At 34.8% G+C, this 220928-nt stretch overlaps 25 protein-coding genes and 2 pseudogenes across 47 annotated transcripts; 17 read left to right on the forward strand and 10 right to left on the reverse strand.

The window, feature by feature from the left end:
- The first annotated feature begins 8293 nt into the window (after positions 1–8293).
- Positions 8294–11541, forward strand: LOC105178040 (Photosystem II reaction center PsbP family protein). The gene is made up of 4 exons (XM_011101380.3): positions 8294–8841; positions 9073–9228; positions 9806–10133; positions 11030–11541. The coding sequence occupies exons 1-3, from the start codon at positions 8449–8451 to the stop codon at positions 10064–10066; spliced, it is 810 nt and encodes a 269-aa protein (XP_011099682.1). The 5' UTR covers positions 8294–8448; the 3' UTR covers positions 10067–10133; positions 11030–11541.
- Positions 11542–12793: 1252 nt separating this feature from the next.
- LOC105178039 (amino-acid permease BAT1 homolog) lies at positions 12794–15545 on the forward strand. Of its 2 annotated transcripts, XM_011101379.3 has the most exons (6): positions 12799–13240; positions 13320–13502; positions 13759–13878; positions 13970–14467; positions 14621–14803; positions 14894–15545. In XM_011101379.3, exons 1-6 carry the CDS (start codon positions 13178–13180, stop codon positions 15383–15385), a joined length of 1539 nt encoding a protein of 512 aa, XP_011099681.1. In that variant the 5' UTR covers positions 12799–13177; the 3' UTR covers positions 15386–15545. The 2 variants fall into 2 exon arrangements, with proteins under 2 accessions (XP_020554813.1, XP_011099681.1); XM_020699154.2 differs by lacking the exon at positions 13320–13502 and having other exon boundaries at positions 12794–13240.
- On the reverse strand, positions 15501–21866 carry LOC105178038 (lipase-like PAD4). Its single transcript, XM_011101378.3, has 4 exons — positions 21709–21866; positions 21238–21577; positions 16697–17419; positions 15501–16622 (listed from the first exon to the last, which is right to left on the reverse strand). Exons 1-4 carry the CDS (start codon positions 21726–21728, stop codon positions 15759–15761), a joined length of 1947 nt encoding a protein of 648 aa, XP_011099680.2. The 5' UTR covers positions 21729–21866; the 3' UTR covers positions 15501–15758.
- A 6110-nt stretch (positions 21867–27976) lies between these two features.
- LOC105178037 (small ribosomal subunit protein eS21) lies at positions 27977–29998 on the forward strand. Its single transcript, XM_011101377.3, has 4 exons — positions 27977–28131; positions 28551–28642; positions 28900–29032; positions 29781–29998. The coding sequence occupies exons 2-4, from the start codon at positions 28593–28595 to the stop codon at positions 29844–29846; spliced, it is 249 nt and encodes an 82-aa protein (XP_011099679.1). The 5' UTR covers positions 27977–28131; positions 28551–28592; the 3' UTR covers positions 29847–29998.
- Positions 29999–30589: 591 nt separating this feature from the next.
- Positions 30590–38456, reverse strand: UVR8 (Regulator of chromosome condensation (RCC1) family protein). Of its 2 annotated transcripts, none has more exons than XM_011101376.3 (12): positions 38119–38456; positions 36504–36690; positions 36029–36175; positions 34527–34608; positions 33321–33476; positions 32879–33052; positions 32541–32612; positions 32201–32272; positions 31904–32022; positions 31160–31245; positions 31027–31079; positions 30590–30937 (listed from the first exon to the last, which is right to left on the reverse strand). In XM_011101376.3, exons 1-12 carry the CDS (start codon positions 38234–38236, stop codon positions 30863–30865), a joined length of 1341 nt encoding a protein of 446 aa, XP_011099678.1. In that variant the 5' UTR covers positions 38237–38456; the 3' UTR covers positions 30590–30862. The 2 variants fall into 2 exon arrangements, with proteins under 2 accessions (XP_011099678.1, XP_011099677.1); XM_011101375.3 differs by having other exon boundaries at positions 31027–31082.
- Positions 38457–50521: 12065 nt separating this feature from the next.
- On the reverse strand, positions 50522–57303 carry LOC105178370 (cysteine protease ATG4). 3 transcript variants are annotated; one of them, XM_088884661.1, is made up of 9 exons: positions 57164–57303; positions 56384–56981; positions 56209–56294; positions 56056–56106; positions 55571–55950; positions 52759–52897; positions 51230–51285; positions 51050–51120; positions 50522–50959 (listed from the first exon to the last, which is right to left on the reverse strand). In XM_088884661.1, exons 2-9 carry the CDS (start codon positions 56904–56906, stop codon positions 50736–50738), a joined length of 1530 nt encoding a protein of 509 aa, XP_088740787.1. In that variant the 5' UTR covers positions 56907–56981; positions 57164–57303; the 3' UTR covers positions 50522–50735. The 3 variants fall into 3 exon arrangements, with proteins under 3 accessions (XP_088740787.1, XP_088740788.1, XP_088740789.1); XM_088884662.1 differs by having other exon boundaries at positions 57135–57284; XM_088884663.1 differs by lacking the exons at positions 50522–50959; positions 51050–51120 and having other exon boundaries at positions 51226–51285.
- Positions 57304–58466: 1163 nt separating this feature from the next.
- LOC105178035 (amino acid permease 2) lies at positions 58467–61328 on the reverse strand. Of its 4 annotated transcripts, none has more exons than XM_020699326.2 (7): positions 61170–61328; positions 60611–60747; positions 60194–60427; positions 59992–60085; positions 59675–59889; positions 59425–59564; positions 58467–59336 (listed from the first exon to the last, which is right to left on the reverse strand). In XM_020699326.2, the coding sequence occupies exons 2-7, from the start codon at positions 60744–60746 to the stop codon at positions 58680–58682; spliced, it is 1476 nt and encodes a 491-aa protein (XP_020554985.1). In that variant the 5' UTR covers position 60747; positions 61170–61328; the 3' UTR covers positions 58467–58679. The 4 variants fall into 4 exon arrangements, with proteins under 4 accessions (XP_020554985.1, XP_011099676.1, XP_011099674.1 ...); XM_011101374.3 differs by having other exon boundaries at positions 60611–60752; positions 61170–61325; XM_011101372.3 differs by having other exon boundaries at positions 60611–60773; positions 61170–61325.
- Positions 61329–63284: 1956 nt separating this feature from the next.
- Positions 63285–71802, reverse strand: RSW3 (Glycosyl hydrolases family 31 protein). The gene is made up of 6 exons (XM_011101371.3): positions 70065–71802; positions 66931–67204; positions 66718–66853; positions 64270–64480; positions 63948–64154; positions 63285–63816 (listed from the first exon to the last, which is right to left on the reverse strand). The coding sequence occupies exons 1-6, from the start codon at positions 71652–71654 to the stop codon at positions 63448–63450; spliced, it is 2787 nt and encodes a 928-aa protein (XP_011099673.1). The 5' UTR covers positions 71655–71802; the 3' UTR covers positions 63285–63447.
- A 2534-nt stretch (positions 71803–74336) lies between these two features.
- Positions 74337–79394, forward strand: LOC105178033 (BTB/POZ domain protein TNFAIP protein). Of its 2 annotated transcripts, XM_088885074.1 has the most exons (11): positions 74337–74859; positions 76250–76347; positions 76426–76471; positions 77188–77270; positions 77403–77467; positions 77921–77982; positions 78344–78403; positions 78561–78593; positions 78835–78900; positions 78981–79038; positions 79125–79394. In XM_088885074.1, exons 1-10 carry the CDS (start codon positions 74416–74418, stop codon positions 79023–79025), a joined length of 1002 nt encoding a protein of 333 aa, XP_088741200.1. In that variant the 5' UTR covers positions 74337–74415; the 3' UTR covers positions 79026–79038; positions 79125–79394. The 2 variants fall into 2 exon arrangements, with proteins under 2 accessions (XP_088741200.1, XP_088741199.1); XM_088885073.1 differs by having other exon boundaries at positions 74338–74859; positions 78981–79394.
- A 326-nt stretch (positions 79395–79720) lies between these two features.
- LOC105178032 (G-type lectin S-receptor-like serine/threonine-protein kinase At5g35370 pseudogene) lies at positions 79721–82855 on the reverse strand (annotated as a pseudogene).
- Positions 82856–92093: 9238 nt separating this feature from the next.
- Positions 92094–93193, forward strand: LOC105178031 (ribulose bisphosphate carboxylase small subunit, chloroplastic-like). The gene is made up of 3 exons (XM_011101368.3): positions 92094–92334; positions 92605–92739; positions 92829–93193. Exons 1-3 carry the CDS (start codon positions 92158–92160, stop codon positions 93057–93059), a joined length of 543 nt encoding a protein of 180 aa, XP_011099670.1. The 5' UTR covers positions 92094–92157; the 3' UTR covers positions 93060–93193.
- A 2643-nt stretch (positions 93194–95836) lies between these two features.
- LOC105178030 (ribulose bisphosphate carboxylase small subunit, chloroplastic-like) lies at positions 95837–96989 on the forward strand. The gene is made up of 3 exons (XM_011101367.3): positions 95837–96098; positions 96385–96519; positions 96609–96989. The coding sequence occupies exons 1-3, from the start codon at positions 95922–95924 to the stop codon at positions 96837–96839; spliced, it is 543 nt and encodes a 180-aa protein (XP_011099669.1). The 5' UTR covers positions 95837–95921; the 3' UTR covers positions 96840–96989.
- Positions 96990–99750: 2761 nt separating this feature from the next.
- Positions 99751–102857, forward strand: LOC105178029 (E3 ubiquitin-protein ligase BIG BROTHER). Its single transcript, XM_011101366.3, has 7 exons — positions 99751–99856; positions 100839–100965; positions 101049–101095; positions 101211–101255; positions 101534–101652; positions 102201–102309; positions 102617–102857. The coding sequence occupies exons 1-7, from the start codon at positions 99794–99796 to the stop codon at positions 102662–102664; spliced, it is 558 nt and encodes a 185-aa protein (XP_011099668.2). The 5' UTR covers positions 99751–99793; the 3' UTR covers positions 102665–102857.
- Positions 102858–103750: 893 nt separating this feature from the next.
- Positions 103751–108634, reverse strand: LOC105178028 (uncharacterized). 2 transcript variants are annotated; one of them, XM_011101364.3, is made up of 8 exons: positions 108209–108634; positions 107985–108076; positions 106749–106893; positions 106418–106549; positions 106156–106305; positions 104650–106026; positions 104387–104553; positions 103751–104298 (listed from the first exon to the last, which is right to left on the reverse strand). In XM_011101364.3, the coding sequence occupies exons 1-8, from the start codon at positions 108272–108274 to the stop codon at positions 104154–104156; spliced, it is 2274 nt and encodes a 757-aa protein (XP_011099666.1). In that variant the 5' UTR covers positions 108275–108634; the 3' UTR covers positions 103751–104153. The 2 variants fall into 2 exon arrangements, with proteins under 2 accessions (XP_011099666.1, XP_020554960.1); XM_020699301.2 differs by having other exon boundaries at positions 103751–104295; positions 108209–108633.
- A 5999-nt stretch (positions 108635–114633) lies between these two features.
- Positions 114634–122289, forward strand: LOC105178027 (MACPF domain-containing protein At4g24290). The gene is made up of 7 exons (XM_011101363.3): positions 114634–115425; positions 115776–116014; positions 116811–117012; positions 118150–118218; positions 118454–118640; positions 118877–119043; positions 121383–122289. Exons 1-7 carry the CDS (start codon positions 115126–115128, stop codon positions 122064–122066), a joined length of 1848 nt encoding a protein of 615 aa, XP_011099665.1. The 5' UTR covers positions 114634–115125; the 3' UTR covers positions 122067–122289.
- Positions 122290–122593: 304 nt separating this feature from the next.
- TOP3A (topoisomerase 3alpha) lies at positions 122594–139666 on the reverse strand. Of its 4 annotated transcripts, none has more exons than XM_088885412.1 (25): positions 139231–139665; positions 138409–138587; positions 138240–138312; positions 137668–137790; positions 137385–137506; positions 137232–137304; positions 137029–137145; positions 136081–136164; positions 135429–135608; positions 135181–135309; positions 133984–134058; positions 133407–133496; positions 133171–133275; positions 132117–132151; positions 131473–131602; positions 130869–130921; positions 130695–130794; positions 130394–130432; positions 127545–127623; positions 127315–127386; positions 126829–126912; positions 124905–125057; positions 124159–124279; positions 123343–123564; positions 122594–122768 (listed from the first exon to the last, which is right to left on the reverse strand). In XM_088885412.1, the coding sequence occupies exons 1-25, from the start codon at positions 139537–139539 to the stop codon at positions 122681–122683; spliced, it is 2835 nt and encodes a 944-aa protein (XP_088741538.1). In that variant the 5' UTR covers positions 139540–139665; the 3' UTR covers positions 122594–122680. The 4 variants fall into 4 exon arrangements, with proteins under 4 accessions (XP_088741538.1, XP_088741537.1, XP_088741539.1 ...); XM_088885411.1 differs by having other exon boundaries at positions 122594–122786; XM_088885413.1 differs by lacking the exon at positions 122594–122768 and having other exon boundaries at positions 123177–123564.
- A 1106-nt stretch (positions 139667–140772) lies between these two features.
- Positions 140773–141402, forward strand: LOC105178366 (uncharacterized). The gene has a single exon (XM_011101830.3). It carries the CDS (start codon positions 140773–140775, stop codon positions 141400–141402), a length of 630 nt encoding a protein of 209 aa, XP_011100132.2.
- A 1390-nt stretch (positions 141403–142792) lies between these two features.
- On the reverse strand, positions 142793–150356 carry LOC105178025 (TATA box-binding protein associated factor RNA polymerase I subunit C). Of its 9 annotated transcripts, none has more exons than XM_088885068.1 (9): positions 147166–150356; positions 146960–147065; positions 146403–146542; positions 144599–144691; positions 144319–144471; positions 143787–143881; positions 143521–143597; positions 143395–143439; positions 142793–143215 (listed from the first exon to the last, which is right to left on the reverse strand). In XM_088885068.1, the coding sequence occupies exon 1, from the start codon at positions 150034–150036 to the stop codon at positions 147184–147186; it is 2853 nt and encodes a 950-aa protein (XP_088741194.1). In that variant the 5' UTR covers positions 150037–150356; the 3' UTR covers positions 142793–143215; positions 143395–143439; positions 143521–143597; positions 143787–143881; positions 144319–144471; positions 144599–144691; positions 146403–146542; positions 146960–147065; positions 147166–147183. The 9 variants fall into 9 exon arrangements, with proteins under 9 accessions (XP_088741194.1, XP_088741192.1, XP_088741189.1 ...); XM_088885066.1 differs by having other exon boundaries at positions 144305–144471; XM_088885063.1 differs by adding an exon at positions 145119–145165 and having other exon boundaries at positions 143787–144471.
- Positions 150357–151630: 1274 nt separating this feature from the next.
- On the forward strand, positions 151631–156761 carry FCLY (farnesylcysteine lyase). The gene is made up of 5 exons (XM_011101361.3): positions 151631–152277; positions 152703–152876; positions 155257–155616; positions 155711–155883; positions 156207–156761. Exons 1-5 carry the CDS (start codon positions 151765–151767, stop codon positions 156472–156474), a joined length of 1488 nt encoding a protein of 495 aa, XP_011099663.1. The 5' UTR covers positions 151631–151764; the 3' UTR covers positions 156475–156761.
- Positions 156762–157851: 1090 nt separating this feature from the next.
- On the forward strand, positions 157852–167729 carry LOC105178023 (protein PSK SIMULATOR 1). Of its 2 annotated transcripts, XM_088885349.1 has the most exons (13): positions 157863–158252; positions 158347–158676; positions 161100–161410; positions 161529–161621; positions 161715–161805; positions 162985–163078; positions 164136–164242; positions 165611–165680; positions 166016–166122; positions 166440–166556; positions 166758–166834; positions 166919–166963; positions 167084–167729. In XM_088885349.1, the coding sequence occupies exons 2-13, from the start codon at positions 158356–158358 to the stop codon at positions 167535–167537; spliced, it is 1887 nt and encodes a 628-aa protein (XP_088741475.1). In that variant the 5' UTR covers positions 157863–158252; positions 158347–158355; the 3' UTR covers positions 167538–167729. The 2 variants fall into 2 exon arrangements, with proteins under 2 accessions (XP_088741476.1, XP_088741475.1); XM_088885350.1 differs by lacking the exon at positions 167084–167729 and having other exon boundaries at positions 157852–158252; positions 166919–166967.
- A 3897-nt stretch (positions 167730–171626) lies between these two features.
- LOC105178022 (DDT domain-containing protein) lies at positions 171627–178178 on the forward strand. Its single transcript, XM_088885348.1, has 11 exons — positions 171627–171839; positions 172375–172530; positions 172621–172793; positions 174418–174854; positions 174942–175029; positions 175434–175780; positions 175923–176350; positions 176480–176645; positions 176815–176976; positions 177067–177155; positions 177723–178178. Exons 2-11 carry the CDS (start codon positions 172418–172420, stop codon positions 177871–177873), a joined length of 2154 nt encoding a protein of 717 aa, XP_088741474.1. The 5' UTR covers positions 171627–171839; positions 172375–172417; the 3' UTR covers positions 177874–178178.
- A 361-nt stretch (positions 178179–178539) lies between these two features.
- On the reverse strand, positions 178540–184882 carry LOC105178021 (GroES-like zinc-binding alcohol dehydrogenase family protein). The gene is made up of 8 exons (XM_011101358.3): positions 184411–184882; positions 183859–183994; positions 183711–183780; positions 183502–183595; positions 182687–182900; positions 181206–181347; positions 179461–179631; positions 178540–178895 (listed from the first exon to the last, which is right to left on the reverse strand). The coding sequence occupies exons 1-8, from the start codon at positions 184712–184714 to the stop codon at positions 178704–178706; spliced, it is 1323 nt and encodes a 440-aa protein (XP_011099660.1). The 5' UTR covers positions 184715–184882; the 3' UTR covers positions 178540–178703.
- A 4913-nt stretch (positions 184883–189795) lies between these two features.
- On the forward strand, positions 189796–195222 carry LOC105178365 (ENTH/VHS/GAT family protein). Its single transcript, XM_011101829.3, has 10 exons — positions 189796–190038; positions 191211–191325; positions 191721–191799; positions 191929–192027; positions 192101–192214; positions 192707–192864; positions 192995–193070; positions 193590–193675; positions 193924–194082; positions 194331–195222. The coding sequence occupies exons 2-10, from the start codon at positions 191225–191227 to the stop codon at positions 194728–194730; spliced, it is 1272 nt and encodes a 423-aa protein (XP_011100131.2). The 5' UTR covers positions 189796–190038; positions 191211–191224; the 3' UTR covers positions 194731–195222.
- A 579-nt stretch (positions 195223–195801) lies between these two features.
- On the forward strand, positions 195802–201836 carry LOC105178020 (ferrochelatase 2). The gene is made up of 10 exons (XM_011101357.3): positions 195802–195975; positions 196593–196917; positions 197035–197178; positions 197629–197730; positions 198418–198521; positions 198610–198736; positions 198918–199070; positions 199687–199787; positions 200014–200215; positions 200830–201836. Exons 1-10 carry the CDS (start codon positions 195929–195931, stop codon positions 201052–201054), a joined length of 1530 nt encoding a protein of 509 aa, XP_011099659.1. The 5' UTR covers positions 195802–195928; the 3' UTR covers positions 201055–201836.
- Positions 201837–203477: 1641 nt separating this feature from the next.
- On the forward strand, positions 203478–206261 carry LOC105178364 (Intron maturase, type II family protein). Its single transcript, XM_020699290.2, has 2 exons — positions 203478–203653; positions 203795–206261. Exon 2 carries the CDS (start codon positions 203799–203801, stop codon positions 206016–206018), a length of 2220 nt encoding a protein of 739 aa, XP_020554949.2. The 5' UTR covers positions 203478–203653; positions 203795–203798; the 3' UTR covers positions 206019–206261.
- A 141-nt stretch (positions 206262–206402) lies between these two features.
- LOC105178363 (patellin-3-like) lies at positions 206403–210680 on the forward strand (annotated as a pseudogene). Its single transcript, XR_016067280.1, has 5 exons — positions 206403–208496; positions 208637–209683; positions 209755–209879; positions 210039–210174; positions 210362–210680. The product of XR_016067280.1 is annotated as a patellin-3-like (transcript).
- A 568-nt stretch (positions 210681–211248) lies between these two features.
- LOC105178019 (patellin-3) lies at positions 211249–213767 on the forward strand. Its single transcript, XM_011101356.3, has 4 exons — positions 211249–212617; positions 212700–212824; positions 212903–213038; positions 213308–213767. The coding sequence occupies exons 1-4, from the start codon at positions 211523–211525 to the stop codon at positions 213560–213562; spliced, it is 1611 nt and encodes a 536-aa protein (XP_011099658.2). The 5' UTR covers positions 211249–211522; the 3' UTR covers positions 213563–213767.
- The last annotated feature ends 7161 nt before the right edge of the window (positions 213768–220928 follow it).

Genomic DNA, 220928 nt, shown 5'->3' on the forward strand with positions numbered 1-220928 from the left:
AGGATGGCAGCTGGGTAATGGGTATGGATCCTTCGAATTCATTTTCTTTTTCAAATTTTCATGTATTTTTTATTTTTTTATCATGACAGTATATTATTTTTGTGTGTATATAATAAATAATATTTTATATTTTATAATATATTATAAATATATATATATCAGTATATTATTTTATTCAAAAAAATAAAAAAAAATAAAGCAGAAAACAAATTTAGGAATATTATCGATATATCAATAAATTAGTATTGAGATGTTATTATCACCATTTGTAAGAGAACATAACCTTCTTTTATATATTAGTATAGATATATAGTACAGGTATTTATTTTGATTAATCAAATCGAATCGAATCGAAAATTAGGTTAATTGAAATTTTAGTAACTTCAAAATAGTGTATCGAATATCGAATTGAAATAGTCGATTCGATTTGATAAAATCAAATTTATTTTGATTCAGTTTAGTGTTGCACTAAACCAATCGAATATAAAAACAAAAAATAAATAAAATTAGTATTTGATTTAAAAAAATATAGTTTAAATTACATTTAAAAGTAAATTTATTATATTTATAAAATTACAATGTAATTTTTTTTTTCAAAAGTTCAATATTCAGTCGGCTTTAGTTTTTTGGAACAAAAAACTAAACTGACCGAATTACCAAATTTTTGAAAAGAAAAAAGACCTAATTCTGAATCAAATTTTTGGCTTTGTTGATTCCCGATTGGTAAACCAAATTGTGCACACCCCTAATACACACCTCATGTGTATAAAAACAATATCATGTATCTGATTTAGGAAAAAAAAAATTATACACGGATATGTATATGATAAATGGAGTAGAATATGCAACAGAACTTGCAACAAAAATCCAATCGAAAGTATCGGGATATAGTTCTCAGGGTGTGATTGCTTATTTTACTGTTTTCAAGAAAAGATGTATCACGTTAACTGAAATTATTATATTTTCTTCTTTTAAGACATTGTACACTTTTATATTAACAATTATTGTTATATTTGTATCTCACATCTAATCACGTGCTGAAAGAAGAAGTCAGTTTTAATCAAACTCATATTTCCTCATTAGAACGAGACGAGATGAGAAAATTTTACAAGCGTTGTAGCCGAATCAATTATTTATTTTTTTCATTTATTGAGAAAATAAATAATTGCAAATATATTAGAATATTAATAAAGAAAATAGTAATAACTAAAAATAGCATTGTTGGTGCACTCGATCTATATGTTTAAAATTTTAAAATATACAATTAAAAATATTTATTGAATTTTTTAAATAAAATGAAGTCCTACGAACAAAAATTGAAGTCATGGGTTCTAATTCTCTTACACGTGTAAGTATTTGTTTCACTTTATATGAGTTATTGTTATTTATTTACAGATATATTGATGTATTAACTGAGACAAAAGATATTTTATCATAAAAAAAAAAATAATAATAATTACATCAAGAATTTAATCCATTTTTTCTATGCAATAATTAAAGTTTCTTAATCCATGAAAGTATTTGACGCGGGCCCCGCATGTCTTTTTTTAAATAATATAATTATAAAATTAATTAATTTTTATTTTTCATTTTTTATAAAATTGAGGTAGTTTTATGGTACACATGTTTGAAACTTTTCGTATTAATAAAAATAATAAATTTATGTTGTTTTAAATAAATTTATTTTCCAGCTTTTATTTTTAAAAAAAGAAAAAATATTTATTTAGAGCGTTGCAACTTGTGTAGGCGTTTGCTTGGGGGAAAAGGAGGCGTTGGGTGGGCTGACCGCCGCCAAAGAAGAGAGGAAGTGACGGTCTAATCATGGGGCGCCACGTCCCATGACAGTGCCCCACGTGTGGGTGTTACGTCACTGCTTGCGTCACCACGTCGGCTGTGATCTAATCGAGTCAAATACTGACTTATCTAATTTTCTAGGAATGGTAATAATAGTCTACTACCACCCTTCAAAAGCCAACCACAAATCAAGCGCGCTCGTGCGTTCAGATATATACACACTTTGATAAATCGATTAAATTATATATTAAAAAATTAAATTTAACTTTTTTTAAAAAAATATTAATATTTGATTATATTTTAACTTTAACATCCGTTTATTGGGTATCAAAATGTTTTTTTATTTATTTATTTTTATAATTAATTCTTATATATATAAATATATTTTTATTATTTTACTTATTAAAAATAGTTATCGATTTTCATATCCAATATATAACTATTTTTATATTTTTAATAAAAAGTTCGATTTACTGAATAAGGAATCAAAACACTGAAACAAAATTCAAACGGTATATTATAATTTTTTAATTAAAATTGATGAATGACATCATTATTAAATTTTTTATATCACTGTATAAAATATAAAGAAAATGATTAAATAAACATAAGACTTCAAAAAGAAATAAAATATTTATATCGTTCTTTAATTAAACCAAATTGCTCTACAACATTTATATTCGAATAATTATGGTGAAATTGCGTCGACAGAAGTCCTTTGCATAATAAATTAAATTAATTTTAATTACTAATATGAGGACTGTATTAATGAGTAATTTACAAATATTTTGGTACATTGACAAATGAAACTAGAAATAAATTTCGAATAATGGTGGAAAGTTGAAAATTACTGGAATTTTGTATTTAAAAGAAAAGGAAAAGGGGACTAGGTATAGTGTTGAATAAACCTACCTATTTCTTGACAAGTCAACATGTGTTGTGACGTGTCTTGCTGATGTCATCTCCCATCTCATCCCAATCACACTCTCTTCTCACATAATTCTTTTCTTAATTTTGTCATCCTCATTAATGCTTGAATTTTCAAGACTTCAAATATTAAAACTGTTTGACAGTTTTTTTTTTTTAATTTTTGGCTAAATTCATATAATTATATAATTCGTGTATTATATATATATATATAATTTGAGATTAATTTATATATTATCTACACCATTACTATTATAAAAAAAAAAAAAAAAGCTTTGTTGTTGTGCCGACTTTGAAACGTTCGAATTTACTCTTTAATCTATTTATTCCCTCCAATAAAATTTGGTTATAATAGTAATTTTAATATTTTTTTAATGAATTTATTAAGATACGTCTCAAACTTCCTCAAGCCACTATTCCATGACTGGTAACCAACTTATCAATAATAAAAATTGACGCTTATTTTGTTTTGGATCGATATATATTATTTCGCCATCTTTGAAGCATAACAAAAAAAAAAGATAGATGGCGTGGTTAAGGGTACAATTGACATTTTACATGGAATACTATATAGCAAGAGAGATCTCAGTGGGAGGAGATTTTAATTCAGATTGGATTCGATTAGACTTGAATTAATTATGTGGCAAGTACAATAAAATTATCGTATAATTAATTTACAATTCAAGAAAAGTGATCAAAATGTATTACACGTATTGTGTGTTGATTTGAGTAAAACAAAAATTGTGTATGTGGGCCCTCAGCATCAGAACAAGACACTAAAAATGAACAATTCATTTACCAATCCACAAATTTCAACATGATTAGAACCATTTGGAAAAACACACAGATGAAACCTACCCAAGAAACCTCAAAATTACAATTTATTCAAAACCACACTGAAAATAAATCCAAACGGACATTCAAAACCACCACATTGACCATTCAAGATGCAGATGATTCCATTCAACTCTATCCCCAGAAAGACAAAAAGACCAAAAAGGGCCCGGGTTGTCTCCAAACGAAGTGGAGATTTCCAAAACACGACAATTAAAACCCACAATAATAATAATAAACAAAAATCGTGTGGTCTGATACATAGATGACGTGTTCCATGACCTTAACCTAGATAAGGATGTTGGGTGCTTCAAACCCTGGAAGCTGCTACGCCATTTCATCTCCAACTCCCACTACTCTCTCTCTCTCTCTTAATTTCCACACACATAACATATATAAAAAAAAAGATACAAGCAAACTCATAAGATAGTGCAAATATACAAATTACTCCCTATGAAAATAAAAATAATAATTTATCTTCTTATATTTTTTAAAATATAATAATTTATTTTTTTATATTTTTCAAAATAAAGCAATTTACCAACTAAACAGGGGTAAATTATTTCATTTTAAAAAATATAAAAAAATAAATTACTATTTTTTTTATATAAAAATAATTCACTCATTATTTACGATATCATAAAAAATTATATATATATATATATATATATATATATATAGAGAGAGAGAGAGAGAGAGAGAGAGAGTGGTAATTGAGTGGTGTCTGGATCACAGCCTTTTTCTATGCGTTTATTTTTCTACAGAGTAATAATTAATTAATGTGCGCAAGAATGCATGCATGTCTAGATTGAACTAATCGACCATCTACACATGTGGATCCCATTATATCAGATTCTTGTACCTATATATGTGTCTTTAATTCTTCTTTGTTTTTCCTAATAAATGTCAAATGGGGTCATCATATATTCCTTAATTTGTCATTATATGTAATTTTTAATTATTCTTTAATCAAACTAATTAATGGGTTTCTAAAAGGTTCTACATGACATTAATTTATATACATATAATTTGCACCTAACCATTTCCTGTTCAGGTTTGTGACTTGCGTGGTCAGCAAGTGTTGCTATTTCTTTCCATTTTTTTATAGATAAATTAGTTCTTAAATTGAAGAATTTATTTGTGAAATATATATGTGTCCCTACAAGAAATATAATATTTAATTATGGTTAACTATCATAATTAATTATAAATAATCATAATAAATAGTTATTAAGCACGATCATGCAACTGTTGTTGGTCGTGATTTTTGTAAGGGTGGCTAAAATATTTGTCATGATTAAAAGTCATGACAAATATTTTTACCATTCTTTTTAGATGTGGCAAATAACTTTTTCATTGTGAAAAAAATAATATTTTTGCATTGATTTCATTTAACTGTAGTTTATTATAATTATTTACTATAATTTTTAGTTATAGACATTAATATTATAGCCAATAATATAATCTTTTTCTATGGTGTATTAATATTTGAATTAAATATTATATTGGTTTTCAGTGCATTGTGGATATTCCCTGAGGTGCAGCGGCAGCGTCGCCGCTGTACCCAGCCACTGACGCCCCAACTGAGGGAGCAGTGCAACCAGCAACCGAGGATGCTGCAGACAACGAGCTACTGCCGGGGCTTTAGTTTATGATTTGTTCTAATTTTCAATTTATGCACTTTATAAAATGATATTATTTATTTATTTTTTTATTAATTATAATTTTTTATTTGTATCAAAATTCAATTGCACTACAAGGATCGAAAGAATTGAGTTAAAATTCTAAGAATTTAGCACTCTAATGTTTAAGTCAGTAACGTATTGACTGAATAAATGAAAGAAAAACTTGAATCAAAATGCGAATAATGGTTGAAAATGATGTTTAAGTATGAAAATCATGTTAAGTGTAAAAAGTATGCTAAGAATAGTCTAAAAATCAAGTGAGAATGAGAGTAAGAGCATAATAGCTCGTGTTGTCAAAGTGATTGCGCAATCTTCAATTTATAAGCATCCCTATACCCGAAAGGTAGTTGGGTTGAATCCAATATCAATGGATAGCTGCACGTGTTAGCTACATAATAGGAAAAAAGTATCAGAATTTTTTACTTATCTAAACAAAAATATGGCCATTTGCCCAAGTATCCAGGAATGCAGCTACTTACTGACTAAAAAGTCAATTTCAGTCAGGTCTCTCGGAGTTAACTCGAAATTTTTTACTATGATGTGTCTTGAAGTATCAACCACTTGTATGACGTGGCCTCCGTGCTGTATGATAACTCAGCTTGCTGGACTGGACGTATTCTTTGAACATATCAGGTTAGAAAAAGTATATGCACATGTCGACTACTAAATTATATATATATAAAAGAAAAGAGAATTGGAGCAAAGGATTAGGAAAGTGAAGAAGAAGTAATGAACCTGGATGAGAAACGTTGTTATCAGTTTTGAGAGTAGAAGAAAAGGTGGTCCAAATCGCCAGAATAATCAATCAATCAAACCCTTTTCCTCACATTCCTCGAACCTTCTTTCTCTTCCCCCCCCCCCGCCCAACTTTTTAATTAATCATTATTATTACTCCTAATTATCTATTAATTAATTGGTCTAATATATTTTCAATGTTTTGTCGACGGGTCAATTCATTGCTATCATATGATTATGTTCTCACACTTTAATTAATAAATAATTCTCACCCTATTTAATTATTTTTATATCATACGTAGTCGACTATTTTCTGGTCTTATGGAATATAACGCACACATTATTATTATTATTATTATTATTATTAATTAAGAAAAAGTTGGATTATTCTTTGTATTGTAAATGATTACGATTTAAAAATCATAAGAAATTAATTTTTTTTATTAAAAAATTGCAATTTTGTTGCTATGAGGTGGCAATTTAGATCCGATTTTAAATTTGTAACTGAGGATTATAATTAAAAAAAATATTTAATCCAGATGCCATTAGGAAATGCTTGTAGGATTAGTACATTACTGCACGCATGACTCTTGTTTTGTCGATGTGACATTTTTGCTCTAGTTATATTTGGTTTAAATATGTCGTCCCTTTAGTTATAAGATTAAAATTATATCTTTTTCCCCCTTGCGTTCCTCATTCCAAAAATAGTCGGAAATTTAAAAAATAAGAAAAACTAAATTAATTAAGTCACGTGTAAAACGTGTGATAATTTATAATTGCATCAACATTTTCCAGCTAGATTTGGACTAAATGTTGCCAATTATTTATTTAAATTGCAGTCCTCAATTGCAATTCTCAAATCCTACATAAGTGATCTATAGTTATGAGGGCCAATGCAAAAACTTAAAAGCTTTTTTATGAGCATCTGTCGTTATTTTAGCTATGATCAGAATATTTGTCATGATTTTTTAGCTACAACTAATATTTTGATTTCACATGCAAAAAAAAAAAAAAAAAAAAATTGTTGAGAGAATTGATTTTGAAATATTTAATTTTAAAAAAAGTGACTATGGTGCCGAGACATATAATTTTCATAATTGATAATGCAGATGTAGATTGTAGTAAAATTTCAAAACTGACGTTATTCTTAAAATTAGTGATAAAATTAAAAAAAAAATCCAACGGGCAAAATGAGTAATTAGATGAAAAATAATTACGATGGGATTGATAACTGTGAATTATAACTTTTATCATAATCTGATTTTAATGAAACTTAATTTTCAAAAATGATTATTGAAAAAGGGACTAAATAATTCAAAAAACTTACATTCGCACTGAAAACATAGGTTTGACATGCTCACTCGTAGAGCCAAACGGACCCTTCCCTTAATGGGTTTCAATGATATACTTAATTATTAAAATGTGTTTGATAAATTTCATGATAAGTTTGAACCGATCAATTTGATTTGGATAAGAATTTTTTCTTCGATTGATTCATTTAAAATCAAATTTATGCAATTTATGTGAACAATAATTAACTAATATAAGTGAGGCCCATTGACAATATAACACTGGACCAGCCCAAAATGAGAGTTGGCTTGGGAAAGCCCACTAACATAGCAACCCTTATATGAAAAACCTCTCTAATTACACTTTGCACCCTTTGTATCTTTCTATTACCACTTTGGGTCCTCCAATTTCTCAAAATTGGCTACGTATAATTAAGGGACAATTACACCACCCTTCTATTAGAGGTTTGAAAAAATTATATATAAATTTTATATAATTTGAAAAAATTATATATAATACCCCTAACAAATAGATCTATTTGTTAATTAAAATTTACATAATTTGTTGATATTAAAAAAAAATGAATAAAATTTCATATATATTTCTAATTAATTTATTGCAGGTCAAAAAAGTATATTATAGTCAAATTAACCTCACACATCTTCACATACTAATATATATGAGAATATATTTTCACACACTAATTCATGTATGAGATATATATTCACATTTGTAAGGTTAGTTTGGTTAGAAAATAATTATTTGACATGTAATAAATTAAAAACAAGTCAATTATGAATAAATATGAATTTACATTCTATTATTTTTTTTCTAATATTTACAAATTTGATAAATTTTAACTAAAAAAATATATTTATTAGATATGAACAAATATCAAAATACAAAATATAATTTTATAAATTATATAAAATTTACGTATAATTACACCAATTTGAGAGGAGGCAGATATTCCCAATAATGAATTATTTCTCTACATCAAAATGAACATAAGACGGTATATCTAAGGGCAATTAATTGAGAGTATATGAACACCCCCGCCCCAAAAAAAGAAAAAAAAAAAGAAAAAGAAAAAGACAAGTGAATTTTGGACCATTTATATACCGGCGGCCGTTGGCGGTGGCGCTCAGCCTGCAAGTACTGGCCATTCAGTCTCCAGCAGGCAATGGCTTTCTGCGGAATATCTCTTCCTTCTTCAAACCAACATCACCCCCATTTCCTCATTGTTCAAAATCTCAGCTCAGCTCCTTCATCTCTACCATCAAAAACACAACGACCACCGCTTTCTTCCTCCCCGTTGAACGCCACCACCATCACCACCTCGTCGTCTTCTCTATCTTCTTTTTATTCTAATGGGAAGTGTAGTGGAAGATTGCCAGATGGTGTGGATAGAAGAATTTTCAACCTCTCAGTTGTTGGGTTTCTGTTATCAATTGATGAACCCTTAACAAGATTCTTGTTTTTCTCGAAGGCGCTGGCCTCCCAAGTGTTGGAGCTCGACAGATACACCGATTCCAAAGAAGGGTTTACTTTCCTCGTACCATCTTCCTGGATTAAGGTTCTTTTTCCGCTTTCTAAGTGAAATTTTTCACTCTCACTCTCACGCGTACACACACACACACACTCTCCCATGTTACATTCTCTGCAAGATCCTATCTAAAGAGACGTGATAGAAGTAAACAGCAATTGCATTATCCTTAAAACCAGGCAGAATGATGTCTCATTACAACTAGTTGTGTGTTATTTGATGGTTTTGGGAACTAATGTGGATGGAATCCATTTTAATCAGGTGGATAAAGCGGGGGCAACTGTTCTGTTCGAGGATTCAAACAAGAAAGCAAATAATGTAGGTGTAGTTGTGATTCCAACTCGGATTTCTAGTCTTGGTGAATTTGGGACTCCTCAGTTTGTGGCGGATAAGCTTATCCAGGCTGAAAGACGTAAGGTCTGTAAATTTGGTTCCTATGCTAAGTGTGATTGCTGTGCTGTTTGTGTTAGTCTTTCGATGTGGGGTTTACATTGTGGTGAAACCAAAGTTCGGTGGTAATTCTGCTGAGTCTCATGGAATGATGAAAGGAAAACATAGAATGCGTTACCCGTACAGTTCGTGTTATAAGGAAATAAAGAAACCAAGTTACATGGTATAATCCGCTTCGGAAAGGCGAGCGGGGAAGTGAATTGCATTTGCATTCAGAATATAGGTTGTTATGTATTACCTAGTGTTGCCATGTTATATATTCAAGTTTCAGTATGTAGCGGTGTATGTGTTGATTCGATTCTCTTATTCTAGGGAACATGCATAGTGCGGATTGATGTCTGATCTTTTTTTAAGAAGGAGAAGAGCTTCTTAATGCCGTCTTTTGCTCTTTGATTCCCTGGTTACAAGTGAAGCAGTTTTGTAGTGAAAGAATTAGGCTACTTCCTTTTCTCCCAGGCCTTTTTTATCCTTGTTTGTTAAGCTCTGCAATTTGTGATTCTTCGTTGTTACAGACCTTATTGATATGAAATTTCAAAATGTTCAGGAAAGTACAAAGGAAGCTGAGGTAATTTCTGTGTCGGAGAGATCCGGTCATGCAGGGCTTCAAGTGTATGAGTTTGAATACAAGGTAGATAGCACCAGGGGAGGGCTGAAAAGGGTCTTTTCTGCTGCATTTGTGACATCTAAGAAGCTCTACCTTTTGAATATCACTCACTCTGATGGGTTAGATAACCTTCTCGACATGGAGAGGAGAATGATACTGGAACAAGTTTTGCATTCGTTTGATGCCGTTCCTTCAACCTAAATGTGGATCATATGTTCTTTCTTGGTGTCCTCCATCTTGTACCACCAGCTTGAGCACAGAAACTCAGGTAAGCTGTTTCCGTGTTTAGGTTGTTGATAATCTTGTTGGTGCTTGTTTGCAATGGATTTTATTTATGTAGCTATTTATCGCTCCCGTCGTTGAGGCTATGAATAGGATCCTGGAAAACAATTTTTGAGGCTCCAGATAAAAGGTTCCTCATCTGATAGCTAGAAACTAGAAACAAGCCGAACATATGCATTGGCATCTAACATGAGACTAGGAAATAGACTGATCAAAATGTTTCAAGTGCAGTAGAGAACTCAGTCCTAGACTTTTACATCACATTTTTTTGCACAGTGGATTGCTCTGCTTCATTTTTGCATAATTGTCTTAAGAATTTGTAAGGATTGAAAAAGGCACAAGTTCCAGTTCAAGTGGTGAGAAAGAGGGCCAGTTCTTTTAGTGCTACAAAGATAGAAGCCCACTGCCAGACGAGAGACTACCGTACTCAAAACTGGTGAAATACCACCAAATGATATCCCATTTGATTTCGTGAACATGCCATTTCTGTGGTTCTTTTTCTTGAATAACAGAATCTCATGCATTTGATTTTGAAATGCGTATGGATACATAGGCATGCAATCCTTTGGGATCACCATAAGTACAGTCAGAAGCTGTTCAAAGATAGAGCAGCAAGGATGCATCTGAGTTTGCTTTTATTTTGATGAAACATCTAGACACAGGAAGACACGGCTACGAGACATCAAGGGAAAAATATCTCTAGTGATCTCTTGAATTTCTTGCAAAACTGACACAGAAGCCGGCTTTTATCTCGACGTCTCGTAACAGTGTCTTCCCATGTCAGCGTGGTTCTCAAAACATAAACAAAAATTACTTCAGTGTCCCGGGCAGAGCCCTATACCGAGTCTCGACTCTCCACTTACAAAATCATCTTTTTTTCAGGCAGTGCAAGATAGTTGCTCTCGACAAATGGAATCCCCGACACAGACAGCTACCTGTAAACACTCTCGTTTAACACCAGGGCCATAGTACATTCTTCCGAGTTTATTTTCAAGTGAGTTCATTCTTTCATTTGGTACTGATATCAGCATTGCACATCAACAGATGAAGTTTCATGCATATGAATATGTGTATTGATTCAAGAAAACAAACACTTGCCAAATTCTAATATCTGAAAGCACCTGGAGATTCAGCTTATGCTTCTCAGCAATGAAATATTCAAGATTGTATTACAATTTTCTTCTCAACTGTGCTTGCTTGTCCAAGACATCCCATCTCATTTTATCTCATTAAAACCAAGTGAGATAAAATTACAAGCGATGTAAATATTTGACAGAACATTGAGATTGAGTTGAAACTAAGTGTGAAGGTGGGAACGCTAATTATTGCGGCTGCAACTTGCAGCTTCCGTTATCAATATAAATGCAACAAGCCGGAAACTGTTATTTGTTGACATCTCAGTTTTATTACCGCCTTTTCATATAAATTATTTTTATTTTTTAAAAATTTACACGTAAATTCATTTACACAAACTACTTTTACTGTTTGAAAAATTAAGTATACATTCATAAAAAATGTTAACAATTATTATATAAAAGATAGGGATGGTTTTTGTATGTACACAAAAGACAGTAATAATTTAGGTAAATAGACTATAAATCAAATATTATAAATGAAATTATCCCTGTTTTCTAACATAAAGTTACAAGTTAGAGAAATCGAGACGGTACTTTGTGCTACACATATCAAATGACCGGTTGATTTATTATTTACTATTACTTGGTCGAAATTAAGATGAAGATGACATAGACAGTGATCATCATGATGACATCAAGTCTGAGAATAAAACTAATTCCGAGGACTATGAGGTGTCGTAAATGCCTTAAAACAAAACAAGAAAAGTCAAAATTCTGAGATCCACTCTGACCCGGAAACAGTCTTGCTTACCAGTTTCTTGTATTCAACTGCTCACCACCTTTTTAATTTTTTTCAGACATTTTCAAAAAAATTGGAGCCATTTTCAGTTCTGATCATTACCATGGATCAGGACAGTTTTCTTGGTACGATAAATTCTTTGTCGAAATACATATAAATTACACATTTGAGCTAATATACTTAAAACGTGAGTTTTTCAAAGTCTACAGAGATTCACGGAGCTAAGTGTTTCCCTATTCCAATAATAAGAAGTAGAAGGGGACCTCTACAGATATTAAAGTGTTTTCAATATTTTAAACTTGATATTTTTTACATGCAAACGCAAAAGAACGGCGCTGGTTGCTTCTTGTCAACACATAGCCCACTTGCACGAAAAATATTATTTTGTTCCGCTCACACAATGATGGTGGTAGTTTCAATTCAAATTCTTTCGAGATTTATAATAAAAGATTATAGTTTATGAAGAATGATAATTTAGGTTCAAAATAATTTTAATTTGACCTAAAAGTTTATTTTAGGTATTACGGATAGGTCATATGATAAATTTTAGCCAAATTAAGTTTTTTTTTTTTTATTGAAATCATCATTTTTTTCATAAATTACTGTCATCTTTTGAAAATTTTGAATTTTCCCGATATGAAACTATCACCACCTCGTGCAAAATTGCATTTTTTCCTACTCATTTGAAAAATTCTTATATAAACTACCTATCTAATCACATAAAACATATCATGTAATGATCTATTGTTTTCAAATTGTAATCAATCGCACCATAATAAATTGCATTTATCATATCAGAGGTCGGCATTAGAGTTTCCCGCGGCCCTCAGTCTTGGGATGATGAATGAATTCAAATCTGCCCAGTAGAGAAAACCATGCACTCCCACCTCCTGCTTTTCTACAGTTTTGACTAAACCGCCGTTTATGAACGAGTCAACCCCCACCTCCCTAAATACCCCAGAACACCGAATTGTTTTTCCTTCTGGTAGGCATGTATGAGAATCGACAGGCTTCTTGAGTTTTATGTCCCTGGATTCTTGATTTTTGCCCTCTGGTCTTCATGTTTTGAGCAGCGAGAGGTTTCTTGCTTTGTTGAGTTTTACGTTTGACAGAATCTTGGAATTTCTCAAGTTCAAGAAGCAGTAGGTGGAGGAGATGGATTCGGCGGAGAAACGGCTCAACGAGCTTGGGTACAAGCAAGAACTGAGAAGAGAAATGGTATAACCATAATTCCAACTCAAATTTCTTGTTCTTGTTTACGACTGTATGTTAATTTGGAAACTTGTCCTGTTTGCAGACCTTATTCAAAACACTAGCCATATCCTTCTCAACAATGACACTCTTCACTGGGATCACCCCTCTCTATGGTTCCAGTTTACTGTATGCAGGGCCTGCCCCTCTTGTTTGGGGCTGGATTGTCGTCTCGTTCTTCACCTGGTTCGTCGGCCTCGCCATGGCCGAGATTTGCTCCTCCTTCCCCGTATGTCTCGTTTCCCCCGAGGAACATTGGAATTGACTTGAAACTACTACTATTGTTTAATTGTTGTTTGTGTCATGTGAATTGTGATCATAGTACAGACATTCCTTGTTTACGTGCCTTAACGAATTATAGGAAATCAAGAAACTAGAAACATGTTTGAGAAGAGTAATTCTATGATCAGAAGCTCATGTTGCTACCGTAATGTTTGTATTGCTTGAATCTGAACTAGTGTATGATCACTTTTCTGAATTGCCAGACTACCGGCTCACTGTATTTCTGGGCTGCACATTTAGCCGGCCCGAAATGGGGCCCTTTTGCTTCTTGGTGCTGTGCTTGGCTCGAGACAATAGGGCTGATTGCAGGCATAGGGACACAGGTGAACATACAAATCATTGATGTAATTTGTATATTTCCTGCAGCAAAATGTTCTAACGAATTCCTTCCCGTTCATCTGTTTGTTGTTTTAGGCCTATGCAGGATCTCAGACGCTGCAGAGCATCATTCTGCTATGTACTGGTACAAATAAAGATGGGGGATACTTTGCTCCTCGATGGCTGTTCTTGTGCATGTATATGGGGCTCACCGTTATATGGGCAGTGCTGAACACATTTGCGCTGGAAGTCATTGCATTCATCGATATCATCTCAATATGGTGGCAGGTGATTGGTGGATTAGTAATAGTCATTATGCTTCCTCTTGTGGCCCTGACTAGGCAGCCGGCTTCATATGTTTTCTCCTCATTTGAAATGGCGCCCGACTCGACAGGGATATCTAGCAAACCGTATGCAGCCATTCTTGCTCTTCTTGTCAGTCAGTATTCTCTTTATGGATACGACGCCGCAGCCCATCTGACTGAAGAAACAAAGGGTGCTGACAAGAATGGTCCTATAGCAATTCTCTCAAGCATAGGGATCATTTCAGTATTCGGATGGGCATATATATTGGCTCTTACCTTCAGCATTCAGGTATGTATTTCCTTGTGCGCCTCTAAAATATTCTAAAATTACAAAAAGAACCTCAAGCAGTGACATGTATTAATGTTGAACATGTAACGAAGGATCAAACTCCATGTTCTGACAATTTTAAAACATAACTGATGATTGCGACTCTTCTTTCAGGATCCTTCTTACCTGTATGACAAATCTAATGAGACTGCGGGCGTATTTGTTCCAGCTCAAATACTCTATGACGCGTTTCATGGCCGATATCACAGTGCTACTGGAGCAATAATTTTGCTCTTTATCATTTGGGGTTCGTTCTTCTTCGGGGGGCTGTCGATAACCACCAGTGCAGCCAGAGTTGTAAGCCTCACATACTTATTTGAATGCTTTGCGAATTAACTTCTTTTTAGTTTAAGGTAGGTCTTACTGTGTATGAAAACAATGATCCAGGTTTACGCTCTGTCAAGAGATAAAGGAGTTCCATTCTCATCAGTATGGAGAAGAATCCACCCAAAGCACAAAGTACCTTCAAATGCAGTATGGCTTTGTGCTGCTATCTGCATTCTTCTGGGGCTACCAATCCTGAAGGTTAACGTAGTCTTCACTGCCATAACGTCCATATGCACGATCGGATGGGTTGGTGGCTATGCTGTGCCCATCTTTGCCAGACTGGTGATGGCAGAGGAGAACTTCAATGCCGGACCATTCTACTTGGGCAGGGCAAGAAGGCCAGTTTGCTTAGTAGCCTTTCTCTGGATTTGTTACACCTGCTCGGTCTTCCTTCTGCCGACGTACTACCCCATCACTTGGGATACTTTCAACTATGCACCAGTTGCTTTGGGTGTTGGTCTGGGCTTGATTATGCTTTGGTGGATGGTGGATGCAAGAAAATGGTTCAAGGGCCCTGTTAGGAATATCGACACGCCCAATGGAAAGGTTTGATACCAAATTGTCGGGCTGGCGAAGGTAAGGGATAATTACACTGCCACTGTCTTGATGTTTAAGCATATTTCATTACATATTCTTTGTAATGCATAAAATTTCGAGAGCATCGATGTAATTATCACCACACATAATGCAGAGTCCTCTGATTAAATAGAAATATAGTTCCCACTGTCTCCAGTACTATATACACAAACATGTTGCATTTGGTATTATTCCCCATTTAGGTACTTGTCACTCAAAGACAATGTCAATTTGCTCAAGTGTACAGTTCATAAATCTTACATCTGTAGCCTGGTGTACTAACTTTAGAAGGGGAACTCTTGCATTAGCACTAGATAGTCCTGAAGGAGAATGTTTCAGGTTGACATGTTCATGAAACCAGTTTACCATCATGAAAACCCGACAAGAAGGTATTCTCCGCTTCCATGACAATATCTTGCTTCCTTCCTTCTTGAGAAACTAGAAAATGAGGCGGCAATAGCTGCAGCTTGGATTTCAGCTCTTTCCATTCTTCCTTAAACAAATTGTAGCTTGAATTTTTGGCCAGTACATCTACTGACACCTCCTTCCTTTCGATCATCTCACGTGCATATCGATCAAACTTTTCAATCTTGTCCAGCAAAAACGAACGCCTGCCTGAATCCATTTCACCGGTGATGTGGTATATATTATCTCTGGCTTCCTCTACTCTAGCCCAGAAACAAGAATCTTGCGTCAAACTTGCAAACCTGCTTCTTGGGTTGCTTTCTTCATTCCCTACTTTTCTGTCCCTCCACCACTTGTCAAAAATCTTGAACCGTTTTTCCCTGCCGTGCTCAATGTAGTGGCCTTTCTGCTTATGCATGCCTGTTCTGTAGTATTCAGCAATTTCCAGAGGCTCAACGAGGAGCTTGTAGAAGTTGGAAGCATTAACGTACTTTGGCTGCTTGTGGAAATCATGAGTCAGTTGATTCGTTTCCAGCATGTTGATCAACTCATCCCAGAACTGTCCGAGCCTGATCCGGTTCATGTTCACTTTCGAGCCTCTCTTTGAAGCAGTTCTTCGCTTGAACCAGTCGTAGTACCCCAACTGATCATCAGAACTATCGCAGAACGCCTTATACCACTCTATCTGAGCCCTTAAAGGAGATATCTTAGCTAAGGAAACAGCCATCTTAGCATTGTTGAGGTTGCGCTTACATCCTAACTTTCTTGCCATTGCAAGGCAGTTTCTTGCAGTCCCATAGGCTGGTTCCTGTCCAAAACAAGCATCAGCTGTAATAAACTTCACAAAGTCCTTGAATCTTTCAGTTGTAAACTTATAGTTACCTGAGAAGCTATCCCTGATGACTGCAAAGCCAACGCAATCCCAACCTCGTTGCTCGACTCAGGAAAGTAGGGTAACTCTGCCGAGCTTTTCCTCCGCAAGAACTGCCAACACACTTTCCCCACATAATCTTCATACTTGAGATGATCGTATACACACGACTCAACGGAGCCCTTTGCCAGCATCAAGTAAAGTAACTTGACAATAGCCATTATGTTATCCAAGCAAATGGCGCCGTTTTCTGTGCAAAACATGTAACTCCCAAACGGCCAAAACGAACGTACTCCTCCACCGTCACATCCTGATCTTGACCTCTCTTCAAGACAAGCCAACACTTTGTCCAACACTTGAGCATTGTTCTCATAGGACAACTGTGAAGCAAGTTGCTCGAAAACTGGGGACGACATGGATAACTGCCAGAACGCGAAGAGGGCACGAAGATGTGCTACAAACGGAGATGCCGGCGCAAACAGCAGCCTCGGCACTATGTCGTGCTGAGCCACAACGTGACAGAAGTTGCCGCCCCATCGTTCTTGGAGGATTGCTTGGGAGAAGGATTCATTGCCAAGCATCGGCGAACCATACGTGATGCATAAAACGTCGATGGAAGGTGAAATGTTCTGAGTAATGGAGAGGAGCCAAAGGGCTGAGAGGGAAGCAAGAGCGCCGCCTAGAGAGTGGCCGGTGAAAACTACTGATTTGCTTGAGTTCAGTACTTCAAGAATCTGCATCAATGATCGCAAGGACACCGTTATAATCCACATTCGTAATACTTTCAAGAGCATAGCATTTCAACCGCAGCTTCTCTTGAACTAGCTTATAAGTTGTAAAATAGATTATTAGAGAGTGAAGAGACATGCATGCATGCATACACTTGTATATTTGTAAGGTAATTGGTCATTTTTCTTGAACCATACATCAATCACACCATAAGTGTATCGTATAACTAGTTCAAATCCGATTTGAATTAGATTTTTCCCACAAGAAATATCAAAATCAATGAGTTGATAAGTCTTTAAAACAAGAATGGGGCAACAATCTCTTTTTTTTTCGACGTAACGTATGCTCATTTTTCAAAGTTTTATTTGTTTATTTATTTTTTTCAAAAAGAGTTCTCAATTTTTGCACCCTAAACAGATGGATTGGGTTTTCAATTACAAATCATGTTACGTTTTCTACATTTCATATATACACATCACGTCATAGTGTACAAAGATTATGTCATTTATTTTATTTCATAACAGATTTTATACCCATAACATGTATATATTAAACAAAATCGAAAATTCAATCTATTATACGGATGTTCTGAATCATATTCCAATAGCAGAACTCAACTCCATGATCTAAAACGAAAGTCCCATGACTTCTTTAATAACATATTATTTTATGCTCGAAATACAAAATTACACAAAATAAATAAAAAAAATATTCGAAATCTTTCACAAATATATTCTTCTTTTTGTTTTTTTTTTTATTATTTGTGTGAACTGAAAATTGGTAGATATTAGTGGGTGAACAGCAATTGTTGTCCACTAAAGCAGTAATCTTCCTCAAGTCACTCACTCTGTGTGTGAAAATGACACTCGGAACTGTTTTGCTTAGCAGACTTCAATAATTGACGTACAATACAAGGATGTCTTCTTTGACCACCCACCCCTACCTCTACCCCACATCCATCCCATCCCACCCTTTAAGGATGAAAAATTCTAATTCAGGCCTAATTCGGTCAAAGTCAAATTAATTATATGAAATATTTAATATATTTTTATGTAATTGATATATAATTAAAAAAAAAGTGATTAATCACATTACAAATATAATATATTATTTTGTGATTGGTTTGATTCTATTAAATTTGATTCAGATAAAAATTTTCTTCATTATATATATAGGTATGTATTTTGTGTTAGAATTCAACAAAATATAAATTTAGGTAGCCGTCTGCTTCGGGAATGCACCAAACCGGACAAAAAATCATGTCAGCGCAGCCCAATTGCAATCAACTACTCTTAAAAGGTAAAGTTGCAAAATTAGCCCCATATTTTAGAGTTATTTCATACTTATCCCACATCTTATGAAATATTAAAATTAACATCATATTTTGTTAAAAGATGCAAAAAGAGTCCAAAAATGTTTCCAAAAAAACCCCCCCTTTTTTACGTGGGGGTCTTTTTCTAATGTTTTTGGACTTCTTTGCAGTTTTAAACAGGATACGAGGTTAATTTTAAAATTCTGTAAAGTATGGAGTCCAGTATTGTGTGCTTGCAATAGCCTCCGTTTTTGTGGTGGGATAAGTTGTAAAGAAAATTCTAAGTTAAGCAGTAATAAAAATTGAGAATTTTTTTTAAAAAAAATAAAAATTAAAAGTGAAAAAAAAATTGAGGCTCGAGTGTTTGAAAAAACAACTAAATTGCAATTTTACAAATGAACTATAAAAATTGCAATTCTGTAAAGCTGCTTATAACTTTAGACTTAAATCCACTTATTAAACAATTCAGAAAGTAATATAAAAACACTATTTTTCATCTTATTTTCACTATTTACAGACAGCCTATTAGCGACAAAAAAATTAGGCAAAAACTGTCACTAATTGTCCGTATCAATAATTTTATACACAATTTTTTATTACTAATAATTAAATAGCGACAGATGGAAATGATGAAATACACAGAAACACATGCAAAGGACAATGGCATTGCAAGCAGTCCCTTTCACTTCGTTTACAAATTCATTGAATTAGTGTGAAAAGTTTTACTTTCTTCTCATTGTCCCCACAAATATTACTATGCTTTTCTTGTCATTTTCAAAACGCATCTTTTTTACTTTATACTATTTCAGATATTCTCAAATATATTCAATTCTCAAACTTAAATTTTGAATATTTTATTACAATATATATATATATATATATATATAATATATTTTTTAAAATATGATGTGGGAATAATATTCTGAAAGTCGTATACAAATCAACACTTTCAGCTCAAGCGATTTTATTCGGGTCGTTTCGATCTAAAGTACAAAAACCAATTAAAATTTGTAGTTCATGTAATATCGTACAACTTTTATTACTCTAATATGTCATAATACCTTAAGCATTTCTCTTTTACGATCTATCTAATTTGACATTGGAAGGTCTTAATTAAAGTTTTTCGAGTGTGGTTTTTATAATTTTCTGTCTTATAAATCTTACCAAAAGGAATCTGAGCATACACGTACGACTGACACTATTTAAAATTAAATTACACAAACCAAAATATATAATGATATGAATTTTAATATACGCGGTATACATAAAATAATGGATTGGATCTTCTATTCTAAGTCCTCCTATGACATATTTTATCCCAATATATATATACATATATATTATTTATTTTATTTAAAAATATATATACATAATGTTTATATATTAAATAAAATAAAAAATATAATAAAATTTAAATAAAAAATCTAATCCATACCGACGAAAAAATGAAGTCTAAATAAAGATTTGGCAGATTATAAAGTTGAACGGACAAACATTAAATAGAACTTTGGCTTTTTTCGGAAATTGCACCTTCTTGATAACGACCCTCCAAACTATAATCGTTTTTATACGACAATTTGATCAAACCATATACAAGTTTAAAATTGCCACGGCTTTATATTTAGGAGTAAATTATGCCGACACTTTTAAAATAATTCTTTATTTTTTTGAAATATTCCTTCATACAATATTAGTGTAATATACCTCAAAAGGTGTTTATATAAAATTTCATTATCAAATAAAATTTGCACTTGTAATTGCAAATATAACTTCAAAGGAATATACTTATATTTTTTTTACGAAAATCGGGTGTTTGTATAATTAGACCTAACATCAATGAGTAGTTTACCTATTTATCTATTTATTCAATAATTAAATACTCTAATTATTTTAAAAACATATAGTAGTAGTAGTAGTAATAATAATAATAATAATAATAATAATAATAATAATAATAATAATAATAATAATAATAATAGAAAAGGAATCTTGATTGAAGGCAAGTTGCGCCAATTTTCAATCATGATTATCACAGGGAATTTGTGACGACCCCACCATTCTATTTAACTATTTTCATTTATTCCTAACTATTCATTTATTTAATTTTAAAGAAAAAAACTCGACTTGATCTTTCCCAAAAAATCGTATATTTTTCTTTTTCTTTTTTATTTTATGGTATCCCAAAAATAAAATTTGTAAGATTAAAAGGGCCAAAAAAAAAAAAAAAAGGAAAAGGGTAGTGATGATCATGGTTTCCAATTTTAAATACAAAAATATATTATTAAATTTAACTAAAAATAATTGCTCGAAAGTCGGAACGAACTAATTACACTATTAAGTACTCATTACATTAATAATTTAAATATAATTAAATTTGATTCGAGCTAGAATTTAAATACAATGTAAAATATGATCGACAAGAAATTCTAGGGCTGGAAATTAATTGAAAATTGAATCAAACGGTAATGATAATTGAATTTGAAGCAGGCAAAAAAAGAAACAAGAAATTACCTTGTTTTGGAAATTCTGGGAATGATAGAAAAAGAGAAAGAGTTGGAGCAGGCCACCGTGGACCATGACGGGTTCTTGTTCTTGATCCCCGCCACCACAAAACGTACCGGCGAAAACGCCCTTGCCGCCCCCACTCTCCAGCTCCACCAAACTCCGGCAGCTCTCCTCCGAGCAATCCACCACTTGCACGCCGGAGAACGCCACGTACGCCACCTCCGCCGCCCGATGGACCGCGAAGCTCTGGTGGGCTTCGGCGTTGGCACGGCTGCACAGCCGCCATGACTCCTCCAGGAGGGGCGTGGAAGCAAGATACGTTGCCAGCATCTCACTGGACTCAAACCTGCAGCAAGAAGTCATGTGATATTTGAGAGAGAAAAATGATTATTTGGTTTAGACAATTCTAAGTCAAATTCAGGACTGGAAAATCTTTAATTAAAATTTTATCAAAAAAGAAACAAGTTTCCAACTTACTCAGAAGTTTCGGGCTCCATTGAAGCTTCCTTTCCTCTCTTAGTTCCCTTTGAGGTGGTATATATGTGGAAAGCCTTTTCAAGACTCTTGCCGAGTCGAGTCCAACGTATTATTACTTAAATTTAATTATTTGAATTCTCATTTGATTATAGGTTTTTATTATTGATTGAATTATAAATTAAGTTCAAATAATTTGATATTTTTAAATATATTTCATTAGATTTATATTAAAAGAGTCGAATTCGAATTAAATTTGAAAATTTAGCGGGTACCATTTTTTTGATTGAAGATTTAATTATTAAATTTAATAAATCGAATTGAAACAAACTTTTATATGATGAGTTTCAATGGATGTGGTACAAATTGGGAGAGGGTCTTCAAGACTTGTTTCTAATTGAAGTGATTGCCCCCACTTCTTGAGTGGGATGGGTTGCCTTGTAATTATGGCTCCACTAGTTTCAATAAATTGGATTGAGTCAGACAGATTGTTATTTATATTTATTTGTATTATTATTAAATTTAAAATTTTAACTTCAATTAAGTTTTGATTATAAAAGGTATTGAGTTTAAATAAATTTTTACTAATTAATAACATGAATTGAACTCGTGTAATTTGATATTTTTAAGTGTATATCACTAATTTTACACTAAATGAATCGAGTTCAAATTAAAATTGAAAGTTTGTTGAGCAAAAATGTTCGAACGTGATTCGTTAATTTCAAAAAATTGAGTTGTAGTCGAGTTTGATTTATTTTTCAGTCCTGATTTTCACTAATTTTTTTCTTGTTTTTCTTGGGAGTGGGTGTAATTATGAAGATATCTTACATTACATGATCATCATTGCATGTGATTGTTTTGGTACTATTAAAAATGTACAGTGAGTAATTGAGTATCAACAATTGCTTCACCACATTACATTGGTATAATACAATTCAAAGATAACTGCACGATACTCACATAAAATAAATAAATAAAATAAAATAAAATAAAAAATTATTGTTGCTTTGATGATTTTTATAGTTTTAATTAGAACAATTATGGCATAATAATTATCACTAGCAATAATTAATCAATGGCAAAACTTTAGTGTAAAAAATTATTATTATAAACAATTAATAACACATATATAATGATAAAGTAGATTGCAGTTTGCATCAACAAAAATAATTATGACCATATTTTTGTTTCCACCGTCGATTTATAACGACAATTTGGTGCACTATTCTTGTCACTAAAAATTATATTGTGTATTTTTACTTAATGTATATCTTTAGGAATAAATCTAAAATTAATTACTACTTAATATTCCGTCATTAGTATTATCTTTCTTCCTAGTGATAAAATTAAAATTAAAAAAAAATTATCGTTAAATGGCTCTAGAAAATCAACATACGTCAACTAAGAATGAAATAACGCGTAATTTTTAATTTATTGATGTGGATGCATGTATTAAAAACAAATGATCTATCCTAATTCAAACAAATCTACATGGGTTGATTCTTGAAAATGCAATCTTATCACAAAAGTATATATCAATATATCTTGAACAATTGGAGATCAAATCTTTTATTAATGATAGGGCAATTTGTTGGGGATGAATGAATGGACAACACAATACGTAAAAGGTGGTCCTAATTCCTAAACCCCAACCCAACCCCACCCTTATGAAAAAGAAGTAGGAATGAACAACGCCGTGAGTGACTTTGTGCTTGACTCTATGCACATCACAAGCCCCACACCCCATTAATTTCTTCAATTTCACTCATTTCTAGTTTTGCTTCAACCACTTGCCTATATTTTTATTCACACATATAAAAAGGATGGGTCATGTTACATGTGGTTGAAATACAACATGAGTATATTAATATTGTTAGGCCATGTTTATCAGCCTACATTAGGTTAGATATCTGGCATAATTTGGGCTGATCACTCTTTTATAAATTTTTAGGTTATCGTGCAGTTGAATGGAATGACTCGGTATAAAGGGTGGTTTTTTGTTGGCTGTAATCTACTCAAATCGGATGTGATTATGTGTTGAGCTCAATTTTGTTAGTGTAGGTGATCGGAAAGCCAATTAGTTAGTTGTTTTGTAATATACTGTTAATAATCTCATGAATATACATTTATTCTTTGGCTATCTTTGTCTTGTTATATTATATGTTAGTACTGTATTTTACGAACAAAGCCAATAGATCAGTTAAACTAATGAAGTTAGGTTGTCCATTTGATGACAACTATGAAACCAACTTTCGAAAATTGGATTTAAACATTTTAAAATCGAGAACCTTCAAGAATGGGCGTTGAGGAGTTCTTTGAGACTTGAGCTAAGTGATTCATTCATATTATGAGTGTCATATTTCATTGATGATGTACGTGTGACGTCTATGCACTTTAGTGGGTGCTTTACAAGTGAGTTGTCAAGTTCACTGAATTGACTAGCAAAAATGTAGCACCCCCTACTCGCTACATCTAATTATCACTATTTCACCCTTACTTTTAAATTAAAACTCACTTTATAAGTAATTCTCTTTCAACCCATAAAATAAATTCTAAATTATCAGCATAATATATATATCACAAAAGGTACTAGATATCACCAAAAGTTTATATTTACCCCCACTAGATGTCCTCATGTACATAACTTCAAGGAAAATCATACCACAACTTAAAACACAAATCCCGATAAAAGACCAAAATATTTAACAACCCAACAATAAAAAACTCTGGCTTAAGATGTCACGGCTGACCCACCTAATAAAGACGACGGCACCGCTCAAAGTCCAAGGTGGCTAATCAGTGTGACCTATCTCCTGAAAAGTACGTGGCAAGCGCCATTGTGTGATATCCCCACACTCTTTTACTCCAGCTGTGTAGCAATATAGCACAGGACATCACAACAAACATGATACCCCCACACCACCCCAGTGTGTAGCTAACAACACAGGATATTCCCTGCTACCTCGGAATACCCCTGTACCCTACGCGCCATGGTACCTAGCTTAAATCATATATTTTTCATATCTCATTGTCAACACATTTTCATAAACCATTGACTGTGCTTCCACTAGATAAACATCATCTTTTATTTCAATTCACAATCATCATTCTATTCTTTACAACAATTACTTCCTCAATAATAACTTCCAATTTGATTTCATACAACAATCAATTACACGATCACGTAATCATACCACTCTCACGTCCAACCATTACAAACACATATGACACATAATAACAATTCCACCAATATTAGGGTAATCTAAAAAATAAACCACAACTAATCAATATACGGAAGCCACGTTTAATATTATAAAGTCACGTTCACGATCGCATCCAAGAAACCAATATGTATAACATATACAATACTACATATATATATATATATATATATATATAACCAATTAGCTATACTTACCTTAAATCCCAAAATGTTTCGATTGCACGAGGGACTGCTTAACCCTCTACTTTGTCGTCACGTCCTATAATAAAATATTATACGTATAATCAATATATTTAGAATATTATAACTCTAAATAAAATATTATATAATGTTCGTACATTTCATACCAATCTTTTAGTATTCCACTTATATTAAAGTCCAAACCCCTGTTTCATTTTATTTTAGATAACTATACTTTCTAAACTTCTCAATCATATAATTGATTTATCAACTAAATCATAAGAATTCATTTAATCAAACCCCATAGATATTTATAACTGTCGTTTTTAATAACATTCGTAAATGAGATTATCATTAAAACCTCATCTTTCCTTCTTAATAACATAATATTCTTTAAATATAAATTTTTGAGACATTTCTATGAATTTTCTACCAATTTATCGTTGCTATACAATTTAATTAAATAATAGTACATAGAATTACCTATGTGGTTAATCATTCCGATGGAATTGTGTAAATTAGCTATAGTAATAATTAAATCTAACAAATCTAATATTTTAATTATCCAATTATATCATTTTTATAGCAAAATGTGATATTTAATTCAACATTAATTTAAATAGCCAAAAATATAAAATACTCCGATTAAATAGTACATCGCTCAATATAATCAATATTTAATAAATAAACTAATTAAACAATATAATTATATAAATTAATATAAATTAAAATCAAAATTTCATACCTCAGATATCGCCGGAATTGTGCGTGTACATGTATATTGTAATGTGTGTGTGAATGTGATTGTGCATGTGTGTGCATTATAATTGAGAAAGAGAGGAGAGAGAAGTGGGTGGGCGGTGGCCGCCCCTCTCATCCACTCTCTCCTTTCTCATCATTTTACATATATATATATATATATATATTATATAATATTATTATTATTATTTTATTATTTAATTAAACTTTTCTCATAATACCCATTACGTTCTTTCTAATTTTTTTAATTAATATAATTTGCTTTAAAATATTATAACGAACTCCAATTTAATCCGTTCAAGTTTTATCATCCCAAATTTAATCTATAATTTATTTACTAATTAAATTTAAATTTCTAATAATTACTAATTAGTCTCCCAATTACATGAAAAATTCTACGGACGTTACAAAAATTGTCATATGAAAGCCCACGTGATATGATTGGTATAACTAGAATTCTTTAGGTGAGATAGTATGGGAATTAATCCTCTGATATGAGGAGCCACAATAGCTTTGTGTATGGTACGGTTGTATCTTGGTCCTAACTGATGTGACTGTGGTATTGCATGATTGCCAAAAACCTGCACCTGTGCATTCAAAATATACATAGAGGTGGTGTGTTCAAGAAGGAATCTGCCGTCCATAATGAGATGATGGCAATCTCTCATATCTTCTAGACTATGTTAATCTCTAAAAGTCTGTGGTCACAACCATTGATCAAATAGAAAATAGTTTTTCATATTGATTAATGAAACGCATTGTCAATAGTGGGTACATAATTATCAAAGTGAAGTATGAAAACCAATTTAAAATTTACGTCCCAGACTTTGATCAGGAAATAACTTAATGGAAGGATTGTGGCCACCCATGATAGGGGTACTATTCGATTAATGAGTTGATCAAAAGTGATTAATTGAGTATAATTCAATTAGTCTACAATAAGTTAGTTGCCAGATTAAATTTCATATGTGATACAAATTCAAGTATAGTTGAAGAGAAACCTATAAAGATCACGTACAAAACACTAACAATATTGTGCGAAATTAATTGGAGAAATAATTTTGGATGTAAATCAATCATTGAATTAATTCTTGAATATATAGATGATTAATTTAAAGGACTTTAAATTAATTATTTAACTAATTGAATTATTCAATTGAGGTCCTATGTGATATGAAAGCCAAAGTATTAATTAATTGAATTAATTAAATATTTGAATTTTGGGATTAGTTGATTTTAAGTTCAAGAATTAAATAAAGATTCGATATGTTCTTGAAATTAATTTGATCAATTAATTACGAATCCAGACTCAAAATGTGTTTAATTCAAATTATGGTCAAGACTTAAGAGACCACAAAGATCTACCATGCACTAAATGCCATTGCTTAAGGGCTTGCATCCTCATGAGTGGAGCTCACGTACTCTTGACTTGAAGCAAGTTATAGAGGGAGCGCTCGGTCGTTTGAGCATATTTGCAAGGTGTGTGCACCTGTTTCCTCTCCCTCACTCTCTTGTATCTCATTCATCTTTTTCTTATGAGTTTCAAACTGATTCAAGACTTTCGTAATAAACCTAGATCACTTACTTCGTAGAAGCGTTGTTCTAGTACCACTCTTTTGAGTTTCTAGCAAGGCTTAAAGAGATACAAAATGGTGTTTTATGTGAACTTGCTATAGAGAGCTTTGTTATTTTTATAACACAATTCAATAATAAAAAAAAATAGAATAAATTGACGTCTTTTGAAATTAGTCCAATTACACAAATACTCCATGCCTCCCTTTGTAAAAGTGCACATTCATTGAGGTTGTAATTGTAATTATAATTATAATTATAAGTACACATCCTATTCAATGACGAAACTTTACCAAACATCCCTAAGTACATTGCACTAACACCCTTTCCAAGAGTCACCTGTAATTCTATAAAAGATGAGGGTGGTTTATGTAATTAGGTCTAATTTTAGGGAATATCGTCCAATAAAATATGATAAAAGAAAAGAAGTTAATATTAGTTTCTATAATGGGCTGGACCGAACATATAGAGCCCAATTAGTGCTGACTGGTTTTGGGCCCCTATGCAATATGGGCCCGTAGCAACTTGATGTCCTTATAAATTTGAGGGAGCAGGATTTAGGGTTTTTTGGTTGCTCTCTTTCAGTTTGTGTTTAACGTACTTATAAATAAGAGGGCGCGCCAATTAGGGTTTCCTACTCTTCTTTTAGTGTCTGGTGGCTGTCCATCTTTGCCAGCTGAAATTGTAATCCGGTAATTGAATTCTACCTGTTTTACCTTTTTTCTTTTTTTTTTAAATTTTCTTGTTAGTTTAGTGTTGATTTTGCTAGTTCTGTGAAAATGTGATTGTTCAAGGTTATTTTGAAGATTTTATCTTTCTTGAAGTATTTTGACTGTTGCGATAATGTTCGAGAAGGCGAAGATCTGGAGAAGTGGAGAAACGCATCGGTTTTTTAGGTTTGATTAGGTGATAAAATAGCAATAGAACAAATGAATAGTAAAGCGTTTAGGACTCTCGACCTTGAATCTATTGTTTATGTTAACTTGGCTTTACATTAAATTCACCTTATTAGCAGAATTTGTTGTACGTCGGAAGCTCAGTTTTTATTTGTATTTGTTTCTTTAGCTCCTTTGCTTTCTTGCCACTAATGAGTATTTTTGCTGAAATTTAGGTGTTTCTGTTATTCACTTAGTTGTTGAATACACCTGCCAAGATGCAGAACGAAGAGGGACAAAACATGGATCTGTACATTCCCCGAAAGTGGTAAATACCCATTATACATGTCTTTAAGTAGTATATTTGTTGAGATCTGGTTTCTTCTGGCAATTATAGATGTTGTACTATGTATGAGGGCCGTGTTAAATTGTGTTGTGGAGATAAATTGCAATTCCAAACCTGCTGCAGGCACTGCAATACCTATGACTTCCAGGCTCTTATTTTGGATGTCCTGAAGCAATCTTTGAGTGTGAAGCATCGGTGTTGTTTGATACTTGACTAATATTTGGAAATTGTAAATGCAGCTCTGCTACTAATAGATTGATTACTTCCAAGGACCATGCATCGGTGCAGATCAATATCGGCCATGTGGATGAGAGGGGCATTTACACTGGTGCATTCTCTACTTTTGCTCTTTGTGGCTTCATTCGTGCTCAGGTACTTTATTATTTATTGGCAGTTGTGGATGGTTTTGTTCGTATGTTGTGTAAAATGTCAGTTTTTAGCATTTTCAGTTTGTTTATGCTTGATCCTTGATTGATAATTATTTGAATAGAATGAGACTTTTAATGGCTTATGAAAAGTATAAAACCTCGATATATATATATATGCTGTTCATTCTTCTTGTTTTGATCTTGTGAAGGAGAATTGTGTTTTTCATTGAAAATTGTAATTCCTCTTCTATCCTTATTAGCTTGGTGGGGTGAAATAATTAGATATCCAATAAAAGCAGAGGTTAGGAGGTTTTTATGGTTATATGATTAGTGTAAAAAAATCATGGAAGCTGGGAGGAGTAGTAAGTCTCAGTAGTGCTCCTTAATATATATTTGCAGCTGATAGAACTGGCTGTCCAAGGCCTCTGAGGTTTCCAGGCTGAAGCATAGTCTTTGCTGTTGATCTGGGGCTGATCTGCCTTTTCTAAATGGTTTCCATGTACATATTGGGTTACTAGCTCTTATTACCGAGAGATTACACAAACGTACACCTTAATTTTTCCTTTTTCAACAATTTGAGTGATAAAGTTATTTTTATGTTTAAAATGAATCTAGATAATCTGGACCACTCCCTGTGCTTCTTTACTGTTGCCGTATCTTAGCAATGGTGATATTTGTCCTTTTTGCATCATTATTTCTATGTGAAGTAATAGGTTCTTTTTTGAAATCAACTTCTCTTTCTATCTATCCAGGGTGATGCTGATAGTGCCTTGGATCGCCTCTGGCAGAAGAAGAAAGTGGAAGTCCGGCAACAGTAGGATGTTTTGTTGTCTTTGTTTGGAATTTTGATCTGTTCCAGAGTTCAAAATACTAATTCCTGGATTAATCATGTTTAGAAATTTTGTTTATTGAAAGCATCGATGTGGAGACAATCTACTGTCATTTATAATCTTTTTGAAGCTTCCTGAAACTCTTGGATCATTCTTGGCACAATTGATTACCCTTTTTGAAGTATGTTCTCATGTTATCAGAATGCACATACATAAGCTCACACATTCAAACACACAAACACAAGTGTAACTGGACGTGCTAGAAATTTACTATTTTCTATTGTTATGGTGTTAGGGCTTAAGCATGAGCATGGCCATTAACATGTACACAGTATACTTGTTAGAGATCCATGGGGCTTAAGTTTCCTGAAGGCCGACCTTCCTCATCCCTACTATTTCTACTGTTCAAGACTACAAATCGAACCACATTATCTGTTATGATGTGTGTAACAAATTGAAATTGAACCAAGTTGCATTGCACTTAATGGTATGTTAGCAGTTTAGAATTAAAAATATTGTTACAAAATCGGACCACCAAATATATATAAATTATTAAAAAAATACAAATTCAATATGTAAAATAACTTGGAAAAGAGCCACATGTCGAAGTAAAATGGAAGTTGTAAGGGTTTTTCGTGTTAAATTGATAGAAATTAGACAAATTTCTTTTTGTATTTTTATGATTGAAAAAGGTACTGCTCAAAAAGTTCTTATAAAATTTGGGAAGAATCTGCGCAGCATGAGCAAGATAGAATCTGACATTAAACAGGATGAATACATAGAACTGTTCATAACATGATGTTTGTTTCCCCTCCAGCGCCTAGAAAGATCTCACTCCAACTTGACAAGTTCTTTACCTCAACTAATCGGTACACGTTCAGGATAGAATCTACCTCCAGACAGTTCAACTTATGTACGACTGATGATCAGCATGAACACATTGTATCCTTCAACCGCGCCAGGATGCACAATCAGTGATAGTTTTCTTCAAGAGACATTGTACCTTATATCTTTATTCTCTTTACATCGGTCTCAGGGACGTTAACGTCATTCCCATTGTGGCCAAACGGCTCGGCCGACTGCCCATGGATATAGATACTATTAGCTTTAATGAAGCACGAATTTTCATGTTGATCGACTTTAATGAAAATATAAAAAGGTAACTCACATTCTCATTCGGGACAACTGCATATCTCTCAGTGGGGGAAACCCAAGCTTTTTCTGCTGGTAAAAAACGTCAGTTATTGCTGGAACATGTTACAATGATAAACTGAAACAATTTTGACCGTGATAACAGAAACCTGATGATACGTCGACTTTGGATGCCTCTATGTGCTGCCCGCTTGATCCATCCATACTTAATGCCTCTATAATCTTCGGAATGTTTCTATGACAAGATAAGTAAAAATCGATCATATAACAGAGAAAGCATGTTGTTTATCAGTAGAGTTCACAGAAAAGTTCTGAACAGCTTAGATGTGATTTCTGACAGGAAGCCAATGAAGTTCACAGTATGAGAAATAGCAGAAAAAATGTAAGAGCTTTTGCATATATATTGTCCCACTACCACAACTTTAAGATTACTGATACATCTTTTACATGTATTACATTCTGGTGGCAAGATACATATACTTGATAGAAAGCCTGTTGCATTATTTGTTCATGGAATGCTAAAATTGCGGTGAATAGGTTTAATGATTCCTTTTCACGGTGCCTAACAGCAAGAAGTGGATGAAAGCAACTTCTGCCATTTATCATCTTAATTCAAGAAATTTTGAGTAGTATTTCCAGATATTTAGAATTCCTTCATGTCTTTATTCGTCATCTAGTTCACGCTCAGAGGAAGTGAGGTCTTAAATTCTTCACTTAGAACATAATTTTCAAATCACTAGATAATGGAATCTGATTTTAACTGCACTAATTATCACAGATGAGGCAAGTTTTTGCTAGTGGAATAAATGTCCAAAGCATGAAACCTAGGACACTTTGCATCATCTGTAATATGTTGAGTACGAGAAAGGAGTGGTCAGCCAGCGAATTCTTACCGGTCAACAGAGTCACCATGGCCGAGTTGACCATTTGTACCTCTTCCCCATGAAAAGACATTTTGCCTTTCGGTGACAGCAAGCGTATGCCTCCAACCACACGATATATTCACTACTTTCTGCAACAGACAAACCCAAGTAGAATACGGAATTAAAAGAGAATAAATTAAGAATTGAACGGCTGAACCATTTATTCCCGAACAATTTTCAAAAAGGGTGCAAAAGAACTACAGAAATGATAGTGTTGCCAATGAAAATGAGTCTACCAGTATGAAGTAATTGAGAACAAGAACATACCTGGTCAAGTGGAAATTTGACTTGCACAGGTGAGCAATGATCAACATTGTTGCCAACACCAACTTGTCCGAACTTCACGTAGAGAAAGTTGATGTTTAAATCAGTTCTGTTGACCAAGGCATATCTAAAACTATGTACACACACACATATATATTTCAGTTAAGAGACTTTTCATATAAATAATCTATACCCAGAGAATGGTGATGCCACATTAAGCATACATGAAAATTAAAAAGATAAGAGAATATAAGCAAAATGTCATTGCACAATATAAAAAACTCTCCGAGAATCATGATATGATTGTATTTTGGCTACATCAGAAAGCAACTATATTTTAGACCTTATTCCAGCCCCAGCCATAAAGTTTTCCATCAGCTGTCACTGCCATTGTATGTCTCCAACCACCAGAAATCTGGCAAGAGAAGGAGCATTAAAAGAACTCCATAAACAAGAATTATACAAAACCAGTATATCCTGTTGTATTCACATATTCAGAAGATCTAGAGTTTCATAGAATATAAGGTAACAGGATAATTCAGTTTGAAGAGACCTACAAAAAAGGTTTTTTCAATTATTGCCATGAAATGAAAGGATTCTAGGTGGATGAGTTTTTTGCTTCTCTTCCTTTCTGTCGCAAAAAAACTACACCTTAAGTTGGTGTGAAGAAAGGATATTTACTTGAGATATACGATGTTCACGCAAAGCTTCAAGCTTCTGAGGAATTAGGTGGTCCTCAAAATCCCCATGTCCAAGTTGGCCATATTTGCTCCACCCATAAGTATAAATACTACCAGAAGAGGAGACGGATATTGTATGTCGCCATCCACATGCAACCAGGACCATCTTTTCTCCCTGCAAGAGCGATAATCATGAGTTTATGGGCGAAACAGAAAAAGAAGGTTCAAAATTATGCACCTATTAGACTGCGAGATATTATGAACTCCAGCTTAGAGTTCACACTTTACATTCTTTAGATATAAGCTCAAGTTATGGAATTTTATTACTATGAGTAGTGCATGGAGAGTAACGTATTGCATCTGGATAACCTCTTTCAGCCAGCCAGTATTACCTAGGTAGCATGTTAAAAGATCGAAAATATTGGAATATGATGCTTACATACCTGAATGGTTGAAACTTTCCCTGGGACTAAGCGGTCATCTCTGTCGCCTAAACCCAAATTACCGTATCTACCCCAGCCCCAACCATAAAGCTCACCATCTTCTGTTACAGCTGCCGTATGCTCAGCACCAGCAGCAACCATTTTCACTGATATTCCCTACAAAAAGTACACAAGATTATTTGCCTCTAAATAAGTCTACCAAAACGCTTGCAACTCTAAGTTCATCACCTTTGAGTTAATCTGCAAATATTTCTATCAAATTTAAGAGGTAAATTATCGATGAGCTGTCTTATAAGCTAAACATGACTGTTGTGGGCTTACAGAAGGAAAAACTGGAATAGTAAATAATCAAATGGTTGATTGCCAGTGTACAAAATTACCACAAACAGTATTGCTCAAAACTCTGGAACATATTCTCCTCTGTCAATAGTTTTTGCTAATTTTCTTTTTCTTCAAAGAAAAATGGAGTCTTTGGTGGGGGAAAGTGTTGCTAATAGTGACACAAATATTGACCAAGGCAAAAGGTCTCTTAATTCTCAATGCTCTTGCAAGTTCGAACTCAGACTAATTATAAGCTGCCAAAAGAAATGGGTACATACATTTGTAACATCATTCATCAACCAAAATCACATGTTATACTTTTGTAAACTTTTTGTGTTTCGAATTTCTCATGATGATTCCTCTTCCAACTTTGTGTCAATAACATTTGCTCATGAGAGATGGAGCTTATGATATTCATCAGTAGCATGGTTGACTCAGTTCTTGTTAGAAACATGAGAGTAAATTATAAATGACCAGAGAATTATATACTCTCATCAACATGAACCTTTTTCACTACCTGGAAACGAAGAGGAAACAAACTTATAAAGGTTGCCAAAGATGAATTTCCATAATAAATGTTCCTTATTCCAGAGTTCGAACGATTGCATAGCGCAATCCGTTTGCCATCATGAAATGATTATTAACATTATTGTTGTCATCATTGTTTTGGGAGGGAAGAAAGCTATCCTTGTTATGCTTACACAATCTTGCACAGAACGGAAATTTGTCTTTCAATAATGCCAACAATGACGAAAATTGCAAAGTGAACAGGGGGAAAATGTACGTGAATGGCAATATAGCATCTTCATGTGCTAATTGGAGAAAAAAAAGAAAGAAAGAAAAGAGTGACGTGAAATTCTCGAGAACCAAATTAACAGTCAATACCTGGAAAGCTTCAATCTTCCGGGGTACAAGAGAATCCTCTGTGTTCCCAAGTCCTAGTTGACCATTTTGATTCCTTCCCCAACTTCAGTTAAATAGAAGTAAAATCAGATAAAAGATACCATAAAAGGTCTTCCAGGACGTGGAACTTAGAGTACACAACCAAAAGAATTGTGAAAGTACGATCATAATCCATAATTGAACAAAATTATTCTGGATAGAGACCATCCAAGTATTTCTTGCTTGGAATAATATTACCTAGGAATAAGCATGCATGTCAAAAGCTAGAAGTAAACAGATGATGCAGCTGAGAATAAAGTTATCTCGTGGTTGCTTTGTGTTATTGGCGAACTTCAAGAAATGATCGACTTCCACACCATGAATGAATTGCTTTAAAAACCAGTCAGTATTAGTAAACTGGTCGTGAAAAAAGTTGGGACAAGTGCATATTATTGTGAGTAAAAGAGTTTAGGAGAAATGTACTATTGTAAGTAGCAAATAGCTTCTTGTCAAACATTTGGACGTTTTAACTTCAACCAACAATTTAACTGTGTGTTCGTCTGGAGGAATAACACAGCTTTAGCAAAGGACCTCAAGCTTTTGTTTTCAGGGATGACTAGAAGCAACCCATCTAAATTCCAATTTTGGAATACGTTGGCTATTCCAAACTCATAATGTGCAGACACAATATAAGTTGAACCACCGACTCAAGTTAGTTTAGAAATTGGATTGCCTTGATTATTACACATTCACTGTGCAATGTTCCAATAAAAATTACAAAGAAATAACTTAGAGATGTAGGAGAGAAGATTTAACAGTGGACTTGCTAATGTCAAAGTTGAACTGAGAGAGCAGTTTCAAGCTCGCCAATCATGTGGAGAAGCTTAATTTCTGGTGGGAGGTCTTGAGCAAACAAGGTTCTTTCTTCTGCATCATCCACCAAATTTTTTGGGCACTGTTTCCTAGGCAGAAATTTAGCACAAACAAATTTGTCTACATACATAAATGTGCAATGCATGCAAATATATATCTGTGATGTAGACATTAGGGCTCAAAGAATGTCTTCCCTTAAAAACTTTCCTGCCCCTAGAGCTGCATTTAGTGTGAGATAGAGTACACAACTTCAGAAACTCCTGTAAAACTGGCTGGATGAAGCTTGTTAGTTCAGTTCTTATTGGGAGGAAATCTACTTCCTTTCCTTCCATTACATGAATTTAGTCCCAGCAATTTTAGCCTAAATATTCAATCTCTAAAAAAAAACCTTTGTCAGATTCTTCATTAAAGTGTAGATCACCGAATCACAACATTTTGTCTTCCTACACTTCATTATTTTAAGTTTTGGCCACTAACTTTTTGAGGTTTGACTACTCATCATAGAGAAATATCTTAAAGCATGCATCTTGATTAGTTCAAAGAAACTAAAAGACCACAGGATTAAAAATGTTCTCTGAGACAATGAAGCATATCATTTGATAAGAAAACAGTCAAGGGCTCAGGCAACCAACCTTTGAACCTCGCCTTCCATAGTCACTGCTAAACAATGGCTGTCCCCACAAGCAATTTGCTTAATGCGCAGGCCTTGTAAGGCTTTTATTGGTTGCGGAGTAAACAAGTCACTAGAGTTTCCATGACCTAACCTCCCAAAATCACCCCTGGAAAATGTTTGTTTAATGAACAAATAGTAAGATAATCTGAATATGAGTCCATCAGAAAGAAAAGGATAGTAGAAAACCAGACCGTGAAAGAAGATAGCAGGTCAACAATAAACGGATTCCAGAAGCAACACTAGATGCGGTAAATTTTTGAGGTTACGAGAATAAAATGGCTAGTAATGAATGGAGAAGCCACCAAGAAAACAAAATAATGCTTCAAGAGACAATTAACAACGTAAAAGACATTTCTTGCCAAGGGATGTCGACTGATAAAGTTCTAGTATCTCGGCATCAATAGTATAACAGAGCTCTGCCAAACGAAACGTACCATCCCCAGCTGTATACTTGCAATTGCGATTCGGAATATGCAGTTGTATGGTCAGCCCCACTAGTAACAGATACTATTTCGTGACCATCCAGTGCACTCAACTGAGTAGGAGAAAATCGATCTTCGGCATCTCCATGGCCCAACTGTCCATCTTCTCCCCTTCCCCAAGAGCAAACAACACTACCAGCTGCATTACATGATCCACATATAACGTCATCCTCATTGTGTGCAAATATTTTGCAAGTGAAAATAACCCTCTCAAGGAGTTATATGAACAATGTATGAAATCCATGCACTCTTCCTTTCAAACCCCACCTGTTAATTCTATTCTCTGAAGCATAAAAAGCTCATAAAGTGGCAAAAGCTCAATATTAGCTATAGGAAAAACCGGGTTCCGAACTCTCAACCTACAACATACTTTTGACATTTAGACTTTAAGGGTGTTTGGCTGAGTTTATTCTGGGCATCTTAATAGGTCATATATGGAAGAGGACATAATTGTTCTGAAATTTAGATTTATTTTAGAAATAAACTCTTAATTGTGGAAACATTCGACAATATGAGCTCAGGAAGCTTATTAACGATAATGATGCAACTTATTGTCCTACTAGGGAATTGTTAACTTCCTATAAGTAACTTACGATTTCCCATATTATCTTAAAGGTGATTAATTCCCAGTTCAAAAAATTTGTATCAAATACTATACCATGTCTTGTGAACTCTGGAACATGTCTTATAGTTAAGGATCTTTTATCACAATTTGGTAACACCAGTTGGACAAGATTTTTATTTTAAATTTTATTGCATTTTCTGTTCCATTAACTGCAACAAACTTTTTCCTTAAAGATGACGTGATGTTTCTGTAAATGCGTATATACATTAAATGGAATAGAAATGCAACAAAATTTGGAACATCAAATCCAATCCACCAAAGAATATGCAATTTTTGGGTGTCCATTTCAAAAATTAGAACATATAATAACATAAATTATAATTTAAAAGTGGGATGCATATTTATCACATGTTAGACATCACCAAAATGCAATAGAAAATCTTTCCCTCTTTTACGGAAAGCTCATCTACTATAAAAATGCTCCGAGTCGAGGTATTAATGATTTGCGAAGAACATCAAGTTCAAATAGCAGGTAAATCCACTCTCTTACAATAAAAAAATTCAGAATTTATTATAATGTTTTAAAACTTGAATTATCTCAATTAAAAAACGACTTTACAGGCAAGCAACACGCCGCATTGACTTATCTGCATGTCTATTAGAAAAATTGTCAAAACACCAATAGGGTGCAAAAATATCGATGGGAAATCGCATCATTGCCCCTTATTAAATTCAAAAGTACCGAAAGAGTAACGTGGAGCATCCCAGTCCATGCAAACAAACCACATCTCCCAACTAACTTCACCCCCCCACCCCAACTGTTACTACAGCAAAAACACCACTGTAAAATCCGATTCAACTGTCTACAGTTAACATCAAATGAATCAAAGTTAAAGAAGAAGAAAACTAATCAAAAAATTCAAAGGCATTAGAGAATCATGCGCGCATATTCAACATGCTCTATAGAAACATTCACGCGCGTAGGGAATTGAGAGTACTTACAGAGGAGAGCGACGGAGTGACTAGCGCCGGCGGATATGAGGAGGACTCTGCGAATCGGTCCAGAAACGGCGTCGCTGCCACTACTACTGCCACTGTGCATTTGCACTTCCTCCGCCATCTTCTCTCTCAAATATTTGGGTTGAAAAAACGAGAGAGAGAGAGAGAGAGAGAGAAGAGATTAAATTAGGCAGTAAATGAAAGAGAAAAGATATTTAGAAGAATCGAGGTAGTTGTTTGTGTGCGCTGAAATGGAAGAGATAACAGGGGGTAGAGTGCGTGTATTTATAATGATAGGGATGGATGGGGGGGTGGAGGGGCATCAGGCATGTGCCTTTGCTGCCTACCTACTGCCTCAGAGATGGGGGAATGGTCTCTCCATCAATGTTCACTGTAATAAGTGGTGGACTATATGTTTCTGTTACCCTGCACTATGTTTCTTCTACTCTTCTTGTATCATTATTTTATACCATTCGTGTCAGGTCGGAGATCCAGTTCGTTCCAAACTTAGTCCAATCAACTGTTTAGAAGATGACGGTCGTATGCTCTCTAATAATAATTTTTCAATACTTAAATTAATTTGATGTTGGAAAAAAATACTAAATACTGGTGTGAAAGTAATAAATGCCGTACTAACAAATAAAAAAAGTTGAATTTATATATAGAGCCAAATGTACTCATTTGGGCCACGTGATATGCTCGTGATATATTGTTGACAGCGAATCCAACAGCTCAGAAGTTGGGTCGAGTCAAGTATGATCCGATATACGAGCAAGAAAGACGACGATCCTTATCCTAAGTTGATATTTTGCCTTTAAAGGAGGGTAGTTTGGTCCTTTCACCAATATATATACTCAAGATTTTACTTTTGGGAAAAAAAAAAGTCCAACTTTGAGTTTTAAGGTTTTCAAGATTTTTTTTTAGTTTAATTTCAAAATTAGGATTAAAGGTATTTTTGGTATTCTAATTATAGTTTATTTTCATTTTAGTCCTTTATCTTTTTAGAATTTGAAAAATATCTTGTCATATTTTAATTTGCTTGATTTTAATACACCAGTTGTCGGATTTTGTCTTGCTAGAAAATGCCACATAAATCTGACATGGCATTTTAATTTGGGAGAAGTGATTTTACTGGCTAATTATGCATGATAGGGCAATTACAGGGCTTTAATTCTTTTAGAAAATGTGACGTGGCATTATTAGCCACATGGCATTAAGTTATATTATTTACTAAAATCACTATTGTTTGTATTTAAAATAAAATTTTAATATTTTTTATATCTTTTAAAATTTATTTTTACTTCATTTTTTAAAAATTTAAAATATTTTTTTCTCTATCAATTATGTAGTATTAAATAATTTAAAATATTATTTAATGTAAATATTTTTTGCAAAATTATATTTATTATAAAGTATATTAATTCAATATCAAATACAAAAAAGTATATCAAGTTCTTAAAATTATTATTTGATACAAATAATATTTATCATTACATTACATGTACTTGAAATAAAAAAAATATTTTTTATTATTTTAGATTTGTTAAAAAATAAAAAATAATATATATTTTTTCCTCCCCTTATCGTTTTGTATATATATACTTAAATATGTATATATATGGCAACGACGGCCAAAAACCGTCGCTTCAACCATCGCGCCAACATCTGTGCGACGATGATTGCCCAAATTTAGGGTTAGCTGTCATCGCCTGATTGGGCAACAGCTGACCATGGTTGTAAATCTAGGGCGAGTTGTCGTTCCCCCCATCTTATAGGCGATCTGTCGCCCAAACTATTATAAGAAACATTGTCGTCATCTCCATATATATGAGAATATTAAATGACGAATAAAAATTAAAAATTCCTGTAATTTGTTTTGTTAACGTTAATATTGTTCGTCCAAACTCTAACTGAAAACGGTCAGGTGTTAATGGGAATTTTTGGAGAGAAAGTACGTGTAATTTTAAAACTATTTTGAAAAAAAGTATAATTTAAAATTTTAAGAGTTAAAATAATAAGAATTAAGATAACTTTGCATTATTATAAGAGAAATAGCCATTTTTTTCTATATAAGTTAGGCTTTGTATACTTTAATGAGATTATAAAAAATAGTCCCATAATTTTAAAAAATTCTCACTTTCAAAATAAATTAGTAAATTATAGTTTTTATTTTGCTAAATTAGGATAAGTTTTTTAAGAGAGAGAGAGAGAGTGAAGTTTAAGTAGAGAAAAAGCGTACCAAATAAATTTAATAATTTCCTTATGATTATTCTCATTGGCACTGTTGAATTTTATTATTTGTTATTTGGGATTAAGGTAAAATTGATTAGTTATTTTGTTAGGGAGCTATTCATTTCATAAAAATATTTATAATTTTTTAAATAATGAAAGTGTATTTGTAATGATGATAAATTTCAAGGGTGATCGTTGTAATTTACTCTTATATTTTTATAAAAATATACCATATCAAGAAATTACTAATAAATGCATATAAAAATTATTTTTTCACTTCACATATTTTTGAATAGAAATAAATAAAATAAGTGCGATAAAAAAAATAGTACTTATATATCCCTTTTTCCCCCCCTCTAGTTTTCCTCCCCAGAGGTGCTTTCAAGACCACTAGACTCTAAATATATCCCTTGCTTGAGGTCCATAGTTGTCGCTGGTCTGAGAAAATTTTAGCACGATAAAATTTAAATATGAAAGTTTTACTAGATAAATTGACATTATACACATGTGAATGCAACGAAACCTTACACCAATGGACCAATCCTTCCTGTTGATTACAACACAATTACGATGTGTAGTGTGTGTTCAAGGGTGATGAAATTGTTGCTGACTATGAGTGGCAAATGGGCAGGTTGGGTTCAATATGGGTTGGTTTTAAAATGAGTTTGAATCAACGGATTAAAAATAAAAAACACATTTTAGGATCCATTAGAACCCATAATTTATTTAAATGAAACTATATTGAACCCATATTTAAAAATTTAAAATTTAATTGGGTTGGGTTGGGTTGGAACCATGAGTTTTCATTCGTATTGCCACACCTGATGCTGATACTTGGCCTAACACTAAAATCTCGTCGACCATTCTAATTATATTTTTTTTAACAAAAAGAGAACTATATTATTTTATTGAAGTAATTTTATATACCCTTATAATTATATTTTTTTAATGAAATGACCAACTACGTCAAAATACTGAGGAGCCTGCTAAATGTCAATATTTTCATAATAATTAAATTACAAAAAGAAAAATAACTACATAATACTATGTAAGTGAACACACACGTATGTATGGAATTCAAATTCAGGTCTTCTATTAAATGGGGAAAAAAAGTTATTCGGAAATCAACTTACTTTTTCGATAAGAAAATATGAATGGCTTCGACTTCAATTATTGTCACGTGTCAAAGCATACTATAGAACCATAGTCGGCAAAATAAATCAAATCCACAAAAATCAAACTGAAAGTGATTCGTTCTTATCAACTAAATTAGTTAATGTCGAAATTCTGCTAAAAATAACAGTGTTAAGAGGTACACAATTTATTTCTATGTACTAAATTTTGACTTTTCTTAGAGAAGGAAAGAGAACAAAAAGTCTTATCAGGTTGAATTTTTTTAAAAGTGTAAACATAGACCTGAATAATTTAGATAGTAAAATAATTTTAAAATATGGAAAACTATCTAGACATGAATAGTTTAGCAAAAAAAAAAAAAAATATCATAGAAAAAATAATAAAAAAATTATTTTCAGAATATACAAACATTGAAATTCGAAATCAAAAATTTCAAAATAAAAGAAAAACCCTTGGGCCCACATTGAGAATATTCGAAAAATTGCACCAAAGTCTAAATTTAAGCATCCAACAATTAAATGGAACATTAAAATTCTATCATCTTAATTTCCCTTGACATGGTCCACACCAATTCTTTCTTCTTCTTGTGGCTGTTCTTTTTTACAATAGAGAAGATTGGATTTTTTTAGTCCAAATTCTATTTTTATCTATTAATTCATTTAATATATATATATATATATACACACACATTACATATATAAAATTGGCATGGTCTTTATAAACATGGCATGTATAAATTGGAGTTTTTATTGTATCTCATATTCTCATTAATATATATGTATAAGACGTATATAAAATATTTCTTTAAATAAAATGAATGACGTTTATTTTGATAAACGTTGATGGGGTCGAAAGTTCGTGAGGAATCCTCTCGAGATCCGTAGAAAATAATCCCAAAATTAACAATAAGTTAGAGGTACTAAAATTGTCCCCAGCTCAACCAAGTTAGTAAGATGGTCTACTAATCTTAAGGTCGGAGCTAACAACTGAAAGAACAATAAAATACTTGAATATTCAGTTAGAGGATTATTTATCGATTTCTACCATCGTATGAACGACAATAGGGTTTCTTTTGATAATACCACGTGTCCAATCATTTAAGGTCTAGATTCAAGTCTTCGAGACAGATCAAGGCGATCGATTCGACCCGACACAAATCCTCCTTGGTTTAAGTCATTTTGGCCCTTTCTTGGGTGGTAAAAGAGGGAATATATGATTTATTTATACAGATATTTCTATTTCTTGAAAAATTCTACATATTCTTTTTAAAAACATCAACATCATTATATAAACTATGTCTTTTCTAACTATGAGAAATGATTTCTACGTAATGGGTATAAATTTGGAGCCAAAAAATCCCATCCGAGAAGGTTTGGGGCACAAAGAGACAAACATGAAAGATGGGGGGTGGGGGGGTGGGGAGGGGGGGGGGGCACGTTCTTCACGGAACAAAACTCCAATTTTGCTGTCATCTGTATTTAATGCCACCACATTTAAACTTCCAACCACCACCTAAAAATCAAATCAAAATAAACTTTTCCTCACCTTCATAAATTTCAAAAACAAATTATTGTACCTCAATTTATATTTTAAATCAGTGTTATTGACTTATTGTTCATGCCATGTGATCGAATTGACCCTTCAAGAACTCATAAAGATATTAGTATAATGATAATTACATTATTCTTTTTTAAATTTTGTATAATTACACGTATATTTTTTATAATTCGAAAAATTATATTTAATACTCTTAAAATTTATTTTCAACTAATAAATAAACCTACCCATTAGTTAAAATTTATGAAATTTGCTGATATTAACAAAAATAAATTGTATAAAAATTCATATATACCTTCGATTGATTTGTTACATGTTAAATAAATATTTCTGACCAACCTACCTTTATAAGAGTGAAGATTTATCTCCTCACATACATTAGCAAATGAATATGTATAAAGGTAATTTGGTGCTAAAAATTCCAAAATACGACTGTTTCATCAATACTATATAGTTGGAAGTTGTTTAGGTCTTGAGTTTATATGTGATGGTGAGTCTAAATAAAAATTAATGTATGTATATACATATATTCAAATATTAAAAATATTTTATAAAATTTTAAATATTTTAAAGAATTTATAAATTCAGTGCACGGTATGAATGAGGTTGGAGGATGGAGACTTTTGACGTACGTCAAGTGCATGATTACCTTTTTGGTGCACTGATACAAACAAACTGAATCGAGTCGAATATGTTATTTTTTAAAATTATTTAATTTTTTTTAATCATGATATAAAATTCGTATATGGACTTAATTTGATATTAGAATCGACTTCAATATGATAGAGGGTTTTATTTTTTTTTATTTTTTATTTTGGGAAAAAGTAGATATGATTGAGAGAGTGTTTGGATAGTTTATAGGTTCTTTAAAAATATCTGATAAGATGTTAAAAAGTATTCGTCAAAATTTCTGAAGAATGAATTTATAAAATTCAAAAAAAAGATGTTACGAGTTTATGATTAAGAGGGTGTTTGGCTGAACTTGTTTAAAAGATCTTACAAATTCATGCATCTTATAAGATGTTTTTAAAGCGTATAATTAAAATGTTAGATCTTACTTTATAAATAAATTTCATGAAGTGTTCGATCAATTAATAGGACTATTGAACCTATACGATGTCAGTAATAATAAATTTATAATTAATTTAAAAGAATTTGTTAAGATTTTAGAAATAAATTAGCAACTCATTACGTTTTTTATAATCGTCTTATTTTTCGAGTTTATAAGCTTTTTTTCTCAAAAAATTACCAATCACTTTGTAATATTTTATAAGCTTCTAAACATCTAATAAGATGTTTTATAAAGCTTATAAGCTCAAAAAAAAAAAAAAAAACTTATAAGCTCTCTAAATTCCTTTAAAAAAGTAATGACTTTTGAACTTATTTTTAAAATTTTAACAAATTTCTTTAATTTTGATTATATTAGTTACAAAATTATTATTATTAACATTTTATAAGCTTTTTTATCTTATTTTTAAGATTAATTTCGCCTTCTAGTAACTTTTTCAATAAAAAAAATTACTTATTCATATTTTATTGAATATGTAGAATTCAATTATTTAACAGTGGTATTTTAAAAAAAAAATTTAGAAGGTTATAAGCAACTTATTAAACATGATCTCATATGTGAAAATTAATCAATTTATTTAAAAATTAATTTATTGATTCAATAAACACAAGAAGTTATATTGATTCGAACAACCAAATGAATTAATCTATTTAATCATAATGCATAGATCATTATCTTATGTATTGACATTAACAAAAACGATAATTTTGTCAAGATAAAAAAAATTGATCCATGCACTCCCGACATGCACTACAAGATATATAACTTTTAATCATAACTAACTGTCACGGTTAATGATAAATACAGATAGTAAATAATTATTGACGGCAGCCACGCAACGGTTGTTGGCTGTGGTTTTAAGAGTACCCATGGCTCTTAGCTGGAGCAAATACTTCTTTCATAGTGAAAAAACTAGTTTTTTGCATCAGTTTTATTACATCGTGTATACAACGATTTTTAGGCGTAGCCATTGATATTGTAGTCAATATACAGTATTTCTTTTTTCTAGTGATATTAGGAATGACTAATACTAAGTTTGGGGGAGGAAATAATTACTCACATACGTAAAAGAAAATAAGAATTATTTGGGAATGTCCATTTCATTTCCAATGTGTTATTCCTACATACCAATCACTTTGTAAGAATGGCAAAAGGTCAAATGTAAAAATCTTAGCATCTAAATAGAACACGAGTTTCATCATCAATCTCAAATGGTCAAAGATTTCTGCCTCAAAACTTCAAAAGAAAACAAGAAGAAATGAGGTGCAGATGATGAAAGAGATGAAAGGGGAAAGAGCAGACAAAGGCATGAGCACATGGGCGTGGGGGGCTGCTCGATCGGTGCGCAATCCCCGGTTTTGCTGCCGTTGCGTCTTTGTCGTCTGGCTTATCAGCACACCGTCGTAGTTTGATATTTGTCTCACCTAATGGTTGACATTGAGATCACATCATTCTATAAATATGACTGACTATGCGAGTTGTGTGTATTTAATTCACTTCATATGTGATTTCACATTTCTTTGTTATTTGTAGGGAGAGTGAGAGTGACATTCAAGTGTAACTTTAAGTATGAAATTAAAATATTTCTTTCAATTAAATTTGTAGTATGAAGGTAAAATGTGTCGTATCTCACTAAGGGGCTCTTGATTTATAGGCAATTGTTAGCTGGTTGTATAGAATCGAATCCTTGATGGATATTGTGGATGATCTCCATAGATATGACGGAGCATTATCTTCAAAGTGGTGGAGGATCATCTTCTCCTGAAGATTGGAGATATGTGATTCTCGAAGGCGGTTGAAATCTGCTATGATTGAGGGCGTCTTCTGGGGATAAGAATGTATTCCCAGATTTTCGTCAATGTGGTTGAGGAAATGCCTTCCTCCAACTGGAGTCCAAGCTTTTAGGATTTAGGGGTTACTTTAAATTGTAGGTGCCACGTGTCCCCACAGAAGCTGGTGATCATTATTTGATTCTACGGGTGTGCTCTCAGAGGTCCTACATGAATGTCACTTAGACCACCTGTAGATGCCACGTGATATAGGTTTTTACTTTGGTTGGGGGATTCTAAGTCCCTAAACTCCTTGTGGATTTATAAGGCCTTCTTGGATCTGGGTCCTCTATAAATTTAGATCAGTTGGGTTTCTTTTGGCCAAGTTATTTTCTTGGGGCACATCCTGTTGGACTCCCTTAGGGCTCTATCCGGACTGGGTTTTTTGGGGACACCTTGGATCCTTATCCAAGTTGGGCCTCTTGGTAAGGCATCTTGGGCCTTGTTTTCATTTGGGCTCTTGTGATATTTTTCTTCCTTTTGCACTGTTTAGGCCAACTCATTTTTATAGATATCATTCAACTCATTTTTATAGTACCCATCTTGCAATCCCTACAAAAAAAAAAAAAAAAAACACATATTAACACATCAAAGGTAGCAAAGTGGATCTCCAAGGTTACCAGGTTAAACTACTAAGAATACTCCCTAAGAGATGCTTGTATGTTAGGATGTTTTTGCTAAAGGTTGTGCCCTCCTGCTCCTCTAGGGGACCCCTAAGACACGTCTTTACCTATTTAAGAGTCCCATTTGAAGCATATCAAGCCATGTCCTTTGGTCGTTGGGGGCACTGTCCTGCTGAGGGGGTGCTCCATCTTCCCCTAGGGAACGGCCCATTGCAAGGTTCCCTACACATTAAAAGTTGGGTTAATAAGGATATTAAGATTAGTTAATGATAACGGTGTACCTGTTGAAGTCGGGTCCTAAACAAAGATAGTAATCATCCGAGGTTCTCTAGTGGGTAGAGAGACCATCCTCCTAGAGGAGGTATCCAATGAGGTGTTAGTTTTGATGTTGATAGCTTCCATCGTTCCTACATCTTATTTTTGTATTCCCACAAAGGGGCTAAATAATGCAAGCAAAGATGGTGCTCAGATCTAGTTGGAAAAGTAATGAAATAAAATGCTAGAGTATGAATGAGTAAAATTGAGAGTATTATTCCTCATTTTTTGTATATAAGGGAGATATTGACATCGAAGTTCAACGTGTAAAACTCCAAGTACGAAATTAAAGTGTTCCATTCAGCTAAGTTGTAGTATAAAAGTAAACTTGTAATATCAAGGTAAAATGTGTCTTCACCTGCTAGGGCGTCTCTCAATTTATTGGCAACCTTCAATCGGTTGGATAAAATCGAATTCTCAAACGATTTAGTGGATATTATGCAAAATGGTTAGATAAAGCTGAAACCCCCACAGATTTGGTGGAGGGTCACCTCCCATGGTCGGAGGATCCCTTGGATTCAATAGAGGTCAATCTCCTAGCGATTGGGAACTTGTGATTCTTGGGGGCGATTGGAGTCATTGATGTTGAGAAGATGCTTTCTCGAATTTACAGCGAAGTGGTTAAGGAGACAGTTTCCCTCTATCGGAATCCTAGCTTTTAGGATTCAGGGTTACTTCAAACTGAAAGCGTCATGTGTCCTTATGAAAGTGATAAGTCCTTATCTAATTTTATATGGTGTGCCCTTAGAGTTCCTACGTGGGTCCACCTAGACCACATGTTAACACCACGTGACATGGACTTTAACTTTGGTTGGGGGATCCAAGTCCATAAGTTTTCTTGTGGGTCAATGAGGTCTTCTTTAATCTTGACCTTCTTGGATTTAGGCTAATTGAGTTTTTTTTTTTGACAAAATGCATAAAACCCCCTTGTGTTTTAAAAAGTCTGCAAAAACAACCCTCTTGTTATGAGAATAGGCTAAAAACCCCCTCATGTTTTGTTTTAGTCAGCAAAACACCCCCATTCTGTTAGAAACTAATGGGAGGTGAAGAAGACGCGCATCTGCTGCGTTTGGTAGTGTTTTTCTGCGATTTAAGTTGATATTTAATGACTTTTTGGACCAAAATACCCTTTTATGAGTCTACATAATATGCAAAGGGATTTTTTGCTTGTTTTGTGTCTTCTTTTGCCATTTCTCACCCTAAAAAAAAAAAGTGTTAAATTTTGCCATATTAAATTTAAGTTTAAATTCAAAGAATTTTATATTTGTTATTTGTTAAATCCAAAATTATTTTAATTAATTAAAATATATGTTCAATTACAGTAATTATCGTTGTAATGTATTCTTAATTAGTTAAAATAATTAATTATTGTAATTATTTAAAATATTCTTAATTAACTAAAATATATTTTAATTAATATAATTAAAATTAATTAAAAAAAAAAAAGAAGAAGAAGTCAGACGGCGAAGCATTCCCGGTGCTAGATCGAAAAACTGAAATGCATATATAGAGTTGACGAAAATCAGTGGGAGGGGGCTCATTCGATTCGCAAGAAGGAGACGAAGCGATTGGTGGTGGTCCACGACCGTGGGTCGTCCGGTGACGGCGAGTCGACGGCGAAAAGCTTCGGTGGTCGTGGTGGTAGCCCATCGTCTATGATTGATGAAATCCCAAATTGTTTGAGGGAAAATGTTCGCCTCATCAAGAGGATTCGAATGATATGTGTGGCGCCCGGTGACTCGCCATGAAGACGCTGGAATTTTAGAGAGAAGATGGCGGTGAAATATTGGGCGTACCTATGGATTTCAAGGGTGTCGTGGTGACGCGTCTGGAGGAATTTCATGACACGAACACTATGGCTGGACCGGTCGTACGACGGCGAGTCGAACGGTGGTAGTCGTGTCGGCAGCCGCGCCGGCGTTCGGCCGGCCGGTGGCAGCGGCGAAGGGGTGGGGGTGGGGTTGTTAGTTTATAATAATAATAATAATAATAATAATAATAATAATAATAATAATAATAATAATAATAATGATAATATATTTTTTTTAATTTTAAATTAATTTTTTTAAAATTTAACGGTTGAGATATTAATTGATTAGATCTAACGATCAGTATTTGATCAAAGAAGATCCAACGGTCATTAAAATAAGAAATAATATATATTAAGTAAGGGTATAACGGTCATTTTCTAAAAAATTAACGCCGTTTGTTAGATTTAACGGAGAGGGGGCGATTGAGCTGAATTTTACAAAATACAGGTGGGCTTTTAGCTTATTCTCATAACAAGAGGGTTGTTTTTGCAGACTTTTTAAAACACAGGGGGGTTTTATGCATTTTGTCCTTTTTTTTTTGGCCATTTTATTTCATGGGGATATCTCCTATCGGATTCCCTAAGGTCTCTACTCGGCCTGGACTTCATGTGGGCACTCTGGCCCTTACCTGAGTTGGGTTTCCTAGGAGGACACCTTGGGTCTTGCTATTATTTGAGCTCTTTTGATCTCTTTCTTTCTTTTAGACTACTTGGCATCTTTGGCCATCCCATTTTTATGTGTATCAATAGAATAATAATGAGCTCTCTTGAGGTTTAACATAGTTAAAAAATATTTTCTCATTGTTTGAAAAATTACTAATACCATTTTATCTCGTTTAACAACTTGTCCATTCAATTAGTCTCGTAGGGTTTTCATCTATTTTTTTGTGGTGACCGACCAAATGCCTTTTTAGACCATGAAATAACAATTACTTACTTTTTGAAGTTAATTTCTAAAGGAATTTTTTGAACTAGAAGGTCAAGAAGAAAATTTCACCTCATCAACTTTTTTATTTTTTTTTATAAATTTTAAACAATTTTATTTTTTATTAAAAAAACAACAAAAACAAAGTGGACATTTTAAGGCAAGGATGTGGTATTTTTAATTATGTCGAATTTCAAATTGTAATTTACACTTATTTATAATTTGCTGGTGGTGAAAGGATATATCAATATTGTCAATATCTTGATCTAATCATATAACTATTATACCACTTAGAGAAAAAAAAAATTAACTATTTTCAAAATTAAAAAATAGAGAAAGATAGGAGGGCTGTTTCAGAAAAAAAGAGGACGGCAATAGGGTAGGTTTGGTCAAACTTGAGACCAAGAATCACCCCATAGCAGAACTAGAAACCCTACACCAGCGTATCTCTAACCCCAACCCACCTTGACCCGCTTTTTACTAGGGTATTTTAAAAAAAAAAAATAGAACATTAGACCTATTAATATATATACCCAACAAGTTATTATGTTAAACATAATTTATTTTGCAATACATGTATTGAATAAAAAACTCAAAATTCTAATAAATTATATTGTATTTTACATATATATATATATATATATGTGTGTGTGTGTGTGTGTATTATTCAGGACAAATTGATGGAGGTTCGAGCCAAAACCCAAGACCTACACTGAACTTGCCCCAATTCAAAAATTAAATCTCAAACCCAACCCTAAATCCTTTTTTATTGAAGTAGATAGCAGGAAGCAGAGTTCAAAATCATTTTCTCAAAAACTTAATAAAGCCACTGATGTTCTAAAAACTACTGGATTTATAATGTTAGAATAGTGCTTTTCTCATACCTAATTATCCACACCTCCACAGTCATCATTGTTTCAAATGAAGATTTATTCACAAATATGAAATCGAGATGGAAAAGGGATCCAACCTAAAAATAATGTTATCTATCCAGGTTCAATCAACAGAGAATGGAGAAAAAGCACACCAATTACTGGTTTCAAATAGATACTATGGTTGGATGCACAATACAAATTACAGCCTAGAAGGTTATACTTATATGAGTTTCGAAATTCACATTTCAGGGTCAAAGAAGTTGCCACTCGTCGTCCTGTGTGAAATTCTCTGATCCACTGGTGGGCAGCTTGTCTACGGGTTCAAAATCTTGGGTGCAGATGGCATCATCTTTTGCTGTGCTGCGGTAACTGGCAGGGTTTGGGTTACTACGGGACTCAGCGATTGTAAATAGTGGAGCACCATTTGATTGGTCGATCAACTCTGATGCACGTGAACAAAAATCATCGAAATCACCTGACACAAAATTGATGAATGAGATTCCAAGGTTGAAAATATTGATGAGGAGAAATAAAATGAAAAGAATGAAATAGAAAGTAAGCATACTCTTGTTCCTGCAATAAAATCCGATCGCCAAGGATGAATCAATCGATTCCAGAGGCATATGTCTCACAACACTGCAGGTCAAGTCCCAAGATGTTGTATTATGTAAGTGTTTTAGTACTAGAGAATTAACATCAACCAGAATTTTAGGAAGGAAAAATTTAGTTTATGGGATTAACTTACTTGCAGTGGTAGGACGATGTATCGGCATCTAAATCATCCATTTTAACTTGAGCTACCTGCAGTTGAACAAACAATGAGGGTGCATACTGCAGGAGGAATCATCACGAGATCTTCAACAAGCACAAAAAGAAAATAACAAGTGGACAGACGAGCAATAACTAACTAAAGCTCATGACTGTGAATGCGACGAAAAGATAAAAACACAACTAGAAGTTCCGGTACAATATGAAAACAAAAGGCTATGACTTATGAGCATGACAAAATATTGTGAGAGATCATTGAGATCATGCTCAAAGCATAGCAATGTTTAATTGTGACTTTACAGGGCAAGAGTTACCATATCTAGTCAGACTTCATAAGTACAATAGGATATGGGCATAGCTTGATAAACAACCTGACTTCGGATGTATTGACTAAAATCAATTAGGTATTTTTGGGAACAAAAAGTTTCTAGTATCTTGGTCATCTAATTTTGTCTAACCCGTAGCATGGCATCACTCCATAAGATTGTCATCCAAGGTAATTGGTATCAAGAAAAAGCACAATAATAGTGCTAAACACAGGGTTGTCAACATTGTCCAATCTTCTTGTAATAGGTCTCCTCCCTTCTCTAAATTCAGTCTACAAGATACTTCAGTCTTAGTCAAACCGAATTAGGTCCATCATTCACAGCCTTTTAGAACCCACCAATCAATTCCTTGATCCACATGCTCCCATAAAGCTACAAAGTTCAATTGTCTCATCACGTTATCAGGTAGGGGAACATACTTTAAATAGCCATCATACTAAGAATGGCTTATCTAATCAAACTCCAAGAAATAATGAAGATATGGTGACCAAGAAGGCAATGACGAAATAAATTCCGTAGACAATCACTCAACAAACTCGTGAAGATTCAATAATATAATGAGTCTAAAGCATCAAGCCAAAGACATGTACTTGAAACTTTAGACCACTCAAAAATAATCAAATGTGGGATATACCAAATATGTGGTGATGAAATCAAACATGAGATACACCAGATATGTGGTGTTTTCAGTGACTATTAAAGGAAGCATGGCAATAATGTAAATAATCTGCACTACTGCACTGTTAATATTATCCTTCGTGTACCTAATCAGTTTATCAGGAAAATATGATCCTAACACCAACCAATAGGGAGAAAAACCAGCAAATAACTGAAAGCTCGGGCATAGCACCTGACACTTCACAACCAAGGAATAAACAGAAATAGAAGCTATGGTCACATTCCCAGTCCCCTAAAGTTATTGAGCCAACACTATTTGAACAGTCATGATCTCCACAGCATCTTATATTTACAGAAACATGTTGCAGACTTGGGATCAGTGTGATAAAGGTAACATAATGTACAACGATTATATGCTAGTGAATTCTTAGAAAACAGCAAAAGTGAGTGCTTCCAGAATAATTTGGAATCGGCCATGATGTACTTGATCAAACGAGCAACGGAAAAGTTGGACCCTTTGATCTTAAGAAATATGACATTGAGAGACTCTAATTATATGAACCTGCTGAACATCATGTGGATCCAGATAGAAGGCCTTTTCATCTTGCACTCCAACTATGTATGTTGAAGCACCTGGTTTTCCACCCAAAAGACCTAGGCTTTGTGGAAATGTGAATGTAGCACTAAGAAGTGGAAGATACCTGTTGCAAACATCAGACGAGCATACACATTAAGGACAACTGTGATCATTTTTGTGTCTGTACTTTGGGAATTAAAGTGCATGTGGAAATAAATATTCCGGAATCCAGGGAATCTAATATAATAAATATGATAAACATCAGTGATTGGTACAACTCCTTTGCTAGGAACTATGATGCAGTTGCAGGAAATTCAAGAAACCTTGAGAACATCTCTCTCCATATCTTAAATTACAAGTAGTGAATCACTATTCATTCATGTATTTATTTTTTAGTGAGTTTCCTGAATTAGAGCCATAGGGCGCATTGCTTCTGGAATTTTTTTATCCAGAATTCCAACTCAGCAAATGTTTTTTCCTTGAAGTGTTTGTTTGTAAGTTTATGGAAAAAATCTCCCAATTTATAGAAAAACTCCCTCCAAAAGTCTTTTGCATTTTCTCCTATCCCATAAACTGACGGCACATCAAATCAAACTGTAATCATTACATTTTTATCTCTCATCCTACACATTTTTACACATCACATTAACTATAATCATTATACCTTTACCTTACATCCAAAAACATTTCCAAAACAATTCTCATTTCTCCGAAGTATTTTTATCTCACCTTTATCTTAGAGATAGACTATCTCAGAAATGAGATGCAAACAATTACTACCATAGGCATGCTAGTCTTACTTCAGTTCTTCATCAATTAACTAACAATACTTGCTGCGGAAATTTACTACCTGCATGTCAAGCTAAGATTCATCCCAACAAGTATTTGTTTAACATCTATACAACATGGGCAAACAATTAATCATATCTTTCCTATGCCCCCTACACACTCACACACCGTCACACCCTCCCCCCAACCATAGCACTCCAGGAGATAAGTTAAAGAACAAATAGGAATGTGGAACAGTATTGCTACCACATTATTCTTAGCAACTTGCTGAAGCAGCCACGCAGTTATCATTAATATATGTACTTTATAACCATTTTTCATGCAACTATTTTTTTTTGTGTCATTCAAAGTATCTTTCAGATGAACAAATAGGTTTAATCCAGTAGTTAGTTATATGCCCAACCATTCTTCCTAATTTGAGGTTTTATTACTAGTGGCCAATTAGTATAAAGCAATACAAGATGCATTCACCAGAATGAATGTCTTGGCTGGATTTTTGTTTGTATGTGAAAATTTTAATGTTAAGAATAATGCAACAGCACACTTATTGGGGGGTTGGGGGGGGGGGGGGGAGTAAAAGATTGCGGCAACAAACTGATAAAGGATTCAAAGCGACATCAATAAGTGTCAACCTCATGAAACCTACTTCCTTCTTTTTTTAAATAATTCAATTAATGCATCAAATACTATAGGAAAGGATTACAAGGGTCAGCCTAACAAGTTTGGTCGGAAGTTAGACAAAATAGCATTAGCATGATGTTCATGCAACCTATGTCTGCTTTGGCACATGTTCAGTTAATATGTTCTTTGTTAGCGTTGGATGGACATAGTAATAGTGATCTTTGATACTAGACCTGGTTAGATTAGATGGCAGTTATTTTAGAACTGTGGATTAGTTTGTTTGCTATTAGTTTACTGCATCTGCATGAAGTATTGAAATCCTAATTCCAATCAGCTATACTATTTCTGGATATCTATTATCTATTGGGTGTAGATGCTACGAGATGACCCAATTTTGACAAATGCCGTTTTTTCTGAGTGCAATGGAGTAGAGGCTGTTGTATAGGCCCATCACATATACATACACATATATATGGCAGGGATTCGTGAGTAGCTGTTTGAGGAGGGGCCAAAATTTTGGTGGGCAGGGGTTTGTTTGTGGGTGTTTGGCAGATTGGATTTTCTATACGAAATCCCTATTTATCTTTTATATTGTTTAACATACACACCATGTGTAACATAGAATATTGCCCTAGTGGTCACTGCATGAAAAATCAGTCTTATTGTCTACATATTTTTCCATCTTTCATAACAAGATGTGAAAGTGCTGAATGGAATAATTTGGCTGGCTTATTAAATAGAATACAATATGAATTTCCTACTTTCACTCTAGGACGGTTAATTTTCTATGGATCACCTATATTTCATCTTAGCTAGGACTTGTACTTGTGCTGAGCAATTACAAGGTTGATACAGCGGAAAAGCTTAATATCGCACTCATCACATTATGGAGCCTCCATCTAAGTAGATCAAATGCCCTATATATACACAACTACCACCAGTTGGCATATAAAGATTTAACAGGCTGCAGCAAATAAACTGCAATAAGAAGTCATCTACTAGCATCTTCAAAAATGATCTTGCAAACGACACAACGATAGCACACATCTACTTGTCGGATAAGTCTAATCTCAAGTTTGAGACTGGAAAAAAGAAAGTACTTAGACCAAATTATTTTTACCTATTCCATGATGGATGATCATTCTATCTCCCATATATGTAGAATATACTCCTTTAATAAGAAAACATAATCCATTAAGTTTCAGTAGTCTCAATTTTTCCTTATATAGCTCCAAAACAACTCAAATATCCACATATCAAGCAGGCAACATGTAGCAGCTCATCCCTTAACCACAAAGAAGACGCATGATGATTGGCAACTTGGCTGATTCCAACAAAAAAAGAGGAAGTTTGACTTTGATGAATAAGTTCTGCAATAACACCGTACCTTGGGTTGATTTTCTCCAGTCCTAGAACCAAAGGAACCATCAATAAAATAGGAGCCCAGTCACATTGGCCTCCACTGCACTTAGAACAGAGTCTGGCTATATCCTCAATACAAAGAACAGGAGCTCCACCTCTTTCCCCATCGTCATCACCAGAAACCACATATACAGCTATCATTGAGGACAAGATTCCATTACCAATCTCCTCCCTTTTATTACGCACCAAACTTTCCCAGGTGCGGCACATGGCATATGGACCTACCCATGAACCTGGAGCAAGGCCATAAGTGCCTCCAGCTTGGAGAAGATTGTGTATAGAGCAGGGTGAGTCTTCGTCATCCCCAAAAAGATGCAAGATCTCTAAGTAACTTGGGTCTAGTTGCTGCATAATTAGAAAAAAAAACAATATGAACATAGTAGATACTGCCAAAATAAGTATTCAAAATCACAATGCATGACGATCAAGTTCTGCATTAATTTTCTATACCTTGTCAGGAGATTTCCTCCAAGATCTTCCCAATTTATGAAACAGAAATGCCTGTTGCATAGAGGAAAGAAATCAGTACATCTCATTGAATGGCATCTGTCCAAAAGCCAAGATATATATAAAATTAAAAAAAAAAAGGAGCATGTGTTTTGCCTGAGCAACAAGCATCTGGCTGCTGCGTAGCATGCAACCCCAATAAACATCACTGGTGTACTTTGTATCTCCAATAGGCGAAAACCCTGTGAAAGCGACAAAGCATCATAATCTAGATTACCCTCATCCTCATTCCCGAGGGACATTTGTCACCACACATATGTAAATGGAATACCTTTTCGGTATGTGAACAAAAGCCGTGATGAGAAATCCTCAACGAATGCGGCAAAACCCTCACTTTGCATGGGATCTAAGGAATTTGCATCATCGCCTTCCTGAGCAACCCGATAGCAAATACCCAAAAGCCAAATATCGCTCTTCGAAACAGAAACTCCAGTTCTATTAAACCCTAATATTCTCCTCATTGTTCCACCGTTCATCATCACTCTCCTCACTGCTGCTCTCCACCCCTCATAATAGTTTTTCCCACTTGCCAACTTTTTCTTAGCACTTCTATTATTGCTGCAATTCCTGGTATCACTTTTTTCACAATTCTTATTCAAGTTCTCAAATATTGATAAACCCGGTGACCTGATTCCCCACCAAATTACAGACTTTTGATTCTTGCTACTGCTAACACTTGGTCCTGCCTCAGATGAGACAGAACCCAGACACTTTTCCTGGTTATAACTACAAGTTGAATCTTTCTTGCAGGAACTATAAATGGGATCACTGCTCCTCCCCAGAAAACCCTTCATCCACTAATCATAAAAGCCTGTGACTGAATAAGCGGTGCCCCCACATGAAAAACAGCCTCAAAAACATTAACTTCCCTGGGGCAAACAAAAACGAAAACTTTAACTAAAAACAGAAGAAAATTGCCGACATTATTAAGAATCAAAAGCAATTCAATCACTAGGCTTTGTTTATCGTCCGATTGCACGAAAATCGATACTGATATTCGCAGAATTACAGATGGAACGAACATAAATCCAGAGAGGGTGAATTAGCTCACAAGAGATGCTGACGCCGTCGAAAATGCAGAGTGAACCAGAGAGTCCGGTGGATTGGGGGAATGTAGCTAGATGGAGGAATTCTGTTGTGCAATAATAGCTGGGGGTTGCGTATAATTGGCACGTTTTACACTTCATTTGTCTCAACTTTGGGGACTATTTAGGGATTTGACTTTTTTTATCAACCCTCTAATTTACTTACTTATTTTTTCTATTTATTTTTTTCAAAAAATACATTTTAATAATTTTGGACAATTTGTTTAAAATGGTAAATTTGAATGTATGTTTGCAATTAAGCACTTTTTTTAATTAAACTTATTAATTTATTTATTCAATATTTAATATATAAAATAATTTATCGAATCATATCCATCAAATAATAATAAAAATCATAAAAAAACAATAACAATTATCGACAGCTTAATATTCTATATATAAAAAAGAATATATAAATAAGTAGGATGCTGCCACATTTGCTGCAAAACCCTGATTGTAAGTCTAATTAAAGCGATGGTCGATGCGAATCTTAATAGTCGTAGCAAATTTTCAGCATTGAAGAGGAAAAACATTCTATATGAATAACACTCGAGGTGCGCAGTAGATTAGATCGGACGAAAATTGAATTGTTATCAAATAGTGGCAGGTTGATTCAACCCAAACTTGATTGGGATGGGGCAAATCTTGAGTAATGATAACAACGATCGACTCGACCCAAGACCAAGCTTGGTCCAACTATCGACCAACCCATCAGTTGGAAAGACCTAACATGGGCCCATTTCAACCTTCAAGGCCCCGACTACCAAGAATAATACTAGGTAGGTCTTCAGACGGCCCGGTCCACTGCATGCTTTCGAGTAACCTTTTTTATGATTAGTTAATCTTAATATTGGTTAAAACTCGACACACAGTGTATTTAACGCGTGCTTTGCGGAAGTGTATAAACTAAAAGTCTAAGAAAAAATTTATTCCCAAATATTCTAAGGCAAACACAAATGTAGTGTAATTCAAAATGAAAAATAATTGCTTACAATTTATGCTATTTGAAGAAATGATTGAAAAACATATGTAGAATTTAAACATTAGAACAACAAGAGTCCTTGAAGGTTCAAACATAATAATGTTCTATTTTGGGACATAACATAGAGTTATATTATGTGGGCTTATGACTTCATTTTTAATATTGTGGGTTCACTGATTTCAAGTTAAGAATTTTAAATTTTTAATATATTTGATAAATTTTAAATATTTAAAATTATTTTTCAAAATTTCTCTATCAAATCCAAGCCGTTCATCCAACATAGCTCCTTTCAAGAACAATTTTTGCTATAGCAACCCATAAAAATTAACATACACATTTAGCCTTCCTTGCAAAGCCAAAAAGAACAAGAACAAGAAAAAGTCGTGCCTTCTTTACATTAACAAGGCTACTAAACATTGCACAGAAACAACAAACAGTTAACAAACACAAACATTACTCATCAACACCAACCACCAATCTCATGTACAACTTATAGTCGCTCAGTAGCTAGTCTTGAATGGCCTGTAAACCTTGAGATCGAGCACCACGCCCGCAACAGAGCCAGCAGCTGCAGCAATCGAAATCGCCAAACATGCAAAGCTCAGCATCTGCAGGCAAATCCATCTTGTGCTCCACCTAGCTATCCTCTTCTGTGCAATGTACATCTCTACAGGGAAGTACACCGTCAAAGGCCAGAACCCGAATGCTCCAAGAATTCCCACAATGTCGTTGAAGAACGGTAGCAGCATCGATATGACGGTCGTCAGCACCACAAACACACTCCTCCACACTAGACGGAACATGTTGAGGTTATACGGCTGCTGCAGGCAGGGAATGCGGATGCTGATCTCTTTGGTGATGAATCCACTGTCTGGCCACCTTGCAGCTGCGTGTTTCTCAACGAATGCGAAGAGTGGCTGGCAGTAGACTTGGTATGCCCCGACTAAATGGATAACGATGGCTGCGTTAGCAATGTCAAGAAGCCAGAACGGGTTGTAGAAGCCGAATCCGGTTAGGAGGTTGCCCGGTGCAAGATCCCCGAATGCTGCATACCCCATACAGCCACAGAGCATGTAGAAAGCGGTAGTCACTATTGTGCTTATCATGGTGGCTTTCTTCATTGTTTTCGCCTCTGACGGTGGGGATTTGATGGTGTCCTGTTTGTAGACACAATGTAAGTGTTGTCCTAAAGTTTTTTGTACGATCCTCAAGAACATTTGAGGGAATATACACGTGTTCATGTACCTGAATCTCGATAAGGATGATGGAGAACGAGTACGCAAAAGCTATGTCCCCAAGAGCTTGGAAACTCCTCCATATTTTTTGAGTTTCAGTCACTGTTCCAATGCTGATTCCTGTGAGACTGCCCTTGAAGGTCCCAGTAGCTGGTGATCATAACATAGTAAAAGCATGTTAATTCAGTGGCTTTTATTCATGAAACTGCAAGAATCATTACATTTCAATGTGAAAGAATTTGAAGTATACTATGTCAGACCTGCTACTTTAGCGATGCCAAGGCCTAAGCCGATAGACGAGTAAGTGAAGGACATGACAGCAGCAACAATAGACAGCCACCATATCTGATCAAAGTCAGGAATCTGAGAAAACAGGATCTGTGTAATTCCAAAGGCTATCATGTATGGATTGCTCGACATATGACACGGATCTTTCTCTCCACTCGCGTGGAAACAGTTCGATCTTTTGATAGCCCTGTTCAATTTTTTCGCCACAATCATCATCCGCGCAAAGATCTCCGATCAAAAACATTGAAAACATGAAGTTTTATAGAAGTGAAAAAACACACACACTTACATCATGCTTATAGATGCTGCAATGGTGTAACCGATGGCCACTCCGAAAAGATTCAGATATTGAATTATCCCACAAATTTTTACTTTAGATCCACCTGTTGTGAATCAGAGTGCACTACATTAGGAAAAGGAAAACTACTTGTTCTCAATCTCCCAAGTGGTTTTGATTATGTTTTGTCTAAATTTAAGTGAAAATACTGTACCAAGATTGGACCGGACGGCATCCATGTACGTATAGTTTCTTTTGCCAAACAACGAATCACCGGAGCGGTAACAGTCAGCTAAGAGGGTTGAGGTATAATAAATCACAAAGGAGAACATGAACATGACAGTAGGGCCAGCAATCCATCCCAGCTGAGCTATAGCCCAAGCCAAGGAGAGAACTCCTGAGCCAATCACCGCCGTTATTATGTGCGCACTGGCAGTCCAAACAGTCCCTAGACAAGCACCAATTACAAGAGTCAACCAACATTGATCATGAGAGAATTCTATGCAACACCAGCTCTAATGTACATCTTTCACGCGCACATGCCACAAACATGTCCGGGCTAACTATGTTAGAAAGACAGACAGTTCGGACAATCTGTAAACTTGTTCTTACAGCTTGTGAATATACGTACCGGTTCTCTGGGGGCGGCCATCATCATCGACAACTTTGGAGCAAAAATGGGGTGGCACATTGACTGAAACATCAAACACTTGGCTGCCGTGGTGGTGGTGGTGGTGGTGGTTGGTGGTGGCAGTGCTCTCACCCATCCTGAACTTCAACCAAAGTACAGCACACTTGTGGATATCAAATATTTCACACTGATCAGTGTAATTGTCTCAATGTAAGTCAAAATCAAATGACAAATATTGGACAATACAACGAAGAACAGAAACAACTACGAGTACATGTATGTATGGTGGCAAAGTAAGGAAGATATGAAGTGAATTTATAACCAACTCCTAAGAGCTATAATAGGAAAGCCATGTGAACTAAGGCCCCAATGGTAAAATGAAGGGACAATTCCAATTTCAAGAATCCAATCAAGAAAGTCAAGACCATTTCCCTATCACTAACATGCACGTCGACAAAGACCGACACATACCGTTGCTCTAATATGTCAAAATCGCACGTTCAAATTCTTGAAAAATACATAAATATTACTTAGAATGTAATAAATTTAAAATCTGTACCTTGATACTTATTACTTGGAAGCCTCTTACAATCTACCTCCCTCAACAAACACTATATACAAAGAGGGACTTTTATTTGACACAATGGGGATGAGAAAGCAACTGCTGCACACTCTTTCAGCCGTGGGTTCTGATGCTTATATAGAGAAAGAAATGAAGGGTAGACAAGTTGATTAAGGTAGCAGCCACTAAGTATAAGTTGTTGTAATATGATTAGTATATATGTATCTTAATAATATATCTTGTGAAAAGGTTGCCTTTGTACAGCATTGTATAACGTGTAAGCTTGGTTTCCATTGATGTAGAGACAGCATAGATGCTTCATGTTCCACAGCTTTGGATTTGTTAATGATTAATAATGTAATGTTTTGGACATTTTCATTAAGGTCAAGAATCAGGTTGCAAAGGCAATTGACTGGTGATTATTGGTTGGGAATTAGGAGTATGGGGACAAAGATCACTTTTAAGCACTATGTATGGCACAGAAAATTCAGAAAATCATAACATAATTTATATATATTATGATTCAATTGTATACATGTTATTTTTTTTTATTTTTATTTATGTATTGATCAGTGGACTTGACTTTTTATCAATAGATAATTAATAAGGAATTATTTTTATTTAATTCATTAGTAACATAAATACTGACTTATTAGTGATCAATAAAATAAACAACAAAATGTTTGATTGGAGCATCTATTATCATTCATTAATCATAATTTTTTATTAAATATTGTTGTAAATATGCATTTATATATCAAATTAGGAGCAAATATTGTTGTAAATATAAGTTTGATTCTGATGGGACATAGGGTTGTATCTTGCATGATTTGACCAAGTGCTGATCAGTTGAAATATTGGAGGTTCACATGCATTCTATTTTTTTTCTCCTTAAAATAAATAATTTAGGTGGAAAAAGTGGTGAACAACTATCAGACGTAACATCAATAATATAATTTAGTGATTATGGCTGAAATCTCATCAATAAATTTGATTTAATGAATTTGAGTCTCATCAGTCGTATAAATATTTTACTTTATTTGATGTGAGTTTATTATAACGAATATTTTTCACTTAATACGAATTTATTAATAGAATTGATGTAATGATGAATTATAAGGAGTATGTGTCCCAAAAACAAAAGGAAACTATTAGGTGTAAGGAGATTTTTAGGCAAAGTATGAAAGAGGGATGATGAGGTAGATATTCCCAAGAGCACTAGTGAGTTAGGAATATAGTCAAAACCATGAAAGAAAGAGAGCTCCCACTTTCAATGGTGTTGGCTCTCTAAACTTCCCTCATGTCCCCATACCCTACTCCCAGCTCCAGTTTTAATCATACCCTACCCCTACCCCTACCCCTACCCCTACCCAACAAATTTAATTTTCTGCATCATATTAATTAAATAATTAAGTTAATGATTTAGAAAGTTGAATAAGTTAATTTATTTTATTAATTAAAGGAAATTTTAGGAATTATAAAAAATTGGTGCAGCAATGTTAAAGTAATTTTTTTTTTATAATAGTATAAATATTTAGGATATAAATATAGACCAAAGTATAGAGGAGCAGCAATGACCATCCAATTTGGGAAACACTGCACCAGAAAGAATGTGTTATTTTTTAATATAATAATAATGATGATAAGAGCCATTGATAGTTGCATCATAACCTATCATTCTCCCCAGAACCAGATTCTCTCTTCTAATCATTATTAAATTTCTTCACTGCATGCCCCTATTTAAATGATTGTTTTTATATTTTATTTTTTTGAAAATTAATATATCTCCTTCTTCACTGAAAAATAAAATTGAAGCAGATTTGGAGATGTTTCTGCAGAAATCTATGCCATTTCTTGAAAAGTCGTTTCAGATACGTATTTGGATGGATAAATTTGAACGTAAAGATTTGGAATCGAAGAAGTTAATAATTCTATTTAGATGATCTCATGTTATGTTGAAATTATAATCATCAAACTCTCATTTTGAAATGTTGAAGTCACGGTGGTGAATTCCAAAATCGTTCAGTGTAAGTCATTCGAATTCTTTCTGCAGATCCTTCCATCCAAATGCAGTCCTGAGAAAATGACGATCCAGGAAAGAAACAAACACAATTATCGAACGCGGAATAATCCTGGCCGATCAATATTCCCATATTGGATTCTGTAAAAGAACAGTTACACAGCTAGATTATTCTAGTGTCTAATCAAATCGGACACGTTCCTCATTGACAAGATCCTATGATCCAAGGCGAGTGCCACTCTCTCTAAGCAGTTCTCACAAAACTTTGATTGTCCAATCATCTGAAATTCGCACATTAGGCTTGCGGATCGTCAGAACAGATTGGCCCTTCCCTTCTCGAAGCACAAGTGGCCCCAACTCAATATCTACCTTCTCGTTACCTGGTTCGACAGAGGCAGTCTTTGGTTCAGGAGACAGACCTAAGAGTATGATTCTCTCAACAGTGCAGTCTGAGGTAAATTTGCTGAGGGCAGCTGTTGCAGGGGCCAAGTTCGAAGACGTAAGCTTCCCGTTTGAAAATGTGAAACGTCGGTGTATATATGCGCCTTTCTGGAATTGAAAGCTCTTCCCATCATCAACATAGAGCTCGCCTTCAGCAGCTTTGGAACTATTGAGAGCTATTACCTACCAGGCACGGGAAACGGAAATGAATAAAACGCGATCAATGTTAACCTAGAATTTTAAGAGAGAGAGATTGTATCCTGCATTTCCAAACAACTTAAGAAGAGGGGTCGACTAGAATGTTTAAGGCATACCAGAGTGTAAGGATCGTTTTCCATTTGTGTGGAGCTTCGTCGAAATCTGTCTTTTCTTGGTATGATGGTACCAGCCCGTTGGAAAGCAGGTATGCTATCGTCCGAAACTTCCAACTTATGAGTTGCTCCTCCCTTGTAAGCAGTTCCAGTTTTCATGTCATACCAAGATTGATCTCCAGGAAGATACACAGACACGTGTTTGGCTCGCTGTTGAAATTTTCAGGTCCATTTAGTGGAGATAGAAAATTAGCAGAGATGACTCAAGAAAGAGAAACAGCAATACAAGGGTTAAGAAGTAGCAAGAGTCGTCTTAGAATGGGACCTGAGTGTATATTCCTTGTACCAAAAGACTGTTTCCAACCATAAATGCCTCATCGTTGTTGAATGTTTTCTCATCAGCAGGAAATTCCATCCAAAGAGGACGAGCGACGGGAACACCACTGGCATTCGCCTCTCTGAATAATGTGTAAAAGTAAGGAAGCAACATATAGCGTACATGTATGGCTTCCTTAATAACTTCTGTATTGCGTTCCCTGTAAGAAAAGGAAAAAATTTGTTGACAGGTTGCAGATTCAATTGAAAATGAATGTCAGTTAGAACTACAGTTCTAGTTGTTGAAGTGCCTTTCAGGAAATAGGAAATCCTAAATGATTCACTCGAAAAAACTAAAGAGAAAAATGACGAACACAAAATGCAAAACGATAACAAGACAACAGTTGACATATACGGCAACACAAAAGTAAAGAACGAAAAAGAAAGAACACAAAATTAACTGCGTGCATGTAAATTGACCTACTTCCTTCTCTATAAGCTGTCTACCCACGAGTTCTCTTTCCTTTCCAAAGAATTATTCAAATTTTGGATTCAATGGCCCTTGTAAAGGTAAGGCTTTAACAAGCTGACAAACACCAATTTAGTTATCAGAAGATTTGGTCCCTTGACAATTGAGTCATGTGCAGTGTTGGCACATCAACAGTACACATACTCTCTTCCTACACTTCCATATATTTGCAATCGGCTCATGTTTAGCTTTTGGCCGGCCACATCTCATGCTGAATTCTTCGATGTGAATTTGGGCCAAGAGTGAGTAAACTTTTTGAAACATCATCTTTCTCACTCCTTATTTCTTTCATGGCTTTTCTTTCCTCTTTTGGATATCACATATTTACTCACACAGGAGTCAGATGAGGATTCCTTGTCCTTCATCTTGCAATTCTTTCCTAAACCAGTGTTTGGTTGCCAGAAGGAGAGATAGAAAGCTTAGGAAAGCCTCTTTCTTGCATTTTGGTTCATTTAGATTGCAGGATAATTGGATACACCCTTTTTCCTAAACAATTTTCCTTCAAACCATTGAGTAAAGGTGGTGTATAATGTATACGATAAGGTACAGTAGACAAGTAACCCTTCACTGCATTTATATTCCATTTTATTTTGGGTTTTACTCTGACCCAAAAACAAAACCAAGCATATCCCACTTGTTCAAAACCCTTTTTCCAGAAATATTATTAAGAAATCTTAAACATTAAGTTTTAATCTATATGTTTACGCACATTTAATTGATTACGTGAACTAAAAATAAATTTATATATTAAGAAACTGGATGCAACACCACTAATTTAAAAGATACTCCCTGAGATTACCTAAAAACATTCATCACATTCCTAGTGCATTTCTCAGAAACTCCCATCTTCAAACCCACTTTCTCAGGCCATCTCTCCAGTACAGCCAATCTTTCCCCACTCCCCCATTCATCATTGCAAACAGTATATGCAACAAAATCTATACTTTCCTGGCAACCATATTTACACTTTGACCAATATGAGAGAGACTTGCACAAAGAAAATCTAGTGAGTGGAGGCTATACCAAGTGGGGCCATGACTGAAAGAACCATATTCAGTAAATTTAAAGTCAACCAAACCCAGGAGTTTGAGACTCTGAAACCTGTCCTTACTGATTTCCCAACAGGAAAAGTGATAACAGATTTTACAAAATGTTCATTTACAAAGAAAATGGTCAAATTATTTATAGGGCCTACTCATGTCTTTATGAGAAACTCAATAAAAGTTTATTATAGTTGAAGCCTTAGGAAATAGTAATCTTACATGAAATGTTACAAGTTCGAGGCCACCAATAACAAAGGGCAGAAAAATATTCCACAGAATATGCAATTATGTGTCCAAAATATATAAATGATAATAATTCCCTCAAACTCCCTGTAAATGACCGAAGAGCCTTACACCCCGAAAAGATTGAAACTCAGTAAGATATTTGCTGAGTAATAATTGTCAGAAAATTAAGAATTACAAAATATAGAATGAGCATATATATTGCTCTAAAACAAATGGATAGAAAATTAATTTTGGTACATATAAGCAACACCAAGTATTATTTGGCTAACATCATGACAAAAACGACTAGAAATGAGAACCAATAGAATCAGCAATGCTAGGATTCGGCCATTTTGACTAACTATATAAGACAAATACTAGGTATGAGATAGAAAAATATGCAGTTGTAGGTTATCTTCTCTTAATACATAAACCAAGCCAAAATACAAGGTGAGCATTTTTAGCTGAGTCGTGTAAACTAACCGTACTAGACATGCATTTAATCCTGGTGACTAGTATTTCTTTGTAAATCAATCAATAGTATCAAACATTACTGGAAACAGTATACACACGCACACAGCAGCACACACAAACACAGTCCATCACATTTTCCCCTCAAGCAGCATCAAGTCTTATAGTTAAAATAAAGAGAATATCATACCCAAACAACCAAGGTTCACGTCGTTTGGTGTCATGATGAGCATGTGCTCTAAAGAAGGGATAATAGGCACCCAGCTGATACCAGCGAACCAACAACTCAGTATCAGGATTACCAAAAAATCCACCAACATCCGCACCTGTGAAGTAAATGCCAGATTATTGGAATTGTAGCCATTCATACCCATTAAGATACTAACAGGGCAATTTTACTAACCAGAGAATGAGATCCCTGTTAAACCGAGTGTCAGGATCATGGGAACTGAAACCCTTAAGTGGTCCCATTCAGCTGAGTTGTCTCCTGTCCAAACTGCTCCATATCTTTGACTCCCAGGGAAAAAGGCTCTTGACAAAACAAAAGGTCTGTCTTTTCCGTCACCTCGCTTAACAAGCCCATCAGCTGTAGCCATGTGGAAGTAGTAGCCATAGGCATTATGAAGCTCCCTATGCTCAACATTTCCATAGTGTAAAGCATCTCTAGGCATTGAGACCTGATGAAGAAAAAAGAGCGAGTGTTTCATCCAAGAAGTACGATTCCCTTTAGGAGACAATAAATTATTCACGTGATTTTTCAGAAATAAACTCATTTCTTTAAAGCTTTGATTGAAATTTCAATTGTTACAGTTGAAAAGTATCAAAATCTATAGAAAGTTGGAAAGCCAGCAGCCTTGTCCTAAGCTACTCATACCAAATGCAATATCTTGTGATATCACCATGGATACTTGAGATGTAGTTCAGTTACCACGTTCATCATCTATAAGATATAATCATCAAAATGAATTACTTATGTTGGAACTAGTTTACCATTGATTCTAAAACCAATTCCAGTTTATATGATGGTGAACCACAAGAAATCCAGTGTTGGTACAAGTTACCCTATACAATGCAACTTTTGTGCTGGCTGAAATGGACTTGAAGAAAACAAGGATACTTCCAAATCTTATGGTGTTTCATGACCAAAAAAGATGTATAGATCAAACATTCTTAGCGAAAAAGAATGATGCATGCATTACGGCCAAGAACAGGCTCAGAATCCGTCAAAAGGAAATATATAACGAACTTGACAGTGCAAAACCAGCTTAACCTGGTAACGAAATTAGTACACTATTAGCTGCCCTTGAATTTTCTACAATTTTAAAGAGACATTTTGGTGCACCACCAAATTATATTGCCTTACCCTTTTTTACAGTCTCATCAATTAAACAAGTTTCATGCAGACAATCATCAACCACTGGATGATAATTTATAAAACCCAGAATTTCTGAATAAAGAAAACAATAACAAAGTTATGATCCCTCATTTTCTTCTGTTCCATTTTGTTGTAGAGTGAATCCCAAAGTTCTACTTACATAGAGATTTCAAATTATCACAGAAATCAACAGCCAAAGATTTGGTTTATAAGTTCTTAAAATGTCCATATCTCACTGTTCCAAAGCTCCCTTCCATCATTTCTCTTTATTATTATATTTCTCCTTGTGGGGAGTCTGGGGTGGCAGAAGTAGATTGGCACATCCTAGGTTATAGAGGACTATCATCTAAAGCTGAAACTGCAACATGGTCTGTTTCACAAGTAGTTGCCAAATAGTTGCATAACAAACTGTAGTTCAACTCCGTTTTCTTCACTAATATCTCAAATTGTTAACATTAGATACCGCAATAAATTAAAAAAATTCATTCAAGGAGGAGGAATTGCCACTCTCCCAATTGAACAGAGAAATAGATGTTAAATTTGTATTACATGTTATATGTAGCTCATGTCAAATCTGTATGTCAGTATGAAACAACTTCATTAAGAACTTTTTACAACCCATAACATGTGCAAAGCCCAGACTTCACAAGTGAATGATAATAAATATCCAAACCTGCAAGCTTCTTAGAGCTTGTTTGGTTGGATTGAAATATGTTATATGTATGGTGTTTGATTGGAGAGAACACACACTGGGGAAATAGAACTGGAAGTATATGTTACCTCTCCAGATTCCAATTTTGTTTCCGTCCAAAATAGGCATAAAAGTGAGAGTACAAGGCCGAAAAGACCAAAAAATACATACTTTATATTTATTTACTCTATTACCTTTACATATAATTTCCCTCAATTTCTCCCGCTAATAACGCCTGTATATAATCTTTATAATCTAGTTCTTTGATGAATATTTTTATTAATAAGTTTTTAAACTTTTAGTAACTTAAAATTATTTAGTATAATATTAAATTGTTTATTTTCTAGAAAAAAGGAAGAGAAATGGCTAATCATTACTTTCCTTATAACAAACAAGGGAAGCATTTGAGATTTACCCCCTCCAATCATTTCAACCAACTCAAAGGAACACTATTATTCTTTCCCCTCCCCCTCGCCTTTTCATTTCCCCTCCCCCTTTCACTTACCCTTTCCTCTCATTGATGATTGAACAAAACGAACACTTAGTGCAAACTTGATATCCCTGGCTACTTTCTGAATAAAATTGTAACACAATTTACTTAGGTATCTCAAACTCGTTCCAGCTACATGTAACTTCCTTTCTGCTGTTGGAAAACAACAAAAACATCCTGAGAGTGTTTTTTCTTGTGTACATTTCAAAGTTATTAGTGTCCGCCTAATAGTAAGCACGAATGTACACATAAATGTATGATAGGTGAAGCAACCATAATTGAATCATAAGATCATGCAAAAGTTAGCTATTGTTTTCAACACCATAAAAGAGAAAAATATGTCACCTCCCGTCGAACTCCAGGATGAAACTCCTTATTCAACTTTAAAACACTATTTCACAAGTTATACACAAACAGATTCTGGACAACAGAGAAAGCTCTAGCACCAATGAGGATTATTTTCAGTAGTTCAAATAGTAGCAGGTCACTTGACCGCCTAAAGAAATTACTCTACCTATTTGGCACCAGAAGCATTTGAAAATTCCCAGCTTCAAGCAGCTCTTTAATGTGTGCATGTCTTACTAAAATGCATCCATACTTCTACTTCCTAGACCAGTTATATTACGACTAAGTTTGTTTCCTTCCTTGAAGGTAAAATGCAATACAGACTTCTGACAGTCTGTTCAGGCTTCCTATATAAGAAAATCGAAGCATGTGTGTGGAAGACCAGCACTTAAGATTCACAACCAAATAGGATCTCATAGAGTAGCATACGAGTGATGTTAAGAGGAAATTTGATTTATCAAAACATGAAGGCCTAAGCTATTGTGGATAACTCTGAATGAACACTAATTGCACTAACTAATAAACCAAGCACACGGAAGTAATTTTGTTACAGATAGATTCCATCATAGACTAATTATAGCAAAAACTGTGAGGAAAATAACCTGAAAAACCATAGAACCCAAATCAAGAGTTTACCTCTGGGCCATTGAAGACAGAAGGTTCATTCATGTCATTCCAGATGTACAAAGATGGAGTCGAACCAACATAATTATCGTATGAGAACTTATCAGCCCACCAGGATCTAATCTCTGGATTCACCATATCCAGGTATGATGAAGAGCCAGGCCAGCACCATCCATCAAAATCCTTTCCAGTTGCATCCTTCACATAGTATCCTTTTTGGGAAGCCTCCTTATGAATGAAATATGAGTCATCCCGCTTGATGTGAGGGTCAACTATAGTCACCATATGCCTACCTTTTGCAGCTAATTTCATCTGCATCTCTTGTGGGTTGGGAAATAGCATTTTGTCCCATGTAAAATACCTCTTCCCATCAGTATGCTCAATATCAAGCCACAAAACATCATAGGGAATGTCATGCTCATCAAATTTCGCATCAACGCTGAAAACATCCTCCTCATCTCTATAATTCCACCTACACTGATGGTAGGCAATAGCAAACAGCTGAGGCAAGGCTGGTGCTCCTGTTACACTAGTGTACTGCTTAACTACATCTTTTGGCCCCGGACCAACAAAAAAGAATGCATCCACCACACCAGCCTCACTCATCCACAAGGTATCAACCCTCTTCTGGTCAGAAGGTAACATTAAAACCGAAGAGAACTCATCATTCCAGCCAGGCCCCAAAACATCAATCTGCATTTCAGCAGCATTCAGCCAGAAAAACCCAGAACTCCCTCGTGACTTACCATGTGATATCATGAATGGAACAGTCCCATAGAGCCCAAAAGGAGAATCATGGATATACTCAAAAACATCAAGATTAAAAAGCCTATAGGGCTCAGAATCCTCAACTCCAGGCCCTTTAGTTGGCTTTAAGGCTAAACTAGTGGCGTGTTCTGGAATGCCATAAACAAAATCAGCATCATAAAACGACACATCAAAGCTAATACTCTGTGGTCCGTAGGGCCTTGTATCAGTGTGGCTCCTAAACCTCTCCTCCCAATCCTCATTTTCCTCTTTTTTATCCCTCAGCTGTTCAAAATCAAACAAGCCATTTGAGTTCAAAGACAACACCTTTTTACCCTTTTTACCACTCTCCCTCACAAATACCTCAAAAGGGTCATGCCTAATCACTCCTTCAAACCCGTCAGAAAGATAAACGAAAGACAAGATACCCGAACCATCCTCATTTTTCTCCTCTTTCAGCCTCTGCAGCCACAGCTTCTTTTCCAAAAACTCAGGTACAATCACATCCGGCACCTCAAATCTCTTCTTTCGTGGACCTAAACTTTGGTCCTCGTCAATCTTCACCCTCATCACTCCATCCTGATATGCCGATATTCTGATAACCAAGGGCTTTATGGGCTTCCCTTGATTTTCAGAATTTTCTTGATTATTCTCCTTAGAAATGAGTTTTGCCACAAGATCACCGTCAGAGACGGAGACATCCGTGGCGATCAAGGAGCAGGCGCCCGGCTTCCGTGAACGGGCGCGTTTGCAGAATGGGGTCTGATTGCAGTTTCTGAACTCATCTTTTTTCCAAGAAAAACAACAATTTACGAATAGAAGGAGAAACAAAACAGTGCACAGAGGTTTCCCCATTGCTTCTTGTTTCAATTTCTTGTGAAGAACAGATCACTGCTCACAGTGTAGACAAATCATGTGATCGGGAAGAAATGGTTAACAGACCAAGAATTTCAAAGAGTGTTTGGAAGTACGGCGTGTGAGAAATGAGACTGGTAACTGAGAACAGGGATGGGATGTGTAGTGTATTTGCAATTTTCACTTTAAACCCCTAAATCTTGCTCAAATCTCACGTGAACCACTAAAGTTATCAGAAATTCCCTAATTAATCACCATCCATTTAGTTAAATCACTTTATATCGGACAAATTCGAGATGATGGATTTAAGTTTTATCGAATGTATATATTTATCTCAATTTATGTGAGTTATTTTTAATTTTAATTTTTTTATAATTATATTGATATATTAATTGAATGAAAAATTATTATAATTTATTGTTGACTCTGTTTAGTATATTGTTTAAATCGATGTAATGCTTAAAAAAAAAAACTCATCATACATAAATTCAAAAAAGACAGCTTACGTACAACAAAAAACTAGCAATTGAAACATACTCGATACATGTGCATAATTTAAATTTTTATTGTATATATTAACAAATAAAAAAGAAGAATGATGAAAGTAATAACTGGTTAAAAATAATCGAATAAAATAATTATTGATTAAATTAATTAATTAAAAAATATGATTATTTGTAGGGATAGAAAAAATAATTTAGTGTATTTTAAGCAATTCATATTTTGTCAATAGATCGATGGTTATTAGAGGAGTCTCTCCTTAATTAATAGTATAGATATTCAAAATATTTATAATAATAATGGGCAAATTTGTTATTTTGTTCGGCCTATAGAATTTTAATTATAATTAATAATAAAAAATTTAGAAATAACTTAAAATGACGATTTTAAATATGAAACTTGACGTATTTATTTTATATTTTTCACCTATCTTTTATTATGTTTATTTATTCTTGTATACATTTAAAATGGGAAATATATAGCTCTTGTATACAAAATATTTGGCAATAAATATAAGGTGCTTGAGAGGGAGAGATGAGATTAGTGGACAATAAATATTATTGAATTGAATTTTCTATTCTTATTTACACTTAAATAAATATTTTTTATGTTAAGCATTTATATTTTAAAAAAATGAATCGATTTTTAATCTCTAAAAGAATACGTATTGGTGTTATAAACCAACTAAATAAAACACTACGAACGTCATTTGAAGTATTAGATCTCGATCTTTACTTCTTATATTCTCTTTTTTTTTTTGCAAAAATCCCCCCGTCTAATTGTAAATAAAAGAATATTTCCTCCTTCAAAATCCCAAAAGCAACTTTATTTATCGATTGGTGATTTAAAAATAATCCCAAAAGCCTACTTTATTTCTCCACCCTACTGCTTATGCTTATCACAGGAGATTGAGTCACATGAACATTTATTTTCTAATTGCAACTTTTCTGCTCAGTGCAAATAAAAAATACAATGGGATGTGAGACTTAAGTAATCATCTTTTATCTTGTCCTAGAGAAGTTCTTTGGGCAGCACGGAGATATAGAGCAAGTAAAACTTACATAATATGGCTTATAGGACACTCCTTGCATCCCTAGTTTATCATATATGGCAGGAACGCGATTTCAGACGATTTTAAGGCATCCATTGTGAACCAAATGTGCTAGCTTCTCTTATTTTGGAGGGAATTAGGCAAAGAATAGTTACGAGAGGACTTCCTTATTCCTTATAAACTCTCATGATGCATATATTGTAAAATACTGCTTGATTGTAAGTATTTGTTAGATCCTATAGTTTTGTTGTACAATTATTTTAAATTAATGCAGCACCTTCAACTAAAAAACAACAAATGAATACATCGTTGCATTCTTTATAAAAAATATAGTTGTTATGTTTATCTATATTCCTTAGTTTTAAATTATTCTTGTCCACGTATTCCTGTACACTCACGGCACGTCTACTAACAGTGTTGTGATTATGACACGATAGATTAACGAATGATACTATTCAGGATAAGTTGTGTTACGCTAATGTAATATTTTGCATACTTGTTTTTGACTAAATGAAGGGTTATTTTATATTTTTGTTTACTAGAAACGTGTTAATTTGTGATGTTAGTAGGATACAATTGTCATAGATAAAGACAATACTGAAAGCTGCTTTTAACCAGCAGATTCACATTCCTTCTCTCATTTTTCTTTTTATTTTCGATTCCACATCAATTTACATCTCTTAGGCCGACAAAATGTTGTTAGGGGTGATTAGGTCGAGAGTCATGCATAATTACTGCTAGTAAACACACCCTTAGTTGATTTGAAATGAAAATTTTTATGATTAATTTTACCATTATCTGGATAATTGATACCCTATTTTAATTTCGCATCATATATATATAATAAAAATAAACATGTAGTTGCGATGGCATAAAATGATAAGTAATCACTTATTAGGATATCGTTTGATGGATAGGGCGCACAAACAATATATTTACAAAATTATGGGTTACTTTCGTTATTTTAATATCTTAATGGACTACGTTGACATTTATACCATAATTGGGGTACTAAAATGAAAGTGAAAAAAGAAGGGTTTCATTGGTTGGGTTTCCGTTGGGGCCAAAATATTATTTTCGAACTATCAAAGGACTTGAATAGAAACGTGCAGAAAAACGTGCGAGGGAGGAAACAAAATCTGAAAATCATCGATAAGAATATCTCTCAGTGTCCACAACCCAGATACCGTACCTCTTAGAACACTGCAAATGGCGTTATCTACACCGAGATTTTCCATTTCTGCAACTATTTTTCCAAGTATTTCGAAAAATACGTCCAATATTCTGCAGCCCTTCATTAATTTTTCGCAATTCAGTAGAAGAAACGCTAGCTTTGGTTGTAGATATGGTTTATTATGTTGCTATGCGGCGGCGAAGCAGCAGAAGAGCGGCGGGGCGCCTGCTACGAAGAGGAAAAAGAAGCCCAGTAGTAAGAATAATAGTAAGACTTTGACTGGAGATGATTTTGTGATTGAAAAGAGTGGAACTGGTGGTGGTGGTGGTGGTGGTCGTGGGGTGGAGGTGTTGGAGTCGCCGTCGCAGTCGGACCAGTCACCCTACACGGCGCTGCCACTGCCGAAGCCGCCGGCGGGTTTTGTTTTGGATGAGCAAGGGAGAGTTCTTATGGCTTCTAACAAACGTATTGCTACTATAGTGAGTTTTTACTGCTACTTATTTGTTTTATGTATTGTAATTCTATTTGGGCTTGAAATTGCGTGGAATGTGCATTTATTTGGTTCTTTGTTGGATGATTATGGTTATGAATAGTAAGTTTTGGTACATGGTAAAAGTGAATATATGTGGACTCTGTGGGATTTAGCTGTGGCAGGCATGAAATGATGATGTGATTTGTTGCCTATTGGATTTTTTGAAGTGAAATTTGGAGATTTTTCGTTGCATGAGAATTTTCTGAACCCAAAAGAGCCAAAAAATTTCCAATGACGTAGTCACGAACTGAATCAACTTTTGATGGCCGAAATGTGCTTGCAGACATCTTGTTTCACTAGTAGGATTCTTGAGGAAAGCTTTTGAAATCTTGTCCTTACTGAAAGAACTAGTTCTTAGCTAGCATGATCCATTTTGATGGTGCACAAGGATTGATATGTTGCCTTAATCCTTATGGTGGTGGGTTATTGTTGCTCAGTTTTGAAAGTTTCAAACTTTTCTAGGGTATAAATTTGATCAAAGATGGATTGAACGTAGACGGTTACATTGTTGCGTGCATTTGAGTGTATGAACAGGTAGCATATTGGCTTTCTGTTGTTTTTTTTGGGGATTTATTAGAACTCTTGACTTAATCAAGATGTATTATCTATCAAGTAGTTTGGCCTTCTTAAAGTCATGAGGTCTGATGCATCTAAATTCGAGGATAGCCATGCTAACAGTGACCAAAGGGCTGGGCAGCTAATTCTCCTCAAGATACTCTATGAAAATGATTAAAACACAGCATACTTGTAGACACAAACAATTTATTCATCTTGGGCTTCCTTTCCAGGAAATCAATTGAATTTAGATAACAAACTCTATGGAAGTTAAACATGATTGCCAGCGCGCTGATTGCTGCTGAGCCAGGAATGAGATGTTTCTTATTAAAGTGAAAAATTGAAAATTCTACCCCTGTTCAGAATTCATGGTGCTATTGACCATTCAATCAAACCTTTTTTCTTTTTCTGTACTAGTGTATTTTGACAATAACAAATAACATAAATAATACTAAGATTTGAAAGTCTTTTTATTGCAAGATTGTTAAAGAATCATTACAATGCATTGATCAAAGATAAGACGGGTTGGCTTTGTATTGAGCAAGCTGCTGAAATGTGGATGTAGGAAGCAGGACAAAACTGGCATATGTCATTTTGGATGCAGTAATTTGACTTGTCCTTGTTGCTAATTACCTTAGGCAGCTCATTTTCAACTTTTGGGAACTTGTCTCCTTGTCAATTATATTCCTCCTTTTCCTTTTTGCTCATGTTGATTCTTGGGTCACTTTATGGCTGGCAATGTCTTTTTCTATGGTGTGTAATATCTAAGACTTCACTGACAGGTTGATTCTGCGAATAACTTACCCCTGGAGTGTGTTATAAGAAGGGTATTTAGCAATTCACGGGGAGATGAATGCATGCTACTGTGCCCAGTTGATACGTAAGTTATATTTCATTGTTGTTGTCAGATATGTTTTTCTCCTGCAAAATGAAAAGTTAATTATACAATTGTTTACAGGCCTGTTCAGATTTTGAAGAGCGTCAATGTTGAAGGATGGTCTGCTGTAAGTCTTTACAATCACTGTCTAGCTCACAGAGATTCGATGTAGGCCCTAATTGTAATTTTCATTTTTGTCCTATGATTGTATGTGCGAGTGGTGCAATTTCCTCTGTGAGTCATTTGTTCTAAAACTTATGCATGAGGTGTTTGTAGTGACATGCGTCAGTCGCTACATATTTTATTTCCTGAAAATATGCACGTGATAAAAAAATTTCCACTTGTGAACTTATGGCATAAGATTGCGAGCTCATTGCCAAGTACTTTAAAAACAAACAACTATGATAGTTTTAGGCTCACTAGTACAGACAAGTTTGTTAAGAGCGATCTCTGCCTTTAGGATACTTCTTGGTCTTTCTTTACTTATCACTTCAACTGGGAACTAGGGTTGGTGATTTTTATTATTTGGAGGAAGTAAGAATGGCACTACACAGGATGTTAGATAAGTAGTTCGGCAAAGTATTAGTTAGAATTTCATTAACGGCCTTTTCCGCTGGGCTGCTAGGTATCTTGGAAATGGAGAAAGGAGCAAGGCAGACACATGCAAAGTCATCCTTTTGCTTTCTTGTTCATGAATATCTTAAAACTGCTCTCATTTGTGGTTTCAATTGAAGATTAAGTTGTGCTGATTAGCAAATAAAATTCTCCCCTACCTGTTCTTCCTGTTGCTACTTGTTTTCAATTTTTCATGGATTAAAATCTCCATCCATATCTGCTTTATAGGTTAGTGATGAAGAAGTTGATGCTATCCTTCCCACTGCAGCATATGCTCTCGCGAAAATACATATGCATCTTGTACACAGTGGGTATGACCTAACATATGTTAATTTTCAGGTTCAGTTACTGTTGATCTCTTCACTTCTCTGTATCACAGACACATGACATACTGTTTTTCATTGTTTTCTGCGTTGTGGTATTTGTTCCTATGCTACCATCAGATTTTGTTATACAGCACGAGGAGGTTTTTGCTACACGGAGGAGGACATATTTGAATTTCACATAGGTAAAACTGTCTTGAACTCTTTAAAGTTGATCCTTGCCCAGCTCTAGCAATTTATCCATCTCATTTGCGCCGCAAAAGTTCACTTCTCCTTGCATTGCTCTTCAGCATACTGAATCTTAAGGTTTGACACAATAGCACCACTGATCTGTACGCAATATTGCAATATAATGAGCTTTTCACGCAAACATGATGCCATTACTTAGCGCACGTCACTGCAGGGCCACTTTAACACACTATCTGAATGGGCTTATTATCTTTTCGGGTATACAAATGAAGCTTTTGGCTGGCTCCTCTCATCATATAGATTCCATAAAAAATAGTCTTGCCATGGCACCATTTGGCTAGAATGAGTGTCTATTATGCAGTATACAGTTAGAAAGCTGTTTTGGTGAAATCCCAGTTGTTAATTACAGAATCTTTAACGTGTTTCTAAATTTTTTTCTGTTTATGCAGATAATGGTGAGGATGTAGAAGGTTTGCCGACTGAAGGCATTGAAATTGCATGCTTCCATTTGGTACGGCATTAGTTCTATTGTATGTGACCAGATATAACATAACCTTGTCTGATTTGTGGTAAATACCTTTATGGATGAGCCAATCTGTTGAACTCCGACATCTGGAGCCAACAGAACGCCTGTAGTGTATGTCTATATCTCAACATTGTTGTGCATGAAATCTAGTAGTTTCAACATATGGGAGAACAAATATCATTTCTTCCTTCAGTTAATTTTTCAAGTAGGTGGAAATAATGAAAGGTCAAGAGATAAAATGAAAAAGATTGCAGTGGGATATCAATAGAAGGGTCACTCTAGGCGACTTCTGCTTTCCTAAACTATGCAGATTTTTCTTCTGTTCTTATATATCTTCTTCTTGCAGGATGGTTCCCACTATATGATTTATACACCTTCTGACCCTCTTCTTTTTGTTGTGGTGAAGGTAAAGTATACTCATTTGTTTGAGGAAATATGTTGTTGCTAGTAGTCTAGTGTTCTTCCGGCTTATGTTTTCACAGCCCAAATCTTTCTTACAATAAGTTCAGTTCAGAAGTTTGATGCCTTCTACTAAAAGTAATTTACTTTTTCTCCTGTTGCAGGATAAAAATGGTGTATTACAAATAGCTGATGATGTAAGTAGTCTGAAACTGTATAATTGTATCTTTCATCAATTACTATCTGTTTACCATTGTGCTTTTAAAATTTAGATCATGACAGAAGCACTTACTATGTGCTGAACCACAATTTTTCTTGGATTATTTGACACAAAAACTTATAACAATGCTCTCTCTCTTTCTCTCTCTGTTTTCCGATCTTTGCATTCTCGACTGTTATAATTGTTCAGTTAAAATGACCTTTACTATGTTTTACCAGGAACTCTTGGACGATCCTGCTATAATTAGCGCCATAGATGAAGAGACTGAATTCAATGCCTTGGTGGTATGTATGACAACCTCACCGTCTGAATCAAACTTAGTAGCTCTTACTGATTCCTCTCACGTCCATTTTCGCTCTTGCAGGAAGAAGAGGCTGCTCTTCTTGATTCACTACTCGGAAAAAGGTGATTCAGTTGTTACGGTATGGACTGTAGGAAGCAGATTACATACGTTTGTTCATTGTATTCATCATTGTAGCTAGCTTATAAATCTATACATTGTATATAGTTGTAAAATTTTCTGAAGGAAGTGCCAGCCTCTGTTGACCACACGGACAACTCCAAGCAGCGGTGCCCATTTTCTAAATTTTATTGCATACAAATCAATTGTATGAGCTATTAATAGAGCCCACTTCTTGCCTGTGCAAAACGAGTATTCTGCTTAGAAAATTTTTAATCGGACTATACCTGTTCGAATAGAACCAATCACACTGCAAGTTCAATATATTTGTAATGTGATTTATCACTTTCTATGAATTGTACAACACTTGTACTGTAATTGGTTTCAGTGTAATCAAATTTGGTTGGGGCTAGAATTTTTTCATGTGTCTAAGCTAATTTCTTAAGTAAAAAGGAACCAAAAAAATTAACAGGATTTACATTCTCTACCTATTTGCAGAATATTATTTTAGAATTTAACATCTTCATGCCACAGCCTCAAATAACACCACTAAAATATACTTAATTCACCGGGAAAACAAGAGAAATTTTACTTGCTGAGCCAATACACTGTAGCAACCAGCAAAACTGAAATTGCATTGATTTGATCAACGAATAAGAATAACTTTAAACCAAAGATCAACTGAGAATTCCAACTCAGAAGCGAATCCATACAGCTGTGGAATATATAAACCAGTCCCTTTTACTGCAACATCTGAAAAACATTACTATTTCTACTGTCCTAAACTATACTACCCAACTGCCTTTGATCTTTGGATCAAAAACATCAACAGAGCTATAGACAGATGAACTTGTGGATATGAATGTTATCTAGGACCTGAGACTTGCTGTGAGGACATGTAGGAGAAAGAATTGTATGAGCTATTACTGTTGGTCGTTGGTTGCCGGTACAGCATCAGCTGATTCTGCTCACTGTTCATGTTTTCTTTCAATGTTGATGCTTCCGTGAACCTCCGACCATAAAACCTTAAGAAATTCAACGACTCCATCCTCGGCTCGCCTAAAGGCACCCCACCCTCCAACATGCCGACCACATTAGACATGGAGGGCCGTAAGTTTGGCTCTTCGTGCACACAGCATAGAGCCACCCGCACGAGTTTCTCCACATCCTCACTTCTCACCTGCCCCATTAGCCTTGGATCCGCCAGCTCCATATACCTCCTCTCCTCGTGCATTTCCAATGCAAAAAGGGGGAAGTAAACAAGCCGGTTTCCTGATTCTCCTGATGAAGATGAAGACGGGGCAACGTTCTCCCTGTTGCTATCCGTTCCTGAGCTGTTATTGCTATGTGTTTGAGGGGAAGAGTTCTTCTTGCCCCTTATTAGTTCTAGCAGGACCATCCCATAACTGTACACATCAGTCTTGTCTGAAATAGCAGAGCTCGTGAGCCACTCTGGTGCTAGGTATCCCCGTGTTCCTCTCATAGTTGTGAACAGGCCTGATTGCTCCGGACTGAGCAGCTTTGAGAGCCCGAAATCCGAGATTTTAACCTGTGATTTGTCGTGGAGGAGGATGTTTTCAGGTTTGACGTCACAGTGGATGATCTTGTGCTCACATCCCGAATGCAAGTACGCTAGCCCTCTTGCCGTCCCTAGTGCAATCTCATATCTCTCATTCCATTGCAAAACAGGCTCACCGTGGAAAAGAGTTCGATCAAGGGATCCTCGACTCATGTACTCATAGACTAAAAACCTTTGCCCCCGGTAAGCACAGAATCCTTTCAGCTTAACCAAATTGACGTGATGAATCTTCCCAATAACAGCAATCTCAGTCAGGAATTCTCTCTTCCCTTGGGATCCCAGGCAAGTGATCTTCTTCACTGCTACATCGGTTCCATCGCGAAGAGTCCCTTTATACACCGTTCCAAATCCGCCAGATCCAATCTGAGTCTTGAAACCTCCAGTTGCCACAGCAAGTACCTTAAAATCAAACCTGATAGGCAGCCCCGGAATTGAAACAAACTCCATCTCTCCTTCTGCTGATGATGAAGAATAATCACGGCCTAGCTTTGAGTCAGCGAATTTTTCCCACCTCCTCCTTCTCCTTCTCAACCAAATCAGAATTGCAACCAGGGCAATCACTATAACCCCTGATGATGGCAACAAAATCACTGCTACTACCGGGAAATCTGATTTCGTTTTCTGCGAATAGCCATTTGGAACTCCGAGAGCTATAGTCTTAATATACCCCAAACGATCCGTTGAGCTCGACTTGATCATGATGGAACCTATGTAGTTCATGACCATGTAACATGATCCAGAAACCTGGCTGTAGAAAACACCCAAACACGAGCAATTTATCGAACACAGATTCTGGCAGGCCGAGAGGCTGACATCATGCACCACAGGATCTGCAAAATCATTGGAGAAATAATCCAAATCGTTCCTCAAGGTCAAATACTTGACAGCAGTACTGTTTGACGATGAACCATTACAGGAACCTGGCAAAGCTAATGAACCATCTGTCGGCACACAATCACCACTGTTCATATTGGGATCATAGTGAAACGCCGGAGCACACTGGCAAGAACCGCCGTTAGTGCAAACACCAAGCCTCCGGCATATAAACGGAATTTGGCAGCTATCAGTTGGGCCTCTGAATTCTTGCTCGCTTGATCTACCCATTACATTGATCTTTACTACACTGAACATCCCATTCTGATCTAGTTTCACTATTCGAAAATACGGAGAATTGGCTGAAACGTCACTAGAATCATCCAAGATAACTTTGATCACAATCTGTAAGCCGTTCCCTCCAATCAAATACAGCCCAGTAAAGTTCAAAACCATGTACTCAACTGGAAAATTGGTATCCCTGAAAGCCCGTTTATCCATGGACAACTTCCAGTAATTCATCCCATTCCACTGAAGCATCGCGTCGTTGTACCCAATCACGAATCTGTAGCTGCCTTCTGATAAATCCCCATCACTCAAAGAGGACACTAACGATTTTCCGACGCGTAATTTCTGTCCCACGACAAGAACATCTGTCGGAAAATCAAAACTTTCCCACAAGGTATTGTTCCTGCCATCGAGCAAGACTAAGTTTCCAGATTCCAGGAGATGCATAGAAGAAACCGAAGGAAGATTCCGCGGAGTTGACCAAATGGGATGGCCTGTATCGTTGTAAAGAGTGAGGCCATTGGCGGTCAACCGGAGTTCAGATGATTTTGCGATGGGCTGGTTGCGGTTGGCTGACCAAACAATAGTGTTGGAATCAACGTGAATTATGACGAAGTAAAAGGACGTCGATTCGGGCTTTGCGTTGGTTATTCGGGCCTGGAAAGAACTGTTCTGAGACGCCAAGAACGCGCCTGAGTTGTCTATGAATTGGAGATAAGAAGCTGTGAAGTTGGCTGAGATGGAAGGAACTGAAACAGGGCCGGCACCGGTGGGAGATGGGAAGAGTACTACAGCCCAGATCAAGAACAACAAGGGGAAAAGCAGTGGATGACAAGAAGAGGGGGCGGCGGAGGAGCCCATGCAGGCGCTGCGGAGGTGGTGGCGGTGGAGGGAGGATCTTGGTGGTTCTCTGGGGAATGGGTCTTTCTTATTAGTTGGATGTAAGGTGGTTTGATGTTGAGCATCATTATTACAACTGGATTGGTTGATTTGGTGGTGTGTAGTTACTTTTCCTGTTAAAGGAGGAGTGATGGGGACATGCGCGTTGACCCACCCCCAGTGTGTATGTATATAGATATATATATGGTTTGCAAGAGTTTGCGGCGGCGCTGTGGCTGCGACACGGCGGTTGAGATGAAGGGCCACCCGCCATTTGTCCTCATTCGGAACTGGGAAAGTTTACTACGTTCTATTACTAAATTTGTTGAAGTGTTCAAATTTGGCAAGTGAGAGAGAGATGTCTTGTGGACTAATTTAACCTTAATGAAGTGATGAAAGTAACATGTTGTCTTGTGAAGAATTCCATGGACAAATATTCCTCTAAACTAAAAAAGAAAAAGCAAGCAACTTGTATTTTTTTTTGAAGTGATAATTACATAATGATTAAATCAAAATATAAAGTGAGTAATACGTCAATTCAATCAATATATTAATATGCCTAATAACAAAAAATGAGTTATAATAATTCATATAAAATGAAATAAAATACTCAAACTTTCTATGGAACTCGAACTCATAACATCAAACTTGTTCATAGGACCTCAACTTTGACTATTAAACTAAGACATCATTCATAAAAGACAATTCATCTTACTCGTGCCGAAAATCGACAATTAATTTTTAACTTATGTAATACTTATTATGCTTTCACTTATTACTATAAAAGCACAACTATTAAATTTGCAAGTCGAGTTTAATGCAGTCAAACAGTTACACAAGAATAATAAAAAATTATGACGAATTCATGTTGAGGAGGGAGACAATGCGTATCTTTTTTAAATATTCTGAAACTGAGTTGTATTTTTTTTTTTATTTATGGGCACTTTTTACTATTAAGATTTTTATAGGGGTAAAATGTCATTAACAGTACATTTTTTTTGATCCCACATAAACAATTATTGCACTTGTTGCTAGTAAAGTACCAATTATTTGCTTAATTATGCCCTATGTATCTTCTTTATTTTTAACCATTCCATATAACACAGCCCCCTAATTTGACTCAAAAGATACACCAATTAACATGTGATTCCACATAATTGACCATTGTGCCCAACAAAATAAGAAACTAAAAATTTAATTTTCTTTTAACACAAAATCATTGCTCACATGATTGCACCAAAATATTATTTAATAACCATCAAAATATAAATAACAATAAAACAATTAAATAGTCCAGAACACAGATACATCTACTAAAATTTTAATTTTTTCAATTACAATTATATTATTAATTTTAATCATTAATAATTATAATAATCAGCATCAAGAAACCAATAATAATTATTAAAACAAGCAATACGTATATCTTGATGGTTTTTATAATTACAATATCTCAATTTCACTAATTAAATTAGGCCTTCGTCGTAATTTCAATCATAATCTTATGTTCATAAAATTATACAAATCTTGATTTTAATTATATTAGATGAAGACAAGTTGGATAGAAATAAATAAATAAATATAGATTAATTGTGGGTAGTGGAATTTAAGATGTGGGTGCACATTGAGGGGGTCCGGCGGTGGAAGTTGTGGCCACGTTACCATTTTCAAAGTGGGAATTTAATTTAAAATTGCAATTAGTCAATGGAGAAAGAAAATAAATAAATAAACAAATAATATATACATTATATGATAATGATGATGGGATATGTGTAGGGGGTAATGAAATCACACAGTCAAGGGATCAAGCACTCAATCTTGTCGCCCTTGTCCACCTATAACACCATATGAATCCGTGAGGGATGTTTGACCTTTCTTTTGTTGGATAATAATTCCACATTCTCTATATTTAGATTATTACTATAATATGTTATCTACTTGATGTAATGGCCCGACATTTGGATTTGGACAGCTTTCATAGCCCAAGGGTATTAATGTCATTTTATGGGATTCATGAAACTCGACATAAGTATAAATATTTTAGTTGTTATTTATTTAAAACTTATACAATTTTAAAAAATGTTGACCTCTTATTATCTTGTTCGACCCTTTTACTAAGCTCATCTATTGACTTAGGTGTAGCAGCGTTACAATCCAGACAACCTCGGATTTTCTGACATCATGTTTTTAGATTATTCTCGAATTTCGAAATACAGAGGAATGTCAGATTTATAATCTCACTGTTTATTGATTTATTTTTTGATATTTTAATTGCTATTTTGTTGAAAATAGTACAGATATCAATTAACTAGAAATCTCCATTATTAATTACTCTTATTGAAAAATTTACAAAAACTTTAAATTTTCATATACAATGCATGTAGATTGTTTATTCAAAGCAAACACATACAACTCCTTCATTAATATTAATAGGGATGATAAATGAGACAGGTAGGGTAGGGCCTCACTTTGGATCCGACCCGGGTGAGACTGGTTCAAATAATCTAAATTATTGAGTTTCGGCTCGGGGATGGATTTTTGTTTTGTACAATTGTTAGGTTCAGGTCGTGTCTCGAATATTGTCCAAGGTCCACCCTAGACCTGTCCCAAATAGTATTTGTAAATATATTAAATTTGTTTAAGATTTTTATCTTTTATTTAATTTATTTTACTACGAGCAAAAAATAGTGCTCGGGTGTAGTTGGAGTAAAAATAACTAAATATAACGATAAGAATTAAGAGATGATAGATGGGTAAAATTTAAAGTAAACTTACTCGCTTTCTGTGTACAAGTGAGAGAATGAAATTGAAGTTTAAAGTGTAAAATTCAAGTGAGAAAAGTTGTAATTTTAGCTAAAGTTGATTTTTCACGTTAGGGGGAGCTTCCAATTTATAAGCAGGCCTTAGCTGGTTGGATAATCGAATGCCCACGAATTTGGAGGAGGATCGCATGGATTCAGTGGATAGTTATCTCAAGATGGCTAGATAAGACTCAATCTTCAATGAATTTTGTGGAGGGTAATCTCTCAATGGTTGGGGACTCGCAGTCATCGGAGGGTAGTCGGAGACGCTGCGGATGAGTGTACCTTTTAGAAATGGACGTCTACCCTAATTTTCGGCAAAATAGTAGTGGAGATGCCTTCCCTCAATCAGAATACCAAGATTTTAGTGTTTGGAAGTTACTTTCGGCTGAAACCGTCGCGTGTTCTCATTGAGGTGGCCGGTCCTTATCTAATTCTGTGGGCATAGTCTCAGAAGTCCTACATGAATGCTCCTTAAGCCACTCGTAGACTTTCTGCGATAGCTGCTTCTGTTTTAGCTGGGGTGCACCAAGCCCCTAAGTTTCCCCATAGGCCTGTAGGCCTTCTTGGATTTAGGCCTCCTCAAGTCTTGACCGTTTAGGCTTTTTTTGATCAATTTATTTTTTGGAGGCAATTTCTATCTGATTCCTTGAGCTCTACTCGGATTGGGTTTTCTAAACAAATTCTAATTAATTATGTAAAAGTCAAATAAAAAAATAATTTTAGATTGATATTAGGAATAAATTTTGTTCTTGTCAAACTACATCGTATTAATATCAACATAGTTCAAAAATTCATAATAATCACAATATATTTATACAAAGAGATATGTCAACCCATTTTCGTTATTAAGTACTGCTTTTATAAACTAAAGACAACCCATTTTCGTTATTCGAACAAAGTTATTAAGAATAAATTGAAGTATGATGAGTTTAATAATATATTAATATACTGTTCATGTTAACAAAAATACCCTCCATAAAAAAATAAAAAAAAAAATTGAAAACTATGCGAATGAATTAGTACCTAATATAAAATAAATATTACAAATCAAAAAACGAATATAGACCCAAAAAAAAAGAAGAAGTCTCCTTTTTTTTTTCTGACTAAATTTAAGGCAATTGAATATCAGAGATAATACTTTTAGGTCTGAATTTTAATTTTTCATAGCCCGGTTATATACATATATAAAAATTTAGCCCGGTTATATACATATATAAAAATTAAATCAAAAAATTGACCAATGAAATTATTTTCTTTAGTCAAAATAAATCTATTAAATTATGGTCAAACAATGTTTTACTAGTATATATATGATAGTGTAAATATACTAGGATACCCATAATCTAAAATTCCTATAAAATTTACTAATAAAAGTAAAAATAAATCATAAAATTTTCAAATAAAACAAACCAAAACTAACCCTATTCAAATCTATCCTATTTCTTTCTTTCTTTTTTGTTGGACGTAAATAAATATAAAAAAATCCTAGCTATAATAATTATTAAATATAAAGTAAAGAATTGTCAACTTATTTCCTCCTCCGAAACGTAATCTTCTTCTGCATTATCCTCCTATGATAGTTGGAATGCTTCATCCTATCAAAAGTGGGGCTGGCGGCCGGCCGATACTCCGGCACCAGCCTCCCCGACTTGTATCTTACGCCACAGGCATTGCACAACGTTTTCGGACCCTCCGGTCCCATTCTCCATTGCGGGGTATTTTCCGCTTCGCAATGGCTGCACCTCCTTCTCTTTGTAAAATTATTTCGACTTTTAGTCTGCAAGGAATCCAACCGGTTTGGCCTCTTGCTCCTCGGCTTCTTACTTAAATTGGCGCGCAAAGCGTTCCTGTCGTCATTTATTTTGTGTTGGGTGCTGTATTCGTCGGGAGGAGAAAAAGAGACTTCTCCGACATCATCATCAGACGATGACGAATCTTTTGCAAAAAAGGGTTTCATCTCCGTGTCGCGGAAATCCTTTTTAGGGTTTTTCTCCAACTCAATCTCGCCGAAATTATAATCTTGTTCTGAAAACCTGAACAGAATCAAATCGTCGGCGAAGTCGGGGAAAAGGTCTAAGTCCTCCAGCCTGTCTTGCGGCACGCACAACTGGCTAATTTCATCGGAATCGTTGGAGCAAAAGTCGTGGTGTTCGAACATTAACCCGTCCGACGTTGTCGTCACGCCGGAAAGATCCCCGTAATCAGGGCTGCTATCGACCACCGTCTGGAAAGAAAGAAGTAGCAAACATATGCAAGAAAGACAGATGTATGAATACATGGGTGCGTAATTTTCAGAGTGGTGGAGGCTGATCGAGAGAGAGACAGAAGGTTGCACGGGAACCAAATCCAAATCGAATCTATGGTTCTTGACGTGTTCGAATGTGTGAGTGAGTGTTTATATATAGGGGGAGTGGAAGGAAAATTCCAAGGAGAATAATTGAATTTCCTTGGAGAAGACGACTCCTCTTCTCTTAGACTCTGCAGACACCAATCTATTGATTTGATAGGTACGAGGAAAAAAAGTGATTGATTTTCGTAGGTTGTCATTTCGCTAACTAATTATTAATTACAATCCTATATAAGCAAATAATGTGGAAATCTTTTTTCTTTTTTCTTTTTTTATTAATAGGGTTATGTGGAAAATTCATTGGAGGAGGAGACGTTGGGTGATTAATTAATGCATCACGAATTCAAGATTAATTGGCACAAAATATACAGGGTAAATTACAATTCTCTATTATAAAATTTAATATAATTATGAAAATTTTTTGTTGTTTTAAAAATTATCAATATCTTCGGATTTTAACGGCTATCTAATAATTAGCTCAATCCATTATGTTTTTATCCATTTTTTATGTTTGAACTTACCAAAATGCCACTGTGAATTAAAAATTATAATTTTTAAAATTTTTTCATCCACCAGTTTGATTTTTTTATTTTAATTTAAAAAATAATACAATAAGGGTAAAATTAACAATTTCATACCTCCATCCAATTGCATGATTTCATCAAAAATGGGGGGGGGGGGGGGGGAGGTATGTAATTTTTTAAATAAAAATAAGATATTCATAATTATGATAAATTTTAGGGGAGATCGTTGTAACTTATCCAAATATATATATATATATATATATATATGGGATTAAGGGAAAAATGCAAGCAATCCCCTTGTAATATCGCAAATGAGCAAATTACTTTCTTATAAAAAAATAAATAGTGATTTACCTCCATATATTTTTTAAAATATAACAATTTACCCTCTATGATTTTTAAAATGAAACAATTTACCTCCCTATATAAGGAGGTAAATTGCTTCATTTTAAAAAGTACAGGAGGGTAAATTGCTATAATTTTTTCATAGGGGCTAATGTGCTCATTTTCAATATTGTAGGGCAATAAATTGCTAATCACCATGGGATTAAGGGATGGAGAAACATTAAAAGCTTAGGACTAATACGAACTTGCAAAAATTACGATGTTTGAGGATTCCATCAAATTTAGTTCTTACCCTTAAAAATTCGTTAAAACTAACGCACTTGCAAAAAAATAAATAAATAAATAAAGAATCATGTACGCCTCGACAGAAGTATGAACCTCGACATTTCTATTGAAAAGGTATAGGACCTCACCGTTCAATCAAACATAATTCTTGGTTCTTTCACTCAATTGGAAGCTTACTTAACAACGCAGTTGAATAAAAACTTGCTTAAGTGAATCATTCACTAGACAGATAAATTTTCAATCCCAATCGGGCACCCCCAAAACCCCTTTCATGAACCCTAATCTGAACACACATAGAGAGACGGCGACTAGGCGTGTAGGACTGAACGCCAAGTGGAAGTAAAATTAAGTAGAAGAAAAAAGACAAGAAGCAATAAATCATCTTGTTGTGATGGAATCTTCAAATGTGAGGAACTAAGTTTGATACGGGAGAAATATGAGGGACCAAATTTGAATCATTAGTATAATTGAGATATCAAAAGTGATATTTATCCTAAAAAATACCCACTAAAGTTCAAAACATACAAAAGGATATCAACCTTACTTAATAATATTGATTATACCGTCTGGGGCTAATGTGATTTTTTATGATAATTTAAGTCCCCGTCGGAATTTTATGGATATTTTTGTACCTCTAAGCTCTTAGATATATTATGCATACTAAAAGTCCAACAACATCACAAGTATCAAAAAAAAATTATGAAAATTCTGAGATTATTGCAGGATTAACCCGTGGTTAGCACTGTAATGCTTAGATCAGTAAATGACTCTAATATTTAACACTACAAAAGAAATTCCGGATTTGGCATGGTACGAGAAATCGTTCCAAAACCCGTTTCATCTTAGAACGGTCTTTGGAACATATTAGGAACGAATATTGAAGCATGACATAAGGTGGGATATTTTTTTTGGGTTATCAATTTGGAAATAGGTCCAACCTTTTCAAGTTGAGTTCCAACGTAATTGTTATTAAACCCGTTCCATATTCCGTGCCAAAATAGTAATAAAAGTTATTGGAACTCAATTTTGAACACTATATCAGATTTAGAAACGTTCACAACCAAACTGTTCCTATATCTGATGCAATATATATCCCAAAAGTGACAGTTTGAAAATATATTCTAAAATGAGATACAATTTAGAATGGTGCTTGTACAATCTTATAAAATATGCCAAAAATCATTCCAAAATATGAGTTTTGTTTAAGAAACAACGTGTTTCTAAAAACATTCCAAACACTAGTACAAATTAGAACGATTCTTTTAAATTATTTCCTAAGTGTTACTGAGTTCGTTCCAACTGATCATCAACGTCTATATTTCAACGGTCATACTGACCGTTCTATAAATCGTCTTAATTACCGTCGCAAAAATATGAACTAACGACTACTTTTTAACGGCTAGATACACATTGAGGGTGGTAAGTGTAATTAATCCGGAGGAGAATAAGAAGAGAAATGTATGTTTGTGTGACGATTAAGGGTTCGTTTGGTTCAAATGTGAGGAAAAAGAAAAGTGAAAGGGGATGGGTTGTTGGTACTATTAGAAGATGGGTACATCTCAAATGCTTCGACTTGTTTGGTATGAGGAAAACGAATTGAAAAAAAAAAAAACTATTTTTTATAATTTTAATAAATAACCATTTTCTTCATTTTGCATTGAAAACAAACAAATTAATATTATACTAATACAATTTAAGTACATCAAAAATTTAAAAATCTTAATAATAAAAATATTTATCAAACAAGAACAAGAATATTTTTTATTAATAAAAATATTCATCGGTGACTTCGATACAACAGTTTTTCAGCGATTATTTTATCATTCTTTTAATGATTATATACGGTATTATCAGCAAAAAAGAGAAAAAATAAAAAAAAATTAAATACATATGGACAATGCATAGATACATTTCGTATAGAATCAACAATAGTAGATATATCTAAAAACATGTAAGCAAGTGAGAAAACAACTAAAAACGACACATTCGTAAATACTCGATCGTGGCATGCATGCATCATTTTTGAAAGGAAACCCCTATTTGTAGTCGTTTATGTAATTTAATGCTTTCTCAATCAAATCAAATAATTGGAGAAATACGTACGAGGATCTATTCAGAAACTGATGTCTATGAATAGCCATAAAATTCTGATGACACCCAATATTTTGGAGTATTCTATCTCAATACGTTTTCTGGGAACAAAAATTTCATTTAAAAAATAATCTACTTTTCAGTAACTACTTTTAAATAAATATTCATTTTTTAAAGCCTTTGAAATGAATAAAAACCGTACTTAATTTAATTACGAAAAATATTTGAGACGATTTAATTACTCAAAATATAGTCATATATATGTTCGAGACGAATCTAACCTCTTGTAATACGATTGTGTTCATCATGAAATTCCATCATTTTGTCCATTGTATGTGTATTGTTCTTGATTTTTTCATTTTTAGTGATTTTTTGTTTAATTTTACTATTTTTTGTATTTTGGGTCTCGTATTTTAAAACATCATTATGACGGGGTTAGATTAATCCTATGTTTTGATTCTACTATTGAACTCCATTATTTTCATTTTTAGTTTAAAAAATAAGATTATTTTGCATTAGTTTTTAGTCTCCAAATGTTAAAAACCGACTTATTTAAAAAATTCTATCCCTTTTGCTACATCAATTTTAATTTTTGAAATCGTGGCATAAAATTTACCCAAAAGTTATATAATTAATATCCCATTATAACTTATTCTAGATAATATATTGATGTGGTTTGCGACTCAATCGGTGACTCATTGCGTAAAGTATTGCCAATTCTGACTTCAATAATAATCTCTTGATTTTGTCCTATAAAAGCGTCTCGCTAAAAAGATTATTGTTATTAATTTAAATTGAATCTGCCCTGATTCGGACCAAAATTTTCATACATGAAAAGTTCCACACTGCAAAAGTCAGAAAAATTGTTGCAGAATTGAGACCAGAGATATGTAATCCCATACCTGATCACAAACATGAGGTTACGATTTACACCCAAACAAAATTCACAAAGACGTTTCTGTCCTTCCATTTTTTACTTCTTGATGATGAGGATGATCAGATAAGAAAGATAATCTGCCGCCACGTGGCACTCTCTTACGTGTTGCCTGATCTCCAACAGGGATCATCAGGAACCACACAGCTCGATTGAGTGTGTTTTCCAAGGCTCTATAAATGGGCAGTGGGGGCTGTTTGGATAGTCCTCAAGGGCAGTGAAGAGAGTTAGAGTGAAACAAATCTATAGCAAATGGCATCCTCTGTGATTTCCTCAACCGCCGCGGTCGCCGCCCGTGCCAGCCCTGCCCAGGCTAGCATGGTCGCACCGTTCACTGGTCTCAAGTCGACTTCTGGCCTTCCCGTCGCTAGGAAGTCCAACGACATTACTTCTGTTGCTAGCAACGGGGGAAGAGTGCAGTGCATACAGGTGAACATTTATATTTGAATCTATGATAAATTTTAATTTAAAATCAGGTTTAGTCGAACTTATCAACCAATCTGCCAGTTAGTGTGATACACTCATGGATTCTTTCATTAAATCGTATACCAATTGCAAGATAAATGTACTATACGGTTCAAATTTGGCTAAATCGAATCTCGGCTAGAATTTTTTCCTGAATTCATTCGTGTGTGTGCGCGCGCGCGTGCACTAGCACTTAATAAAATGATTGGAACTTAAAGATTTGGAAAAATGCAGGTGTGGCCCACACAAGGGAAGAAGAAGTTTGAGACTCTTTCCTACCTTCCTGACCTAACCAGAGAGCAGTTGGCTTCGGAAATTGACTACCTTATCCGCTCCAAATGGATTCCTTGCGTCGAGTTCGAGCTCGAGGTTCTCTTAACATTAGTCACATTATACATACATATATGTGCACAATTTTAAAGATTTATTTACAATTTATTATGTTTATATATATGCAGCACGGATTTGTGTACCGTGAAAACCACAGGTCACCAGGGTACTACGACGGACGTTACTGGACAATGTGGAAGTTGCCCATGTACGGGTGCACTGACTCCGCCCAAGTGTTGCTGGAGGTTGACGAGGCTGTAAGGGCACACCCTGACGCCTTCGTTAGAATCATTGGATTCGACAACGTGCGCCAAGTTCAGTGCATCAGTTTCATTGCCTACAAGCCACCAGGCTACTAAATTATCCCACATATAAGAGAGTCACGTTGTATCTTTCTCTTTTGATTGGTTTTTTCCCTCCATTTTTTATGGATTTGGTATTTGTTGTCGAGAACAATTGTACCCTAATAAAATTTGTTTTTCCTTCCTAGAAATTACTTGCTGTTGTTACTTGATTATTAATTTTTCACTATTATTATTTATTTTTTATTCGCAAACTACAGATTAATTAGCAAATTATAATATTGACTGGGCTTGTCAATGAGTAGGGTATTATCTTATCCATACTAAAAAAATAACTTTCATACTCGTACCCATACCCATATCCAACCCAACGGGTAGAAGACCCTACCCTACTCTAGCCTAAATCTATAAAAATGAGTGGGTATGGATATGGTCTGATACCCTAAAATATCTATAAGTATGGGTAATGGCTAATGTCCTAAAATACCAAGGATAATGATATAATCTATTGTCCAAGGATGTTCATTTATCCATCAATTGACTAAATTGTTTTGATCTTAACTTAAATAGTATATATCATTTCATTACATATTAAAATTTTGACCAAACATGTTAGAGTTTTCATATTGATTCCGTAATTACTAAAAATTAATTTTATGGTCAAATTAAGTAAAACTTAACTTGATAGTTTAGAAAATAAAAAAATATGGACGAAAATTAATTTAGTTAAGTTTGAGTAATATATGGAATAATAAAAATTTATTTGAACTCAACTTATTAAAAATTCATCAAATCGAAGTTGAATGCAAATGCAAATTCATACGACACTTAATTAAGAGATTTAAATAAAAGTTAGATACATTATACTTAATTTTATTTATTTTTACAAACTATTACGTCTTCATTCTTTGTTTGAACTTGTCTCGATTTCATAATAAATTAATATTATCGATCCATCATTTTGATAAGTTTAAGATTCTTATTTTAAATTTTAATAAAATAATATTCAAGAAATAAATATATAATTACTCATTTTTATAAAAAAATAATAATTAATATCTTAATTTTATTAGTGAATTAATAAAATCTTTTACATGATTTTTTATGTATTTATTGTACTCATTCATTACTTAACTTTGAGTCTATAAAATATAATAAAATTTGAAGTATTTAACTTACTAATTATATTTTAAGTTATTATAATTAAAAGAATATATCTTTTTCATTAATTGAGAAAAACTTAATTGAACTTAAAATGCAAAATTGTTAAAAATATCATTTGAACTAAATATATATATATAATAGAATTACAACCACCTCTCCTAAGGTTTGGCATAATTATAAATACCTTCTCGTTGTTTGAAAAATTACAAATACTCCCTTAATTTTAATGTTCGTCTAACAACGAGCCCATTCCTTTAGGTTTTCATTCAGTTTTCATGATGAACAAACCAAAATGCCCTTTTAAATTATAAATTATAATTTTATATATATTGTATAATTTTCTAAAACTATTTTTATGAACTAATATTCCCTCTAGATTATTTATTTTACTTACCCTCAATTTTTTTTTTCAAATACTTTTTTTTATTTTTAAAAAATTCAACAAGGGTAAAATAGTAATACCCACTTCATATTTTATGGGCTACATAATTATTTTTCATTTGAGTGGGGTATTTATAATTTTCAAACAATGAGAGGGTATTTGTACCGATATCAAACTTCATGGGAGGCAACTGTAATTTACCCTATACAATATAACGGCAATATCTAGTTGTAGGGGGTAACTGTTACGTTTTTTAGTTCAGGTGGATGAATATTACATTAAGAATAGTAGTTTAAGGAGACAAAGTATATTAAATCTTTATTATTATTATTACTCTAAAAATAAGGGTGCTTCATAAATCTAAATTTTAGTGATTTAGGGCAAAATTTCAATCCAGTTTTGTTTGTCCTGTTTCACCTAAATTCTAACTCCATAATTTGAGCATCAGTTGAGCTCAACCATTATCATTATTAGTTTAAAAAAAAAATAACTTTACATTATTTTTCGAATTCTCCAAGAATTGAAAATTAAATTGTTTTATTTATTTTCAAGATTTCAGAATTGTTGCACAAAATTACACAAAAGAAACTGCATTAATCTTGGCCACAAAATATGCTGCACCATACACACCTTATCCTTTCATTTCCCATTCATCAATTATCAAGCCAGTTCAAGCAATATGGCACAAGAACCATAGGAGTCTGTCTGTGTCAGTTTGAGAGATGAAATATTTAAGGGAAAAAATACAAGCATTTTTTTGTGATATTTCTTATAAAAAAAAAATATGCCATTTTATCTCTCCGTGTTTTTGAAAATGCAACAATTTATCTTTATGTATTTTTGAAATGAAGCAGTTTACCTCCTTGCTATTATTTTTTTTATAGGATTAATTTGCTCATTTACAATATCACAGGGAGGTAAATCTTATTAAGCCCAATATTTAAGGCTAAGTTGCATTGATACCCCTCGAATTTATGTCCAAATATACAAAACTTGCTTAGTTTTTGTAAAATTATAGGTACGCCTCCTGAGGGGATGTTAGTGTAAACTTTTGTAATTACAACTATATCCTCAACGGGTATATTCGTAATTTTTTAAAGGACGTGATACGTTTGTGCATTTTAACCTAATATATACAATTTACCCAAAATTTAATAATAAAATACACAAGTCCTCATGCAAGAGTCACAGAATTTTGGATGCCTGATCTCCAATAGGGTTGTATGGGTTCATCAGGAGCCACATACCCCAGTTCAGTTTTGGTTGCAAGGCTCTATAAATGGGCAAAGGGGGCTGTTTCAATAGTCCTCAAGGCCAGTGAAGAGTGCTGAGCAGTATCAAAGTTCAAAAAGAGCGAAAGATATTTATAGCAAATGGCATCCTCTGTGATTTCCTCGACCGCTGCGGTCGCCGTCCGTGCCAGCCCTGCCCAGGCTAGCATGGTCGCACCGTTCACTGGCCTCAAGTCAACTTCTGGCCTTCCCGTCGCTAGGAAGTCCAACGACATTACTTCTCTCACTAGCAATGGGGGAAGAGTGCAGTGCATTCAGGTGAACGTTCACAATAAAATTTATGGTAGATTTTAATTTAAATTAGATTTAGTCGAATTCATCAGACAGCTATTTTGATATACTTGCAGTTACTCCCATTAAATTGTATGCTAATTGCAGGATAAATGTACTACTCTTATCGTGTAATTGGTTCAAATTGACTAAATCGGATTTCGGCTAGAATTTTTCCTGGATTTATCCATGTGTGTATGTATGTGTACTAGAAATTAATAAAATCATTGGAACTTAATATGGGCATAGTAAATAAAGATTTGGAAAAATGCAGGTGTGGCCCACACAAGGAAAGAAGAAGTTTGAGACTCTTTCCTACCTTCCTGACCTGACCAGAGAGCAGTTGGCTTCAGAAATTGACTACCTTATCCGCTCCAAATGGATTCCTTGCGTCGAGTTCGAGCTCGAGGTTCTCTTAACATTAATCACATTATACATACATATATGTGCACAATTTTAAAGATTTATTTACAATTTATTATGTCTATATATATGCAGCACGGATTTGTGTACCGTGAAAACCACAGGTCACCAGGGTACTACGACGGACGTTACTGGACAATGTGGAAGTTGCCCATGTACGGGTGCACTGACTCCGCCCAAGTGTTGCTGGAGGTTGACGAGGCTGTAAGGGCACACCCTGACGCCTTCGTTAGAATCATTGGATTCGACAACGTGCGCCAAGTCCAGTGCATCAGTTTCATTGCCTACAAGCCACCGGGCTACTAAAATTCATAAGAGACTCATCTTGTACCTTTGTTTTTCTGTGTCGTTTTTTCTCTCCATTTTTTATGGATTTGGTGTTTGTTGTTGAGAACAAGTGTACCCAATTCGAACTTGTTTTATCTTCCTAAAAGTCAATTGATTGCTGTTGCTTAACTATTAATTTTTTAGTATTAATATTTTAATTTGCCAGCTGAATCTAAAGGTGAATAGCAATTTACCTCCATGTGATATTGAAAATGAGCACCTTACCCCCTCATGAAAAAAAATATAGCAATTTATCCCCTATACTTTTTAAAATGAAGCAATTTACCTCCTTATACAGGGAGGTAAATTCCTTCATTTTAAAAATCATAGGGGGTACTTTGTTGTATTTTAAAAAATAAAAGGAGGTAAATTGCGATATTACAAAGAGGTTGCTTGCAATTTCCCACTGAATCTGATGAAGTTGCCAACTGAGTTAGCTTAATTCCCCCATTGCTATCATCAGCCAATTGATGGCGTTTAATGTTGAGATCTTATGAATATTTAGGAGGAGGTTATGAGTTTAAATTTTATTAAATGTTGGTGTTTTATTTCATTTTAATTAAAGTTTGTTAATTTATTTTACTTTGTGTATTTTTGTGAAATAACTAAAAATTTCATTTGTATTTTAAAAATAAGTTAAAAATTTTAACGTGAAATTCCACTTTGTTGGAAACTAAAGGAAGGTGGGATGCACACACAAGTGGTGCGATTAAGCTTGGATTTTGCTCGTTGACTAATGTTTTGCTCTTAATTAACAAAGATGTCCGTATATTGTACTTAAAATTACCATGATGAAATTTACTTATTTTAATATTGTTTTTAGTTTTTTTCTTTTTTTGGCATTTTCATCCATCCTAAGATAATAAAAAAATCTTAAATATATTTATTTTAAATATCAAAATTCCTAAAAAGTATATAAAAGTTTTTTTAAAATTTTATAATTTAAACTGAAAAAGTAAATTAAAATATCAACACAAAGACACTGACTTCATTTTCCAAATTTACATATCTATATGACTGCAAATATTAATTAATTATAAAAATATATTTTATTAATAAATTTGGGTTATTGTTTAATTTGAATATATTTCAATAAATTATGTAAATAATATTAAATACTTTTTATATTATTATTTAATTTTAAAAAAAAATAAATCAATTTTTTCAGCTATGAAAATATTTTAACTTTCATTTAAAAGCACAACTTTTTCTTACTCTTTTTTTTAAAAAAAAATAGTGGGGACGGTGATGTTGTCGCCCCTGCAGACAACGGTGGCACAACGCCACTGCCCTCTTCAACTCTGCGTTGCCCAAATTTATTTTTGATCCGGTGTCACCAAGACTGAACTTTTGACCTATTTTTAAAAATAGTACAATTTTTAACTGAACTTTCAAAATAAATAATTTTTTTTTTATGTTATTAGCCCATAAACAAGTAGGATTCCGGCATGTATGATTCCACCAAGAATACATTTATCACCAACCACCGTTTTATATAAGCTCTAAAAATATTTTATAAACGAATATTTTTAATTTATTGTCAAATTTTTCATCACTTCCACTGCATCCATCACTCTAATGTTTCAGAATTATTGTACAAAAACTGCATTCATCTTTGCCATAACATATGCTACACCATACACACCTTATCCTCTCATTTCCATTTCATTTCAAGCCACTTAAAGCAATGCAACAAGAACCATAGGAGCCTGTGTCTCTGTCTGTGTGAGTGATGAAATATTTAAAGTTAAATTACATTGACACCCCTGAATTTATGTCTAAATACATAAATATCTCATTTTTTTTAATAAATTACAAATACACTCCTTGATGGGGTGTTAGTGCAATGTACTTTGGAGATGTTCGTCTAAATTTTTGCCTCTCAATCAAAGACAACCTCAGCAAATATATTTGTAATTTTGTAAAGAATAAGGGTATTTGTGTATTTTAATCTAAGTCAGGGGTGTAAATGATAAAATACATATAACTCCTCATGCAAGAGTCACACAATTGTTTGAGAATTCAGACCAGAGATATTTTATCCCATAAAGAAAGGTCTGCACAACTCAGGGAGATGAGGTTACAACCAAACAAAGTTCACAAGAATACTTGCAGATTTTTCTTGTAACATCCACAAACTTTCAGTATATAATTATAAAATTAATTGATAAATATTTAAAAAAATTAGTTAATTAATTAATTAATTATAGATGCAAATTCTGATGGGTTAATTATATTTTTTCATCCAGACTATAATTGTTTTACACTTTGGCATTTAATTTTTTTTGTGTCAATTTACCATCTCAACTTTACAAAATTTTGCACTTTGTCATTTATAATTATTTTTCATCTAAGTTGTTTGTAAAAAAAAAGAAAAAAGAACATCACATGCAGTGCACATGTGAGATTTTAGGGTTATGTGATGTGATAAATTTTACATATTAAGAGCATGTGATATATGGCAAAGTACAAATTTTGTAAAATTCAGATGATAAGTTGTCAAAAAAAAAAAATTTTTGATCGCAAAGTATAAAATAGATACAGTTCGGATGACAAAAATATAATTTATCGTAAAAAATTAGGAGGAATGCAGTAGCTATTTTAATTAATTATTAATCACATCAAATTCAAATTCAAACTCAATTTTTCAAGCTCGTTTCAAATAAATTTAAATAATAATAATAATACGTTGGACTCGATTCGATTTTTTGAAGTGATCTGAAGAAGGCAACAATAGTGGGTAAGGAACCAAAAAGGGGAAAGAGGGCTGGAAATAAACATATTAATGAGAATCTGGAGAACCAAGAATGAGAAGAAATGATTAAGGATTGCTTTTCTTGGTGAGAAAGTTAGCGTGTCTTCTCTCTCACACGCTTTATATATTCATAGTATATAAACACGATTATGCTTGCAACGAATTCTCGTGGAATTGAATGACAATGGAGGAGGAACGAAGGAAACGTACAAGACGAACAACCTTAGACCAACTTCATGAGGTTTTTTTTTTTTTTTATTAATTTATATCTTTAATTTAATTAAATATCGTTTTTCGTTTACAATATTTTTTATTATTTTTATTAATCTTTGAGTAATTTTTTTATTTTTTTAGAAGTGGTATATATGCATTAGTTTGATCAATATATTAATATAATATAAAACAAAGAAATATAAATTGTATCAAATTCACATAGTATAAATATTCACGCGTTTGGTGGAACTTGAATTCATGAAGTCGTATTTGTTAATAAGAGAAATCATATTTTTAGTCCCATAACATAGAAAGTGCAATACTTTTAGTCATCTACTTTACGAATTTTTTAAAATTATCAGAAAAATAAAAAAATACAGCACATCTAGTCTCGTGTCTAAGTTTTCGTCAAAAAATAGACGACAAGAACACATGCAATGTGTGTGTTCGTTAGCTTAGTTTGTCATATAAGTGATGGACACGTTCATTGCTGTCCTCGCCGTCTATTTTTACTGAAATTTGAACATGTGACTACACGTGTCGAGTTTTCTTAATTTTAAAACTGTTTTTTGAAAATTCTGTAAAGTATAAGATTAAATGTGTCGAGTTTTGCTAATTTTGAGATCATTTTAAAATTTTCATAAAGTATAAAATTAAACGTGTCGTGTTTTCTTAATTTCGGGACCATTTTGAACATCCGTCAAGCATAAACTCAAATGTGTCGAGTTTTCTTAATTTTGGGATAATTTTGAAAATTCTGTAAACCATAAGATTCAACATGTTGATTTTTTCTAATTTTGAGACTATTATGAAAATCTCATAAAGTAGGAGAACTAAGAGTGTTGAATTCCAATCATACGGACCAAAAAACATAATTTCACTCTATTAGTGAAACATCAACTTTAACTATTAAATTAAGACATCATCTATATTTTTAACTGTATTTCATATCGATTAAAGTTAGGCGTCGAACTAATTAACTCTAATTATTTGAACTAATTAATAATTAGGAGAGAAATTCGGTGCTAGAAAGGATTGAAAGTGAAAGCGAGGGCCAAACCAGCGGTTCTGATCACTCCGATGATGATTTTGAGTACAGTGACGATGAATATTTTTCCTACGCTGGCATTCAAAGTTGTACGTATAAATTCGACTTATAATTTAATTAATTGTATTAATTATGGTTTAATTGTCCTTAATTATTATTTATTTATTTGCAGCTGGACTAGATTTCTCTGATGATGAGTATGATTATGAATGTTATCAGGTGGTTTTTTTTTTTCATTTTTTTACTACAGTAATTTAAATTACTAAAAAATTATTAATATTCTTTTTTCTCGCAATTCAATTTTTTTTTCCTGAATAATCTATGTATCTACTAGGAAATAGAAGAAGATGATGTCGACCCAGACGAATTATCATACGAGGTAACTATAAAAAAATATTAATTTAGCGATATGTATATTTTATTTTTTGTGTAGACACGTGTTCCATATTGGATGTAAATAAGAAATCTGAGTGATTTATAAGCCCCAATGACTTCTCTCCTAATCGAGACGTCTTATCATAAAAAAATCGTGAGACTCATATGAAATTAAAGCAGACAATACCTCATATAATAGGGGACATTAATAACGGCACATGTCACGTCAATTTTATTCAAGAATCAAAGATATACATATATATATAATATGGTAATTAACAGGAGTTGATTGCTCTTGGGGAGATGGTGGGAGTGGAGAACATTGGATTGCCAGAAGCTGAAATCAACAAACATTTGCAGCCATTTACATGTCATTCTACCACCAATTTGATTATCGATAGGTATGTGCATTATATTACCTTAAATTATGATTTAATTACCACATTATTATGTATAGTGATAGATCTGAATTTTTTCGGACGTGTAAATACGTGTCTCTCTTTACGTGAATTTGTTTATAATACGTTATTTCATTATTATTTTAAGTTTATAATTATTTCGGAATGTACAGAATATTTATTGATATTATGATAGGGATAATTATATTTATATCCTCTAATTTATGGTCTGTTTCGTCAAATTATATATGCACTAGAAACATAATCATAATTTACACAAATTATCCTTATTTTTTGAAAAATTACACAGACACCTCCCAGAAATGGCACCACCATTTCACAAACTACCCCTTATTTTTTGACTGTCAGAGATGATTTTGAGAATTATATAAAAGACATGAGTGATTTGTATAAGCAGACCATAGATCAAGGGATCAATGTAATTATTTTTATTATGATATAACGATATGATTATTACGTTTATTAAACAAAAAAAAAAGTATTTCAATTTTCTTTTTTTTAATAATTTACACACATTTGGCACAAAATAGGTGTGTAATATGTCAAGTGGAGTATGAAGAAGGGGAAGAGGTAGTTTCAATACAATGTGAACATCTATACCACAGGGATTGCATAACCAAATGGCTTCAAATTAAGAAGGTAATATTCATACTATTCTTTCTTTTTTTTTTTTTTTAAGTGAATCGGATACAATTACATCACGAATTTTAATTATCAATAATTAATATTGAATTTATCAGTCTAAAAAATTTATAACCAATCAATACTATTATTATAATAGACCCAAAACTCAAATATCAGTTCGCATTTATAATTTTACTTCGTCAAGTAAACTATGCCTCATGAAAACAAAATTTGCAGTCGTTGTTTAAATTTCTTATATTTTAGAATTATTTTCTTAGTCCCATTTTGATTTTTTTTTTTTTCTGTTTTCCTAATTTTGCAGATTTGCCCAATATGCAACAACGAGGTCTCATCTACAGAAACATCCTAACATTGGATAGCAGACATAAAATGAATGTAAAATATTCGTACGTTGTACAATGTTTAGTTAAATTTATAATAGGATTATTTTTTTAATTTCTTTTTTTTTTTTTTTTGTTCTTGTGTATTCACAATTGTACATTCTTCATTTAAAGGGTGTTCGGATGAATTTATAAGTTTTTCTTGAAGTATTTATTAAGATATTTGACCGTTCGTAAAATAATATAAATTGTACTGTGTAATTAGTTTGACAGAAACTTAACTGGCGGAGCACTTTTGATACATGCGCATAATTTAAAATTTTGAACTATATTTTTAATTATATGAAAGAGAACAAAAATGAATAAAGGAAACTATCATCAACACTTGATGAAGGACTCCATCGTGTCGTCTTATACGGATAGACCGTTTTGCGAAAACAAAATTTGTGCATAGGCCGAGCATTACATGGTCTGACTATGTAAAGCAACACAGTCGTATCCGTCAGTTTTAACACCTAATTTGATGGTCGGACCAAATCCACAAAAAAATTGTAAATAGTAAGGATCAAATCGTTGCAAATGAACATTAAGGACCAAAAGCAAATAAATCTACACAATTAAAAATCCACTAAATTTTATGTTTACTCTTGTTGTTTATTTATCAAAAGTTTTTCTACTTTTTGGCCTAATTACAAAAACTACCCTTAATAGTCAAAAAGTAGGGGTAATTTGTGTAATGATGTTGATGTTTTTTAAGGATGTATGTGTAATTTTTTTAAAAATAGAGGTAGTTTGTGTAAATAATGATGACGTTTTTGTAGGCATATATGTAATTTTTTTAAAAAATAAATGATTTGTATAAATAGACCATAGATTATAGAGTGTAAATATAATTATTCCAATTATATGATTATATCAACATGAAAATAACCCATACATCCGACTATTTAGAAACTCGCATCTATGTTACATAATTGAGAACTAAAAAATTTCATGTATTCGGCCAAACCTGATTTGAATAGTTTAACATTGCGCTCGATTCATAAATTTGATGGTAAAATTTCAAGTCCTTGGCAACAACTCGTGTAAATTGTTTAAATAGTTTCAAATCCAACTTTCATTTTGAATTATATATTATTGATGGATTTCAAAATCTTTTGATACTGAATCATCTAAAATATACCTCCCTCGGATACAAATCTTTCCGTCCAAATGCAACCTAAATGCCATCAAACATATTCGGCTGAAGGCAATGAAAGAGGAAACGGATAGATAAGTATTAACCATGACTATATGAAGGAAGAAGAGATGTATAACTTAGAGCTGTTTAATCCATGTCAAAATCTTACAATGGCAGAAGCCATCCAACAGGGTCATATTCCATTGTTCTGGGGAGCAGAATCTCCAACTCACAGCCGACCGGTCTCTAGTTTAGCAACAGGATGAATAGTCGCACGACCATATGGTATAGGCGGCTTCTTTGGTATACGTCTGACGACATGTCTCCTAGCTTTGACTTCACAACTTGATCTTTTCTGTTGGATATATCCCTTTCCTCACACTTCCTGTTCGTTGCTTCGTGGATGATGTCTTTGATCCGCTGTACCTGGAACCCTGAGCATACTGCTTGGTTTCTTCTGCATTGTTCCCTTTGCTTTTTCTGCTGTCATTTGAATTGTGCATCAGCAAAATCAGCATTAATGGATAAGCAAAGAAAAGCTGGAAAACAGAGAGGAAAAAGGGGTTCGCACCCGATGTGCAGCAGTAAAAATAAGACGCCTGCAATGGCTGTGCCTTTGACAACCGTTTTCAGCAGTGGCTTTCGACCAGGCTTCGGAGGAGACAATTGAGAATTTGTGTCTTTCCTTCCATCTGGAATACTTTCTGGCAGAATATTCAGACTGATTTCTCTTTTATCCTGCGTAGGAAGAGAGCAAAATAATCATATATTTACGAGATGAAATAGACCACTTCAGATGCAAAATTTTTGCATGACAATTTAATAGGAAATCACCTGACTATGATTTTCAGCAGCGGAAGTAATATTATCTTGAATGCTGTTGACTACATGAGCTCCATTCATGTTCTTAACGGGCAAGCAAGGATCGTTGTCTGAAACAGATTTACATACATCTGAAACAACCAGAGTTGTATTTTGAGTAGTAAAAACTTGAGGATTGATGTTTTCAAGCTGTTTGCTGGATCTTTCACTCTCCTCAACTGATTCATTGTTGCATGAAAATTTTAAGTGGTCCGATTTCACAACTGAAGTATGATTTTCCCCAAACTGCAAGATATCTGAGTCTGGACCGAGCACGGTTGTCCTGAAAGCCTCACTCTCCTTTTCCAGGCTTAAGTCATTTCCAAGATTGTTGATTTGAATGTCACGTGATTCACCTTGTAGAGACTCTATACCAGATAATTCACATTTGCTCTGAGATGTAGGATCACACTTAGTAGAAGCACTTGGTTCCATTTCAGGTTGCGCTGCCGATGAATCAAATGGCATAGTGTCTGATTGAGTTTCAAACATCTCCATTTTTGGGGGTTCAGATAGTGCAAATGAATCTTTGTAGTGCTTTTCTGCCTCATGTTCCTTTGACTCAAAGGAGTAAACATTTGTGCTCAAAGAATCATCCTCATCAAACTGGTCGTCAAACTCCAAGTTGAGCAGCCGGCCTAAAATGGAGCTCATGCTAGTGGTGGAAGATACCTCCATTTCCTCGTCCTCGGAAAATTTCCTCCGGGATCCATTGTGGAAACTCCTTTTTTCCGAAGTAAGTCCTTGAGAATCGACATTCAAAAAGAAATCAAATAGATTGTTTTCTCCATCAAGAGTATCAGTATTGCTGCCATCAGTTGCATGCACCATTAAATCCGAAAATGCCAAGTAATCTGAAATGTAATTGCTTTCTCCTACATCGACGCATGAAGAGTCTCCGACGACAGAATCATCATTCTCAAGGGTAAAGTTGATATTGGAAATGTCTGCAGTACCATTTCTGCCGTTACATCTCTCTTCATTATTTACATGTGAAACACAGTGGTTTAACTTTTTCTTCGAAATGATGCCACAAGAAGACATTTGATCGAGCTCATGATCATTCATAAGATCTTGTGGAGAAGCTGATTGCACTGTCTTAGATAAAGAAGCTGATTGCACTGTCTTAGATAAAGAAGCTGATTTCCTCTGTCCGTGTTTAAACTCATCTGTACATTGGCATTTAACATCTGATTCAGGTGAATTTTCTAGGTCGGAGGTTACTCCATCGGCATAATTAATCTTGCCTGCCGATGAAAAGGAAATTTCACCCATATATCTGCTTTCTGCCTCATCCGAATCTTCAGAGCTACTATCATCATCTCTATTAGATGGTGCACACAGATTTTTCTATATCACAGCAGAGTCAACATAGATTAATCAGTGACTTGATACTGGCATTTAACTTGGCAAAAAAACATCGATTTTCACTACTCACAAATAAAACGACATCATGCGATAAATAAACTAATCAATTACCTGTTTCAACTTCATTTGTGAACCCTTGCGTGAACTGTAACTGGATGAACTTGAAAGGGTGCATTGTGATGATTCCAAGCTCCTTCTAATTACCCCGACCATATCTGTTGGCATGGCTACTGAGTTTATAACCATATCAAAGTCGGGAACCTAGTCGAAAAGAAATACAAAAATGTTAGTGCCTGACTCGAAACAATTTGGAATAAATGCTGCAGAAGAAGATAGAAATCTATGCAAACAATCTGATTAAGAAATATCTTACACTTAGTTGCTTCGACCTGGCTTTCTTTGAGAGTGCTCGTATGCAAATGCAAACTTTTCGAACATTCTTTTTCTCAACAACATCTGATGGTGAAAAGAGGTCAATGCCGCTCAATCCCAGAATTTTGCATATCTACCAAAACACAATGAATTAGATTAGTAAACTCTAATAAAGCACTCTAGCAAGTAAAATCCAATTGTACCACCAAACTTATATTTATTCATACTAGACAATATTTTTTACATGGATGCAATAGGAATATGAATTACTTCTGTGAAAGAACTAACATGTACAACATCTTTGTAGGATGGACATGAAAAAGATGCATTACCTTCAGAAAGGAATCGACGTTGGAGTAAGGCCTGTACCTCCCACTGCTCTTCTTAGAACCAAATGGCCCATATTTATGTCTCAAATGTCTAAGCTCCATGCATTTTGTCAACAACAAATTCCACACAACCTTAGAAACTTCAAACCTGAAAGGCCACAGATGTCAGTTGATAATTTAATGAATGCAATGGAAATGCTTGTGAAGGTTACGAGCCCACATTATGTCTTGCTCTATTCTGCAGTATAACGTATGAAACTCAGTGCTTCCAGTCATGAACACATCAAGTCTGTTTGTATTTTAATCTCAATTGTCGAAAAGGAAACAATTAATTCTTCTCACTTGCAGGTATGAGCACATTCCTAAGAAATAGTGCATATATAAGAATCAAGATGATGAAAATGTCATATTATGTTGTTTCGTTACTCAGTAAAATAAACCATTCTTATTTTTCAGCTGCACACAAATTATATCCTCCTTTAAGGAAGTATTTTCCAGCCTAATTTGTTCACAATGTAGTCAAAAAGTAAAACTCTACCAAATCATTGAATTTCAGTACTTTGGTCACTTGACCTACAAGATCCATGTACTTCTATGATGCATCAATTCAATATATTCAACAGTTTCTGTCATGAAACTACTCAAACTATCTGTCATGAAACTACTCAAACTATCTGTCATGAAACTACTCAAACTATTAAATTTACTGGTCATATCCACAATAAGTCGATGAAAGCTTTACTCTAGGGCTGCCCATGATCACGTTTGTAGTTCCCATTCCACCAAATTTCTGCTTCATTGCCATTAACTTAAATACATAACAAAGGAGTGGAGAGAACAAGTTATTGAAACTTCTACACCAATCTTAGACATTCTAGCAAAACTGAAAGCACAATGCAAATTTTACACAAACCAACTCGAGACGAACGCGATAGTCAGATGGTAAAAGCCATAGGTGTCTTCCCATTTTCTCTACAATTAAATCTTCTTTTAGTACCTAAAAATAGGAAGATCGATTGAACAAGGTACACACTCACTTCAGAACATCATCAAACCAAACCAAACAAAACAAAGAAACATTACAATCCCAGAACATCAAGAAACATGCCAAACCAACACTCAAGATCCCTTCGCACAACCCAACTAATACAAAGAAATGAATGTATAAATTAAGCACTAGTCAAGAATCCGACCCATGTAAAAAAATTAAATGATAAATACCAAAATTCAAGAACTCACAATATCTCCCCATCTTGAAGCAAATCAGAGATATACAACTCCTCATCAAATCTTGCGTTGAGAACTTCCCCAAGCCATATTCTTGTCTGGGTCTGAACCCAAGAGACCAAATGTCAAACACAATCCAATAACTCATCATCCACATTAGCAACCGCCGAAAAGTAAATAACAAAAAAAGAAAGGGCACCACTGTGAGTTGTGCGTGCAAAAAGGGGGACCTGCACCTGCAAGAAAACTTCATCCAGCTCCCGGAAGCTGGATTCCGCCGACGACGGAGATGAATCGATCATCCTCAGATTTCCCGCCTAAAATCTCTCATCAAACCACCAAATTCAGTACAGAAAGTGAAGTGGTGCTTGCAGAAGAGAGAAAGTGGGAGAAGAATCTTGGGAAATATTTGAAATCTGTTTTCAAGTTTACGAGGCAAGTGAAGCGGCCGCGTGGGTAGTTGGATATCTTTTTCTTGTTTAAATTAATTTTTGGTGCATGAAAATGAGAATTCAGACAGCAATAATTCTTCGTGTGGACAATGTTTTTTTTCAAGAAATCTACTTGTGGGCTTTGTTTGGGATTGGGATTTATGGGACAGGCGAGCAACGTAGCGCAGGCTGGTCCTGAGAAAGACAACCTGCGGATTATGGGCGTCTACTTTTTGTATTTTCTCACTTTTTTTTAGCCCTTTTTACAATCAGCTGCCTTTTCCCAGGCTTCTTTTCTTCCCTTTTTTTTATTTGCTTGTTATGTTTTCTCTGCTTGACTGTTGACTTAAAGACGTGTTTACACTATACCATGAAAATTTTTAAGTCATATTTAATTTGGCAAATTCTGAATTACTTGCATGTCAAGTGTAATATATTTATCGTTTGAAAATTATACAATTTAAAATGAGTGACCAATCATATAACAAGTGTATTGCATTTATGTATGATTTGTTTGGTTTGATCAAACCTTATTAGAATAAGAATTTTCCTCGAATGATTGGTCTGCAGTGAACTAATAATATAAGCTAGTCCAATGTTTACTTCATTAGATCGAAGCACATACTTTATCGTCTGGCCTGCTCATGATTATTCGTTCATCCCACAACTATTCCCACTATTTTTATGATTACGAAACTCCCGTCTTCGCCAATCACCATCTTGGATTTTTTTAAAATACTGAAATTAATAATAAAATAAAAGGGGTAATTCTTTCGATCATAATTTCAATTCATTAAATTAAACAAAAAAATATAATTATTAAATAATCATATCATATATATAATTTCACTTTAACTATATACTTGAAGTAAACATGACCTCAAAAGACTCTTTTTTTTTGTTTACTTTTGTCTTTTTCGCTGCTCGTAAGAAAGACAATAAAAAATACTCCAAAGATTTATTTATATCGTGATATATAAAACACACAGTTCAATTTATTTTAAAATTAGATACACTTTATCTAGCTCGACTATTTTAAAGTAGCATTTATCCTCTTTAAACTAACAAATATAAATTTACCACCTATAATTAGATACTTGGACAAGATTGGCCTTATATATACTATATATATGTAGTAAAAAATGTTTTTTTTTATTAAACATTTTGCAATTTAAATTCAATTTAATTTGTCTTAATGGAAAAATACATTTTAATTAGAATAAAGTAAAATGTGACTAGTAAGTTAAGTAGTTCAAAGTTTATACATTAAAAGTTAAGTAACGAATGAGTACATTAAATATACGAAAAAATTTCATGAAAAAGTTAATATTAATTTTTCATTTTTCAAATATATTTTCTTTGGGAATGTAACAAAAATATACTTATTTATTTTTTAAAACTGTTCAACTTTTGGTTAAGTATACTGTCAAATTTTTTTTAAAAGAAAAATATATATGAGTTGTTGGAATATATTATATTTGTTGGTGTATCTATTATATGAACTTATTATATTTACTTTTAATCTAAATTCTTCATTTATTAGATACTTTTATTTATCTTGATTAAAAATATTTACTTTAACGAGAAAATAATTTAGTGATGATATAATTGAAAATGGCTTATTTCGATTTGATTTTTTATTTTTGAGGTTGAAGTCTCATGAACAAATTTGAGGTCAAAACTTCGATTGTCATCAAATGTGTGGAATATTTATCCCATTTATTTAACGGGTCATTGTTATATTGATGTATTGTTTAACTCATTGAAATATTAATATAATTATATAATTATTTTTTTTTTAAATATATATGTATATGCATGTAGAATTTGTTGTGAGTTGTCTAAAAATTCAATTTTATGTATGGACATATTATTGAGGGATAATTATATTTACACACAATGACATATGGTGTGTTCACGCGTAAATCGTCTATATCTTTTAGATAATTACACATACACCCAGTAGAAAGTAGAAACGTTAACATCATTTACACAAAAACTACAATGCTTGCTTTTCTAAAAAAATACATATTAACCCCCCCCCCCCCCCCACAAAAAAAAAATCAATATCATTACACAAACTACCCCTACTTTTTGGTTATTAAGGTAGTTTCTATAATTATGCAAAAGACAAACGATTTGTGTAAATAAATCATAACACTAGAAAAAATATTACTATTAGCTACAATATTAGTAGCTACGGTAAAAATCATAGTCAATGACTACTATTAACTATAGTTAAATAAAATCGATATAAAAACTAGTTTTTCTACTTTGAAAAGATTATTTGTCATGGCTAAGAGCCACGGCAAATGTTTTAACCACCATCGCAAAAAAAACAACGGCCAGGAATCGTTGCATTGTGTGGTTGTGGTTAATAACTATTTGTTATTAATCATTGCTATTCATCGTAATTAAATATTATAATTCTTTTAGTATAAGTCAAGGGTATGTAAATATAGTTACCCCTGTTATTAATGTTGCACTTCACATATAATTTCTACATATATAAGGTATTGTTTTTTAAAAAATATATACACATGATAAAAATTTCTACACATAATATATATATGAAGTATAATACGAGATAAAAAAAAAGATTAATTTATAATAATAATAAAAAAAAACTGGCAAAGAATATATTAAAAGCGTGTTAGAAACAAAAGCTTTTTTGGGGAAAGAAAATTGAAGAGGATTTTCCTTAGGAAGCACTCTTGAAAACACAAGTGTAGAAAATTAGAAAGTGTTTGTTGTGAAAACGCGAGGCCAGATCCTTCATTTTCGAGTAATCATCTTTATTTATTGGAATAATTACACCATCTTCTTTTAAGATGTGATGTAATTATATATAAATTTTTTGTTATTTGAAAATTTTTATTTTTAATATTCATGACGCGTGTTTTTATCTAACAAATAAATCTTACCATTAGTTAAAATTCACTGAACTTGTCGGTATTGACAAAAATATTGAATGAAAATCCTTGTTCACCAAACTACCCTCATATATCTTCACACGTTAATGCATAAAGGGAGGTATATCCTTACCTCTTATAAGGGTAGTTTGACTGAAAAAAAGAACTGTTTTACATGCAATAAGTTAGTATTAAGTCAATCGGGTGTAAATATGAATTTTCGTTCAATTCTTTTTGCTAATATCAATAAATTCAATGAATAATGGAATGATCTATTTGTTAGACAAAAACAAATGCCCTTACATGCTAGATGTAACTTTCAAAACCATAAGGGGTCTATGTATAATTATATCAAAACTTAGCGGAAAATGGTATAATTATCCCTTATTTTATTTATGGCATGTAATCCCTGCAATCACAATAAATAATATTTTACATTTTAAAATATATTATGAATAAGAACGAAATATGCAAACCAAATAACCAACACATAACATTGCATAAAAAAAATAACTTAGAAGTATTGAGTATTGTCGACACAATTAAAAAAAAAAAAAAGCTTCACTGCATCACAAATCGTCATTTATAATTGGAAAGAAGCCTTTCTTTCATACTTTAAAAAATATTATAAATAAAATAAAATATATAAACTAACTCATTACATTTCATTAAAAAAAAATTAATTTAATTAGGGTAATTATCGATATAGTAAAAAAAGTAATACCGTTCTTGTAAACCCATCACAAGAAAATTGCGCATACACCATATGCGTTGATTAGAGTATATTATAACTGATCTATTAATACCAAAAAAACCAAATCGCAACCACATTAAAAAAAAAAAAAAAAAGACACAAATTGGAAGTACGTTTCATTGTATCAGACGTCTTACCAATGATTGGAACCTTCATAGCAGGTAACATAACTTTGCTATTAAATTACAATAACATGTGACCAATTATTGAGGATTGTAGATGCAACAATTAAATGTTTTCCCCATTCCAATATGAATTTGAAATCATAAACTTTTAAAGTATTAAATGACAGTGGATCTCTTATTTAATGCAAAACTGTATAAATAATAAATTATTGATCTCCTCTCTTAACAATATAAGTATTTTTCCCCATGCTTCTGGACCCACTCAAGCCCTTCTGTCTAATTTAATTATTTTCAAATCTTGAGTGGCCCAAAATATTTAATTTCTTTTGAATTTCGAATTCAAATATTTGAAATTCAAACTTGAATTTCAGCATTGAAATTTTAGAGATCCGGATCTAAGTAAGAAAATTGGAAATTTTCGTAGGATTTTATTTATAACAATATTTTTACAACTGCTAGAAAATAATATAATTCAAGATGCACAATAGTCGAGCTGTCCCGAAACTGGATTGGCCCATTAAAAAAATTGAGTTGGTAAGGCCCTGATTCGAGGATTGGGTTGGTTCGGGACCACGACCAATCTCAAGTATCAATATTTGTTATCAGTCTTGTCTGGTGGCTCAAAATCGTTTGGTCTTGGATCAGGTGGGTTAACTCTACTAGCCTTCTTTTCTTAAATATCACGTAATTTTTATTTTATTATTTTAAGTTGATTATATTAGTAGGTTTTTAAAATTTTTAAAATTCTAAATTTCTTTGTTTTTATTGTTTTATGTCTAAATTTTTAGTATATTGATTTATTAATACTTATTGTTTATTTTCATTCAAATTATTGTTTAAGTTTATTTTATTAATTACTCTTCTTCTTAATTATAAATTTTTATTTGATTTAATTTATTAGAGATACCTCAATTTCATAAAAATATAAAAATAAGACAGGCCCAATTGGGCTTATACTGACCTCAACTGGTCCATCGCCAGGGTCAGGCCTGGGTTTAACATGGATCCAACTCAATAACCCAATTAAAGACTTAGAAACACCTTAGAATCGACCATAATCAGCGCTGCGCCAGACTTTTTTGGGGTTGGGTTGTTATAGAAAGCCCAAGGCCCCAGTGAGAAGCCCAAAGATCGAGGCCCATGTCTGAAATTATCATTCTTCCCCTCCTTGTTGATTAAAATTGCATCCTTTTTTATCAGATGCAGACACAATTTTTAATGAGTGCAACAAGCTTCCTCAGAGTCACTGTAGGCTTCTCTATCTTGCTTGGAGAGGTTTGTCATAATTATAATTTTTTATTATTATTTAAAAAATTATAAATACTTAATTAAAATTAATAATTGTATGATAAATATCCTCTCGTGATAGTCTATTATAGGGTGGTATTTGTTAGATGTTCATTGATTTAAGAAGGGTATTTGTAACTTTGCAAACAACGAGAGTATTTTATAATTTTTTAAATAACGAGGAAGTACTTATAATCACGATAAATTTTTAAAAAGATTATTGTAATATACCTTTTATTTAATTAAAAATACTTCAAGAGCTTATTCTTAAAGTAAAATTTACAATCTACAAGCTCCAAAAATATTTAATAAAATATATGGAAACTGAAAATTAGATTAATGCTATACCACCAATCCTAACAAGTCTTTGCATTGACCATGTTGTGATTTTGAAAGAGACAACTAAAATTGTTAACATTTTTTTCTTTTTTTTTTTAAAAAAAATACAAGATTGTTGACATTGACTATGTAGTGTTTACACTTCAACTTTGTTCTATTTAATTAAATAAATATAATAAATATAACAAGAATTTACATCATACATACGCATCGAGTATAGTATGAATACTAGTTATATTATTACTTTAGAGATACTCTTCGATGCTTTTTGTTTTTTAAAATATTTATTTATTTATTTACTAGAAGTTGTTTTTTTTGCTCAATTTATTTATTTTATAAAAGAAAAATGCCGGTAAATAATTAAGAAGTTGCGAGTTCGAATGTCATGAATATAAATTGATAATTTATTTTTAATAGTAGTGTTTTATTTATTGTGAAATACATTGATTGATTTAGAAATATTTATATATTAAATTAATATTTTAGTTGAACGTACTAATATACCAATTAACAATGTTTGTATTAATATAAAAAAAAATTCTCCACACTCATAAACGGCAATTAATAACATTCTTGCATTAATTTTTTTTGTCTAGTAGAATGAAAAAAATTATTTATTATATATATATATATGTAAGAATGATTTAATATATAAAATAAAATAAAATGTAGGTGGTAATTTATGCACTAAATGCCAAAAAGAATAGACGAAATTAATTTCAAGAAATGATTTTTTGTTTTTTGGTTTTCATTTTCTCCTCCCCCTTATTAATAATTTAGTTGGGTGATGATGGGTGGGTAGCGGGGTCTACTCAGGTCAGTTTCCTCCTTCCAGGAAGCAGACGGCGGCGGCGGCAGCTCTTTGACTTCCCGCCATTCATACTCCTTACCTTTCTGCCAGTCTTCCCCCACTTAATTATTGCTTCAAGAATTAATCCAAAAATGAGAAACAAAAGGAAAAAATTACTGCTTGAAAATAATCACGATTCCAAAATATCCCACCACCTAACACACATAGAAAATTCCAAAAATCTCAAATACAGTGAATTTGCCAGCAAATAAACAATCAGTGAAAATCCGATTCTTGACTAGTCTACCTTCTTCAACTTCAAAACCCAATTCGTCTTCACTTTCCTTCCAAGCCCACCATGAATATCTGGTGAAAAGGGATCGCTGACCTGATTGAATTTTCTTGCTGGTTTGCCATGGTTTTGCTTCCTTTTGAGCGGTTTCAAGAATTATTTTGAGTGTGATCGGTTCATTCAAGAAAAACGCCTTGTTTTTTCGGCTTTTGTGGAGTTTGTTATGGCGAATAATGGTGGTGGTAGTAGTAAGAAAGAGATAGCACTGAGGCTGAGGGCGGCGGCGGAGGAGGCGGTGCAGTGCATTGGGTTGGGCTACGATTTGACGCTTGACTTGCGCTTGAAGTACTGCAAAAAGCAGCAAGGTTCGAAAGATGGGTCCAGGTTGATCTCCATGGACGTTGATCAGGTCCGGGATATCGCCGTCCCTGGAGGAATTTTGGTCCAGAATGTGCCCAAGTCTATTAATTGTGATAAGGGGGAGCGCATGCGCTTTAGCTCTGACATTCTATCGTTCCAGCAGGTACTCTTTGATTGTAATTAAGTCAAATGCTAAGAAAATATTGGATAATTTTTTGTGAACTTTTTGGGATGTTTGATTTATAAGCTTATGTTGTTCTTGTAGGAATGAAAAGTTGATGCTTTGTCTGATTTACTGGTGAAATTTTCATTTTCAGTGGTGGGATTATGAAAATTTGGTTTATGTTTAGACTGGGATATGCAGTGATACCAGTTTAGGTTGTTTGAGTGGATATTGAAATGTGTCCGTGGTGGGGTTATGAATTGGAAGATTACTTTTGAGAAATTGCTGGATTCTTAAACTTTTTAGGCTGCTTCAGAGTCAAATGGTGATAATTCTTTTTCACTTTCTAGATGTCGGAACAGTTCAACCAGGAATTATCACTTTCAGGTAAAATTCCCACAGGCCACTTCAATGCAGCATTTGAATTTACGGGTTGTTGGCAGAAAGATGCTGCCTTCACAAAGTCCCTCGCCTTTGATGGGGTCTTCATCAGCCTGTACAGCATTGCATTAGAAAAATCCCAAGTAATGCTACGAGATCATATCAAACAAGCAGTGCCATCTTCATGGGATCCGGCTGCATTAGCAAGGTGAGCAGAAAACATTATTTCCTTCTCCTTGCACGTGCATACTTTCAGCCTAGATGTGGAATCACTTTGTTTTCTCTTCCTTGCCTGAGACTCGCCTACCTAATTGCTCTCAGTTTGTAATCCCTTAGTTGTTTCTGTGTTGGAGTTTTAAATGCTAACTTGGGATACTTCATCTGTGTCCTATACCCAATGACCTTCTACACAGGGGAATCTGAGGACCTTCGTAACCAACAAACTAAAAGTTTACACTTTTCTTTAATGAATATTTGGTTACTCCAACAGACAGTGTGATCCTAGCTTCAGGCTTTAAGCTATAAGCGTTTCAAAGAATATCTGCAATCGTTATTGCCGCAGGATATAACTTACATTTCATCTTCTTTGAGCTGCTTGCAAGTGTAACTTCCAAACAAAGGGGACTGATGTAAGGAGCTAATTTAGTGTGAGACAACCATTTGGCACCCTTGGTTGTGTATTAACTGTAAATGCAATAGGGGGTTGTGATGCCATTTGAATAGAGGATAGTGTTCATTTTGGTCACAATGTGAATTTTCTCACTGCCTTGGCCAATTTAGGAGATCCTTACTGATTATCATATGTCTGATCATTCATGTTTATTGTCTGTTGCCCTATTAAGGCTGTATTACTTATTGCTGGGAAAATAACTGTTTGCTAATCTGAAATGTAGGAAACTAACTAATCATAAAGGGATTGGATGAATGATGTAAACTTACGATTCTGCTTGATATTTCTGTTGGAGAATTTAATTGCTTAATTCCTTTTAAAATTTCATTTGCAGGTTCATTGAGAAATATGGTACCCATGTCATTGTTGGTGTGAAGATGGGAGGAAAGGACGTTATATATGTAAAGCAGCAGTATTCATCGCCTCTCCAGTCCATTGAGGTGCAGAAAAGATTGAAGGATGTGGCAGACAAGAGGTTTAGTGATGCCAGTGGACAATCTAGCATGCTTCCTGAGAAAGCTTATGGCAGCGAAATGGTTTGTTTCCTTGGATTCACATTTCTTCATCATGTGTTTACCAGTGTTTGTTTTATTTGGTTGTTGAATCTACTCCATAGACCATACTTTCTTTTCTCTTTGCACGATGCCTTTACTATTTACATTAAAGGCTTATGCATTGGGATGAATAATTGTCAAATGGTGAAAAAGTATTTATCTGGCTGTGTGTTTATGTAAACGTAAGCATACTATTTAGGCAGAGTTCAAGTGCTTCACTGGAAAAAGCAATTCAAGGTTTTTAACTTGCTCCTGCATATTAAGACCAACCATAGTTTGCCAAGCTGTGACGGAGAGACTACGAGCTCATGATGTGCCATCTTGTAAGAACGGTAGTACGAGCATCCTGGAAGCTCTCAGAAGTAGTGTAAAATATGCAATGACCAAAAGAATATGAGAATAATCAAAGCACCATCTACAATATGGACACTCCATGGTTTTTCAGTATCTATTTGAATCCTGTCAGAATAGGAATTCAACTGTAATCTACCTTATAGATATGTGTCTACAAAATGTGGTGCAAGTTAAGCTAGATATAGTGTTTGCCAAAGGAAGAGTGAGACATAAGTAGGACTATGGGAATAACTTTTGCCTTGAAGCCGAAGGAAAGCTAGTCAAAAGCCTACAAATTGTATAGTGTTTAAGATGAATGTTACCTGAACTGAGCCAAAGATAATCCAGTCAACTGCCTTAGTGAATGTTTGCTTAATAACACTCTCAGTTTGCTTTTGAAATAACTTGTTTAGTTGATTGACCTTATTTCTCATGTGAGCTAGTCTCACTTGCTTAACAACCCTTCAGCTGTTTTCTTCAAAAAAATATATTGTGAAATTATATTTTGGAATGAGATTGGATATTTTTTCTGCAATGGAATTTCACCTCAATTGTAATATGTGACCAGTAAAATGGTTTTTGTTCGGCTGTACCATTCTGATTAAATCAGATTATGGGAAATTGTTGTTTGATTGAAATCTCATTGTGCTCTCAGTTACTATATCAACAATACAGATGATCCAAGTTATTTTGGCACTTCTATTCCCTATATTTCATTTGATCTTAGAAATTCTGAAACATGACAGAATTTCCATACTCTAATACCTTTGCTCTATTCATTTCCAGTATGAGAGTAATGAAAGAAGATCTGCATTCTTGGATCCCAGTACACCAAGTTTTCACTCTAACCAAGAGGTAATAATTTTGCAAAATAAGTTGTCTCATAGGCAAATGATAAACTAGCATCCACCAATTTTGGTTTTGACAAAGCAGTCCTGAATTGGGGCATACACATATAAGCTTTATAATGCATTTGATACTGTAACATTATCAACTACTGTCTTTCTATGTTTTCTTAGTTACCTATTATTGGTTTTCTGGACTCACATTAACTTGGAAGCTTTATGCATATTGATAATGGAAATTCCAGGAAGTTACTTTCTTCTGGAGGAGGATAGGTGGAAGCAGCAGTAGAAATATGACTCATACTAACTGGTGTCAGACTGTGCAGCTTGAGCCTGAAGTGATCTCAATGTCTTTTATTCCGATTTCGTCACTCTTGAATGGAGTTGATGGGAGCGGATTCTTGGGTCACGCCATTAATCTATATTTGCGTTGTAAGCATTAAGTATCATTGCAGTTGATTAAAATCTATGTTCTTCGCTTCAAGTTAGTGAGCTTCGTCTATTTCAAACTCCTGACTTTTGAGTCCTAAGCATTGGAGCGGTAACATTAACAGATTTTAGCAATCTTACTTTCATCACTGAGATGTTAGCATAATTATCACTGTAGTATTCTTATGAATGCACAATGTTATTCTCTTTAGTGTTAAACCTTTACTTGCTGCTTGCAGATAAGCCACCTATAGAAGAACTTCATCAATTTTTGGAGTTCCAACTTCCAAGGCAATGGGCACCTGTATTTGGTGATGTTCCCCTGGGTCCCGAAAGAAAGCAGCAAGGAGTTGCATCTTTGCAGTTCAGTTTGATGGGTCCCAAGCTGTACGTTAATACTAACGAGGTAAACTGTGCCAATTTCAATTTTTGTGTTTAAGTTCAATCTTCTGATTTTGCCTGCCATTATGTATGAAAATAATTCCACTTCTCTTCTAACAAGTGAATCCATCAGTGAATAAGATGCTATTCAAATAGGGTCAACATGACGAGCTTATAATTTAACTTTCCTAAGTTTTGGGGCCATGTTCTGCATATAAACTGGATGTTGTTTCTTGTGCAAAGTTGCACAGGGAAAGGGCCAAAATCCTGAGCCCATAGCAGGAAGAGTATGAATTTAAGCTAAAGTAATAATCCGAAAGTGTGGAAAGCCATATCGAATATTTCAATAATATAATTATTGAACCACTAATAAAAAAAAAGGAAAGATACCTGTTTCATTTCATTATAAGAAAACAAATTATGAACAAGAAAAGAGAGAAATCTTTTAGCACGATCATACCTTAACCACTCAGAATTGCTAGTGGTGCTAGAAATTTGAATTGCTATTGATTTCTGTCTGGGTACTAGACATTTTTTATGTTTGAGCCACAATGTAACTGATCTATTTTTTTTAATGTGTGCTCAGAATATAGCATTCTTTAAAAGAAAGAGGGGTAAATACACTTTGCTCTCCTATAGGGGTAAATTGATTTTTATCACTATAAGGATACTTCAAAACTGATAAAGTTATTACACTTTATGAAGGGAAATTTAATTTAGAGGTGCCATCACAGAAAACAAAGATGGAGAATCTTGCAAATCTTGTCAAAGAATTATTATTTTATACAGAAAGACATAAAAGAAACATTTACTGATAGGATTATATAAAATTTAAGAACAGAGATGAGCTAGTTGTGTAAAGGCGATGCATCTGGCCATTCTTTTCTGGAATTGACCCAATAAATAGATATTCCTCAAATTTAGAATGAAATCATTGAAGTTTATTACAATAAGTAATGAATTTTTTTGTCAGATCATGTGGAGGAGAGAAGAAAAAGAGATACTTTGTTTTTTTTTATTATTCATTTATTTATTTTCTTTTGTTTCTTGGGGGGCTGGGAGGGAAGAGGTTAAGGTATTAGGCAATTTAGTGTATTCATTTGCGAGAAGTTTAACAAATTCAATGATATTAAATCAAGTTGATGAGTATTTCAGGATATTAGACCCCATGTATCTAGATTCATTTAATTTTGTTGAGTTCCGAATAAGATATTGCCTTCTGTCCATTAGGTAGTGTTTGGGCCAAGGTACGAATGAGTTTATTTGGGTTTGTATAGGGTAAATTCATATTTACAGGCCGATATGACAACATTCATTTACCCCTCTGCTATTAGGGAGCTGTTTCCTGCTCCGTTTGCTACATCGTGGAGGACTGGCAGAGGCAGCTGTTTGTCACTAAACTTGCCAATTATAATCAATTTACCATTCTTTTCTCTTATTTATGCTTCCAGAGTAGCAGGGAGCCTTTTTGTCAAACACTTCCACCAATCTTGTGCTTAGCTCAATTTTATATACAAAGTTCTTATTGATATTTACTATTTTAATTTAAACTATTAAAAGAAAAATGTCAAAGGCTCCAGATTCACCCTGCTTATGTCCTTCATGTTGTCGTTTAAGTTATCACCTGGTAAATTTTCTTGTATAAGTTGCAGATGTTGGAAACCTGCTCTAATGGAACCTCATGGACTCCAACAACTCAGACTGGATGCTTAGATTGGAGTGTATTATCTTCATTCTTATTGTCATATGCTCTGATTCTTCAGTAAACAAATCGGTTTAGGTGATGTTAGGAGATGAAATGTCAATGAAAGAAAAAAAGATCAAAAAAGGATGGGGAATTTGAGAGAGAAGAAGGGTAAAGTGATGGGAGTAATAGATTGGGATTATGTGACTTAGGGTTTATTCTTCGCGCTATTCAGTCGAGGGCAGCTTTTATCATAATAGGATCAAGTTGTGAAGCGTGCTAAAGGAATTGGTCAGCATTAATTAGGGATATTCCATATCCAAGCTGACACTAATGTTTCCAGATTGACTGTTAAGCCCAGAGGAGTAATGAGACTCTTGATATGTTACAAGGGCCATCGTTGGAACTTCTGGGGGTCAAAGTGTATATGTTACCCCAGAAAAGTTACTGACTGTAAATTGAAACATGGTCATGATTTTACCTCATCTTTGAATTTGATGCAGATTTAATCCTCCATATTCTACAGTCGGATTCATCTAAATTGCTCATTCCTCATTCTTTACCATCATTTTTTTCTTCTGTTTGTTTCTTCTTTTATTTTGTTTTTTGGTAACTGTTAACCGGCAAGAAGCTAATTATGAATAGTTAATGAATAATGTGGCTGAAACTAAATTGAACAGGTTGATGCGGGAAATAAACCAGTAACTGGCATGCGGCTGTATTTGGAAGGAAAGAGAAGTAACTGCTTAGCAATCCATTTGCAGCACCTGTCCTCATTGCCGAAAAGCTTTCAACTTCATAGTGAGTTGGCTGGAAACAATAATAACTCTTATGACCGTAGGTATTATGAGAAGGTCCAATGGAAGGGTTTCTCACACGTATGCACTGCCCCCGTCGAGTCTGATGATGATCTCTCCATAGTCAGTGGAGCACAATTTGAAGTTAAGGAATCTGGTATGAGAAACGTCCTATTTCTACGCCTACAGTTTTCCAAAGTTACTGGTGCAACAGTAGTGAAGAGACCGGAGTGGGATGGTTCTCCTGCCCTTGCTCAAAAGTCAGGAATTATATCAACTATAATCAGCAGTCATTTCAGCACTGGACAGAAACCTCCTCCTAAGCCATCTGATATTAACATCAACTCCGCGTTATATCCTGATGGCCCTCCAATGCCTGCACCAACCCTTAAACTTCTGAGGTTCGTCGACACAACAGAAATGACAAGAGGGCCACAGGACCCACCCGGGTACTGGGTTGTCTCGGGTGCCAGGCTTGTAGTTGACAAGGGTAAAATATCGCTTCGTGTGAAGTACTCACTCCTAGCAGTGATTTTGCAAGATGAAGAGGTACTTTTTCAGGGCTGATTGTTTTCGTAAAAAGTGAGAAAGTGCACTCAGTGGGAAAAATGAGATGGTTACTGGTATTTCTTTGTGTGGGTTCTGGTACTGCCCAAGCGTAATGCCTGATCTGAACCCAGAATGTAGAATACCTTGTTTTGATAACTGAGACTCTCTGTTGGCTTCTATCTGTACTAAATTCTTGTATATTTTACAATTAGGAGAAGTAAAAGAAGTGTTTGGATGTTGATGTCTCCTGCTATTTTCATGCTGTCAACTTATTTTCGTTGGTGTCTTTTCTGGGAAATAATGTTATTCTGGCTGAAAAAGATTAGCAGTGTTTTCGACTATATAACTAGTTTCAGGCTTTCAGAGGGACTAGCATTTAGCAACAAGGGTTTTGCACAAGCAGTATATTCCACAGCAGGGGCAATTATACATCAACTCTTTGTGTAATTTCAAGGGCAAATTTTTGGAATCCTGCTCTCATTGTCTTAGTAATTAGGAGGGTGCGCCTTGAAAAAAAAGGATATATTCCCTATTATAAAAGAAAATTAAAATAAAACATATTAACTTTGATTGGTTCAAAATTTCAAGTAAAGTTGATATAGTAAATACATCAAATTGATAAGAAACACAATTCAGTAGCTTTCAGAAGACAACGAAAATAGTAAACAATGAATTGTAAACTCAAACAGCAAGCAATAGAGCCAAACAAGAGGCTTTCTCCTGCCAATAAAATTGAACCTGTAAATGAATGACGGAAGCATGTGTTTACATAACAACTTATTTAGTTATATTTTATTTAACTTTTGAATTTTCATTTAATGTAAAATTTTTACAATAATCTTTAAAAGTAAATTCATTAAACTTAATGCATAAGATCTTTTAATTAATTTATAAAGTACATATTAAATTTCAAATAATGTTATTAATTTATGAAAAATATTTTATATCTTTGCTTAATTTAACTTCTAAATAATGTAAATATTGTTTCAAAGTAATAAATACTAGTACTTATTAAAAGTCTACCTATAGTTAAGTCTCTGGATCTGAACAGAAATTGAAATTGATGGATCGGCCAACATCACAAAAACTAAAACATTAAGAACATCCATTTAAGCAGCACCAATGATCTTAAGATGTTTAAAAAATGATTGATTGGCACTTCACATAATATAGAATTCACCAGCAAATGGTTCAAGTTGATAAACATAAGATATGGTAAATTTAGTATGACCAAATGCGCATTAATTTCAAGTTATGGGTTATACCGGCCCCAATCCGGAATTTGAAGCATTACCTCCCCCGATTAGGACAAGCGTTTGCAAAGTGTGATGGATCGCCACAAACAAAGCACCTCCCGGATATGGGCTCACCAGTAGCAGAAACGAATGCTACATCATTTGCCCGTCCTCGACTTTGGTTACTCCTGCCACGACCACCTCTCCTGCTGGAAGTAGATGCTGATCTGCTGGTACTTCCTCGTGGGACTGTTCCTCCGCTGTTGGCATTATCTTCCCAACTGCATCCAGATAAATGTTAAATATTTCCAAGGAGCTCTGAAATTCAATTAATTTGTCCCGCAAACAAAAGTATTTATTCTGTTAGGACCGCGGGTTCATTTCGAAATATTTTCTTTTTGATTTGGTTGTTTCAGCTTCTTAATCAAATTTTGCTCACTAAAACTGAGCTAAATTCAAAGTTTACATACTGGAAGATACCAATTTGATCTCTCTTGATGTGCCTCTACCGGCAAATGTAGGATTCTACAGATGGTCGCAATTTGGTAGAAGTGGAGTACTTAAAGGCACAAAACCACACATCAATCCATCACTTTCTCATAAAAATTTGATTGAGCTTCAGAATCAATTGTGAGGGATCAGTTGATACAAATATTAACATATGAGACAGAATTTTCAGTTGCTATGAAGTATGTGATAAATCACAATAAGAGAATGCATCATAAAACATTTGGATACCATCATGAGGTTAGGAACCAGTATATATAGTATAAGTGCGGTCACTGCAGGTCCTGCTGGACCAAAATGTTTGAGAGGGAACAGTTTTCATGAAAGAAGAATGACAATATAAAATGGTAAACTGATATTTGACATACATAAAGAAGTTGCAGCCTTGAGCTTGACATGAATAGAACTTTCTTCCTCTATTGGCTGGAGTATTAGCTGTGCGCAAATTGCATGGTGCCCCACAGGATGCACATGGAATTGAGGATTCTCCTGTGTCATGATATGAGAAATAAAAAAGACAAAGAAAGCTTAGATGTCGTACTGGCTCTATCTGAGAGTTCATATAATCCCACCCCTGTTCTGAAAACTCAAATGTTGGACAGAGTCCCACAGAGGTCAATCAATACTGGGTCTTATGCAATCATAATATTTTATATTGTGAAGTTTTGCTCTCTACTTGCAGCCCCTATCCTGAATTAGAGGAGTGTGATTTCAGCTCTTGTTAAAGCCATGTGCAGACATAGCACAACTCAGTCCCAATCTCACATAAAGAATGTGAAAGCTGAATACTGAACTGGCAAATATACATTAGCTCAAGCAATTTCTGCCACTTTACTTTTATTTGCATAAGAAAATAGCTCCCAACATATAGCCAGTGTCTCCTTTAAGAGTCCCTTCATTTTCTAACAATTAAGCCTATATAGGATATAAATGCTCATCTTCATCAGACCGGAACATTGAGTTTTGCCGGTAATTGTGAGAAACACGTATGGAATGAAGAGCAAGAGGAGAAAGGACATACACGCTAAAACATGAAGTTGTGTAGACAAATCTAACACCGAGTACCAAAAACAAAACCTAATGTTAAATGGAAAAAGGATAAGAGTCATCATACCATCTTCTCCAGCAGCATCCTGAGTCTGTGCACTACGACCTCGTGAACTCTGAGAAGTATATGAGCTAGAAGAATGCGCTGTATGCCAAGCACCCTGACTTCTGGAATTACTTTGGGCACTGCTTGATGATTGTGTATGCCCTTGCCCTCTTCCTGCAAAAAGAAGTCAACAAATAATGTGACGAAGAAAAATATGGTAGAAAAATTGTAAGCTGAGAGAGGAACTCTCATCCTCACATTTAATTGATTTTCAATAATTTGGATATGACAACAAATTACAGTTCAAAAGCATTTCAACGTGGATACTCGTCTAGTCACCAGAATGGCAACATTAACATTATCTGTCGCATCTAGGTAATGCACCAAAATATTGAGGTATCCTCATGTATCTCAACAAAGGTCTGTCTGTGTTGGCGTGTGTGCTTGAACCTGACCTGGTGCCAGACCATATATTGTTCTCCAATTTAAACCCTTAAAAACATACAACACTGTGTTTCAGACAATATTTATCCTTTAGAAGGAAGGAGAAAAGAAAAAAGAGTTAAAGATATACTAATGCCACTTTTATATTAAAAGCCACATTTGGTCACATGAAAATTTGAATGAAAAACTTCCACTCTACTTTGAATATATAAAACTGTTCAATTTCAAGTCCATTAGCCTAGCAAAACCTTACCTATTATTTGAAAAATAACAAGCATATCATTCAGTATGTAACATCTTTATAAAAAGTTCTCTTTCTGAAAGTACACTGCCTGAACTATAAAATAGAATGAGGATTTAACACCGACTTTGAGGGGTAAAAGGAAAAAAATTATGAATTTCTCACCCAAGCATCTTTGACAAACTTCAGAAAAGTACTCTGTCTGTAAATGGAAGATTTTAATATCATAATAGCAAACGGTGGTATGCTTTCATCAATGAGAATGTATTGTACTTGTTGATCGCTCCACATGCACTACCGCATAATTTGGATATTGCATATTCTGAATTTGAGAGGGAGTGTGGACAAATTCGGTCAACTGAATGGTTAAATGGTTAGAAAATTGCAAATATGAGGAGACATCCCACATAACCATGATTCCTCCCAAAATAGGATTTGTTTGGGAAGTCACTCCAACTCTGTGCATGGGTATAAATTCTGTATACAGGGTCTGGTTCTCTATGCATTAGAATAATAAGTTTCTCAGCAGAAATCTGCCTCAACAGCATTTGGTTTGAGCAAATGATATCCTCCCAATTGACGGTTATTACCGTCTTTACTTACGTTATAACTTTACATGTTTGCCATTTTGATTATAGACGGAAACTCATCTGGAAAGCTCTCCATTCAACACTAGTTACATGGAGTCACAGAGGGCCTGCAATGTGTGTCAGCATGTCACAACATATTGTTTCCAATCCTAGTTTCGTAAGAACATGATTTTTGTTCACTAAGGAACTTTGTACTTGTCTAAACCTCTTACACCTTAAAATCAACTATCTATTTTGATTGAAAACCTTTTTACAGGTATGGTAACTTAGTGAAGTGCTGACACATGGGGACGTTGACGTATTAAATGTTATTCTGCGCTCTCAAACTCAATACTTTTGGAACATTAAATTTTCACATTCAACGTAATGCATGGTTTGGTTACCCAGTTCCCACCCCTAGTGGAATTATCTTATCAGTTGATGGTGCATAAACCATGAGAAGATTATGCTTATCCAACTGTGTCAAGCGCTTTGATTATGAATTTAGTATTTTTTTTAGCCTAAAACAGTGAAAAAACTTGCTTACATGAATTTTCTTTTATTTTGCATCTATAAACAACTTTTTCTATTGTTTTTGACACTTTATAACAGATGAATACGATGGGAAATTATACATGACTCATTGCCTCATCATACTTAGTATTGAACATTACTCTTATACGTTACATACCAGGCATGTTGGAGTTGTTGCGGGAACCAGTTCCACAGATTTCCACTAGCTGCCTTAGAGTATTATCACACCCACCAATGCAACCTGAGAAGATATATGGACTCAGTCAGCTTGCTTTATTTTAAATATGTACAATTCAAAATATAATTTTATTAGACATCAGTACCTTATGTATAAATGCTCTCATTTTTGTGCAAATACAAGATGGAGATGGAAGCACAACATTTTGCTTGGACCAAACATGCATCGCTCATATCTCCTATTTGATTAACACAACCTTATAGATCTAACTACGCAAACTCCTATTTGACTAGTAAACCTTGACATTCCCAACATTACTTGCTGATTCAGGATTTAATCTATTCAATGTATGCATGGGAAGATACGGCATATATCTTGAATATGGCAAAGTGTAGAATTATCTTCCTCTTTCTGCTTATAAGTGAAACCAATAAATGCACAAAATTTTCAGAAGGCCCATCTTACCCAAATGATCAACATTGTAGTTTGGCGGTATTTCCAGCCGACGAAATTTAAATTGAATCATGTAAACAGGGCCTGTATATAATGTTTGCATATCAGAGATAAGAAGCTCATAGATAAGAATTCACCCAAAAATTGAAGCAATCACGAAGATTTATTGCATATGGAACATAATAAAGTACATAGATATCAAAAGAACACCCCCCAAAAGAAGTATCAGATATCAGCGAAACCTGGGGAGCAAGTACTGCAGATATTTGAGGTAACTGCTGCTTCGGATACAGACCCAGGAAGCCACACGACATTCCTACACTGGAAGGAAGTGGAGAGATTAGAGTATTTTTCAAGTCAAGTTTATAAGCCACCACCTGTAGGTGCATGTTCCTTACAAGTCAACAATCACTCTGGCAAAAGCCATCTGCAGTTACACAGTTGTTTAAAAAAGAAGATAGCTAGGCCATAAAGTCAGCTAATTTATGCAAGTCCAAGGCCCAACCCGCATTGTAATGCGGTAACAATTCCTAAACCTCCTTTACATAGTGGAACTGAATCTCATTTGGACAATAATGATCAAAATCTTCCCATTGCTATTAGAAAAGGGACTAGCAACGGTCACTATACCCTCTTGCTCATTTCCTTTCTTTAAGAAAATTTTCGCCATCCCATAAAGCCTTCCTTGTTACCTAAACAACATTTCTATCCCTGAAACCTTATCTCAGGCTTTAACCAATGAGAAATGAAGACAAGCTATGAATGTGGAAATGGAAGAAGTATGTGGGCTGTAACTGGGTTTACTCTTGAAGTATAGGGTAGAAGGATCACCTGAAAGGTATAATGCAAGATTGGTGGCCAAAGTCTATACCCAAACTTATGGAATTCAATACCTAGATATTTTTGCTCCAGGGGGAAAGATGAACACAGTAAGAGTTCTACCTTTGCCTGCTACCTAAGGTTGGGAATGGCAGCAATTTGATGTTAATAATGCACTTTTGCATGGATAACTAGATGAAGAAATTGTGCCACCAGGTTATAAAAATGATTTAGCTCCTCAATTTGTTCGCAAGTTAAAGAAGGCCTTGTATGAAGTGAAACAATCATCATAGGCATGGTTTGGGAGATTTGCAAGAGTAATGATGGCCATTCTATATAACAAAGCGAAGGGATCATACGTTGTTCATCACACTCACCTTGAGGGGAGATACACTACTTCTAGAATATGTTGATGCATAATAGTGACAGGGGATGATAAAAAGAAAGAAGACAAGTTTTAAGTCAATGTTTGGCTAAGTAGTTTGAGATCAAGGAGCTAAACGTTGAAGTATTTTCTTGGGCTCAGTCAAAGCAAGGTTTTTTTTATCTCCCAACCAAAATATGTTCATCTTCTCAAATAAACAGGCAAGACAACTTGCAAGTACTCCAATTGACCAAAACATTAAACTTGGGAAGACGGAGGAGGATGTTGCAATGCCTTGTAGAGAGGCTCATTATCTGTCTCACACACAATCAGATACAGCATATGCAGTGAGTGTAATAAGTCAATTCATGCATAGTCCAAAAGAAATTCATTTGCAGACAGCTCATTGAGTAGTGCGCTATCTCAAAGGAACACCGGGAAAATTTATTCCTTTTAAGAGAAATGGAGGTCTAAACACTTGAAGCATATACTGATGTTTATTATGCGGGACCAATTGTTGATAGGAGATCAATATCAGGATATTGTACCTTTCTTGGTGGGAGCCTTGTGACATGGAGAAGTAAGAAGCAAAATGTGGTAGCACAATCTAGTGCAAAGGCAGAATTTTGAGCAATAGCTCAAGGAGTGTATGAACTACTTCGGTTGAAGATTATTCCAGAAGATATTGAAGATTAAGTGGGATGTCCAGATTAGGCTCTATTACGATAGTAAATCTGTGATTATTATAGCTCATAACCCAATACAACATGATCGAACAAAGGACTCCGAAGTTGACAGGCTCTATATAAAAACTGAAGAGTGGTTTAATTTGCAAAACCTATATGGTTACAAAGAACCAACTTGTTGATGTACTTACCAAGGGGTTAAGTAGTTCAACTTTTGAGAATATTGTATCCAAGCTGGGAATGGAGAATGTGAATGTCTATTCACCAGCTTGAGGGGGAGTGTGGGAAAACATGAGTGTGTTGTTAAGTTAGCTATTTTAGGATGTTTGTATTCTAGGTTGGTTATATTCTTAAGATATTTTGTATCGTCGTAATTAGGCTGGTAGTTAGGATATTCCAGAATCATGGGAGTTGATTTTTGTTTCCTTCTTATTGTGAAGATAACTTGTATCTAGTTGATTCTCCTGGACATTTGAAAATTCAATTCAATACAGAAAATATTCTTTCAATTTCTGACATAAACCACTGAAGCAGGGAGAGTCATCGAAGGAGGGTGCAATGACGCATCTAAAGTTGTCTGGCTGACATACTAATTGAAACCGAATTGCAGACTTATCGCAGTCCCAGATCAAGTATTAAATGCAGTCTTATGGACTATAATGCTGCTATAACTTGTAACAATCCTCAAGTATGATATGCAGTATAAGGGCCCTAATTCTGCTAAACTTTTTTTTAAATCTCTTCATCCCAACTAGCAAAAGACAGAAGTGGTGGAGCAAATGGATGTATTGCATCACATCCAAACTAATCCACTTCCTTGAGTGAAAAAGCACTATGTCGCATAAATCTAGACCTTTGAAAATGCCAAATACAAACTTCTGTGAGCATATTGTTGTTGATCTATGTGTTTTTATGTACATCAATATTTTACTTCAACCTAGTACACTAATACATGTTAGTATAATCCATAGAGGTTCTCCTATAGATCCACATGGTTTGGTTTTATGTAAACTACTCTGTGTTAAAAGTTGATCAAACCCTTAAACTCTACTCCTAAATGGATAGCACCATGGATAGAAAACCATATCCACATCTGTCTGCATAAGTTAGTTAAGTGATGTTGACATCCTATTCAAGTCATCAAAATATTTGTTAATATAGAGCTGGTTTGAGAAGTCAAGAGAAGTATATAATATTCTCAAAATTGGGAAGAGACACCTACTTGCGGATAGCCCAAGCACCCAACCATGAAATTTCCATCCTGCAAAGAAAAAGAAAGCCTACTTTAAAAAAAAAAAAATGCAAGAAATGCCTTCAGAGGAAAAATACTAGATTTCTTAAAAACATGTATAAGATGGACTTCTTGTGAGAACACTAGTCTGGGCAACATCTAAAATGCTGCGCACAACTATTTAAGTCTATTCTAGTAACTACGTACTAGGAGATCTATCCACATAACTTCCAACCCCCCCCCCCCCTCTGTTATAACAGCAATCATCTAGGCAAGGTCATCATGCAAATACCGGCTTTCTTCTGAGCACCATATCTGATTCCTGGCAAAGACCACATCTTCGGAGAACATCCCCAATTGCATAAGGCTCATTGCCATTAGATCTGTTCGATCTGCCATAGACAGCATATACTCGTCAATGGAGGTACAGCGTTCTGAAATTTTGAAAGGTAGTTATCCGGTTTACCTCTCAAAGAAAACAGCCATGGCTTCAAAAAGCTTTCCTTTATTTAATCTAGCCTGTAAAGAAAGTTTATAACCAAAAGCAACACAAGGAAAGGATGAAGAAATAAGAGACTTCACATGTAAAGAGGACATACATGCATCCAGTAGAAGAAAGTTTATGGTTGATACCATGTGGTAAACATTCATTCTCAGAAAATTATTTGATAGATATGATCAACTCTCTTGATTGACCTTCAATCAAGGATTGGCCTTTCTCATGCCTATCAGGATATATCTAAGATTGCTGATTCATGTATGTATTTCTTGCATCAGCAGGTAGAATATACAAATAAGAGTTTCATGGATCAGCAGTCTAACTGCATTCCCCATCCACAGGTCCATACAAGTTTCATAGCCGCAAAGAAATTTCTAGCACATTATGTATGCGCAACATTAAGTATTTATGAAACTAGAACTTAATAAGAGAATTGAACTAGATAAGCCAACCGGCCAAGTTTTACAGCAGGAGACACAATGGAGGAAGAAGCAAATATCAGATACACGTATTTCTAGTGAAGAAAAACAAGTCAAGAAATAGTCATCTTGACACATGAGCATTAACTTACATCGAGAAAGCAGGCTTTCATTTGTTGTAGACAAGCTTCCAAAACTTCAGCTTTACTTTTCGTGCCCATACTAACTGCTTTCATATCACTTTCCATTGCAGCACGGAGATATGGTTTCCACAGTTCATAACTGACAAAAGAAAACCCAATCATTTGAAATGTTCAGAGTTTTTAATTAAACAGATGTCTCTTTAGCATGTTACATAATACATGTTCACATCTCGTTTACAACATGGGATTGTAACATGGCACACAGCCAATGAAGAGGACAATGTGTTTCATGATAAAAACAAATGAAAATGCCTTTTGTTGCTTATGTGATGAAGGAGTAAAGGAGTGAAAGAAAAGCAAAAACGCAAATCTGAAAGTTGAGAAACAGAGCTTAATTTAGCCTACGTGAGAAGCAGGAGCCTTCTTTCTGGTGCATAAAGAAGGTAGATTAGTTATATTATTTGCCAAGTATGTGTAGTTCTTCGCTGTGAAAAAGAGCAGTTCAAGTTTCTAGTTGATGCTTTCTCATTGGCCACATGGTTTAGTTGAGTGTAACTATGTGTAGCACCATTCAAGATTCAAGAAGAATCAATCAGAATAATCTATACAAGAAGACATACAGGCACAAGTTGGTATGAACATAATTAACTCACCCCATGTCATCATATCCCATTACTAGTGCCTCACCCTGAAATTACATAAAGCCCACATTAAAATCCTGTACATTTGATTGTGGTATATGAAAATACATCCTCAGCTGAAAGAAATTGATAAGCATATACAAGAAAATAGTGACTCCTAAGATACATGTTGTAAATGCTTAATCATGATACTAAAGTACTTGAAATTGTTGAAGAGAGGCAGCCCTTCAATGCTTCCACAGTCATATCCTCTGGATTAAAAACTAAATAAACCAAAACTTCTTCATAAAGACAAAAGCTACACAAATTCTCACTGAGATCCTTGAATAGCAAAAGGATTACAAAGCTTGACCTTGGTATATCTGCACCAAGCAAAAGAATGAGAAAGATGGGACTGGTGCTGAATAACCCGTACCCAAACCATCAAGCGTAATCTTAAATCCGGGGAAGAATTTCAACAGTCAGCTAGAGTTTCTATATGTAGGAAATCTTATAAGTCCCAAATAAAGAGATACTCAATGACAATTTTTTTAACAATCAACATTTCTTCTTCAAATTGAATAATTGTATACCTTTTGGCACTTGATCACACAAATTAAATCTTATCCAGCTTTTGGCACATTGATTTAAATTTCAGATATATCTCAAAACACCACCTTATCCTGTTGTACCAACTTCTAAACCCATTATTCGACATGCCAATCAATGCCACTAGACAATATAAAATATTTCCTGATGATCAGTTAGTCTCATTAGCTGGTTATAATTAGCCATCCATAAAAAAAAAAGGAGAGGGTATATGTGCGCTGAGTGTTTTAAGAAAATGAAGTTACATGTCATATAGCAATTCTATAGAAGAGTGTAGATCCCGGAAGCAACATTATTAGACTTCTCTGATAGTTGACCTTGCACACTTTACCAAATATATAAATCAACTGACATTTTGAATCAAAGCAATTTGTATCTAAAAGTTAGGGAAATGGATAATGCAATAGGACTGGAAAGACATAAGGTTATTAACTGACATGATGAAACAGATAAAATCTAAGAGAAAGGAAGAAGTTACAAGTTTCGTAGGTGAGAAACGCATGCTTGAGTCTTTAGTGGCATAAAATCGATCAAGAAGCTTTTTTATGTGATCATGCATTGTTGCATCTGTTCCAATACCTGCCTGTCAAATTTGTATAAATAACACTATAATCAACAAACTCATCAACTGAGCTCAAAGAGTTCCGACGGGCATTTTGGAAAGTAAGACAAATGGAAAGATGTATTTTCCACCACATTGCATAAATTACTTACCTTATCCATACAACTTAGTAAATCAGCTTCACTTAAAAGAGGTGGAGGTCTGGTAACTCCTGAGTCAAGAGTCAGTGTTGTAGGGGTGAACTGCAAAAAGTTAAAATTAAATCCATGTTTTTAAATTGATCAATTGAAAACATGGACGAACAACAAGATGACTCCTATTGCCTGAATAAGAATATATCATCAGTGTTCAGCAAAATCTGGTATTCATGTGCCCCACGTTCATGCCATTTCTGACCTTTACTTTCCCCATTTCTGTTTGCAGGCCATCTCAAACCATGTAGTTTAAGTACTCTTTCCGCTAGTGTACGTCTAACTATACGATTCTATAAACTAGCAAGTTATCTCATCTTTCTATATTGTTCATCAATAAAAATTGTTCCAAATATCTTTTTTTTATCTTTCTCTTAGATGTCTGAAAGATACCCGAGCGTATATAATGAACCAGAGGCTCATGTACACTTTATATTATGTTAAAAGAAGATTGACTTCTGACCAAAAATGAATTCAGAAATTGAGTCACTCCTTTCTCAAAAGCAGATGTAAAGAATGGGATGATTACTTAACAAACCTGTTGCCCATAGGTGTATGTCGGAATCACAGAACCTCCCCATGTTTCAAATCTATAAACATCCAAGTAGTTTTTCTGGATAAAAAAATACAGCAAATAACTTTACTCAACAACCAACTAGAAGACAGGAAAGTCATCATAAAAAATCCTAAGTTAGGCAAATTATAGAACCAGCATGGAACAATTCTCTTTCATACTAATGCTATTTACGTCAGGCCTATTTCCATTCAAGAGCATCAGATATACTGTTCTTGTTCTCTTTCCAACAATAACTGTACTTTACCAATTTCTGATTAACTTGCATCATTTGACTGCCAAAGTTACCCAATACTCACTTTTTCAACTCTGTCCCAAACATCTTTCCATGGGAGACAATCTCATGAATCTCTTCGCTCCAAACACCTATCTAGATTTGTCAAAAACAATGAAATCCTATGGAAAATATTACAAGGCTCTAAACATAAAGATGATATTATAGAAGCGGGTTAAGACATATTATACCCATTCAAAAAATCACCAAAATGGTTAAACTGACGAGATGCAGGGAAAGCTAGTAATTCAATGAACAGGGGTAGAAAGATTTAAGACAGGAACTCAGGGAATTTGGAGATTTATATATATATAAACATTGTTACATCTTCTGTCTGAGTGGCGTTGTAGCAATTAAGATGATTCATGAGGCATGTGTTATTGCATCCACTTATCTAGAGTTCTAGAAGATCAAGAACCAAATAACTTTTCATATCATCCAAACTTAGAAGAACCTAATAGTACGGAAAATGCTTTAATATATGAAAAGGTTGAAAAATATAGTGAGAAACGAATTGAATTCATCTTAACCAAATAAGCGGTGGTCATTAATTACCAGTCATTCTCATAAACTGATAAGCAGCTCTATTCTTAAGTTACTGACAGGTTAAATTTGTAAGCCTCTGTTTTTGTATATCTGCCTAAGTTTCTCTTTTCCTACTTGAAAACAGCTAAATCATAAATCAATATCAAGCCCTATATAACTCAGAATCTATTCCAAGGACATAGAATTTGAAAAAATTAGAAGTAAAACACTGATCTTTTTTTGGTGTGGTAGAGGATAGAGCTTATACTAACATATCGAGTTATATCCATAAGCAACCAGGTCCAACATAGAATGCAACCAACAAAAATCACATTTAAGAACTCAAAGGACAGAAAACTCACAGCAATTATGACCCTCCCAGATGCAGAAAATTGTTCACCAGCAATGTCAATTTCAACTGTAGTTTCAGCTCCTATGGCAGGTTGAGAAACACATGCCAGGAAGTGGCGAACGACCAATTCGTACACTTTCTGTTACAAATAAATATACTCAAGGTTTGGAACATGGTTCCAGATCAGAGGAATAAAGATGAGGATATGATAAGTGTCATTCCATCAAATAAAAACTTGTAACAAAAAGTGGTACCAACATGGTGGTCTTGACTCCATCCAGATTCTCCAGATGAAAATTTTGTTGGGTGAATAGGTGGGTGTGCCTTATCATCATGTCCACCACCACTAGGATTTCTCCAAAGACCTGATTCAGGATCCAGCAAGCGCTGGGCGTATGAGCCCCATATTGGGTGTGCTTGCTGGTCTTGTACAATTCTCTACACCAAAGAAGAGGCCAAACAAATTCAAGACAATAAATTCAAGCATGCTGATAGGTTTACCTGAGAGGACGCATATACATTAGACGTGCTGGGAACAGTGGTAGTGAGAAAATTTTCCAAGATATTGTCATCTTTTGAACTCTAACGTGCCACAGCCTCTTATGTATAGCAACTGAATGCTAAACACACACTTTCACACACTAAAGGACATGGTTTTGCTAAATGATGTTTTGGCCCTTCAAAATCCAGTATGTATGTTATCCAGTCAACTTGTTTGGTGCTAGTTTACCAGTTAACCGTAAAATGGGTACAAACCATATAATTCTACTCCAAATACCCCGAAAGCAAGTTAAGTCATTTATATGCCTATTACCTAAAGCACTTTATGACTCCACTTTACTAGCCTTCAAAAAATGCTCTTCTTATCAAACAAATCACTAAAAGTCACATGTAAAAGACAGTTACTTACATGCAGATCTGTTCTCTCTGAGAAGCAATCAGTCTCCGTACGAGGATAACTTATAAAACCAGCTTGATATAGATCTTCTGCTACCTATTTTAAAGCAGATATACACAATGATTTTGTGCTACATAATCACTTCGAGAATAAAAATGTGACACAAATGATGCTTATAAAGAAAATATAACAAACTAAGACCTTATTTAATCTTGATAAATAGCTTTTAAGGACATTACAGCAGTTTCAATCACTTAAAGAAATTTAGCATGCAGACACTAGGCACCACCTCACTACAGATAAAATACATAAATAAGCTACCTAAGGACGAACAACCATGACTCAAACGCTTGTCTATTGCACCCCTGAAAACATAAATAAGCTACCTAAAGGACAAGCAAACATGAATGCAATACTTGTTTATCATATGTCCATGAAAATGATTCTATCCAAAGTTTATTGGAAGATAACGTCAATAAACCATGGAAAGCGTGATCTTTACGAACAATAATGCTCCATAATATCAGCAAGAATTTTAGAAATACAGGAAATCAACCAACATGAGCTTTTTAGATATGCCTGGTTGATTAGCATATTAAACTCGGAGGAAGGCAAATTTCAAGTCAATATATGATGTGATTGTCCACATGAACTAGCGCTACCACTCTTCAAAGTGAAGAATGGTGATAGACAACACAAAAAGAATGCAAAACATTGCCAAATTGTGAACCATTTTCCTTTTTGAGAAATATTTAAAAGCTTATGGTTGTCTGTTGATTCTGCATGTTGAAAAATCTTCACTGGTTTGATGATGAATAAATCTGGGCAGTACCCAAGTGCCACTACTGTGACATTGTAATCAAATACCAGGAAATGCACTAAACTCAGGCTGCCACCTGGCAGAATCAACAAATTATGAAGCACAACTATCTGAGAACAGCATTCTTATCTAACAGAAACCTTCATGGTCTGTTCGGAACTCATTCTGAAGTAACGTGAAGCACGCTTCTCAAGCTCAATTGTGCTCAAAGGATGAGGAGGATATTTAGGCTTCTCCTGCTGTCTAACATTTGTTACCTGAAGGTGAAAAAATCATGGTTCAAAAACCTGACTCGCAGTCATGAGTTTATTATCTGGAAATCAATGTCTTCATAGGGACTCACAGTAGCAGTGGGTTCCTGAACACACATTTCATATAGTATTGTTGCACATGTGTAGTCAAACAAATGCCCGCGCCTGCAAAGTGACAGAACTGTTAGGTTTCAATATAATTAGTTTGCTTATTAGATGATGATGGCAAAATCAATGATAATTACATCCAATTAAATGTAGCAGTGCCTTCTTCAGAATTATGAGTACAGTTAATAGTCCAGAACTCTTCGGGTTCATGTGATTGGATTTCCCAGAACCGCTCCACAACAAAACCCAGTGTAGGGAACTGCAGACGATCATAATTAGCATGAATCTTTGTAGAAGTGATAAAACTCCTCACAATCAAAAAGATTTGAATTTCAAGGATATACTCAATCAATTTAACAGATAGAACAGGATTTTTCTCATTCATATTATCTTGCTTGCTGGAGGATGATTGTGGCTCACCTGGCAAGGACCGTAGCTCAAGATCACATTTTTGTCATCTGTAGTGAAATCGAGGACAAATGCATCTCTCAGAAGCATAGTTTGGAAACGGGTGAAAGAAGCACCTATTCGAAGATCTATTTCCTGCATAATTCCTTTATCCATTGAATCTTTGAATTTTCTGATATGAGGCAAAATAACAATGAACAAGAGCTGTCCTTTAGGGGACACCCAATGATTTGATGCTCAACATTTCATTGTGGAAATGTTGGGTTCAAAACCCATTGGGACCGTGTGTGTGTGGGTGCATGCATGGGTTAAAAAAAACAATAAACAAGAGCCAATCTTTTAAATTTTCAAATATAAAGCAAGACTATAACCAAGGGCCAGCTAGCATGCAAGATAACATTTTTTGATGGTCTCCAAATCTTTCAGCCAGCAGTATTGGACAAAAAATTATATAACAGGTAAATAAATTAGAGATAAGATGGTAAAAAATAATAGGATAAATTAATCACAATAAAGATATTTCAAGAATGTTGTCAGAGCTATCAGGTAAATAATTAAAACCCAATGAGTTTCGTTTGACTTACTTGTCGAACATCTACAGCATCAGCAAACAATTGATTAGGCCGAATAAGGTGCTGTGCAGCGTAATGAATTTCCCTGAGCATCCCAAACTTTGTCACTGAGCATAAGTAAATAGATATAAAAAACAACACCGGAATAAACAAGTGTACAATATTATCCAGCTATCGAAACCTATCAATCAGGGCAGAGAAACGAGCTCTCCAGATGTTGAGATTGCGATTCGCCCGGGTACAAACTTCTACCACCTCAAATGCTATATTTTCTCCTTCTCTGTCACAATCAAGCCACAAGATAAGCCACTGAGACTTTCTAGCTTCCTCCTCGAGTGTCTTCTCAATGTCTGACTTATCCTAAATAAACCAAAAGGCAGTCATAAATTCTTTTCAACAATTATCTTTGTCAAACTAGAAAATGCATTGGTTCAGATACTTGATGTTAGTCTAATGCATGCTTCAGTGGTACTTATACAGAACTTCCAGAAATTTAAATAGCACAGACATTCTTATATGAACCAAAGGAACAGTTCACCAAATTTAAATGCTACTTCTTTCATCCAACTTTGATTTGTAAACCATATAAGTGAACAACAACTCCCCACCCCCCCAACCACGCACAAATTATTCTAACCAATCACCATCAATCCTTAGAAAAAAGAATCTTTAGACATGCAGTTAAAGATACATCCCTGAATCATCATTCTTATCAAAGATTATAACTTGCTCCGAAGAAAATCATTCCCCCATCATATGTTTGTGATAGGAGATTTTATGAACAAATATTAACCTCCTTCCACAACGAATTACCCACCCATGACAATGTACATAAATTCATCCAAGGTCTAGTCAACTTTCTCATTTTCGGAGCAAGAAACAACTTGAACACGTGAATGCACGGATAAACGCACAGCATAGCGTTCCACCGGCAAGATACAAACTTTAAAGCACAAAGGACAAAAGACCTATCACTCAACCATCAAAAAATTCAAGTACGCACATGAGGCACATGTTTCTTGACGGGGGCATGGTAGAGATCGACGGGGTCACATGAGTGCCATTTCCGATAGCGATCCTCGAATTCGACCTCCATGAGATGGCCGGTGACGGAAGTGAACGCCATGTGAAACTGCTGGTTCTGAATGGCGTAGTTGAATTCGAATATCTTGTTGTATCTGGACCGCCCCTCCCTCACTCTCAGTCCGCCGCTTGATGGATTCCTCGCAAGTATACCAGAAACCGCTTTAGCCACCGAAGGCTTCTCCGCCACGTTCAGCGCCCGCAACGGCCGTCCTCCGCCTCCCGCCATTCGGAAAATGCTATTTCAGCAGCTGGTACTGTCAGTATTGGCGTCACTGTTCGCCTTCATGCGGAATGCCAACCAAGTGTTTGCTCAAGGGATTTGAGCGTTTTCCCGCCTTTTGATTGCACTGTGATTTGACTCCAATGCCCCTTAAGATTTTTTCCTTTAACTTAATTACAGTTAAACCTCTCTAAAAATACAAAATTATATTTTCTCCCTAAAAGATTTTAAAATTATACTTACACCCTCTCTAAATATTTATTATTTAAATAAGTCAGTAATATTAAATAAGAATTTTTATTAATATCAACAAATTTAATAAAATTTGACTAGTAAAGAGATCTATTAATTAAACCAAGACAAATATATTTAAAATATTATATATAATTTTCAAATCACAGAGGGGTCTAAGTGTAATTACATTAAAACTTCATAAAGAATGGGCATAATTATCTCGAAAGCAATTAATGAATTTAAAATTTTAAAAATAAAGAGCAGACCAAAATTATTTAGGACACTAAAAGGGCTCACCCCAATAGTATAGATGACGTATGTAAAGATAGGTCCATTTTGATGTATAGTTGGGGAACTTATAATTCAAATTGAGTTTGGCCAAACTTGAACCAATTGTATGAAAAGTATAATATAGTTATCATGTTATTGATATTAATTCGAAAAATATAATCAATCACATAATAAATATATTACACTTGCTTAATGATTAGTTTGATTCTTCAGACGTGATCTGTATAAGATTTTCCCAATATAATTATGGGTTCGGCTCCTGTTGCTAACTGGAAATTGTATCGGTAGATAGTCTACAAGTAGGGGTCCTATAGGCCTTGAGGCATGGCCTTAACCCATTGTAGCTCAAAACTTTTTATAACAAAAGAAGACATTGATAGATTGAAGGGGAAAATTCCCCAAAATGCCAACTGTTCAACTAACTATTGCCGAAAATGTAGCACATCCTCCAATTCAGACAATATTAGTACTAAATAATCACTACCAAAAAAAGGCATATGCATTGAAGCTAACATAGAACACAGAAGGGGACAAACACATAATACAACTAATAAACAGTTTGATAAATATCAGCTCATGATCAAACATTTTATTCGGCCTTCATTACCAGCCCTGTTCTGTTCATGCATGTATGAAGGCTCCCTGCAATCAACCTCACTGTGGTCTGAATGATATATCGTGGTCGGCCTCGTTGAATTCAGAAGCGCAAAGAAAATGGATCTTTTTCGGAAAGCAAAGACAGTTAGGCTTATAAGCCACAAGGATAAGTACTTGGTGGCCGAAGAGGACTGTTCAACGGTCAGCCAAGACCGTGACGGATCAACAAAGAATGCGGTGTGGACGGTGGAATTCGTTGATGGGAAGAATTGTATTCGGCTCCAGAGTTGTTATGGAACGTACCTGACAGCCTCAAGCATACCGTTTCTTCCAGGAGCGACGGGGAAAAAGGTGATCCAAACGTGGTCGTCCCAGTGTCATTCTGGAGCGGAATGGGAACCCTTGAGGGACGGAATGCAAGTGAGGTTGAGATCGCAGTGGGGCAACTTTTTACGGCCCAATGGCGGTCTTCCCCCTTGGAGAAACTCGGTCACACACGACGTTCCCCACCGGAGCAAGACATATGAGAAGGTGCTGTGGGACGTTGAGGTGGTGGAGAAATGCACTCATCCACTCATGGAACAGGACGGCTCTACGTTCAACAGATCAAGATCAGCCTCTGCATTGATGGATCCTCAGAACCAAAGCGACAACGTCAGAAGAGTGTTACTGAGCAATGAGCTGGAAAGCTTTTCAAATGTAAAGTGGTGTTTGTATCAAAAAGCATGCATTCTATTCCCAAGATAATTCGTGATTCTACATGAATTTTATTACATTTTTCATGAAAATGCACAGAATTAAGGGTTTTGTATTGAGATCCAGGTGCCTCTCCTTTCTTTTTTTTATTGCTTACTGATATATACATCACCTGAATGTCGGCTCCAAATGACCACCTTCCAGGAGATATGGAAAATTCGATACCGCCTATATGGATTTGTACCCACATCACTATGAGTTGTTGGACCAAAATACAATAATGTCATTATGTAATTAATTATGTGGGTACAAGCCCATATGGGTTGCATCACCAGGCCCCTGAACCTATATGGCTTGTGACTGTATTTTTGGGGAAGATGTCAAACACTTGGAGGTTTGAGAAGATAATATAGGGTAAATAATTATCGTTAAAACTATTTCTCGTGGGACTTGTTAGATGATGATATTTCTTGAAGCTCTAACATTGGCAGCTCAAGATTGATCCTCCCATGAAGAAAGATCATACTTTGATGCCTCTTAAATTGCTTTTATCTGGTATCATAATTTAGGATACATTGACTCACTGGTACGATACCTTATGAAATGATCAAGTTGATTAAAAAAAAATCCCTTTTGGAGCTTTCATATTGTCGTTAGAAAACTAGCGGCCATTAAATGTGGAACATGTGGCACTAAAAAACACCTATTTGCTCTTTTTGGAGGGAAATGGGAGGGTCCAAACTTTTCTTTAAGCATTTTCCCACTACTTTCACCATTCTTCATTCATTTTTTTTTTTGCTAATTTTGTGTTGAGAAGGTGAAAATCAAGTCTCCATCGACAAGTTCAAAGCTCACTTGCATTTGTGGAAAGGTTGCTCAGTTGAAAGCGTCATGGACAACAGAAAATCCAGGTAAGCTGATTCATTGTTGTGAAAATTCCATAAGTGGTGATGGATGTGAGTTTATTGAGTGGAAAGATAGGACAATGTGTGAAAGATCAAGAGCTGTCATACCTAATTCGCTTCAACGAATCAATAAAATGGAGGATGACATTGTCGAGTTGCAGAAAAATGAAGCAATTGTCGACAAATTGAGGGATGAAATAGCATTATTAAAAAGAAGGAAAAACATTTTGATGGTTTTATTAATATTATCATGGCTTCCTGTTATGTCCAAGATTTTATTTTGAAGTAAAAAATGGATGTAAAATAGGCTTAGCATAATTTTTCTTTTCTATTGTATGTTCAATTTTAGATCTCTATTCTGAGTAACGAGCTACTTCTTTTTTGTTTTTACGGTGGTAAAATGTAGTTCTTTATGTATATGCTTTTTTATTCTCTCTTGTGGTATGTGGCGTTAAGGTTTCAATCTACTATGCATTTATAAAATTGAATTGAAGGACTGGATTTGTAAGAAATAGGGACTAAATAGAACACTCAAATTCCATGCAAACACAAACAAATAATTTATTGACAAAAGATGTATGTTTGTTCGTCAGTACATAAAAAACAAAAACAAAAGATAAATGTTTCTACACTATACAATAGATGTGCAAATTTGCAAAAAGATGATAACAGTGAACCTCAAGGAGACTTCATCCCACCCTTGTTTTTTTTTGGCTTTTGAAGATGATGAAATTGCTTCTGCTAATTCTGAAACTTCTAAAACTTCTTCCCATCTTTAAGTAATGCTGCGGATGACTTCACAATGGCGGTATATGTCGGGTTCAACACAAATCCATGTGGATATGGAGCCATAGGTGCAGGTGTGTGCTTATTGTTATTCTTGGATGCATTTGTTGTGGAAGCCTGAGGGTGGAAAGATAGTGGCAGACTCCTTGCTTGTGTAGATGAACTCATATGACCTAGTTATATAGAAAAGAACAATTTTGTAAGTGCAATTTACCAAGATTTTGAGTCTTTTTTATAATATCTCAGAGGAGTGCATATAATAACCCCGATATTCCATATAAGACTGCAAAATAGGTACAGTATGTGTAGAAGTAAAACCCTAGTCCATTAATCAATGAACAACAATACTCACCCTGTGTTTGCCCACTCTCCAACCCAACCAAAGCCATCATGAACTCTGTGCAAACAATCAACAAACAACGCTCAGGAGCGTAGGCGAAAATTGAAAATCCATTTATCAGAAAGATTTGGTTCTTACTTAGCAGTGTCTGTGGCAACAGGAACAAGTCAATGCAATGTCCTCTCCATCTCATTTTTTATTTCTGTCACAAGGAGCTGCACAAAAGAATAAAGTAATAAAATAGAAGAATTAAATCGCGCACTTCATGTCCAGGGATTATTATGCGGAAATATGAATAAAAGAAAAACTCGACCAAGAAGCATTTTCTTGTCAACATGGATGCGTAGTCTCACTTCTTGCTCACAGTCTATTTCTGGACGCTAATAGAAATAAAACAGAAATACCTTCTTCTCGACATGGAAAGACTGCCAGCTTCAAGTTTTTCACTTGTTTCCTTTGGCTTTAAAAATTGCAACGTTAAGTCTGTTGTCCCTGTCTCCTATAACAAAATAAATCAGGAGAACACGTTCACCCATCAATCAAACTACGAAGACATTACATGTAGCCATTATATGTTTAGAAATAAAAGAGAACAGCATGAATTATGAACTTCCCCAGCTTTGCCCCATGTTAACATAGAAGATTAAGAAAACATTTAACTCAATGAATAGACCAATAAATAACAGAGATATATCTTTTACATGGAAGAAGCATATTCCAAAACATGAAATGCTAGATATCACCAAACCTTTACTCATCTGATGACAAAGAAGACCTATCAACTGCCCAAAGTATTAATATCGTATAACAGTGTTATAAGATTAAGTAGTTAAAGCTCAATATAATTGTACACCTCCAAATGAAATTTGATGGCAACATAAGCTGCTTCACATGCTAAGCTAGCAAAATTAAATGATATTACCCCATTTGAGTTACCATGGTCTCCGCACTGCCATGGATATGCATCTTCAGAGGTGTTTTCTCTCTCCACCTTCTATTCTAGGCCATGGGATATCCATCATTCTTTATTCAATACGTGCACTTCGATCAATGACACGCCTTCCGTTCGGTCCATGAGGCTCAGAGCATCTTTCAAGGTTAGACCACAAAGCATTGACTATATATCAGGAAACATCATCAAAGATGCACCAGGTACTGGAATGAAATATAGAAGATTACTTATGCACCAGAACACACATAACGATCAAGTGCTTACCTCTTTGGCCAGCATTGATTCTAAGCACCTCAAGATATTTAAGCTGGTAATCTTGTTCAATCTGTCCAATACAGGCAGCTCTTGATAGAGCTCCTGCAGAAGACAAAGATGTTGAATATCTTATTTTATAAACTTTTTGGCAGCTTTGGAGAAGAATCATGTATATTCATGCATGTAATAGCAACCAACACCATATTGCTGTGGCGATAAACAAAAATACATGCGTACTTATGTTGTCAATTATCTCAAGTCACATGCATTCATGCAGGAGAATGACAGATGTCAACAATTATGTCATTCAGTCATCAATTGTTGCAAGAAATTTTGACCATAGATATTAGAATTCTCTTAAAGGGGGATTCCCAGTTTAGTGTACAAGATTCTAATAAATATCCAGGTTCCTATGTTGACAGCATAAAATGTAAATTTTTAAGACAATGATATGAGTTGGAAATGCAAAGTTTTGATTGCTGGTTTCTCTATGCAGAAATACGGGAAAAGAAAAAAGAAAAAAAAATACCATGGACATAAATCTGTTGCTAGTTCGGGATCTTTCAGTGATTAGACCTTGTTTAGAGGAGAAAAAGAAATGGTCAAGCCACACAGGGTAACCTGGAAAATATCAAACTTGGTGCAGGCAATATTCACAACAAGATGATAGCACAATATTATGATAGGGGTCTTCAAACCGTACTAGTCCATTTTACTGTTCCTCACTGGACTACACTTGGCAATTCATCAATTAGGAGCACTGCTAATACATCTCCTCTAGAGAGGATGGATCTCTCCTCCCTTTGCTCAGTCAAGATTGCTAGTGGTGTAATTTGTTTTATCAGCTTTCCGGAACATGTTACTAATCTTGTATTAGTTTCTTGGAATGCACTTGGATTCTATGTCAGCTTTTTTACTACAAAAAAGCATTTCATTTCCTTCAAAGATCTAGGGTCAAGAAAGGTACACATCAAAAGGATACTATTTTGCTGCAGAGAGGACCCAAAAGCATAAGGTCAATGTAAAAGGAAAAACGTGAAACATTAATAGGCATTGGTGAGCGACAAAAGGGTTTTAATTAATTTCTTCAGGGTGCATAAAACATCTAAAACTCATATGAGGAAAATCACAAAATATAAGACTAATATGTTCTTAGTCAGAAAATGACAGGTGAGACAGGCTAATGAGCACATCACCAGGAAGTGGAAGTAAAGGTGGAAATCGGGGTGATGCTTAAATTTCTTAGCTGAGTAACAATATGAAAAGTTCATGATGTGGTCTTGGCACTACTGATGGCAATCCATTTACATGGAACTCGAGGCAATGTGGTTATGTTTAAGTTCAAATTTCAACATTTTTAATCAAAACATTCTGTAACAGTGTGCATGTCAAAACAATCCTCTCTCCATCTAAAGCATAAAATGACGTCCTACGTTTTATGTGCTCATCAGTCCCTAGGACTGCAACACCAAAGTTTTAGTTTGAAAGCAAGAGGAGCTTACTTAGTATCACGCGTTTCCTTGAGGCTTCTAGCTTACAGAAATTACTTATTTATCTCCATTATATACTCCAAGAGACTGAAAACCTGGTTTTCAGATCAAAGAACTGATTATCTTTGATAAGTTATCACACAAGATAGCCTTCTGGCACGTCACATCAGTTCTAAAGTGTTTTCCTGACTTCTTAAAATCAAAATTATGATGATATACAAACAGCAGAAGAAGAATCAGTTTTCATGAAAAAGGGCCGGGATTCAAATTAGACTGAGGCAGAACTGTCAAAAATCATAATGGTAACGAGAGATAATACTAACAGCTGTAGGTTGAACTGAAGTCCTCAGTTGCGGCAGCACTGACTCTGCTGTTTCCTTCAATTTCTAGATAACCAATCTTTTCTGCTACAACAATCCTTAAAAGTTCATCCATGTCTTTGATATTAATTGTTGAACACCTTCTGCAGGAAGCACAACTTCTTTTAACTGTCTTATGCTTGGCTTTGAGAGTGATTGCACAAGATTTGAGTCTTTAACAATTGTATTCGCAACCTCAAATGCTAGAATGGTTCGTGCATGTTTGGATTTGTTTTAGAGATGATTTAAACTAAGTGTTGTATGTTTGATGTTGTGATTTGAGAGACAAAAGTTGACGTTCATTGTCAAATCATTTCTGTTTTATCTGATATTTATATTTATGTGTGTTTATATATATTATATATAGAAAATCCAAAACCAAAAATTCACACAAATAAGGTGTAAAAAAAAGCAGGCAAACATTGGTTGTGTTTTGGCCCATCTCGGGAATTCTCCAAAAATGAAACCAAACAAAGCCAAACGTTTCATTATTTTGGTTGTTGCTCCCGAAATAAATTTACCTGTTAAGTTCATGGTCCCAGTAACCCGAAGCGTGTCCAGAACTTCTGCTGCCCTTTCAAGTCCAGCACTACAAGCTCTGGTTAAAAGAGTGCCTACTTCTGAAACCTACAAAAATATAAGATCAATAGCATGAACCCATGACATTTTGCTTCTGATATAAGCCAACAATTTCTACACAACTGAGCAATAGGGTAGAAAAGGCTACCGTAAGACAATAATGTTCTTATTTCAGTTCAGTTCCTCTAGTAATATAATCTTGATACGGCTTAAAACTTCTCTGAAAATCTAAGTCTTGTTTCTTCAAGATTCGATATGCTTCCATCTCCTTGAGCCCAAAATCAATGGTGCAGTCATCAAATTTCAATTCTATTGGGCAGCCCACATCAAATAGCTCTTTCCCTACCATCTCTGCACCGAGATCAGATGCATGGTCTTGGCTTCTCCTAAAAACATGGGTTGATAATGCGTGGTTCTCATATCCAGGTTTAGGCAAGGCCACACTGGAGGGATTTTCCAACAACGATGATGGTCTATGATAAGAGAACTTCACTTTTTGAGTCCCATAGCTCATATCTTCTGTATCATCACCAAGAGAAACAAAATCATCATCCTGAGACTTGGAGTCAGAACCCAAAACTTGCTCCTCAACAAGCTCCACAACTTTATCACATTGAATTTTGAACAAAGAATGAGCCGAAAATCCTTCTGAGTTTTCCAGGTAGAGCTCTCTTTCCTCTTTGAGTCCTTCCAGGTAAAGTTTATGAAGGATAGTCATAAAATGAGGAGGGAGAACTGGACCTACAAGGGTATCAGATGGTCTAACTTTACTGGACCATTTATTGCTCCGGTACGATGGCTTTCGAAAAGGAAACGGCATTACTTGGAGTTGGTCAGGAAGATCCAGGAATTCCAACGGTTCATTGTGGTTCTCAAGATCCTCATTGAAATCTGAGTAGGTGGAGAATGCCAATTGCAACATATTTGTCGGTAAAGCAGCAAAAGTACTCCTTAAAGCAATCTCATGTATGCTGGTTGGCAAATTGACATCTTTCAACACATCAGGAACTGGTAGTGACGATCTAACTCCAGGAAGCCCAAAAGCCTTCAGCCTGTGACATATTTCTTGATGAAAATTAGATGCTGACTTAACAAAATACTTTTTCTGGGCATCTTTGTCCCTCTCTTTCCTATTTTCTGTTCTTTTGACAACATATGCAGCTAGCTTATCTTCTAAATAGGCATTAAGAAAATCAAACTTCAGGTGCTGAAATTTCTTTACCCCTTCATATTCTAAATTATTGCAATTATATAGAAGATTTTCCTCCAAATAAACACTTTTCCTCTTGCGACTTACTTCCGGAAATTTTTCATATTCCCATGCTGCAAGGTAGTGTTGTGCTTCTATCTTACCCGAAGATGTTAACCTTATCATTACAAACCCACCAAAACTATCAGGTGAGGACAACTGTGCAGAAATATCAGGCTCGAGAATGCCAAACCCCAAAATTAACTGTTTCTTCTGCCTCCAGTCAATCCAGACTGGTAGGGATGTTTTAGATAACTCCTCTCTCAGAAGACAACTACCACTGTTACAATCAGATGGTGACAATGAAAGCGCCGAGGGGAGTCCCCAAGCATAATATGAGTTGCAGAACTTCGAAATTTCAGAAGAAACAGATCCTTTTCCATTATCATCAGGGCCATAACAGAAAAGACTGAACTCACCATCCCAAAAAGATCCCAGCAAAATGCAGTAGCCCGACTCTGAAGCCCACTTGTATTTAGTGTCTTCTACATTTACTCGCAACTCTGACAATTTGAAGACGGTCATATATCGTGGATTTCGAAGCCCATGTGACCACCGCAACACCGGCATCAATGGTTTCCGTATATCACAAAGAAGTAGCAGGAATCTCGTAGCCACAGTAAAGGAGAACACATCAGAATTCGCCCTTGCGAGCGCCTGAAAACCATCATTTTTGCCAATAGACAACATTTCAAGCTTCAGCAAACAAGAAACGTTACAATCCCCAGCAGACCTCATATCAACCAAGAATACCTCACTGCAATGAGAAGCAATAACTAACCTAGGATGCCAACTAAACTCACATCCAACCCACTGTGGCCCTTGATAACCATTTTTCTCGTCCAATGCCAACTTGTCATTCAATGACACCTGCATCTTTTTATTGATTACTCTATTATTTCCACTAAACAAGGACATCAGTTTACCTTTTTTACCACAAGAATAGTTTACATCAAACAACAACAAGTCACCATTTTCCAACAAAACTAAGCACTCTTCCTTCAAATGTGGACTCCAACATGCACTCATCACTGCATTACCCTTTAACGTCTTAGGGTTGGCACACCCCAGATAATCCAAACAAATAGAAACCTCATTTTCTTTACAGAGAGTATTAAGTCCAACTCTATACCAATTAACAGAATAATCAGTACAGACCATCAAAAAAGCAACAACAACAGCAACATTCTTACACTTGTTAATGGTACCTACATCTCCAAAAATGTCATGTCCATTCTCATTGCTGCATAAAGCATCAACGGGGTTGACCAGTAACCGTGTGATTCGTTGGCGATTCACATTACCCTCTTTCGCTAGTTGGAACAAACTGTCCTTTTGTGAATGAACACCCAAAATCCCATCTTTTACTGAAAGTAAAGAAAAACCCACATGATCAGAGTTCTCCCCGGTTGGGAAGAACACAACAATCAAATTTTTATCCGGGATTTGAAGCAATTGAAGAGATTTGAAACCATGAAAGTAGGAAGAGTAGTCAGGGAGCTGGGAGCCGAGAAGAGAACAAAAGGAGGAGGCAGAGGAAGGTACAGAACTGTGATTCTGGAGGAACCGGGGGAGGGAGAGCTGAGGATACGGCGGCGGAAGGCGAGGTGAGAGGGAGGACGACTGGAGGAGAGTTGTTGAGGAGTTGGGTTTTGGGTTAAATATTAGAGGGCCAAAGGGAGTATCCGGGTTTTTGTTTGGGATGAGGAGCGGCGCTGAGAAGGTGGAGGATATGGGCCAGAGGGACTTCCACTCCGCCGTGAACTCCATTGGTGGCAGCGGCGGATGTCAAATTTCAGACGTGGCCACGGTGGCGAGCGGGCGATGCGGAATCCAACTCCCGGCGGGACTACGAAGACTCCCTTAAACCACACAAGATTGTTCTCTGCCACCCATCAGCTCCATATTCAGTTAAATGTCAATAAATCAGTACTCCGTGCAGCAAAGAAGAGAAAGTGATACGCGATTGGAAGTAGTATGTGGCGTGGTGGAGTAGTGGTAGGTTTTGTGCAAAGAATTGGCATTGGATGCTGATTGCTGAGGGGGTTTAGGTTTACTTCAATTTGGAGAAAGAGGCGCTAAAGATTGGACTTTCTTGCCTGGTTTTTTATTTTCATCTTACTCATCCAATAAAAAAAAGGCTTTTGTTGTATTTTTTAGTTAATTATTATTTCTCAATCATAATCCTATTTATTAACACATAAATGAAAATTGGAGTTCCTTTAGGACAATGAATTGAATTTAAGAAAAGTAAAGAATTGTTAATTTATTTTTAAAATTTTAATAATTTTTTAAATAGTTATGAGATTGACGTTAATATAGGATATGTCTCTATATACACCTTAAATCAATATATTGCAAGCACTTAGAACAAGCACCTCGTAAATCATCAAAAGAGGCGAAACTTAAATAATAATCCATAATTTAGACCCATAAATCATATTCAAAATTTGAGGGCAGAATTTGGTACAATCAAATTTAACTAGGTTAATAAAATACTTGAAGTATTACAAACTTATCGAACTGCGCCAAAGAGTAAGATGATGGAAATCCCTTCATCCCTAGCTTGTGGATGGAAGGCATTTATACCTATTAAAGATTAAATAAACTTATATAAAGACACTAACTTACTATTTTCAAAAGGTCATAAAGAGATTTGAATTCAACATTTTGTAAGAAAAACGAGCTAAAACACCAGTTATGATGGAGATTACAAAGAAGACTAATGAGATAGTGCAACCCCAACATGAAGAAAAGAACGTTGTGTTTCAGTAATTTGGTACTTTGAAAAAATAAAATTTATAAAAATATAGGTAACGTTAATCCTAAATGGGATTATCCCACTCAAGTTAACTAAATAATAAAAGAAGTAACATGAATGCTGCGCGATCCAAAAGGTAAAGAAGTTACTAGCACAGTAAAAATAAAAATTTCTAATAAAATAAGAATAAGAAATCTTATCTTTTACACACAGTAATTTTATGAGACAAAAACTATACAGAAAGTGGGTAAATTACACTTTCAATTCATATACTTTGGTCAAAATCGATTTTGATTAATATACTTTTTCGAGATATGGTTTTAACCCTAAGTTTTATAATCAAGATTTTGATTTTTAAACTTTTTGATGCACGATTTTAATTCATAATCTTTATAAATTATTATTGGTCTGTCTGTTCCCTCCTTAATATTTTTAAATAATATTGTAATTATTGGACCAAAATCATAATAATATATAAAAATCAGTGACTAAAATTATATTTTGAAATGTTTAAAGATCAAAATCAATTTTGACCCAAAATATAGGCACTAAAAGTGTAATTTACCTCGCAGAAAGTCAAGCAGCTGCTTATGCTATTGCTATCATCATACCCGAAATTGACGAACACAGAAACACGAAACACGAAACACAGCACTGTCATAACATCTGATGCCCAAACTCCACACATATAACATTCTGATTCAGTTGCTCAAGTTTGGTACAAACATCAAGAAGCAATGAACAAGAATCCTCAGACACCGCTCGTCTTCTGTACCATCCTACTCTTATTGAAGTCATTACACGCAAACTCACACTCACACTCGCACACCGTTTGCATAATCGGCAGCGGAATCGGCGGCGCCTCCGTCGCCCATTTCCTACGCCGCTACTCCGACCCGCAGACAATCGGCCAGATCACAATCTTCGAGCGACATGGCGTCGTCGGAGGCCGCATGGCAACCGTCACCATTGCCGGCGAGACTTTCGAGTCCGGCGCCTCCATTCTCCACCCCAAGAACTACCACGCCTTGAATTACACCAAGTATCTCAACCTCCGGGTGAAACAACCCAAGCACGCTGATGATTCTCTCTCTTTGGGTATTTGGGATGGCCATAAGTTCGTTTACAAGACCCTGAATTCGAGTTCCAAGCTGCCTATTGTCCAGCGCTTCGTGGCCATTGCTAATTCGATTGTGATGTTGTTGAGATACGGTGTCTTTTCTCTCTTGCGGATGAGTAGCTTCGTTGAGGTACTCAGCCGATTTTTTGGGTTTCTTGGTTCTTGTGTTATCCATCTTCAGAATATAACAGCTATTGTATGAGTGAAATTTGGCCCTTTCAGCACTTTTTGGAGTAAAATGTTTATGTATTTTGCTCTGTCTCTCTCTTGATATGATGTGAATAATTATAGATGCCGTTCATGAAGTTAATGATGTTCTTCCTGCAGCCGTAAATGCATAATTTCATTGTCGTTTGCTCATGGTTTACGAATTCATACAAATGATTTGCCAATTGTATATGTAACATATGATGTGTGTGGATATATGCAACTCTCATAGGGTGAGCATCTAACCTCCCTGCGGATGTTTAAACTTGTTACTTTGCTGTGGTGATATGCAGTATCCTATGATGATACGATCAGCTCACAGATTTCGTGTTATATGTATGATTGTAGGCAACAGTCAACAAGTTTTTGAGGTATTATGAAGGTTTTGAATCCCGACCTGTGTTTGAGAGTGTGGAGGGGATGCTTAAATGGGCTGGACTATACAATCTGACGACAAGGACGTTAGGAGAGGAATTGGTGAACGTGGGACTGTCTCCTATACTCATCCAAGAGCTTGTCACTGTGAGATATTATTTCTCTCGTATTATACTTGCTATTTCATATTCATTTGCTGTCAATTTGTCATATTTATTGCTTTACTCTGTTTATATTACCTTTTCTTTTCTCTAAAACATTGAAAATTATGAACAATTAGTGGGCACGACCTGAACGTCTTGTGATCTGCTCCTGCTTCTATTTGGCCGTGCCTTTATTTGTGCACGAGTGTACTTCTTATGTATGCACATATCATCATTTTTGCAGCTCTAACTTTGTTTTTTTCTTTTCTATTGACTTTCTTAACATTAATAGCTATTTCTGTTATTATGATCTTAATTCTATCTCGACTAATGTAGCATGTACTCTTCCACAATATGATCACATCTGTTCATAGAATAGCATTGTGGATCCAAATTATTGAGTGGATGATGCATTATTGTTGAATGTTGTTGCTTTACAATGTTCAGGCATATTCAAGCTTCTATAGTATATAACTTTTCAGACTCTTTGCTTTTATGGGATTTGGCAGCACTTTGGGCCTCCTCGTTTGGCACTTCCAACGGTGTAAACAGTATACAAGTGTCATTTTAACAACACTTGCCCAATTTATTATCTTAAAATTAGATCATATAATTCCCAATGTCTAAACATTTCCTTATGGTTTGATACATTTTTCCCTTTATTCTGCTATAACGATTCCTCAAGTAATTGCAATCAAGAAAAGTTTCTGGTGGTTCATCAATGTAAGATGTTCTATTAAAATAATCACTTTTTGTTATTTAATGGCGTGTGATAGAGTGTGTTTAGTATTTATAAGCCAAGGAATTTGCCAAAAATGAACAATAGTTCAGAGCTAAATTTCAAGAAATGAAGACAGATATAAACATGAAGGGCGAAGATCATATTACACCGGCTTAGCAGAGGGATTAGTTGGATTTTCCTCCAGTTGATATTGTTTAATTGTTTGTATATAGGCAAGCATTGTTTTGGGCATGTCTCATTTCTTTCATCCTGAAGAATATGTGGAAAGACTCTTCCATTGATCTAGGGTAACAGGTCACTGAGTTATGCGCAGTGAGTTGCAGGAATTAGTTTCTTTGTGTATTAGTCAAAAGTTATGTAGCTCTTGCTGCATGGGGCCATTGATAGAAAAAGCTGTCTAGTCTATAGAGCATGTCCTTGAGATTGAGAAATGCGTCTTGATTACTATGCAGATGTTTCTGCAGATAACCTGTGATTCCAATGATTGCTTATTCAAGAGCTGAAGTATTAGTAAGCTTCCTTTACTGTGTTTGAAGCTGAAGATCCATCTCTAACAACTAGCAAAGGAACAAAGTAAGATTGTGTTGCATGATATCATTTATATGATGGTTGCTATAACTTTTGATATTTCTAGTGTCACTCTCAATAAGTTATTTAGCGCCCGCATCTTCTTTCAAGTAGAATAATGGAAATACACATTTATACTATATGATGCTTGCATCATTTACTCCAAAGTCCAATTATGGTGACTGAATCTTTATTTTTCTTCTGGTGACTATCGTATGGCCCAATCTGTTGACATGGGGCTACGAGGTGCATGGACTATAAGATGCATGAGACATAGCTAGAAGTTAGCTGTCCTATAGCCCCAACATTCGCTCCCAATAAAAAATGAAATTTCAACAGCATCAAAGTTAATAGCATGATGAAGTTACATAAACTTTTTTGTCTTTGTTTATTACAAGCCTTAGTAGACTTGGGATCCGTTAAACCTCAGAAAACTGAGATAACTAGCTAATGAACACAGAACGAGGGAGTTCAGAAGTAAGATACTTGTTTGATGCTTCCCAACATGTTGACAAAAACTAAGATATTTTGTTTGCCACATCTTGCAGAACTGCTGTCCAATTTTAAAAAATGTGGATAGTTTTCTAAGCAAATAATGGACTCAGTGAGAAGTAACTAAAAGTTGATACTTGGACAGAACATATGGTTTTTCTGCCTATAGATCCACATGTCTTGTCAGATGCATCTTTTAAACTATGCTGAAACATTTCTCCCTTTCAGGTCTAATTTCCAAAAGCAATCCTGGAAAGACCTTGAGCTTCTTTGTATTGCATACTCATACTTTGTCATTTCTTGCTCATTGTTTTACATATTCACCATAAAAATCCCATGCACAAGCTTTGCAATAAAGGAAAGAGGGAGAGAGAGGCAGATTCTTTTAATAGCACTGGTCCTAAAAGAAACTTTTAAAACCTTCCCGCATGCACAAATGATCATCTCTTATTCTCTTTGAATGTCTGATTTGCTCATGCATGAAACTGCTAGGAGCCAGCTATCCGTCAAACAGCAACTGCCTTTAGCTCAAAATATTGACTTTAATTTTCAGATAAATGTTAAAACTTTCGTGCTTGTGCAGGTCATCACAAGAATAAATTATGGTCAGAGTGTTAACATAAGTGGACTTGCTGGTGCAGTTTCCTTGGCTGGATCTGGAGGTGGTTTATGGTCGGTTGAAGGAGGGAATTGGCAGATGGCCGCAGGATTAATCAACCGTTCAGAAGTTGTCTTGCACCTTCATGAAGAAATAGAATCTATCTCTTACCTGGGAGATGTTTATGAGCTGAACTCCACAAAGGGAAAAAGTTACAATTGCCAAGTCGCTGTGGTGGCTACACCCTTGGACGAACTAAATATTCTTTTCAATCCTGCAATATCACTACCTCCAAGAAAATTACAGCATACACATGCAACTTTCGTTAGAGGCCTATTAAATCCTGTGAGTATATTATATATCTTTAACAAATACCTTGTTCTGAGCTGGTCCTCGTGATGTTTCTCGTATTTAAATATTAAGAATTTGTTATGCTCAGGCATACTTTGGTCTGGGTTCATTATCGGATATCCCTGAACTGGTGGGCACCACAGAGACTGCCGATGTACCATTCTCAAGCATCAGCATTCTTAAGGAACATGAGAAAGATATGACCTACAAGATATTCTCACGTGAACCTCTGGCAGACGCCTTACTGGATGTCATCTTCAGGTACTATTCAAATCAGTTTATTTATAATACATTTGCTTAACCGATATGTGGTGTATATAGTCCAATTTTTTCTGTAAACATAGAATATCCCGTGTTGGTTCTCTCTTCCCTTAGGCTCTGTCATTGTTAATTCTTGCTGGTTTTAGTCTCATATGAATTGGATAAGTATTCAACCAGGTTATTGGTTAGACCCACGTCGTTACTAGACAAATTGTTAAGTTGCAATTTCTTTACCAAATTACCGTGCTTTGTCTTACAGCTAGTATAATTTCAAGCTCTCAACGACTTTCGTTGTTTTCTTTTTCTCCTCTTGCTTTTTGCAGTGTGAGAGTGGAGACAATCAAAATCAACTGGGCTGCTTATCCTCATTACCAGGCCCCTGAGACATACGCTCCCTTTATTTTGGATGGTAATCATCTATACTATGTCAATGCTTTTGAGAACGCAGCTAGCACCATGGAAACGAGTGCTGTTGCGGCGGAGAACATAGCAAGGCTGATCCTTTCAAGACTATCCCAGCAAGTATACTACAGCTCGACTAACTTGAAGAGCTTCAGCAGTGATTCTTCCAGATTACATGTAGAATTGTAAGTTGAAATCTTGTTTTTGCTGCCCGTTGAGTTTACCTGCCAACTGAAAGTGTGATGTATCAATGTGGATGCGTACATAAGGTGTGTAATGAGAACTCATGGTCGGAGATATTGTGTCCAAAGAATGTCCAGAATCTGGAAGAGTCACGCTGCATAGATACGAATCTAGATAGACTCCTTGGGATAATTTTGCACAATCGTTTACCCATGAGTCGTGAGGTTTGTATGGTTGCATTTCTGGTATGATTTAGCGTACTTGAGAATCAAACTATTGGCATGCTTCATGTATTTCCAGGTTGTGAAATATGGACAGATTGCGAAGAAAATAATTGTCAACCAAGCTAAACATGGCTTGATCTTTGGCTGAAAAACTTATCAAAGCTGCAAAGGAAAAGAGAGAGAGGAAAAAACTATGAAGAAATAAGACTAGAATAATTTTTGTAGTTTTATCTCTGTAATAGGTTGGTAAAATAAGATTAATATAATTGGGGGTTTCACTTCCACCATTTACAAACAAGGTTAAATACTCCCTTCCTGCATATGTAAAATTATACTTTTCTCAAAAAAAAAAATTGAAATTACATTGACAACTCTTCTAATAATTTTTCATTTACACTTCGCACATTCTCGTTAGAGTTTGGACGAAAAATAGAACAAAAAAAAAAGATACACAAATTTTAATTTTGTTGCTCATTTAATATTTTTATAAATTTTTATACTTATAAAGAGATAAAATAATATATAAATATATATATATATGGAATGAGGTTAATATTAATATATTTTTTCTTTTATAAGTACAAAATTATCATATAAAAATAATTAATGAGGGGTAAAATTGAATATTTATATATCTTTTTGCTAATCTTAGTATTTTTCGTTTAAATAGTGACAAAAGGGTGTTAGGTGCAATGCTGAATTTCTGGAGGAAATGTATGTAATTTTAAAACTTATTTAGAGAAAATATAATTTTATATTTTTAAAAGAGATATATGTGTAATTAAGTCATTTACAAATATCATCAAGTGTTATATTCTATCAACCTAACCTTTGTAAGAGAAAAACATTTATTTCAAAATCCGCCAAAAAAGAGAAACAAGGTTACTGCTGTTTTACAACATCAACTCAACCCGAGTCCAAGAATGTGGTAAATTTTAAAGTAAAATGGAGTTCAGTAAGCATACTATTATTTATTACCTGTCCTTACATTATTTTATTTCGTTGGTAGTATTCCAAGTTTGAAATATTGACGGGTTCAAAGTCAAAGCCGGTGGGCAGCATAATGTCACCTCCCACTCCCACTCCCAGCAGCCCATTTACTTTCCTGCCACCTTCTTCCATTTTCATCGTTTTTTTTGGTTGATCAATTAGCCATTTTCATTAGTTTTATTAATTCGTTACCAACAAATCGTACAGTACAATACAAAAAGAGAGCACATGTCAAATCCCATCATTTAAAAATGAAAATTAATAAAAATAAGAAGAAGATAAAACGAAAAACACTAGCAAAATAATCAATTCAGTACGAATTCTTGCAGTGCTTCATCGTTTGTGCAAGTTAGCAAGAACGTCTGGTGCCATTAATACAACTATCACTTGTATTCTCAGGCGTCAGCGCAAGCACTATTTTACGTATTTCTTTTCTTGATATATGAAAGTCATTTGGATTGGCGGGCCTTAGGCTTGGAGGCTGGACTTTGCTGCAATTTTCTCAGTATTCTCTAACTTTCACCTACCAAGTCAACAGGCCCATCATTCCCAGAATTCTCATCTTAATTGGTGAGTTGTAGTTTTGTCTTTCTTTTGATCGATTCTAGTTTGAGTTTTGGATGATCATCTGAAGTTAAGATTCTTGGGTTTTTGTGAGGAACAGAGGAAAAACATGGGAGCGCTGTGTTCAAAGCAGACTCAAAAACCAAATCCTTATGCGGTCAGAAGCACAGGCCAGGAGAAACAATACCAGCAGAGGCAGCAGGTGCAGAAAGAGATCAGTAAGGTTGTGATGACCGTAGAAGAGTCTGTGGAGAATCATATGGTAGGTAAAGAATCCCCAAGAGTGTCTGTGGAGAAGCAAATGGTAGCTAAAGAATCACCAAGATTGTCGGCCCGGTATGAAAATGCCAGTGATGATGAGTTTTACGATGGGATTCCGCGGTACAACAAGAGTTCATACCAGAAGTCTAGATCATTGAGGGGCACTAAGGTAGGCATATTAGCGTGTGATCCTGTCTTGCTGACACCTTGGTGTCTGGTATGAGGTCCCAGATTGAATTGTTTGCTCTTGTTGTCTCCCTTGTTGGGACACAAGTGGTAATAGTTCCTGTGAAGATTGTATATGTTCTAACCAAGATTTGATTCATAAAAGTTTAGCATTTTGCATGATATTCTTCACTGGAAACTCAAAAGCACCCTCTCCATGTGAAAAAGAATGGAGTTGAAAACTTTATCTGATCACTCATGGGGCAATTATTCTGTCATTTTAGGTGGTTTATATCTTCTGGATCACTTAATGACGGGGGTTGATTAAGTTTAAGAAAGTGTACTGATTTGCAAGTGTAGAAAGCATTTCTCTAGATTATAATTAGTAACAGAAGGTGATATTTTTGTCATTTACAATGGGACTTGGTGCTGATGTCGCTTGTGAGTGGAGAATTGTGTTTTAAATGCTTTGTGCATTGATCTCATAAATGTTAGTTATCCTGTTTCTGTATTACTTGGTTTCTATAACTTTGAGATGACCCCAAATAATTTGCATAATAGCTTTTACATTGTCTGCTGTAACAACTTAGTCTACACAAATAAGACAATTTTTCTGAAGTTTCTTGATGGACTAAGCTTATCTATTAGAACATAGGAGAAGATGTTGAAGTATGGCCTCACAGGGAAGACTATCCATTTAGCATTGTTCTGTGTGATACCTTTCGGGGAAATCTTTGGCAGTGAATACTAATATCTGATAGCCTATGATCATAAAAGGAGATTCATAGACTTTAAGAGGATGGACTGGGAGGAGATGAAGTAGTCCAGAGAACAGGCAAGGGTTGCAAATGAGTAGAAAATGAAAATTTTGATTCTGGGTTTGCTGAAAATAGTAGGAAGGGATAATAAGTATGACATGGAAGAAAAGGAGCAAGTGACTTGAATGTACTTTCTTTTCTTTCTTTTTTCTCTTTCGGGTTTCAATCATATGCAAAATTTAGATATTCCTGGGAGGCATCACGTGTTTTGCTAATTAGTTAGGTTCTTGTAGCTACTTTTACGAGTGAAACTATATATACATTGTTAGACAAGAATGGCCACATGCACATCTCAAAGCACTAGCAACAGATGCTCACACAAAATCAAGATAGAAATTATATGAAAGGGTTTCAGTTGATTGTAGTAAATCAGAACAAATATGACTTGGAGAAAGTCAAAGAGGCTGTTACTTGTGTTGTTGAACATAGAAGAAAACTCTGGAAAATCCAAAATGCTTCCTATCCTTCAATCACTTACAAGAAATTTGAGCTAGTTTCTTCATTTCTTATACTAGGTTATTGTCAGCTAGGATGAAAGTAGCATTTCTGGTTGGTGTCAACTTGATGCATATGAGATGAATGTTTTTTGAATGAGGGTATACACATTCCTGTTAATTCCTGATTCACTAATTCTCCTTGGGTATTATTTAATCTGTCTAAGTATTAGTTTGTAAAATGGACGATAAGGTACTTTTTCCTTTTCTTAGAGATTATTATGAATTAAATAGAATTCAGATCTTTATGGATGCTCCCATTCTTGTAACTTACAGTTATTTCTTCCTCTCCTGGTTAAAGAGTATGTGATCTATACATCAGTATCATCTCATATTTCTGTTGGCAGGTGTAACCTGGTTTTCTCGATATTTTTTACTTTCAGCAGATACACTTTTAGATGCTCTCTTCATTGATTAGATCAAGTTCAGGATAGAACCACATGGATGTTAGTGGGTTCAATGGTGCTGTTTGTGTTGGAACATTTGATTCAACATTTACTCAAGCTAAATAGAACTGTTGAAAGACTAATATATCCTTTTGTTTGCAACAAGGATGTGAGGTTGACTTCAGAGACAACTACATCTAGTTCTGGTGATCTTTGGTAACTTTGACTGGTTATTATGGCATGAATCTTTGGTTGATATTGTTTGAGAGAATCTGAGGTATATACTTTCTTGGTGATTAGTAAAACAATGTTCAGTAGTAACATATTTTAAGAATGAACTTCTCATCTGATAGAATCCTGAGAAAATCATTGTAGGTGATGCATTCTATTACATTCAAATTGTGCCTTTGAGTTCGTCCTACAATTTTGCAAGCAGCATGCTAATCCACTAATTACATTTTTCCATTTCATGTATAGTTCATCCATGTTTCTTGCGGACAACTAAATACAACAGAGGAGAGTTTATTTTAAGAACAATTAGTTTATTGATTTCCTACAGGGTACTGGGTTGAATGTGTAATAATTCAAAGTTATTGCTCAAGCTTTTGAGAATAATTTGAAATTGATGTTGAGAATTTCTCTTGGATGCAAGCATCCAGAAAGTTGTTTGAAGAATACTGGACTAGTAAAATATCATAGCTTCATCCTATTAAGCTTATATTTTCGCAGGTTTCAGAAGTAGGCTCTCTTTTAAGCAGAGCCGGTAGTGCTGGACTTGAAAGGGCAGCAGAAGTTCTGGACACACTTGGGGCTACTGTAACAGGTGGATTTATTTCAGGAGCAACAACCAAAAACAGTGAACTTTCCATTCTAGCATTTGAGGTTGCGAATACAATTGTTAAAGGTTCAAATCTTATGCAATCACTCTCAAAGCGAAGCATAAGACAGTTAAAAGAAGTGGTGCTTCCTGCAGAAGGTGTTCAACAATTAATATCAAAAGACATGGATGAACTTTTAAGGATTGTTGCAGCAGACAAAAGGTTGGTAATCTAGAAATTTGAATAACTTGAATGATGCCAGCCACTGTAGTTCCTCATGATGTTATTGTAATATTTACCCATAAAAGTTGATAACATGATGTTTTTATCATACACAAAGGGAGGAGCTGAAAATCTTTTCAGGAGAAGTAGTCCGCTTTGGGAATCGATGTAAAGATCCTCAGTGGCACAACTTGGACCGCTTCTTTGAGAAGTAACTTACTAAAGCTTTATGTCTTTATCAGTGTTTTCATATTAGAGAGTAGCCTTAATATTTCAATGGCTGGCTGCCATCTTATTTCTTCAGACGTAGCAGAGATCGTACCCCTCAGAAGCAATTGAGGGAAACAGCAGAGTCAGTGATGCAGCAACTGATGACTTCAGTTCAACTTACAGCTGTTAGTATTACCTCTCGTTATCATTATGATTTGCGACAGTTTTGCCTCTCAGTCTATTTTAAATCACTGCTCTTTTTCATGATACCTGCTTCTTCTGTTTGCACATCATCATAATTTTGATTTAAGAGGTCAGCTATACTCTTAAGAACTGATGTGACGTACCAGAAGTGGTATCTTGTGTGATCATTTGTCAAAGATCCTTGATTTCTTGTATGCGAAAACCAGGTTGTCAGTCTGTCGGAGTATATATATAAATCAGTAATTTCTTCAATCTAGAAACCTTAAAGAAACGCGTGTTACTATGTAAGCTGCTCGGAGAGCTCCTCTTTTCTCCGAACTAGCACTTGGTGTTGGCTTTCTTCATGTAGATCTAGACCCTATAAATCGTAGTACTAGGACTGATGAGCACATAAAACATAGGATGTCATACATGCTTTACATCTTCAACATAATTACATCGCCTCTAGTTCCATGGAAATGTGTAGTCTTCATGAAGTGCTATTTCCATGTGATGCATTGCCGAAACCACATCATGAACTTCCAAAAGTTATTACTTTTGATATTGTTGCTCTGCTAAGATATTTAAGTATTATCCTAATTTCCCCCTGTAATTCCACGCCTGGTGTTGTGCTCTTTAGGTGGTCGCACCTGTCATTTTCTGACTAAGAACATACTGTCTTATATCTTGCAATTTTCCTCACATGATTTTTATATGTTTTATACACCCTGAAGAAATTAATCAAAACCCTTTGATCGTTATATGCATAATTATTCATGCCTAGTAATATTTTAACTTTTCCCCTTTCCTTTTACATTAACCTCATATCACTGTCTTAAAATTTTACATTTTATGTCATCGACATACGAACCTGGATATTTATTATAATCGTGTACACTAAAAACGGGAATCCCTCTTTAAGAGAATTATAATATCTATGGTCATAATTTCTTGCAACAATTGTTGACTGAATAACATAATCATGCACGTGTGTCATTCTCCTGCGTGGATGCATGTGACTTGAGATAATTGACAACATAAATATGCATGTCTTTTTGTTTATCGCCACAGCAATATGTTGTTGGTTACGGTTACCAGTACATGCATGAATATGCATGATTCTTCTCCATAGCTGCCAAAAGAATTGTAAAATAAGATATTCAACCTTTTGTTTTCTGCAGGAGCTATACCAGGAGCTGCATGTACTGGACAGAGTTGAACAAGATTATCAGCTTAAGCGTCTCGAAGTGCTTAGATTCAATGCTGGCCAAAGAGGTAAGCACTTGATTGTTATGTGTTCTGGTGCATAAATAATCTTCTATATTTCATTCCAGTACATGGTGCATTTTAGATGATATTTCCTGATATAAATCACTGCTTTATAGTCCAACCTAGAAAGCCTTGGGGTTAGTTCTCATCCCTAGCTTAAATTTACCCTGGTTGCTCTGAGCCTCATGGAGAATAATGTTATTTGTTTCCAACAGCGAAGATTCCTCTCTCAGAAGTCAGCTGGAAAAAGAAACATGTCTAGTTATATCTAATTTAAATTGTTCTGACCCTTAGTGTTGGCTGTCCTATATTAATAAAATACCAGATCCAGAGAGTGTCCTTCCCTCACCTCCTGAGAGCTTTGCAATCACAAGCTATCAATTATTTCTGAAACTAAAAGAATCTCTCAGTTCAATTAGTTATGGCTTGATAAAATTCCTGAGCTCATACGGGGATAGATAAGTGATGTATACGTTATCTGGCAAGGTTCTTCCTGCCATTTGTGAAGTATATTTAGCTGACGTTGTTGGTATTAACTTCTTTAAATGGATGAGTAAAGAATGATACACATCCGGTGGCCTAAAAAAGAAGATTGAAAACACCTTTAAAGATGCATATCCATGGCTGTCTGGAAACCATAGTAACTCAGATGGGGCAATATCGAAGAATTTCGCTAACTTAGCATGTGAAGCAGCTTATGGTGCCATCAAATTTCATTCAGGTGTACAATTATATTGAGCTTTAACTTAATCTTATCACACTGCTATGTGTATATTATACTTTGGGTAGTTCATAAGTCTTCTTATCATCAGATTAGTATAGGTCTAGTAGTATCTAGCATTTTCAAGTTTGTCTTATGCTTCTTCCATGTAAAAGATATATCTTTGTATTTATTGGTTTAAGCATTTTACTTAATCTTGTATCTTAACATGGGCCAAAGCTGTGGACTTTCATAATTCATGCGGTTTTTCTTCTTATTTCTAAACATATAATGGCTAAAAATGTATTGTCTTTAGTAGTTTGATTGATGGATCAACATGTTCTATGTTTTATTTCGTTATAGGAGACAGGGACAACAGACTAAATATTTTGGCTGCGGAATTGAAAAGCCAAAGGAAACAAGTCAAAAACTTAAAGAAAAAATCATTGTGGTCCAGAAGTATGGAAGAGGTAGCTTTCTCTTTGCTTATTTTTCTCGAAAATATTGTAAGTTTAATGGACAAGTTATCGCTTGCACCTGGTGTACGCATCATGGATTAAAGTTTCGTTTCTAACACATGTTTCAAGTTAATAAATATTAGAAACTTTCCAGAAATGTCTCGGAAATTCTACACAAAAAATCGTAAACTAAAGAAACATACTTAATAGTCATAAAACGATTTGCCCAGATGGTTATCTAAAACACTCGTCTGAGCAGTAAGAGCTTAAAAAACTATCTTCAAGTAGTTTCAAATTCGTTAATAATAAAATAAAGAGGGTGAAAAGAGCTTTTATTAAGTTCACAAACACATTAAATGTCTGACACTTTTTTCAGCTTTCTAGCACACATTATAGTCTTGGAGGGAAAATACTGTTATGACCAAAGTGCAAATGAATGATCTATGTGTATCTCTAAAAGCTTTCTGATATTTTAATCATAATCTTTGATATTTTAGAATCTATTTAGAAGCGCTAAGTTACAGTGCATATTAGAACTTATTTTTGCTCTTTTACATGGATCATCCCAGGCATGACAATTTTTGTCCTATCTTTCATTCTTTGTATTCTGAATCCTGTAACATGCCATGCTTATCAACAGAAGTTATGGGTTGCTGGTTAATGCACTGTCTTGTGTCATGTTAGCCATTACCTGGTCATTTTTGGTATATGTGATTAATAATAGGAAGAATTAGTCTGCACATGCTTTGCTTTGGTAGTTTTTATCTGAAGTTCTTGTGACCAAGCTTTGACTTAAACAGCACATTTTAAATTTATTTTTTAGGCAAACTTCATTGTTAGGATTTGATTGTTTTAATCTGCTGACGTCATAAACAGTTGTGATGTTTCACTTTTCAAGAATTTTCTTTCAATATAACTAATGATTTAAAAGGGAGTTGAAACTCTAGTTAATCCGAAAACTCAAGTTAAGATATTTATTCTGGATGGTAAAGTATCTAGCTAAACATGGCTGAGTTTCTTTTTGATTTGAGGAATGAAGTAGTATCACCTGCAGTTAGCAAGTTCCATAGTTATACATCTGATAAAGTTCCACTCAGTATGGGTGTGAGTGCAAGGGGACAACCAACAAAAGTTTTAGAACAATGAATTCATCCTGACTAGCATGTCTAGACCACCATGGATATGACATTCAACTTCCACTAACAAATTCTCAGTTCTTACACTATTTGGATGAAATCTTTTCTTATTAATATAACCAAATAACCAAGTATATATAGCTCTAGATCGCATGTTACCACTTGGTATTATCCTTAGTCTCTTTTTGCTTAATAAATTAGGCGTGAATCTTTTTATGAAGACCCGTCTATTGCTTGATAACAGGTTATGGAGAAGCTTGTGGACATTGTGTTGTTTCTAAATCAGGACATAAACATTACCTTTGGCAGTCCAGGTATGACTCAATCTCACAGGAACTTGTATGATTGTATGCTTCAAGGCTGCTGATTTGTTGGATTAGCTAATTGCATAGTTGCCCTTTATATAAATATTTTCTTTCACTTCAATAGCGTTTCATCTATTAAATGGAGCATTCTAGTTCATTGATGCATATTGCAACAATTTTCACTTGGCTGTGAAGATATTGGAGGAATAGAGCACATTAAGTAACTTCCACTGGATTGATCTTTCACATTCTTGTCAATGTGCTGGCCACAGCTTAGGGAATCACATTCCTAGTATTTATGCTCATGTAGTTATCATGTTCACATCGTCTTATTTGATCACCAGCGGAAGGTGACAAGCCAGAAGAACAAATCATCAGGAGTCAGCAAAAGCTGGGGCCAGCCGGACTTGCACTACATTATGCTAATATCATTCTGCAGATTGATGCAATTGTGAGTATATATTTTTGCACTGACTGGCAACGAAACTATTGGTGATTGATAGTACTTCCGTCTTCATAATTTGGTCTTGTGGCTTCTGTCCAAAACTCATCTTGGACAATCAGTATTCTCATATCATGGAATAATTTACAAATTACAATTCCATGCCTTATTATACATGAAGCTTTAGAAATTGGACTCAGATCCATGAATGTTTGGAATAATTGCGTTCAGAACATTATGCTGCATGCATTGAAACTAATTATTTCAACTGCATTTGTGTTTTGTATATCATCAGCATTTCTGTAACATTCTTGTCGTGTTATCAGGTAGCCCGTTCAAGTCCTGTGCCTTCAAGCTCCAGAGATACATTGTATCAGAGCTTGCCGCCAAATGTGAAAGATTCTTTACGATCAAAACTGCAGTCTTTCCATGTTGGGAAGGAGGTATTTTTGTTTTATTTCTTCTATAAGCAGCCAGAAATACATGAACTAGACTGTGAGCAAGAACTGAGACCAGAATATCCATGTTGACAAGAATGTTTCTTGTCGAGTTTATGCTTCTATTCATACTTCCGTGTAATTACTCTCTGGACATCAAGTGCTTGATTTAATTCTTCTATTTTATCACTGTAATCTTCTGTGCAGCTCTCTGTGACTGAAATCAAAGATGAGATGGAAAAGACATTGCATTGGTTTGTTCCTATTGCCACAAACACCGCTAAGTAAGAATCAAATCTTTCAGATAAACAGATTTACAATTTTCACCCAACACTCCTTCTGAGTGTCGTTTGTTGATTGTTTGACAGAGCTCATCATGGCTTTGGTTGGGTTGGAGAGTGGGCAAACACAGGGTGAGTATTGTTGTTCATTGGATCATGGACTAAGTTTTTACTTCTATGAGCACTGTTCGATTTTCCCCTCTTATATAGAACATTCTCTGAATTAGAAGCAACTGTGTCCTTGTAAATCAGGTCGGAGCTGAACCGCAGAGCGGTTGGGCCTATTGATGTTATGCAAATTGAGACACTTCATCATGCAAACAAGCAGAAGACAGAAGCTTACATAGTTGATATGCTGTTGTGGCTTAATTATTTGGTTAGCCGTTCCAAGGCCAGCGCCAAGGGAGGAGGCCCTGTAAGGCCATCCATCAGATCGCCTGTTCATCCATCCACCAATGTAGCTGATGAGCAGCCCATTACAAATGGCCCCTCGCCAACTCCGAGCCATGCAGATCAGGAGTTGCTGCAGAGCTTGAACTGCAAGAGCGAGGGCCAAGAAACGACCAATGCATGCAACTCAGGTCCTGAAGAAAGCAATGCAGCAAAGCTTGAGGGTAATGAATTGGAAGCACGCATGTCTGGGAACACGTTTGCTCGTCTTGGACTCGGCGATGAGAAATCGTTGGACGTGATTGATAGAGTTTAGAAATGCATGCATCGACTGTATTCTTGTGCTTTATATACACACGGAATTGGATCATGATGTATATGTAAGGGTGGATGAAAGTGAGGGATCTTGATGTGTATAGGCGATGATATGTCTGTAAAATTGAAGGAATAGCGAAGGTTTCTCGTGTTTTATTTTTAGTTTTAAGAGATCTTCTTTCCGAATTCTCAATCTCGTTCTATGAACTGACAATGGTAAAAGAGTTCCATATGGAAATCCAAATATAAATCTATCCGGGGTGTTTGTAATAGTTTCAAAAGCACTTGTTTTAAATTTTTCCAAGCACCTCTATACACACACATTTATATACATATATATTATATATAAAAAAAAACTCTATTTTTGCTAATAAATAGTGATTGTTTACACTGTGATACTAAATTTTTTGAATTATAAAAAATATCCTTATGTGTGTTTTCAACCACTCTTACTGAGGTTAGGTATAGTTACGAATATTTCTTTGTTATTTGAAAAATTATCAATATCCCCCTATTTTAACAGTCGTTTAACAAATAGCCTTCCATTAGTCTGCATTAGGTTCTCATTCATTTTTTGTGGTGAACTGATCAAATTGCCCTTATGGACTAATAATGATAATTTTATTTATTTTTTATTGACTAAGTGGATAATTTTTTTATAATTTTTAAAATTTTTCATCCATTCTGTTTGAATTTCTTTTATAATTTTTTATTTTTATTTTTTAACAAGACAAAAAATAGAGTAAGGGCATAGTTGACAATTTCATACATTCATCCAAAGCTTACATAATTCCATCAAATACTAAGGGGGTATTTTTAATTTTTCAAACAATGAGGGGTATTCATAATTATGCCAAACTTGGAGGTTGTTGTAATTTACCCTGTAATCTATATATTTATACAATCTATCTATACTAATATGAAAATTTCACTCACAAACGACAGTTTGTAAAATAGCAATGTCAAATTCTTTTGTGTCGATAATATCATTGAATTAGTTTATTTTATTTTATTTTGTATGTAATATATTTTATTTTATTTGTAATATATTTTAAAGCATAATTAATTATTTATTATATGCATGCACGAACGTCGTGCTATAACAACTAGTACTATATAAAAAGGAATGGCCTTCCACCACAAACGGTGGTTAATGATACCGCCGCATAAATTTTTTGTGAAGTCAAAAATGCCCCTGCACTGATAAAATAACTAACTTATTTAACTTGTCAAATTTTACATTGATTGATAAATCAATTTTTTCTTTCTTTCTTCTTTTTTATGTTTAATATAATATATTGATTTATTTATTTATAATATTATTTCTAATATCTTTTAAAAAATATAAAAAAAATTATTTACTACATGCACGAAGTAAAAACATGTGACAATAACTAATATAATAAAATAGAAACACTATAGTCATACAAGTGAGCGTCATCTAATGCATATTTGGATAATTTATTTACATTCTATCTTTACCAAATAAACAATCAACTATTTCAAGAAAATAAAATTTAAATGTAGATAAGGTTAGGACTGTTTATCTTTATCCAAAAGATTCATCAATGTTTTTTTGGTAAATTATCCTTTATTTTATTTAAATTTAGATAATATAACAATTTATATTTATTCAAGAAATTTGTAAGGTTTTCAATTTAAATTAGTTAGCAACATAATTCAGGTTTAATTTATTTCTATTAATAACTTTTGTTATTGATTATTATCATGTTTAATTTTAGATTACTTTTCAATTAGCCATTTTTATACAATAAAATTTAAATAATTTAAAATTATTACTTTTTAATTGTAATATTTTTGTGTTATGGCACGAGGTACTAATTAATTAAATTGATAGATGTATATTAAATCTCCCCATTTAAAATAATGACAACAATAATCACAATATTAATAAATGTCCAGAAAAGGAAGCATTTAGAGATTTAGTAAGCATCTTTTGAACCTGCCATAATTTGGGAATTTGCAATTTGAACTTTTGTTGAAATTATGGGACTTTTTAAATAAAAAGTCAATTTTATATAGGGTTTAATGTCCTTTTGATCCTGTATCTTTAGAATTTTGGTAAATTTGTTCTTTATCTTTTGGTATGACAAACTAATCCTGTATTTTTTTAAATGTTCTCGATTTTGCTCCTCTGACCGAATTAAGCTAATGCTCATTTTGCCCTTCTACTGAAATTGCTCTTCTAAATCCATACACATGCTCTTAATATTGCCCAACATTCTTACATAATAAAATTAAGCCCTTATAAGTTTGTACCTCGTTTCAATCACCTTGCTCCCGAGTATTCCAAGTCCTCGATTTTTTACCAACTAAGAGCCTGTTTGGTTGTATTTTCAATGAGATTTTTTCCACTTTTCACTATTTGGGTAGTTGGGATTTTGTTTGGTCAAGCCATTTTCATTGAGAATGCATTCCTATTTTAATTCTCAAATTTTGGAAATTATAGGTCACATGAGTTTGTCATACTTGTCTTATCTGGTCAGCATGTCTTTTCTTGTTTCAAATCAATTAAAATTATTTCAAATGGCAAGACTCACTTTGATTATTTTATAATTTCACATATTCAATCAATTGGGTCATCTGTCACATCAAAAATACATATACATATATTCAACATTTTCACACCTATATACCTACATTTAGAAACAACTAATCCAAACATATTCTCAGTTTTCATACAAAAACCAGTAAAGCATTTCTACCCATTTTCAAATGTTGGAAACTGAAAATGAAAATGAAAACACAACCAAACAGGCTCTAAGTATTTATTAAGCCCTTATAATTATGAAATCTTAATTTCACCAACTGAGTATTTATTAACGAGTTGGTTCTTGTTTGTAGCGATAATTATAACCAAGGTAGCCAAGGATTATTATGGTTATAACAAATTAAATTTTATGGCCTATAGTAATTACAATATACTCAAAATGCAATAATGTAATGTACCTCCCAAAATTAGTGTTTTTGTTGCCAATGAAAACAACACAATTAAGTGAACGTCTTTTCAATTATAAATGGTCCCAAATTTACAAATATAACACAAAATCTTCCACATCAAAAAAAAAAAAAAAAGAAAAAAATCTTAAAAAATTCATCAAAACAATTTGATAATGTGGAAATAAGAAGAAATTCTCATATGATGTGCACTTTTCAATTTATAAAATACAAAAAACAATATTTATGGGAGAAATGTTTCCAAGGGGGAGGTGGAATTTGTAAGGCTCTGTTAGATGATTATTAAAACTTACATTTAAAATTCCTCTCGCATAAGTTTAAATGAATTATTTAAATGAAATTGATGATACGATCAAGATATCTGTCCGTACTGTTTTGTATAGATGGATATCGCTTAACGCATCTTTATTATACATATTTGGTAACTTTGCACTAAATAAGGCAATTTTTAGTTATCTTGAATCCGCTTTAAAACATCAACCCTGGGAATCATCTTCCTCGTTTATTTTCATGTTACATCGCATAACTCTCTATTTATATTTCTTCAGACGACCATCGTTGCATAGCTTTCTTCTCTATCTTTTCATCACAAGGTCAAACACTTTTACTTCTGTTCATATTCTTTACACGATCACTGCTACACCGCCCTCCGCTCCATTTTTTCCTCTCCAGACGATCCTATCTTTCCACCACAGTCCTCTTTACGTTCCATCACTGCAATCATCCCTCTCATCCAAAGGTATTTCCAACCAATACATGTAAAATTCTCAACTGATAAATTTAGGGTTCTCAGCGACTTTCAGTTAAAATTAATCAATTTCAATAGTTCGCAAGAACTACAAAAAACAAATGGATATATGAACACAATCTTTTCAGCATTATAAAAGTATTTTAAAGAATTATTAAAGCCAAAACAATATCCTAATTATACTATTGATCAAGAAACTAAAATGTTTGAAGCACAATAATTCAGGGCATCAAAATTTAGTATTGGAAGATGAAATAATTTTTCTACTATTAAAGAATGAAGATTCATATGGTATCTATTATATATATATATATATATATGTATATAAAGTTTGAATAAAATGAAGATTCAATTCAATATAAATAGGCCTAATTGGAAGGGAGATTCCATGAGAGAGAGGGGAGAACGAAGCACCAACACGTCAGTCTTTACTGGCGAAAAAACGTACCATCACCGCCTCTCTCTCTCTTTTCTCCCTCTCCTAGCGCCTCTTAATATATACACGCACACATTACACACAGATGCCATCAAAACCCTCTCAATCAACCCCTCAATCGAATCGATTTGTTCTCCCGGGTATGCTTCTGCTCTCATCTCATTGTTAAATCAACTGCTGGCGGGAAATAATTGAATTTGCATGTGGACTTGTGTTGATGTTTTCTTGGTTGATTTTATGTTCGGCGAACTGAATGAAAACCGTGTGTTTCGTTGTTTGCTGTGTTTTTTTGTGGTACATTTGTCTTTTGAATAGCCATTGACTCGGTAAAGCTTCAATGCATGCAGAATTCTTGTTTTTACAATTGTGAGGTTTTTTCTTGGAAAGATTTTGGAGTTGTAACATTAGTCAAAATTGGATTTTTCTTTTGTTGTTTTTTTCATATGGTATGTTGTTGATGATGGCTTCTTAGATTCTTGGACTGGGTTTTTGGTTTTGATGTTATCTGTGTTATTTTCACCCGGGCTCTTGCTTTTTCCCTTTTTGGAGGCGATTTTTGACTGGGTTCTCGTTAGTCTAGCTTCTGCATTTGCTTGGTTTTCTGCTTGTGGGTTCCTAGTTCATCACAATTTTTCCTTTTGGCATTGGTGAACCTTGTTTTTTCTTGTATTACAGGTTATGGGCTTGAAATTTGAAGGAATTTAACGTAAAAAAGAGAATGCCTCTTTATAAAAGAAAGCCATTTGCTTTGGTCGAAAAGCCTGAGGATCTAAAGCCCCAAGAGCTCGTCTTTCAAATTCGCTTCACAAAAGAAATCTTCAGAAGTTATAAGTAATTCTTTTTGTACTCAAGCACCAATCCTTACAAAAATACTATTTTATTTTTGACATTCTTATAATGCCTCGATTTAATTTGTAACAGTGAATATCTGAAGCGAATCAACTTATATCGCAAAAGAGTCTGGACATGTAAAGCTACAGGGAAGGGCAATTTGACCTATGAAGAGGCCTTGGATTCAGAAGACAAAGCTTCCAAAAGAATACAAAATATACCCACCCAATACATAGCTCCTGTGCTTCGTGATGTCCAGTTCAGTAAGTCCACTGCTTTTCTGTGTTTTATCATTTAGAAATTTATTTTAAAGTAGTTGCTCTCATCTGTTAAATCTACATCTTGATTTTGTTCTACACGCGGGAAGCCACTTTGTTGTTGAATTTCTAAAATGCAGTGCCAACTGTCAAAGGGTCGCAGAAAGATGTAGCCAAACATTTGATAATTCCCTTCTGGTTCTTGCTTAATAATATGAGACACACTACTAAGTTCTGATTTCTTTTGGTATATGGTTGATTCTTTTTTTGGTGTTCTTTTGAATCCATAAAGTGTAAGTTTTGTGTACATCATTGCGCAGATCTTTTTTGTTAGTTGGGGTTCCATTAATTATATGCGACACCGTACATGAGAGGTGATAAGATTTGAAAAAGGATATGAGCAAGCCCATCGGAGAACCCATCTTATCAAAACCACACAGAACTAGATGACAAAAAGTATTTATTGCTCTAGATTGAAATAGATCTTTTCCTTTCAAATGCTTTGCTTACTTCCCCCTCTCATTGTTTGCCGAGGCCATAAGCCTTTTGAACTTATGTTCTTGCTGTCCTTCCCCTTCTCTCTGCGTCCGCTGCACTAGCATGAAAGCAGTCCCTGACCTGAATTACTTCCTGAATATCCAGCCTTATTGCTTGATAGCAAGATTTGTCAGCACTAGAGGCCTCACACAACAGCATATTTTGGAATCAAATCTAATGGGTTAGTGAAGCTGTGAATTCCAATCCATATCAAGTTACTAGTTCCACACTCTGAGATGCAGTAGAGTGGCATTTAGAATTCTCATTTTGGTGATCCGAATTATTATATGTTGCTTTGTTTCATTGTTCTTTATGAGGTAATAGAGAGATGACAAAGTATATATTTTAAAATGATACTTTAGCGTAGAAATTGTTAGAGCTGCTCTTAGTTCAGTTACAGAATCCTTCCATTTCGCAAATTGTTCATAGTGCACTTATGGACCCTTGTCTGGAGCACACAATTTTATGCTATCCGCTTAATGTTTCTGTACATGTTGCATTTGTAATAATGTGATGAATAAAAATAGAAACATGGGCACCTGGTCAAATTTATTGATTGTTGAATAAAAACTGACGTAAATGAATTTAGTCGAAAGCTGTTCTCTATGGCTATAACACATCTCATACCTCCGGTGTTCTTTGGTCAGAGGTCCATTCTCAGCTGCTTCCTCTTGTAATAGAGCTGAGATATTGTTTGCACGGGCATGAAGATTTGTCCTTTATATTACTCCTTGTGGCTAGTTTTCATTTTAGGTATTACATGCATTACTTTAGAGAAGTGTTTGAGGGATAGATTCCTGGAACTTTGAATGGAAGTTGTTGCCTTTTGCTGCTATGGCTGGAAATTCCAGCTGTTATTTGCAGAGTCATGATTGCTATAACTGAAATTGACAATAAAACTTGAGCATTAAATGTGTCATTCAAGTTGATGGCACCTATTTGCGGAAAGGTGATCTGGATGTTCTACAGCTTAATTATTTATGAACTGCGTCAGGTTGCTTAATGCACGAACTGCTTTAATAAATGAGATCCTCTTACATTTTTCCTCAACTACAGATTTGGTCTACTCACAACTTTTATTATTTGATGGCAGGCATGCTGAATTTAAAAGATCTGGTCAATTCAATTGCTGTGAAGTTACAAGGTCCCTTTTCTGAGGGTGCTGAATTGTATGGAAGAAAGGATGGCCGTTTACATCTGTGCAAAATTATAAAAGTCACTGAGGATGCTAACAACAGACAATATGAAATTGCATGGCTTGACAGCGACCATAAAAGGAGTGGAAAGGCATTGGTAAATGGTGATGAGTTGACTGGAAAGAATCTGCCGTTTAGTAAACGGGTCCTCAAGTCTTTTATCAAAGATTCTACTTATCGGAGTATTCCTTGGGTTTTACATGATCATTTAGCAAAGAAGCATGGAATCTCAACTGCTCCTCCTGAAGAATTAAAGATTAAAGTTTCCATGCAGAATGGACTTGTAGTTTGTAATAGGAAGAGGAAAAAGACTGAAGAGACACAAAATGCTGCGGTGAATTTGAAATTCTGTTTCCTTTATCCTTTTAATTTCTTTTGGCAGCTTCTGTAGGTGATAATGTTTTCTGTTGATTTTTCCTAGGAGGCAAGTGAAAAGAAGATCAAGGTATATACGCGGAGGAATAAACTAACATCTGAACCCTCAATGCCTGAAAAGAGTGCTGATGAAGGTAGGTTTTAGTCGGCATACTTTTCGAGTCAAGCATCATTATTCTGCTTTCCTATTTCTGTTGCATTTTCTTGTGTTCTTGCGAAAATTCCCTAAGCTGTTATGGTTGGATTAGTTGTAATGATCAGAGAGGAGAGATCTGGGAATGGGGATGGGTGTGGTGGTTGGGTTAGTTCCCTACTCTTCTTCCTTTTGTGTCTGCATATGCATTTTATTTATCTGCCTGTTGGACTATCTCTTTCTTTCTATTGTCTTGTGGGCCAGTGCTATTATTATTACATCCTTAATGCTTCGTCTCTTTAGTTATTGAGTCCACGAGTATCTCAAATCCTTACATTCATCCCTTCATTTAACTGTGTAACCTGGTCCTTGTCTCTGTCTCATTAACTTTATTTGTGGTTGCAGTGAATAAGAACCCAGAAGATCAGTCAATTAAGTACCCTATTGATGACCTGCTGGTGCGCCCTTCCGAGGAAGATAGGCTTTTGACAGAAAGGCCTTCTCCTTGCAGGGATTTCAGTGTACCTATGGATTGTGTTGGGGATGCTTTGATGGTGTGGGATTTCTGTGCTTCTTTTGGCCGGCTATTGAATTTGTCTCCTTTCTCCCTTGAAGACTTTGAGAATTCTCTTTGCTACAAGGACGCCACTCCTTTGCTAATTGTGGAATCTTATTCAGCTCTTCTTCGCTTGCTTGTAAAGGACAATGGAAAATTCGCTATGACAATGGAAAAGAAAAAGAGGAAGCCAAAGGTTAACATTTGAAACATACTATTCATCACAGGCTATTTATCACATGAAATAGTACTGATGGATTTATTATCTTCCTTTCCTTTCTGCGAACTGATGTTTAAGTATCTGTTCTCATTTTTCTTTTCTCTCCATCTCATTTCAGATTACACAGGTCACCTGGGGTGAATATCTATGCGATTTCTTGGAAACAAGTTGCGGTGATGAATTATCCACGCACATAAGTACTATCAAGCGAGGTCATTATGGCCTATTAGAGATTCGTGTGAAACTGGCTATCTTCTGTGAACTGGTTGCTCAAGCTCTGGAGACAGATACTATCAAGGACAAGTTGGATGAATATATTGAAGAAAGGCAGGCACTTGCTGCTACACGGAGGGATGAAGCACTGGATGAAGGGAGAAAGAGGAGGGAAGAAAAGGAGCGGAGGAAGTCAGAAGCGACTGGCAAGGAAGTTAAAGAAGAGAGTCGAGTGAAACCTGGTGTAGGCTATCATAGTATAGCCAATGAAGTCACTCCGGATAAGAGTAATGGAAAAGTTCTTTCCCAACAGAATCATTCATCTAGAAACAGGTTGGAATTGATTAATTTTTAGTTACTTCAAGTAAACAATTGGTTGGCAAGTTGGATTAAATGTGAAATCTTACTAGCCCTACCTTTCTCTTTGGCCGCTGTTTATTTCATTTGAAAATATTTTCTCAGTGATAATGAAGAAGGAGACGGCACATCCAAGAAGAATGGTAAGAAACAGAAGGTTGAACGTAATCCCTCTCCGGAAGATGTTAATCATCCATCTAAGAGGGAAATCCATAAATTGATGAAAAATGAGATCAAGGAATCAATAGAGATGAAGAGTGCTGAAGAACGGGTGAGTCTCTCTCTATCTACCTCTCTCTCCTCTCTTTGTGTGTGCTCATGGACACATCCATATTCATGTGTATAGCAGAAGGGGGGGGGGGGGAAGGAGGTAGAGGTAAAGTAGTTAGATGTATTGCGAGCTTCTGCATTCATACGTTTACTTCCTTTTGCTTATGCAGAAAGAATTTCTCGAACGGGAAATTGAGAAGAGATTTATACGCACAAGTCCATTAGGGAAAGACAAAAATTATTGCAGGTATTGGTTTTTCCGACGTGATGGAAGAATATTTGTTGAGAGCTCTGACTCCACACAGTGGGGCTATTACCAAACCAAGGAAGAGGTATAATGCCGTGGCTTTGTATTCTGACACATTTAATATTTTATATTTACTTAGTATTTGTAGCATTCTTATCGCCCTTTGTTCTGGCAGCTTGATGCTTTGATTGGCTCATTGAATCCAAAAGGGGAGAGAGAGAGGGCTCTTAAAAAGCAGATGCAGAAATTTTACAACAAAATATGGTTAGTTATTACTTTCTTTCTCATTTACTATTGCACGGTTGGGTTAATTTCTGATGCCAGTTTTTGGTATAAATGAGGATTGATTTTTTGTTTGTTATTTGAATGTACAATACATTTATATGTTTTAGTTATGTGTGGAAAGTGAATATATTGATCAATTACATTTGACAATTGTTATTTGTGGAATTATCCATTACATCTTGGGGAGCAGGCCAAGTAAGTTTTTCACAGGAAGTAATTTTACCCCGGACTACGAGCTGGCTTTTACAAATCAATGTTATAGAATGCCTGTTGCTTGATTTTGAGGAAGTCTGAGCTTGGGATCATTGAATGGTTGTAGTGCGGTTTTTAAAGTTAAAAGTGCCGACCATGAAAGATATGCAAACATTGCATCTTGGTGGTACTTCATTCTAAGATTACTCGAGATTCTCAGCCATCAATACATAACATTAATTATGCTTCTCTTTGAATTTTTCATTTTGATATAATCCAAAGACAACTTCTACATCCACTTGATGCCTTTTTTTTTAATGTGCTTGTGGTACTAATCCTGCTCGTTCTTTGCAGCTTGGAAATTCAGAAGAGATCAAAGGAGGCAACGCAGCAAATTGAAATGGAAGAGGCTCTGGTTCGGAGATCAACTCGGGTTCGTGCCCCACCTAGGGAAAACCCTGCACTTGCATTCCTCAAGTATGTGAACAAGTGGAAAGAATTGTAATTGTTATTTGTTAGAGGTACAGATGCAACTAACCACCCGATGATGTGGGAAATAGGAGGTGTAGAACCATTGCTATCCTGTTGAAAGATAACAATGTTTATTGGGATATAGTAGATAGTTCTATCCCAGTCAAAAGCTTACAAATTCTTTTGTTGGGACGGCGGTTTGTGAAGCTTGGGCGGCACAGGCCATCATTGGATGGAAATTTTGGTAATAAACCACATGAGATTGCCCAGTATGTATCCGCTACTGACTGATTTTTGTGAATGGCATTCTATTCCTTAGTCAATTTTTGAATTATGCTATTTGGACATGCGTGCCAGCAGCCTTGTCTTATGTACTGCATATTGTCTGAATGCATCATATTCATAATTCTTTTGCTACTAGATGATTCAGGTTGGCCGTTGAGAGAATTTTGAATTTACTGCATTTCCAATTTACATGATTTTGTGCTCTTTCAACAGTTTTTCATGGATAAGATCAAAGTTCTTTACATCCATATGCTGCATTAATAAGACGTGAACAATATGATGATGATGTTGCATATTTGCGGGGAGTGGCTTTACAATGCTTGGTTCAAGTCAATGGGGTGAATCTGGGTTGCGTTTCTTTCATGAGCTTTGGCTCATTTGCAAATCAAGAACAGTAGAACACTTATGGAACGGGTTCAGACAGAGTACAACTTTATAAAAGATCCTGTTTGCACAGATGTCCCTTTCCTCACATGAAATCATTATTTTGCTACATATTTTAATGACTGGAAAGAACACATAAAAGGTAGCAGGATGTGAAGGGGGCATCAGCTTCACATAATTTGTAATGACCAGGATTTACATGATCTCAATCACAGCACGCCCTACAATACCTCCATTGTCAAGGTCTTTATATGCCTGCCCTGCCTCCTCAAATTTGCACTTTCTTGAAACAGCTGCTTCAAGATTAAAAATGCCTCTCTCTGCCAACTTAATCAATTTGGGAAGGTCTTGCCTTGCCCTGGCTCCATAAGAGCCGATTACTTTTATCTGCATCACGAATTGCAAAAGAACTAAGAGGATACGAGCTGGCTCATGTCGATAATATTAACAATTCCTGATATCTACAGGGACACCATTAGTTTTACTCTGTGAATATAACATTTTCATAATGACTCTACCCTCCCCTCAGGTGCAGCAGTTAGATAATACATGAAGTTAGGAGCAGAAGTAAGGTGCCAAATTTACAGTTTTTGAATTAATGAATGTGCTCTAACCAATGGTAGGGTTGTGCATCAGATTGCATTGGGGTATTATAGAGTCCACAATCACCAATGCCCTACAGTTTTACTAAGTTTTTATTCAGCACAAGTAGAGAGTTTGTATTAAGGAGTTTAGATTAAGTATGCAAAGAAGTTCTTTCACCAAGAAATATCTGACAAGCCCTTCCATTGTTCTTCCACATTAATTAGTTTCATTTCAGCAGAATAGCAACCATTCAGTAACATTTGAGCCCCATTTCTACAAGTCACTAGGAGCACCTAATTAAAGCTTGGCATAGATGACGGAGAAGAAGAAGCTGAACAGATTGGCCTGGAGGGAAACAGAAACATACCTGTCTCCGAACCAAATGATTTATATCAACCTCCCCTTTAGCACCAGAGAGCGTAAGCCCAATCATTACAGCCTTCCCTCCATCCCGCACACTTTGTACACATTGTGAAAATGTTTGTGCTTTTCCTAAGGCTTCCACAGCAACATCCACACCTCTTCCTCCTGTAATTTCCTGTTAGAAAATTGCAAACAACAAAATTGAGAAGGATACAGCTTTATGACCAACAAAAATTTAATTAGGCCAATACATGGAAATCCATTTGCAACCATGAAAGCCACCAGTAAAATATCAATCAGAATTCACAATCACCTTGATACTTGAGCACTATCGAGGATCAGTTTCAGATCAAATCAAAAAATGACAAGCAAAAGTCTCTTTCAAGAAGGGTAAATTACCAAATAAAATAAATGAATGACAAGCAAAAATCTTTTTACAAGAAGAACAAATTACCATGTTAACGTTATTATGGAGAACAAAGAAACCACAATCTTGATGCTTCTGTACAGTATGAAAAAAGGATTAAAACCTCAAATGCCCGAATCTTGCTTGAGATTAGCTGTTTCCTTATCAATATTCTCACAAAGGATGAATGTATGATAGATAACATGATCAAATATTATAATGCTTCATTTGGGAAAAAAAGATATCCAGTATCCAGCTAGCACCAAAAAGAAAAAAGAAGCGTAACTCTGATCCAGGTTCAGCTGTAAGAAGAAGAATAATTCTGTTCCAGGTTCAGCATTACAGCTGAGAGTGTACTGCAAAATATAGTTTGACCAGAAAGGAATGGACAAGGAAAATTTATGAGTTTTACTGAAGTACAAACCATAGAAACTTTAATGTGGCTTTGGGAGGTGTTGAGGAATACAACACAAAATTTGTAACATTGCAACTTAAAATGATATTACTTCTAAATTATGATTTACATTGAAAAGTTATATTTATAAAAGATTAACTGGCTATAATTCTATTGTCTCTAAAATGCCCCCTCATACACAAAAAGGGTGCATGGTCAGATTTGAATCCAGGACCTCCTTTTCTGCCACATCACATCGAAAAACCACCTTACAAAAATGCTTAAAGTTACTAGAGATGAGAGAGATTTATATTTGTTGTCTATAACAATTTAACTCCATGAGTTGAGAAGAACACATGTCCATATTTATATCATATGCAGATCTCCCATGCATTGAACAAAAAAACCAATTCTATATGACATTTTTGGATTTATTGAGAATAATTCCCATAGCGCAACAAGAGAAAACTCAGATAGTATACTGGCACTAATATGAATAATATGGGCCATGCAGCAAGTACAATTCAAACCTTCAACATATTAAATAGTTGTAGTTATCATCTTATAAGGTCACGGAAAATGAATGACTCAAATTTGAGCCTGACTTTCTCACAAGTTTTTCATAAAACAAAACATAAGAATGCAATTGAAATCTCCAAGTGCTCTCGAGCATCGGAAAATGTCTCACAGGATGTCAGGTTTGTTTTAGTGGTATGGGTTCTTTCCGAATGGACATGATTGATAATTTCTAAGTTACAGCTAGTCAACATGAAAAACAGTGTTAGCCAAGAACCTACTGCTTTGTGCAAAAATCTGGAGTAAGCCTGTCTAATTTGCTCGCTCAGCACACTTCTCAGTGAACACTGAGTATTCCAAGGTCTATTTTACAGGAATTTGCTACTTCGCTAATATGTCTAGAATTCATCAAAGTCAAGGAATAGAGATGTACTTTGATCTTTGCAACAGTGTCTTCTTTTCGTGCATTTATGGCATGAGTGGCTCCAAATGTCTTAGCTTTCTGAAGTTTCTCATCTTGGACATCCACTGCAATAATCTCAGAAGCCCCAAATGCCCTAGCTATCTGCAGACAACTGTTTAATGTTTTACAATTAAAATTACTAAAATGACAGTGATCAAATTTGCAATAATAGCTAGAACCTACATAAACTTGAATCTTATAATAATGAAATGTAAAAAAAATTACTCAAAAAGGGCACTAGCAGAAACTTTTACAGCTTGATGTTTGAACTCAGACCTTGGATTAGCACATATGACATATATTAAAAAGCAGCCCACTTGTATTGCAATCTTGCAAGTTGACAGACCCACTAAATGATGCAGTTGCTTTCCTCACATGATGTGTTACATGTTGTAACTCCTCGTTCATTTTCAGATGGATTTGAACCATTGTTTTGGTTATCGTTCTAGCCTTCTAGGCTTCGAGTATTCATTCAACTTTAGAAAGTTTAGGTTGCATAAGTTGTGGGTAACCAAAATGCGGAAAACAAATATATCTCATTGAGTGAGAAATACAGAAAATACTGGTGCGATTGAGTAACGAATAATAATAGTGAAAATGAAAGGCAACATGGGCTACTTCAAAAGCTGCAATCAGAACTTCAATAATATAAACAGCAAGCAAGCCTAGAAACTTGTGGATATCCTACGAAGTTTCAAGATTCTTATTTTGTACTGTCCATTATCCAGCAGAAGACAGCTGAATCAGATCGTGGCACGTCTCTCTGATATATGCATCCTTGTCATTCATCAAATTGTAGGTCTATCTATTTCATAAAACAAACTAGATGAAGAAAACAGTTGATGCACATGGCTTTTACAGAACTACTTTCGAAAGTTGGTAACTTTATCTTTCTTACTTCCTTTACAGAACTACTACAAAGTTGCTAACCTTATCGTCCGACTTCCTACAGGTATTTGTTTTCTCTTTCAGAAAGGTTATAGCTCTTTAAGTAGTTCCTAAAAGGGTGACACGAGAAATTTCACGCCATCTGCACTGGAAATGATGAGAATGCAACCAAGAAGTCAAAAGAGAAAGAAAAAAACCTACTTTTCTTAACTCCAACATTAGATATACAGGTCTTCGGGTTAGTAATCAATTGTTACCAGATGTAATTGATTTGATATGTTAATTTCCATGTGAGACTATTCTTCTTTTACCAATTTCAAAAGATCTCAATTACACAAGAAATCCAAGAAGAGTCACTTCATAGAAATTATTCTATAAGCCTCTATCCTTGCAACTTACAGAAGGCAAGTTAGGTAGGAAGTATTTGAACATGACTTCTAGTCCTCCTTGCTATTCAAGGTTCAAATCCAGCCTGCCTTCATCCAAGATTTCTATGGTTGAATGCACAAGAAAGATATACAAAATTGTGAAAGTTTAACAACATAGATGTCTCTGCTTATTACCTCGATCCAACACCACCGATGCCAATAACAGCAATGGCATCACCTGGATGCACCTGAGCAGCATGAGCCATAGCTCCATAGGCAGTAAAAACTGCACATCCTAGAATAGCAGATTCTGTGTAAGGCAATGAGTTCGGTAGAACAGTTAATCCATGTGCTGGTACCACGCAGAATTCCGCGAGACCTCCCATGCTATACATATAAACTGGCTTTCCTGCAGAACCAGCATATTGATTGAATAACACGAAATGTATCTCAGGTTCTGACTTTTGAGACTACAATGATTTAATTACAAAAGAAGGATGATATTTTCATAAAACTAGAAGAAAAATTACAGATAAGCATAAGACTCGAAATTTGATGCAGGCCCCTTATTTAATTACAAAAGAAGGATGAGGTTTTCATAAAACTAGAAGAAAAATTACAGATAAGCATAAGACTCAATATTTGATGCAGGCCCCTTCTTTAATATATAAATAAATTCTTGGGAAGTTTTGCACATGGTAATTGGTCAAAATCTAGCATTGTTTAGGTCAAAACCATACAGAGTGATTCACCTATTTAAGCAGTTAAAGTAAGGAGAAAAGATTAATCTTATTACAATCAAGCAAACAATTATTGTTCTTGACCAAGACCACAATATGATTGATGTTGCTTATAAAATAGACTGACAGTACACATATAATGATATGTAATATGAGTCAACATATTCATTGAAATATTATATCCAGGAAGAATTCACAAGTGCGTAGTTAGATGACATGCAGAGCTGTGCTGATGACTATCTTAGGAGAAGTACTTTGGTAGGAATATACCACTGCCACGCAGAAACAGCCTTGTTTCACCATCATAAAGGGTCCCTTTCGCTCGGTTATAAGCAAAAAAGGACTCGCATAAATCATCTTGCCCCTGTTTTCACCAAGAGATAATGTTGTCAAGGTGACATATAGTCTACCTGGTACTGAACTCAGATGAGCATTTGTGTATAGATCAACACTCGAAAGGCACCTCATGACATACTTGCCTTAGAACAGAAGAAACAGCTCCCACAGGGCATTATGAAAGCCCCAACAACCTGCGATCCAACTGGAAATCTGAAATCAAACAAAAGTGATTTTCCGTCTGCCCAACTTAATAGTACAAAGGTAAATGGAGATCACAGCTTAACAAACCTTTCGATGATTTTGCTGTCAGTAAGTGGCCCATGTTCAACCACTTCACCAGTAACCTCATGCCCGATAACACAAGGGCTGGCAAAGGGAAGCTCGCCTTTGATGACATGGAGATCAGAGTGACAGACTCCACAGGCTGCATTATTCCAACTCAATTATCAAATACACCTTATACCTTGCAATACAAAAATTCTTGGACAAGACAGGCCCAAGGATATACTTTAGAGGCTTCAATTATAACAAGTTTTAGATAAATCCGCATGGGCAAATTCAGTTAACTCAATTTACAAGTACCGAATATAACATAAAAAGCATACCAAAGCAAATGCTTTTTTTTTTTCCAAGTCACACTCAAAGAGGGGAAGCAAAAGAGAAGAGAAGACTGCCCTGAATATTAAGCTAACGGACTCTATCATGATTAAATTCATGAAATCAGAGTTTGCCTACTGGATCATCTTCTTTGCCGGCTGCAGATCTAAATTTCCAGCGTGAACAGAAAAATACAAGCTCTAAACTATCATGCACAAGAACTTAAGTCAACTACTAACTTACCCTTAGTTTTGATGAGAATTTCATTGGCCTTAGGGCGGGGCATCTCGAAATCCTCGAAGGTGAGGGGTTTATTCGGTTCCCAAAACACTGCTCCCCGCATGTACGCTGGCCCATTGCTGACATGGTAGCCCGCCGCTGACATGGCTGTACCTTTACTATCGGATACTGAGCTTGAAAACCATCTCCGGCAATCAGAATAATCCAACGAATCACGCAATAGGGAACTGTGGGAAGAGTACACCGCCGCCGTCCGGCTGCTGCCGATGGCCCTGCGCAGTAGAATTGAGCTCCGGCGAAATGCCATAGAAGAGTACGATACGGTTCGTGCAATTCGGAATCAGCGCTTTCAAACGAGAACTGTTATTGCAGAACTTTGGAAAGATAATAACGACACATAGACAATACAATGTGCTGAAATCGCATTTTGGAGAAGCAGCCGTCAATGCTTATCCTCAATCGAACCTTTGTTTATTATTTTCCGGCATCTTATTGAAGAAAACAATCAAATAAAATTCATATGATTGGAGCAATAATTAATTAATTGTTTTGATGAAATTGTAAGAATTGGTCCTATAACTGTAACACGTCAATTCACAATGAGTAAAGTATACAAATATTTAATAATAAATAATAATAATATCTTATATGTTTCTATCTCCACAATATTCTATGCTCACAAGTCTTTCAAATAATCTTTTCTTTCGTCTTATATGGATAGTTACACCGTTTTTTTTTTAAATTTGGTGTAATTATACGTACATTTTCTGTGGTTTAAAAATTTATATTTAGTATTATTGATGTTTGTTTCCGTCTAATAAATTAATTTATCCGTTAGTCAAAATTTCATTAAATTTATTGATATTAGCAAAAGAATTTAATAAAAATATATATTTTACCCTCGATTGACTTATTACTGGCATATTGTAGGTCAAAAAATTCTTTACTGACCAAACTAACCTTATAAGGGTTAGAATATACCTTCTCACATGCATTAACATGTGAAGATGTATAAAGGCATTTTTGTTATAAAAATATTTATTTGACTTGCAATAAGTCTATCTAAGTAAACAAGAATTTTTATTCAATTTTTTTTACTAATATCAATAAACTTGTTAAGTTTTAATTAACCGATGGATCTATTTATTAAACGAAAATAAATATCTAGAGGTATTAGATGTAATTTTTTAATTCACATGAAATCTACGTATAATTATATCAAATTAAAGAGAAGACGATATATACAATCATCCCTAAATCTTACATGCTAGTATATATGCGATAAATTCGCAAAGTTTGATGAGGTTAAATTCGAATAACGAAAGATTTAAATGTGCTTATATAAGCATAGAAACCAAGAAACTTGATCTGCAAGACAAGAAAGCGAAAAAACCACACTAGAAAAATTCCAATTACAGCCTTTTAATACTTGAGGTCGCAAGATTATAAAGAACTAACAGTGAAAATTGTAAGAAATGAATAAATAACAAAAGTTGTACATGTAACATAAACAATTAGTATTTCTGGATTTTCTTAAACTATATAATTTCATGTAAATCAATAAATTTATAAATGATTGGATGATGATAATAACTCTGTATATATTTGGGTCAGTTTGCTCAAATAGAAAAATACGCGGATCTTGGTCTACTCTGTAATTAAGATAAGAGTTGGGGGCATTTGTGTAAATTTTTAAGACCTTATGGTAGCCACATCAATACGGTAAAATTTTATTTTATTAAAACATTCAAGATCTAAGAATATTTAAATGGAGTGAAATTATCAAACTTATATTATATTATTAAAATTAATTCAAATTTAATATTTTAGTTTTTGAGATTATAAGCTCCTCAGTAAATTATATAACACCTCAAAATATTTTCTAAATTCATAGAGTAGTTTAATAATAATAATAATAATTGATGGAGTAAAGCCATTTCAAGAAAGGAAAATTGAGGGAAGACCACATATTTTTATATTTGTACATAAGTATGACATAGAAGGACCTGGTCCCGATTGGGGCAGATTTTGAAGTCTTAGGCGGGTCTTGATGTTTTGGACTCAGACATGCTTTGATTAATTTTTTATTTTTAAGTTTTGTACTTATAGAAAATATAATTGTTCATATATATATATATATATGTATGATTTCATGTTTACATATAATACATAAATTTAATATTTTTATAAATTAAAATAATGATATAAATAATTTATAAATATTTTAAATATTTATATAAATAATACATATTCTAAATTTTTTTAATATTTTAATGCCTAAAGCATTCACTTATAAATTAAATATATATATATATATTAATAATATTATTATCTCATATTTATAAGATTATGATAGCATTATTTAAAAAAATACATATTTTTTAATATTTTAAAAATATTAATTGGTCCAATTCGAGTATGGGTCCCAAATCCTAGGCGGCTCGGGGTACAAGTCCAAATTTTCTTGGCAAGAGAAGTCTCATATTTTGACAAACCATGTCATCTCTATTTGTACAATTTTACCAAAATAGGGCTTAAAATAGGCCGAAAAACAAAATACAAACATTGGGTCTAATTTGAGCCATATTTAGAATTGCCAATAAATTGATTCAAACACTATGATATTTTCTTAAAATTATATCTATTTTTTTCATATTAATTCAAATACGAAGACTCATTGTTGAACTGGAGAAAAATAAAAATAATAAAGTTTACTTGTCAGGTGTTTTTTAGATAAATAGTTCATTGGTTTGAATTCAAAAGTTTTTACATCGGGTCTTTTGTTCGAGTTTGAGTGTGTGCGTGATTGTTGGGAATGCGCGCTTATATATATATATTAATTAATATATAAAAAGAAAGGCATTATACAGTCACAAATGGGGATTAGTAACATAGTGTACCAATTTGTAAATATGACAAATATATCTCTAATTAAATAATTTTAAAAATTATTTATAATTAATTTTTTTTATTTATAAAAGTGACTCAATATCATGTTAATACCACTGCACCATTTCTTTTGTTGTGTCGATAATATCTTAAGTTGATTTTCTTTTGTTCATTTCTTGTTTTTTCCAATATAATTTATTATTTTATATATTTTATTTTTATTTATATAATATATATATATATATATATATATATAAACTGTCTTTCAGGTGAATGTCATCTCATCTTTATTCTTATTAGAGGTGATCATGGTGAGGTTCCGATTTTTTAAAACTATTTTTAAATTGAATTACCATTAACGATTTTATAAAATAATTTTTTAAATCGCCACTTATAAAATCAAAATCAAAGGTGCATGTTTTGTGTTTGGAGGTTTTAATACATATAACAAAAATAAGACGTCGAGACTAATCAAAAAAATAAAATAAGTATTTATATGTAGTCATTAAAAAATATCAATATTATGCATCATAAACCACCAACAACTTTAAGTACATTAAATAATAACCAACCCGTAATCCTTATTCCTTACAAGAATCTACTCCAGCAAAGCATACAATAGGGTTGTCGGACCCTCCGACTCGCTTTCCATGTTTGGATAATTTCCTACGCGCCCCCTCGAGTATGCTTTAGATTCTACTCTCGGGTCCCATCTAACACGTGGGGGGCAATCATTTGAGGCGTTGCCTTTTAGTCTGTGCAGCTTGACGTTGTGTAGGTTTCTCAACAACCACTTACTTGCTGCCGCGTTGCTTGGTGCTTATGCACAGTTCCCCAAGTTACCTCACCGCCCAGTGAATTTAGCTTTTCTTATTCATGGCTGTGTACAACTGTGGCGGTGACACGCTGGATGTGGGCACTAGTGTGTTTAACTTTCAAATTACTTTATTGCCCTCACTATACTTTGTAGATGAGACCATCTTTCACAACAAAATAAATAAATAAAATTGATATTTTAGAAAATGCTTAAATCTATACTAATATAAAAATAATATTTTTTATTCATAAACGGTCATTTTTTAGATTACTATACCAATTTTTTTTTGTTGTATCAATAATTCCTTTTAGTTATTTTATTTTTTGAAATATGGTGTGTCAAATTATATATTTTATTTTTATTTATAATATATTTTAAATTGTTAAAGATTATTTATAATATACACGCAAGAACAACACATCACTACAACTAGTATCCTAAATTAGAATAGGAATATTGGAGTAGGAAACATGAAATATTCTAGTTTCCAAGTAAAATAAAATGATGCAGTGTTTTACGCAATTGACATTCTATTGTGTGATGTATTATTTGTTTGTCTTTTTATAACTTCATGATTTCATTTTGCAAAAAATATTTATACGATTTACACAGGAGATCCTCATTTGCAATTAATGTGTGACGGATGCCAACATCATAAGGGGTATGTTTAAGACAAAATTATTAAATTTAAACTCATAACGAACAATAGCTCCATCAATAAAACACCAGTAGCATCACAGAACACTCTCCGCTATCTTTAATAGTTTTTTCTTTATTTTTTAATTTTATGCATTTTTTCACTCTAGTACAATATTATGTCATTACTTTTTTTTTTATCACTATATTTTCATAAAAAATCTAATTGATGTAGGTCGCGCAAAATCCGGATCGGGTCGCAAAATTGGTTCCCAAGGTCGGGTCACTGGATTCTTCTTTCGAGCTACCTATTAGTGGATTCTGAGAACAAAGCAAACGTGAGACTAGCCGAGTAGCCCTTGGCGATGGCCCTCCGATGCTTAAGTTAAAAAAGTGGGGTCGAAAAGATGTGATCGAAAATAAGTTACGGTCGAATTAGATCAGAAAATGGCGATAAAATAGCAATAAAAACAGTTTTGAATAATCATAAATGAGACTATTTATAGTTGTACGGTACCGTCTGGGAGAGCGACACGTGTCTCCGCTGAGATGCTGCCACGTCACCCAATCCAAGGGCCCTCCATAGAAATGACTTTCAACCTGGTCAAAATTAGTCAAACTTGGTCAAAATAGTCAACCATGGACATATAAATACCTTAAAAAGCAGGGGTATTTAAGTAATTTAATAATCTCCCTCATCACTAATATTAATTTATTTATATATATATTATTAAATAAGAAAAGACTATAAATACTATATTTTAAATAATATTACAAAATTAGGCAGACAAGTAAAGTAAACGTGCTACGAATTAATAGTGGATAGAATTATTTCCCCCAAGGATATTTTTGTCCTACCAACAACAAGCGGAGTGGCGGTAGCCATTCTTTGCAAGTCAATAAACACCAACTGGCGCCGTACTGATCCACACACACACCCATCCCTTTCAGGTCTAAGTGAAACAAAAAAAAGAAAAAAAAGAAGGAAAAACCTGGAAACAGAGATTCTTGAATAGCTGGGGTTATAATAATTATTATTATGATATGAGAGTGAATAAATTAATAGTGGGAAAAAGTTAAAAATTATGGAAAGAATATAAAGGCCCTTAAAGTTAAAAAATTACAGTTTAGCAGAGAATCTCAATTTATTTTTCTCCTCTCTTTATGATTGATGATACACGCACATATGTATACAGTTGTATATACGTGTCATCAATGATTACAGCTATACATACATACAAATTGGAGAGTTGAGGCCGCTGGTTCTGCTCTTTTGCTGCTTCCCTCAGGTGGGCGTGTATCTTTCTTGATGATTATTGCTTAATTGTTTGAGTTTTTCGTTGTTGTTGTTTTTCTTTTCTTTTTGCGTTGTAATTGTCGCGAATCGTGTGAATTTTTCTTTGTTTGATTTGGGGTACGTTGCATTTTGATTTTGGTTGATAAAGGGCTGAAGGGCTCGTTGAGATCGCGTGTTTGGATGTTGTTTGAGATCTGAAGTGAAATGGGATGTTATTTGGAAGGGCGAGATTTCATTGTTTTTTGTTTGCTGTGGTTTTTGTTTGTGGTGATGAGTGGGTGTAGAGATGAGGATAAGTGGAGGAGATGGATAAGCCCATTTCATTTTCTTTTGATTCTGAGTTGGGGAAAATTGTTTGGAATCTACATGAGAGGTGGATGATTATTGGGTTCTCAAGTTTACTGATGGTTGAGAATGGGTTGGCAAAAGAGACTTCCATTTAATGCCTCTGTGTGTGTGTGTGTGTGTGTGTGTGCTGTTTCCTCTAGGTTTTCTTGGTTGTGATCTTGCTCTGATAAGTTGTTTGCGGACCATTTCTAGTTCTCTTGAAGGAGTCACATGGTGAAAGTTGGAAAGAATAGATTGACAGACACCGTGTTCTTTTAAATCATGGTTGATTATTTGGCATACCACATTCAACAGGTTGAAATACTTAAATTTTATTTGAAGCATCTTTTTAGTCCGAATATGGTTTCTTGGGGCTCAAAGTAGTTGTTTCTTGTGGATGTTTTTCTATGTCCCTGCATATGTTTGCATGACTATTGTGGGGACAAACTTTGCTCAAGGTGGTGAGTTGGTGAGATATATTTCTTAAATGAAAAAAATTGTTTGTCTATCTTGTATGAGCTCAACGGTTTGCCAATATTTACTTCTTTCTCCAAAGAAAAGAAATACAGTTCTTTGTTATTACATGTTTTATTGCAAAATTTATAATGCACATCGAGTATATAAGAAGGAATCAGGTGTGCCATATCAGTATAATTGATGTTAATGGAGGACTTTGGGCAATGGGGTTTTGATATTACATGTTGAATGTGGAATATAAGTGATGACTGATAGATGTGCAAGCTGTTGATTGGTAGCCTTGATTTGTTTGTGTTTTATGTTAGACCACCACAAAGGTTTTCTTTGGGCCTTGATGATGTTTGTTCTTCATCCTTGCAGGAGGGGTCATAAATATGGCTTCTGAACTTGTTAGTGCGGCAACTAGCGACAAACTTACTGAAATGGACTGGACCAAGAACATTGAAATTTGTGAACTAGTTGCACGTGATCACAGGTAACTTTACTACCTTCACCAAATGTTGATGTAGAGTTCTCTTAGGGTTAGTTTTGGTACTTTCTTGTCCTGATTTCATATTTCCGCTGGAGGTTTTATATAAAAGTCCTAGTTTCTTCTTGCTCTTAAATTATTCTTTAGTTTTTGATGGGTGACTGCTAAATACCGGTACCTTCAATACCTAGAAGTTGAAAATTTATTCGTCAATTCACTTTTTACATTTTGACGATTATATAAGTTTCGAGTAAATTCTTACCAGAGTATAAAGATTAATGTTTCTATCTGAAGCATTTTTATGTAATAAAGATGACCAGTGTCGTATAATTTTGACAGAAATCATGTGTCTTAATGCTGTCAAAGCTACATCTTTATCTGTAGTTTTTGTGTTTATACAGACAAGCTAAAGATGTTGTAAAAGCTATTAAAAAACGCCTGGGAAGCAAAAACTCAAACACTCAACTCTATGCGGTACTGGTAAGCTCTTATATTTCTACTTAATTTGGTCTGTCTTTACTTTTACTGGCACTGGATGATTTTTCTCTTGGGCTCATAAGCAGAGCTAATATGATTTCTTCCGGTTGCTTTAAACCATTGCCTTGACAGTTGCTGGAGATGCTTATGAATAATATTGGAGAACCTGTACACAAGCAGGTTATAGACACTGGAGTTCTGCCCATACTTGTGAAAATAGTTAAGAAAAAGGTGGGCACTTACCATTCTGTTTCCCTTTTGTGGCTGATTAAAGACATTGATAATGTTCCCTTCTCACTTACAGTCGGACCTTCCTGTTCGGGAAAAGATTTTTCTGCTATTAGATGCAGCTCAGACGTCAGTTGGTGGAGCTACCGGGAGGTTCCCCCAATATTATTCTTCATATTATGAATTGGTGGTGGGTATTGGTTGAAGAATGTGTGACTTGCCATGTTCGTACAACCATAAATAGAGTTAATATTGTCAAATTCAGTTGATTCCTTTCCTGTTAGGCTCTCCCTTTTTCTAGTGCGGCCAAAGTGAGTAGTGAATCTTAAGAATTAATGATTCAGTTTGTCATCCATGCTACTATTTTACACTTTTCGGAATATTTAACCAACGGGTACAGCCAGATACATCTTCACTTAGTTCAAGAATACTTTAATGCAGTGAAATCAAAACTAAGTACTGGATGATGTTGGAATATTATTACTTTGTTCTAATATGTTGCCTTTCTTTTGACTGTGAAGTTTTAGAAACTATAACAATCAAAATTTTACGATAAGTCTTGCTTTTGTACTTTGTCGTGCATTTTTCGAAAAAGATTATGGATGCCTGCTATCTTTTTGTCAAATTCGTGCTTCTTTTTAGAAATTTTTAACAAGTGGCAACATTATATACTATTTTCCAGAGTGCAGGAGTGCAGTTTCCTCAGAGACCTCGTGACACTCCAAAACCTGATTCTACGTCAAACACGAACGAGAATAGTGTACCTGGCAAGGAAGTCACTACCCTTCAACGCGTAAGAAATGTACCAGAAGCACAATCCCAGAATGTTTCGGATTCAAGGTATCAATTGTACTATGTGATATGCACAAATATAAATATTGAAGGAAAAAAATGTATTCTCTTTGCCTTTTGTTCTGCTCTTTTGTTTTCTTGGTTGTCCCTATACTGATCAAGTACCAATTTGATACAGTATTCTTCAGAAAGCTGGAACTGCATTGGAGGTACTAAGGGATGTCCTTAACACTATTGATACCCAGCATCCTGAGGTATTTACTCTTGTAATATTGTAACTTTCCTAACACAGAAGTATGATCATTTTATTGTAACTTGAATTTGTATATAAATTAGTTGGATAATTATATCAATCAGGAAGCTGGTTAATAGAGGAGAAAGAACACCCTAGAGTGTTTGCGTGCTGAGGCACTTGCCAACCAGTGAGCATATATATTATGAATACGGGAAAATCTTTGCAACATATGAGCAACAAGTGCAACAGTCAGTAAAATCCTGTCGGAAAATATGCAGAATATGGTCTCATATATGGATTTAAGATAGATAAGCCCCCATATATGATAACCATCTATGCTTGAAAATGCAGCCTATGGCAATGGACATCATATATTCAAGTTTGGAAAGGGTGGAAAATGGCATAGTGGGATGCGTTATGTTTTATACAGTTCAAAATGAATGCAGCTCGTGATTGATTTCCAGTTTAACTGCAATCCAGATTCATCAAATTTTCATTTTTATCTTGAGTAACAGTCCAACTTTTATTATTCTTCCAGGGAGCAAAGGATGAGTTTACACTAGATCTTGTGGAACAGTGTTCGTTTCAAAAGCAGCGAGTAATGCATCTGGCAGTTACTTCTCGGTGAGTGCTCCTTCTAGTTGTTACTATCAGTTTCAGTGGAATAATCTCACTGGCAGGGTGCACCATGCAACAACTTATCTGTCGCGTATGAGTTGTAGATGCCCCACCTCAAGTTAAATTATCCCACATTACTTACATCAGCTTCTATACCTGTTTAATTATCATCTCTGAAAGTACTCACAAGATTTGGCCAATTAAGGTTTCTGCGATTTGTGTCATTAAAATTTCAATCTTTCCCAATCTGATAGGGACGAAAAAGTCGTTTCAAGAGCAATTGAGCTCAATGAGCAGCTTGAAAGAGTGCTACGACGCCATGATGCTCTTCTTGCTGGTAGGACAATGTCCACATCAAATCACATTAACCATGAACAAGACGAGGAAGAGGAGGAGGAACAACTCTTTAGACGGTATGCATAAACATGCATAATATTAATGTAAACTACTGTGGTCAATTTCTTCGGAGGAACCTAATTAACTTTTAGAAAAAAGTATATCTAGAGTCACTTCATCTTATTGTTCTTCTATTTCTTGTAATTGCTGATGTGATTCTAGTTCACGTCCTGTCTAGCGGTGGCGCTAGGTGCAGCTGGAAATTTGGTTATGTTTATATTCCTGAGTGTTTCTGCCCAATGTAGCTACGTTCTGTTTTCACCAGGATAAGAAAAGGAAAAGCCTGTATACGTCCTGAAGACGAAGATCAGCAGATAGAACGACCGTGGGAATTGATGGGGCGCCCTGTTCCAGGAGAAATGTTGCATCGGCCACTCATACGGCCACTAACCGTGGAGCGTCAACGAGAGCCTATACCACCATCAAATATGGAGCCCAAGCAAGAACCCGTTAGGCCATTAACTCTGGAGTTGAATCAGCCAGCCAACACAGCCAAACCAGCTGTTGCAATTCCACCACCACCTGCCAAACATGTCGAGCGAGAGAAGTTCTTCCAGGAGAACAAGGCAGATGCCTCCACTCTTAACGGCCACATGAGAGGCCTCTCGTTGCACAGCAGGAATGCCAGTAGCTCTCGCAGCGGAAGCATCGATTTCAGTGACTGACTGAGCTAAGGCACTAGTGTTCCTGAAAGTGTTTCTCTCCCATTCTATGGTTTGATTGGGATGTTTTGGTGTTCATGTGGAGGTTTTGAGCTGATTTCCACCAGTGTGCATTGCAAATGCTGATCGCGTGTAGTATTTCGGAGCCGAATTCTTGAGCTAAAAACATATGGTTTTAGAGGCACATACTGATATATTAGAAAGTGTTTATGGTGGATTTGCAGTTGTATTTTAAAGTTGACTAGAAATTAGTATCTCAAACTTTGAGGCTTATAGTGAAAAGTTTAGCTTGGAATTTTCTTTGAAAGGTTGTTGCCTGACTGATTTCCCTCTATGTCCGGTTCTTGTCAATCTTTTGTTTGCATTTTGCTGTAGAGAAATTGCTTTCCCTTCGGTTTTTGAGCTAAGATATTTGATGCTGTGTGTAAATTAGTTCTCAACCCTATGCCTTATTAAGATGGTTGGAAGAAAAATCTACAATTAAATTTTGTTTCATTTCTGTTCATTTACATTTTCATTTTCAGTTTTCAGTTTTTGAAAAAGTGAGATGTTTGTCTATACATATTTTTACTGAAAATATAATAATTTGATATTACAGTTTTTGAAAAAGTGAGATGATGTTTTTACCGAATAGTAGGTACATTATTTCTATTGCAATAGTAGGCATTGATTTGATTTGATATATTTGATATTATTGATCATAATATGACTATTGTAATAGTTGGTTAGATATTGATATGAATGATTGTAATTAATGTATTTTAATTAATAATAATCAATCAGACTTACTTCAAAAAATATTGTAAGACGCCATAATTTGTAGTACCAAAATTCCAATTTTCTCTCTTTCTTTTTTATTTTACTCCCCCCATATGAAGGAGCCTGATTTAAGGACAAATAGTAATAAAAGTACTAAAAAATAACAAATATTATTACTATAGTATTTTTTGAAACTATTTTTTAATTTATGGTAGCAATATTGCAAGAAATCTTAAACTATGGTACTGAAATTGCAAATTTGTACAAGAAATAGGGGAGATTTTGGTAGAGCAGAGGATAACCCGCGAAACACGTGGCCAAGTGTCAATACACAAAACAGAAACACAGACACAGCCACTGTTGAGCTGACAAGAGAAGTCGAGTTCGGTTCTTTCTACTCAAAGTAACCTCAAGAGTAGATACATTATTATCTGCGGGAAATATGAGCCAGCCAATGAATGCGCGCATTCAAGCTCTTCCTCCATCTCTGTGAGGCCCCGCCCCCCCCTTTTCTTTTGTGTTTGTTTTGCTATCGCATTCCTGTTGTGTTGTTGAGCTGTGCTTGCAGTTTGTGAATTTTGTTTGCTTATCGGTTGTTTTGCTTCTTTGGAGCTTTTGCTTTGTTTGGTTATTAGTGTTTGAACGGGCGGATTTTGTTGTAGAAATGTTAAGTTCGCTTTTGATTTGGAGAGAGGAAAGAATTTAGGGTTTTATGGTTGCTGTTGGGAGGGAGTGGAAATTAGTGGGAGTGTATTTGTTAGCATTTTTTTGGGTGGGTGGGTGGGTGGGTTTCAATTCCTTATGGGCTATGGATGGGATTAATTTAGACTTAGGATTTGAATGGGTTTCCCTGGAGGATGACAACCAAGTTCTTTATTTGGGATGTGAGATTCAGTGGCAAGGTTAGTCATGGAAATGATTTCATGTAGGTTGATTCCATTTCGACCTTAGTTGCTAGTAATATTCATTGATGCTTGTCTTTGGAAAAGCTGATCATAAATATGGTACCAAAAAATGGACATGCTTTCACCTTTTTGTCCTAGCATGCTGCTTACAATGAGACAGGAAATCTGATTCAAGATGATTTTTGCAATTTTTTCTCATAGGCTGCAGCCACGAGCCAAGCTTTCTGCTCAGCGGATCTGTCCCTGCCTAAGGCTGCAATTGGAGGCTTTTGCACATTCTAAGCTGTTGAAAACTTCCCTTGTTTCAAGAGATTCATTTGGATGGTCCAAGACGCAATCTGTATTTGCGGAGCGATCAGTCAAGCATTCATCAGAATTAGGAGCACTGGTTACCTCTGGATCTCAAGAAGTCCCTGCCACTGCATTTGTTGATAATGACAAGATTGGAGTATTGTTGCTGAACCTTGGAGGCCCTGAGACTCTAGATGATGTACAGCCGTTCTTGTTTAATCTTTTTGCGGATCCAGTTAGTATCTTCGGGTTTTGTTTTCCCTTTTCTTTTTGACTGCTAAATCCCGTAGACTATGGTAATGGTTTACCTTTCTTTTTCTTTTTGTTTTTGTTTTTGTATATTGGGAAGTAGGACATTATTCGTCTGCCAAGATTGTTTCGCTTTCTACAAAAGCCTTTGGCACAATTTATATCTGTTGTTAGATCTCCGAAGAGCAAAGAGGGATATGCTTCAATTGGTGGTGGTTCTCCTCTGCGTCGAATCACTGATGCTCAGGCATGAACTTTTTCTTGTCATCAACTGTATCTCTTTATCTCAATTTTGATATTCTACAACTGCAATATGGTTTCTCATTAAGAAATAAAGCTGGAAAATCAAACAGGTACCATTTATTTTTGTAATATATTATCTAATCTTGGAATATTACATAAAAGCTGGTAGTTGATTGATGGCGAAATGAATTAGTATTGCTGTATAGAAGCATTTTGCTGTTTCTTTTGGGATTGGATTTAATTGAGCAGCCAGTTGTTCAACTTTTGTAACTTGTTGGATTTTTGATTGATGAGTCTGAACACTTGCTTTTTATTTGCCAACATTTGAACATCCTTAATTCTGCAACCTGCAGTGGAATATTCAGATGTGGACAAAATAATAAAGTTGTTAGTTTTCAATGATATCTTTCTTATATAATGTCTCCATTAAACTGGATCCAATTGCAACCATTAGGCTGAGGAGTTGAGAAAGGCACTATGCGACAAGAATGTTCCAGCAAAGGTGTATGTTGGTATGCGTTACTGGCATCCGTTCACTGAAGAAGCTATTGAACAGGTACTCTAACTCCCAGTGTGGTCTTATTATTCAGTAATGCTGATGATCATATTATCTTGCAATGCTTCTTACTGCAGCTAGCAGTGATGCACAATTTATGTTTTGAATTCCTCTGGGTGATGCCTTGGCCATGGACCTTCATCTCCTTCTTCAGCATGGAAATTATGTTTTCTAATGAAACTTGGAGGATAAATAAAGACAAGAAGAATTTGTTCCATACAGTTGATTTATCAGTTTGTTTTCTCACATATGTTTGTGTATTGGAAAGTTTTAGGAGGTAGGAAGAAAGTTACGAATCATGCACTCGACCTTTGGATCTTAATCTGTTTCTTATGGTAGTTCATATATTTGTTTTATCCTCCCTTTGTTGCTAAATTAAAGGGCTGCTTTGCCTTTCCTGGCAAATCTTCCATCGAAGCAATTAATTTATTGGTAATTTTAATTTTTGTGTTGGGAAACTTTATTAACTATTACTGCTATAATAATTTCACTGTGTTGTCAATATCTTTGTATAAATGTAAAGGTACAAAGAGGATGCTAAAGTTGTGACAAGGGAACTGTTGTTTGTTTCTATGTATTAGTTAGAGGACTATTCAGTCATCAACTTTTCCTCATTCAGTGCTTCTAAAAATTCCCATATTTAATTTGCTAATGCTTTTGATTTTTGTTTGCTTTTCATCTATTTAGATCAAACGAGATGGAATTACAAAGCTTGTTGTGCTTCCTCTGTACCCTCAGTTTTCAATCTCAACAAGTGGTTCAAGCCTTCGCTTACTGGAGAATATATTCAGGTGCACCTGTTTATATGTAGCACTTACATTATGGAGTCTGTAATGACTGTCAAAACCTGGGTTCATGCGGTAATCTGTTGAATATTAGGGAGGACGAATATCTTGTCAACATGCAGCACACTGTTATTCCTTCCTGGTACCAGCGGGAAGGATATATAAAAGCTATGGCAGATTTAATTGAAAAGGAGTTGGAAAAATTTGACTCCCCTCAGGAGGTAATCTCCAAAATGGAGATTTCATCTTCTATATTTCTTTCTTTCTCTCTCAGTGATTAAATTGTTATCGCAGTTTCCTACAAGTTGCTCACATGGTTGAAGGATATTCTGCTAAAATCCTAAACTTTTGGTTCGATTAAATAGTAATGCTCCATTGGTTACTGATATATGTTTAACACAGGTGATGATTTTCTTTAGTGCTCACGGGGTACCACTTGCGTATGTCGAGGAAGCTGGTGATCCGTACAAAGCTGAGATGGAGGAGTGCGTGGACTTGATCATGGAAGAACTGGAAAGGAGAACGATAAATAATGCATATACCCTTGCCTATCAGGTATTATATTTTACCATGTGTAGGTTATGAACGTAGTACACAACATGGATTAACCAACTCACGACTTGAGCTCTATTTCCAGCTTCCCAAAATAACTAATCATTGTTTAGTGACCTTGTTGGGATCTTATAATCTGGTTCAGATTCCTTTATCCTACACATATGGATCTTTGCCTATATTCTGCTCTATTGCCCTTGCCTTTACCGCTGCTTGCTACCACTTTACTCTCTCGACCTCTTCTCTTTAACCTGGCCAAATTTTGTCAAACCTAAACAAAATTATTTGTAGCATTGTAATTGTTTCTTGTCAAGTAGTCAGAGCTTATGATGAATGGAGATGATACATTATACCCGTACAAGGTTCTTTAGAAAAACCCGATTCCTTTATGGTGTTGCTAACTTCACTCATTGATAGCATGATTTGTATTTCCGTCCTCTGCCATTGGTACCATTGCAACAAATTGACTTCGTACTCTCTATATGTCACTTTATAATTTGTGAACTTCACATTCTTTAGTACTTGTACTTACTGATTTCCTTTCTTTTTTCTCTTTACCCTTTGGTAGTACTACTATACTGTTCGCTAAATTTGATTTGGTTGGCCTGATCTGGTACAGAGTAGAGTTGGACCAGTAGAATGGTTGAAACCCTACACAGATGAGACAATAATTGAGCTTGGTCGAAAAGGAGTAAAACGACTTCTAGCTGTCCCAATTAGGTAAAACTCAATTGTTGCCACCAGTTTGGTGATAATGTTTGAATTACTTTGTACAGTCTTTTTGATGATATTTTTCTTCATTTGCTATTTGGTGGGGATGGGGAATGGGAGTGGTTAATTTTCCTCCCTCTGCGTCATATAGCAGCGTCAATTATATACTGTGTTACAGAGTCAATTATATACTGTATTACTTACATGTTTTTCCATTAACTTCTTTTTATCACAGTTTTGTAAGTGAACATATTGAAACATTAGAGGAAATAGACGTTGAGTACAAAGAGTTGGCGCTAAAATCTGGCATTGAGCAATGGGGACGTGTTCCTGCACTTGGCTGTGAACCTACTTTCATTTCTGATTTGGCTGATGCAGTAATTGAAAGTCTTCCATATGTTGGAGCAATGGCTGTTTCAAACCTTGAAGCTCGACAGGTTAAGAATACTCAAATTTTAGTATTACTGGAGTGTTTAAGATGTCTGTATTTCTTGTTCATGATATACCAGAGCAACATTCAACTTGCTTTATTCGAAGTAGATGGCAATTATTAATTTCTTAGTAACGTTAATAATTTTGTTTTGTTGATTACTTGCTGAAGGCTGTAACATACATTTACGTGTGCTTGTGTGTATATTCTGGGTTCTGCATATCTTGCATTTCTGTCCTTGTTTGGTCTTTAGTTTTGGGAGGGGGCTGCAGTAATATGTTCCTGAATACTCCACCATTAGTGAAGGTATATGTACATTAGGCATTGCAAGGACTAGTAAAGTGCTTGTTTGAGTTTAGATGAGCATCTTTGTTTCCTTCCCTTCACCTGTCGCTGGCATACCACAGAAATACTATATGACATACTATTTTGAGCATAACCTTTTTCTTTATGTTATTAACTCTAGCTGTTGAAAGACAACTTGTCAATATGTACTAAACTATCCTCAAGAATAAAATTTGTTGCTCAACTCTCCTGTTTAGTTTATGTGTTTCTTTAACATTCTACTGCTTGTATGACTTTGTCAAAGCCTAATAGACATATATGGTGTGTCTTCTGCAGTCTCTAGTTCCACTTGGCAGTGTTGAGGAGCTTCTGGCCGCTTATGATTCACAACGTAGGGAGCTACCTCCTCCTGTCGTAGTTTGGGAATGGGGTTGGACAAAAAGTGCTGAAACATGGAACGGAAGAGCAGCGATGTTGGCTGTGCTCGTTCTTCTTGTACTTGAAGTGACAACCGGAGAAGGTTTTCTGCACCAGTGGGGTATATTGCCCTTGTTCCGATGACTGAACAATATCCCCAGTCTCCGTTCTCTCAACTTGTATACAATGCATTCTGACACATATATACTGCTCTACTAAATAGTTAGTAAAAATATTGGGAGGAAAGTTGAAGATATGATAGTTGACAAATGAGATAAAGATCTTCACATCAGCAGGCCACTGACATAGGCTGTCTGATTCCCTCAGAGGCTTCTGCTCCAATTTTAAGGGCTTTTGAAGTGCTTGGATACACTTACGGACTTTTAGCACTTGGTTTGAAATGAGTGGAAGATGAGGAGTTGGGGAAGATAAGGAAATGAGAAGTTTAGAGAGTTTTGTATTAGAATAAAAATGAAAAAAGATCACGGTTCAGTGATTTCGAGTGGAAGAGGAGTTGGCGAAGAGAGGGAAATGAGAAGGTGAGGGAGAATTTTGATTTAGAATAAAAATGAAAAACGATCCTGATTCAGAGATTATTACCTTCCACTATATTATTAAAGGTCTTTCTAGCATATCCTGTTTGCCATTTCCTTCTTTTGGTTCTAGGCCTGAATGTTAGATTGCTGTAAAGTTCATTGTTTCCCCCTTGTTCTTTTTTCTTCTTAAATTTTGATACCAAAAGAACAGAAATATTATACCTTTGTTTTCTTCTGTACTTGGCTTATATGTTTATGCTCTTGTATCAGCAGTACATAAGTTTGCAGGGAATGCAACACCCATGCTTGATTTTCTCATAATGGTTCTACTTCACTTTAATGAAAAATATGGATATGGTGGATGGATTTTGGACATCGATCCGTTATTGATTTATTGTGTTACTTTTTTTTTTTTAATCTTTTGTTGTATTCAGTTATCAATCTTCTACCGTTTTGCTGCCATTCTTCTTTATTTGCACATCTGTGAAATTGCAGAGTAAAATGGTGACGACTCCTGTGGTATTGCTATATATGTATACCTACTACCATTGGTGACACGTTTGACTTCACTACTCCAACATTACAACCTGCAGCTTCTGCTTCTGTATGTTTTGCTTTCACGATCTTCATAGCTCTCAACCGTCAAGCAGTCTTTGAGCTATAACATTGGTATCTATCAATCTTGAACAATAGTTAAATCTCAGTCATCCTTTCTCTGCAAATTTTCATCTTGTATTAGGGTATCCCAGTGCAACATGTATCCAGCATATTTATTTAGATATATTCATACAGAGCTACCGTTTCATTTTCAACATAGATAGGATGATATCATTATTACACAAGAATGAAATCTTACACAGCCACAGGTGAATGCATACAAATTACATAATCTACAGTAAATAACTCATTGATTTGGCTGCTGAATCCAAGAACTAACATGTACTAGTTGACACAAAACTCCCAACTTGCATGATCTTCCTTCACTTGCATATCATACTCATAATCTTCTTCTTCTTGTCAACTGGTTCTTCATCTTCTTTGCTTTCTTTGTCCTCTCCTCCTCCCCATCCGAAGCCAGGGACGGGCCTGGCCGACTGAGGGGGCTTTCTGGCTTCAAGTACAATTTTAATAATCTCATCAATGCTCTAAGACGAAAATCTCAGGTTATCTTTCTTGTAGTGCTCTGTTTGATTGGTTTATGTAAGTTCCTTGGACAAGTTCTTCACGAACAACCTATGTAAGTTCTTCACGAATATAGGTTGATGATTGTCCGACTGGATTTGGGCTGAAATTTTAAAAAATCATAAATATTAAGTTAGACCAAAAGATTACCAAGTATAAGACTCTCAACAAAAAAAGAGACATACTCTTGAAGGATTAGCAACAAAAATATGGGAGAGAAGGTGCCTACTGCCTGCAGTCTTGAGAGATATGGACACGACACGAGATCTTGTACTGAGCAGCCATTATTCCCTGCAGAATGGATCATGGGTTCTAACTTATAAGATATGTGGGATTATATGATGTTTTAAAAATGTACTTAGAACGAGCGAACGTATATATACTTTGAAAAGTATTTTTTCTGAAATTTTTAGAATTATTTAAATTTTCAAAAAGATAAATTTCCACTAAGAGTGTAACCCCCTTTTCAATTCATTTCAAGCCATTACTCATATCCATAGTCATCACCATTATCTTGTCATGATAACAAGTGGCTATCTATATAGGGGGGAATATGTGACTTACCCTTATAATCATAATTTTTTTTGGTTATTTTCCACTAATTTTATTTAAATATTTATAAAATATGTTATTATAATTAATTACATTAAAACTAAAATTCAAGACATATGTGACCATAATGTTCAATACCACGATTTTGGTTGATAATATTTACAAATTCTTCTGGACAAAATTTATAAATAGTAGAAATTAAAAAATCGTAGAACGTAAACATTAGGAATAAAAAAAATGAATAAGCGAGTATATAGGGACCAAAATATAATTTACCCTTTTTATTCCTATTATAATTTTTCATTTTCAAAAAATTCCTGGATAGGGCTTAGGTTTGCAGCATTTCTGCTCAACCCCCCAACCCAAAAACCCCTAAACCCCCAATCTGAGAGCACAATCAACCCTAGTTACAGAATTCCATCAAAATTTGCTAATGCTTCAAGATTTTCTTCCTCCTGGAGCTAGCCATCTTCGTAAGTTCAATCTTCTTAATTTCCCTTTTGCCCATCTCTTCTGTCGCCAGAAGTTGCACATTTTTATCTATGCTTGATTGAAAGTTCAAGTTTTTGTTTCATTTTTCTGTTCTTACTCGAATCTATTCATAATACGAACAGTTAAATGCATCGGACTGCTATCGTGTTGAGCCACAGAACACTCAGAAACAGAGCTACAGCTTTATTGCAGAACGCAAACATATTACACAACTCTCAATTGAATAATAGTGCCAAGCCAGTAAATGAAAATGGTTTTTTTCCACTCAGAGCACTTTTTTACAGCACTTATACGTTTACTAGGCGAGTTCCTGACCCGAATGATCCGGCCACCTTGATGAAGGAGGACGGCGTCGCTGTTTGTTCACAAATGTGGATAGAGAATTTCCAGGAGCCGGAGAAAACTGTTGGTAATTTGACCAACTATTTGAGGAGGTTTGAGTTGTGGGTGTTGGCATACCAGAAGGTTTGCACCGACGAGACAGGCGCATACCTGCCCCGTAGCTCCATTACCCGTCCTGCGCTTGAGGACTTGTTGGCACTTAGGAATGCTGTTCTTGATGGCAGGTTTAAGTGGGGAGCTAGGTTAGAGTTTTTCATTAGGTCTCCCAAGGACAAAACGGAATATGAGTCATTATCAAAGAGGAAGATTAGGGCAATTTTGACAACTACACAGCCGGCGCCTTTCCAGGATAAGATTGTTCAGGAGGTGTTACTGATGATTTTGGAGCCCATTTATGAAGCAAGGTTTTCACAGAAGTCATTTGCATTTAGGCCAGGAAGGAATGCCCATACGGTGTTGAGGGTGATCAGAAGGAGTTTTGCAGGGTACTTGTGGTATATAAAGGGAGATTTGAGTACGGTGTTGGATGGTATGAAGGTTGGGATGGTGGTTAGTGCTCTGATGAGGGATGTTAGGGATAAGAAGGTGATTGATTTGATAAAGGCTGCATTAACCACACCAGTGATCACGAGTAGGGTTGATGATGGAGAGAAGAAAAAGAAGAAGAAACGGAAGTATCAAAAGAAGAGAGTTCTTGCAGAAGATGAACCGAAGCCAGATCCTTATTGGCTGGAAACATTTTTTGGGTTTGCACCAGAGGAAGCTGAAACACATCCTTCATGGGGTCATTGTGGAATCCTTAGTCCTCTTTTGGCTAACATATGCCTGGACGAATTGGACCGATGGATGGAAGATAAAATTAAGGAATTCTATAGGCCATCTACAAGTGATGTCATATGGAATAGTCCTGATGGGGAGGCAGAACAAGGAAATACATCTTGGCCGGAATTTGTGCCCACAAGTGGTCCTGATAAGACTAGGAAAATTGACTACATACGCTACGGTGGTCATATCTTGATTGGAGTTAGAGGACCAAGGGCAGATGCAGCAACTCTGAGAAAGCAGTTGATAGAATTCTGTGACCAGAAGTATATGCTAAAACTTGACAATGAGAGCCTCCCTATTGAACACATAACTAAAGGCATAATGTTTCTTGACCATGTATTATGCCGAAGAGTTGTGTATCCTACTCTGCGATATACCGCTACTGGCGGGAAAATTATCAGTGAGAAGGGTGTGGGGACACTATTGTCTGTCACAGCTAGCTTGAAGCAGTGCATTAAACAGTTTAGGAAGTTGAACTTTCTGAAGGGAGATAGGGATCCAGACCCACAACCTTGTTTCAGAATGTTCCATGCTACCCAGGCTCACACAAATGCCCAAATGAATAAGCTGTTGTCAACAATGGTTGAGTGGTACCGATATGCTGATAACAGGAAGAAAATAGTTAATTTTTGTTCATACATCATTAGAGGCTCACTTGCAAAGCTCTATGCCGCAAAGTACAAGCTGAGGTCACGAGCAAAAGTTTACAAGATTGGGGCTCGGAATTTGAGTCGTCCTCTTAAGGAAAAGAAAGGGCAATCACCAGAGTATCATAATTTGTTGAGAATGGGTCTCGTGGAATCAATTGATGGACTCCTATATACCCGAATGTCTCTTGTACCTGAAACGGACTACTCTCCTTTCCCGGCAGGATGGAGACCGGATCATGAGAAAGCATTACTGGAATATATAAGGCTTGAGGACTCAAAAACTCTTGAGGAGGAACGCAACTGCCTTAAAGAACAAGGCCTGATTTCACCTCAGGATTACATTTCAATGCTAGTGTGGAATTACAAAAGGAATGCCGTTTCAATAGATCATGTCTCCTCTTTGCTAAGTAGTGGGAATAGCATAAAAGGAGAAGCAGACTTGTCATTGGGCTCTAATGATGAAAGTGATGACCAGAGGTTTATGACTGAGGAAGACAAGGAAGAAAGGATTCGTGCAGCGCAGGGGTAAGGTGTAGTATTAGTCTTGTTCTTTCCAGGATGGCAATACTGTGTTGTTCCTTGTGTATGCAAAGTTGGTTGTCAGTCAACTGAAAATTGTTGAAGGGACGGATACAATTTCCTGCTTATGCAAGTCTGGAGGTTAGTTAGAATTCTGTATATCATTTATCCATTTTTTCAGAGCACAGCAAAATGTTCAAGATAATGTTTTATTGCACTTCATGACAAGTGGATTGGAGAATATTATGGTCAAGACTCAAGAGAAGAGTAAGTGATCCAGCACCTTTACCTATTAGGTTATCTCTGTTGCTGCAATTATATAATTGTTGACTGCATACTCGAAAAAATGGGTTACAACTATCAGATATGGCATAGCATTTGACCTCATAGCTATGCTGTTGCGATCAGTGACCTTTTTATGTAGCAACTACTATTCCTTATAGTTGCCCCTCGAGTTAGTTACTTGATACTTTGGGTTGTTCAAATAACCATTGAATTGAAGGTAAAAGAATTCCTTGACACAAATAATTTTCCCCAGTATCATGGGGAGATGCTGCTCGTATCGTTTTTCCTTTGGCAAATGCTGCAGCCCATAGGTGAAGGGCAACAGAAAATCATGCTAATAAATATCACCTTGTGTGCGTCATTGTATTCCATTGTGCTTCTCCTCCGAGTAGATAATTTTCATCTTGATTGCAGTCATGAAAGCTTAAAGAAATTGTTGCTATACCTGTGAAAGTAACTATGCATTTAGATCAAAAGCTGAATGGTAGAGCTGAATGGAGGTGGCTCAGATGATTCTACGTCACCAGCATCTTTTGGCATTTCTTTATCATATAAATTTCATATAAGCCACCATTCTTTTTTTATCTCTGTTCGAGTGTTTATAGAGGTTATCTAAGTGAAGGAAACAACATACCTTGAGATGCACTGAGCTTGAAGAATTTTGAAGCATGAAGATGCAAGATGCATGGTCTCTTCACTTGTGACTATTTGCAACCCATGGTTTTTATGCTCGACTCCTGCGTTCTTCTTCTTTGCCTTCCTGGAGAGTAACAAGGTCAATTCACGATATTAATAGCGTGTCTTTCAGAAGCTGAGCACGATCTTTGTTTTGTTTTAATGACTAATACATTCATTAGTATATTGACTTTTAGCTCAATTGATTTCTGCTTTATTCATCATGAACTTGTTCTAGCAAACACAAAAGCGAAATTTATATGACAAACAAATTTGAACAATAATGTGTTTGGTTCAAATCGAATCATTTATAGCTCTAGATTTGGGTGAGAGTTGAGCTCATGGCAAAGGTGGTAGAACGGAACAGGTGCAATGTGGGACTTGTACCTTATTTTACACAATAATCATTACACGTCCAAAATTATACAGGTATTTTGTGACCCGGAACAAATTTCCACCCAGCGGACGTTATGCTGATGAATTGCGATTCATTTAATTAAAATATGACGATATTATAAAGTAAAATATTGACAGCATTATATATAATTCGACGATGCTAAACTTGTTTCTGTATACAGAGAAAGAGTTGTAAAACTCAAATCTTAGTTTGGGTTGTGGATGTGAGTGGATAATCTAGATTTATGTCTGATACAGTCTAAATCAAACACGAGTACAGCAATGTGAATTTCTTTTCTACAGCAGGTTAGCCTTACTACACAGTTCCAAATTACTTGATCCTTCTTCTGAATGTCCACTTCCATAAGCGCCTTTCTTGGATTTCATGAAGTCTGTGCCTCCATTTATGACGGGGAAAATTGTATTTTCATCCTGTAAGACGGCCTGTTTTGACTTTTCATCAATTTTTTATTCACATTACAATCTATATCCATCAATTTTTGCTCAGCCGGCTATTTACATCCTTTTTGTCGGGTATTCAACCGGACCAACAGTGTAACAACTGATTATTTGAGGATTGAAATTGAATAAATGACAAAGTATAAGGGCGAGAAACGAAATTCTCCCAGTTTCTTGTATTCAGTGTTGGAGTTTTGCTTGATTGTGACACCGCAAGCGTACTTTTTCTGAGAAATTTCTTAGTAACAAGAAGGTTTCATCAATCACAATGAAGTCAATCATAATGCAGAAAAGTCCATGCTATATGAATCGATCACCACGGCCTGCACAAGAATTTCCAAAACCTTACTCTCCGCATCTCAAACATAAGATAGATGTCCAGGAACTATGATAACTGGGAGAGGCTAGTGGCATCAGTGCTGCGCAGGGAGGAGCTTTGGCTACTCTGTCATGATCACTCCAGAAGCCCCAGCATCAGCTCCATCGCTTCAGAACCCAGTTCTAGCTGGAGCTCTCCACCAGGTGAAAGCCTGTCATCAGGACATCCAGATGTCGACCACAGTGATGGTACTCACAATTGGGCTGTGTGGGAGAAACAGTTTAAACCTGGTGTCTATGTAACTCTTGCAGCCCTTCCTGATGGAACTCGATTCATCAAGAGGGTGAGATTCAGGTATGATTGCTGAAAGATCGAAAGTGGATGTTATGTTAATATTCTCGTTAAAACGTTACATGTATGCTATGTTAATAAGGAAGCTGGACAATCAATGGATTCTGTGATCAAGACTTTGTTGATTTTCTTCGTTTTAACAGCCAGGTGGGGTTTGAGGAAGAGGAAGCAGTCATCTGGTGGTTCAAGAACCGAGAAAGAGTTTACAGGAGATACAATGCTTGGGGAGGAAATGCCCGAATCAGGCGGCCATTAGTTGTCACCTTTAGTTGGAGTCCTCTGATTGATCCACAGGAAGATGAATCCATTTTTGTACCAGAAGTAGAATCAATCTCGGAGAATTTGGATCCCTGTGAGCATCAGTCTGGAAAAATTGTTGGATCAGAAGGTGAACAAAACTTTTGCCAGACTGAGGAGCAGAGCACCAGAGCATTTGATCTTTCAGAAACTGAGAAAATTCTCCTGCAAGAGCTGAAGCAGCTAGTTCAAGATGCTCTCAACAGGGACGAATTTGGCAGTTCTTCTTTATCATTTTCCGAACAAGAACAGAAGCCTGTTTCGACAAAAGAAGTGAAAGAAACAATGGAAGAGGGTGAAAATTCACTGGACTTCCTTGATGAAACCTACATTGCCACAGACGAGATGCCTCAAGAAAGGAAACTCCCAGTAAATGACAAAACACCAGAGGAAGTGTTCATCTGGGGTGTAAAGCTCATGGAAGATGAGAAAACCGATACAGTTCTCCTGAAGTTCTTGCGCAGCCAATATTATATGGTGAAGGACGCGTTTACCATGATCAAGAACACTATAAAGTGGAGAAAAGAATTCAGGATTGATGATCTTGTTGAAGAAGATCTTGGCAGTGAACTGCAGAGAGTGGTTTTCATGCACGGTCATAGCAAAGAAGGGCATCCCGTTTGCTACAATGTCTATGGGGAGCTCCAGGACAAAGGGCTATATCAGAAAACGTTTTCTGATGAAGAGAAAAGGCAGAAATTCCTGAGGTGGATATTCAGTTTCATGAAAAGAGGATCAGGGAATTGGATTTCCGCCCTGGAGGCATATCCACTACTTTCCAGGTTACTGATCTTAAGAATTCTCAAGGGATTAGTAAACCAGAAATCAGGCAAGTTGTTGATCAGGTCGTTCAATTGCTCCTAAACAATTATCCTGAATTTGTTGCCAAACAGGTAAAATTCTGCAATGCTTTTCCTTTTTTTAAAGTTAAATTGTACACATCACTTACATTTCTTGAATTCAGTTCTTCATCAATGCACCCTGGTGGTATATGGCATACTACAAGATTATCAGCCCTCTTCTAACGCAGCGTACCAAAAGCAAGTTTGCTTTTGCCGGTCCTTCCCTGTCTACAGCTACACTTTTCAAGTTAGTACTATCTCATTTCCTGGATATATTTTTCAACATCTTTTGTATTGGCTCCTAATTGTTTGCAGTTGTTTTCTATATTACAATTCAACAAATTACGTGCATGCTCTGTTGTGTGTATACATTGCTCACTATTGTGATAATTGGCTTTGAAAATAGATACATATCTGCTGATCAGATTCCACCACAGTACGGTGGTTTAAACAAAGATGGAGATTTTGGAGCAGCTGATACCGTCACGGAGATTATGGTGAAGCCTTCAGCCATGCAAATTGAAGAGTTCCCTGTCACTCAGGTGAATCATACTGACTTTTGGAAAGAACCACTTATCTATCGGTCTTGGATTGAATTGAATGCCGGCTCAAATTAAAACTCACATCATGAAGAGCCGTAGAATTGCTCAAGAATGGTGAAATGAGGGATATCGATGACAAGATTTATCATGTAATTGCTTGAACTCGGTTTGATCAATGGGTTTGCAGGCGTGCGTTGTGAGTTGGGAAGTAAGAGTGATGGGATGGGAAGTGGGCTATGTTGCTGAATTCATTCCAAGTTCCGAAGATGGAGACACAGTTACAATTGAAAAAACAAGGAGAATTGGATCAACTCAAGAGGAGCAAGTAACAATATCTAATAGCTTCATAGCTGGTGAGCCCGGAAAGGTGGTTGTTACCATTCACCAGTAGCAATCTCACTTCTTACAAGTAGCAATTGGGACGCAATCATTCATTTCCACCTTTTTGTTTCTCACGCTCCTGTAATTATTACCAAGTCATTTATACAAAAGATGAAATTCGATTATTATGTTGATTTTTTGCATATTTGTTTTATTCTCTTTAACATTTGATATAATTATAAATGTTCCATCGTCATTTGAAAAATTATAAATATTCACGTCAAATGAAAAATAATTATGTAATTTCTAAACAGTATGGTGAAAGTTACTATTCTATCTTTATTGATTTTTTATTTAAAAAAATGTTTGAAAAATGTAAAAGAATATGAGAGTAGGTAAAATGAATAATTTATAAAACATATTACTCTATAAAAATATTTTAAATAAAAAGTGTGTATTTATAATTTAAAAGGACATTTTGAATCATTCATTAAAATAATTGGATGGACATAATACAATTATAAGTGACCGTGATTTACGCTTTCATTTTACATATAACATAAATTGAACTTTATTTTTGTGATTGATTTTGATTAAAATGAATTCAGCCAATGGGTTTGGATGAAATTTATGCAAAACGGGAATGTCCAAAACAGAGAAAAAGGAGAAGAGAAGGGACAGTAATCAGTAATGGGTCCCAAAAAATGGAGAGAAAACATTGAAAAAGAGCAATAAAGTGTGAGGAGAATGAGTGAGAGGAGAGGGTTCAGACGCTTTTTGACTTGTTCCAGACTGTGCTGCTCAATGCTCATCATCCCATGACAGTTCAGTTCCACACCAAAACCAGCACAAAAAGGCAGCAGCCAGCCAGCAACCTCCTCTCCTGAACTCAAAAACCGCCACCCCACTTTCCCCACTCCTCTCTTCTTCCTCAATCCCCCTCCATTATATATAACATCAGTTAAATTACTCCGAAAACACACACAACACACACGTTCTTGCTGCTGAGAGGGAAAAAAGAAATACTATGGCTGAGCAATGTGAAAAGAAAATGCCTGAGGAGCAGACAGTAGGGGGAGCTGAAGGATTCTTGGTTGTTAGTGATGTTCCTGAGGCTGAAGAAACCACCTGCGTAGAGAAAGATGGAAATGAGTCGCTTGTGGTGCCAGAACCTGAGTTCATGCCTGTGGATGTCAGTTCTAGTTCTTCTGATGGCCATGAGACTCAGAAAATTGAAGATAAAGCCTCTCTGTCTCAGGAAGAGGGCACCAGGTTCGCTGATCTTTCAGAAAATGAGAAGAAAGCCCTGCAAGAGCTGAAGCAACTCGTCCGAGAGGCTCTCAACAGGCACGAATTTGGCAGTTCTGCTTCTGTAGAGGGAAAAATGCCTGTGGCGAAAGGAGAAGAGAAGAAGGCACCGGAAGAACCTGGAAAGGTGGATCCTGAAACTGAGAAGGACGACTCGATTCCAGTGAAAACAATTGCAAAGACTTTACTGGAGGACGATGGTGCGAAAACCCTGGAAGCCATCGAAGAAACCATTGTTGCTTGCGTCCACTCAAATCCCACAGAAGAAAAGCCTCAGGAGAAAGCTGAAGTGGGTTCAAAATCGCCTCAGGAAGTATTCATCTGGGATGTAAAACTGCTGGAAGATGAGAGGAGTGATGTGATCCTGTTGAAGTTCTTGCGGGCCCGTGATTTCAAGGTGAAGGACGCGTTTACCATGATCAAGAACACTATAAAGTGGAGAAAAGAATTTGGTATCGATGATCTTGTTGAACAAGATCTCGGCAGCGAACTGGAAAGAGTGGTTTTCATGCACGGTCATAGCAAAGAAGGCCATCCCGTTTGCTACAATGTCTACGGCGAGTTCCAAAACAAAGAGCTTTATCATAAAATGTTTTCTGATGAAGAAAAAAGGCAGAAATTCCTAAGGTGGAGAATCCAGTTTCTTGAGAAGAGCATCAGGAAACTGGATTTTCGCCCTGGTGGGATTTCCACCATTGTTCAGGTCAATGACCTCAAGAATTCTCCAGGGCCTAATAGATGGGAGCTAAGGCAAGCAACTAACCAGGCCCTTCAATTGCTTCAAGATAATTATCCTGAATTTGTTGCAAAACAGGTAATTTCTAAAATTACAAAATCCCTTTTCCTTTTCTCTGTGCCTGAATTGAAATTTGCATTCATTCATCTTGTTTTTGTAGGTGTTCATCAATGTACCATGGTGGTACCTGGCCCTGAGCAAAATGATCAACCCTTTTCTGACTCAGAGGACCAAAAGCAAGTTTGTTGTTTCTGGTCCTTCCAGATCCACAGAGACCCTTTTCAAGTTAGTATTTTTCTCAACATAAAAATTGCATTCTTTTGTGTATTTTCAGTCTTATGATAATTGCTTTGGGGGAAACAGATACATATCTGCTGAGCAAATCCCAACACAGTATGGTGGACTAAGCAAAGATGGGGATTTCGGGTTAGCTGACAGTGTTACTGAAATTATCATCAAACCTTCAGCCAAGCACATTGTGGAATTTCCTGTCCCTCAGGTCAGTTCTAAATTGTTTCATTTATTCAAGAAAAAGATCCCTTTAGATTCAAATTTATGTGTTGATTATTTTATTCAATTTACGAAGAAAAGACTGTTCTTTGGATTCTCTGGTGACAATATTGCAATCTTGTTTCTTTGTACATATGTCATCAGTTGACTGATAGCAAACTGACAATCTTGTGACCTGCTTTGCTCTGTTCTTTTAGCTGTTGACATGTCTTATTCATAGGTTCTTACACAAAAGGAGATAAAATTATTGATATGCAGGCGTGCGATGTGAGCTGGGAGGCAAGAGTGGTGGGATGGGAAGTTGGGTATGGTGCTGAATTCGTTCCGAGCGCGGCAGACGGGTACACGATAATAATACAGAAAATGAGGAGAATTGGGACAAGTGAAGAGCAAGTGATCTGTAGCAGCTACAAAGTTGGTGAGCCTGGAAAAATGGTTCTTGCCATAAACAATCTGAGTTCAAAGAAGAAGAAGTTGCTGTATAGGTTCAAAACAAAGAGTTCTGGTAACTAAAATCAGGGAAGAATTTGATGGAGTGAGGAGCTACGTCAACTACCTTTCCTTTCTTGTTTGTTTTCACCTGAATTTGCACTTTCACTAGTAAATGTGTGTGTGTGTTTTTTGAAGGGTTCTATTGTTTTTGTTTTTGATCTATAAATATGATGTTTAAATAAATTTCTTTTTGCATAAATGGTATAATATCGGCTTTCGAGCACAAGATTGTCGCCAACATTAAAAAAATAAAAAAAATTCAAGATATTTGGATAAAATTTATTTAACTTGCAATAAGTAATTAAAAATAAATATGATTTTTTATTTATTCTTTTTATAATATTAATAAATTTTAATTAGTAAAGATATTTATTTGTCATGCGAAATTAAATTTTAGAGGTGATAAATATAATTTTTTAAATTAAAAGAAATCTGATTATAATGGCTGAAAATCATAGTAGGTATAAATCTTGTGATGGGCTTAACAGGAAAAAGGTATTGGAGTGTATGTTTGTGTGCTCGAGGAGAGGAGCAGAGGGGCTTCTTTTCATCTGTTCTTGGCTTTCTGCATGCTGTACCAACAAGACTGCACCTTTGGGGGTCTTTTTAGGCTACACTCAAAAGCTTTGGACATATCAATCATTTTACTACCACCTCTTTTTCAAAACTTTGTCCAACATCAATCACACACAAATTTTATAGAAAATTCTTACTCGACCTATTTTGATCGAACCAATTTAATTATAAAATAAATATATACTTATTTTATAAATTTTTTTTTATTTTGTACATCAATCACATACAAATATATTATACTTGTCATATGATTGAGTTAAATTTGATCAAACCGGATCTGACAAGAATTTCCCAATCCAAAGTAATATGGAATCCAATATGGAAAATAGAAATATCCTTCCAACCATTAACTACTTACATAAGTACTGGTGGACTGTCTGGTATGTATGTTAGTAATAAATATTTATTTATAAAGGTAAAAAAATAATTTATATATATATAAATCACACACTAAGTACATACACTCTACCATGCTACATAATTTCTAATACCATTATAAATACTCAAAATGTTATTTTTTTTTTTTATACCAAGTCAATATTCGTTGGATTTTGACCACTCAATGCACCCTCTCCCAAAAATTCTCTCTAGAAGCAATTTCACCCAGTGAGTGCTGCCGGTGGTAAACTTCCCGTTTCATCGGTTAATCAAAACTATAACCACATCACTATCCATCGGTGCATTGTTCAGATTGAACGAAAAAAATTAAACCAACAACAGTTTAATTGAAAGTGATTCGTTCTTACCAATTGAACCAATAAATATTGGTGTCCGTCTCTGCTCAAGAATGAAGATAATTGCAGCATTCCCTTGTTGAGTTGTTGCAACTTGACAGATTGGATTTTTTACTTCAAATATTATCGCTTCACTTATTTCGGTAATACATACATATGTGTATGAAGTGTTTTTTTTTAAATAAAATAAACGATGTAATTTCCGTACACGCAGTGTATATTTATTAATTGAAATATAAGTTGTAATAGGAGGGCTGACCGTAGTAATAGTGATAATGCAACCATCCTTTTTACCATGTATTCAAACTTATATATCGAATCGAAAATATACATCAAACACTGTAACAACCGATGCAGGCACTGATTACGTCAACTTAGCACCAACCGAAATGGGAAGTTTTTAAACGCCGGCAATTGCCGCCCAAATTGAAAAACACATGATTGCATTACATCCATATTTTCTGAATTTATGTCTAATCACACAAAAACTCCATACTTTCTGCAAAATTACAAATACACCATCTAAAAAAGTTATAATTATAATTCACATCGAGTAGAAAAAAACTTTTATACAAGCATATCAACGAGAGCCGATGTAATTTATTCTATTATATATATAAAATCAAATTTAAGACCTAAAACTTATAAAATTATTTAAAATTAAATTGAATATGAAGGAGTAGGGACTAATTAAATTGTACCTTCCTACTCATTTTTTAAAAGAAAAGGTTTTACCTTTGTAGGGTGCTCATCATTTTGTTCTTGGGATCAAATTATAGGTGCAAGGCGTGACACACAAACAATAATCATTCTCTATTTATTTTATGTTGATTTAACTAAATTATAGAGTTAATTATACTCAAATATTGACTTTGAATACCCATTTAAATATTAAATATTATTTGTATTATTCATTAAATATTATCAAAAGAAATCGACAAAACTTTATTGTTAATATTCTAATAACTTAAACAATCAAGTATAGCATTAGCGACTTCAGTCCAGCAGGTAAATGATTAGTAATTGTAAATTAAATTTCATTATTCTTTTTTCAAGATTTTTGTTTTTTTATGAACCCAATGTGTCGTAATTAATGGGTATTATTTCTACCAGATGTATATTGGTAATAACATTTACATGCAAGGGTAATAAAGTAATTTAATATATATATATGACACATGTTAACACATACAACGTTAACCCACCACACCATATATGCAACAATTTATTAAATTGATTTTGAAAAATTACAGCTTATAGCCTTATAATTACAAATTGAGAGAGATTTTTTATTAAAAAAAAAAAAAAAGGCTAAAGTGCATTTTACACATTGTGTTTTGTTGAATAAGCTAAAAACTCCCTTTTGTTTTCGAAGTAAGCTAAAACCCTTTATGTTTTGTAAAATTGAGCAAAAAATACTCTTTTTGTTAGTAATTAACGAAAGGTGCATTACACGCGCTCTCTGTGCGTTGAGTATCTTTTTAATTGTTTTGGCCCTTTTTTTGTGTGTTTTCTTTTTTATATATATCTCATATTTTGTTACTTATTTTGAGTAATTTTTTTGTGCTTTTATCTATCTTAAAAATAAATTTTTTTAATATATTTAATTAAAAATAAAAAAAATTATATAAGTTTTTAAATATTATGAAATATTAAATATTAAATATTTAAATTCAAATAATTTTGAATTTTTAAAATTGAAATTTGAAAACTATAAGTTAAATCTAAAACTATTTTTAATTGATTAAAACATATATTTAAGTACAATAATTATTATAATTATCTAGAATTATTCTTAATTAATTAAATTTATATTTAATTATTATAATTAAAAAAAATATTTTTAATTAATTAAAATATATTTAATAAATATAATTAAAATTAATTAAAAATTTTAAGAAAAGAAAAAATAAAAAAAAACACTAGGGTGACACGACCGCCGTCGTCCTCTTTCTTGATCTAGACGATGAGGGCGACGGGCGAAGGCTGGGGAGGGGGGAGGCATGGTGGGGGGCGGCGATTGGGGATGGAGGTGGTGGTGATTGTGGTGGGGGGGGGGGGGGAGGGTAGGCACTAAGGTGGGGATGGGGGTGGGGGCGGGTGTTAATTTTATTTTTCTTTGAAATAATATTTTTTATAAATAAAATTTGAACCCTTAATTTTTTTTTGTAAGTTTAAAATCCAACTGTTAATATTAATTTATTAGATCTAACGATTATGATATAATCAATATAGATTCAACGGTCATTAAAATAAAAAAATAAGATATATTAAAAAAGGGTGTAATGGTTATTTTGTAAAAAAATTAACGTCATTAATAAAATTTAATGGAGAGGGACAAACGAAAAAAATAAAATAAATTAAAAGAGCAATATTGGCAATCTCGGCTCCAACGGTCACATTTGTGATCGTTTGGGCTAAGCGGTCCGATATGGGACCAAGGCTGATCTGGGCTAAATTCGTCCTGATTGGGGACCTGTACTGGGGCCATCTGTGGGACAGTTTTGGATTTCAAAGTAGACCCACCAGAGGCCCAATTTAAAGCCTAGGACCTGATCCAACGCTGGACTTTTTCAGGCCAGTTCCTGATGGGCTCGGACTTGTCCGGCCCACTTCATATCTAGAAGCTCAACTTGACTACACACTATTACAAGCAAACTATCTATTATTTTTCTGGTTAGTTTAATGTTCAACATATATTTTTTAGGGTTAATTTTATTTTGTCATTCGAATTATGAATAATTTTATATTTTGATATTTATTTTTTTGTATCAATTTATCATCTCAACTTTACGAAAATTTACACTTTGTTATTTTATAACTGTTTTTCAATCAACTTTTTGTTCAAAAAAATCGCATGCAGTGCACATGTGACATTTAAGTGTTATGTGATGAAAAAATTAAGATGGTAAATTGACACAAAAAAATGATAATAAAGTGTAAAAATGGACATAGTTCAGATGACAAAATATAATTTACCATATTCTTTATTACCTAATAAAGTTGTCCCTACGAGCATATGAAAAAGAATTATGATGTGAGATGTAAAGAAAAATAAATTTTGTGAAAAGAAACAATCGTGATGTAAGGAGATGAGAAAAAATACGTCTATACGAAGAAAGAAACGTACAGTAAGGTGAGAGGAACAAAATTATAATTATTGATTTATTAAAAATTGAAAAGTATGTGAGAGAAAAGAAACATGGGCCCCGTTAAGAGAAAAAAAAATTATAATCATGAAATTATTAAAAAATATTAGAATTATTATTTTATCAAATTTCTTTTAAGGGAAGAAATGAATTAATAAATTAATTTATATATTTAAAAGTTGGTACGGTAATTTTTTTTTAATAATAGTATAGATACGAATATATATTTATTTTTTCAATTCTTAATTTTCAATAGGGATAGCACATTGTAAGTAAAATTTATTTTTGGTAGTAATAAAACTTGAATAAGGTGATGCGATAGTGATTTTTTTTTTTCTTAATAGGATAATTTTTTATAGATCAATTGGGTTATGTAGTCTTGTCAATGTATAATAATTTGATTTTAAAATTAATATATGTTGTATAGTTAAAAATTAATTTTTATACCCTTATAAGTATTTTAATATTACTGGTATACCCAATTGTATCAAGAAAATTGATAGGGTCTAAGGGATCGTTTGGTTTAAGTGAGAGGAAAAGAAAAGTGAAAGGAGAGGAGTAAAATAGTGATAGTTTTTTTTTTTTTAAATTATTTGGCATGATCGAAAGAAAAATAAATACCAATATTTTTATTTGTTTGGTACGACGAAAACAATTTGAAAAGAAAAGTCTATCTTTTGTAAAAATTTTACTAAATAATCCTTATCTTGATTTTGTATTAGAAAATAAATAAATTAATATTATACTAATATAATTTTAGTATATCAAATATTTAAAAACCTTATTTATTGTTTCTGACATGAATGGATTTGAGTAGATGGGTGGTCGGGTAATTTTTAATTTTCAGGTTTCAGGTACTAGAAGAAATTGAACATTTAATTCTAAAAATTTTTCAGATAAATAGCCATAGTAAATAGTCATTGGCCACGGATACCCAACGATTGTTGACTGTGATTTTAGCGAGTGTAGCTAAAATATTTGTTATGACTAAAAGTCATGGTAAATATATTTACTATGCCTCATGGTCCACGGCAAAAATAATTTCAATGGTGGACAATCTAAATTTTTACATCGATTCTTAATTATTTACCACAATCTTAATTCATAATCAATAAAATTGTAGTCAATAGTAAATTTCCTTCTAGTAAAATTACCCAAACTGATTTAAAATAAGTCAGATTGATTACAAAGATACGAATTACTCGAGTACCTTATATTTATTTAAAATATAATCAGATATAGAATCCGATTTCGAATATATAAGCAAAGTAGATCTAAGATTGAGATTAGAATATACGATCCGACATTAATACGGCTCGTTCATAGTTTAGACGTACTTCAATTGTCCTATTATTATTTTTTAATAATGTGGTATAAATTAATCCACCTTAAAAGTTGCTAATGCCAACTCAACCATGAATTGCTAAGTAGTAAATGGTGTCTTCGAACTTTAATTTTTTATTTTAATAAAAATAATAATGGAAAAAATAAATTGAATAACGCAAGAACATGCTTATTATTTTCATTACACACAAAAAGATTAAAAGAAAAAGAACTTTCAAGAATACCACAATATTTAGTTTATTGAAGAATAAATGGTAGGATAAATATTGAAATTAGGTGTAATTACGCAAATATTCTATTTATTTTTTAGGCACACTCGTTGAGAGGGTGTGATACAGGTGTATCACACCTATTAGAAAAAAGACATAAATGATCCCTTTACTAAACTCAAATACCATCAACATCCCAAGATGTGCGTCCTCTACTCAGGAACCCGACCCGCTCTGACAACCTGCTCCAAGGACTCCAGATTTTGGCCACACATTGTCTGATAGCCCATGATTTGGAATGGTGCCACATGGATCAGGCAAATACAGACATATGACCCTATAAATACATACCCCCATGCTACTGTATTTATGATAGTCCACGATCAATACGTGGCGTGTTTTTTTCTTCTCAGGGACCAAGTACATCTAGGATAATCCAATTGGATCATGGGGCTTAATCACCAAAGAGCTCACGTATTCAACAGGGACTAGAGTGCTGATGTAATGTACCTCAAGGGATGTGTAAAACTTCGCCATTGAATAGGGGATGAACTTGTAATTGCAATTAACAAGCTCAAAGAATGTACTTTTAATTTTGCAAAAAGAATGGAGTATTTATATAGTTAGACTTAAGCATATGCTGATGTAATATACTCCAACAATATCATGCATGAGGAAAATGCGATTTTAGTCCTACAATTTGAGGAATTTGGTCATGAATAAATCAATTTTCACAATATAGTTTTGAAAATTTAAAATTTTGACAATTTTAATTCATTTTTCACAAAAAAATTATATACGACTTCCACATTACTCAATTAATTTAAAGGAAAATTACAACGACCTTCCCTAAAATTTGACATAATTACAAATACCCCATTGTTATTTGAAAAATTACAAATATACCCTCCTATGTTTGTGAGATTATGTAATCCTTGGATGGATGCATGAAATTGTCAACTATACCTTTACTGTATTTTTTTAAAAATAAAAATTTATCAAAAAAAAGAACGGAATGGTTGAAAAAATTTAAAAACTTATAAAATTCTTATCCACTTAGTCAATAAAAAGATCAATTTTTATAAAAATAAAAAATTATAATTTTTAATTTATGCCTGAATAATTTTATTCATATAAATTAATTCATGTGGCTTTGGCTGAGATGCGAGCATTATAATCACATAGATACATATACAACTATTTACACGTGAATCCATATATAATAAGATGATCTCCCGACATCGTTGTCGTTTATGAGCAGATTTAACATGTAAGCTGATACGTATTTCGATTTTCTTTTTATTAGCGTAATTTTGTATTGTATTTTCTTGTATTCTATATAATTATGCTGTGTACATATAATTATTATTAATTG

The sequence above is a fragment of the Sesamum indicum genome, linkage group LG9 (genome assembly GCF_026168435.1).
Source record: "Sesamum indicum cultivar Baizhima isolate 11 linkage group LG9, ASM2616843v1, whole genome shotgun sequence".
Lineage (NCBI taxonomy): Eukaryota > Viridiplantae > Streptophyta > Magnoliopsida > Lamiales > Pedaliaceae > Sesamum > Sesamum indicum.

Excerpts from the sequence above, each read along its gene's own strand:
- LOC105178040 (XM_011101380.3), top strand. The coding sequence starts at position 8,449 with ATGGCTTTCTGCGGAATATCTCTTCCTTCTTCAAACCAACATCACCCC. Across the intron at positions 8,842-9,072 it reads TACCATCTTCCTGGATTAAG|GTGGATAAAGCGGGGGCAAC; the intron begins GTTCTTTTTCCG and ends CATTTTAATCAG. Across the intron at positions 9,229-9,805 it reads TCCAGGCTGAAAGACGTAAG|GAAAGTACAAAGGAAGCTGA; the intron begins GTCTGTAAATTT and ends CAAAATGTTCAG.
- LOC105178039 (XM_011101379.3), top strand. The coding sequence starts at position 13,178 with ATGGATTCGGCGGAGAAACGGCTCAACGAGCTTGGGTACAAGCAAGAA. Across the intron at positions 13,241-13,319 it reads AAGAACTGAGAAGAGAAATG|ACCTTATTCAAAACACTAGC; the intron begins GTATAACCATAA and ends TCCTGTTTGCAG. Across the intron at positions 14,804-14,893 it reads CCACCAGTGCAGCCAGAGTT|GTTTACGCTCTGTCAAGAGA; the intron begins GTAAGCCTCACA and ends ACAATGATCCAG.
- LOC105178038 (XM_011101378.3), bottom strand. The coding sequence starts at position 21,728 with ATGGAGCCCGAAACTTCTGA. Across the intron at positions 21,578-21,708 it reads ATGGAGCCCGAAACTTCTGA|GTTTGAGTCCAGTGAGATGC; the intron begins GTAAGTTGGAAA and ends TTCTTGCTGCAG. Across the intron at positions 17,420-21,237 it reads CCCAGAATTTCCAAAACAAG|ATTCTTGAAGTACTGAACTC; the intron begins GTAATTTCTTGT and ends TCATTGATGCAG.
- LOC105178037 (XM_011101377.3), top strand. The coding sequence starts at position 28,593 with ATGCAGAACGAAGAGGGACAAAACATGGATCTGTACATTCCCCGAAAG. Across the intron at positions 28,643-28,899 it reads CTGTACATTCCCCGAAAGTG|CTCTGCTACTAATAGATTGA; the intron begins GTAAATACCCAT and ends TTGTAAATGCAG. Across the intron at positions 29,033-29,780 it reads GTGGCTTCATTCGTGCTCAG|GGTGATGCTGATAGTGCCTT; the intron begins GTACTTTATTAT and ends CTATCTATCCAG.
- UVR8 (XM_011101375.3), bottom strand. The coding sequence starts at position 38,236 with ATGGCGGAGGAAGTGCAAATGCACAGTGGCAGTAGTAGTGGCAGCGAC. Across the intron at positions 36,691-38,118 it reads TCACTCCGTCGCTCTCCTCT|CTGGTAGTGTTGTTTGCTCT; the intron begins GTAAGTACTCTC and ends CATGTAATGCAG. Across the intron at positions 31,246-31,903 it reads CATGGTGACTCTGTTGACCG|AAACATTCCGAAGATTATAG; the intron begins GTAAGAATTCGC and ends ATCTTGTCATAG.
- LOC105178370 (XM_088884661.1), bottom strand. The coding sequence starts at position 56,906 with ATGAAGGGTTTTCTGGGGAGGAGCAGTGATCCCATTTATAGTTCCTGC. Across the intron at positions 56,107-56,208 it reads GCCAGATGCTTGTTGCTCAG|GCATTTCTGTTTCATAAATT; the intron begins GCAAAACACATG and ends TCTATGCAACAG. Across the intron at positions 52,898-55,570 it reads CTGGAGAAAATCAACCCAAG|GTATCTTCCACTTCTTAGTG; the intron begins GTACGGTGTTAT and ends TGTTTGCAACAG.
- LOC105178035 (XM_020699326.2), bottom strand. The coding sequence starts at position 60,746 with ATGGGTGAGAGCACTGCCACCACCAACCACCACCACCACCACCACCAC. Across the intron at positions 60,428-60,610 it reads TGGCCGCCCCCAGAGAACCG|GGACTGTTTGGACTGCCAGT; the intron begins GTACGTATATTC and ends GTGCTTGTCTAG. Across the intron at positions 59,890-59,991 it reads GCAGCATCTATAAGCATGAT|GGCTATCAAAAGATCGAACT; the intron begins GTAAGTGTGTGT and ends AAAATTGAACAG.
- RSW3 (XM_011101371.3), bottom strand. The coding sequence starts at position 71,654 with ATGGGGAAACCTCTGTGCACTGTTTTGTTTCTCCTTCTATTCGTAAAT. Across the intron at positions 64,481-66,717 it reads CGTGAACCTTGGTTGTTTGG|GGAACGCAATACAGAAGTTA; the intron begins GTATGATATTCT and ends CTTTTCTTACAG. Across the intron at positions 63,817-63,947 it reads AAAACGATCCTTACACTCTG|GTAATAGCTCTCAATAGTTC; the intron begins GTATGCCTTAAA and ends CGTGCCTGGTAG.
- LOC105178033 (XM_088885074.1), top strand. The coding sequence starts at position 74,416 with ATGGCGTTATCTACACCGAGATTTTCCATTTCTGCAACTATTTTTCCA. Across the intron at positions 76,472-77,187 it reads ATGTTGAAGGATGGTCTGCT|GTTAGTGATGAAGAAGTTGA; the intron begins GTAAGTCTTTAC and ends TCTGCTTTATAG. Across the intron at positions 77,468-77,920 it reads CATATTTGAATTTCACATAG|ATAATGGTGAGGATGTAGAA; the intron begins GTAAAACTGTCT and ends CTGTTTATGCAG.
- LOC105178031 (XM_011101368.3), top strand. The coding sequence starts at position 92,158 with ATGGCATCCTCTGTGATTTCCTCAACCGCCGCGGTCGCCGCCCGTGCC. Across the intron at positions 92,335-92,604 it reads GAAGAGTGCAGTGCATACAG|GTGTGGCCCACACAAGGGAA; the intron begins GTGAACATTTAT and ends GGAAAAATGCAG. Across the intron at positions 92,740-92,828 it reads GCGTCGAGTTCGAGCTCGAG|CACGGATTTGTGTACCGTGA; the intron begins GTTCTCTTAACA and ends ATATATATGCAG.
- LOC105178030 (XM_011101367.3), top strand. The coding sequence starts at position 95,922 with ATGGCATCCTCTGTGATTTCCTCGACCGCTGCGGTCGCCGTCCGTGCC. Across the intron at positions 96,099-96,384 it reads GAAGAGTGCAGTGCATTCAG|GTGTGGCCCACACAAGGAAA; the intron begins GTGAACGTTCAC and ends GGAAAAATGCAG. Across the intron at positions 96,520-96,608 it reads GCGTCGAGTTCGAGCTCGAG|CACGGATTTGTGTACCGTGA; the intron begins GTTCTCTTAACA and ends ATATATATGCAG.
- LOC105178029 (XM_011101366.3), top strand. The coding sequence starts at position 99,794 with ATGACAATGGAGGAGGAACGAAGGAAACGTACAAGACGAACAACCTTA. Across the intron at positions 100,966-101,048 it reads CTACGCTGGCATTCAAAGTT|CTGGACTAGATTTCTCTGAT; the intron begins GTACGTATAAAT and ends ATTTATTTGCAG. Across the intron at positions 101,096-101,210 it reads ATGATTATGAATGTTATCAG|GAAATAGAAGAAGATGATGT; the intron begins GTGGTTTTTTTT and ends TGTATCTACTAG.
- LOC105178028 (XM_011101364.3), bottom strand. The coding sequence starts at position 108,274 with ATGATCGATTCATCTCCGTCGTCGGCGGAATCCAGCTTCCGGGAGCTG. Across the intron at positions 106,550-106,748 it reads ACGTCGATTCCTTTCTGAAG|ATATGCAAAATTCTGGGATT; the intron begins GTAATGCATCTT and ends GTGTTTTGGTAG. Across the intron at positions 104,299-104,386 it reads TTTTTACTGCTGCACATCGG|CAGAAAAAGCAAAGGGAACA; the intron begins GTGCGAACCCCT and ends TTCAAATGACAG.
- LOC105178027 (XM_011101363.3), top strand. The coding sequence starts at position 115,126 with ATGGCGAATAATGGTGGTGGTAGTAGTAAGAAAGAGATAGCACTGAGG. Across the intron at positions 118,641-118,876 it reads CATTAATCTATATTTGCGTT|ATAAGCCACCTATAGAAGAA; the intron begins GTAAGCATTAAG and ends TGCTGCTTGCAG. Across the intron at positions 119,044-121,382 it reads TGTACGTTAATACTAACGAG|GTTGATGCGGGAAATAAACC; the intron begins GTAAACTGTGCC and ends TAAATTGAACAG.
- TOP3A (XM_088885411.1), bottom strand. The coding sequence starts at position 139,539 with ATGGCGGGAGGCGGAGGACGGCCGTTGCGGGCGCTGAACGTGGCGGAG. Across the intron at positions 137,791-138,239 it reads ATGCTGTAGATGTTCGACAA|GAAATAGATCTTCGAATAGG; the intron begins GTAAGTCAAACG and ends GGAATTATGCAG. Across the intron at positions 135,609-136,080 it reads CAGAGAGAACAGATCTGCAT|AGAATTGTACAAGACCAGCA; the intron begins GTAAGTAACTGT and ends TCTTTGGTGTAG.
- LOC105178366 (XM_011101830.3), top strand. The coding sequence starts at position 140,773 with ATGGATCTTTTTCGGAAAGCAAAGACAGTTAGGCTTATAAGCCACAAG.
- LOC105178025 (XM_088885067.1), bottom strand. The coding sequence starts at position 150,036 with ATGGAGTTCACGGCGGAGTGGAAGTCCCTCTGGCCCATATCCTCCACC.
- FCLY (XM_011101361.3), top strand. The coding sequence starts at position 151,765 with ATGAACAAGAATCCTCAGACACCGCTCGTCTTCTGTACCATCCTACTC. Across the intron at positions 152,278-152,702 it reads GGATGAGTAGCTTCGTTGAG|GCAACAGTCAACAAGTTTTT; the intron begins GTACTCAGCCGA and ends GTATGATTGTAG. Across the intron at positions 155,884-156,206 it reads TTACTGGATGTCATCTTCAG|TGTGAGAGTGGAGACAATCA; the intron begins GTACTATTCAAA and ends TGCTTTTTGCAG.
- LOC105178023 (XM_088885349.1), top strand. The coding sequence starts at position 158,356 with ATGGGAGCGCTGTGTTCAAAGCAGACTCAAAAACCAAATCCTTATGCG. Across the intron at positions 166,123-166,439 it reads TTCTGCAGATTGATGCAATT|GTAGCCCGTTCAAGTCCTGT; the intron begins GTGAGTATATAT and ends TCGTGTTATCAG. Across the intron at positions 166,964-167,083 it reads GGAGAGTGGGCAAACACAGG|GTCGGAGCTGAACCGCAGAG; the intron begins GTGAGTATTGTT and ends CTTGTAAATCAG.
- LOC105178022 (XM_088885348.1), top strand. The coding sequence starts at position 172,418 with ATGCCTCTTTATAAAAGAAAGCCATTTGCTTTGGTCGAAAAGCCTGAG. Across the intron at positions 174,855-174,941 it reads AAGAGACACAAAATGCTGCG|GAGGCAAGTGAAAAGAAGAT; the intron begins GTGAATTTGAAA and ends GATTTTTCCTAG. Across the intron at positions 175,781-175,922 it reads AGAAAAAGAGGAAGCCAAAG|ATTACACAGGTCACCTGGGG; the intron begins GTTAACATTTGA and ends ATCTCATTTCAG.
- LOC105178021 (XM_011101358.3), bottom strand. The coding sequence starts at position 184,714 with ATGGCATTTCGCCGGAGCTCAATTCTACTGCGCAGGGCCATCGGCAGC. Across the intron at positions 183,995-184,410 it reads AATTCTCATCAAAACTAAGG|CCTGTGGAGTCTGTCACTCT; the intron begins GTAAGTTAGTAG and ends GGAATAATGCAG. Across the intron at positions 178,896-179,460 it reads ATCATTTGGTTCGGAGACAG|ATAAAAGTAATCGGCTCTTA; the intron begins GTATGTTTCTGT and ends TTCGTGATGCAG.
- LOC105178365 (XM_011101829.3), top strand. The coding sequence starts at position 191,225 with ATGGCTTCTGAACTTGTTAGTGCGGCAACTAGCGACAAACTTACTGAA. Across the intron at positions 191,326-191,720 it reads CTAGTTGCACGTGATCACAG|ACAAGCTAAAGATGTTGTAA; the intron begins GTAACTTTACTA and ends GTGTTTATACAG. Across the intron at positions 192,215-192,706 it reads CTTCATATTATGAATTGGTG|AGTGCAGGAGTGCAGTTTCC; the intron begins GTGGGTATTGGT and ends ACTATTTTCCAG.
- LOC105178020 (XM_011101357.3), top strand. The coding sequence starts at position 195,929 with ATGAGCCAGCCAATGAATGCGCGCATTCAAGCTCTTCCTCCATCTCT. Across the intron at positions 197,179-197,628 it reads GTCGAATCACTGATGCTCAG|GCTGAGGAGTTGAGAAAGGC; the intron begins GCATGAACTTTT and ends TGCAACCATTAG. Across the intron at positions 199,788-200,013 it reads CTTCTAGCTGTCCCAATTAG|TTTTGTAAGTGAACATATTG; the intron begins GTAAAACTCAAT and ends TTTTTATCACAG.
- LOC105178364 (XM_020699290.2), top strand. The coding sequence starts at position 203,799 with ATGCATCGGACTGCTATCGTGTTGAGCCACAGAACACTCAGAAACAGA.
- LOC105178019 (XM_011101356.3), top strand. The coding sequence starts at position 211,523 with ATGGCTGAGCAATGTGAAAAGAAAATGCCTGAGGAGCAGACAGTAGGG. Across the intron at positions 212,618-212,699 it reads CTGAATTTGTTGCAAAACAG|GTGTTCATCAATGTACCATG; the intron begins GTAATTTCTAAA and ends TTGTTTTTGTAG. Across the intron at positions 212,825-212,902 it reads TCCACAGAGACCCTTTTCAA|ATACATATCTGCTGAGCAAA; the intron begins GTTAGTATTTTT and ends TGGGGGAAACAG.